The sequence below is a fragment of the Mixophyes fleayi genome, chromosome 8, assembly GCF_038048845.1.
Source record: "Mixophyes fleayi isolate aMixFle1 chromosome 8, aMixFle1.hap1, whole genome shotgun sequence".
NCBI lineage: Eukaryota > Metazoa > Chordata > Amphibia > Anura > Limnodynastidae > Mixophyes > Mixophyes fleayi.
The window spans coordinates 109,290,927-109,534,719 of record NC_134409.1 but is presented as its reverse complement, the minus strand read 5'-3'; the positions used below and the strand labels follow the sequence as shown (position 1 = coordinate 109,534,719).

Sequence of the window (243,793 nt, the reverse complement as noted above, 5' to 3'; positions counted from 1 at the left end):
GTCGGCATCTCATAGGATTTATTACTGAAAGCTATTTTGAAATATATCTGCAATCACAGTTCACCTATAAACAATACATGATCATTCATTTCAGAAAAAACTTTCTTTCAGTAATAAAACATTTGAACCAGCAAGCTCAGGATATTTTTGTTGATTGCTCTATTAAAATATGGTAAATCTCTGTTGCTACGTGATTACAGTAGTTCATTTGGAAATTATTGCAACCATAACAAACAAATCTATATGTGGTTTTCAACAGAGCAGGCCAGAGCCCGATTAAGACCCATGGGGCCCTAGGCAAGAAGCTGGTTTGGGCCCCCTTTCCCACCTTCGTTTGTCAAAAAATAAAAAAAACACATAAAAATGAGGTAGGCTAATATGGACCCTTCAGTGTCCACTGGTCCCTAGGCGTGAGCCTAGATTGTCTGATGCATGACCTCTTGTTCTCTGGATCTGCAATGAAGTACTTACTATCCCACGGCAGAGATGCAGTGTTCCCCCAAGCAGAACAAAAATGGACTGAAATCAACACAGCAAGATGGTGTTCTGTTTAAATGCCTCAGTGTAACGATACTTCATTCTACAAACTAATACACTAATAATTTTACTCTCTCGTTTTTTTACAATTTTTCAGAGGTCAAATAATAAAACACATCTATGCTGAAACCACATATTATTAGTTAGATATTGCCAGTTATGGACTCTTATCCTAAATTAATATACATTTTGCTAATGGCATAAATAAATTATATGTTACTAAATGTCAAGATATTTATAAATATTAAAACATCAATTAAATCTGTGCATCTAGTTCCTCTATCACTTATCTACTAATTTAACTATCACTTAGGGCTAAGAACACTACTACCCAACAATAAATATATATATTTAAAATTATATTACTGTCAATGGTCAAAGCGGAAATTTAGAAGTGGCAATATGGAAAGTGTACGTGAATGGAATTTGTTATTTTTACAATAAAGCAGTAGGAGAAGTGGCAGTATGACATACCACTGTATACTAGCCCACTTTGACCGCTACTAGCCCACTTCAACCATTGTTTACAGTTCCATTTCATTCCTGTGTTGGTGCACATATTAACTTCAAACGTTGCAGGCCTGTTGCAGTAAGTTGCGGTAATATTGACTGATTGCACAACTCTATGGGCTAGATTAACTAAACTGCGGGATTGAAAAAGTGGAGATATTGCCAATAGCAACCAATCAGATTCTAGCTGTCATTTTGTAGAAAGTACTAAATAAATGACAGCTAGAATCTGATTGGTTGCTATAGGCAACATCTCCACTTTTTCAAACCTGCAGTTTAGTAAAAATACTCCTATGTGCGTCACTGTGTACCTCTCCAGTGACTGTTAGGGGATGGATTTCAAATGTTCACCAAACAATTAATTATGATTTTTCCGATTTCTTTGTATAATACTATGGGGCCTGTTTAACTGTTTATCAGCAACTTGTGCTCTCTTGCTGTACTAAAGCTGCATTCCTGCAGAGGACTCCTATTTTGTATGCATGTTCCAGGAACATTTGCTACTGCTTTAATATTAGTGAACTTGCAAAGCCTTTATACTGATCCTTACCTGAATGTTTCTAAGAATTATAACACCTGCAGTACATTTGATTATATTAGTAGATTTGTGCTTGTACAACTTTGATGCTTGGATTGATGTCTATCCAGCCTCCATGCTTGGTCTGCGTTTGTAATCTGCCCCTGATGTTTCTGGCAACTGTATAGCTGAGACCAGCTGTATTATACAGTACCTGTTAATCAACAACACTGGAAGATTTGTGTTGCAAACAATCTAGTAGTGAAGCTTTGGTCCTCAGAGCAGGTCTGTTTTTACGTTTGTTCTTATTAGACGCTGAGGATTTATTGCCAACTATTAGCAGATACTTGATTTCGAAAATCTTACATTACAACAACAGGAATATCTCTATCAAAGGTTTTATTCAACTCACAAGACTAAAGTCTTATTTTATTTATGTGAATACATTTTCTTGTTCACATTCTATATATCTGCATTCTGGATCATGTGCAGTAGTGGATATGGAGTATCACCCATGACTGTAGATGGAGAGCCAGGTATCTGAAGTAGGCTTATTAAATGATATGCCCTAAATCGTAATCTTTGAAGGTGAAACCTTGTTTCAAATTCAGTAGTAAGCAAAATTCTTTCAAAGTCAGGTTCCTATATCTATTTAAATATTAATTTCTAATTTAATCATATGTTCTTATATCTAGAGATGTTCACTGACCCCCGTGTTTTGGTTTTGGTTTTGGATCTGGATTAACTTTGTGTTTTGGTTTTGGCCATACCGCCCTCGCGTGCTTTGGTTTTGGATCTTTTTTGCTAAAGTCGCTTAATCTTGCTCTTTTTTATCCCTACATTATTAATAACCTCAATAACATTAATTTCCAATCATTTTTAGTCAATTTTTGTCAAGTGACAAGAACACTGCTACCCCTCCTGTTTCTGTATGAGCAATGTCACTGGAGACTGGAGAGTGACAAGAACACTGCTACTCCTGTTTCTGTGTTAGTAATGGCACCGAGCAATGTCACTGGAGACTGGAGAGTGACAAGAACACTGCTACCCCTATTTCTGTGAGAGCAATGACGCTGGATCTCCTGGGGAGGGAGATAATTATGGAATCCAAAACCCGCCAGATCCAACAATGCAGCAATAACGTTTTGTTTCAATTCAGATTCGAGGATGCGTGAAAGTAACGAGCCGGCTTGCAAGCCAACTCGGATCCCCTAAGTTCGGGTGGTCTTGGTTTTCAGAAAACCGAGCCTGAGCATCTCTACTTATATCCATATTGAGGTCAAGAAGATTGAGATTGTATATTATCTTTTCAATCCCCCAGTTGACAGGAACCTAATGAATAATGCCTTTGTTACCCCTATCAATTTGGTGCCAGTGCTCTCATGCATTCATGTCACATTCATCTGTGGTTATATACTTAACATACAATAGTGCAACAATTGCGCTGATATAACATTAACAAATAAAAAATCAATGATAATGTCTCTAAAGTGAAATTAATTTCTTCTTGTGAAGTGTGAGTTCTTCTCTTATTTTTCCAGTGTGTACATGAAAAAAATAAAAATACAAAACATAGTGTGACCTGTATATATGGTATAATATATAAACCAAAACCAGTATGTGATTAAGAATAAGGATATTTCTCCCACTGAAAATAATATCACCAGTAGGTGATGTAGGTTAAATAGATGTAATATTTCTTCCACTGAAAATAATGTGGATTGCACAAGATGAAAAAAGCCATTCAGGTGAATAAATGAAATAGAGCTATTACAAAGCTTTTTACGGAATGGATTAAAAAGTTTAAGAAAGATTTTGCTTTACAACTGTAGCCAATTAGGCTTTCCTACCAAGATATTTGGAGTCTTCTACTAGGGATTACACAGCTCTCTAAATTTGTAATGTTATCAACTTTGTGATTGCTTGTTTCTCAAAATCAGTCAGATTCTTCTACGTATACTCTATGTCCATAGATTCGAATAGCCAATTATTGATCTTCGGGCCAAAGCCAAGAAGGATCTTTTCACATCTCACAGGAGTGTCTGGGTGTATGTCTGTTTTTCACTTCTCTGGGGTGATTGATGTCCTTCCAGTTTCCTTCCAGATGTTAACAGCTATAATGGAAATAAGGAAACAATATAAGATAAGCGTGGAACTCTGGGTACAGACATGAGAACACCCAAGTTCACTGCAGTGTACTCCTGCCTTTCTCTACCATAAACTGGTGCTGGAGAAGAGGCAGCACATGCAAAATATTGGCAACTATGCCACCGAGCATCAATTTACATGATTCAATGCAAAGGGAATGATGTATTTGCTCATCTGCTGCTTGTGGTTGTAATGGATAATGGCCATCATGGTGAGATAGCATTGTGTGCTTTAGGCACAATGCATTGTCGTTACTGCTCTGTTAGGCAATTCCAGGCAAGATAGAGGTAGGAGAGAAGTTCAAACAACTATGGATTTATTTTGAATATGTTAAAAACATCCAGGGTAACCAAAGATCAGATACAGAGGAAACACAGTTAGCAGAACAAAGTCTCTAGAAATGGTAGTCTCAGACATCTGTAGTAATTAAAAATCTTCAGATACACTGGCAGTCTGTAATACTTCACACAGTATAATAACAGTTCTGATAGTAGAGGATAGTAATCACAGATGCAATTTTGATAATAGGAGATATCCAATATTCCTGATAACTTTAAGACAACAAAAGTCAAACACAACTGAGACAAGCCCAGAGCCCCTCTCTGCAGTATCAGCAGGCAGAGTGCTGTAGAAATATTTATCTCTTAGCCAGCAGACAATTGTTTCATATAAGCAGTTCTATGTTTAAGATGCAGTGCTCTCAGAATCATCATGCAGATTGATCTAGAAAGATTTCATTGATGGCTAGCAGATCATTTTTTTATATAAGCAGTTCTATGTTCAAGCTGCAGTACTCACAGAATCAGCAGGCAAAGTGATGTAAAAAGATATCCATCCTAGACAGAAGTAATTTGTTTCATATAAGCAGTTCTATGTTCAAGCTGCAGTACTCACACAAGAATTCAAATTACGCTGGATGCAGAAAAGCTGAGTTGGAGAAGTAATGCTGTTTGCCAAGGTACAGCATCAGAGTTGAAACAGAAACTGGTAACTGAAGAATCTCAGAAGGCAGGCTATTCAAGAATCCAGAGTAACGTCTAGCACGGACAAAGATTGCATAGGACAGAAGGGGTCTAATCAGGGGAGAAACACATCCTAAAGGAATGAGATAGGTGTGCCTCTTCAGCTCACCACAGCTGAAGAGGCAATGACAACATTCACAGTCAGTGATTCATGCTCACCAGAGATAAAGAGACAGTCCCAATATCCTACCATGCTCTCTGTAGCTTCAATATGGTATTTACCATAATCTCTAGAACCTGGTAGGATTCTTGCCAATTTGCATGACAAGTACCTATTTCATGAACATCCTGAACCAATACAAAGTCAGCTAAAGACATACCCCCATCCTGTAGATAGGAGCTGTATAACTTCATATCAAAGTAGTCCCATAAGGTTATTCTGAAGCTGTTGAAAAACACATCTCTTTCTATGACATCCTTAGTGTGGTTGGACAGTTGAGGCTTGTTTGGGAAGCCAAGTGGCATTATGCGACCTGTCATAAGCTAAAACAGAATAATCTCATTGGTAAATAATGACATTTCTCAGGTACTCAGTAGTATCACTGGTAAGTGGTATCACTGTTAACCCATGAATATAACTTCTTTAACAATGTTTTGTCTAATCAGTCCTTGACGGTCTTGCACCCTACTATGCCTTGAATTGGGGGTTGCACAGAACATGACATTTCTGCTTTATATCCAGTAGTTACCCATTTTGAATAAACTTCTGCCACTACCAGTGCACACTGACAGTTCTGACAGTTTCAGCTGCCTGCAAACAGTATCCCTATCAAGTCGATCTGTAAAGTGCCCTGCTGCTGGTGGTACACAGTGTAACACAGGTTGTAGAATTGTTGCCCTGGGTTTGATTTTGACACATGGGACTTAGTAATGTAACAACTACAGGTTTCATAGAAGCTGGTAGTTCAGTGTGAGCTCTGTATTGAAGTTGTGCAGAAACTAGTGAGAGAGGTTGTAGACCTTCTCCAAGTGAATGGCAAAATTCATCTTGTATAACTGACCAGTGTCACAGACCTACTTGCTTCTGTGCTGCTGATTAACCTGCCTCTGTGTACAGCTCAGCACTTCCCGGTTTGGGCGGTCACATAATCGTGGCTGGGAAGCGGCATATACTATCTGCAGACTATATAAAGCTCACCTCGACACTGCAGCCTTGTCAGAGCAACAAGTTACCACTTTGTGTCTGCCTCTCCCTGTGTTCCATGTGCTGTTTCTGGTGTTTCCCTGTGTATGTGGGCAGCATGGTGGCTAAGTGGTTAGCACTTCTGCCGTAAAGCACTGGGGTCATGAGTTCAATTCCCGACCATGGCCTTATCTGTGAGGAGTTTGTATGTTTTCCCTGTGTTTGCGTGGGTTTCCTCCGGGTGCTCCAGTTTCCTCCCACACTCCAAAAACATACTGGTAGGTTAATTGGCTGCTAACAAATTGACCCTAGTCTGTCTGTCTGTCTGTGTGTGTGTGTGCTAGGGAATTTAGACTGTAAGCACTTATGGGGCAGGGACTGATGTGAGTGAGTTCTCTGTACAGCGCTGCGGAATTAGTGGCGCTATATAAATAAATGGTGATGATGATGAGGATGATATGAACTTTGGCTTGTTTAACCTCTGCTTCTGGATCCGCTGCTGCCTGTGTACCTGAGTATCTGACCCGGCTGCGGGCCTCCAATAGCAAAATCCATCCCATCTTGTGGTGGTTTTTGGTGGGGACCGGGGGGTTCGTTAGACTCCGCGCTTTAGGAAAGCTAGTGCTAACACTGAGTGAACGGTCCTCAACAGTGTTACGGTCCTCAGGAAACTCCTGAGAACCGTAACGCCAGGAATACGGTGGTGTAGTAAGGTGTGACATGACAAGGGAATCTTTGTCTTGCTCCTATTGAAATGAAACTGGTTCATCTTTAGGGTCTTTACTGCGTACAGCCACCTTGGATCAAAAGAGAAATACAGCATTTGGATCTCAGAATATTTCAGCTGCTGCAGTCAACTTTGCTGTGATATCTTCAGGGTAGTTTTTTAAGACCAAAGAATAGTTACCTTTTTGGTGTGGAAGGACTTTGTTGACTGTTGCCTTTTTAGGATGTTTCACACAGAATTCACACAACAATTTGTTATGGTTGTCCACGAACCAATGTTTCCTCCATGTCTATACATAAGAGACGGTGGATTTCCCTACATATAAGTTGTTGCTATATATAGTTTAGCACAGTGGTTCCCAAAATATCTCAGCTCGAGGCACCCTTAGGGTCACCATAATTTTTCCAAGGCACCCCTAAGCAAAAATAATTACCGGTTTGTCCCGTTTTTTAAGTAGTTGGGTCAAAATGACGTAAGATGTATTTAGACCCCTTCACCATCACATTGTGCCCCTTTATCATATCACTCTGTATCCCCCTCGCCATCTCACACCCTGTGTCCCCCTCTTTGCCATCTCACACTCTGTGTCCCTCTTCATCAGCTCACACTCTAACCCTCCTTCAGCGTCTCTCTCTGTCCCCCTTCAGCCTCTCTCTGTCCCCCTTCAGCCTCTCTCTGTCCCCCTTCAGCCTCTCTGAGTCCCCCTTCAGCCTCTCTCTGTCCCCCTTCAGCCTCTCTCTGTCCCCCTTCAGCCTCTCTCTGTCCCCTTCAGCCTCTGTGTCCCCCTTCAGCCTCTCTCTGTCCCCCTTCAGCCTCTCTCTGTCCCCCTTCAGTGTCTCTCTGTCCCCTTCAGCCTGTCTGTGTCCCCCTTCAGTGTCTCTCAGTGCCCCCCTTCAGCGTCTCTCAGTGCCCCCCTTCAGAATCTCTGTCTCTCCCTTCAGTGTCTCTTTGTCCCCTTCAGTGTCCCTCTGTCCCCTTCAGTGTCCCTCTGTCCCCTTCAGTGTATCTCTGCCCCCTTCAGAATCTCTGTGTCTCCCTTCAGTGCCTCTCTGTCCCCCTTCAGCCTGTCTGTGTCTCAACTCAGTGCCTCTCTGTCCCCTTCAGCCTGTCTGTGTCTCCCTTCAGTGCCTCTCTGTCCCCTTCAGCCTGTCTGTGTCTCCCTTCAGTGCCTCTCTGTCCCCTTCAGTGTGTCTGTGTCTCCCTTCAGTGCCTCTCTGTCCCCTTCAGTGTGTCTGTGTCTCCCTTCAGTGTCTTTCTGTCCCCTTTAGCCTGTCTGTGTCTCCCTTCAGTGCGTCTCTGTCCCCTTCAGCCTGTCTGTGTCTCCCTTCAGTGCCTCTCTGTCCCCTTCAGCCTGTCTGTGTCTCCCTTCAGTGCCCCTCTGTCCCCTTCAGCCTGTCTGTGTCTCCCTTCAGTGCCTCTCTGTCCCCTTCAGCCTGTCTGTGTCTCCCTTCAGTGCCTCTCTGTCCCCTTCAGCGTGTCTCTCAGTGCCCCCCTTCACTTCCTTTACTTCATACTTGCCAACTCTCCCGGAATGTCCGGGAGACTCCCGCATTTTGCGAGAGTCTCCCGGACGAGTGTGGCAATCTCCCTGATAGGAAGTGGGAAAAATTCAGTTTAAACGCCGCGATTCACCCGGAATCGCTGCGTTTAGCCCCGCCCCCGCTGTAAAATGACGCAATTTGCGTCATTCCGTCACGGGGGCGGGGCCAAAATGACGCAATTTCGCTGCCCTGCCCCCTGCATGCCCACGTCCCAGCCGGCATCTCCCGGAAAAAGAAAAAGAAATGTTGGCAAGTATGCTTTACTTACCTTCTTCCCTGACGTCTTCTCTGCTGCTGCTCCTCACTGAGGCTGCCGGACATGATGACGTCACGCCCGGCAGTCAGTGAGGAGGAGGATCCGGCGCTGGATGATGGGTACGTTTTTTTTTTTCGGGTTTTATTTCGTTTTTTTTTCTAGGGCAATCGCGGCACCCCTGTGACAGTGCCGCGGCACCCCAGGGAGCCGCGGCGCACAGTTTGGGAACTGCCGGTTTAGCATCTTGGTAGTTGGACAAGGAGTCCATCCTTTACTGCCTCTAAATCAGCCCATTGTGCTGACAGGTGATCCGGGAGTCTGATAAAGGTTCTGAGTTCCTGTCACCCCCCCCCCCCCTGGGGCAGTGAGTCACAAATTAAAAGATGAAAGTCATAAAATCATTACTAAGTACTTTTTAGGAACTATAAGTCCTAAAAAGCCGAGGCAGACATTGTGTACTTGGACATGTATTCTTGTGGAACTAGAAACAGCAGCATGCCAATGGCATATTTTATTTAAAATAAACACTTCCAAAAAAAACCATCTTAAAATAAACACTTCCAAAAAAAACATCTTTTACCTCCTTATTATTTCCCTAAATCCAACAGAAATCTTCTTTCTTGTGTCCTGAATGATGAGGACTGGCTCCTAGTGAAAGGTCACACCATCATCATCATCATCAGAAAGTATCTTCAGACCAGGCCTTAGGGAGTCCTATATTCTACTGCTAGACATGCGTAATGGATCATATTTACATATTTACATTAGACAAATACAAAGGGAACATAGCATATAGAACTAGAACGCCTTTTATAGGAAAAAAAATGAGATAATGTGCTTATTCCATATTCCTTATGCCAGAATTTTTCTTTAGAGCTTTTTTCTTCAGCTGACATCAAAGGTTAAAAAAAGACATAGAGAAAATAGTTGACACATAGTAACTTAGACTTTGTCACCACAATAACATGACTGACTTTTGACTGATGGTATCAAACACTGCGGTCTTGTAGTCTTATCACTAAAAGTACTATAGTTATCTGACATGAGAAATGTACAGCACAGATTATTCCCCTATATCTAAATTGTTCTATCTTGATAAGTAGACACCTCTAACGGAGCAATTAAATCATTGAAAATTCTGGCTTATAAGAGTTAGTCACAAGTGATCAATTGGCATTCCTATGGCATCATTTATAGTTATAGGTACTTTGACATTAATTTGACATTACATAAAATTATACTAAATTAATCACTATGTTATACTTTATTATTATATAATGCTTTTATCTAAAACACAAACTATTATGATTATACGACTCTGTTCAAATAGCTAAGCAATAGTTATATCAATTGTCCACTTTTGTGGCCACTAGTATATTAATGAGTGTCAAAGCCCAAAAGCAGGGCCATCTTTGCCTTTGGGCACGATGGGCAGCTGCCCGGTGGCCCCACGGGCAAGGGGGCCCCATAGGCACAGCTCTTAATGAGAATAAATAATCCTGCAAAAGAAAAAAACCTGCAAAAAAAACCTACAAGGGTCACTGAGCAAGTACATCTATCTATCTCTATATATCTATATCTGTATACATCTATAACTATATCTATATCTAGGGCCCCCGGTGCCCTGCTTTGCCCGGGGGCCCAAAATGTTGTTAAGGTGGCCCTGCCCAAAAGAACCATTTCTGCCAATTACAGCAAATGCCTGTTATTTTTAGTTTGTTAAATACACTTTGAGGAGTGTATCTAACATGACCTGTAAGGTAAAATGCTCATCAACAATACTACACCTGCAAAAAAAAGCGTTCTCTACTTATATTTACCTATAAATAGCTGTAATACTTATCTATTTATATATAGTGTCTATTTTCACTTGAAGGAGTCTGTAATGATTTTTACAGGGAACACACCTTACCTTGGAACTATATTTTCTACTGTTACCAATAAGGTACAGGAACATGCTGTACTGGTACCACTTTTGGGGGTAAATGTATTAAGGTCCGTTTTTTTTCAACTCGCCGGAAATCTGTGAGTTTACAGCTAAAATTTAAAGCCGCCAGCGCCGCTTTAAATCTTAACTATAAACTCGCCGATTTCCGGCGAGTTGAAAAAAACGGACCATAATACATTTACCCCTTGGTCTCAGGAAAATGTCAGATATACCTATAAATCTGCTGCATCATTTAGATTGCGGAACGTAGTAGCTTAAAAATTGCTGGAAAGCAGGAAGTAGCCAAAAAACACATACAAGACAGGTTGTCATATATTTACAAAGCTAATATGTATGTATTGCTCTCTAAGAGGATTAACAAAAAGAAACTTGCATTAGATAATGAAAAAAAGTCTAACACCCTTTGTTAATATTTACCCATTTCCCCACCCTTCACATAGAACGCCAGCAAACATATTTATTATATATATATAAAGTCTGACGAAGATATTAGCAGGCTCTAAATACAAGCATAGCCCTGCCTCCCTGCAGCACATAACATTTGAAATCAGAAACTATTTCTCAACAGGGCCCCTCTGCTTCCTTGATTCACCATTATGTGCTATATGAGACAGCATGTTATATACCTTCCAACGTTTATCCAGTCAAAAACACAACAAAATTAGGGATGTGCACCGGCGACTTTTGAGGTCTCGTGTTTTGTGTTTTGGATCCGGATTTTCGTTATTTTTGAGGTTCGGATTTGTCTCGCAAAACACTTGACGAAAGGTCTCGGTTCGGATTTAAGGTATTGGATTCGGATTTTTTTTGAAAAATACATAAAAAGTTTAAAAATCAAGTTTTTGGGCTTATTTTCACTCCTAGGCTATTATTAACCTCAATAACATTCAATAACAAGCATTTCCACTAATTTACAGTGTATTCTGAACACCTCACAATATAGTTATTAGTCCAAAACGTTGCAAAAAGGTATCTTTCTGGACTGTGTAGAGGAGTGGGTCACCACAATATATATTAAAAACCCTGAACTTTTATGATTCGCACCAATAATTGTACCTGGACTGCGTAGAGGAGTGGGTCACCACAATATCTTAAAAACCCTGAACTTTTATGATTCGCACCAATAATTGTACCTGGACTGCGTAGAGGAGTGGGTCACCACAATATCTTAAAAACCCTAAACTTTTATGATTCGCACCAATAATTGTACCTGGACTGCGTAGAGGAGTGGGTCACCACAATAACTTAAAAACCCTGAACTTTTATGATTCGCACCAATAATTGTACCTGGACTGCGTAGAGGAGTGGGTCACCACAATATCTTAAAAACCCTGAACTTTTATGATTCGCACCAATAATTGTACCTGGACTGCGTAGAGGAGTGGGTCACCACAATAACTTAAAAACCCTGAACTTTTATGATTCGCACCAATAATTGTACCTGGACTGCGTAGAGGAGTGGGTCACCACAATATCTTAAAAACCCTGAACTTTTATGAATCGCACCAATAAATGTACCTGGACTGCGTAGAGGAGTGGGTCACCACAAGATATATTAAAAACCCTGAACTTTTATGATTCGCACCAATAAATGTACCTGGACTGCGTAGAGGAGTGGGTCACCACAATATATTAAAAACCCTGAACTTTTATGAATCGCACCAATAAATGTACCTGGACTGCGTAGAGGAGTGGGTCACCACAATATATATAATAAGAAAACCATCAACTTGTTTGATTCGCACCAATAAATGTACCTGGACTGCGTAGAGGAGTGGGTCACCACAATATATTAAAAACCCTGAACTTTTATGAATCGCACCAATAAATGTACCTGGACTGCGTAGAGGAGTGGGTCACCACAAGATATATTAAAAACCCTGAACTTTTATGATTCGCACCAATAAATGTACCTGGACTGCGTAGAGGAGTGGGTCACCACAATATATTAAAAACCCTGAACTTTTATGATTCGCACCAATAATTGTACCTGGACTGCGTAGAGGAGTGGGTCACCACAATATATTAAAAACCCTGAACTTTTATGAATCGCACCAATAAATGTACCTGGACTGCCTAGAGGAGTGGGCACTGGGCACCACAATAAAATATATAAAAAACCTTCAACAGGTCTGCATTACACTACACATACGGCTGCTCCTCCATCCTCTCCATCATATACATGTTGGAGTTTTAGCGTGTGACAACCTCTTGTTTTTGATAATGTCAGTGCATTTTGAATATTTTTCAATTTGCCCCACACCACTGAATGTACTTTATCTATGATACGCATCTATCTATCTTGACTGCGTAGTGTGGTGGCCCCGGTACACAATTTGGTACCGAGGCCACAATATAATTAAAAAACCCTCCACGTGTCAGAATTCCACCAAACAAGTATCTGGACTGCGTAGTGGGGTGGCCCCGGTACCCAATTTGATACCGGGGCCACAATAAAATAAATACACCCTCCACGTGTCAGAATTCCACCAAACAAGTATCTGGACTGCGTAGTGGGGTGGCCCCGGTACCCAATTTGATACCGGGGCCACAATAAAATAAATACACCCTCCACGTGTCAGAATTCCACCAAACAAGTATCTGGACTGCGTAGTGGGGTGGCCCCGGTACCCAATTTGATACCGGGGCCACAATAAAATAAATACACCCTCCACGTGTCAGAATTCCACCAAACAAGTATCTGGACTGCGTAGTGGGGTGGCCCCGGTACCCAATTTGATACCGGGGCCACAATAAAATAAATACACCCTCCACGTGTCAGAATTCCACCAAACAAGTATCTGGACTGCGTAGTGGGGTGGCCCCGGTACCCAATTTGATACCGGGGCCACAATAAAATAAATACACCCTCCACGTGTCAGAATTCCACCAAACAAGTATCTGGACTGCGTAGTGGGGTGGCCCCGGTACCCAATTTGATACCGGGGCCACAATAAAATAAATACACCCTCCACGTGTCAGAATTCCACCAAACAAGTATCTGGACTGCGTAGTGGGGTGGCCGCGGTACCCAATTTGATACCGGGGCCACAATACCTCCTCCAAACATGCTACAGACAATTCGTCATTGAGATCCCATCAAGTATGTTAAAGACAGACAGGGTCCAAGTGTTATTAGTTGACTTTGTAAACAAAAAAACTGTCCCTGTTGCACATAGTCGTGCAATGAAGACTGACTTTTTCATTTAAAGGCACGATCTTTCAAGTGTAGTGTTTGTAAGTCTAAGTCATATTATACTTTTGGTAAAATTGGTTTTTTTTGTTCCTCTTTATGGTAATTAATTAGTAATAGAATTAAAGTAGGAAATAGAATTAAATAGAATTAAAGTAGGAAATAGAGTGGTATAGAGTTGTAGTGTGGTATAGATAGAGTGGTCCACACAATATAATAATAAAACCCTCAACTGGTCTGAATTCCACCAAACAAGTATCTTGACTGCGTAGTGTGGTGGCCCCGGTACACAATTTGGTACCGAGGCCACAATATAATTTAAAAACCCTCCACGTGTCGGAATTCCACCAAACAAGTATCTGGACTGCATAGTGGGGTGGCCCCGGTACCCAATTTGATACCAGGGCCACAATACCTCCTCCAAACATGCTCCAGACAATTCGTCATTGACAGACCCCAGACAGACAGGGTCGTAGTGTTATTGTTTGACTTTGTAAACCCAAAAAAATGTCCCTGTTGCACTTGCACATAGTCGTGCAATGAAGACTGACTTTTTCATTTAAAGGCACGATCTTTAAAGTGTCAGAAAGAGAGAGAAGACACAGGAGAGGAGAGTTGTAGCTGGGGACCTGGGGTGGAAGCTCCCAGGCTCCCCCAGCATTGCCTGGAAGTCTGAGCGTGGTGACTGAGCCAGGGCAAGGAATGTGTGCCCTGGATGAGGGGGAGAACTCCATGCCACTATAGTGAACCCAAGAGAGAGGGGGACACTGCACATGGAAGAGGCCCTGGAGTGAGGGCTGCTACAAGAGGCATGGTAGCTGTAGTGTCAGATCCTGAGGCTGAGAGTACACAGAGTGACGTGTCAGAGCACAGGAGACATTATCCCCGCAGAGGAGGGATGAGCTGCAGTTGAGAGGTCTGTTGTTGAAATAGGACATGCACACTTTAACAAACCAATCATTTCAGCGACAGGGCCTACCAAACAACTTTGACTGAAATGATTGGTTTGTTTGGGCCCCCACACCAAAAAAGCTATTCATCTCTCCCTGTACAGACTAAACAGGCTCTACTGAGGCAAGATGTCGTCCTCATCCTCAACCTCTGATTCCTCTCCCCCTACAGTGTGTACTTCCTCCTCATCACACATTATCAATTCGTCCCCGCTGGACTCCACAACCACAGGTCCCTCTGTAGTATCTGGAGGGCAGTGCTGTACTTCATTGAGGAATTGATTATTCATTTTTATAAACATCATTTTTTCAACGTTGTGAGGAAGCAACCTCCTTCGCCGCTCACTGACCAGGTTCCCCGCTGCACTAAAAACTCTTTCCGAGTACACACTGGAGGGGGGACAACTCAGGTAAAATAGAGCCAGTTTGTACAGGGGCTTCCAAACTGCCTTTTTTTCCTGCCAGTAACAATATGGACTGTCTGACATGTGTACTTGGATGGTGTCAGCAAAGTAATCATCCACAATTTTTTCTATTGTCACAGCATCCAATGCAGCGAGAGTAGACATGTCTGCAATGGTTGGCAGGTCCTTCAGTCCGGACCAGATGTTATCAGCATCCCCGCCAGTGCCTCTTTTGGGAAAACTGAGCTTTTTCCTCGCAGCCATAGATGTGGAAGAAAATGAGGGTGGAGCTGTTGGCATGTCACGGTCCTCTTCAGAGGACAATCTCCTGACCAGCAGGTCTTTGCACCGCTGTAGATTTGTGTCCGCCGGAAACAGAGACACAACATACGCTTTAAACCGAGGATCGAGCACGGTGGCCAGAATGTATTCCTCTGACTTTAAAAGAGTGACCACCCTCGGATCCTGGCAAAGCGTACGAAGGGCTACATCCACAAGAGCTACATGCTTGCTGTAATCGCAATGGCTTACCAGCTCCTCCCTCACTTTCTCCAGCTGCTTCTGCAACAGCCTGATCAGGGGAATGACCTGACTCAAGCTGGCAGTGTCGGAACTGACTTCTCGTGTGGCAAGTTCAAATGGCTGCAGAACCTTGCACAACACGGAAATCAGTCTCCACTGCGCTTGACTGAGGCGCATCCCCACTCCTTTGCCTATGTCGTAGGTGGCTGTGTAGGCCTGAATGGCCTTTTGCTGCTCCTCCATCCTCTGCAGCATATAGAGGGTGGAGTTCCAGCGCGTCACAACCTCTTGTTTGAGGTGATGGCAGGGCAGGTTCAAGCTTTTTTGATGTGCCTCTAGTCTGCGGTAGGCACTGGCTGAATGCCGAAAGTGTCCAGCAATTTTGCGGGCCACCGCAAGCATCTCCTGCACACCCCTGTCACTCTTGAGGTAATGCTGCACCACCAAATTAATGGTGTGGGCAAAACATGGGACGTGCTGGAAATTGCCCATATTTAATGCCCGCACAATGTTACTGGCATTGTCTGACACCACAAATCCCCATGAGAGTCTAAGTGGGGTAAGCCACTGGGAGATAATTTCCCTCATTTTCTCTAATATGTTGTCAGCGTTGTGCCTCTTATTAAAGCCTGTAATGCACAATGTTGCCTGCCTTTGCATGAGCAGCCATTTTGTAGATGCTGCTACTGATGCAGCTGTTGCTGTTGCTGCGGAAGGGGATGCATCTACCCAGTGGGCTGTCACAGTCATATAGTCCTTCGTTTGCCCAGAACCACTTGTCCACATGTCCGTGGTTAAGTGGACAGTGGGTACAACCGCATTTTTAAGAGCACTGAGGACACTTGATCGTACTTCTCTGTACATTTTTGGTATCGCCTGCCTAGTGAAGTGGAATCTCGAGGGGATTTGGTACCGGGGACACAATACCTCCATCAACCCTCTAAATCCCACTCCACTGATGGCGGACACCGGGCGCACGTCTAACACCAACATTGCAGTTACAGCCGCAGTTATACGCTTTGCAATAGGGTGACTACTATCGTATTTGGTGGTCATGGCAAACGACTGTTGGACGGTCAATTGTTTGGTGAAAGACTTAGCGGTCTTACGACTTCCCCTCTGGGAAGATGACCGACTAACAGCAGCAACAGCAGCAGTGGCAGTAGTAGGCGTACCGCTGCAGGATTCCTCGGATGAATCCCGTATTGAGGAGGACTCAGTCTGGCTGCTGACTTGGGCTGCAGGACTGAATCTGATGGAGATTGTGGAGGAAGTTGACGAGGAGGGTGTTGCTGGTGTGTATCCAACTGGACCACGGGATTTAGGTGTCCCTGTACCGATGAGGGTCCTAGCCCCAGTTCCTGAACTAACCACTGAACTATGAAGGTTATTCAGGTGACGTATAAGGGAGGATGTTCCTAGGTGGGCAAGATCCTTACCCCTGCTTATTTGAGCTTTACATAAGCTACATATTGCCATACATTGGTTGTCTGGATTTGGATAAAAATAACTCCAGACCGAAGAGGTGCATTTTTTGGTCTTCTGACCAGGCATGACGATGGGCTTTTTCATCCCATGGACATCAGCTGTTTCCCCCCCTGGTGCCTCATTTACAATAACCACATCACCATCCTCATCATCAAGTTCCTCCACAGCGCCAGCTACATCATCAATAGCCTCCTCCCGAGCCACCTCTTCCCGTACAGTGATGGGAAGGTCAGGCTTGACAACCACCAACACCCTTGGACTCGCCTTGGGGATTTGTGATAATTTCTCTTTAGAAGGCAGAGTTGTTTGCTGTTTTGTTGCTGACAGCATAACTCTCTTCAATTTTTTGTAGGGGGGGGGAGGAGGAGGAGGGCTAAGATCCGTGGGTGAAGCTGAACCACTAGTCATGAACACGGGCCAGGGCCTAAGCCGTTCCTTGCCACTCCTTGTCGTAAATGGCATATTGGCAACTTTACGTTTCTCCTCAGATGATTTTAAGTTTCTCTTTTTGCTACTTTTTCTTAACTTGGGCTTTTTGGATTTTACATGCCCGGTACTACGAGATTGGGCATCGGGCTTGGAAGACGACGTTGATGGCATTTCATCGTCTATGTCATGACTAGTGGCAGCAGCTTCAGCATTAGGAGGAAGTGGGTCTTGATCTTTCCCTACTTTATCCTCCAAATTTTTGGTCTCCATTATATGTAGCACAAGATACTGCAGAATGTGTGAACTTGGTAATATTGCAGTACCAATGGACTTATACTGCTGGATTGGTTTTGCAAATTTGGTTATAATTATTATATATTTTTTTTTTTTTTTATTTTTTATTTTTTTTTACTTTTTTTTTATTTTTAAAAAACTTGGGAATAGTGGGGAAATAACTATGCCCTTAGAAGCACAGAGCACAGGACACAGCACCACTGGACTGAACAGGACACGGCACAGGACCCAGCAGCACTACGGAACTCAGCAGGACAGAGCACAGGACACAGCACCACTGGACTGATACTGCAGAATGTGTGAACTTGGTAATATTGCAGTACCAATGGACTTATAATGCTGGATTGGTTTTGCAAATTTGGTTATAATTATTATATTTATTTATTTTTTTAAATTTTTTATTTTTTTTTACTTTTTTTTTATTTTTAAAAAACTTGGGAATAGTGGGGAAATAACTATGCCCTTAGAAGCACAGAGCACAGGACACAGCACCACTGGACTGAACAGGACACGGCACAGGACCCAGCAGCACTACGGAACTCAGCAGGACAGAGCACAGGACACAGCACCACTGGACTGATACTGCAGAATGTGTGAACTTGGTAATATTGCAGTACCAATGGACTTATAATGCTGGATTGGTTTTGCAAATTTGGTTATAATTATTATATATTTTTTTTTTTTAAATTTTTTATTATTTTTTACTTTTTTTTTATTTTTTAAAAACTTGGGAATAATGGGGAAATAACTATGCCCTTAGAAGCACAGACCACAGGACACAGCACCACTGGACTGAACAGGACACGGCACAGGACCCAGCAGCACTACGGAACTCAGCAGGACAGAGCACAGGACACAGCACCACTGGACTGATACTGCAGAATGTGTGAACTTGGTAATATTGCAGTACCACTGGACTTTTACTGCTGAATGTGTGAACTTGGTAATATTGCAGTACCAATGGGCTTATACTGCAGGATTGGTTGTGCAAATTTGTGGTAATTAAAAAATATTAAAGTAGTTTTTGGTATTTTTTAAAAAAACTTTTTTTTATTTTTTTAAACACAGGGGAATATTGGGGAAATAACTATGCCCTTAGAAGCACAGAGCACAGGACACAGCACCACTGGACTGAACAGGACACAGCACAGGACCCAGCAGCACCACTGACCTCAGAAGGACAGAGCACAGCACACAGCACCACTGGACTGATACTGCAGAACACAGCACAGCACAGCACAGCACAGCACAGCACAGCACAGCACAGAACTAAACAGCACAGAACTAAACAGCACAGAACTAAACAGCACAGAACTAAACAGCACAGAGGACCACCTAACACACCCTCCCTCTACCCTGATCAATGCCCGAGTGAAGATGGCGGCGACTAGCGGGGAATTTATAGGATCCGAGTATCGCGAGATCCGACAACGGGATTATGAGTCAGAGCCTCAGTTTCACTTTTGAATTTGGCACCAATACCCGGATCTGTCTCGGATCCGACTCGGATCCGCAACGTTCGGGTGGGCTCGGATTTCAGAAATCCGAGCGCGCTCATCCCTAAACAAAATAGGCCCAAATTTACACAAACTAATTTACCCACAACTTCCTCCAGCAATACCTACTTTCTGATGAATCTCCACCCGCTTTCCTACCCTTTCTAAGGTCTGCAAATCATGGTATTCCAGACAAAATCGGGTCTATTGGGAGGTAAGATATTATCATAGAGTCAAGCAATAGAGTAAGCTATTATCCATTCAGCTGTGTCCTAACATGGTATTGTAGAATTCTTCAGGAGCTGTAATGATGGAGGAGTGTATGACGGTAAGTAACTGTTACAACTTCGGATTACCTGTATCAATTCTGATTAGCGCTGACGGTCCAGAGGCACAGAGTCTTCCCTGGTGTTCACCAAGAACCGCCTGTTATATACTTGCCCTTAGATTTGCCCTCATTCAAGATGGCCGGGACTGTCTCATGAAGATTCCATCTTGGATTCCCATTTCCTGATTGGGCCTAGAAAAGGCACTTCCTGTTATGAAGCCTTTGCACGAGTATTGTCTTTGTATCTGACCCAGATGCTTCCACAGAACCTTGCTTCTTTGTGATTTGGACTACAAGTACTTGATACTTCCACCAGACCTTTAATCTCTTGTGACTTTGGACTTTATTTGTTGGACACTGGAGATTTATTTGTATACCAAAATAAATCTCGTTGAATTCAGAAATACCTGGCTATTGGGTTCCGTTTGTGATACCAGAAGTGTGACACCGCCGCAAGGGAGTCCACAGGTCGTGGCCCTCTGGACTGCCTCAGGATGTAACACAAGGTCTAAACCACAGGAGGGGGTCTCGAGTGGAATGAAGTAGCCGCCACTGTACAGGTGGAGGAAAGAACAAGCCAGCTGGAACTGATATGCGGGGATCAGGCAGAGGGTAGTCAGGCAAGCCAGGAACTGGTACACGGATATCAGGCAGAGAGTAGTCAGACAAGCCGGGAACTGGTACATGAATATCAGGCTGAGAGTAGTCAGACAAGCCGGGAACTAGTACACGGATATCAGGCAGAGAGTAGTCAGACAAGCCGGAAATTGGTACATGGATATCAGGCAGAAAGGTACACTAGGAGATTCCACAAACTAGGTCAGACAGGCAACACTGGTACACGGTTCTGGCAATTAGGTACACTAGGAGAATCCATGGACTTAGTCAGACAGGCGATACAGGTACACGGTTCTGGCAATTAGGTACACTAGGAGAATCTACAGATTAGGTCAGACAGGCAATACTGGTACACGGTTCTGGCAATTGGTACACTTGGAGAATCCACAGACTTGGTCAGACAGGCGAACTGATACACAGGAGATCCAAAGGAAAGCAGCAAAGAACGACAGTGGAGTCAGAGGTGCAGTAAACTAGTTGCACTGACACCGACTAGGCAGAGATTCAAAATACCCGCCCCAGAGACCCGATAATGTGACCGCACGGGTGGCCAATGAGCAAGATCCGAACCCTGCTACACCGATGTGCCGAGCGTGGCACAGAGAAGCCGGCGTTGGAGCGACGAAGGGTAAGTTTCGTTACAGTAACTTAGGAAATGTGGCGATTCCGAATATTCTCAGTGATTTCAACATCCCTATTTCTAATCCACATCCCAATGCTGATTCCAAACTACTCTCTCTAACATCCTCACTTGATCTCTCCCAGTGGATTGAATCCGCTACTCATCAGGATGGCCACTGTCTTGATCTTGTTTTCTCTAGACTATGCTCAGTTTCTGATTTCCTTAACACTCCTTTCCCCCTCTCAGATCATCACCTTATTAGCTACTCGCTCACCCCCAGTTATTTACCTTCCCCAGTGTCAAACTCTTCCAAGCCTCCTCACAGCCGCAGGAATATCAATTCTATTGATCTTCAACAGTTTTCTCTTCAACACCTTTTCTCCCCAATTTCTACATTCTCCTCCCCTGATAGGGCAGTACCCCATTTTCACCAAACCCTAGCAACTGCCCTTGATCAAGTGGCTCCAGCGACTCTACACACTAAAGTAACACAAACTCGTAAAGCAGAACGTCACTGGCGTAAATCTTGTACCTCTAATTATTTCATCACATATACTGGTATCTACCACTCCTGTAGAAATTCTCTGGACACTGAAAAACAAACATACTTCCAATCTCTTATCTATGCTCAAGCTTCTAACCCCAAACGCCTTTTTAACACATTTAAAGCTCTTCTCAATCCTTCCAACCCAAACCCTCCGACTACCATCAGTGCCCAGGATCTTCCTTCCTATTTCAAGGACAAAATAGATAAGATCAAGTTTCTAATCTCTTCTAATCTTCCTTCTCTACCTCCTGTCCTCTTGATCCCATACACTCACAAATTGGTAGGTCTCTGTCTCCTGTGCTCATTTCAACTCTAATTAAAATTTGCAATCTTTCTCTCTCTCTCTACTGGTATTTTTCCATCTCTATTCAAGCATGCAGTGATTACTCCTATTTTGAAAAAACAAAATTCTGACCCAAACTCTCTCTCAAATTACCACCCCATCTCTCAGCTCCCATGCCCCTCCAAGCTTCTCGAGAGAATTGCCTACACTCGCCTCACACACTTTCTTACAGCAAACAACCTACTGGATTCTCTTAAGTTAGGCTTTCGCTCTCAACAATCCACAGAGACTGCGCTGACTAAGGTTGTCAATGGCTTGATCACAGCAAAAACTGAAGGCCATTACTCTCTTTTCGTTCTCCTGGATCTCTCTGCTGCATTTGACACTGTTGACCACTCTCTCCTCATACAAATGCTACAATCCCTCGGTCTTGAAGGTACTGTCCTGTTCTGGTTCTCATCCTACTTATCTAATCGCTCTTTCAGTGTTAATTTCTCTGGATCCACCTCTGCTCCACTTCCTTTATCAGTTGGAGTACCACAAGGCTCAGTCCTAGGTCCTCTGCTATTTATGTACACCACTTCTCTTGAAAAACTAATAAGCTCCTTTGGATTTCAGTATCATCTCTAAGCAGATGATACACAATCTATCTATCCTCTCCTGATCTTTCACCATCTGTGTTGTCTCACGTTACTGACTGTCTTTCTGCCATTTCTCTATGGATTTCTTCTCGCCAACTCAAACTCAATCTTTCAAAAACTGAATTAATAATATTTCCACCCAAAAATAGAAGCTTCCTGCCTGACATTTCTATTTCTGTTGATAACATGACCATAAATCCCACCCCGCAAGCTCTCTGCCTAGGTGTAATCCTTGACTCACAACTATCGTTTATTCCCCACATTGACTCTATATCTAAATCATGTTACATACATCTAAAGAACATTTCCAGAATACGCACATATCTCACACAGGACACTGCAAAAACAAACCTTGATTCATGCACTCATCATCCCCCGCATCGACTATCGCAATTCCCTCCTTACTGGTATTCCCAAAATCAGATTTGAACCCCTACAATCTATTTTGCACACAGCAGCTAGATTGATTTTCCTTGCAAACCGTTCTTCCTCTGCTGAACCACTCTGTCAGTCTCTACATTGTTTGCCTGTTTTTCAACGAATCCAATATAAAATTATTTTACCAACATACAAGGCCGTCAACAAAATTGCACCACCATACATCTTATCACTTGTCTCAAAATATCTCCCAACTCGACACCTCCGTTCTGCGTCTCTCTTCCACTCTCATCACATCCTCCCATTCCCAGTTACAGGACTTTTTCGAGCTGCACCTACTTTGTAGAATTCCCTCCCTCGCACCGTAAGACTTTCCTCTAGCCTTCAAACCTTCAAGCGTTCTCTGAAAGCCACCTCTTCAGACAAGCTTATAATATTTCTCAACCAGCATCTTAATCTCCCTAGGTTACCCTATTACCACCCTCTACACAGCTAACACAAGACAACAACCTTCTGACCAACATTGCTGTGAGTCTGATCACTCAGACCACTCAATACTTTTTACATTTGCATTCTAGCTGGTCCAATGTGCAATATGATGTAACTCCCATTGTCCCATAGATTGTAAGCTTGCAAGCATTGCCCTCTTACCTCTCTGTCTGTATGTATTACCCAGTATTGTTTTATTAATGTTTGTTCCCAATTGTAAAGCGCTACGGAATATGCTGGCACTATATAAATAAATGTTGATGATGACGATGATGATGATATTGTTAGTTGCTGAGAGTGAGGGGCATGCCCAAAGATATTATGGATTCTTCCTTTAAATATGTGAATAAGAAGTCAAACTGCTGGTATTTTTAATTACACTATACACAATATTATTATTATACACAAAATCCCTCCCCTGTAACCCTCACCATTCGTTGTATTGAGCAGGGTAACTTAGAGAAAAATAACAAACATAACTGTTTTAGGCCCTGTCGCTGCTCTTTCCTCCATTTACAGGACTGACGCCATTCTCTTCTCTTGGCTGACGAGCCTGCCAATCAGCTTCACACTATCAGCCCCTACTCATTAACAGGGTTATAAACCCTTCCCTGATTTCAACCCAGTGCCTGAGTATCATGTGCCAGAGCTTAAGTTCCAGTCGGAGCCGTAACTAGAACAGAAACAGAACACTGGTGCCCTCGCTTCCCCATAATGTATCTTTATGGGAGTAGAAGCTGCCTCTCAACGGTTAAGCATCACCGGTGTCTTCTGCCTGCTGGTGTCTTATGCTCCTTTGCTGTTTAGACGGATCCTGGAATATTGGGGTAGTGTTTGGAAAATGAGATTTTTATTACTCATCTTCTGCAAAGTTGAGCAGTGAGTGAAGAATCTACGTCTCCCACTCAACAACCAGACAGACATTAAATCAGTAGCTTTTTCTGTTTAAAAACAGGCCTCCTTCCACCCAATCAGCTCCAAAATTTAATTAATAGCATTTACAGTTAATGTCTATTTCCCTCCATATAGCCCTGACATCAAATTAATAGCACCCACGTTTAATAAATAAGCCTCCTTCCCCCCCAACAAGTCCCGACATTAATTTAATAACATTCCCATTTAATAAAGACATACCCCATGCATCAGCCCATACATTAAATTAGTAGTATTACCATCTATTTAATAGACCTACTTCACCGCTCACCAGCCCCCACCATTAAATTAATAGCATCCCCATTTAATAAACCAAATTATTCCTCAACATACCTTCCTCACCAGACCCCTCACTCCTTCTCTCTATACCCCCCCATTCACTCCAGATACCCTTCTCACCAGATCCCTCACTTCTTCTCCCGAGACCCTCCCATTCACTCCAGGCACCGTCCTCACCAGACCCCTCACTCCTTCTCTCCAGGCCCCATCCCCCCCATTCACTCCAGACACCCTCCTCTCCGGCCCTTGCTCCTGTCCTCTCCAGACTCCTCTCTCCATTCTCTCCGGCCCCCTATTCTCACCAGCCCCTGTAGTATTTTACTTACATGAGCTTCTCTTCTTCTTTCTGTCATCTTTTTCCTGTGTCCTTCTTCCTTCTGTGCCTGCTCCTCGTCACCTGTGTTCTAACAGTGTCCTGACTTTATTATTTGTACGTCAGGACCCTGCAGGAGCAGGAAGCCAGCAAATTGCCCCTTGCGCTGACCAGTGGCTGTCTTTCAATGGGCAAAGTAATCCTACCTTTCTACATATTCTCACCAGTTACCTTGCAACGAACTGTCTACTAGGACTGCGATCTGCGCATCCCAAGCAGGAAAGCCCATATCACTTTTCAAGACATTGTCACTTGTGAATGGTTCTCCAACTCACTCCCTCTCGCCCCTCCATCGACATTTAAACTTGCTGAACAAACCCTGGGAAAATGGTTTCATGGTGCATGTAGCAGCCCTAGAGACTTTGGCTAGGTGGTGGGACATCTGAGTAAAATCTTTTACCTAGGTGGAAGTGCAGCGCTAATGGAAATTAGAAAATACAGTATTTTACAAATGTATTAATATATATATATATATATATATATATATATATATATATGAATATGTACATATACTGTGACAAAAGGAGTAGTTTGCAACAGGCCTGCAGACAGAGTTCCACATTTGTACAACAGTGTACCTAGTTTAAAGAGATGCAGATGGAGGATATATGTGTGAAACAATAATAGCATAGAGTATGATTTTACATATTTTAAAGTGGTCTAGATGTATCCTTTTCCACAGCTAACAGCATCAGACAGGGTCTGTCTGCAGTGAGGCTCATCAAGCAGAGCACCTGAGGAGAACTCCAGTATAACGACCAGGTGGAAATATCACCTGTCCATCAAGCTAGGGCTGTGGGAGATGTAAAGCCTGAGTTGTTCATCATGCAGTGTGACCGATCCTAAACAAGTTGTCCGGTGACTAGGGAGTTGGTCTCTGTTAACTTTGCATCAGGGTCACAAGAAAGTGTGTGGAGCATTGTGTTATGAGCTACTTTGCCATCCTGACAATAAAAGCAAAGTACAAGCAAGAAGTTGTTCGTGTGTGTATCATCAGAAGCTGCTCGTGCCAAAAGTGGTGTCAGAGTGGAATACTTATGGAGGTATGTTTCTGTATCTCATCCCGCATAAACATCAACAATTAGGAAGTTTTGAAAGCCCTCATGAATGTGGCCGCTGCACAGCAAGAGCAGCAGGCTCAGGTGCTATGAGGAGGCAACACCAGACTCTTAAGGGAAGAGTTTGCCTACAGCACAGAGTAGCACTATATCTGTGGCTTCCTACTTGCCTCAATTCCTGTGCCCAAGTCATCATACAGAAGATGTCACAAGTAGCCCTATCCTTACTAAATCACATGAGTCAATGCCTCTCGCAGAAACAGAACACTCATCCCTTGGTATTATCAGTGCTGCTTTGAGTGTGCAGATGATCTGATTGGGTACAGGTCGTTTACACAGATGTGCAGCAGATAAGGAAAAAATATAACTGTCGGCTCTAATCATCGTAATATAAATCTTTACATGGAAAGAGTCTACAATTTATATGACGGTTCTTTTTTACTAATAAGCACAAATGGAGATTATTCAATAACGTGGCACATTTGCACAAATCTACTACAATTCATAGCAACCAGTCATAAGCTTGCTTTTATTTTGCACACTGCACTATCAAAATGAAATATAGAATCTGATTGTTCCCTATGGGTTACAGTTCTTTTGAGCACAAAGGTCCATGTTTTTAAATAAAATATACCCCCTGTTACAACCAGGGGGTATATTTACTAAACTGCAGGTTTGAGAAAGTGGAAATGTTGCCTATAGCAACCAATCAGATTCTAGCTATCATTTTGTAGCATGTACTAAATAAATGATAGCTAGAATGTAATCGGTTGCTATAGGCAACATCTCCATTTTTTCAAACCCACAGTTTAGTAAATATAGTCCTAGAACTTACATGCAATAATATGTAAATTCATATAATCCTCATCTCCTGAACAAGCTACTGAAAAGCTCAGTCCAAGACCTATCTTGGAATCTATATTTGTATTAAGTTCCATTAACTAATTGTATCAGTTGTATATATATATATATATATATATATATATATATATATATATATATAGATATATATATATATGAATATTTTGATTTTCATCGCACAATTACACTATCTGAAATACAGCTTTATAAATATGTGACCTTTGGTCAGACTGACCCATATTCATCCGGTGCCAAGGGAAGTTCAGGTTCCGTTATTGGCAGTCATAGGGAAGGTTTGCTATTCCCAAAGTGCTCATTCAATGAACACTTATTGTTATTTTAGTAAACTGATCCCTATCTGTCAGGAAGAATTAATGTCCTGCATTGTGCGTTGATTGTCAAAAGCAGGATTAATGGATTTTGTGTTTCAAATATAACACCCCAGCTGTCAGTTTTTAGTACTGTTCCATAATTTCACAATACAACATTGTTCAATGTAGGGGACCATTAGATCCCTACTCACCTTTTTCTTGGGCCGTCTCTGGTAAATGTTGTGATGACACATGCACCAGATATATATATATATATATATGCACCAGGTATATCTGTGTCCTATAGATTGTAAGCTTGCGAGCAGGGTTCTCTTACCTCTCTGTCTGTATGTATTACCCAGTATTGTCTTATTAATGTTTGTTCCCAATTGTAAAGTGCTATGTAATTTGCTGGCGCTATATAAATAAATGTTGGTGATGATGACATAAATATATATATATATATATATATATATATATATACATATATTGTTATCGAAGTGTGCTGGTATATGGTGGTATGCCATACTGTCACTTCTCCTACTGCCTTCACTTTAGAATGATCAAATTCCATTCACTTACTGTGACTGGATCACTTATAAATAACTTATGGTATAAATTTATTTAAAGGAAATAGCTCAGTGCGCTTATTTATATAATTGCCAATACACTTATTTTTTATATTGTGTATATTTTGAAATAGGAAATCATTATTTCTGAGACCAAGGTAGAAATTTTGTTTTTTCTGTTTTAACCTTTGTAGGAGAAATGTATTATTTCTTAAGATAAATATCTGTTACAATAAGCCTTTGTGGATGGAAGTCTTTACTGTATTGTGCTGTGGGGAAATGGCTTGTTTGGGGTTTGTGAAGTTCTGTGGCAATGTATATTCTGAACTGTCTGAAGAAAGGCCCCATATGTTAATTAGATATTTTGATTTGTGAAGGTCCAACATTGAAGGCAGGACCTCACAGCATTTCTAGAATTTCATAGATAAATGTAAATATTGTTGGCTTTGCAATGCATGTAAATCCATGGTTGGTAAACCGGTTACATCTTGATTCTAAAAATATCTCAGACATTGAGGGGGCTGGCTTACCCAGTGAGGCTGTGTTCAAATGTATATAAAAACAGCACTGTTTTGTATTAAAAGTTGTTCTTCTTGTTTCATCTGACCTGATCACTGGTACCTTTAACCAGTGAAGAGCAAATAAACATCACTTGTTTCAAAGACCTGCTTGAAAATATCTTCCATACTGAAAATCCTGTGACCTACAGATTAGACCAAAAATCTACTCCGTTCCCGGCTGTCTCTGAGGTTTGGACCTAGCTTATCTAGTGCCACTGCTTTGCCTGCTAGCCTGCAGCTCTAGTCAGTGTGATAGACCAGGGGGGATCCAACCACAGCATCCCTGATCCATAGTAAGAGGTCAGGAGTATCAGCCCAGGTACACCAGCAAGGGGGCACCCCAGCAGTGACAGTTACCCAGTTACCCAGAAGAAATCCGGTACTGGATGCCGGCTAAGGAGTCCAGTAGTGGCAGCATTGTAAGCCCCTCCTACTGCGGCAAGAGGGCGCACTTGGGATAACGAAAGGGAACATAAGCAAAGTAAGCCCAGCCGGTTCCCAGCAACAGCAGACAGGGTGGCATAGTCGGTCCATCCTGTCACACTTACATTTTACATAACCTCATATAAAAAGGTGTTTCAAATAGATCAGGATATTAACTCAATGCATTTCATTGACTATACTGGGTAGGCTTGGTTTTTCTTTATCATATATGTACATGTGTAACTATTTCCAATTAATGCAATAGAGCAACAACATAAAAATAGTGTCATATATCTAAATAAAAAATGCATAAAAATGGTTATCTCATGAATCAGTGTATGATGAATATCTTAATTCTTCCAGTAAATAGGGAAATAAGAAGTAAATTGGGGTGAAGATTAAAAAATTAAAAAGGGGGAAAAAAACTAATAAAAAAAAAGTGATTCCTCATTTTGTTTCAGGAGAAATCAGTCTGCTGTGTTCTTTTAAACTATCTTAATAGAATATCAATAAATGTTTTAATCACAGTGACATTTACATATTGCAGCCTTGGCTGAGATATTTCCACAGTGTATATTGTCTTTTATATGCTTTGTTATATATGTCCTTGGAGAACAAGGTTAGCCCAGATAATGTAATTAAAAATTAAGTTAGTGGATTCATGGTAGTTATTATTTAACAAACGACGAGATTACGAAAGTACATGATACTCGGGCTGCATAACAAAGTGAAGACAAGACATTATGTCTAAAATAAAAACAGTAGCCAGAATCATTTTCTTTATAAGATATCGGTAACAGCTATAACTTATACAAAGTCGAAGACACTCAAAACACTGAAGATGTTTGAAGTCCTTGTGGAAGGGAAATAAATACATTGTAAAATAATAATAATAGTAATAAGAAATTATTACCACTGAGCGCATATCTAACAGATGCACAAGTCAAAGCATGAGGAGCCCATATAACTGCCAAACTTAATTATCTACTGTAAATATGGAGCTAAAACAAATAATTTCATTTAATGGGAAAAAAAATACAACAAGACACACGAGGATCTTAAATGTCTTCAATAAATATTGTAAAACAAAACATATCTGTATCTAATTTGTAGTTCATCTTCAGACAACTTTAAACTGAAAGTTCATGTGGGGACTTTTGTAACTTTACTAAATACACTACAAACTGAGTTGCATTATATCTAGCGGAAATAAAAAAGCATTTTAAAATAAAAATATGAAAACGACTATCTAGTAAACACTAGCTAACACAGTATTAGAGCAATTGTGGTATTAAATGAAGCATAATTTATATTAAATGTCCTATCAATGTGGGCTGTAACCACTTTGTGGAATTCCCTCCCTCGCACAATAAGACTTTGCTCTAATCTTCAAACCTTCAAGCGTTCTCTGAAAACTCACCTCTTTACGCAAATTAATTGACCACCCTCTTAACCTCCCCAGGTTACCCTATTAGCACCACTTACACAATTAACACAAGACACCAACCTTTTAACCAACATTGCTATGTGACTGGATCATATAGCCCAATAAGCACTTTTTACCTTTGCAATCTGGCTGGACCATTATGGAATATGTAACACTTACCCTCGTGTATCAAACTCCCATTGTCCCATAGATTGTAAGCTTGCGAGCAGAGCCTTCTTACCTCTCTGTCTGTCTGTATTACCCAGTATTGTTTTATTACAGTGTTTATTCACAATTGTAAAGCACTACGGAATTTTCTGGCGCTATCTATATTAATAACATAGGTATTACTTTTATGAGGTTAGAGTAGAGGATGTTTCAGTCCATCAAGTTCAAAATAGGTTGAACTTGATGGACTGGTGTCTTTATTTCAATCTCAACCACTATGTTACTATGTTACTTATTTCTATGAGTTCATTGTCTGAGCAGGGAACATCATATAACAAATTAAAGGTATTGGTCTGTAGATTTGCAAAATATTGCCATTGTAATCGGTTGCATCGTTTAGGAGTTATTCGCCCACCATTTACAACTATGCATTACCGTTATCCTATGGAAAATGTGACAGTTGCCAATACAACTGTGCACCTGCTGGTTGATCTGGAAACTGTGACAGTTAGTGAACTCTCCCTGTGCACTTGCTGGGTGAACTTGAACATGTGACCTGCTGGGTGGTCTGGAAACTGTGACATTTATTTGCAGCCACATATTTCAGCGCATCTTGCGGGGACCTCAATCACAACAAACATGCCAAGAGGCTACCCTCGAGGACATTATAGGTCGCCTAGAGTGTGCAGTTCAAAGATCTTACAGTCAAGCATATTATCATCACAATCAACGCATAAAAAAAACATCTAATACGTCGCTTGCATTGGACATGACATATTCCCCACAATGCTACTCTTCCGTTACAACTTTGCATTTGCCGTCACATCTTTCAAAGCTAATATTGCTGAGTTATCTGGCCACTGACCATACACTTTTAAAATACATGGTGCTGTACATCACTTAATAGGATGCTTGCATCCAGATAATGCGTTTACTCCAAGTTACACTCAACTTTATATCCTCGATACTCAACAGGCAATTGAGCACCGTATGGCTAGAAATTCAAAATGCAATATATTTCTGAACGCTCTTAACACCGCATCAAGTGAACCCTCTTGCACAGAAAATAATGATGATGCGCAAAGTCAAATAACAAGAGAAAAAGTTATTGAATTATCTTCATAAAGTATTTAGTCATTACAGTTCAGTTGAATTTAAGGTGGTTACCGCTAAGTTTCCCTAGGCTTGTTAAATGCTGTGGATTTGGTCTTTGAAGTAGATGGAAAAATGATAGGTAAATTTTCCAGACGGCGAGAGAATGAAACTAAACCATACTTGCCAACTCTCCCGGAAAGTTTCCGGGAGTTGGTAAGTATGAACTAAACTTATACTAGCAGACAGGCTCTGAAGAAATTTGAGAATATATGGTACAGATGGTTAGAGTCTTCATTCTATCCTGTGTCATCTAGTACAGATGCTCTATTTACTTAAATGTATGGCTCCCGCAGTTCTTATAATAAGTATCTGAGTCCATGTAATAAACCCTGCATGTGTAACATACTTATGTATAAGCATTTACGATGTATGACCCTGAATGAATATAGCACATTTATTATTATTATGCTTTATTGTAATCTTGTAAATTCCGTCATTTAATTCTGATATGTATGCGATTGTTTTTCTTTTCTTTTTGTTGTTTGGTATGTTTATATCTTAAAAAATTTAAATAAAAATACTGGATTTAAAAAAAAAAGTATGAACTAAACACATCCCTTCCTTATTAACCTTTCCCAGCTCACGCCATGCTTAGGCCCCACTTTACTGATTGACTATTTAATAACAAAAAAACTGTAATATTAACTCTTAACTAGCTCAGTTCTTTGTCATCATCTTTTACAATCTAGGCGTTTATATTCTCTTGGGCCAATTCCTGCCCTCTGTTATCCAAAAGAGGGTAAAATACTGTATACATATTAAACATGACAAGAAATTATAACCAGTTGTGTATTCTGCAAATTCCACCTTGAGATAATTGTGCATTCTGTTCCACGACAGAGGAGAGAAGATGACTAAACACTTTCTACTCTTACACATGTTTTTCACAATGTTTATTGAACTCACACGTAGACTGCTCAAAATCTTGTTTCTAAGAATGTTATATGAATATGAACTAAGTTAACCCACATACATATTGTGTTTCAGTACAGAAAAAATATATAAATATAAAAACTGAAACACATTGTGAGTCCAAAGGTAAAGCCAACTGAGCTTCATCTGAGCTTAATCATATATCTGTTTTATCTTGATCAAATCAGCAGATAGCTCATATCACAGCATCACAATAAATACATTTTAGTTGATCCATGTAAAAAATTATAAACATATCAAGCACATAAGGTATAGTTACTGTACGTGTGCATACATTGATTCCAAATCAATAACATGTTTTTTTAAAACTTTTTAGTAATACTATTTAAAACAACATAAAAACCCAAAAACATTTTTTATGATAATGTGACATTAAAAACACAATAGGCCTAATTCAAGTAGGAATGGAAAAGGGGCATATATTCCATGTTTACATGTTGTGTACAGTACGTACAATGTGCATTGAAAATAAATCTTCAGTCCTTATAGTTTTTACTGTGGTAGCTACTGAGACCTAAACGACAAATAAATGGTACAATCATCCAAACAGGATTTTATAGGTAATGCCGTGTTGATCATCACTATCATCCGGTAATGCGCGTGGTTTTGAATTCGGTGCAATTGCGTAAGTTTGGTTTCTGGGCATGCTTTGTGCAAATTCATGCAAGATATACTACACAATCTGGCATATGTTCGGACTTCAGTGAGGCCCAATGTCTATAATAGTCCCCATGCAAATTTAGGCGTTTATTTATGACTGCAGCACAAAAGCCATCTTTTTGCAATTTGCAGCGATACATGATAAAATATTATTGTAACTTATCCTGCCTGGACTGCTCTAGGAGCCCCGGATAAGGCACCTCTCCTCCAAAAAGATTGTTTTACTCTTCACCGGCAACCTAACGCTGCCTGCGAATGGAGGAAGTGCCATCATGCTTCCACGGGTGAAGGTGGATCCCATCACAAAAGTCAGGTAAAGCCATCTCAGGATCGCAGTTTAATGAATTGACTAGTTTTTTTCAGACATCTATGGGGACAGCGGTAAACTCTATTACTGGGATTAAGACGGGAGAAGTCGCAGATTATTTTGTGGCGTGTGACAATATTGCAGGTACAGGGGCAAACGCAGGATTTGTAGAGGAGGGTTTCCACACCACGCCGCCAGTGGGCGTGACCAGCATGCATGGGGGCGTGGCTATAATTTTAGACAGTGCTTGGCTGCTCTCCAACTTTTCCTATCCCCATAATATACATGGGCAATGCTGCGTGCACTACTGTTAGGTGCTCCCTTTTCAAGCAGATCCGTGTGAAGTGGGGGCAGGGTCCAGCCACCTCAATTATACAGTGCCCCAGGCTTAGAGGGGGGTTCCAGGCACTAGGAAACCCCCCTTCGGTTTGCCTATGGGGTAGATTATGCAAACCAGTCACCTGTAAAGATTATTATTATCTTATTTGAAGCAATCTTAATCTAAAAAATATTAAATAGCCACAGTATGTCTTAACGGTACCAAAGATTACTATTTAGAATGACCTGAAAAAACAATAAAGGTGGTTCCATCAGTATGTTGTAACAAATGCCCAATAAAGTAGCTTAGATCTGTATGTGTAGATAGATAGATAGATAGATAGATAGATAGATAGATAATATATACTGTATATTTATATCTGTCCCCAAGTTTCCCTGGTTGTGCTTGTAAGAAACAGACCCAGTGGGGTCTGAAACTGCACACTGCCTTATCTTACATGGCTGCAGAGCTACACATAGCAGTCTAATGGAAAATACCAATATCCTGGAACTAAGGACTACCACTACACATTGACCAACAAATGACTGATATCTGCAGTCAATGATAATCTGTTGCTGGTCATGTTTGACAGCCATGACAGGTATATATTATTAGAACTTCAATAATTCAAGTAAAAAAACATAAATGGAAATATAACTTACCTGCAAATATGTATTTGAGGCATTTCTACCTGCCTCATGACACCATGCAATTCGGCCTATTATAATGGGTAGGTTTTAAGAGAGATAAATAAAAATGTTGATGTTTCAAGAGTCACCCAAAACCGAGACTTCTAATTGAGGTGGATTTAGATACGTTGAACACAAATTTCCTTCCTTCGATCCATCTTGTCTAGCAGGTCCCCCAACATTTGCAACATACAGGGGAGACTGCCTTGACTTCTGCCAACAGCCTTTTTTTATTGGACAGCATGGTGCCTGTGTTAGAAAAGTCTGGCTAGCCAGGAGTGAGGAGAATCGCCAATGTCTGCCATGGTACAGGGATGTTCTCCTAGCTCCTGCAAAAGTAGGATTTTATCATACAGGCAGTATGCTGCCCATTGACAAAAGACTGTCAGCAGAAGTGAGGACATCCTCCCCTGACCACCGAAGACAGTGGCGGACCTGCCAGATAGGGTCCTATACAAAGCAGGTAAGTAATATTTTGCATTTGTTACATTTTTACATCCCCAATTCCACCTAAATTTAAATTTTCTGCTTTGGTTGGAATTAGCCCTTACGTTTGCTTCCTGTCTGGCACCCAAAACATATTTTTTAAATACCTTTCTTAAAACGTACCCATTATTACAGAGCTAATCGCCTGGTGTCTTGAGACAGGTAGAAAAGTCTCTGAGACATATATCCGTCACTAGACTATTATAGTGGGCAAAGGTCATAGCAAACATTTCACCAAACAATGATGGCGAATTGCCAGATACAAAACGTACCCAAAGATAATGGTTGATTGTTATAGTCATATTTTGTCAGCTGTGGCAGAACATAACGTTTATTTCCTGAGAAATGACAGAAAATCTATTTCCAAAAATAAATGTTCTTTTTCACAGCTCTAAAAACTTGTTTAATATTGTTTTCTAAATTCCACCATTTAACTGTAATAAAAGAAAGAATTAATAGCGGTGTGTTAGAGATCACAATCTTCCTTAGTTTGACAGAGGTCTCACAACACTACTCCACGTTGTTGTGGGACCCTGTACTACCTCTTTGTAAATCTCAGTCTGTGGCTTCCTGCTTTACACAATTGCCCTCCTCAAAACGTAGCACTGGCCCATGTCACATGCAGACAATTATGTGAGTGGAGAGCTCACTGCCTCCCTCAAGATAAGCACACTGAAATCTACTATGACCATTCTGATTATCTGATTGGCTACAGGTTGTTATGTCAATGCCCATTTCAAAACTGGAGACACACAGACAAGCAGGAGATAAATATTGGTAAGAGTAAGGTGCTTAGACCTTATTATATACTAGATACACCTTAAAATCAATTAAGCCTTAGGGCACCTGGCCAATTCAGAACTCATTTATTGTTCACTTGACATTCATTATAGGAAGAGGCATAGAAGGAATCATACCTTCAGCTCTTCTGGCCAGTGCTCATACATGGTCTTCTAGGATTATATTTAGAAGTAAAAATGAGTAATTGTGCTAAGTTTGCATAAATTATACCATGCAACAAAATTAATAAATTTAAAAGGCAGCTGTTATTTTTAATGGTATTTGTCTATTTACATATAAAAGCAGATAGAGAGAAGTATTGGAAGATGATTTTATTTTAGTCACTGGCCTGGAGGGGGCTTTAAATGGGGGGAAATGTTTCCTTCTTGATCACTTTGTACTTCAGGCTAGAGATGGGCAAATTGATTTGGACAAATTTCAGGTATTCGTGAATCAATTGGCCGCCCTGGAAATTCAGGACAATTAAAGTGCCCATATTGTTCTTTCGGGATGTAGTTGAAAAGTCGACAGTCAAAATATCAACACTTAAAATATCTACAACAAAATTTTGACAATCATAATGTCTACACAGTTAAGAGGACCACAGTCATAATGTGTACATGTTCATTAGGATGACACAGCTAAAATGTTGGCATGTAAAATGCATACAGGTTGTAAAGTTGATAGTCAAAATATTGACATAAAGCACTAGATTTAAAATGGCTATACAGGAGGGGGACTAAAGGTAAACAAGAAAATGGCGAGGACCCCCTTACCCCTTCCAAACGGCTTAATCAACCCTTGTGCTGCCAACCTAGGCTAGTACTAGAAGAATTGGGGGGATAAAAATGTGGGGTCACCCCGATTTTACTATTACCAGCACCAGGCTTTGCCAGCCTGGGCTGGTGGCACTAAAGCAGGGAAACCCACAGTGTGGGGTCCATCTGCCATATTGCCAAACCAGGCTGCAGGCCAGTCAGCACGGGGCAGAGTTCCCTAGGGAGATCTGGTCCACATAAAAAAAGTTGGCCCCTCCCCCTAGCACAAAGGTTCTTCCCACATCCCTGGGCAGTAGGGGTGGGGTAATAATAATGGTTTGATAGTAAAAAAAAGCATTTTCTCCCTACTGAACTACAGATACCAACATGCCATTAAGTATTTAGGTATGCTGGCACTTGTAGTACTACATGGGGGGTATATGTAGAAGAAGAGGAGCCTACTCTTATCTGTCCCTGGTCTCTCATTTCTGATGGCGGCAATTCTTGCCATCACCCATATAGATGACCAAATGACAAGGCAATACATCATTTACCATCTTAACTGATGTATATTTTACAATGTGCTGACTGAAGCAAAAGATCCTTATTTTTTTTGCACTTGTTAATCACTGATTAGTTTTTCCATCCCTTCCGACTAAAAGACTTATTGTATCGGGAAGCATTAATATCAAAGTGATTGTTTTGACTAATAGTTACTTTACAGAGAATGATGACTTTCATAAAGAAAATGTAATGCATATGTGAGTGAATATCATGAAACTGACGTGACGTGTGAGTGTGTGTGCCATCTCCAGGGGCATGTTTGAGAGCATTCATGGGATCCAAGTGTTTAAAAGTTTTTCTTGTGGGCTCAGGAAAAAAACCAAAGTTCAGTTGATGATGGAAAGATTGGCAAAAAGTACGAGTGTGCGAAGGCTAACTGCAATAGCAGAGGCAGCAAAGAGTGTAGAGTTGGACGATTTATGCATATATGTATGTATATATACATACATGTATATATATATATATATATATATATATATATATATATATGTATATATTTAGAGAGAGAGATTGGTCTTCTACCAAATTATATGTTCACAGCTACATCTACTTCTTTGCTGTTATTAAATGTACAGGGGGTGACGCAATAATAAAAGTAGAACACAAGGAAAGAGGGCCCGGTGGTAGTCACGCTCTCATTATGCCGATAATGAGTATATCTAAAAAATTCGTACAATTTCCACAATGCCTATAGAGAGAAAAAGCAGACTGCAGTCTTACCATAAAATGACAGTCTACATGCCTGACATGCTTCTGTTATATACCGATTGACGGAAAACACGGGGACACTTTCTGTTTACGTCACTTATCAGGCCTGTGATATTTCGGGATTTAAAGCGGCAATGCCAGGATGACTTTATTACCTAATTTAAAAGTTAGGGTTAGTGTTAGGGGTAGGGTTAGGGGTAGCCTTAGGGTTAGGGGTAGGGTTAGGGTTAGGATTAGGATTAGGGTTAGTGTTAGGGGAAGGGTTAGGGGTAGCTTTAGGGGTAGGGTTAGGGGTAGCGTTAGGGTTAGGGTTAGGGGTAGGGTTAGGGTTAGGATTAGGATTAGGGTTAGTGTTAGGGGAAGGGTTAGGGGTAGCTTTAGGGTTAGTGTTAGGGGTAGGGTTAGGGGTAGCGTTAGGGTTAGGGGTAGGGTTAGGGTTAGGATTAGGATTAGGGTTAGTGTTAGGGAAAGGGTTAGGGGTAGCTTTAGGGTTAGTGTTAGGGGTAGGGTTAGGATTCGGGTTAGTGTTAGGGGTAGCGTTAGGGATAAGATTAGGGTTAGGGGTAGCGTTAGGGTTAGTGTAAGGGGTAGGGTTAGGGTTGGGATTATGGTTATGGTTAAAATTACAAACCCCATCAACACTTTTATATTACACATGTGGCTGGCATGTTGCTGAATATTGTCGACTTACAAAAGCAGCACGTTAATACATTAACCCCCTGGAGACGGCAGTGGGAAGAGGTAATCACTGTGTAGTGAGATGGCAGAGAAGAGTGAGCAGCATGGAGTGTGGGAAGAGATGAGGTAGGAGATGTAGAGGGGGGAGGATTGGCTGAGGGCTTTGTAGGTGAGGACAAGGCATTTACATTTAATACTGTAGGCCATAGGAAGCCTGCACTGCGACTGGCAGAGAGGGACAGCAGATATAGGGTGGTGGGAAAGAAAGATAAGGTAGGTAGCTGCATTGAAAATTATGTATAATAATCAATGTTGGCACACTTGATCTACTGAAGGTTTTCTTTTTTCCAGCGCTCTGTCTACCCTACACAGTATTGTGTTTCCACTGTGGCAGTGAAGGGGTGCTCCCCCAGAGACAGCAGAAGCAGTTTCTATTCATCTCTATGCTGGCTATGCTCTTCCCTTCTCCTGTATTGGTGGCTTGCCTTGTCTAGGGTCACCATCAGTGACATTAGGACTGATTCCCTGGTGCAGCTGAATGCTTTCTTCACCGCTTCCCACTCTGCTTTGCAAGCGGGCATGTGGCAGTTAGTTGTATTTATAACTGCGGTCATATGACTGCTTGCATATTTGGCCCCGCCCCCCTATATTCCCCACAAGGGCAAGTTAAACCACTCTATGCACCAAAGAGGTTTCAGAGTGTTAGGCTAGGTATCCCAGTGTACCCAGCGGCTTGCTGTGGCTCCTTCAGTCTCCGTGTTCCAGTCACCTGTGTTCTAGTAGCGTGATCCTCTGTTCTACGATCTAGCTCCCATTTACCTCTGGACTGGTGCTTCCCAGTATTGCTTCCAGCCAGTCACATCATGTACCCACTCTGATGGCAAAGACCTGCATGGTATGTGCTGCAAAGCCCATACTCTCTTGCTGGAGTCCCTATTGAATACCAGGGCCATGTTAGACTCTGCATCTCAGTGGTGGGTAATGCCAAGCGGGGCTGCCTGTAACAGATCCCATTATTGTTGCATGTTTCTGACAGAAATATTACAAGGGTTTTTTTGTATTTGAAAGGTTTTTATGACAAATGAGGCTGAATAGGACGAATGCACTTAAAGGGCGACAGGGTTTGTAGTAAGCTGAACACTGACCTGAAGGTGTTAAAATGGGTTGGCCCGACCAATGTGTAATCCAGTGGGAGGGACCTTGATTGTTATAGGAGGCTGCACTTCCTGTCTGGTTCATTCCACAGCACGAGATTGCAGCAGCAGGACCTGAGCCAGGAATCGGATAAGTACCCTGTTATTCTTTTTTCTTTGGCCTGTCCTTGTTTCCTTCATATCTCTTGTTTTCCTTCTCTGGTTTTTTCCCCTGTGTCCTGTCTCTACCTTTATTATTTTCTTTTCAGCCGCTTACTCTCCTTTTTGTTTTTCCTCTTTATTTCCGTTTTTTTCCTTGATTGTTCCCCTTTTCCTTTAGCTTCCCCCGTGCCTCCCCAGCTCCACACCTTCAGCCACCGCTGCCATGCCCCGTCCTAGGCGCTCCTCCGCCCGCCCGGCACGCTACAGGTCCCCATCCCCCCCCGCATCCAGGCGCCATATTGCAGCCTCCGCTCAGACCCCTTCCCGCCCAACGGATATCTGCAGCCTACCTTCCTTGCTCCAGCGTGAGCCCGTGGGCCGGGCTCACGCTTCCCATGGTGGCTCCCCTGTTACCCCTAGCCAAGTCAGCGGGCGGCGGAGCCGCTCTGTACAGCCGGCGGTATCGTCTGGGTCGCGCATGCGCAGACCCAGGCCGCCATCTCGCACAATCATTTCCCCCATTGTGGGCAGCAGCGGGGAGGGGGAGGGGGGGGTGGTTCCAGCCAGCACTCCTGTGCTTCCTCCAGCTGCGGTCATGCCCTCCATTCCACAAACCACTATGGTGTCTACCTCTGGGGTTAATCCCACAGGGGAGAGAGGGGTCATGAGCAGCGACCCTCAAGGGGGGGATAGGGGGACCAGCTCCGAAGTTTTTATACTGTACCCCGTCACCCCGCCCATCTTGTCTCGCAGAGGGGACAGACAGACTGATAACCCCCCTGCCCCTCACCAGTTACATTTCCCGCCCAGCCCATTTTTGCCCCAAAGCGGCAGAGGTTCTTCTTGGGGTGCACACTATAGGGGAGCCCCTTTGTCTGATAGAGGCCCATTTATACCTTATACCCCCGAGGCGGACAGGGTTCAGAGTCTTAGGCAGGGGCAGAGACACGTGGGGACAGATAGGACCAGTAGGGGGCACATGGAAGTTTTTGGTGACAGTCCCCGGGAGCCTGTGAGGCCCTCCCTTTCTCGACACGTTCGGCCAGCTACAGACGAGTGGACGTACAGGTCCCGGCGTGCCCCATCGCCGTCTGGAGGGTATGGCGGCCCCAGTCACTTTAGGCCGGAGCCCACACGGGATAATCTGGTATATGATTACCATCATTCCAGCGGCGGTAATACGTCCCAATGGTCTCCCCCACGGCACACACAGTACAGGCCAAGCGGCTTTTACGACGAATACGACCGGGCCCATTATGACGATGCCCCCCCTCAGCGTCGGGTCATATCGAGAGGTTCCTATAACCCGTCACCCCTTTTACCTTATAGATCAGATCCTTGCGGCCCAGCCTTGGGATCGGTGCGGCGACGACTGGATTACGTTCCTAGATCTCAGCTTACTGCTCCACTTTGTGTTTCAGAACCTGCGGTCGCGAACCAGGAGATGAGGGCTGTCGGGGAAGGTCGTTCCGGGTCCGAGTCTCGAGACCAGAGGTCGGCGGGGAGTCGTGTGGGACCAATCCCGGGATCAACAGATGCCCAGCCGGGGGCTGCCAGTGTCGCGGAGGCATCAGTCGCGGCCGGGAATCCTGCTCCTCATGGTGAGTCCGTTTCTGTTACTACACACGATGTACAGTTGTTAGGGTCACCGGTTCTCTCCACGAGCAGTGGTTCTTCGGATTCGGGCGATAGGCCCAGGAAACTAATCAAGCTATTGGAAACGAAATTGCTAGGTAAACGTAGCAAGCAGGCTCCGCAGTTGGGGGGCGATGAACGGACGGTGGCTAGGAGTGACTTAGGGCAGGTTGAAACCTTGGAAATCACACACGGCATTAGGCCGAGCGTACGGGATAGGATTAGACGCGGAAAGTACGTGGACATGTTCGCCCTGACAGGTGAGGGAAAGAAGGCACTTGCCGCGGCTTGTGAGAGGTCCGGCATGGGGGAGGACAAGTTCAGATCGTTTAATAGATGGTCTAATTCCTTCGCTATTTTTGCCACTATTTATCTGGAAACTAGGCCCGGGGAACAGGATGAGGTGTGGAGATATATGCACCTTATCAGTGGGATGGCTCTAAAGGATGGCCCCTCAATATGGAGAGCGTATGACGAGCTTTTCCGCAAGCGGATGAGTGGTCGCGAGAAGCTCCCGCTGGGGTCGAAGGACATCGACACCTGGCTGGAACTCATGAGACCAAGCAGTCAAGGGGCCGAGGGTTACACGGGCAGGAGGTTTCAAGGGCCGGGGAGGGTACAAGCAACCCTCCCCACGAAAGGTCGATGTTTCGATTTCAACGCAGGCTCTTGCCAGCGAGGCACATCCTGCCGCTTCAAACACAATTGCACGGCATGCGGAGGTCAGCATCCAGCCACTGAATGTGCAAGGGCCCGACGGAGTGGGGGTAGCGGACGAGGTGCAACTCCAGCTGTGCCAAGTCAAGGGTCCATCGCCAATTAATTTGGCTGAACTGGACAAATGGCTCGCTTGGTTCCCAGATAGAGACACCGCGACTTTCCTACGTGACGGATTTCATATGGGTTTTAAGTTACCAGTGCAGGGCAACGTTTCTACGGCGACGCCGATCAATTTGAAATCGGCGCTCGCTCTCCCGGAAGTATTAGACGCTAAAATCGCGAAGGAGGTGGGCCTGGGTCGCATGGTTGGCCCTTTCTCGCTTCCTCCTATTCCAAATCTCATTGTGTCCCCGGTAGGGGTAGTACCCAAAAAGGCAGCGGGTAAATTCAGGTTGATACAACATTTGTCGTACCCGGCTGGTCTGTCCGTGAACGACGCCATAGACACCACCCTTAGTTCCGTAAATTACCAATCGTTTGAATCCGCACTGGCACTGGTGCAGGAATGCGGGAGGGGTGCCCTGTTGGCTAAGATCGACATTGAGTCGGCTTTTCGGTTACTGCCCCTTCACCCGGAATCGTATCAGTTCATGGGTTTTCGGCATCGTGGTGGATTTTACATCGATCGCTGTCTGCCTATGGGGTGTTCGATATCCTGTGCGCTATTTGAGAAGTTCAGTGGCTTCTTGCATTGGTGCATTCAGGCGGGAACGGGGTGTCGGTGGATCGCACACTATCTAGATGACTTCTTGGTTATCGGGCCTCCTGATTCCACTTGTTGTCGGGATACTCTGTTTTCCACTGAAGCCCTTTTTAGGGTGCTAGGCGTCCCCATTGCCGCGGACAAGACGGAGGGTCCAGCCACGTGTCTCTCGTTCCTTGGAATTGAGATCGACACGGCGGCCGGGATTTGCAGGCTCCCAACTGATAAAGTGTCCAAGATGTGCGAGGCTATCGCAGAAGCGTTGGAGGCCAGCTCCAGCCCGCTCAGGCAGGTTCAGTCCCTGTTAGGGAGGTTCAACTTTGCATGCCGTGTGATTCCCATGGGTAGAGTTTTTTGTAGAAAGCTACAGAGAGCCACTGCGGGGAGGAGTAGGCCACACGCGGCGGTGCGTCTATCCAGGGTTATCAAGGAGGATTTGCAGATTTGGCTCACCTTCCTCAGTGATTTTAACGGGACACGAATATGGCCTTCACCACCCGTAACAAACGTTAATATCGACCTGTTCACGGACGCTTCCGGAGCATGCGGCTTTGGTGCTTATCTGCACGGGCATTGGTGCGCGGAAAGCTGGCCGGAGGAATGGCATAGGTTAGGGATTACCAAAAACTTGCTGGTCCTGGAACTATTTCCTATTGTCGTGGCAATCGAATTGTGGGCGTCCACATTGCGTGGAAAGCACATAGTTTTCTGGTGCGACAATTTGGGAGTGGTCCAGTCGATCAATAAACAAAGCGCGTCCTCCCATCATGCAATATCTCTGCTGCGCCACCTAGTGTTGCGCTGCCTGCAGTACGATATTTCTTTCAGGGCTAGACATGTGCCAGGGGTGCAAAATAGTTTGGCCGATGCTTTATCCCGCGGTCAGTGGAGCAAGTTTCGGAGCATGGCTCCCCAGGCGGACAATGTTGGTATTCCGTGTCCCTCTTGTGTTTGGCAGATCATCAAGCCGGCATAAGGGGGCTCGTAGAACAGGCAGTAGCCCCTTCCACCCTGAGGACGTATCAGGCATCATGGAGACGGTGGTCACTATTCAGCGGGCAAAAAGATCAATCTGAGGCAGGTCAGCGGGATGCTATGTTAGCATTTATGTGGGAGAGCTATTCAAAGGGGGAATCCAGGGCCTCTATGGCGGCTACTTTGGCGGGGATATCTTTCATGGCCAGGCTTCAGGGTTACACGGATGTCACAAAGGGGTTCATCATCAGTAAGGCCCTGAAGGGGTGGGCTAGGGCGAGACCCTCGCAGGCAGATGCGCGCTTGCCTATCACCGACATTATTCTGGACCAGTTGATAGGGACCTTGGGTGGGATAGCGGTGGATGAATATGAGAAGACTTTGTTTAGCGCTGCTTTCTCTATGGCCTTTTTCGGTGCTTTTCGGGTTTCTGAATTAGTGGCAAAATCCAGGGGGAATCAAGAGTCAGGTTTGCAAGCGGAGCATGTCAGCTTGGTAGGAGGTATTGTGTCCTGTAAAATAATTAGATCTAAAACTGATCAGAGTGGGAGGGGAGCTTGGGTGCAGTTGAATAGGCAGCATAATAGTAACATCTGTCCAGTTAATTTAGTGTCCCGATTTATGAATGTGAGACCTCAGGCTCGTTTGTTTCTATGTCACCATAACGGCATGCCCATGACGAAATATCAATTTTCGGCCATTATGAAGAAGTCCCTACGGTCATTAGATCTAGACAGTTCTATGTACGGAACGCATTCGTTCAGGATCGGGGCGGCCACATCTGCTGCTTTGGCGGGATCCTCCACTGAGACGATAAAAGCTCTGGGCCGCTGGAAATCCACGGCTTATAAGTCTTATGTCAGGATTGACAATGTTGCTGTTTGAATGTTTTTGTTCCACTAATCAAAGGTTGCCTTGCAGTTTTTCTTTTTCTCCAAATTCACTCTCTGATTGTTACCCTACCCACCCCCTCTGCCCTCCCCTACCCCAACTTCTCCCTCCATTCGGTGGGCTACCCTGGGCTTTTCCGCTCGTCGCTTTGAAGCGGGGGCGCGAAGGGATTTTCACCCGGGTTTCCCTGGGCGTAAGTCCTGATTAGCGGTGTGCTGCCGGGGTTTTTCCGGGTGTTGTTTACCTTCGCCTGGGTGGCCTGCTCCCTATTTGTTTCCTCCCCCCCCCTACATGTTGTCTGGTTTTCCGCTATACTATCCTTCTCATGCTTTTATGCTATGCCTGGCCTGTCTTCCAATTTACGGTGGCATGGTTTTAACAAGGTTTTTCTGCTTCCAGGTGATGGTGTCCCAACTAAGATGGTGTGGATCATTGGTCATTCCTTTGTTTTCTGGGCCGCCGGCCACCCCAGATCTAATGTTATACCGAATCACGAAGGCACCGTAATAAGATGGTTGGGTAGAAGGGGATTAAATTGGCCTGATTTGGTTCCATGGTTGGGGAGGCTAATAAGACAGCATGGCCCGCCGAATATACTTGTAGTGCACGCAGGAGGCAATGACCTGGGGAAAGGCAAGTCTCTGGAGCTCATTATTGCGATTCGGGAAGACCTTAGGCGAATTCACGAGGCATGGCCACATATCATTATTGGTTGGTCGGCATTAATCCCCCGGCTGGCTTGGAGAACAACTATCCCCTTAAAAAAGATGACAGTTATGGTCAGGAAGCTGAATAGCACCATTAGGAAAATAGTGCGGTCCATGGGGGGTTTAGTTATCAATCACCCGGGATTAGGGGTAGAGTCACCTCAATTGTTTAGAAGTGATGGCGTACATCTAACGGAGGAGGGTATGGGGTTCTTTATAGATAGCATTTGCGGTGGAGTTTCGGCGTGTTTAGATTAGTGGTGGCGGGCTGCGGCGTCTGTGGGGCGCAGCGGGGTAGGAGGGCACTGCGTTCAGCGGCTGATTTGTGGGCGCATTGGTAGTTGTCGTAGGTCACTGCCCCCCGTTGAGGCACCAGTAACTCCCTTTTTGGCCCTTCGGTGAGGAGGGTCCCTGTTCGACTCGGTGAGGGAGGGCAGAGTGAGTTTTCAAAGGGGCAGTCACTCTGACGCCAACTCAGCGCAAAAGTGATGTTGGGATTTGTTCCCTGTGGTGGTGGACGTACGGCGGTTTGCGCCAGTCCACTAGTGATAGTGTTTGTCAGCTTGAGAGTTGTTTCGCAGTGCCCTTTCTCCGCCACCATAGGTCTAGTTTAAATTAAAATTATAATAAAAATTCTGGCAATTTTTTATAACTTATTCAAGTCTCCGTGTCTTTATTTGCATGCAAAGGGGTTTTAGAATTATAAGGTTGATGTAAGGTTTACGAAACATACACGGTGAGCCCTTTATGACAAATGAGGCTGAATAGGACGAATGCACTTAAAGGGCGACAGGGTTTGTAGTAAGCTGAACACTGACCTGAAGGTGTTAAAATGGGTTGGCCCGACCAATGTGTAATCCAGTGGGAGGGACCTTGATTGTTATAGGAGGCTGCACTTCCTGTCTGGTTCATTCCACAGCACGAGATCCCACCCACCCACTCCTTTGGTAGGGTATGTACGGTGATGTTGCGGTAGGAAGGCACTGCGTTCAGCGGCTGATTTGTGGGCGCATTGGTAGTTGTCGTAGGTCACTGCCCCCCGTTGAGGCACCAGTAACTCCCTTTTTGGCCCTTCGGTGAGGAGGGTCCCTGTTCGACTCGGTGAGGGAGGGCAGAGTGAGTTTTCAAAGGGGCAGTCACTCTGACGCCAACTCAGCGCAAAAGTGATGTTGGGATTTGTTCCCTGTGGTGGTGGACGTACGGCGGTTTGCGCCAGTCCACTAGTGATAGTGTTTGTCAGCTTGAGAGTTGTTTCGCAGTGCCCTTTCTCCGCCACCATAGGTCTAGTTTAAATTAAAATTATAATAAAAATTCTGGCAATTTTTTATAACTTATTCAAGTCTCCGTGTCTTTATTTGCATGCAAAGGGGTTTTAGAATTATAAGGTTGATGTAAGGTTTACGAAACATACACGGTGAGCCCTTTATTAGATTAGGTGAAGAGCGCCTAGCAGACACACTTTCTCACGCAAGTGCAACTGAACAATTATAGATGCACAAAGTTGTTTGAAAGTGGTTCTCAAACCTAATTGTTGTATTGGTTCTAGACGTCTAAAACTCATAATAAGTTGAACGGAAATATTTTAGCTGAATTCAAGCATGGTAAACAGGATCGACCATGTTTAAGCATAAAATACTAGACAGTGTAGCCATTTAATGGTTTTCTATGCAAGTGGTGGACCCTGAACTCAACAAAACTATGCTGGTTGGTCGAATGATTTTTTTTTTTTAAAATATTATAAAAGTTTACGTGCTTGAGTTACATTTTAAGCTTTTTTCATTCGAAAGTGAACAGTATTTTGTTGATGAACCACAAATTTAAACTTGAACATTAAACTCCAATTGGTAATAGCAAACAACCTGCCAACAATCACAATTGTACAGCAAAAAAGTTTGAGGCCCTAAACTTAACTAAATTCAATTGAATTTCAAGCATTTCTATGGAAGATACAAAATGAATCCTATTATAAGTATAGGGGCAAGATCCAATCTCCATGAGGTGTCAGATAATTCAAGTTATTTTATAGACAGAAAAAGGTTGTGCGTTCTCCCACAGAGCAAGAAATACTCCTCTAAATGTGTCTTCTTTGTCATCATCATCATCATCATTTATTTATATAGTGCCACCAATTTCGCAGCGCTGTACAGAGAACTCACTCACATCTGTCCCTGCCCCATTGGAGCTTACAGTCTAAAATCACACACGCACACACGCACGCACACACACACACACACACACACACACACACAGATGATTAACCTACCAGTATGTTTATTGTTTTATTTCCATACTATTATATGTGTGTACCTAATCTGGTGCACCTAATCCAACTAAAACTTTTTGGCCTGCGATTACCTTAAAACCAGGTGTAAGTTGTGCAAAAAACTGACCTCACAAATGAGCATTTTAAAAACATTTTGCAGTTTGTAAATGACCCTTATTGACTGTATTGGTGACTTTTTAGTTACTGTGTGACATCATAAACACAGAGATTAAATTTCTGACATCACAGAGATAAGAACTACATTCATGAAATTACAGTCATGTGGCTTCCTGATGCTTTAGTCGTAGAACATGTTTGCTGTATTTCAGGCAGACCTTCCTCTGGGTGCTGTAAACTCAGCAGTTCAAAGTCTGAACCAGTCACTGATACACAAAGCGATAAAATATATTTCCAAGGTGACACAGAGTCACTGAACTGGTTCTAAACTCAGATGCCCTTAAAGTTTGATCTGTGCTAAACTCAACAGACTAGAGCTGCCTTCATTGTCATTAGAAACTGCTATGCTTTCTTTGCAAATACTGTAGAGCATCCCATTGATTAATTTACCAATTAATAAATTAGTCTAGTATGTGCACCCAGTGTATTAACTGCCGGGTGAAATTAAGATTTATTGGGGCTCAACTGCAAGAAATTTGTGGGGGCCATTACCATTGCAACATCATTATCTGCAGTGTTTGCCAAACCTTCTCATGCACAGAATCCATGCAAAAGGCCCTACACAGCATTTAACCAATTCCAACGGAAAACAGCATTGTGTCCTCTGCAATCCTGTCTATAACAGGGTGAGTGTCAATTTGCTGCTACATGTATATGGGCTGCCAAGCATGCAAATTAGATGAGTTTCTGAGCTCTATTCAATAATGCAGCCTCGTTTGGATGAAAATAGATTACAATTAAGCATTTCCTTACCAAATATGTACTCTGGAGCCATCATCTGAGCAACCTTGAAGCATATTGGGGAACTAATGGAAAACATGATGTATTTGTAGGAGAACCTGCAAGGCCATATGAAGCATAATACATTTTATGATATTAAGGGGAAATGTAGCTTTCTTTTGTAGAAGTGTAAGGGGGCAAATTGGTTTGTGCAGGTGGCTTGGTGCAGTTTGCGGGAAGAGTGTGTTAGAGTGTGTATTAGAGAAAGGTGCCTAGATCTTGCTTCTTCAGAGACAATGTGGAGAGTCCAGCACTATATATATTGTATCAACATCCCTCTCCCATTCATTGTATACTGTTTCTCTACTGGCCCTGAACCATGTTCCGATTGGCTGTAACTCTCCTTTCATGGCTTTCAGTAAGATATATGGAATGTCTCATTGTTATATTTCTTATTGTGACAAAGGGAGTGGTTTACTATAGGCTTCTAAAAGAGGAGTTAGGTATTTAGCTGGCAATCTGCAGAACAAGGCTGCAAACAGTTACACATTTGTACAGTAGTGCATCTAAAGTATAGAGATAAAGGTTGAAGGACATATGTGTGACAAAATAATAGTAAAGAGTCGAATTTAACTTATTTTGAAGTGGTTTAAAAGCATCTCTTTCCACAGTTAGCAGAAAGCTTATAGGGTGTGTCTGCAATCAATCAGAACACCTGTAGAAAACTCCTTTTTAAAGGCAAGATGGGAGTGTCATCCGTCCATCAAGTTATGGCTGTGGTAGGAGTGCAAACTATTTAAACCTATCTGTTTCTTTTGTACAGCGTGACCGATGCTAGACATTGGCCGGTGTCTAGGGAGCTGGTCTTTGTTACTTTAGCATTAGGGTTACAAGAAAGTGTGTGCAACTTTATGTTATGAATTACTTTGCCATCCTGACAATAAAAGCAAAGTAAAAAGCAAGAAGGTGTTTGTGTATGCATCACCAGCATGGCAATAGCAGAAGATCGTACGGGCAGCACAGTGGCCTAGTGGTTAGCACTTCTGCCTCACAGCACTGGGGTCATGAGTTTGATTCCCGACCATGACCTTATCTGTGTGGAGTTTGTATGTTCTCCCCTTGTTAGCGTGGGTTTTCTCCAGGTGCTCTGGTTTCCTCCCACACTCCAAAAACATACTAGTAGGTTAATTGGCTGCTATCAAAATTGACCCTAGTCTGTCTGTGTGTCTGTGTTAGGGAATTTAGACTGTAAGCTCCAATGGGGCAGGGACTGATGTGAGTAAGTTCTCTGTGCAGCGTTGCGGAATTAGTGGCGCTGTATAAATAACTGATGATGATGATGATGATAGTGAATGAAAAAATGCTTTATTATTTAAATTAAAAAAATTAACTTGGGATTTCTTTAAAACAATTTTTTTTATATTTGAAATTAATTTTTACCATTTTTTTTACTAAGGCTAGGCGGGCCAACTTAACCTTTACCATTCCAGGCCAGTAACGCTGAGGCAGCTTAGTATCGCCCAGCTGCCTCGGCAAGATCTTAATGGTAAAATGCGGCATTTCTTTTCGTAGCTTTGTGATAAACAGAGCCCTATGTTCTCATATTTAATACACTTTGTAAATAGAAACATAAAGGATATGGAGGGGTCGAGTAAGTTTCTCTTGAACCTAAAGACTCTTTATAAAAAATCCAAACTAACTTTATAGATGTAACATATTGATGTTAATAGAGCATTATTTTAAACTACTGTTTTGTTAAATAATTTACTATGTGTAAAACTGTGAATGGAATGAGGTCAGATGAGATAATTGCAGAAAGGGTGTCTTGTTCTACAAGAAGCACAGAACTGTCACTATGTTGCTCCTCAATGTTCTGCAATATATTATGTAACCTGAACATTGACTACTGTTAAGTTATCTATTGACGAGAACACATCCACTGTTACTATGTGATACAACACTGGGATATAACAAGTAACTAATCTGACACATCCTGATTTAACACTCAGAGCTTTATCACACCTATCTTTTTTGCACTTTGTGCATGTAATTTTCCATACTTGTGTTCTATAATATAAACGTTGCATCAAATATTGTAGAATGCAGAATTCCTATTTCTCATTTATTACCGAACATTACCAGCACATTAAAATGTATTGGTAAAAGCACAAGCAGGGAAACAGGTTAAAACAGGTGGGCAGCATGGTGGTGTAGTGGTTAGCACTTCTGCCTTACAGCACTGGGTTCATGAGTTCAATTCCCGACCATGGCCTTATCTGTGAGGAGTTTGTATGTTCTCCCTGTGTTTGTGTGGGTTTTCTCCGGGTGCTCTGGTTTCCTCCCACACTCCAAAAACTTACTGGTTAATTAGCTGCTAACAAAATTGACCCTAGTCTGTCTCTGTCTGTGTGTGTGTTAGGGAATTTAGACTGTAAACCCCAATCATAGGCAAACCGAGGGGGGTTTCATAGTGCCTGGAAACCCCCATCCAAGCCTAGGGAGCTGTATAATTGAGGTGGCTGGATCCTACCCCTGCTTCACACAGCTCTGCTTGAAAAGGGAGAGAACCTAACAGTAGTGCACACAGCATTGCCCAAGTATATTATGGGGATAGGAAGAGTTGGAGAGCAGCCAAGCACTGTCTAGACTTATAGCCACGCCCCCATGCATGCTGGCCACGCCCACTGGCGACGTGGTGTTGAAACCCCCCTCTACAAATCCTGAGTTTGCCCCTGCCAATGGGGCAGGGTTACAGTGTGAGTGAGTTCTCTGTACAGCACTGCGGAATTAGTGGCACTAAATAAATAAATAAATGGTGATGATGATCACTAAAATGCATCAACAGCATGTGTTATTTTTCATATGTTTTTATCCATTTTTCAGCATATATTTATGAATAAGACCTTAATTCTACTTTCTAGAAGGCAGACGCTTTTATCATTTATTTCCAGATCATACTGCCATCTGTGCTAGAAAACCAAAGTCTTCTATTCTCCGATCTTTAAAATAACTTTCACTTCTCAGTACTTCTTGGTCTTGACTACATTTTTTGCAGTTTTATCACAATTATAAAAAAAGGAAACAAAAATGTCTTGTGCTTTCTTAACTCATCCCTATGCATTTATTAAACAGATAGAGACCACTTGCTTCACATTAGTTATTCTAAGGGGTATATTTACTAGAGATGTTCTCTGACTCTCGGTGTCGGTTCTAAACTATGTTCATGTTTTGGCTTTGCTACCGGTTTTGCCCAAAAAAATCACGAAAGGTTTTGGTTTTGGATCTGGATTTAATTAAAAATTTTGAAAAATAGGTAAAATTATGGAATTTTTAGCTGTTTTGCTTCTATATTACTATTTATAGCATTAGCATCTAGTGATTTGTAGCCTATTTTCCAAAGATCATTTTACAACTTTCCCAATTTTCACTAATTTTGACAAAAGTCTGCAGCGATCTGATTGGCTAAAATTAGTGACAGAGCAGTGGCACAAATATATGGCACTCATACATGCAGTTTTATTAAAGGTACAATCCCTAGACTAGGGGACACAATAGATAATCTGGTAGTCTTGCAAAAAATTGCGAAGTGTTACATAATTTGCTGGCGCTATATAAATAATTTGGATAATGATTGACGAAGGTGGAGTGCACCCATAATAAAAACTTCAAAGGGTAGACATACAATAAATTTGGAACGAAATATCGCTTCCATCATAGACACTTATGCTACAGAAACAGGCATAGTTCATTGGAAGGACAGTGATAGAATTAAAACAGTTAGACATTGACAAAACTATATCGACGAAGGTGGCCAGCACTTTTATCTATTTATTTACTATGCTTTTATCGTTGAGTAAAGTATTCACAGAGAACCAAGAGTAGAGCTTTCAAACACCTTGTTTAGTATAAGTGCTTTTTATGCTACAAGTAAGGTAAATCTGGCTAAATAGAAATTAGTATGTTCTGTAGTGCTGCTCTTTTGAATAAAACAAGGAGACTCACTCGTATATATTTACAAGTATATAGGGACTCTAACTGTTTAGAGTTAAGACCACCCTATTAGCTGAAGAGTCTTGACGGGGCGGGTGACTTTCCATACATTTGCAAATGTGTGCAACTGAGCTTTCTGCATTCTTATGTACAGGTAGAAATAACAGCTCCTTTGCTGGTTATAGCAACGTGCTGGGGGATTTTTCTCTGTGTTTGTTCCTTTCAGGATAACCTCACCCTTTCAAGCACATGCTATGAACCCATAAATTGATTGAGCAACTTCCACTTCTGTAAAGTATATAAATATGTAATGTATAAAATATGTAATGTATTGGTCCTTTGTGGATGGGGTGCTCAGATCGATGAGTTTCTCTGGTAATTTTTTGAGAGGTATTTTGGCTCTGTACCGCTTCCTTCTCATTAGGGTATTTAAGGCACCTGAACCTGCAAACAGGTGCCTGTTCTTTGTGTCAAACCCTGATAGTGCACAAACATGGTTCCCTTTGCTCCTGCTGCTTCAGCTTGCTGTTTCAGTGACTTCCTGGTTGCTGCTCAGTGCCTCTCATCCACAACCATTACCTCCTCGGTTTAGCTCGCTGTTCCAGTGATTCCCTAATTGCTGTTCAGTACTACTCATCATCAGATATCACTTCATCGTGTTCAGTCCGCTGTTACAGTGATTTCTCAGTTGCTGTTCAGTACCACTCACCCACAGATACCTCTTGTGTTCTCCATACAGGTCTCATTTAGCGCTCTCCCTAAAGGCCGCGACCTGCGAGGCAGTGGCTGCAAAGCTCACACCTCGTTGCGGGGGTTCCTGGTGAAGACAACCTGTCTCGTTAGACTCTGCACCTCTGGGTAGAGTAGTGCCAAGTTAGACAGACCTGGAGATCCTACATTTCAGTTTCGGACCGTGACACACCCATAGAGAGGTGCGACAATTACTTGAAAGCTAGTTGACCTCTCAGGCAAAACAACATATTAATTACATGAAAAATAAATTCTTCAGATGGGGGAAGGCTGGTAGGGTAGGCTTTGAGCAAATATGACAAGACCCCAAAAACAAAGGGGTCACTTACTCACCCTTAGGACATCAGACCATTTTAGACTCCTTACCGACTCAGGGATTCTCTCAGCGTTCCAAGCATATTATGCCAATTTATACAGGGGCAACCCTCCTCACTACTGTATGATGTCTTGACTTCTGGCAGAAGAGAAACTACCCTTGATGCCGGACCAGCGAGAATATCTTTCGGGTGACATTACACCTTCGTAAATAAACTCTGCGATACTAAATTAAAACTAAACAAAGCACCAGGCCCTGACGGCCTAAAAGCTGAATACTACAAGAGTTTGTGGGGCGAACTGGTGCCTGTCCTTTGAGAACTGTTCCAGAAGATTCATAGGGACTGCCCTTCTTACCCATCCTTTAACATTGCGCGCACAGTTCTCCTTCCCACACTGGGTAAAGATCCTCAATTAGAAGGCTCCTATCGCCCGATCATGCTCCTCAATTTAGATTACAAATTACTGGCAAAATATCATGGCTGACAGACTCCAGTCTATACTCCCCCATCTGTTGACTGAACATCAACTAGGCTTTGTCTCTGGCCGACATTCAGTTAAAGGCATTCGCTCTGCCATATCAGCGGTAGTGGCATCTACTTCGCACTACATCAAGCATGTGTCTCAGCTTAGACGCTGAGAAAGCATTTGATTCTGTTGCCTGGCCCTATTTCCGTGAGGTCCTCTCCCACAGACGATTTGACAATGATTTTAGAGCTCCTATTGCATTTTTTTTTATACTTCCCCCTCTACATCATTGTTGGTCAATGGAATCACGGGATCGCCCCTGCAGATTTCTTGAGGCACGACACAGGGCTACCCCTCTCCCCCTTCTCTTTAATCTGGTGCTGGATCAGCAGAGTTGGAATCTTCTAGAGGGAATACGGATTGGTGGCAGAGAAATTCATTTGACTACATTTGCTGTTGACATACTACTATACATATCTAATCCAGAGACTTCTCTGTGGCCCCTAATGGACCGGATCATGGATTTTGGTTCTGTCTCTGGATTCACCATCAACTTTAATAAATTAACAGCGCTGTACCTATGTAATAAAATTGCCCGTCCTTCTTGAGAGAGTGACGTAGCTCTTCATTGGGCTGGGTTGGCCATACCAAACCTGGGCATCCAGCTACTGAAGGATATTTATTCCTTGTACAGCCAGCTGCGGGGATAGGGTCATCTATCTCTCTCCTATGGGGAACGAATAAATCTAATCAAAGTGATCACATTCCCAAGACTCGAGTATCCCCTCCAAATTTTACCCTTATTACTCACGCGCTCAGACTCACCCAGAATAGACACTGTTTTTTGCCTTTTCATCTGGAACTCCAAGAAACCTCATGTAGGCTTGGTAAAATTACTGCAGACTAAAGCGCAAGGAGGTCTTAATCAATTTAACAACACTTGTTATAATCAGGCAGACCAATTGCAACACCTCAGGGACTGATAACACTACACTTGATGCAAATTTTCTACCTAACATTGGATTATTGCCGTTTCTACATTTCTACGAGCCTGATAGACCTTCTCCCCCTCACTCTTAGGACACAACTTTGGAAAAGTTTTCCTCACACGACTTGGTATCAGTTGAGATTGTGTGGTAGTGATTCCCCCGATAACACTGTCCTCTCTTCAATAAGTGGCCCGAGGCGCCCTTTCTCTCTGCACACTCCCCATGTTGTCACCATCTCTTCTATACAATTCTCACCAGGTTCTATTGTTATACTGTTTGATTGCCAAAGGACATATGCCCTCACCATGTGACTGTTAAATATACATACTTTGTGTACTGGATATGTTTTGTCTTTTTTATTGAATATGCTTTATGTTTGTTTTTGTATTTTTGAATGTTTCTATTATGTTGTTTTGCAAATCCAACCTAAATTAAAAAAAATTGGGGTGTCTAGCTGCTGCTGACCCTCACACGCAAACACCCTTTTTTAATATGGATGTCACTGAATGAATCTTTCAAAATTGACAATTATTGAAAAATAGAAAATATTAGAATATGATAATATATAGCGTTTTTTTGCGGGTGTGCAGCTGCTGATGAACCTCACCCCCAAACACCGTTTTATTAATATGGATGTCACTGATTGAACCTTTCAAAACTGACAAGTATTGGAAAATACTTGAAAAGATTAGAATATAATAATATACAGTATATAGCCTTTTTTGGGGGTGTGCAACTGCTGCTGAATCTCACACGCAAACACACAGTTTTTTCAAAATTATTTCAGTTGTCACTGCCCCACACAAGATACTTTCACTACAAAAACTTTCAATATTAAAAGAATGACAAGTGAGGCCATCAGCCAAACGTATTTAAAATCATGCGTTTGTATCTGTCATAACACTTACCCTCACGGAGTTAAGTCTCTGGAAGAAACAATAAGATCTGATGGGAGTGTCCAGGCTTGCTCTTTATGACCTTCTTTTCCCTGGGAATTAGTCTTCTTTCCTGTTATCCGATTACCAGGAGAATCGTGTTCAGTCTCAGTATCTATATCAGACAAAGCATTATCTTTCATTCGTTTTGTTCTTTCCAGCCTTATCTCTTTCCTCCCCCTTCTTCACCACCGTCGCTCCCTTCATCTCCCATATTTTCTGATCCTTTAGGCTTCCATCTTACCGCCCCTTCGCCTACACTCTAATTTTGGCAGTCCTGCAGCGACTGCCGACTCCCCCAAATTTTCAAACCCTTACAACATCCCAAAAATGCCTTGCCCCAAGAGAACCCGTTCTCCCACAGCAAGATACTCCCAATAGGGTTAATGCTTATTCAGCAGGCCCTCAAGGGTCCCCTTACAGAAGACTAGGTCCCATGATTTTCAACCCCCCTTGCTCCTCTGAGACCCACACCTTAGCCTGCAATACTTTTCAGGCACATTTGGCAAGGCCACAACTTCCTCTCCCAAGAGAACAGCATCCCCCAGCCGTCATTTCAACCCCTATGCACTGTACTGGATTCACTAACCCCATTCACCCTCACTTTAAAGTTTGTGGCTGAGACGCCCCTCCATCCGGTTTCTCTTCTCTTTTGTTTTCATTAGAGTCATCATCCCAAGCTCCTCTACCCACAAATTCAACATTACTTCCCCTCACCCTTTCCTTAGCAGAGACAAGGCCCACTACCAGCATCGCTACCACTCCTTCGCTGGGGCGAATCGGTTAGACCAGCCTCACCAGTGACAATCCCCTTAGATCAAGCGGACGCTTGGCCCTTCCCACCCGCAGCACTGCAACAACCTAACATCTCCGTCTCTCAAACCACGGCCTGGACACTGCCCTATCCGTCTTCCAAATACAGTGATTCCAACCTTCCTCATCTCACTTGGAATGCTCCTTACCCATTGCCCCAAGGTCACTACACCCACGCTCACCCAATCTCTACCTTTCCCAGTCCAGGCATATATACGATTCCGGATGTCATGTACCAACCTACACAATCTCAGCAGTCATCATATAGGGCCACGCCGCCGGCTCTGGGGTTCTTACCATTATTTAACTTACTTTATAACCCCCCTCCGTCTCCCAATTCTGGTCCTTATCCCATTACTGGTTCTAATTCTAATGTATCCTCCCATACAGTTCCACAGGTGCAGTTCCCTCCCCAAAACGAACAACTTAGGCGGTCTTCCGAGATGTCACAGACAACACTACCTACCCAGCCGATCCGGCTCATCCTTCATCCTCTGTTACAGGAGAAAGAACGGAACCAACGGCAACCACCGATTCCGCAGGGGAAGATGGGGCATTCACACTACACTCAATCAAACACCCAGTCTTACAATTTCCACAACTAGCGACGATTCCCTGTCATCACCCGAACAAGGTCCCGGAAGTTCATAAAAATGCTGAATACTCATTTCGAGGGCAATAAATCCAAAAAGCAACGCAAATACTCCGAACCCCCCCCCCCCCCCAGACACTACAGCTGGTCCAATAGTTATATGTGAAAACACCGACCTCTTAGCTGGAATTCCCCTAGCATGAGGGATAAAATAAAAAAGGAGTACTATGTCGACATGTTCGATTTGATCAACACAGCTCAAAAAGATTTTGTTTTAGTGGGTGGCAAAGGGAGCATAGGTGTGGAAACATACAAAAACTTTTCAAACTGGTTAAACGGGTACTGTGTCTTCTCGGCATGCTACCTTGAGACAAGACCAGAGTCACTAATAGATGTGTGGAAATCCCTATACCTCATAAACGAGATTTATACCGCCTGGGATTCTGGTGAGTTTATGACGAAAAGTTTAGAGAAAAAGTTAGTGGGTGGTTAGACATGCCATTGGCGTTCAAAGACATAAAAATTTGAATGAAGATAAACTGATTAAACTTTATGCCAGACCAGAGTGTACAGACAACACAATTTCCCTCATCGGGGAGACGTGGCATTCCCCAATTCAACAAAAACAGATGCTTCGCATTCAACAACTCATCCTGCGACAGAGGTGAGAACTGTAAATATCGACACACATGCTCCAGCTGTCGTGGAGTCCACCCCTTTAAGAAGGTGAGGCATAAAGCGGTCTCCACTATCATCCCCTCAGTCATTAATAGATGGCTCCAGTGGTATCCCCCAGGCTACCTTCCTTCTAGAGGGGTTTCGAGATAGTTTCCGGTTACCCATCAGATGCGGAATGGCATCAGGCTCGGCTTACCTTCACCTGGACATCCTTTTGGAAACAGTTAACAAGGAGGTTAGCTTGGGACACATTGCAAGACCTTTCCCCTACCTTCCCCCCCCCCCCCAGATTTAGTGGTATCCCCGATATGGGTTGTGCCCAAAAAGACACCAGAAAATTTCGGCTGATACAGTAATTATCCCACCCCCCCGGTAGCTCAGTCAACGATGCAATAGACCTGAAAGTTAGCACCGTGGTTTACCAATCCTTCGACAAGGCCTTGTCCCTAATAAGAGAGTTCAGGGTGGGAGCCCTTATGGCGAAATTTGATATAGAATCTGCCTTTCGGTTGCTCCAATACACCTGTCCTCATTCAAATATATGGGTTTTAAAATACATAATGGATTCTATGTGGATAGGCGCCTTCTCATGGACTGCTCGGTCTCTTGCGCCTTCTATGAGACTTTCAGCTCCTTCCTGCATTGGTGCATTCAAGCAGAAATGGGTCACCATTGGATGACACACTATTTAGATGATTTCCTGTTTGTGGGCCCTCTGTCATCTATACAGTGCGACGACACCCTTTTCGCGGCCCAATCCCTGTTTCATTTAATGGGGGTTCGCGTTGAACGGGACAAGATGGAAGGGCCATTCACCCAGTTGTCTTTCCTCGGCATCGAGATAGATATGGTCGAGGGTTGCTGCAGACTACCCCTGATAAAATCAGAAAGCTCCAAATGCTTATAGTAGAGATTCTGTCTTCTCCTTCTAGCACTCTGCGGTAGATACAATCCCTACTGGGTTCTCTTAACTTTGCATGCAGGGTTATACCGATGGGTAGGGTGTTCTGCAGAAAGCTTCAGATGACCATGGCTGGCTGCCAACACCCACATATGCATATTCATTTAAACGAGGATATTAGAGGAGATTTGAGTATTGGCTTTGTTTTCTACATCACTTTAACGGTTGCAGGATCTAGCTCTCTCCACAAATATCAACCAAGACCTGCACATAAATGCGTCAGTAGCAAAGGGTTTCGGTGACTTCTTCCAAGGGGAGTGGTATGCCTTCCCTTGGCCACAGTTGTTGCGGAGGAATGAGCTGGTGCACAACATTTTGACGTTAGAGATTTTTCTCATCATAGTAGCCATGAAATTATGGGCCCCCCATCTCCGCGGCGGTAATGTGGTATATTGGTGAGATAACCTTGGCGTGAACCAAGCAATCAAACGCCAAAGAGCTTCTTCCAGGCCTTCAGCTAATTTATTGAGGTCCTGGATGCATCGTTGTCTGGACTCTGACATCAATTTTCGTGCCCACCACATTCCCTGGATGGACAACGGATTGGCTAATGCGCTTTCACACTTCAACTGGCGTCGGGTTAGAGCCCTGGTCCCTCATGTTCAACCTATCAGTGTAATATGTCCTCTTTATGTTTGGCAGATGGTAGAGCCGGTATAAGGGCCCTTGCAGAATCGTTCCTGGCCTCATCCACTAGAAAAACGTACATCTTGACTTTGCAACAAAGGGTAGATTTCCAAGCGACACACCCCTTCATCCCCTCCGATATGTCTGACGGTATGATGAGTTTCATGTGGGAACAATATAAGGAAGGCATCACAATCGCCTCCATGTTAGCGGGCATTTCATTCATGGCCAAATTACAAGGTTTTCCAGAGCCCTAAAGTAGCCAGAGATTCATACGCAACCGTTTCTCTGGCTTATCACGGAGCATTTAGAGTGAGCGAACTGATAGCACAATCCAGAGTAGTTAACGGCACCGCACTTCTGACCAAACATACCATAATCCAATCCACAGCTACAAAATAACCAGTTCCAAGAGTGATCAACTGGGAAAAGGGCACTGGGTCACATTAATGGCTCAACCCAACCAGACCATCTGCCCAGTTATTTTATGTCATAAATTTGCTAACATACATCCCAAATTGCAGACATATGACTCATACACTAGGATGGTTCCCTCCTCACTAAGTTCCAATTTAGCTTCCTACTAAAACATTCTTTAGCACACATGGGCTTTGAGTCAGCAATATATGGCACCCACTTGTTCAGGATCGGGCAGCCACCGCAGCGGCTGCCAGTGGTGCCACAATTCCTGAAGTACAATCATTAGGTCGATGGAAATCCAACATTTATAAGACATATATCAGGCCTGATAAGTAGTATGTCTTATGCCTTTTCCTCTGCTGTTCTCTATCCCTGTTTCTTTTTCTGGTGGTGACCCAGGGATCCGCTGTTTGTCGCTTTGCGGGGGCACGAAGGGATTTTTCCATTTTTTCCTCAGACCAAGGCCTGATTAGTGGTTTTCTCTCAGGGGTTTTGTGGGTTTTTACCTGTGTTTGGGTTCCCTTCTCCTTTCCCCCTTGTTTTCTTCTTTACTTTTCCCTCTGTCCATGTGCATTGGCCTGGGAGGGAACAGCCTCTCTTTGTATGTCCATTCCAGATGTTTCAAGTTTATAGCCCAAGGCAGTCAAGCCTCAGATAGCAGTTATGGTTACATGTCCCAAATAATAACTGTTGGTATATTGCTGTGGTGCTTTGTATCATATGTCTTTTGTCCTAAGCATACCAGTCAAGCAGATAAAGATATGGGTTATGGGACACTGTTATATCTTCTGGGCAGCCAAAAACAAATTGGTCAACAAGTGGTCCTGTTTCTCTAGCTCTGTCGACGTTAGGTGGGTAGGAAGGAGAGGTTTGAGATAGTCGTCCCTCAAGCCCCATTAGACACTCGAAATAGACACTCACGGGGCCCCGGACATCCTAGTTTTTCATCTGGATGGTAACGACGTGGTGTCAGGTATGGCCTTAGATTTAATCATTCAGATACATGAAGACCTGAACGATATCCATTCACAATGGCCAGCTGTCAAGTTATGTTGGTCTAATACCATCCCACGCTTGTCGTGGAGATCAGACATCCTCCCCAAAGTTATGGGACACATTATCAAGAAGACCAACAAAGCCATAGGACAGACCATAACGGAACTAGGGGGCTTAGCCATAGAGCACCCCCCTGTTGTCCATACATGCAACACAATCTTTTAGACCAGACGGGGTCCATCTGACAGCAGAAGGGCTAAAGTTTTTCATAGACCAGATATTTTGGAAGCTCAGGGCTTTGGTCCGAGCTTTGTGTGGCAGGCTGTGAACCTCTGAAGGTTCACAGCGGGTGTGTGGTAGGAGAGCATTGCAGTCAGTAGTCAGTAGCAAATGGTGTTAGTTATTACAGTGGTCACGAGTCACTGCCCCCTCGAAGCCACCAGATTTTGGTCCCTTCGTTAAGGAGGACCCCTTGGCCTGCTGACTGGTCACACGCCACTGTCGAGTCCAGAGGGGTGCGAAGGCACTAAGTTGACAATTTTGGCACCAGCCAATACATAAGGTGAATCCTGGGTTGGTGCTACTATGGTCTGACCTTTCTACCTTTATTGGTCTTGCAAGTTCAGCTGACTGCTCTGTTCTCGCCACCATCGCTTAATTAGCTACAACTAATTCAATAAACTGTGTTCTTCTTTCCAAACAAAATTTGGTGTCCGTGTCATTTATCTTAGTGTAAGTTTCAGTAGGTAGTGTTTCATTATGTAGGGTTTAGGGTTATGTAAAATGCATTTGAATACATTTGTTTTTTGGATTCTGCTGCTAGTAGTCAGACAGCAAAAGCACAGTGTTTTTCACCAATAAATAAATATATACTATTTAGAACAGATTGATATCTATCTAACCGAGTCTGTATATACTGTCTAGTTTAATATATATGCAAAGCATTAACAACAACCAGTAGCCACTAGTCTGTGTAAAGTATATTTCAGCTTGAAATTAAAAGCAATTGATCAGCAAACTATTCTAGCTGACTATTCCCTACAGAACTGCTTTACAATAATGTCAGGATTCTATTGCTTTCCTATGTCCCTCTTTCACCCTGAACGTTATTTTCTGAGCAGACCACCACAGCTAACTTCCTCCCTATACGCTGCCTGTTTTAAAATGGCACTTAAGAAAATGAGGGAGGACTATATATACAAAAGATGGTGATCTTTTCCAAGAAATGACATTCTGCCTCGTTTTGAGATCCAACCGAGTGGCGATTTGGTTTCACTTGGATCTCCAATGTTGGATCTTGTTGGATTTCACATAATCCGAAGCGCTCATCTCTAATATTTACTGAGCAATCAGCAGTACCAGTGACCCACCAATTCTTTGCACTTTGCTGTAATTTTTTTAATATGGCAATTTTATTAAAGACAAATAGATGGGTTTGGTCTTTAGTGAAACTGCAATTCTCAGCAGTTTGTCAGAACCAGCGCTTAATAGATAAATACCCCTAAGTGTGTTTCCAAAAAAGAAATAAGCACACCAAGATCACTTATATAAATATTCTTTTCCTATAATTATACTATCAATAAGCTGCAATCCTCTCTAAAATGAGATGTGTTTCTTTAACACAAATCACTCTGGTTACTTGTAAGAAAAAATTATGTTTTGTTCATTTAATCTAAGATTCAAGCTGCTATTAACAATTTACAGTTTGTTCAGTGTCAAGCGATTACCATTGTAACCACAGTCACATGACATGACGTAAGCAGCTGAGAGATTCTTCTCAGCAGGCACGCTTCCCCTGCTTCATCATGTGACTACCAAGGAGGTTCATGAGTAACTGGCTCGTACGGAGAGATTATCCTGGTTAGAAACAGAAACTAAATACTTGTATTTGTGAGACAGTTTTTTTTTGCAGTGACAGCCTGAACAAAGCTATTTTTGTACGGGAACACTAAGTTATAGGAGAGACTACAGGAAAATTGACAATCTGCTCAGTTAGTGCTTCCAGTAAGCGTGGTCAGGGAGTAAGACTGGGTTAAAGAATCCTATTCAAGGGCAATATGTGGAAAATCATCCAACCGATACGATAACCCTGAGGAGAGGTCTATGAGAGATCAGATATTAGTAATTCCCCTACCTAACCACATAGGAAATGAGTAGGAAGTCTGTGCAATTACAATTACAATAATTTGTGAAAGGTATGGCTGAATGTCCTTGTTTTACAGATACTTTCTAAGTGAGCCTAGAGACTATATTGAAGTCCTTTCTTGGCATCTAAACTTAAAAACATATCTGTAGCAGATCTTTTCTGCAAGGCAGCTGTTATCAGATTGAATATCTACTGTACGCGTACTAGCTAGTGAGGGGTAATTGATAGTGGGAAATTAGCTTTGTCCTATGATAATTGGTATAAAGTGGGTTTGTCTGTAGTACCCGTAAAGAAGGATTAACATTTTTTCATAATATTTAAAGTAGTATTAATTTTCATATGAAATGTAGATATATCTCTCTAGTTATTTGATGTTTGATTACTAAAAGGTTTGTACTTTGTTGTCTAGTCATATTAGACTGTTTCCCCATCTATAAACTCTATTCTTAGTAGAGTCCAACTTTATTTTGGAGTTTGATAATAGAAAGCTTTCTAAATGCAGTCTCTGGTGTTGTTCCGTGGTATTGGCCATGTAAATCTCGAAAGACCCATCTATCACATTGGGCTAAATAATCCCTCGTCCGCTTGGCCTGAGAAGCTATGACAAGACCCCATAGAACTGTTTTGAGGTTTTCTAAAATAAAACTTGTTTGTCCCAATGTCCAGTCGCCAAAAATCTCAGACCATTTACAATTTACAACTGGGTGCATGTTATTGAACTAGATAATGGGGCGTGGGAAAATATTATAATTAGGTCAAGATCTGAGTGATGTAAATAGAAAATAATTTATTTGAGATTAACACACAGGGCCAAATTTAGGGTTAGGAGTAAATCCTGCTAAGGGATTTACACAGGGTGCAAATGCAATCTTTTCTGCATGCAGAGAAAATACTGCCTACTTTTCTATATAACATACAAGTGCTTTTTTTCAACACTGTGATTTAAAGGTGAGCTAGGATGCGACCCAAGGTGCAAAATTGAGCCCTCTAGCTGGATTTACTTCTAACCCTAAACCCATCCATATTCTATTCTAGACAATGTTTTATGAACATGTGAATGAAATGTATATACCCTATCTGCTGGGTTATGGATCTGACAAGTCATGTTGATTCCTCAGTAGGTGTAAATCCTTCCATAATCGGCAGGGGACAATTTATCTAACTTGGGATTATCTACTCTATTAAAATCACCCCCACAAATTAAGTTAACAGTATATCTTTGTGAAATAAATTTGTAAGATTTTAAAAAAACGTGATATGTATTAGGAGCATACACATTAAGCAGTGTGAATGTTTCCCCTCTAATAAGCACATCTAGTAAAATATATCTGTCCTCTTGATCCAGGAGTGAGTCAAGGATATCATTTTGTAATGTTTTGTTGAAGAGTACAGCCATACTTTTTTATTGTCCAATATGATGCTCAGATACACTCCTGTTTACAGGAATTTCTTCCAACCTTATCCTGTGATGCACTCCAATGAATTTCCTGGAGGAAAGCTATGTCTGGAGTACAATTTTCCTATAGAAAGACAGCATAAAGATTGTCAATAGTCATGATATAAATACAGTATATGACCAATATATCTAAATCAATAATTGGTGTCAGTTGTATTTATAACTGGACTTTAGTGTAATAAATCTCAGGGCATGAATGACATAGAATTTTCCAATAAATTCTATGCTCCTAACACTTGATTCAATTTTCTTCAATAAGGACATTGCCCAGGGTCACAGATTGTAGTTTAACCAATATTAGATCAGATTAGCTTCAGTATATTTTGAAACAAATAAATCTCACTTGGGCTAGGAGCTGCTATTATTTGAGTATGCAAAGTAATGACTTATATACCATATATTCTAATGTTCATGTAATTACAATATATAAAGCAAAAACTTACAGCTGCAGTCCTTATCTTTTCTGCAGATATACTGGCAGGGTCAAATCTATCCATCCCAACATATAAAGTAGCATTTCCAATTTTGGATCAAGCTGCAATTTTGTCAGAGATTTCAAATTACTGCAAATCCTTCAAGATTACCGGCAATTTTATGCACAAATTCGTCATATGTATTAACCTGCGATTCTGACAGTCCAAAATTCAATATCCGGCAATGTGTGTTGATTTTATAAGACCTAGCCCACTGGCAGTTTAGTCAAACTCGCCGGAGATTCAACAGAAACTCACCCGAGATTCAACAGGAAAAAAAAACAAGCTGTTTAAGCTATCTGGCCATTCTTGACATAACACGGGGTACAATGCATGTTTTAATTAAGAGGGGCAAAAATTATTATTATTTATCCTATGGGGGTCAAATTATTTTATGGATAAATTAGTGGGCCAAATTTCATTAATGATTATATGCAACTATGCCCCTTGCAGCGCCATTATTTTGTAACACAGTCTATGATTGAGCGGTGAAGTCCGCAGGTTCTCATTATACCGTGACTGTTTCCAATCTCTCCAGAGGGTCTGTTCCTATCTTTGGGTGCAGGTAAGATTTCTTCCCCCGACTGGGGTACTAAACATGCACGTTTTGATATAGACTGGATAGGTGTTTATCCTATCTGCAGCTTAACACATCTCTCTTAAAAGCTCCGTTTTCTGGTCTATACCACTTATTGAAAATATCAGTTTGGATTTTTTGTTCCATAATTGCAATATAATGATTATCGGGACTTTATACATCTAATCTGGACAATCTATAAGGGGAATTCCCTTTAATTGAATTTAACCCGGTCATTTGCTCTGTGGTTTTTTCACAGGAGCCCTGCCAAGCAACTGGATTGTATGAATGTATATTTTAGTATATGATTTATTATGATGAAATTAATACATTTTATATATATATTTTTTGATGTTTGAGCCAATCTGGTTAAAATGCCTTTGGATGATTGACTATGCCCTTTGCCAGCTCCATTATTTTGTATATGACTATATGCAATGAAATTTTTATTTTAAGTCTACAGTCTATGAGCACTACCAAATACCAAATCCTTTTCCATTGTGGAGTCCCATAAATTTACCCCATTTAATTAATTCAAATCGGAACTCAACTTGCATGCAAGTTGCAGTTTAAAAAAGAGTACAGAACTGGAGCGTCGTTCCGACCATATTCACATCTAAGCCGATTTTAAGATATGTTTCGATTTGAATCTTACCGTATGTTAACAGAGAGAACCGAGTGCTGTACACGCACAAGCATATGTGCAATATAAGGTCACATGACAATGCACACAAAAAAAATGTATGTTATAAAATAAATGAACATCTCTCTAAACAGTGTAATTAAAAAATGAGGTTGTATTAAAAAAAAAAAATTTTTTTTTTTTTTACATTAAATACACAAATCAAGATGTTCTTAATGCTTACTGTACATACAATGGCAGGGGCGCACGCAGGGGGGGGTTTCTGGGTCTTAAAAAAGTGCCCTACATATTGGCACTGTACTATATAGCAGCCGCGGAGCTGTCAAAGAAGCGTCCGCGGTGGTGCTGTATTGTACAGCGTGGCGCATGCGCGGCAGCTCTCTCACTTTTTTTTTTTTTTTCGGCGGAGGGGAAACCCCCCCTTAAAAATCCTCCTCTGTGCGCCCCTGAATGGTCCTGATTCATTAAGGAAAGTTAAGCAAAAAAAAGGAGTAACTTTGCACATTGGCAAAATCATGTCGCATTGGAGGGGGAGGCAAATTTAAAATGTGATGGCAGATTTATAGTTGTGGTAGGGCATGTCCTAGATCAACTTTAAAGTTCAGTATACAAATAAAGTTATCAAATATTATTGTGCTACATGAAAAAACAGACAATATTTATCTGATGTGCAAAATAATAAACTAATTTGCACCCCTTGCATTGTAACATGGCTTTGTCCCGCAAAATAAACAAATAATTTTTTGTTGCCTTACTTTCCTTAATGAATCAGGCCTGTAGTGTGTAACTAGCTTTAGTCTTTGACAAGTAATTGATCACAATTCTTCTGCTTTTTTCTTTTAGAGTTTTGTATTGAAACTCTAAATGATTGAGAACAGTTTTACTTCTTACTGAACCATCTTTATCTCATCTTTCTCTTTTGTGTCATTAATTTAATGTATTTTAACTTGGTTTTTTCCAGCAGAAAACGTACAATTTTTTTGTTGCCTTACTTTCCTTAATGAATCAGGCCCAATGTGTTTAATTTCCTATCTTAGTTTCATACATATGTTCTGTGTTAGCTAGTAGCACGCATAAATGTACTTTTCCAAACGAAGACTATGCCGTGTCAGTCATCACTATCAGTCGGCACTTACACCTACCCTGTAGCTGGTGCAAATAATACAGCTGAAACAATTATACTTAAGAGAAACCCAGGACTTGAATCAGACGTATCTGCATCGGCACGCATTCGGCACGCCCCTTACTGCATATTGCCTATGTCCATCCGCCACTTACCAACCCTGTTCCACTCTTCAAGTTATAGGCAGTCATAAGTGTCTTTTGCGTTCAGACATAAATTGCATGCAATTGCTTCCTTCGCGTATTGTCCGTTTTTGAGCATACGCAGAGCTATTTCACGCAAAATACGGCAGACAAACAGACTTACATCTGGACATGAATCAAGCCCATAGTCTCTTTATTAACACACATTCTCCACTCCAGCACAATACTGAAACAATTACATTTGCAGAACCAAGATGAACCTCTCCTTACTCCTCCCTCACAGTTCTCAATTGGTTATCACGGTTCACTTATACTCATTACTCCTTCTACACTTTTCTTAAACTGCTGGTGTAATTACAGTTACAAATTAGATCTACTCTGTCACCTGCATAGATCTTATCACAGTAATAATACGGTTGCATTGTATACATGTCACATTACATCCCAGGTTCTCCTGGGCAAAGTCACTCCACTTCTACTTACTTTTGAGCCTTTAACTTTCTGCAGGCTCTCATGTAGACTGTGACAACTGCCTCTCATTCTAGTAGGCTCCATATATTCCAGTCCTCAGCTGGATCTCACCCTCTCACTTTCTCAGGACACTCAAACTGACATGTAAAACATATCCCACAGTAAGGGTCACACGACTCTTCAATGCAGTTCTGACACACTGTGTAACTCTCGATGGTAGCTGTCACCCCTCCTCACTTGCTTACTTGACATAGGCTCTCTCAGTGTACTCTCTAACCCGAGCTCTGACACTCTCCCTCAGTGTGTTCTCAACCTCTCCAATATGCTCTATATTACCCCCTCCCACTTTCTCTTGGGGTCATTTCACATGTAATGTAGACACGCTACCACTTACAGCAATTTTCTCCTTCTCTAAATATTCTCCTATGGTCTCCCACTTAACCTACTTAGGGGTCTCCTTTACACTTGGGCGTACGGGATTCTCCACCTCTTTGCCCGATTATACTCTCTAGGGACTGTCCCCCTAAATAGTCTCTTTGCTCCACACAACGATCTTTATGCTGCATCGACTTTTGCTGCCCACTCAGACAATAGTGATATACATGAGTCAAAGGGTCACCATGGGATAGTTATGGCATGCAACTTGAGAAATTGTTCATATGTACAAGTGCTAGGGGCATAAGCATTCCTCATGACTGCCACAGAAAAATTGCAGGTTGTATAATTGCTGTAGATTTTTCTGTCAAGCAGGGAATGGGGGACTCATGAGCAAAAAATATATTTTGGGACCCTCCAATTTCCCCCCTCAGGCGCATTGTAAAAAAATAAGCACATAAATAATAGTATCATTATAATCCCCTCCCACCTCAACTCTCTGTTTTTATTACCGCCTATCTAATTTTTAAAACTCTTCCACATCAGCTATCTGTTTTTAACCCCCGCCCCCCATGCCTCTCTTTGTAACCCCTCAGCCATCTGGTTTTAACATACCACCTGACCATTCAGAGGCCATGGTGTTCTGAACCAGCAGTAGTTTCACTTATAAAAGGGCGATTTGAGGCTGCAATTACATAGTGTCAGAATAATATAATTATTCAATAATTTTGCCCCCTTAAAATTTTTAAAAAAATGTTTTTCTCATAAGTAAATTATAAATTAATTTTGCAGCTTAATATATAAATAATGATTGACTCAATAATTTATATATGAATGGTGCTTCCTTTTATGTTCTGAATGGCAAAATAGCTTAAACAGCATGCAGTTTAAGCAACCACACCACTCACAACCACCTCTTTCATTTTGGCCGTTTGGGTTGCTGTTTTGCTGCGGTTTTGAAAACCCCAGCTTAGTTAATCCAGTGGTTCGTATGTTCATCCTTGTTAAAGTCGGGTTGGCGATTTAAAGTGGTGGTTTTGAAAAATGTCAATTCTGCCCGTTTTAATGGCGTTGTGGGCTTTAGTAAATCCGGTGGATTCCAAACTGCCGGAAAAATAGCCCAAAAAAACGCCCTTTGGTAAATCTACCCCAGGGTTCTCAATATTCTGTACTGGAATGAGAAGCTTTGCTTACAAAAAGATACCATAGAGGGGCTCATCTTTGACAAGTCATAGTTCCAAATAGTAGTCGGGATCTCCTGCTTATTTATTTTTTTTAGACATTTCTATTTTTATTTTTTTTATTATTTGACTAAGTCAAAACAAAGATTTCTTTATTTACACTCCCAGTTTTAAAACGAGAAGGTTGAAAGTAAGTGAAAAGGTTTTAAAATGATTAGAATTTTGTGAGACAATATCAGAGCTCTTATAGGATGTACTACCATTAAGTTCCTGAAAAACCTATGTGGTTTCACACTTGCTCTCTGCACTCGACAGAGGTCCTCACAAATTAAAAGTGCCCTAAGGGCTATTTGTCTTCTAGAATACTGCTTGGTTTATTAATTGTTATGGTAAATTAAACATGAGTGTGAGGGGAAATATTTAATTACATGTGTCACATTTGTGTGGATAGTTTTTTATTACACAGTGCATAGAGTGCAGTGGTGGAATTGAAATAAATTAACAACCGGTTCTCTGCCCTAATGACCGCTTTAAGTATACAAAAAGAAATACAGAAAGGTAGTTTAATATTTCATGCATTTAATATTGAAATAAGAGCAATAAAAGAGGTACACAAAACTAGATTATGTTATAACAAAGAGTTTTACAATAATAATGAAAAAAATATTAAATAATACATGTAAAAAAAATAAAAAATATATAATGTACTAACAATGGACGTTACATGGCAACACATACATTGAATCACAATGGGAATTAAATTTAAGTATAGGCAATAAAGAGTACAAATTATTAAGACATTACACAGACAATAGCAAAGTAATAAACATCAAATATTATAAAAGTTGCATAATGATAAATTATTTATATCAATATCAAGAGGCAGTTATCTAGCCAAACCCAGGTGTGCCTGTGTGTATAAAATATTTCATATTTTATGCTAATATCAAGATAATAATATTAATAAGTCATGTTATGCCACACAGTAGTGCCCCCATTTCAAATTATGCCACAGTAATGCCCCCAGTTCATATTATGCCACAGTAATGCCCCTCTTTATCACACTGTGGCATGCTACTTTTGCCCCCCCTTAACACTGTGCCATGCTGCTTTTATCCCACTTCACACTGTGCCATGCTGCATTTGCCCCTCTTCACACTGTGCCGTGCTGCTTTTACCCCCCTTCAAACTGTGCAATGCTGCTTTTGCTTCCCCTTCACACTCTGCCATGCTGCTTTTACCCCCCTTCACACTGTGCCATGCTGCTTCTGCTTTCCCTTCACACTCTGCCATGCTGCTTTTGCTCCTCCTTGCTTCCGTTCTAACTGAATGTCAACGGAAAACGTGGGGGGAAATGTGAGGGACTTACCAAGTCCCTTCGGCAGACGCCAAACACATCCGGCGGCTCCTGGAGGTGTGCCCGGGTTGGGGAGCCAATCAGTGCTCCCTGACTGGCCATTTAGACTTTGCCGGCGCCGCAAGCCAATCAGGCCTTGCTATGGCGTGACGCAGTGGTGCGCTGATGTCATCAAGCGTTGGCAGTGTCTATTTAAGACGCCTGCGCCAGAGCCTACGTGGCCAGGCGGCGGCGGCAATCAAGGGTAGAGGACAGCGTGGGACCGCAACAGAAAAAGCGGCTAGTGGAAGAAGCCCATACCCAAGGCGCCATTTGGGACCCCTGAAAACGGCTCAGTGGCTGAAGCAGCAGTTCTTTTGGCCGGGGTTGCAAGGCTTGCTCGAACAGGTTTGCTGAGAGTGTCGAAGATGCGGGATGACCAATCCCACACAACAACAGCCCCCCATCCACACCATCATGACAGGACGGCCCTTGGAGTTCCTCATGAATAGACTACATACTAATTGGGGAGTCCACCAGTGGACATCAACACTCCCTGGTCATGACCGACCATTTCACCAAGTTTACGGTGGTGGTGCCGACTAAGGACCAAACGGCCGACTCCGCCGTCAAGGCCATCGTGGAGTGTTTCATGAGGAGGTACAGATGCCCGGAATGAATTAATTCTGATCAGGGGGCTTGTTTTCAGGGGCGACCCATGCAGGGACTGTGTAACATATACAGGATTCAGAAGTCTTGGACCACTTTGTATCATCCCCAGGGAAATGGCGCCTGTGAATGGTTCAACCGGACTCTGATACAGATGTTGCGGGCATTGGAGAAGGACCAGAGGATGCGCTGGCCGACGGTGGTTCAGGACCTGGTGTGGGTTTGCAACAACCGGGTATAGCACCACGGGATACACGCCACAATTCTTGATGTTGGGTCGCATGGGACAGAGCATGCAGGAGCTGGCCCTAGAGTCCTCAGAAGAGGAATGGTGGACGTAGCCAGGTTGGGTCACAGAGCAGAGCCGTCTGCTGAAAATTGCCTATAGTGTGGCCAAGACCAACATGGAGGGCAAGGTTCATGACGGAGCTGATCGGAGAGCAGTTCCACCGTTCGCCGACGGGCAACGGGTTCTCGCCCGCGTGTACCGGCCAGTGGACAAACTACAAGAAAGGTGGGAAACGGCTCCATACGTAGTTCGATTACGGCTGGCCCCAGAAAGTTCAGTCTATGAGGTAGAATCTACCACAGTGCCGGGACAGAAGAAGGTACTTCATAGGGACAAGCTGAGGACTTGTCCGTTCGACAAGGACCCCTCAGTGGCGTAAGAGGCACCACAGGCCCACCTCCAGGAAACGGGGGCGCAGAGTGGTGGGTGGCTTTGCCAGAACGATCCCCGCCAGCTCCTGGAGCTGAGAAGGACACAACCGGCCCCACGGGAGTGGAAGAGGGTGAAGATTGGGGTTGGCTATACCAGAGGAGCCTGCCCCCGATCCATCTCGGAGGGGGCAGGGTGAGGAGGACACCCTTCCAAAGACTCCGGAACCCGTACCGGCGCCTTGACGACCACAAAGGAGTAACTGAGGCATCACGGGTCCACGGATTGTGGATCCTCCCTTTGATTGCTCACAATCCGTCTTTGCAGGGACTGCAACGGAAAGCGTGAGGGGAAATGTGAGGGACTTAGCGAGTCTCTTCAGCGAACGCCGGACACGTCCGTCAGCGCCTGGTGGTATGGCCGGGGAGCCAATCATCGCTCCCCGACAGACCATTTAGACGTTGGTGCCGCCACGAGCCTATCAGGGCTCCCAGCAGTGTGATGCAGCGATGCACCGATGTCATCGGGCCTATGATGTCTATTTAAGATGCCTGCGTCAGAACCCACGCGGTCAGTCGACGGCGGCGATCAAGAGGAGAGGACACTGCGGGACCACAGCAGAAGAAAGAAGAGAAGTCGGCAGCGGAGACAGAGAGCTTGTCAGGGCTAAGAGCTTCTCTATCTCCTGAAGACTCGACGGCGACAAGAAGAGGAGAAGAGACCCAGCGGCAGCTCCTGGAGGACGGCGGCATCAAGATGAGGACCTACGCCAAGGTAACGAGAGGTCTCCCTGGAAAAGGTAAGGGCCTCTGGACACCACCTCTCCCGCGCCCGCACCCGCACTCTTCCAACATAACGGGCACAAGGCCCAAGAGACTCCCCAGGCACTAGGCCTGAGCACCAGTTAGGGTGGGCACGGTAGGCTACTCTTGGGCATTAGGCCTGTAGCCAGGAAGGGGGTGTAGCCCCACAGTCAGGGCAAAAGGCCCTTAGCTAGTTAGTGTTGGGCACTATCCCGGTAGCCAGGAAGGGGGTGTAGCCCCACAACCAGGGCACAAGGCCCTTAGGTAGTTGTACCGGGCCATAGGCCCCATAGTGAGGACAGGGTGCAACCCTGATTACAGGGCACAAGGCCCTTAGGTAGTTGGCGCTAGGCATTAGGCCCCATAATCAAGAAGGGGCGTGGCCCCGGGGTACAGGGCACAAGGCTCTTAGGCAGGGTTAAGTGGATGCTTTTGTCACCAAGGGTACTAGGCCCGGAACACCTCCCAATTAAGCAGCAGGCTCTGTGCAGGGTAGGAGGATTTACTGTGCATTGTTGTACTGTATTGTTGTGTGCATACCTGGGTTGTGGTGGGGTGTGTTTCCTCTCCAGGAGCAAGACGCCAGTGTCCCATTGGAGGTAGGATCTGGTGTCCAGTCTGTTCTCTGGCCACACTAGAGGCCAGGAAGGGGCAAAGGAGAACGGGCAAAGCACCACACCAGAGTAAAAGCCACATAGTAGTCTTCCCTCCCAGTAAGTCCCCGGAGTACCCATAAGGTTCCAAAGATAGTGATTGGGCTCATCGCTGGCATTGCAGCACTGCCTTTTTTAGTTCTGGGGTGTTACCCGTTTTTCCATTTGGGTGCCTGTTTCTGAGTTCCGGCAGGTTAGCCTGACGGTTCTAGTGCAGTGTACCATGTGGTAGGACGTGGTTCACCTGAGTTCCGGCAGTGCTACTGACGGTTTTCAGGTGGAACCGCCAGACCCGGCGGCGCTTTGTTGGCAAGTGTAGCACTGTCACCTAAACTGCTGGGTGGCCCTCACTACTGGTGAGTAGAGCGTTTGGGCAAGAACGTTCTATGTCCCAAATACTCGCAGCCCCCGTGCCCAGGCCAGAGTAAGACGGAGTGACGGCAGGCGGAAACAAGCGAGTGTCTCCATTCCTGATCGTAGCCCCGGACAGAACCCTTCCCACTCCCCTCTCCCTTGGTAGACACGTCTCTCAATTTTGTCTCATCTGCAGGAGGAAGGGGAGCGATCGGACAGAAGTGCGGTGGTGGGTTAACTACAGCCGGAAGAAGCAACACCTTCCATAGCAGCCCCTCGGGATCGGGTGAGTACCTTCAGTGTAGACCAGGGAAACTGCCCTGGTGGGTACGCGGGGTAGCTCCCCCCACACCCACACCAGTGAAGAGGGTGGACTCTGAAGCAACTCACCTTAAAATTAGGTATCAGTTCTGGTGAACCGGCTGAATCCCACCACTGATAGAGTGCCCCAAGAAATGTTCTTCTCTTTCTAAGTGCAACATGGAGGTGTAAAACAGATGCTACAAGTATAGGACGTGAATACAAGACTGCCAGTTCCAAACTGGTGCAAAATGTAAGTCCTTTTTTACAAGGTGGAAATGGTTGTGTTCTGCACAGTAAAAAATAAGACTGTAAAAATAAGCATTCTACATCCCTTTATTTCCTTTCAATAACCATGCTCTGTAAAAAGGAAATATAATTATAACTTCCTGTTTGCCTATGGATTAGTGTAGGAGCTGTCTCAGCTATCACTGGGTATCACTGGTGATTGCCTTGGCAGGTTGCCTCCTAAGATAGCCTATATAAGAAGGATCGCAACGGTACCTGTACAGCTACAATCCACTGATTGCAATCGCTATCTCGGGATGGTGATTACAGCAGCGGTAGAGGGATATTTTTAAAATTTAAATAAAGCATTTTTTTGCATTTAATACTATTTTTAAATTGTTCCATTTTTTTGCTGTTTTTTTTAACATTTTTTTTTTATTTATTTTCTATTTTTTTTTTATTTTCTTTGAATCTGCTACTAGAAGCCCAATACCAAATTGATTGATAGAAATGAAGGTCTGCCGACAAATGAAAACATGATTTCATCCAGAATATAAGGATTCAGAAAATGTCCATGTCATTTTAATGTCTACATGTCATTGTGTAACAATTTATAAACAATAACAATTTATTTAGACTGGTGAGCAAATAAAGTCTCATAAGTAAAGGAGACTTCTCATTGGAGGTGGCCAGTGTACGGCCACAAGTAAGTTCACCAAGGGGCCAGTGGTGAGATTCGTCAGCTTTCTCAGAGTGGTGATAACATAAGAACATTATTGATTTTTTTTTCATTATTATTTGAATAAAGCATTGTTTCAATGTTTAACAGTTTTGTTTTTTTTTAGATTTTTAATTTATTTTTTACCACTTTTTTTTTAGTGGAGCTGTAAGCTCCAATCCAAATGCACAAATTTATAGAGTGAAGTGGCCCAGTGAGGCGATAAGTTAACCCTTACCACGAGTATTACTGTGCTGCCGAGATCAGTAATTTCTTACAGCAATACAAAATACTCCTTATTGACGCTTTTTGATAAATAGGGCCCAAGTCAGTGGCGGAACTACCATTGGTGCAGCAGGTGCAATGCACCGGGGCATATGGAGATAATGGGGCTCGCTGCATGGCAGATGCAGAGGGACAGGGGCCCCACTTCCCTGCACTGGGGCCCACAGCTCTCTAGCTCCGCCTCTGGCCCAAGTGCTTATAGCATCGCCAAGTATCTCTTTCAATAGGTAACAGCCAGTTTTGGTCGTAGGTGTGCCAAAATAATGCTTTTTTTTAAAATATCTGTTGCTTTTTTTTATTTTTAAGCAGCAATCTCACAGAGATTTTTATCTTTAACCAGCACGTTAAGCCATAAGTAACTAATTTTCAAAACCTCTCTGGAGGGTGCAAAGTATGGCTACCAGTCACACACAGGCTCACAGCTCTCAGTTTGTTGAGCGTAGGCAGAGGAGGGAGAAGGTGGGGGAGGAGTTTACAGTACACAGAGTAGACAGAGCTCAGAGGAGTGTTCCAAAGCCTCTCTGCTCACTACATCATGTGCCATGTGATTGTGGTAACAGTGGTAGTTCATGACACTGCAGAATAATAAATCATTAATAGCAGCCTGAACAAACAAACCAAGCAAAATTGGTAACTAACAAGGTTCTTCTTATAGCTTGTCACAGTGATTTTTTCATGGAATTGCTATTTTAATATGGGTCAAAAATATTTAAAATGCCAACAATACTGTTTTGGATTTTAATATAAAGTGAGTCTTATAAAGCAGTAACTATGTCACAACATTTTCCTAAAAAACAATTTGTTCTATCTAGTGTTATTTGAAGTCAATAGAATGTCACTGAAATAAAAAAACCAGAAGTTAAAAGGACAAATATGTTCATAAACCCATTATATTGCAGTATAAAACAGCATAGGTAAATACTGGACAAAACTTACAGGCATTAAACACTTTCCTTGTAATTCTCAGATCCTCTGTTGTCAGTAATGACCTTCAAACATAAGTAACTTGTTTTAATGGTCTTTATCTTCCCGATATATTTGTGTTCCTTGTAATTTTGTCAAAACACACACAAACGGCGTGATGCTGCGTTAGGAGCAAATTTGCACCTTGGCAAAACCCAGTTGCATTAGAAGCAGGGCCGGATTAACCATAGGGCTAACTGGGCTATAGCCCAGGGGGTTATGGCATCCAGGGGGCCCTTGAAAGTGCTCAGCAGCAGTATTGATCGGTCGGGGGCGCCCCCAGCCCGATCAGTGCTGCTGAGCACTTTCACTGCAGTTCTTCCCCGGCGCGCTGTAGTCTCCTTACAGAGGAGATCTCGTGAGTCTCACTCTCACGAGATCTCCTCAGTAAAGAGTGTACAGCGCGCCGGGGAAGGAGGTAAGTGCTGGGGGGGAGGGGTGGCTCGGATCACCGGGGGGGAGGGGCGGATCGGATCACGAGGGGGGGGGCCTCACAGGGGAATGGAGACCCCCTTAGCCCAGGGGCCTCCATTCCCTTAATCCGGGCCTGATTAGAAGGAGGGGTAAATTTAAAATATAGAGCCAGATTTATAGTTGGGATGCAGCATGTCATAGTCATAGATCAACTTTAACTTCAGTGTAGAAATAAAACTATCCAGTATTTGTGTGCTACATGAAAAAACAGCCAACATTTACCTTGCATGCAAAACATTAAATTAATTTTACCCCTTGCACTGTAACATGGTTTGTCCAAAGGTGCAAATTTGCTCTTTTTTATGCTTTGCTCCTCACTCAGCATCAGTCCCACACTGTCTATCTTTTATTAAATAAAGAAATAAATATCTATCTATCTACCTATATATACATACACATCTATCTATCTATCTATCTATCTATATATATATATATATATATATATATATATATATATATATATACATACATACATATATACACTGAACAGTGCACATGCATCATTAACAAAAATCCTCAATGTATATATAAATATATATATATATATATATATATATATATATATATATATATATATATATATATATATATATATATACACTCACACATACACTGAACAATGCACATATATCATTAACAAAAAACCTCAATGTGTGTATGAGATATAGCCCACTGTTATTAGACATTAGAAGAAAGACAGAAGGCCAGTAGGTGGCAGCGTGACCCACAATTAGGTCTATTTACAATATTATTTATAGGACAATGATACACCAAAACAGTGAAAAGATAAGTTCTAAGGCTGGTGGTCAGTTCAGTGGAGATGAGATGGTTGTTATATGCCACACTAACTGTGAAGGGTTTGGGTGGAGAGAGGGAGGAACTCGGGAGGGAAAGGGGAGTGACAGCGTCTGACACTAGAGTAGACAGGGCTTGATGAGACGGAAAGAGACAGTGATAGAGAATAGTACAGACTTAAGTGCCCTCACTTTCTGACAGCTGTTCCTGCAGCTTTAAGTGGACACTATCACATCAAAGCCAAGATCCCGACAGAGGCAGCTTATGGCACGATACTGAGCTGCAAGATAACGAGTGGGCATCAAGGACACATCTTGTGATACTGAGTGACAACTACTGCAGGTCAGTTAATTTAATGTCAAGTATTACTATGGGAAGCTTCAGTCCATGCTGTTGCATTGAGAGTTTCCACTAGTCAAGGTGTAATATGTGGGAGGTGGGATACACGTGGGGGAGAGAACACTGCATTACTTACTTACTAATGTTATTTAGCTAGCAATGTTCTCAGTTTAGAATTTTACACTGATTTTTGTCTGCACACAGCAAGTAATGTATCTACCTTGGATTCTTCACACTGTTTTACTTATAGATAATTCTGCACATTTGATATCAAATTAATCTTTGATTAGTATCTATTTGTAGTATGCTCATTATGATGTGCAGAGGACTTAAGACTGGTCAGTATGTGCAGGACTGGGTACATCATACCGGTCTATATTTACTGTACTTGGGACACAAGGCTGAAATATTAGGTGATATGACCCAATGGAGACTTTGACTATTGGGCAGCATGTGACATATTGGTGACTATAGATTGGTCAGTATGTGATGTACTGGAGTCTTTGGAGCGGTCATTATGTGCTGTATTAAGGGTTGCAAACTGGTCACTTAGTTATATACTGAGAACAGTGGACTGGTCTTTATGTTACTTATTGACCAGTTTGATACATGCTGGGGTCTTCAGACTCACCAATTTGTGATGTACGTGGCCATTATGTGGTATGCTAGAGGATCTAAGACTGATCTGTGTGTGTTATACTGGTGATCAATACATTTAAAATGTTTCTAGATGTTAAAATCCTGCGTTGAGCAGTATTCATATTACTTTTTCTAACACTATGCACCATAGCAGAGCTCTACAATCTTACACACATTATAACTAGCACATGACTACTAACATAACACCCTGGCCTATCACAGCTTACAGTGCAGCAATTAGATTGTTACCATGTGGACTTGGACCTCTCAGCAGTATTGAAATATTCCCATAAGTCTGCATCCGAACTTGAAAGTTTTTTGTAAATGTAAAGTGTACACTACGTAAGGAGATACTTATAATAATAATAATAATAATAATAATAATAATAATTATATAGATAATTTTAAATGCATTGCTATAATAACTCAAGATAATGCTTACAACACAAATATATCACTTTTATCATAGCAGACTACAATATCTTGAGACAGTAATGCTATAACATAAGATAGTAATGCTGTAAAGTAATCCCTTAAAAAGAAAGTCACTAGTATTTGTCACTGAAATCTAGGACACTCTTTTGTCTGTAACATCATAGATCACATTCTTGACATGATTCGGCATTAATATTTTGCTGAGTTTTCATTTGCTGGGTCACATGATGTGGAGAGATTTTAGGAAGTGAGTTTTGGGGAACCCACATGTGTGTCTGTGATGTGCAGTGTAAGATATTCTGCAGATCAGACACTGCAAAGGTTCCATCTGAGAATGCCGTAACCACATTTTGTAGTTTATAAATAAGTGACTTTGTCAGGTCACAGATTTGTTACCTAAAAACAAGTTTGTAATAATAGCCTATAAAATGACAGTGTTTTATCCACTTAAAGCTAATTATATTTCCTAATCATCATCATTTATTTATATAGCGCCACTAATTCCGCAGCGCTGTACAGAGAACTCATTCACATCAGTCCCTGCCCCATTGGAGCTTACAGTCTAAATTCCCTAATATATACACACACTCACACAAAGACAGACAGAGAGGGAGACAGACAGAGACTAGGGTCAATTTTTGATTGCAGCCAATTAACCTACCAGTATGTTTTTGGAGTGTGGGAGGAAACCGGAGCACCCGGAGGAAACCCACACAAACACAGGGAGAACATACAAACTCCACACAGATAAGGCCATGGTCGGGAATCAAACTCATGACCCCAGTGCTGTGAGGCAGACGTGCTAACCACTAGGCCACTGTGCTAGATAACATAACTCCAGCCTTTACCTATACGATCACTGCAAGTTAAAGTCTAAGTAGAAGGTCTTTGGTGTTTAAGTCGTACCCGCAGTTGATTTCTAACTTCTGCAGGTTCCAAGCCGTTAAAATAGGGCAGGATTATTACCACCTAGTTAATCACATGCACTAAAACGACATTGTAGGTCTCTGTCATTTAGAAACAGGAATCCTAAATTTCTGCACTCTCAAAATTGTCTTAAAGCTGTGATGATCTTATGTTGTAGTGTTTAGTTATCACGTTACATTCTTGCCCTCACTGAATGATTAGGATGTCAGGCAGGTTTTTTTCCTTGAAAGTCAGGTTCCTGTTTGTTCAAAATGTACAAAGTGAGCAAACAGGTGGACGTTAGTTGTGCTGCACTCTGTCTGGTGTCTAGAAATAGCAGTTATATTCCATCACGGATTCATTGCTCACCTCCATCCTAAAAATAAATGCACCTTTCTGGATGTCAAAAATGTAATTTTCTGATTCAGGTATTTCTACATTTATCAGGTAGAACGTAATTGCTCTGCAGTGTAGTGTTTTTATTTGCCTACTAGTGGTTTAGATTTTAAGGGATAGTAGACCATGTTTATGTCCATTCATACAGGTTAAATTCGCGTATAAAGTAGTTTACGCGCAGAGAATATGTTTTTTCTGCATATTATATTTTCAGTGTTTGTGAGAAATCCTAAAAATAATTAACGGTAATTACGACACCACACACAAACCCCAATACTGGTCCCTGTTGCATGTTTCCTGGGATGTAAAGACTAAAGACAAAACCTCCAATGCTTTATTCAGCCAGGTTGGATGACTGTAAAAACAGAAATAATCACCCCCTATAGTGAACCCATTCTTAGCACTTTTTCCTCTACGATGAGTCCATTTATAGAATATTGCTTTTCTAGGTCCACTGAACATAAAATCTCACCACCTCTACAGGGAAAACAGTTTCCCTAGTTGGAAGACCCCTTTAAGTGGAGTCAGCTATGATTTTAAGTGGTCTTGCAGTTGATTATATCAAAGATCTCCCCCTTTCAGTATCTAAACCATGGACAGGCACTGCGGGGAGCGGAACAGCAACGCCGTAGATGGTTTCTACTCTGGTCCTGCAGCATTGTAAGAACAGTTTAAAGCTTTCAATTCCTAGGACCCCATGGCTGAGCACCAAAGAGTATGTTCTTTTAGTGCTTAATTTAGTGCTAGGAGCAAATTCAGCTAAAGTGTTAAAATTTGATCCTGGGCAAACCATGGGCACAAATGCAACTGTGTTTTACATGCATTGAAAACACTGCCTGCTCTGCATATAGCACATGAATACTAGGCAGCTTTATTGTTACACTGCGATTTAGAGTTGACCAAATATGGACTCCCCTCCCAACTCTAAATCTGTCTGCACATTTAAAATTTTCTCCCCCCCCCCCCTGCAGTGCATCATTTGTTTACCAAGTCGCAAAATTGCACTTTCTACCTGGATTTATCCTTAATGTTTCTGTTATTTCTGGTAGTCCAGTAATGTTTAGGTATTGTTAATTCAAGGTCATTTGGCTAATGTTGGTCTTGAAAAAGCCAAATTTGAAAATTTTATCCTAGACATCTATCCTAGATAAACGAAAGTGCACAGGAAAATAGAATCCCAATCATGATACATTTAGGGGTATATTTACTAAACTGCGGGTTTGATTTGTGGAGATGTTGCCTATAGCAACCAATCAGATTCTAGTTCTCATTTTCCATTCCACAAAATAATATCTAGAATCTGATTGGTTGCTATAGGCAACATCTCCACTTTTTCAAACCCGCACTTTAGTAAATATACCCCTTAGTCTTGAATTTCTTATATAAAAAACATGTACTGTATATCTCTTACCCTCTGACATTATACATTAACGGGTACAAAATGCTTTGCTTCCAAAATTTGCACTTGTTTTCCTGTTACTGTCATCTGGGCTTAATTAATATTGAAACACTTCATTGATTAATTAAATCAAGCTCAGTCAACTTCAAAAGAGAAAACAAGTAGGAAGTTTAGAAGCAGAGCATTTTGTACTGGGGAAATGTATTTGAAACCCTGGCATGTAATTGTGAATGGCACATACTTGGTTCCTTTTCATATAGAGAAAAATATGGACACATTTAGTGTAGATAAAACATTTAAACCATTGGCAACTTTACACCTGTGTTTCTGCAAGAATGTACCTCAAGATTTTTCCATAAACATAAAGTAGCTGTAAGTCCCTCTGTTCGCCCCTTCCTCTGGGAATTGGCCCATCTGAGCAGGTATGTTACTGATAATATATTACTTCAAACAACCACTTTCAAAAGGAAAATCGGAGAGAATCCTTGCCTAGCTGTGATAATGGGTCGTATCAGAATTTCTGCATAGCTGTGTTCCAGGTTTTTGTTTGTATAGTCATTTAAATCATTACCTCTTTACAGACACTAACACCAAACACTACAACAAATTAATTGTATATTTACCAAACTAACACTTGTGCCTGAACTAGTACATTGTTTTTATCCTCACTAGCTGATACATATGAGTGACAGCAAGGAGACATTTTGCAAAAAAGAGTTTTGCAGTGGAAAAGACCACTGCGCAGAGGTGGAAAGTTCTGGGGATAAAATACTCCAGTGTCTGCTGTTGCTATGCCATTCCAAGGAATACTATTCCACACTGTATTTGTAAATTAGCATTTTGCTGACCATATCAATAAAGCTGGGACGCCAAAACTAAATCCATTTTGCCTTGTTGTGTGGTTGGGGAAGGACTGGAAACACTTAAATCTAAATTCAGCCAGCAAAACGTGTGAAACTTCACAACCAAATCCTGGTGAATATTTTGTAGAACGTTACTGAAAATTTCACTCTTCTTCCCTTATTGAAGAAAGGGAGGATAAGTATCTATGCACAGCGGAGGTCCTGAGCAAGGATACCTGCACCTATTCTTGTTAATGAGGTTTGCAGTGCAGTTCAAGGAGTATAATCTCATAGAGATGCATAAAAAGCTCATAATGCAGTGGTTCCCAAACTTTTGAAGTTCGCGGGCACCCTTAGAGTCTCCATAATTTTTTCAAGGCACAACTCCAAAATAATTACCGAGCAGTCCCGTTTTATAAGTAGTCAAAAAAACGTAATAAGTATTTAGGTCAAGATAGAAATACTGATTTAGTTGTATGCAAAAATAATACACATAAATCCAAGGGAAAAGAATATTTTTATATATTTTTTTCAATTATATTTCTGTCAAAGAATAATTTACAGCTAACTCACACTGTGCCCCCTTCATCCAAACACTGTGCCCTCCTTCATCTCCACACACTCTGTGCCCTCCTTCATCTCCACACACTGTGCCCTCCTTCATCTCCACACACTCTGTGCCCTCCTTCATCTCCACACACTCTGTGCCCTCCTTCATCTCCACACACTCTGTGCCCTCCTTCATCTCCTCACACACTGTGCCCTCCTTCATCTCCTCACACACTGTGCCCTCCTTCATCTCCTCACACACTGTGCCCTCCTTCATCTCCACACACTCTGTGCCCTCCTTCATCTCCACACACTCTGTGCCCTCCTTCATCTCCTCACACACTGTGCCCTCCTTCATCTCCACACACTCTGTGCCCTCCTTCATCTCCACACACTCTGTGCCCTCCTTCATCTCCTCACACACTGTGCCCTCCTTCATCTCCTCACACACTGTGCCCTCATTCATTTCCACACACTCTGTGCCCTCCTTCATCTCCACACACTCTGTGCCCTCCTTCATCTCCTCACACTCTGTGCCCTCCTTCATCTCCTCACACACTGTGCCCTCCTTCATCTCCTCACACACTGTGCCCTCCTTCATCTCCACACACTCTGTGCCCTCCTTCATCTCCACACACTCTGTGCCCTCCTTCATCTCCACACACTCTGTGCCCTCCTTCATCTCCACACACTCTGTGCCCTCCTTCATCTCCACACACTCTGTGCCCTCCTTCATCTCCACACACTCTGTGCCCTCCTTCATCTCCTCACACACTGTGCCCTCCTTCATCTCCACACACTCTGTGCCTTCCTTCATCTCCACACACTCTGTGCCTTCCTTCATCTCCACACACTGTGCCCTCCTTCATCTCCACACACTCTGTGCCCTCCTTCATCTCCACACACTCTGTGCCCTCCTTCATCTCCACACACTCTGTGCCCTCCTTCATCTCCTCACACACTGTGCCCTCCTTCATCTCCTCACACACTGTGCCCTCCTTCATCTCCACACACTCTGTGCCCTCCTTCATCTCCACACACTCTGTGCCCTCCTTCATCTCCACACACTCTGTGCCCTCCTTCATCTCCACACACTCTGTGCCCTCCTTCATCTCCACACACTCTGTGCCCTCCTTCATCTCCACACACTCTGTGCCCTCCTTCATCTCCTCACACACTGTGCCCTCCTTCATCTCCACACACTCTGTGCCTTCCTTCATCTCCACACACTCTGTGCCTTCCTTCATCTCCACACACTGTGCCCTCCTTCATCTCCACACACTCTGTGCCCTCCTTCATCTCCACACACTCTGTGCCCTCCTTCATCTTCACACACTCTGTGCCCTCCTTCATCTCCTCACACACTGTGCCCTCCTTCATCTCCTCACACACTGTGCCCTCCTTCATCTCCACACACTCTGTGCCCTCCTTCATCTCCACACACTCTGTGCCCTCCTTCATCTCCTCACACACTGTGCCCTCCTTCATCTCCACACACTCTGTGCCCTCCTTCATCTCCACACACTCTGTGCCCTCCCTTATCTCCTCACACACTGTGCCCTCCTTCATCTCCTCACACACTGTGCCCTCATTCATTTCCACACACTCTGTGCCCTCCTTCATCTCCACACACTCTGTGCCCTCCTTCATCTCCTCACACTCTGTGCCCTCCTTCATCTCCTCACACACTGTGCCCTCCTTCATCTCCTCACACACTGTGCCCTCCTTCATCTCCACACACTCTGTGCCCTCCTTCATCTCCACACACTCTGTGCCCTCCTTCATCTCCACACACTCTGTGCCCTCCTTCATCTCCACACACTCTGTGCCCTCCTTCATCTCCTCACACACTGTGCCCTCCTTCATCTCCACATACTCTGTGCCCTCCTTCATCTCCTCACACACTGTGCCCTCCTTCATCTCCTCACACACTGTGCCCTCCTTCATCTCCTCACACACTGTGCCCTCCTTCATCTCCTCACACACTGTGCCCTCCTTCATCTCCTCACACACTGTGCCCTCCTTCATCTCCACACACTCTGTGCCCTCCTTCATCTCCACACACTCTGTGCCCTCCTTCATCTCCACACACTCTGTGCCTTCCTTCATCTCCACACACTCTGTGCCTTCCTTCATCTCCACTCGCTCTGCCCCCTCAGCATCCACTAAGTGTTACAGAGTTTGTACATATCCCACTATTTTTTTAGTACGGCATTGTACAACAGTGACAAGCTTTGTTTGTGCCCTTTAATTACAAATTTGAGCATGCTACGGGGTAAGTCATTAGTTAAACTTAAAGCCTAGTTTAACTAATGACTTCTTAATCATCCAAGACGTCTATATGTTCTTCTCGTGAGTGGATTCTGTTGAACTTGTTAATATCCAAGTAAATGTGACACATTGTTAAACAACTAATTGGATAGTATTTGTGGATTTGCACATATTTGGAAGTTGTGCTATTTTAAAAAACCAACCAGTACCTGCTTATTATTATGCTTGCTGAAAACTTATGTTAGCATGTGCGTATTTCCTCTATGCTGCTGGCTCCCTAATACCAGCAGTATTCTATGTACATGTAAGGCAGTAGACCAGTGAAAGTGGATGGAAACTCTCGACCGCATCACAATATTTATCGCAAATGACCAGGAGGCCGAGCTGCAACAGGGCATACCTGGGCGACAACATACCACCCAACTTTAAAACAGAAAATAAGCCCCTCCCTGAGCCACCCAAACTCCGCCGAAACGCTGACTTTTGTGTTAGGTCCTGCCCATTTCTGTGTAAGCTCCACCTCTTTTGAGGTCTACAATTCGGCCTGTCCTACCAAAATCGGAACAGGGAGGTAGGCTAAGAGGTCATCCAATGGTAGGTTATGAGGGGATCACGTGATGCTCACATCACCTCTTGGTGATAAATAATGTAATACTGCTGGGGATTTCCACCCTTTGTTAGAAAACGCTCTAGTAGTGTAAAGGGAAAAATTACCCTTGTCACTATTGTTCTCTGGAATGAAAATTAACCGTTCTTTTTGTTTTTAACACACAATCATCCAGGCAAAATAGAAGTGACTTTTACATGAGTTGTAGCTTATATATAGTATTAGTCAATGGTCGAAGTGGGTCGGTATACTGTGGTATGCCACACCGCCACTTCTCCTACTATTTTTATTGTAAAACAGGCATATTCCATTCACTTACATTTCCCATACTGTCACTTGTAAATTTCCACTTTGACCACCGGTTCTAGTAACATAAGATTCTGCCCCTCATGATGATCTTCTGTTAACAAGGATATAGGAAAGGGATTTGGAAAGAGCTCTAATTTTAGAGGACCCATATACCTGACTCAAGTAATGTTTGTTTTTTTTCTGCTGATTTTGTTGTCACATGGTGAGAGGATTCAGAGGCGGAACTAGCGAGCTGGGGGCCCCCGGTGCACGGTAGCAGGAAAGAGGGAACTGGGGCCCCATCTGTTGTGCAGCAGGCCCCATTATCTCCATGGGCCCCGATGCACAGCACCCGCTGCACCAATGATAGCTCCGCCACTGAGTGGAGTGCATTCACAGTTTCACACAGAAAACATAGCACGTCAGTCAGTGATTGGTTGGTGATGTCACTGAGTCAGCACAGTATAGTCAGACAGTCCCTCTAACGGGTCAATCACTGATTGGCTATAACACGCTGATATCACAGAGTCAGAGCAGTACAGTCATACAGTCCCTCTAACGGGCCAATCACTGATTGGATATAACATGCTGATATCACTGAGTGAGCGCAGTACAGTCACACAGTCCCTCTAACGGGCTAATCACTAATTGGATATAACATGCTGATATCACTGAGTGAGCGCAGTACAGTCACACAGTCCCTCTAACGGGCCAATCACTGATTGGATATAACATGCTGATATCACAGAGTAAGCACAGTGCAGTCTGTAAAGGCAACTATAAGTTGGCCTCAGTTGTCTGCGTGGAAAATTAATGTGAGCTAATGCTTATCCATAAAGGTAACGTGTAACCTTCTTGTGGGATGAAGGAACACACATGTTGCCCACCAATCCCCCAGACAAACAACTGCACTGGTATAATGCATAAATATATTAAGTTGAGGTGTTTGTCTGCAAATTAATTTCAATAATCGCTTTAAACAGATCTACCTGCACTGCATCAAATCTCACGTGTGGCGAACGTTGTATGCAGCCTAGAGGTTTCTGCTGGGTAAAAAAAAGCAACATTGTTAAAAGAAATGGGGAAAAAAAGCTAAAGAAAAATGAAACATATCCCTGTTTCCCTCCCTAAAACACTTTTTATACAATATACCTCATAAAGGTGCAATAACCACATACAATTTATTGCTATTACTATTATTATATGCTGAAACATTAACTTTCTGGCTACACAGACACACAAGGGAAAAATTAAAACAATAGGCACTCACACCCTAGTGAAATATTACATGTTATGTGCCCAACATCCGGCTCTTCTCTATCTGGGACTATTTAAGAATTATTAGATTTTTGTCCCGTTAAATAACATCTGACATCCCAACGATGACAGGTGACTTTCCTGGACAATTTACTATAAAAGTTCTGTTGGGACAGCACATCTGATAGGAGACTGTGTTCGGAGATGACTGTTTTCTAATTTGCATTAAATAGCAGCTATTGGATTGAATGGATAACACAATTTGAAGATGGTGGCTCCTGAAGTCTGCATTATTGCACCCTTTAGGGCATTTCTAAACTCTGAAAGAACGGAGGCTCCGATACTATGGCGACCAGTGTAATACTTGTGTTGACACGGTCAGTCCACCTAGTACTACATTAATAAGGCGAGGAGAGCCGGGGAGCGCAGTGTTGCTGAGCACTACTTTCCATTTTAAAAAAACTCCTCATCTCATAATATAATAGCTGCGCTGACAGAGCAATGGCTGTAAAAACCAATAACGTCAAAATTAAAATACAATACAATAACTTTAAGTAAAATCATAAACAGCCTTGATTTATATTTGCATGGTAAACTATTGAGCAAGCAGATATGTGACCAGTTTGCCGTAAATTTGTGACAAGTTTTCCGTAAAATTCTCACATCTTGGTACATTCCCTTCAACTTCATTTTACTTCCTCAACATACCTGGGCAATTTCTCAGACCAAATTTTGAGAAGACAATTACCGCATGGAAAATTCTTTTGAATCCTGTTATACTAGTTGATGACATTACTTGCACACGGATAAGCCCAACAGCAAGTTAAGAAAACAAACAAATGCCCTTTCAAATTTAAAATGTTTTTTTTTTCCTCCATAATCTATGATAATAATAACACATTTGTCCAGTAAAATGGGTTTGTGTACACCAGTGATCTTAATTTTCTTCTCCTTGTTTACTATTTTCACAACTGTAATGTGAGTAATGCTATTTTTCCCAATTCAAATATGTCAATTTGTGACTTGGTAGGGTAAACTCCAGCAGCAAGCCGTTCAGGATAGTTATGAAGCACATCCGATATACACACCTTGGTTTTACACCAACGCACTTGGATGGCCCCTGACCGCACTACAAGGGCACTCCCGCTCTTTTTGAGAAGCCTCTGCAACCTAGAAGTGCGCCTAGAGAGACGAACAATTCTGAAGGGGCGACTGCAAAAATGTAAACGTCTAACGTCCTACCAATTTGGAACCAATTACTAATAAAATAAAGTTTTCTGTTATTCACCTAACTAGTGCTATGATTAGACTTATTTATGGCTTTTAGTAATCATGAGAGTGAGGGGACACCTACATCAGTCTTATTACATGTGACAATCGTGTTTGTGTATGTGTAAAACATTTTATTACATTGTTTGGCTTGTGACTGGAAGTACTCTTCCCCGCCAAAGTACAAAATGGAGGCGCAAAAGTCATTCTCATTAGTAGTAGTATAGTACGAGACCCGAGAACCAAACTTGCACAAAGCTGAAGTGTGTTTGTGGTGGGAAATGGCCATGTGACCCTACTAAAGCAGCATCCTCACCATTTCATCCTCAATACAGTAATTTACTACTGTACTACATACTCTGTACTATGCTAGGAACACCTTTACTCTGCCTGAACCGTCCCCTCTGCTTATGCAAACTGTTTCTCTTCCACAAAAAAACTACTTTTACACTATGCAGTGGACAATTTGTGCTTCCTAAATGACATGGCATGGTGGACAGCTTAATATATTTTTAATTTGGCAGGGAAGGGGTGAGGTACAAACTCATTTCTTGCAAAAGGGAAAACTTAATGCTTCTGTCATGGAATATTGTGAACATATACTAACAGTGCAAACAGTCTTCCTACAAAATATGACAGAATGTTCACAGCTTTTCTTTAACCTTTAACAACCTGCAATAAAAGGAAGCTTCTATGTTTGAATGATATACATTTTAATGACTACAACTAATATGTCTTTCTATATATATATATATATATATATATATATGTATATTTTATATATATATATATATATATATATATATATATATATATATATCTATATATATATATATATATATATATATATATATATATTTTATATATATATATATATATATATATATGTATAATATATATATATATATATATATGTATATATATATATATATATATATATATATATATATATATATATAGTGCTTTCTTTTTACATTACACTATATCCTTCTCTCCCAATTGCCCTTTAGTAAGAGCAAGAGTAGAGTTTTCCTCTTAAATCAGAAATGTCCTGTGAACAACCGGATTAGGTATCGTTAAAAGAGTTTAGCAACAATTCTCCGAAAACCTAGTTACCCACAGCAGTGATTTTCTCTTAGTTTTTTTGTGGCTGGAGATAGCTGGCGCTTGAAAATGAGAGTGATTATCTCACTGCTTAAGAAAGAAGCTGACCTATAAATTGAGCACTTTGAGATGTTTATTTGTTCAGTGTGACATGCTGTTGGTGATTTACATAGTTTTACATTGTTTTCTCTTTCTCTTGCTGACTAAAAAAATAGGGTTAGGTTTGTCTACAAGTTATTTCCAGACCTACAAAGTCCCAAGGTCTTATGTGTTTTAATATTTATAGAGAATTGAAAATGTTGAACCGGTTTTAAATTGATCACTTCGTTGGCCACAAACACGTTTGCTGTACAATCGTCTATAGATCCAGATTCTGTTTTTGGTTCCAAATTTACCATTCATGTTTGAGGTTAAATCAGTGTTTTTATATATTTTTTTAAACACAATTTAAATAATATTTTTAATTAAAGCAAAGTTTGCCTTTTGTATATAAGGTTTGCAGTTCGCATTTAAAAACCACCAAAATATATGAGGTTTTACTCGAAAAAACTTGAACTCAAACTTTTACTTCTCTAGTCCCATGGAAGATATAAACACAGGCGCACAAATAAATGCAGCCGTACTCACCCTCAGCAGTAACACCAAACTGCAATAAATAATACTCAGAAAATACTAGGTGGATCAGGCACTTCCAATTAATCAAATGTATCAGGGAAAAGTCAGCCCTGTAATCAAATGCTAATATGATATAGGTACTATATAAACTGCAGAAATTCAGCCAAACAATACATTTATATTTAAATGTTGGATAAAATTCGATTGTATTATGTCTGTAATGAATACATATATCAGTTTCAAGAAAATATGATTTCTTCTCAGCCCCTTCCCTATAGGGTATATTTATTAAACTGTGGGTTTGAAAAAGTAAAGATGTTGCCTATAGCAACCAATCAGATTTTAGTTATCATTTATTTAGTGCATTCTACAAAAAGAGAGCTTGAATCTGATTGGATGCTATAGGCAACATCTCCACTTTTTCAATCCCGCAGTTTAGTAAATATATCCCTATCTGTTTGTAGTCACAAGAGCCTGTTTATATTTGCACCACGTAGGATGCTTGGAGTGCGTTTGTATGGTAAACTTGCCTATAATCCATTTTTTCTCTCCTGTAAATGCTGCTATTCAGAAAGGAATTGTTGACTGAAATGTAGCTGGTACTTGATAATTGTTGCATATGACTGGCCGCATGAGGATCATTAGCTTTGCTGCACTAAATGTGGATTTTTATGATTACTGCAGACAAAAGCAACACTGGCGTGTATGTCTGTACAAGTAAGCGAAAATAATTCCTGTTCATAGTCATAATTCTAATTTCTGAAACGCCTTTATTTTATTGTCTTCTTGCATTGGAGTACCAATAGCTTCTCCCTAGAGGAACTTGGTTCTTACAGTTGTATCATCTAGATCATTATTAATTTTATTATAAATCTTTATCTCTATATCGCCAACATAATAAGCAGGACAGATAATGTTTCATTCACATTAGTCCCAGTCCTAGTGGAGCTTATTAATTCTCTACCTCAAAAACACACACATATTAACATTAACCTACCAGGAGTATTTTTTTAGGAGGAGGGAACAGGAGCACCTGGAGGCAAACCATTCAAACACAGGAAGATCATACAAACTCCACACAGAAAGTGTTCATCATAGTTTCTCTTTACCACAATGCTTGGTTTAATTTGAATAAAATAATTGTTATGATAACTTGGCGTGTTCCAAAAACCTATTTATAGGTAATTTCTGGTATATTCTGGAAAGTGTCTCATGCACACTAGTCAGAAACATGCTCAAAGTGAATTTCTTGATGTTTTACTGAACATGAACATACTCCTTTCCTGCAAATAACTACTAACTGTAACTCATACTTGCCAACTTTGGCATCATGATATCCGGGAGGGGGCTCTGTCATGGGGGCGTGGCCATGTGAAATGTGTCATTATGCCCCGCCCCCTATCAAACATTACCAGTATCGGCTTATCACATCATGGGCCTGGGTCAGGATGACACGTTTAGCCCCACCCCCACCCACTCCACCAACGAACAGGGCAGGCTGCTGGAGCTTGCCCTGCTCTCCCGGGATTCCGGGAGAACTCCCAAAAATTCGGGAGCCTCCCGGACATTCTGGGAGAGTAGGCAACTATGCTGCAACTCTGTTCCTGTTTGGTCCACATAACTTGAGGTTTGAAAAATAACCTGTAAAACCTTTTAACAGTTGCATATCCTAGACATAGAAGTCTTTCTGCAAAAAAATATACATGTTTAATAGGTATGTTGTTTACCTTCCAAGGCAGCATTTTAATGTGTGTGATGAATTGTAAAATTGGTGTAAACTGCATCATACTTTGAAATGTTTAGATTAGTTTATTATGTTCTGTGTCATTTTAAGGCTGGCGTCTCACGTGTGTTTTGGAAGCAGCCTTTTATGTGTCGGTAAAAAGCTGCAGATATCTGCTGTTAATTTATACCGCTAAAGCCTATAGAATCTTTGGAAACATTAGTTGTTTCCAAAGATTCCAACGCTAGCAGCCGCCACATGTAATCCAGATCCACAGAAATCAATGTAAAACGTATTTAGCCGGTGAAACACAAGCTGTAAAAACGTTATTGAATTACCAAAGCAGCGTTTAACAGTGTAATAAACGGTAATGAAATCACTCCCAAAATGTTTGTATTTATAAGCAGCAGAAAGACGCTGCTTACACAACACAGGTGTAACACCAGCCCAGTTTGTGCCGTTTACTTAAATATTTACCCTGCGTAAAGCTTCCAAATAATAAAGATTAACACCGGATTTAACTTGCTGACTTTTTGTGTTAACAAACCACATAGTGAATTAGTCATTAGCATCTGCCCGTATTTTAATGTCTTGTTCGTCACTCGTAATATGCAATAGATTGTGAAACCTTCAGGTCTCAAATACTTCTGTTTTATCGTCTGCAGAACTTTCTGTGGGAAGTTACTTAGACCGCAGTACATCCATAGTGTCACCAAGGAGTTTATATCCATGACACAGTTTAATTACGTAGGTGTTTTCTGTCACAATGGGTATAAATGAATTATGTTTAAGGTCAACAAGTTAATTATAATTAAGAGGAATACGCGCTTTTATTTATAAGCGTTGGATGTGACTTCCTTAAAATCTTCAACTAAATGACTAAAGTAAAATTGACTGTAAGCTCTATAAGGCAGGTATATTAGGAGTAGACACTGAAATATTTAATGTAGTGCCCTCTGTACAGATATAACAAATACAGATTTCAGTAGTATGGGCAGTTGGGTACCTGCCATGTCCCCTCTGGGCTTGACGAGTGCTTTTGATTTGACAGCTCCCCCAAATACCCTCCCCATAAAAACACCCCAGTATTGCTGCTTGGACCAGTGGCACGTTCACTTAGCACCGGCTCACCGCGCTGAGTGGGACTAATCACCCAACAGTCCTTCTCTGGATAGCCATCTAGAATTGAGACTGTTTGGAATTATGTGTTAGGGAACTGGCAGATACAGCAGGAAAGAAATAGAGATTTTTTTTCTCATTGCATGGATACATGCTTACTTGAGATATGCCTGGCTTTTAAAGGGAGATTACCTATTAATGTAAGGTACAGATATATTGGATTATTGTGTTGATGCCGATTATTTTATATTTTGCATAGATAATGGATATGTTTTTGCATTTAAAGCTCAGTGCTTTTTTCATGTCTAAAGATGTCAAATGAGGCCAGATGCTTGCCAGTCATGTAGGTCTCACACTTTTCTCCTGTGACTAATGTCAATGCTCCAGCTGATTTCAGAAGAGTAAAAAGGTTGGAGAAGCATAACCACCAGTTTACCCTTGGTCACGCCGCACACTCTGCTCTAGCCCTAGAAAAAATGTTTTACCGTATTTAATCGATTCTAAGATGCCATTGAATGTAAGACGCACAAATTTCAGTACCACAAGTAGAAAAAAGCTTTTATTATAGGGAATTGTGATCATTTCTCCAACGACGAACATTTACCTCACTAATGTCAAAAGGTCAACTTGCAGCTATATTTTTATGTTCTTCCGAATACATAATAACTTTTCCTTTCAATGTGGCTTCGTAGTGCAATCTTTTTGACAACATTTGATCTCAGCAAGGGATCAAAATGAATGAAATACAGCTCCTCTATAATGAAACGATGGTGGCTCCACCCCTGCAGAGAGCGCCACTGTATTCAGAGGGCGGGGTGAAGCCACAACGGTCAAACCTCCGCCTGCTCTAATAAGACGCACCCGCAATTCTAAGAAGCACCCCGATTTAGAGATATTTATATGGAGAAAAGGTGCGTCTTAGAATCTAAGCAATTTGATATCTCTGTCTCCATTGGTGTATTTCCCCCTGGCTTCAAGTACGCTGTACCATCCTGGATGTGTCGAAGACACTTTGAAATTCAATCTCAATCAGAGCTTTATATTTTATATTATTTTTTTAGTTTTCCTAATCTTGATATAGTGATTCCACCTCGTAGCTCCCTGCCTTGGAGTTATCTTTAAATCTAGGCTACAGCTGTGATATTGCAGCAACCAACGACCCCCATGCCTAGTACTAATCCAGGAATATATTCCCATTAATTCTTTTACAAAAACAAAGACAGTTGAGAGCCTTACGGTAGACCCATCCACTCCACATCCACATTCCTTACCTAGAAAACTCCTCTCATGCTGCACCCATGTATAAATCTTACCTTACTTTGCCCTATCATCTAAAATTGCACCTTTCAAATATTGTCTTAAAGCTTACCTTTCTGTTCTTGAAACTTACTTAGCATCATCTGTCCACTAAATGTTGGACATTTACAGAAGCGCAAAACCATGAATGCCATTTGCACCTGTTTTTTACATAAATGTAATTATTAAGCAGTGTGCACAGATTTTGCATGCAAATGGTGCCTTCTGCAGACTGCAAATTTGGCATGTTATGATGGAAAGAACATGTGATCCTAATTGAATGCAGGCTGGGCAGGTAAAGGTGACCACATGCAAAAACAAGTTTTCGTTCTGCAGGATGAGACTGGAGGAATGGAGAAGATGCAATAAGGAGGGTAGTCTCTGTTTAGTAGGGAGCTGCGGTCATTTTACTCTCCACAAAAGGACTTTACACAATACTACACATCCTCAGAGATGATGGAAACCAAGTATTGGCTCACACCTACAATAGGATGCCTTTGCACATTCCAGACATACTTAATACAGGATAGTTCAGTTCCACAAATGTAAAGGAAACATTCAAACATAAAAGAGTAAGTAACACATGTAGATAGTCACGATCCCCTCTCAATACCATAATTCATTGTCAATATAAAGGATGCTAAACTGAACAGTATTTGAGGATGGAAAAAATAAAATGAATGAAGTTGTTAGTCCAACAGTGGTTGTAGAATGGACCTTGAGCTTTTCACTCTTTTCACCATGGTCATTTCCAGTCAGACCCAAATTCTGCTAAAATAATAGGGAACATTTTCTGCGGACAGTTGACAATACCGGATGTGGGAGTGCACCCATGTGTGTGAGAGACAGACAAAGAAAAACTCTACGTGACCTGCATGTTTATAGTATCTTACATCTTTGGGAATAATTTCATTCCTCCCAACTTTCGAAATTGGGGAATAGGGCATAATGTTGATGCGCTGCCCTGCAGAAGAAGTAGGCGTGACCAAACCACGTTGGGCTTGTCAGATGCCACCAGTGTGGCGGGGTGGCGTTTCAAGCGCATCCAAGCGCTGGTCACTCCACCCTTCTTCAAAACAGCTGCTATGCAGAGATGGGACATCCCATCCAACGGTCCGCGGGAGGGATGGCTGGAGAGAGCCATCAAATCTGTACTCTCCCACCTAAATTGGGACAGTTGGATTGTATGCTCGTTTATGACCCATCTTCCAAAACTATTCCTGGTGACTCATATTTTCCTAAACTTTTTGATTATCATCATCATCATTTATTTATATAGCGCCACTGATGCCACAGCGCTGTACAGAGAACTCACTCACATAAGTCCCTGCCCCATTGGAGCTTACAGTCTAAATTCCCTAACACACACACACACAGACACAGACAGACAGAAAGAGAGAGACTAGGGTAAATTTTGATAGCAGCCAATTAACCTACTTGTATGATTTTGAGTGTGGGAGGAAACTGGAGCACCCAGAGGAAACCCACGCAAACACGGGGAGAACATTATAAGCTCCGAGTTGCAGGACTCTTTCTACAATTTGTGACCGCTCCTATTTGTAAGTTCGTTTGTATGTAGTTTCTGTGATCTCGGTACAGTAGTATGGAATATAACAGTGTCTTTGGATATAGCAGTGAATTGATATTGATTGGATGCAGGGTAATAATTATTTAAAGGCTTAGTAACTTCCAAAAAATGTGATAAGTTTGCAGATGGAGCAAGTTTTTTTTGCTGTAGATGATGCATCATTGTTAGCAAAGACTCTCTACCTTAAACTGCAATAGATCACTAATTAACTCAGCTGTGAGTAGTTTATAATATTAGAGTTAATTGCAAAAATACATTCTGTCATGACGCACAATTTACTGCAATATTCTTTACCTAATGGAGTAGCTATTTTTGTTTTTTTTACTTATCAAAATATAATACAAATTTGTTAAAAGTCAATTAATGGTTTTTCTTTTAAATCTCTATTCCTGCAAATCATTTAACTTTGCCTTGATACAAAGAATTCAGTACTTTGCCAAACACAGCCAGCAGAATTTCAGCCATCAGAAACCTACCCACACTGGAGTTAATTTATAACTAAAATTAAATGATTCTATAAAAAGAGAACATGAATACAAAGCATATTAACTCCTGACAAGGAAAATGCCTAGATAAAGATATCTAGCTGGTTAGTGTCGTGGATTTTATGGTTGAGGAACTGAATTCTAGGTGTGTCCTGGGCAGCAAATCAGGAACCGGTGAAATTGTAATAGGCCATAGAGATCATTATCAAGTCCAATACAAGTTCACACGCAAGATACTGTCCTGCCCTGTGCAAATAGTGTGTCCGTAATCAGAGCCAAGACTTCCAGCTTCACACCTCTGTAGCTGAACTAAGACTGCAGCTCAAATGAGGGAAATGTAGTTTGCAAACATCAGTGATAGAAGAAAATTGCCTTTCTGTTCCTCTACAACAGAGGTAGACTAACTGTGGCTCTCCAGGCTGTTATGGAACTACAAGTCCCAGCATGCTACCTCTGCTTTAGTATGTGGTGTGTTCTACAGGAAACTGATAACGTTAACTATAATATTTCCATGTTAATGTAGATACAAGTGAGCCCGTCCCAGCTGTGTGGTTCCTGGTTCTTATTAATCCAGACATATTTACTTTCTACTGTACCTTAAATGCTGCAATGGCCATTAATGGCCATTGTTTGAGGCAAAAAATATTATTGTTTTTTGTTTTTTTTTGTGTTTGTACAATAACTATACGCTTTGTGGAAGTGTGCATTAAACATTGATCATAGTATAACATTACCGTAAGAAACTGATCTTGTTAAATATGGTCAGGTGGCACTTTGCTGAGTGACACAGGTATCAAGCGCTATGGAATTTGCTGGCGCTATTTAAGAAAATGATGATGATGATATCAACTCTGTCAGCTTAGAAAGTTAAATCTATGTCACAATATATATATAATAATAAATAAAATAATAGCTAAATAATGACAGTCAAAATAAAAACACAGAAATGTGTGGCTTTAATTCTGGAATGAAGTGCAGGCTTCAGTGTCTTTTACTATCTGCCTGTACCCAATTGCCTCCAAACTTTTATTTTGATCCTTATAAAGAGTCACTTTTCTAGCAGCACATTTGGACAAAGTATGAACTATAACAATATTTACATTAATTCACTTTCTTTCTTATTTTTAGACCTAGGGCTAAATGTATCAAGCTGAGAGTTTTCCGGCGGGTTTGAAAAGTGGAGATGTTGCCTATAGCAACCAGTCAGATTCTAGCTGTCATTTTGTAGAATGTACTAAATAAATGATAGCTAGAATCTGATTGGTTTTTCAAACCCGCCGGAAAACTCTCAGCTTGATACATTTACTCCCTAGAGTACTTCCAGAAAGTAGTTTCAATGCTATTGGAAGATATTTAGGACCTAGCCTAACTGAAGAAGAGATGCTGCCTAATAGAGCTTGTAATCTAATGAACTATTGTCTGCAACTCCGTGTCTCATTGTGTAATCATTTAAGTGATGTATTGCGCAGTGTTAGAAACGTGTGGCTCAGATAAGTAATGGTAAAACATAATAGAAGACAAATGCATGATAAGATTTAATTGTTATTATTATTATTGTTATTATTGGTTTGTAAAGTGCCACTGTGCGCCACAGATCCGAAAGTGAGGAAAATACGGCAAACATAAAACATGGACATTCAAGGTGGACAAAGTAAATGGAGACTTGAGGATAATGGGCAAGGAGAGCCCGGCTCCTTAGGGAGCTTACAATCTTGATAAGAGCAGAGACGAGGAGCAAGTATGGCTCAGAGTTAAGAATGGGACAATGTAACAGTGTAAGTAGTATAAGTCGGAGTAGGGTATGCTCTAGTAAAGAGGTGAGTTTACCGAGATATGTAACAGTGTAAGTAATGTAGGTCAGAGTAGGCTCTAGTGAAGAGGGGGCTTTCAGAGGGTGTAAGTATTGTAGTTTAGAGTAGGGTAGGCTGTAGTGAAGAGGTGGATTTTTAGAATCATGTAACAGTGTAAGTCATGTAGGTTGGAGTAGGATCTAATGGGTTTTCAGAGGATTGTAATAGTGTAAGTAATATAGGTCGAAGTAGGCTTGGTGGGTTTTCAGAGTTGTACCCATTTCACATTGAAAAATTATTATTTACGCTGCCTCCCATATTGTTCAACTTTTATAATTAGTGTTTCTTCGCTGATCACAAGTCATATTAGAATTTAGGGAGGGGAATTATTAGAATTTCTGTAGTAATAACCGCCCTTTAGATTCTTCATTCAGTATGGGTACTGTATGTTATATGTGTAATGACTATTTTAGGCACTACATTAAAACAAGAACTTGTTAGAACATGAAATCTGCACCTAAACACTGTGGGCCCGAGTCATTAAGGAAAGTAAGGCAAAAAATGTGTACGTTTTCTCCTGGACAAAACCATGTTACCATACAATGGGTGCATATTAGTTTATTATTTTGCACATATTTTAAATACTGTTTTTTCATGTAACACACAAATACTTAATAGCTTTATTTTAACACTGAAATTTAAAGTTGATCTAGATCATGCCCTACCACAACTATAAATCTGTCCTCACATTTTAAATTTGCCTCCCCTTCCAATGCAACATAGTTTTGCGCAGGTGCAAAGGTACTAATTTTTTTGCTTTACTTTGCTTAATGAAACAAGCCCTGTTTGTTTTTCAGTTAACCCATCATATTTATAAGAAATTATTTTTATTACCTTTCTGGATTGCAAAAAATTCTATTTTCATCTACAGGAACCTCCTGACTCCTGAGATACACTTAGGTACTGTAAACTGTCTCCTTTCTCACAGAATGAGAAAAGTTAAAATAATCACTGTATCTGATGCTGTCCCCTGGCCAAAAGCTTCCATTTTTTAGGCTTCCTGTTGTAAGTCCATTTAAGTTCCAGTTCAAGGACACCGGAGTAACTCGTGGGGTCTCCAAATGAAAATAGCTCAGAACAAGATATCCAGCTGTGTGGGAATTATAGGATGATATCATGCTGTAAAGTGTGCAAGTTGTACACATTTCTTGTAAGAAAACAAGCAGTTTTAAGACTTAGGGCTAGATTTACTAAGCTGCGGGTTTGAAAAAGTGGGAATGTTGCCTATAGCAACCAATTAGATTCTAGCTGTCATTTTGTAGAAAGTACTAAATAAATGAAAGCTAGAATCTGATTGGTTGCTACAGGCAACATCCCCACTTTTTCAAACCTGCAGCTTAGTAAATCTAGCCCTTAGTGTGAGAATTTAGGGATTTACTAACAAAATGCGAATATCAGCAATAAACTTTGATCAACCAAATACTAATTAGACTATTAAAAGCACTTTGTTAGTAAATACATCCCAATGTAAGATTATTGGGATGCTAATATGGCCATATAACATAATACATATTAATAGAAGTGTATATAAAATGTATATTACCTACATTTTTTACAGATTTGTGATACATGCCAAATCTATCTATCTATCTATCTATCTATCTATCTATCTATCTATCTCATAACTATCTATCTATTTATCCATCTATTTCGTATTTATCTATCTATCTATCTATCTATCTATCTATCTATCTATCTATCTATCTCATATCTATATATCTCTATATCCTATCTATCCATTTATCTATCTATCTATCTATCTATCTATCTATCTATCTATCTATCTATCTATCTATCTATCTATCTATCCATCTGTCTCATATCTATCTATCTCATATCTATATATCCTATCTATTTATCCTATCTATCTATCTATATATCTATCTATCTATCTATCTATCTATTTTGTATCTATCTATTTATCTATCTATCTATATATCTTATCTATCGTATATATCGATCTATCCATCTATCTATCTATCTATCTACCTCGTATCTATCTATCTATCTATCTATCTATCTATCTATCTATCTATCTATCTTTCTATCTATTTATCTGGTATCTATCTATCTATCTATCTATCTATCTATCTATCTATCTTCTATCTACCTATCGATCTATCTATCTATCTCATATCTATATATCTATATATATTATCTATCTCGTCTCTATCTAGCTAGTTAGCTATCTCATACCTATCTATCTATCTTTCTCGTATGTGTCTATCTATCTATCTATCTATCTCGTTTCTGTCTGTCTATCTATCTATCTATCTATCTATCTATATATCTAACTATCTGTCTATCTATCTTGGATCTATCTATCTATCTATCTATCTATCTATCTATCTGTCGTTCTCATATATATCTATCTATCTATCTTCCTCGTATCTATCTATCTATCCATCTATCTATTTATCTATCTACCTTGTATGTATGTATCTATCTATCTATCTATCTATCTTGTATTTATCTATCTTGGGCCTATATTAATATATTTTATTGCAGTAATAAAAAATGTATTAACACTGCAATTTTCAAATGTTAGTTCATCAGGACAGCACCAGCAAAAGATGGCTGTGCCGGCCCAGTTGTATCTCCTGCAGAGATAACTTCTGCCGGCCTTATTGCCGTAGCAAAATCTTATCTTTTCCTTGTAATAGAATACACTGCGCATTTGCAGTGAAAGTCTGCGCAAGGTCAGTACCCCATCTCTTCCTTCTACAAGTATTAGATTCACAATGGTATGTTATGTAGCCAAAATCTTTAGAACCTGCCGGAGATCTCAGCCCATAAATGGTGTCCTTCATTAACATTTTTAGGCTAATTCATTATAAGAACACACCTTTGATGAGCCTGTTGAAGAGACCTTTGGGCCCAGACATGAACAATTACTGTAGTCCTGAGTGATCAGTTACAATTCCATCTGTCTTTGTATCTTTAACAGAGAAACCTTAGTGAACTGTGCCAAAACATGCATTTTTATAGGAAGGGCAACGGACTTATATAATTTTATCATTTTACAAACCACTTCCTGTTCCACATCATAAAAAGGGAGATTCAGGGACACAACTTGAAAACAGGGTTATGTTGTATGCATTGAGTATACAGGTGCAGGCTTTTAGTGGAACAATTGGATTGTTGGAATTAACAAAATGATAAGTACAACAAGTACTGTATTTGTACAAAATCGAGAGTTGGTTTTTTGTGGGCTGAATCTATATCTATGAGTGTGTTCTATCAATTCACTAGGGACTTGGGGCTAGATTTACTAAACTGTGGGTTTGAAGAAGTGGAGATGTTGTCTATATGAACCAATTAGATTCTAGTTTTCATTTTGTAGAATGCACTAAATAAATGAAAGCTAGAATCTGATTGGTTGCTATAGGCAACATCTCCACTTCTTCAAACCCGCCGTTTAGTAAATATACCCCTTGGACTTTACTGAGGCATGATACATATTGTGCCTCGTACCTTATTTATATCACTAGCTCACCCACAATATTAGCTCATCACACAAACTGTCCTCCACTATATGCAAGTGAAAATAAAGACAATACAAAATGACATGCATATAATGACAGGCATAGCAGCAAAATGTATAATGGAATTAGTAACAATAGGAAGATAAACCACAACAGTGCCCAGCCAGATACTTGAACGTGCTACAGAAATCCTGCAAACCAGAACTGTCAATCAACATTTTTCAAGGAGCTGAGCGACTGACTGATGAGTGACAGTGATGTTTCCCAAGAGACTGTTACACATTTTATGTGAAACATCTCTGTTTCCTCCACTCGGTTGTTCAATATGTACATAGACTGTAAGATGTCCCTGACTGGAGTTCCCTGCCGTCACCCCCGCTCAATAACATGTTTTCAGGCATTATTTCAAGCTCCATGAGAAGTTCAATGTGTACAGAATATTTGTATGTAACCTTTCCCTCACTTTTCTTATTTTAGTATCCAGCTTACACGTAATTGTCCCAGTGGGAGATGGTGAACTTCCTCTATGTCAAGAAATATGGCAACAACAGGTCATTAAGATGACTCTAGCATAAGACCTCAAAAACAAAGAAATAGACCAGATAGCTGGTAAACCTATTGAAGGTACAGGATATATAGAGATAAATGGATAGATAGATAGATAGATAGATAGATAGATAGATAGATAGATAGATAGATAAAACTATAGATAGATACAAATATAGATAGATGAATTTTCACCGCTATAAGTTCTATCTCTCCAGTAGTTAATGCCATCTCTGGATCGCATTAACTATGAAAGAGAACAGATCTCTGCCCCATCGGAGGAGAATCAGTGAAGAGGTAGCTCCCTCATTCCTCCTCAGCACATTGATGATAGGTCCTTGTTTAACTGTTGAAGTCAAACACATCTATATATAAAAAACAAGGCTCATACATCTAACTTATTTCAACTTATTTCAAGTCAGGCATTGCTTCAAGCATCAGATGAAAATCATTTTTCTAAAAACTATGAATGAAATTTGGTTCCAAATTAATAATTTGAGGCCTGATTCATTAAGGATCTTAACTTAAGAAACTTCTTATTTCAGTCTCCTGGACAAAACCATGTTACAGTGCAAGGGGTCCAAATTAGTATTCTGTTTTGCACATAAGTTAAATACTGACTGTTTTTCATGTAGCACACAAATATCAACTTTAAATTTCAGTGTACAAATAAGCTATCAAGTATTTGTGTGCTACATGAAAAAACAGTCAGTATTTAACTTATGTGTGAAACAGAATGCTAATTTGCACCCCTTGCATTGTAACATTGGTTTTGTCCAGGAGACTGAAATAAGAAGTTTCTTAAGTTAAGATCCTTAATGAATCAGGCCCTTGGTCTGTATGCCTGTTCACAAATCCCTATCAAGACTTATTTATACATATACAGGGCCTGTTCAGAGTTGGCGGCAAATCAAACCTATCTTCCGCTCCAAAAAGTGCTGTGCAAAAAGAGCTATTGACACCCATATTCAGAGCCGTACACATCTCTAAATGAGTCCAGCTCGGAATCAGTAGCATATATCATCATCAGCATGCATTTGCGCTAGCAGAGTGAGGGGTGAACCAGCCAATCAGAGACAGCCAGCTAGAGTTGCCTATTGTCACCATTAGTATCATCATTAATAGTTACACCTTGATTCAAGCACCCGCAAATGGAATTGTTCCTGACAGGTGACCTGTGGTGGATTTGCCTTAGCACACCCTTACTGTAATAAGCCAGCTTTGGCTCCCCCATCATTCTCTGACAGTCATAAGTGGTTGTAAGTTTTGGATGTGTCCTGAATAGGTGCATTTGTTTGTGCTTGCTATGAGAGCATGTGCAGTGCGAAAAAATTAATTTTACACTTTACAAATTTGCGTAAACCCAACTCTGAATCACCCCCACAGTATTTAAGTTCATGTGATTTTCATACAGTACATAAACGCTACTTAAACTGTGGGATCAAGGCCCTGATTACTTGCATCTGTTGCACAAGGCTTCTACTGAACTCCCGAGCTGACCTGTTATCTCAAGCTACAAATAACTCACACTCTTTTCACTCAGCCACGTGAACTTTGGACAGTGATCAATAAACCAATAAATGGCCACTAGCTGAATGCATGTTACATGAAATGCAGAAAAGCTCGGCTTCAGAGCTATTGAGTCAGAAAAATCATATTTGTTTCCATGTAGGTTAGCAATCTTGTGCAGCTTGAATAATGAGTATACAATTGTGATGGCTAAAATTCAGAATCGACAAATGTTGACATTGATCATGGAATGTTGAGACTATCTTGTGCACTACAATGGTATAGTTGGTAACGGTTCCTGATTTCCAGAGAAAGTCTGAGATTTTAAAGGGTTAAAAAGAGTTTGGTACTTGTTACTTGTATTGGCGCCGCTTTGCTCCGCCCACCTTCTATTCTAGGAAGATTCAGTTATCTTCAGCATGAGAGGGGAACTCAAGATAACTGACATGAGAGGTGGGCAGACTACATAATAGGCTTACAGTAATGATTCATTCTGTGGCCCCTATAACTGGCTTTGGTTATGGCAGTCCAGGTAAAGTGCCTTTGCAGAATCACCAGAATAGCAAACAAGAGAGTACCAAAAGCACTGGCTTTAAATCTACATCAGTCATTTCAACCCTATACCTTTATTCTTGTTCTTCTAGAATTATATAGAGATGCTCGGGCTCGGTTTCCTGAAAACCGAGCTCACCCTAACTTAGGGGATCCGAGTAGGCTCGCGAGCCAGCTTGGTACTTTTGCATGTTCTCGGATTTGAATCGAGGCAAAAGTCATTGTTGTGTTGTCGGATTATTTTAGAGCACACAAATAAATATTGAAGTTATTAGCTGCAGTACCCTAGTGCACCACAACAAAATAACCACAACTTTTCTTCTTGGTACAATGAAGCACAAGGATAGCAGCATTGCTCTTGAGTGCCAGATACAATCGGTGCATGTAAATTCAACAAGTACCAAGAGTTTTAAATATTCCCTGGAATGTTTGCCTCTGGATAACACATGGCATGCACAGCAGCAAAATGTTCCTGCAAATTATTCTAAAATTCAAATTTTATTTATCTTGAACTATTATAGACACACATGTTATGGTTGTTGGCTGCAGTGAGGGAGTAATATACAAACACAGCAGTAGTTTTTTTTTTTGGGGGGGGGGGGGGGTTGCATCTCCTGCATACTTGCCATCTCTCCTGGAATGTCCGGGAGACTCCCGCATTTTACGAGAGTCCCCCGGACTCCCGGGCGAGTGTGGCAATATCCTGGATCTGCCCACTTCATTAGGAAGTGCCCACTTCATAGTGAAGTGGGCAGAATTAGCTCCCAAACGCTGCGATTCCCGGTGAATCACGGAGTTTGGCCCCGCCCCCCGCTGTCAAATGACGCGTTTGCATCATTACATCACGGGGGCGGGTCCAAAATGATGTGCATTTTGGGGCCCCGCCCCCATCACGCCCACCTCTCCCGGAAACCAACTTCTTCAAGTTGGTAAGTATGATCTCCTGCACATATAGGTGTGAAAGCCCTTATGAATGTGATCTATAGGGCTTGATTTTCATTTAGGAGCAAAGCAAAGAAAAGAAGCAAATTTGCACCTGGACAAACCATGTTACAATTAGAGTGGTACAAATCTACTCATTTTTTTGCATGAAGGAAAATACTGGCTGCTTTTCCATGTAGCACACAAGTACTTGATAGTTTTATTTCCTACAATGAAATTTAAGTTGATCTAGGACATGTCCTACCCCAAATATAAATCTGTCCCCACATTTTAAATTTACCTCCCCCTCCAATGCAACATGGTTTTGCCAAGGAGCAAACTTGATCCTTTTCTTTGCTTTGCTCCTTACTGAAAATCAGGCCCATAATGTATGACAAGGGGGATTTCAGTAAGCATGCACATATGTGTTTGTGAATTAACACACATCCTCTCTAGCGATGGGAATGCTACAATGTAGATTTTTGTTAAATGTTTGCTACATCATTCTGGGCCAGGTGCCAAATAACTAAATTACAATACATTAAAGACACAGTTTCATTATGTGAAAAAATGCAGTATCATTATATTTAGAAACTGCACAGGCTGCAAATACATCACTGTTGCTGACAAAAGCTAAATCATTTTATACCACAAAAAAGAAACTTGTTCAACAGCTGAAAGGTTTATAGACCCAGCAAAATGTGTTAGCGACATAATGTGAAAGCGTTTGAAGGATATACAGATACAACACTCCTTATGTAATAAGATTCTATTTATTACTAAAGAATGACATGACATATTTTTTCCATAATATAACAAATGCCAAACCTCATCACTGGTAACAGTTGTCTAAGGCTGCGTATACTGCCGTTTGCAGTGCAATTTTAAAAGCATTTTAAAACTCAAGTTAAAAATACATTGCATTTAATATGTTTTTAATATGCATTTAGATACAATTACAAGTGCGTTCAATCTGCATTTTTTAAATATGCTTATGGCAAAACAAGTCATTATCTTGTTCAAGCATTTACAGCATACTTGCCAACATGGGCAAGCTGGGGTCCGGTAAGGGAAGTTGGGCGTGCGGGGGATGGGGCTCAAGAATTGCGTAATTAACCCCACCCCCTAAATTACATCACACCGGTTTAGCCAATTACAGTAGGGGGTCGGGGCCACAGTGAGGCATGAAGTTCATCATAAGCCCCGCCCCAACCATTAAATTAGTTGTTTCGGCCAGGAACCGGGAGGTTTGCCTGCTCTCCCGGAAAATTCTGGAGTTTCCTGGACATTCCGGGAGAGTAGGCAACTGTGATTTACAGTGCACTCCCATTGAAATAGATGCAGGTTTTCAACTGCCTTGACACCCATCAGAGGTACTGAAGACACCCATCAAAGGTACTGGAGACACCCATCAGAGGTACTGGAATACAAGAAGAAGCATTAAAAAAGTGCACTGTGTTACAAGAAAGTTAAAAACATTTATATGTACAGTCTCATTTTTTACAATAAATATTTTAACAGCCATTTACATGCACTTAAGGTGCATGTAGAAATGCATGTCAACAGAATAATAATACTGGCATTAATTATACAGTCTTAGTAAAAGCCTAATGGTAATATAGTTGTACTACCAGCTTATTGACTCTCAGTAATGCTCATGAATATTTGTTTTGTCTAGAATACATGCAGAGATGTAACAAGGTGCAATCTATGCAGCATTGACACACTGTAAATATATTTAGCTATATGCTGTCTGTATAAACATCTTAACTTCAGCTATCCTTGAAAGACAAAGAGACACCTTGGTTTAGAGAGGCCAGCCTAGTCTTTAAAGTTATTTGATCACAGTAACCCCAAAATATCCTGGCTCAAAAATCCTCCAAAATACAACCTTAAGATTAGTCTTAATTCTGGCTCATATGTAGCCCTAACAATAACCAAATCCTGACTGTGAACCAGCCCTAAGTATTATGCATATACACTCCAAGTGCAACCTCTAACACAAGTCTTGTATAAAACTATCCAGATTCCAAATAGAGCTCTTCCCAGATTATACAAATGTTAACAACCCACTCATAAGTGGTGTCTCTGTGTCTGTACGTCATACCGCCCAACTGTCCTGATTTCAGGGGGAAAGTCACGATTTTAGAGCTCTGTCCCGCTGTCCCGCCTGGGGACATGTTTGGGAATATTGGGAGAAGGGAGGTATGTAATGGGCACCCTAATGCTTCACAGCACTAGGCAGCCATCTGGGGCCTGAATAGACATGTTGGGAGGTACGGTTGGGGGAAAGAGTGGTGACGAGAAGTGAATCCCCTCTAGTCAAGAATTATTGTCTGAGCCAGTGAGTGGCAATGTCAGATAGTCTAATAAGATTGGGGGCATCAAGGTGTAGGGCCGCAGGTGAAGGCTAGGCTGCCCATGGGCCGACTGCTGCCCACCACTGGTCTTATAGCTGCAACTTGACCATTTCTAGCATGCACACTGACTCTCTCCTTAAAGAGAAGTGTGGATTGTACATTTTCTAAGGTAGACTTATGTATATGCAATGCATAAACTCATACTTGCCAACTTTTCCTCGTTCGCTTCAGGGGGATCCCGGGGGAGGTAGGCGTGCGGGGGAGGGGCTTGATGAATCGTATAATTTTGTAATTGTAACAATTTTGGACAATTACAGCAGGGGTGGGGCTAAGATGATGCAATATTTGTGTCATTAAGCCCCGCCCCCACCACTTATCTATTGCAGGGGCAAGAATCGGGAGGTTGCCCTGCTCTCCCGGGAGCCCGAGAGGTCTCCCAGAAATGCGGGAGTCTCCCAGAGAGTAGCTATGTGTTAAAGAAAAGCAACTAATGAATCTCTAGAGACTGAAGTGTCTTTTACATTTCTGTCTCCATTACTGAAGTCATGTTGTCTTACCTGCCAGTCTTTGATTAAATCTTGGTCTCCATGAAAATGGCCACCTCCATAGGCATCAATACATGGACATAGGACACATTTTCTGAACTGTGTCATCATGCCACAGATGGTGAAGCCAACCACGTCTTGTACTGGCTCAGCATCAGGGAGAATGCCAGACTCTTCAGGGACTGAGGGAGATCACCCCTATTTCAGGGAGTCTCCCTGACATTCAGGGAGAGTTTTCAAGTATGCATAAACTATCAGATAAGAAGAGTATTCATACGATATACAGAGAATATGAAAATCCTTTGCAGTGGTTACTTTGTCAGGTTTGTAATACGCTTAAATAATGGATTTGTTGTCCTAAAAGAAGATTGACACCTTAGTATGAATTCTGTTAATTAAATTACGTTATTGGTATGGATGTGACTGCAATGTGTATTTGCTTTATACATACCACACAAATTAATTTGTTATTTTCACCTGACAGTACCTAAAATCATTTAATATTTTTACTTAATTAATAGAAATACTCCCTCTCCTGTGCCTACTCCTCTCACTCTGTCAGTCACCGCAATACAGTGATTGCAGGAAGGAGCACAGGTGACTCTTGTCACTCTGCAATCCTGCAATCGTTTATTGCAGAGCGGCCAATGACCGGAATGCTGAGGAGAGTGGGGAGGGGGATGTTGGGGGCCAGGAGGTGGGGTAAGAACTAGATATTAGATAGATAGATAGCTATCCAGTGGTTTATAATACTACCTATATTATAACTCTATCAACATTCTTTAAGTTGCACTTTCTGTACATCTATATGTACATATATATATATATATATATATATATATATATATATATATATATATATCAGCTTAACATATATTGCAATATGTGGAACTAACATTCCCTGTTTTTAATATAGAACAGTACTTGGTACAGCATTAATTATGTTTTTGGAGAGTGCAGAGTATCCCTGTTTTCATATATATATATAAATCATCATCATTTATTTATATAGCACCACTGATTCCACAGCGCTGTACAGAGAATTAATTCACATCAGTCCCTGCCCCATTTGAGCTTACAATCTAAATTCCCTAACACACACATGCAGGGAGAGAGACAGACTAGGGTCAATTTTGACAGCAGCCAATTAACCTACCAGTATGTTTTTGGAGTGTGGGAGGAAACTGGAGCACCTGGAGGAAACCCACGCAAACACGGGGAGGACATACAAACTCCACACAGGTAAGGCCATGGTCGGGAATTGAACTCATGACCCCAGTGTGAGGCAGAAGTGCTAACCACTTAGCCACCGTGTTGCCCACATATATGTATATATATGTATATATATATATATATATATAATATATTTATATATATATTATATATATATATATATATATATATATATATATATATATATATATACATAGAGAGAGATATATTTATTGATATATATATATCTATATATATATATATATATATATATATATATATATATATATACACATGTACCACTCTTAAATAATGCTGAAGAAAACATTTCATTAAGACTGGGGAGTATTTGATGTCAATTAAAGGAAATGGAAAACTTGGCCTAATTAGTTTCTAATATTTTACTATATACAACATTTGTGATATTTGCATCTGCCATTACATAGTTGAGGTCAACAGTTAGTTGCAGGTATTTATGAGTCTCACACATCCTGTCAGACAAGCTTTTGTCTGTTGTACTGTGCACTAGATGTCATATTAGCCACAAAAGGAAGGCAATGTAGTGAAAGAGATAGTCTCTTTGCTAAATTAATATTTAAGAAGTAGATCAGCTTTGTAGTCTCTTGTACAGTACTTCCACACACAGAGCTGCTATGTTTTGTCTTTTATATTAGTAGACTATGCGGAACAGTAGAGTTGAAATCCAGGGTCTAATGTTTTATTTGGGACCACAAGTCTAATGAGCTATGTATTACGAGTTTGCTGTGTTTTAATGAAAAGTAGTAAGGTGGCCAGGAGTAGATACTCTACATGGCCAAATGTACGTCTCGTTGGGCTGTAACATCATAGACTGGTGGGGAAGAACTTGATTGACATGCACAGAACCCCATCGAACATATTTGGGATGAAATAGAACGTTGACTGCAAGTCAGGACTAATCACCCAACGTTGCTGCCCTGCTGCATTGATTTTGCAGCATCTAGTGGAAGGAAAGCCTTCCCAGAATTATAAGGGCTCTTATATCAGCAAATGGATGCCCCTGGTTTAGAAATGAGATTGAATAAGCAGGTGTCCATATACTTGCCATGTAGTTTATAAGATGAGTATGAGAATTTTGATGTTTCAGAGGGTGAGTTAGCTGTTGAGCAAGATGAACTAGGTGGAAGAAGCTCATAGATTGACCAATGCCTACAATCAATCTCAGTCCCCACCAACACTACACAGATAAAAGCTAATTGTGGATTGGATGCTTTGGTTCAGTGCATCTAAATGCAGTGTTAGTAAATCACCCTTGTGTCTCTAAAACAGAGTTGAACAACAGGCAGTCTCACCTGGTGACTCAGTCTGTCTGAGCTTCAGAAAACATTGGTTTAGACTTGTTGTAATACAGGTACATGATTGTAGTGAGTAAGAAGCCTTTAAGTCTCTACCAAGATATAGCTCTACCATGTGGGAACATTGGTTCCAACAAAGTATACCTTTTGCAAACTGTTATGTATGTAAATAGTAATTAACTGTAAATAGATAACTACTATATCACAATTAAATATATGCTTCTATATATATATATATATATATATATATATATATATATATATATATATATAGATAATGTTATGTATAATTATGTGTGGAGTTCCTTTTTTTTTTTTTTTTAAACTGCGCAGTACCGGATCAGTTATTTAACCCTGCCGGTAGAAGGGGGTTTGTGAAAGGGAGGACCAAGCTTGTGGCTTGTGATTGTTCCCCCTGCTCAAAGACGTCTTTACCACTGTAAGAGAAAAAAAAGAGTCTCGGGAAAAGCAGCGGGATGGAGGGCCCCGTGGGCTCAATCTAGGGGCAAAAGTCACTTTGGTAAAATCTTTTACTAGGTCGTAGCGTAGCTTTAAGTTGAAAAATGTATGCTGTTCTTGTTCTAATTCCAGACAAGACTACCATTCCAGTCAGTGAGTTGGGAGCCCATCATCATCATCATCATCACCATTTATTTATATAGCACCACTAATTTTGCAGCACTGTACAGAGAACTCATTCACATAAGTCCCTGCCTCATTGGAGCTTACAGTCTAAATTTCCTAACATACACACACACACAGACAGAGACAGAGAGACTAGGGTCAATTTGATAGCAGCCAATTAACCTAATAGTATCTTTGGGGAGTGTGGTAGGAAACCGGAGCACTCAGAAGAAAGCCACGCAAACACAGGGAGAACATACAAACTCTACACAGGTAAGGCCACGGTCAGGAATTGAACTCATGACCCCAGTGCTGTGATGCAGAAGTCCTAACCACTTTGCCAACCGTGCTGCCCATGGATGTTTATGACATCACATTGCAAGAGACATCAGCTATCATATTTGTATTTTTGCTAGAAGTCAAGTTAGTTCATGTCTCGACGAATGAGATTCTTTATGTCCTACACCCTACATTAAAAAAACAGGTGATTGCTGAAAGGTACGGCACGATGGACCTTACAACTAACAGTTGTACTAAAAGAAAGCTCTAACTATTTAAATATCTTATAAGGCGTGGCATACTTTTACATCCAAATGTGTGGATGTCAATGTCATGCTTTATCTTTGCCTTTTAACAATATATTAACAATATATATTTTATATTGGGTAAGAGTAGATCCCAACTTGTGACGGGATTTACAGTATTTGCTCTTACTAGGTCAAAAGACATCAATAGACATCATTGGATCACTAGATTGACCCGCTTACAAGCAGCTGAATTACTCACCCAAATTAATCCCCGCAACAGTCACACTGCTTGTTATACCAGTGGTTGGATGGGCTAAAATTAGATTTCTCTGCTTTCCAAGGAGGACAGAGGTGAAGATGAAGACCTAAGCACAGCTGGTTATCAGCTAATTGTGTAATTGATATGCAGTAATGGTGTCTGATTAAATACTAAAGTATTTATCTTTTTAGTTATTGTTCATAAATAAAGTTAAGAGACTGTCAGTTGCAGTGAATCATCCCATTGTGGAATAAGTTGTTTCTTCTCAAGAGGAATTATTGACATTATCTTTTTAACATTCCGGATCTCATGCCAGAGTGGTTTTATGGCAAGAGAGAGACATTAAACAGATAGGGCCTGATTCATTAAGGATCTTAACTTGAAAAACTTCCTATTTAAGTCTCCTGGACAAAACCTTGTTACAATGCAAGGGGTGCAAATTATTCTGTTTTGCACATAAGTTAAATACTGACTGTTTTTTTCATGTAGCACACAAATACTTGATAGCTTTTTTGTACACTGAAATGTAAAGTTGATATTTGTGTGCTACATGAAAAACAGACAGTATTTAACTTATGTGCAAAACATAATACTAATTTGCACCCCTTGCATTGTAACATGGTTTTGTCCAGGAGACTTAAATAAGAAGTTTCTCAAGTTAAGATCCTTAATGAATCAGGCCCATAATTATGAAATTCACTGTCATTTGGGACGGAATTCAGATATATGGCGAAGAAACAAAATATTTATTAGTAAAAATATCGCGCTTGCATCGTGAATTACATTCATCCACAATTCACAATTGTTAAAATTAATGTATGAATAATTCTACCACTGATATGACCATCAAATACTTGAATTTCATCATATTATTATTAAAGGTTTACATGAAGGAGTGAAACAATGTAGAAAATACATATTTCCAGGACGGCCATGGGAGTCATAAACTGGCACAATAAATAATATAAATAAGATTATACAGTATAAGGGATAAAAAGAAATTGGAAAGATAGAGGAGATAAATGTGGTCTTGGGTGCAGGTATAAGTAAATGACAGTTCCCAGATTTTGTAGAAGACTTACAGCTTGTCAAGAAAGCATTTAAAAATAGATTACATTTATTAAAAAAAATTTAAACGTTCATTAAAAAGAATAAAGCATTTTTTATTATATAAATCTGTTATAACCATCCTGAGATGCCGATAACATGCGAAGTATTGAAATGCTCAAAGTACCACAACAATACTTGTTGATTAGGCTTACCCATGCAAATGCTTGTGAAAGCCTTCGTACAACTTATATGTATAGAACAAAGCAAGAAAAAGGCTTGTTGGCAATGTTAACCTCCATTTTCCCCTGCAATAGGGCTTTTGGCCCATTGATAAATTAGCCTATAAATCTCACATACTCTAAGGCGGACCTATGCTTTTGTGGTGCACAGCTGAGCAATCACCTACCTTCCTTTAAAATATCTCAATTATACTTGATTCAGGTGTGAGGTCTAATTACACGATATAGATCAAGGCAATATGATACACTTCTAGGGCCCTTTAACCTTTAAACGGGCCACACATTACAAAAACAGCCCCAAAATGACTTCCGCCCCCCACATCAATCATCCCAAAATTGTACTTAGCCTCCCCTCACTTGCCACGACTTGCCGTCACTTGTCACTCAGGCCTCTTACTTGCTACAAAATGCCCCTACATGCCCTCTTACCCCCACTTGCCAGATAATAACCCCACCTGCAACTCAGACTTTCCACTTGCCAGAAAATGATCCCGTTAACCTTAAAAACTAACCTTAAATTTCCTCCATGCAATCAAAAAACACTTTTGTACTCCAAAACTCCCTTCAGACTTCCTCACATCACTCAACCCCTCCCCCCCATATGTCTCCACTCACTGGGAGTTGCAGTGACCATTGCAGTACTAATTTATTAACTGGTAGTGTCTAATTAGTCACCAATTACATTATTAATGTCAATTGAATTTATTAATGCCAAACTACATATTATTGCTTACTTTGTCATTCGGTCCAGAAGTCAGGAGTCCGCAGAGGAAAGAGGGAGACCCATGTGGTGCAGACTGCACTGCAGTCCTTCCTCCTCTGTTTGCTACTTGACCGCCCTGTGGCATCCAAAGGATGTCACATGACCTTGAAGCTGGCTACTCACAACATTTTCAGTCTTAATACTTCAGACCAGAGGAATAACACTGGGGACCACAGGTGAAGTCTTGCAGGGCCATTGATGGGCATGGGGGCAGGCTGTTACCAATCACTGATATAGAGCCATAGAACAAGGGACAGTATTCAGTGCTGTCGGCATTTTCCATGCGTAGTGAAATGTTTTATATTTTCTGTTTTCTGATTCACGTCAGATTTGTTCTGGCCTTTGACCTCTTGCTATGTGTTGCATCATTGCTTTGAGCAACAGAGAACAAGGCCCTGATGTTTTCTCCGAACTTGTATGATAAGAGTGCAATGGGCTGTGACATGCTTCTACATTGGGAGAAGAACACAGCCCAGCAATAGAACATTCAGACTGATGTAAAATATACCAAGCACAGCTCTTATCAGCACAATATTGCCATCATTGCTGTCATTATTTAGTTTCCCCCAGTCTCCGTCCGCATTTGTGCCACTGCGCAGCACTGTGGGAGGCAGGATGGCAGCTTTTGCACGATTGGCATATTGGAAAGTTTCTTTTGTAGACTTTTGTGTTCCCATGCGGCACAGAAATTCATATAAATCATCATCATCACCATTTATTTATATAGTGCCACCGATTCCGCAGCGCTGTACAGAGAACTTGCATAAGCCCCTGCCCCATTGGAGCTTACAGTCTAAATTCCCTAATATAAACACAGAGAGAGAGAGAGAGAGAGAGAGAGAGAGAGAGAGTAGGGTCAATTTTGAGAGCATCCAAGTAACCTACCAGTATGTTTTTGGAGTGCGGGAGGAAACCGGAGCACCTAGAGGAAACTCACACAAAAACGGGAAGAAACACAAAATCCACACAGATAAAGCCATGGTTGGGAATTGAACGTATGATCCCAGCGCTGTGAGGCAGAAATGCTAACCACTAAGCCACTGTACTGCCCTATATAAAATATATATATATATTTCTTATTCATAAGCATTTCAGTAGTGGAAGAAACATTGTAGCGTTTTTGAGAAATTGGAGAAAATTAAATTACCAAAGTTGTAGTATGTTTTGAATAATAGACAAACACTTTTTTATACTCAGGTTTACTTTAATGTACCCTGAGGGAGTTTAATCAGGTGACGCATATATTGCGTAGTATAAAAGTAGTGTATCAACGTGATACATTTCAATTAAGAGGAAGGAAGTAGCACTATATTAAGAAGTTTGTAGACTGTGTTGTCACCTCATCCTCTCCCTTTACAAACATCATTTCTCTGGTACATCCTCAATGCTGCTCACATTTTTGGCAACGTACTTATCTCGCAAAAAGCATAAATGTGTAGATTAAAATGGTAAGTCTGTAATGCTGAACTATAATGTTGTTTAATTGTGTCTATAAATATATATATATACACATGTATATATACATATATATATATATATATATATATATATATATATATATATTATTAGTAGTATTGTATAATCACTTCATTATTCTATTGTATAATCATTTGTTATAGATAATGTTGTTATAATCATAGAGTAGTCACATAAAAGTTTATAAGTATTAAGTTCTTATAATTCAATTGTGAATACAGTATTTCATATAAGGTCTTCAGAAATTGCTTATAGATTTAGGACACTATATCCATAGTAATCCATAATAGGAAGATGAAAAGCCTGTGGCTATTTCATAATGCTCAGGTGATGGATCAGGTTAAGGCTGGCTATTATAGTTACCAGGAGATCAGTAGGTAGAACCTAAGCTTAAAAGATAACTCCACCGAAAACAAGAATATTAATTTTGGGTGGAGTTGACACCTGGGGTAGAGCACCCACAGTGCCTGGTGGATCTGTTGCATATATTAATGGTCAAAACTTTTTTGTTTTGTGTGGAGTTCTTTATGTGGTTCTTTTTGGCATACTGCGTACGTACAAGGTAAATGTTATCATTACAAGTTATGGCAACCAAATCATCTATAAAGTGTAGCATTGTCCACAATTTACACTCCAATGACATCACAAGAAGTTGAAGTTCCACAATAACTGAACTTCCAAGGTAGCTGAATTATTCATAATGTAGGGTGAGAATAAATATAGCAAAGTTTAGCAGTATTTTTCCAGCCAAGTAATAAAATATCTAATCTGTCTTACAGGACGCAAGGAGCAACCATGGTGGACACAGAAATGCCATTTTGGGGCATGAATTTTGGCATGAACTCGGTGGACCTGTCTGCCATCGAGGACCACTCTCACGGTTTTGACATTAAGCCATTCGCCACAGTGGACTTTACAAGTATTTCTACACCCCATTATGAAATTTTAGATGATAAGAGTTTCCTGTGCCGAAATGACCAGATGGATGCTGATTACAAGTATGATCTGAAACTACAAGATTGCCAAAGTACGCTGACTCATTTCATGTTCATCACTGCTGTCTGGAACATTTTACATATCACTTTCATTTATTACCAAGTACCTGCCCAATAAATGAGGGCCATATATCCAGAGTCAGATGTGAGACTGTAGTTTTAGTCTTTATATATAAGGAGGGCATCACCAGCTTCCTCACAGAAACATCCCCAGCTTTACAGGAGTGATTTTATTACATAATATGGTTTAATTTACAATGTCATTCCATGGCTATTTGCTGTCTACACAAAAAAGTATTTTCATTGTGAATACAGTTTATGTCACTTATCAGTTCTGAGAGACCACCTCTCTTTACCTCCCCAAAAAATTACTTATCATTTATATTGTACCAGCCAACTATTGAGAATCAGGACATATTAAGCTATTAGGCCATGTTCTGGATCACCCAAACCACACCACTCTCAGACCAAACCAAGGCAATTTCAGATATCACTATGTCACACCCCTTTTTCGATACCAAAAACTTAGCCTGTCCAGTGAAAATCAGGACTATATTATGACAGCTCACCCCCCCCCCCCCCTTACCAAATTCACCTTGACCAATTCTCTCCTCCTTTCTACAGAACAAAAAGACAGGTGCCTGCTGTAAGATAATACCACTGTAATACACAAGTTTCATTACATGTATTAACTTCTGCAAATAATATCTGTATAATACACAAGTGACATTACTACATGTATAAACTCCTGTAAATAATATCTGTATAATACACAAGTGACACTACTACATGTATAAACTCCTGTAAATAATATCTGTTTATTACACAAGTGATATTACTACTTGTATAAACTCCTGTTGTCATAACTTATGTGTTCATTGGGAAAAGTTGTGTTTTGTAACAAGTAATGTACCTCCTTCTTCTTAGTTTTATTTTGTCTTTACGCAGTATATGTTATTTCCTGCAAACGAAAAAGTGAAATTGCTTGTTAAAAGTTTTTTTATTCTTTTTTTTTTTAACCCAGACACAATAAAAATGGAGCCTCCTTCTCCGCCTTACTATTCAGACAAGACTCAGTCATTCAATAAAGCTCAGGATGAGGCGTCCAATTCCTGTATTGCCATAGAATGTCGAGTGTGTGGAGACAAGGCCTCAGGGTTCCACTACGGTGTCCATGCGTGTGAAGGCTGTAAGGTAACTTACATGTACTTCACTGAAACACTGATTAATTGCATTATGCTATTGGTAGTAAACCCGTCATACATTGTGTGTGGAAGACAATTAAACAATGCTGCATATTCAATATATCCAGCAACTAATACTATTAAATTGTAGTTAGCACTGATTTAGCATATTTGTGAAATCAACGGTTAGAGTAACTCTAACTGAATATTATAAACACATTGGCAAAATTAACAGACGTATCTAATAACATTTGTCTGTATTTGCTCCTTGCTGGATAAACCCCACCTTGCCAAGCATCTGCTATGAACCTATAAATTGATTAAGCAACTTCCACTTCTGTTTAATTTGTTTGAGTGGCATGCTATGGTATCGTTAGCTTATAGGGAGCGTTGGTGCTGTACAGCCATTGGAGGCTTTATTAGGGTTACCACTTGGTAAGTTAGTTCTCAATTTCAAAACACATATATGTATGGCCCAAAAATAGGGCCTCTCATTGTTTAGAGTTAGGACCACCCTATTAGCAGAAGCGCCGTGAAGTGGCTGGTGGCTTACCATGCATTTGCAAATGTATGCAACTGAGATTTCTGCATTTTTATGTACAAATAGAAATAGCAGCTCCTTTGCTGGTTATAGCAGTGTACTGGGGATTGTTTCTCTGTATTTGTTCCTTGCTGGATAACCCTGCTCTTTCAAGCACCTGCTATGAACCTATAAATTGATTGAGCAACTTCCATTTCTGTTTTATGTGAATGTGCAGAATACCTGTTGTTTCTGTACTACAGTCCTATTAAATTCCACACCAGCTGACTACTGCAGATGGAGCCCAATATTGCCTCTGTACATACAAGTACAGTAGAGGGGAGAGAAGGTGTGGTCGCACACCTTTGGTAGAGCAGGGCCTGGGAGCAAGGACTGTACCACAAATAACACTACTGAGAGTGTCATGTTACAGCGTCCACCCTTACAGAAGACCTCTACCCTCACCTAGTTTAAGTGAAAACGTAGATGGAGTCTCTTGACCAGAATGGAGTCATGTATATCACAGCGCTGACCCAGAATCTTTCTATAGACAATGGGCCTTCAACTCAAATAAAGCAACTGTCCATAAAACATAGATTAGTAGATAGTAGACTTTTACTTTACAAGATACTTACAAGACGGTCAACTAAGAGTGGTTTTGGAAGCTGTTTAATTTTCATTCATTATTATTATTATTATTAATTATTATTAATTTTTAATTTTAGGGCACCACTAGGTATCCGTAGCGCCGTACAGGGACAGACAGTATCACAGTACAGGGTGAGACAGCACGGTACAGTTAACAATAAGAACAGTAACTCAGGAAGCTCAAAGTACAGCTAGATGACAGGTGAGAGCCCCAGCGGGGTAGAGAGAGTAGAAAGAGGGGTTAAAAGGGCAGAGGGACCTCACGGAAGAGGCTGAGTAGCTGGAGAGCAGAGTTATAAGTGGTGGAGAACAGGAGGAGAGGTGGCCCTGCTCGAAGGAGCGTACAATAACCAACATAGGTTTAGGAAGGGAGAAATAGCAGATTCTGGGAATGCATATAGTAAGAGGTAGTATGAGAGGGGGCACTTTCTGATTGACATTTGTAATGGAGAGCCATGCCTTAACTTAAGGACATGGAAAAGGCACTAGTCGACAATGTCTATCAGCATATGTTTTGTGATGATCTGAGGCCTTAGACAGAGCATCAGGAGTTTTGTTCCAGATATCATAGAGATATCAACAGCATAACCCCTGGGAATGGCAAATTTGGAAGTGGGAGTTTTAGATGTGCCTTGAAAACTATAAGATATATTTGTAGACTCATAAATATGATTATTGCTTTCAAATTCTGCCCAAGGTAGCAAACTTGCCCAGTCATCTTGATGTGTTACACAGTTCTGAATTAATGTTCAAGGACCTGATTGACCATCTCTTGTCTGTCCGCTTAACTGAGGATGGCACACAGAACAGAAATCAAGGTTAATATGTAATAGCTTACAGGAAGACTTCTAAAATGTGGAAACACATTCCACTCAGTCAGTGAAAACGAAATAAGTTTAAAAAGCCAAGTGGAGCTGAGTTTCGAAAAACGCGAGGAGAGAGATGAACAAGGGGATCCTTTTTTGAAAAATATTCCAAAACTTGACTGATTTTTCAGCCAGTCTGTGGTAGTGAGGATGAAGGTAGATGTCTAGATTGCTCCTAAGAACTTTGCAGCTGATGCTTTTTTAAAAAAAATACTAATATGCTATCTTCAGGCGGCTATTAATGATTTATAATTCTGCAGATTGTTATAAACTACCATAGCCACCACAGTCACATGACACATGATGTACTGAGCAGAGATGCTGTGGAATGCCCCTCTGAGCTCTATCTGCTCTTTGTACTGTAAGATCCTCCCTCTTCTCCTCCCCCCGCTCTGCCTTCACATGAAATGCTGAGACCTGTGACCCTTTGTCTGTGCAATTGACAGACATATTTTGCAACCCTCAGAGAGATTTTGAAAATGAGATAATGACTTGTAGAAGGGCAACCCAGAAAATATGTCATATACATGCTTAAAAAGTACTCAGATAGCTATTAAAAATAAATAAAAGTAAACCTTCCATATAAGATGGCTGTTTAAAAGCTAGATTCTGTCAAGAGAGGTACCACATAAGGGGGGGAAATTACATCACTTTGATTTTTTTTTGCTAAATATTTGTATACAATAAAATGCTGGGATTGTTTTACTCAACTGTGAAAACAATTATGCTCTGTTGCCAAATATTGTCTATAGTCATTTTTTATAGTTTATTAAATAATCCCATGAAACATTTTAGCTAACATGTCAGTCATCACCAAAGTATTAGTCTGTATGCTTTTTAAGGAGCATGTAATGGTCCTTATGTTATGTACTACCAATGAATAAACTAGTTATTACTTATGTTTTAATACTATTTTGTTCTAATTATCTTAGCTATTATATTTTAACAAAAATAATATTAGTTATTTATGTAGCCAAAGTTAATTAATTGCAATGGTATATATTATTAATTATAAACTCAGCCAGGAGCCCCAAATCTTGCTCCCTAGCTTAATCTGGGTCCCTGTCCAAAAATGCCTAAGAAATCTGAAATGAACTGAGAAAATAATCCATAATTATGTCATCTTCTCTGCAGGGATTTTTTAGAAGAACCATCAGGTTGAAATTAATTTATGAACGATGTGAGCTCAATTGTCGTATTCACAAGAAGAGCCGCAACAAATGCCAGTACTGCCGGTTCCAGAAGTGTCTGTCTGTCGGGATGTCTCATAATGGTGAGTAATGAGACACACTACACACATCATTTAAAACATACATGTCAACTCTTCCTGAATGCAAAGGATGTTTTTAGAATCCTCCTCAGCTCCAGAGAACAATTCTCCAAAACGGCGTGGTGATGCACTAGCTATCATCGCACTGTGGTGGAGGCCAACTGTGATGCATCATCACCTCCCGTCCACCAATCCGCAATGCATTAGTGGGTGGGTCCTGATGATGTCACCTACCCATTCTGTATTCTTTGACCTGATCTCTGCATCTCTTAGGGAGCAGACCTACATAGTTGCTAAGTTTGCTGTAAATATTCCAAGTTTGCAAATTTGCTGTGAAAGTCACACAGAGCGACTTATTTAATATCATGATGCAGTGTGCAGAGATATGCTGTAAATCATAGGAACCAATTAAGTTTGACCTTAAATAAGCTTTTTCTATGAGCCTCCATGTGCTTCTTAAATTTTTGTGGGTTTCACGAGAATTCTGCCATACATTGTCACCATGGAAGACATTGTCAGAGTGCAGTCATACAAGTGGGCAGGCCTGTTTATTGAATACTGGATGTATAGGTGGCACAGGCTAGATCAGGACCAGATCAGAGAGCAATTTGCGAAGGGCACATCTAGGTTTGAACAGCTAGCGGGTAATGGAGTCAGTGTTTAATCAGATTTCTTGTAACATATGATTAAACCCAATAAAACCATATTGTAATTGCATATGGAGACAATTTTGTAAGCCCTACACAGTTTAATGGTTCATCAATTTGGCCAACCATTAAACTGTGTGTCGCTTATATAATTTCACTGTGTGTGTGCAGCTTAAGTTCACTGTCAGTATGTTGCATTAATGTACATAAATCATGTGTAACCTCTACAAAAGATGAAGACAGCGCCTTGACAGAACTGGTAATTCAGACAGACTAATTAGAATAACCGTGACAGGTTCTGACTACTTTTGTTTGAAATTAAGAGGTTTTTTTTTTTTATTATGTTTAATAGTATGTTAGTCAGTTGTATAGTAGAAACGCTTCCCGTACGGGTCACCATATATCAATACACAAGTTATCTTGCTGTGTGTTAAGATCTAAAGATCGCGGATACGCACTCCCAGTGATAACGCGCAACATCGCGGATTTCCGTGCGCACCCCATAGAGTTGCAAAGGGAAATTCACTATTTTGTGGTACCGTATTGTCACTTAACAAGCGCAGGCGCGCGCAATCGCACTCGCCGGACCTAATTGAATATCCAATTAAGTTAATTTTATGATTATACTACATGATGTTTTACACATTACAATTTAAAGAGAGAGAATTTGTAACCAAGGGAGAACTGACAAATTTGGATCCTGGGGGCAAACACTAGTAAGTGGCGAAAAAATGAAAGGTGCCGAAAGCCTTTGAGCCTTGTTTGTCTGATTTGTGGTTTTACGCAGTCCATGAAATATATGGGAAAATGTTGCTGAGATTTAGTCAGATATAACACAGCCCCATCTGAGCAGTATTCAGTGCAGAGCCAGAGAGTATACAATACAGATATATCTAGTATCTAATTTACAATAAAGAAAGAATTCAGGTGACCGCTATACAATACAGAGTGCAACTATGGGATCAGTACATCCTAGTGACAAATATACAATACAGTAACCACTATACAAGATACTGTGCATACTACAGTACTCAGTGCATACTACAGTACACAGTACTCAGTGCATACTACAGTACACAGTGCATACTACAGTACTCAGTGCATACTACAGTACACAGTGCTTACTACAGTACTCAGTGCATACTACAGTACTCAGTGCATACTACAGTACACAGTGCTTACTACAGTACTCAGTGCATACTACAGTACACAGTACTCAGTGCATACTACAGTACACAGTGCATACTACAGTACTCAGTGCATACTACAGTACACAGTACTCAGTGCATACTACAGTACTCAGTGCATACTACAGTACACAGTACTCAGTGCATACTACAGTACACAGTGCATACTACAGTACTCAGTGCATACTACAGTACACAGTACTCAGTGCATACTACAGTACACAGTGCATACTACAGTACTCAGTGCATACTACAGTACACAGTACACAGTGCATACTACAGTACTCAGTGCATACTACAGTACACAGTGCATACTACAGTACTCAGTGCATACTACAGTACACAGTACTCAGTGCATACTACAGTACACAGTACTCAGTGCATACTACAGTACTCAGTGCATACTACAGTACACAGTGCATACTACAGTACTCAGTGCATACTACAGTACTCAGTGCATACTACAGTACACAGTGGAGTGCATATATTCATGGGTATATTCAGTGCAATCTAAAACCTGACATGATCAAGAGAAGCCATCATACTCAGTATATGTCTCCCAGTACACTGGTTGGTGGACAGAGCTAGCCATTCAATTAAGTGCATGCATGCCTACTTTCAAAACTTCTCCCCCCGGGGGTGAAGTCATTTGACAGGAGGGTAGGAGGGGGCGTGTGATGTTGTCACCTCATCATAGCCTCGTCCCCACTATAAAATGACGAAATTCACGGCATTGAATAGCAGGGGCAGGATTAATGACGCGTTTAATCCCCACCCCCGCCATTCAATACTGTGAATTTCGGCGACTCTGGAAGGTTTTCCTACTTTTCCGGGAGTCCGGGAGGACTCCCCGAAATTCGGAAGCCTCCTGGAATTACAGGAGAGTAGGCAAGTATGAATTAGTGTATCACTCTGAATGGCTGAAAACAAAGCTGTACTGACCATGCAAGATAATAAAAAGTATTCACACTTTATATATAACATTTTATATTTTTTGCTTTAACTCTAGCACTATAAACTTTCAACTTTAATTAAATGAACATAAAGCTTTCTTCGATCACTAGCATGCAATAAATATTTGTCATGGTACTATATATGTTTGGTAGCTATGTATTTCATACCAAGGGGATATATTTACTAAACTGCAGATTTGAAAAAGTGGAGATGTTGCCTATAGCAACTAATCAGATTCTAGTTATCATTGATTTAGTACATTCTACAAAATGACAGCTAGAATCTGATTGGTTGCTATAGGCAACATCTCCACTTTTTCAACCCCACAGTTTAGTAAATATACCCCAAGGTGTTTTAGTTAAAACATTGCAGGGTTCTTTACATGGATTTTACAGAATGTTTTCACTTTGATCTTTGAAATCTGCCAGAGCTGGGAATTTTCTATCTTGTTAGTTTAAATCTTTTTAAAGGTATTGGTTTCTCCTCCTGCACAAAAAATGCACTAAACATCATGCGTCCGTGACAGTGAATGCAAAGGCATAAAAAAATAAAAACAGCTATTGCGACAGAGCCTGCAGTAGAAAGTCCTGTTCAGGAGAGGAGGGGTCCTGCTGGAATTACCTCATTCCTTCATTTCACCTGACAAGCAGGGGAACTGGCTGATCAGGTTGAGTGGACAATGCTTGTAAAACATAATGTGAAAAGTACAGAAAACAGATTGTGGGCCTAGCGAGGTTATGTTAATATTTCCCCTCAGGCCTGTAGACATTAAGAGCGCTAAATCTACCAAATTCTTTGTCACATGAGAAAGCTGTCGCATCATTTTGTTGTCAGTCAAGCTTTATAGGCAATTATTTTATCTAAGCAATAACAATATGAACAGTGTCTATAATTCTTTGTGAGTGCAGGTATGCCCTTTGGAACCCAGGTCTGGTCCAATGGTCACCCATGTTATTCTTATGAGCTTTTTTTTCTGTCAGAGATCTCTAACACTAAAGTCCATAGCTTACAGTAGTAGAAGAGTCATATACTAACTGCAAAAAATAATTGACTGATCAGGTTGAGTGGACAATGTTTGTGAAACATCATGTGAAAAAGTAAATAAAAATGAGTTTGGGCCTAGAAAGGTTATGTTAATATTTCGCCTCTCACATGCAGACAATGTACAATGTATTGGCCGCGTTACTGCCGAAAGTAACGCGGCCAATCAAATTCCCCCCTAAGAGCACTAAATCTACCATAGTCCTTGTGACATAAAAAAGCTGTCACATCATTTTTGTCAGCCAAGCTTAATAGACATTTATTTTATTTAAGCAATAACAATATGAACAGTGTAAATAATTATTTGTGAGTGCAGGTATTCCCTTTGGAACCCAGGTCTGGTCCAATGGTCACCCATGTTATTCTTTTGAGCATTATTTTCTGTCAGGGATCTCTAACATTAAGATCCCTAGCTGACAGTATTATAAGTATAATGTGCTAGCTGCAAAATATACAGAAATGTGTTGCATTCAATTTTCTAAAAATACAACATATGTCTGATTAACCACCTTGTGCATATATAGCTGCACATCCACCTCCATTTTACCTTGACAGGATGACGGTCCAAGATAGCGCTGAAAAAAAACCGCAAAAGAAAAGTTATCACTTCAAATACCTGCAAACTATCACTTGTGGACCATGCCCTTAATTTATTTCAACCTTTATTTTCTCCTAAAATGTTACTTGTTGAACTCTTACTTGTGTATCAATTGAGTCAGAGGGGCAAGGGCTGTTTTTATTTCATGTGCCACACTTGAACATTTTAATTTTATTAGCACATATAAATTTAGCTTTCTGTATAAACTGCACCTGGACTGGTATTCCATTGGAAGCAGAGAGCAATGCCTGACTACCACCTCCAAGGCCCCGCAATACATAATCTATACCCCTTGAAACTTGTTTATATCACTTGTTTTGCAATACAAATATATATATATATATATATATATATATATATATTTTTTTTTTTTTTTATTTTTTTTTGGCATATGGGTCTGTGCAGTATGAGCCTAGCCCTCGTCCATCCCCAATACACTCATTTTGTATCCCTACAGTCACTGGTATCTTGATACACTAAGCCAGGGTTTTCTCAAACCCCATCCTCAAGGCTCCCCAACAGTGCAGGTTTTCTGGATCACATGTGATATAATTAGGACCACCTGTGGATCTGTTACAATGTATCAGTCAGTAATGAATACACCTGTGCTCCAGCAAGGAGATATGGAAAACCTGCACTGTTAGGGGTACTTGAGGACTGGGTTTGGGAAACCCTGCTAAGCTATTCTCTTCCTATTACAAATTGGTGCATTAAATAGGAACAAGGATATTTTCACTGTTGATGTGCATTTTTTACACATTATAACCCATTGCGGCCAATCTCTTTAGTGATTTTTCTCTGTTTCATCAGTTCTCATAGGATTATGATAAGAGGAGGGTAATTTTTTTTTAGTAATCCTTACACATTTTAATTTTATTTTATTCAAAGATGACTGCAATGGTTTTATAAGCATTATTGAAGACCACTGAATATAGTCTGGGTAAATTTAAGATAATCTGTCATTTATTTTTTTTTAAATGCAAGTACTGTAACATCTAGAGGTGTTATTTTCACTGGTGTATTCTTGTATGACTTTTTAGTAACAGTTTTAGGGTGTCACCATGGCTATTCAAGCTTATATGGCATTATTCAATTCACAATTTTCATTTATTTAAGCTATTTCCATCAAAGAAAAATATTTTTCCTTTCAGGTTTTTCTTCAGTAGTAAATCTGTTGGATCGTTTGTCAGCGTGATAAGCTTTGATGTCCGATAACAAATTACCTTTTAGTTCCTGAGGAGAATTTATAGTCCTTAACTAACTGAAAACCAATGAATTGTGGTGTAGTTTTATGTACAGTTATTTGGACAGTAATTTGTCATTCCTACACAGTAAATACTGTGGTCATTTAACCACTAGTTTAAGTAAATAAGGCATCTCTTTTGTCAGTTTTGAAGCAATTCGAATCTACCGTCAAGTTAAACCACTTAAAAGAGACTTGAGAAATACCTAGAACATGGTGTTACATTACTTTGTTATTTTAAATAGCGTTCTTTACATAAACAGGTGTATGTAATAATTATGTGCAAACATGATTGTAAACATGTGCTGTAACTTTATTTAGGCTACGTGCCCACTGACATTAAAATTCTATGTTTAAGGCGTGTTTCTAATGTAAGTTCAGCCCATGTAAATGGATGTGGAAGAATCATTGAATCTTTCTGTTGTTATTTTGAAAACTTCTCGTTCCCGTTCACTGCATCTGACCAGCGTCAACGCAGTTGAAAATTTAAATTAATTTTAATGGGAGTGTATTATAACTGTTAAAAGATGCAGTTCCGAAGCATTTACATATGCATTTACACATGGGTCTTATCACTGCCTGTTTTGTCACAGAAACATGTTCAAAAACACAGATTTTAAATGATTGTTGTTCATTAAGGGGATAATAATGCTAACATTCCAATGCAGTGACAGAAGGTAAACATGGCCCTGTCCAAATTAGCTTACAATCTAAAAGCATAGTTGCCTCTCTCCCAGAATGTCTGGGAGAACAGGGCAACCTCCCGGTTCCTACCCACCTCAATAGTAAAGTGGCGGGGGCTGGGCTTAGGACGTGAATTGCGCATCATCATGACCGCACCCCCTGCTGTAATTGGTCGTAAAATGTGATTGATGTTTAGTGGGTGGGGTCATATGACATGATCCACCCCCCGCACCCCCACCTCCCCCCCGATCTCCTGGAGCAATCCTTGCCAAAGTTGGCAAGTATGTCTAAAAGGTGTGAATAACGGGAGACTAGGCATTGCTATATCTTCTCAATAAGAGCTCATACTTTGTGTATAAGCAAATATGTATGTTTGGGCTCAATATATGTAATGGAAGCCACTTGTTTAAAAATGTAATTATTCTTTAAACAACCTCACATTCAAAAGGCTGGGTACACACTACAGGTTTTTCACCTGGTTATTGTGCCAATCAAACGATAAACGACCGTTAGGTCCTATATTGCATTAGTGTCTACGCTCCAACGATCATGTTTTATCGTACCAAAACACATTGTATCATTTGATTTCATAAACGGAGTAAAAACTCTCTATAAACGATGGAACGATGGTGAGCAAATTCTGCGGTGTGTATGCACCTACGACCAGTAGTATAGGCAGATCTCCATAGAGTTTACAGATCTTTTCAGCGGATAGTTATGACAGATGAAGAGCACAGATCTAAAGGTAGATCTTGTAAAACGTGTATAGTGTGTACACGTGTATAGTGTGCCATATTGATCAGGACTTTAAAGATATTGCATTGGGAGAAATTTTCTGTAGTGTGTACCCAGCCTTATATATATTCTTACTTAACCAAATATTATCAATTTCAAAATTCTTTAGTGTAGAGTCATCTGTATTATATATAGTTAGAAAATAAGAGTTACGTTTATGGTAAATCACACACTGTGATTAGCTACCTGTAATATATTAATATGAAAAAATGTTTGTATTATGTCCATGTCGTAGGTAAGTATTTATATAACACACTGAGAAAATGGTGATTGATTTTGTTTTTCAAGCAAACAGAACAGGCGTGGACCCTTGATAAATCATTTCTCAATTATTAATATTTACTGTTTGCTTTTAATACCCGTTTAGCACTGGAGATATCAGCATGTTCCTAATCAATGTGACCAGTCCAGAAAGAATGTGCTGATAAATCCTGCACTAATTGACTGTTAATCTGTTTGCTCAAAAAATCATTCCAGATCAGCATTCTGAATTTTTCGCAACAGCATTATGTACAGCCTCATATTAAAGTTACAGGTTCAGTTGTTCTAATAACTTGGGAAATTCCACTAGACTCCCCTTGAAAGATGATTGTTTTGCATACTGGCAGCAATTAGTGTATTTTCTTTTAGCAGTTATACGTTTACAAGTCTCATGTTGACGGGTTCCCGGTTCCTCGATGGCATAGCAGACACTTAGGACTAGAATTACTAAAGGGCGATTTGAAGAAGCCGCCAGTTTTCATCATCATAATCATCATCACCATTTATTTATATAGCACCACTAATTCCGCAGCGCTGTACAGAGAACTCACTCACATCAGTCCCTGCCCCATTGGGGCTTACAGTCTAAATTCCCTAACACACACACACAGACATACACAAAGACTAGGGTCAATTTTGATAATAGCCAATTAACCTACCAGTATGTCTTTGGAGTGTGGGAGGAAATCGGAGCACCCGGAGGAAACCCATGCAAACACGGGGAGAACATACAAACTCCTCACTGATAAGGCCATTGAGCTCATGACCCCAGTGCTGTAAGGCAGAAGTGTTAACCACTAAGCCACCGTGCTGCTGCTGTTTATCCAGATGTTTATCCAGCGGTTCTATAACTGCCGTATTTGCTAAAGGCCAAAGCGCCATTAAAATGGCCAGAAAAGACATTTTTAAAAACCACCACTTTACAAATTGCCATCCCGATTTAAACAATGATGAACATACAAACAGCCGGAATTACTAAACTGGGGTTTGCAGAACCGCCGTCCAAATAGCCAAAACAAAAGAGGTGGTTGTGGGAGGCGATAGTGCTCAAACTGCACAATGTTTTAGCTATATTGCCATTCAGAACATAAGAGGAAGCACCATAGACATACATTTTGGGGAATTCATTATTTATTGATTGAGGGGCAAAATGAATTTCTAATTAACTTATGGGGGCAAATTTTATTTTTCATAATATTATGGGGATAATATTATTGTATTATATTATGGAGGAAATATGAATATATAATTATATTAACTGGCCAATACTATTTGATTGTTAATTGTGGATATAATTATTTATGACGCACAATGTGGCATTACATAGTGCCCCCTAATATAATAATACAATCATTTTGTCCCCATAATATAATGAAAATTAAAATTTGACCCTGTAAGTTCATTATAAATTAATTTTGCCCCTTAGGCAATAAATAATGATTGCCCCATTATTTATATGTGAATGGTGCTTCCTCTTAGGCTCTGAATGGCAAGATAGCTCATACAGCATGTTTGAGCTATCAAGCCAATCAGAAACAGGAATTAAAAAAACCTGTCTAAAACGCCGGCAGTTTAGATGTCTGCAATCCGCCACCCATTAACAGGCATTTAACATTGCAGCCTCAAACTGCCCTATAGTAAATGCGGCGGTTTGGAGCACTAGACCGCCGTCAATGTGTGGAGGTTTAAAACCTCCACCGAGCACGATTCTTAGTAAATTTACCCCCTAAGTTCAGCTTTTGGGGACATTTTTTCAGAACTGTTTATAGATGTAATGTTCTTTTCCCCTGCATGATGTAACAGCTGATTCTGTTACATTTTAAATGAACTGATATAATCTAATGTTGTTCTATGAGGAATAACATGCATTCACAATTAAGCTAAAACCCCAAACATGCCTTTTTTATTTTTATTTATTTTTACATTTTGACAAACATTTTTATTTTGAATCAAGCATGTTCCCATTTTGAAAGTTTTTGCTGTAAGTTGATTTCTGATTTTCGAGAACCATAATATCTTTATAATAAATATTTGAAATATTAATCATTTGTATATACATTGCCCCATATCCAAACATTCCAACATGAGCCATTTCTCTCCTCACACAATCATCATCATCATCATCATTTATTTATATAGCGCCAACATATTCCGTAGCGCTTTACAATTGGGGACAAACGTAATAAACTAATAAACAAACTGGGTAAAACAGACAAAGAGGTGAGAAGGCCCTGCTCGCAAGCTTACAATCTATGGGACAATGGGAGATTGACACATGAGGTTAAGTATACATTTTGCATCTTGGCCCAGCCAGACTGCAAAGGTAGGGTGACTCATAAGCTAAATGATCCTGTCACACAACAATGTTGGTCCGGGGGTAGTTGTCTTGTGTGAAATTGTGTAACAGGCTAAAGGTAGTGAGGTTAAGATGGTGGTTGAGGAATATTATAAGCTTGTCTGAATAGGTAGGTTTTCAGAGAACGCTTGAAAGTTTGTAGAACAGAGGAGAGTCTTATTGTGCGAGGGAGAGAGTTCCATAGAGTGGGTGCAGCCCGAAAAAAGTCCTGTAACCGGGAATGGGAGGATGTAATGAGGGTGGATGAGAGACGCAGATCTTTTGCAGAACGGAGTTGCCGAGTTGGGAGATATTTTGAGACAAGAGAGGAGATGTATGTTGGTGCAGCTTTGTTGATGGCCTTGTAGGTTAGTAAAAGTATTTTATATTGGATTCGGTAGAAGACAGGCACACAATGGTCTGCTTCTGGTTTTCCCACTGATTTTCCACTTGCTGTAGCCTTACTGGTTAAAAATTTATAAATAAAAAGTAAAAATAAAACAACATTATTTTTTTTAAATGCAGCAGTCGAAAATAGATTGGGAAAATATAGCAGAGTTTGTGTGCGGGGTGAGATGGGTCTTGTGGAGAGGTACAGTTTGCTTGTCACATTATGAGGGAGAAAATATTGTTTACCCACTAGGTGGCTCCTAGTAAACTGGTTGGCAATTTTAGTTTCTATGCCGGCTTGTAATATTTTTTATGTTTAGGTTGTCCTGTTGTTGTTTAGCTATTTTGCAACTAATATAGCTGTTATGTACAGTATATCACAATTAAGTATCACATTTTGTCATATCAAACAAATAAAGCATTTTACAAAGGGCTAAGCAGAAATATAATACAAAACAAATTTAGAGCATATATATAATACATACAATTTAATGGCAGAATATTATAAATTTCATGTTATACTGCATTCAAATCCCCCAAAAGACCTATTTATACACATCTGCAAAATTGCCGTTATTATATATTTTTACAAATGGTTTTAAATTAAAGACAAAATGCAATAAGTTGCTTTTACAGCATCACTGTGTAACTTAATATGCAGGTAAGCTGACCTGTGGTGATTAGAGCATAGAGGGTACTAGATCTGAGTATTTTGCAGATTTCTTTTTTAATGTTTATATCCATATTCATACTCCAGTTATTATTAGATTTAAAACAATTACTGGGCTCATCAAAAATATAACTTGTATTTTTAATACCATCCATCCATTGATAGAACAGTCTGTACCTGCCCCTGTGGTTCACCTGCCATGTTGTACGTTGCAAATAAAGCTGTGTTTGAATATACTGAGAAAGTTGTATGGGGGGAATTTTTCCCTGGTTTGGAGCTCAGTCCTGGGAATCTGTTTTAAATACTAGTACAAGAGGCTTCTCTGGCAACAGTCCTAAACTGTATGAAAATAATCTTGTTTTCCATTGCGGGTATTGCAAAATAAAAAACATTGTCAAATGACAAATAAATCATAAGATACTTCTGGAAAGCACATATTTTTTTCAGGCTGGCAGTTTATGTTGTCATTGATGGTGATGTTTCCTGTTTCCTAACTAGACCCTGTGCAAGCATTTTTCAGTATTACTTTAGGTTGAAACATTTGCTTAAATCAATAGAATTTGTTAATATATTGTCCTGGAAATCTATTTGAAAGTTGAGGCGTTGGTTAAATACTATAAAGAGTGAAGCTATTTTTATTTAAGGGTTGCGTCTGAATGAGCATAAAACACATGGGAAATATTTTTATTGTTGTACAAGGAATCTGCATTAACAGCATAGGTGTATGTATGAATACATGTTTTGTGGGAGATATTGAGGAGACGTCTTTCTCATAAGAGACAAAGATGAAGCCAGCTGTGGCAGCTTTGGCAAGCAAAAGGTTAAATGGTTCCACAAATTATATCTGTCAGTCCAGGTAATAATATTTATACAGAAGTGTAAGGTCTTTTACCTATTCATATGAAGGTTGTCAGACAGAACCCAATTCAGCAGTTTTAAATTTAACTTTAAGAACAAAGTAGATTTATGGAACGGTGATTTAAAATGTGATTTATAATGAGGTCATCATCATTTATTTATTTATATAGCGCCACTAATTCCGGAGCGCTCTGGTCATGTCAACAGAATGTAAATTTTAAAAATTAAATGCATTATACAGTTTAATTTACAGAAAAAAAAAGCACAGCGGGAACCAAAATGTTCAAGATTCCTCTACTTAGAAAGATAGGTGGTTGTAAAGAACAAGTAACACGATTTTAACATATCAAAAGTAAAAAAGAAATACAAGATTAAGAAGAAACTATTTGTATGCTGCCCTGTGCATGTGCCTAGATGGCCTATAAGTCAGTTTGTTTTTGCTGTAAAGAGCGACTTATGGGTTTATTGGTTTATTTACCATTATTCACCTGGCCAAGGTGAATAATGTTTCTTTTTATTGCTTCTTACCCTGGTGATGAAAAAAAGGACTTTTTAGCCATCTGCTGACCCGTCGACACTGGCACAGAGCATTAAGATTTACTTATGGCTTCGCTGGCCAGACTCTGTCATTGGGCACATGCGTGAAATTAGGGCTATTTGTTCTACTGCTATTTAATAAAAAAAAAAAAAGGTTAAATAAAGCATTTTAAAGTAAATCTAAAGCTTTTATACATAAAATATGGCGGTAGATATAATACATAATTTATAGCTACCATTCCCCTACCAGAAAAAATCAGCACCTATTTAAAATTGACCTACACTGAAATAAATAATGAATTGAATCCATAAATTATTTTTCTTTAGTGCTTACCTTATGTTAGTGATATCCTGAAAGCGTTATCTTTTGTTGAAGAACTATTTAGAAACAGTATTTATGTGCCCAACCAAAACAGGCTTGGTGAAAACAGAGTGGTGACTCCATTGTTATATAAAGTATAGCAAAAACAAGTCCTCTTTTTATTGGAAACCCCTTTTCCTAGCAAAGGGGGCTTATCACACTTTGATAAATAGACCCTACCATGTGAAAAAGTGACCATACTAATAATAATAATGTATTTCTCGTTTACCCTTACAGTTCTCATGATTTTAGCCTCCACAGAATTTTTTATAGGTTCAACTATTTCTTAATTTGCGTATTACACAACTCCTATACTCCCACTGTAAGCTGCTGTTAACTCGATTTGTTGCGGCTGCATCCCTAGATCATGAGATCAACGTAAATAATTCTGTTTTCTGCATTTTACCCATGAAGTCTCACATACTTCAAGTGTCATTCATTTAATCTACAGAGAACTGAATTCATAAATGTATTTGAGGCCCAATTACTTATTATTAATGGTCTAAAGTAATATTCATGTTTGTAAAAAGTGCCTGGAGGTCATTTACAAGTGCGCCAAGATTTCCGCCATAGTGGACATCTGCCGCAGTTTGGACAATCAGAGGGGAGGAGTTTGGTGGAGCAAAGGCGTTTTTATCAGAGTACAGAATAGGCGTGTTGTTTAGAGTATTGCACACCCGTTTCCATTCTGCAAAAACTTGATATCTGCAACATCTCTTGTTCTATAAATTTAATGGGCTCCACTTTGCACCTCCACGTTGCACCTTGATGTAGAAGTGCTTTTTCAGCTTTACTTTGAGCAATGTATTAATACTTCACACACACAAAACCGCCACCTCTTAAAATCAGCTATGGCTAAACTGAGGAGCAATTTTTAAGATAAAAATGTCTGGCGACAAATGTTTAAAACCTGCGCCTGTCCCTGGAAAATAGGAACAGTTGGCAACTGCACATTTAATAATATACCTTGATTGTGATCTGAACTTATCCAACATAACTGCTCCATGCATCCTCTCTTCAGCGAGAGAAACGAGCAATTGTGCAACATTTTTGCGTGTGCTCGTACATTTAGAAGTGCTTTGCTGCATTGGATACACACCTCCTTTTGGTAGCGCGCCCATGTGCTAAGGTTTTCCCAGGACAGTTTTAGCAATAAAAGGTTCTGCATCGATAACTGCAGTTTGGTATGTAACATAAAATATGGGGCGGCTTAGTGGACTGAAAGTCATGCCTTAAGCACATTTTATATCATTCAGAATCACGGCTAATTAAAGCACCACTTAACCTATCATACATGCTGCCTCTTGTAAAACATATACCATCAACATTTACATATATAGGGCCTGATTCATTAAGGAAAGTAAGTAAATAAAGGAGTACATTTTCTCCTGGACAAAACCATGTTACAATGCAAGGGGTGCAAATTAATTAATTATTTTGCACATAAGATAAATACTGGCTGTTTTTTTCATGTAGCACACACATACTTGATATCTTTATTTGTACACTGAAATGTAAAGTTAATCTAGGACATGCCCTACTCCAACTATAAATCTGCCATCACATTTTAAATTCGCCTCCCCTTCAATGCAACATGGTTTTGCCAAGGTGCAACTTTTTTTTAGGACTACTGCGACCTTCTCCTCACTGGCCTCCCCCTCTCCCATCTCTCCCCCCTCCGCTCCATTCTCAATGCAGCTGCTCGACTCATCTTTATCTCACGCCGCTCATCCTCTGCCCCCCCTCTCTACCAAGCCTTACACTGGCTCCCCTTCCCCTACAGGATTCTTTTCAAACTCCTCATCACCACCTACAAAGCTCTCTCCCAGTCTACTGCCCCCTATATCTCCAACCTCATCACCATTCACACTCCTGCCCGCTCCCTGCGCTCGGCCAATGACAGTCGCCTCTCCTCCACTCTGATCACCTCTTCCCACTCTGGAATCCAAGATTTCTCCCGAGCTGCCCCCCTGCACTGGAATGACCTCCCTTGCTCCATCCGTCTCTCTCCCAACCTGTGCTCCTTCAAACGGGCACTTAAAACCCAACTGTTCCTTAAAGCCTACCAACCATCCACCTAACCCCTCATCCACTCTTCTCGTTCTCCCTCTCTCCCCTGGTCCCTCTCTTCTCTCCCCCTTGCTTCACTGGCTCCCTTTTGTGCCTGTTTTTGTTTCACCCTCCCTTAGGATGTAAGCTCGTATGAGCAGGGCCCCCTCTCCCCTCCTGCCTCCATACTGGTTCTTCTGCTCTGTCTTTATTCCATATGTCTCCCTGGAGTTCCTGAAGCATTGGTATTTTCTGTTTATTGTTCTGTACTGTGTCACCTTGTTAGGTCTACTGTTTGTACTGTGTACAGCGCTGCGGAAACAAATAAAGGATAGTAATACTTTCCTTAATGAATCAGGCCCATAGTGTTAACTGCTTCCATATCTTGCTCAAACTTGCATTGATTTAGGTAGGGTTTATTTTGTATTTTCTACTGTCAAATGTTGGGTGGTTTACAGGAAGCTGATTGGTGAGGGTATTGTCCTCTATCTCCTTGGGGGCCCTATTGTACCTTAATAAAACAAACAGGACAGTTACTGGTTATTATTACACAATCATTGATTTCTGGTCATCTTTTACAAGGGGAAAAGGACTTGCCACGGTTAACCCATATGTTGCTGGGATTGTGGCCATCAAGAATTATAACTCTTGATAGTCTTATCAGCAATACTAAATCAGCAACAGAGATGGACCCTCACCTGTCTATTGCCTAGGAGTTTCTTTCAAGTTGAGAAATGTCCATAGCCGGATATTCCCTTTAAAGGTGTACTTAGAATTATAAAACCAGTCATTTAAATTCATCTGCAGTTTTATGCATGATATTCTTTGAACAAAATGATGAGATTTTTCTGTTATCAACTGACTGGTGTCATCATAAAATTTAGAGATGGAATTCATCAAAGCGCTCATTAAACATGCCTCTTCTTTATTGCACGCGATATTGCCCAAAATAACAAACCTTTCAATGGATTTTATTGCATGTTTTATGACCCCACACTCTTGTTTTATCACAGTTTGGCGACTCTCTCCATAATGTTAATAATATTCTCTGCCTCAATAACACACAAAAAAAAAATTGTGTTTCCAGCTATCAGGTTTGGACGGATGCCGCAGGCTGAGAAGGAGAAGCTCTTGGCTGAGATTTCCAGTGACATCGACCAGCTAAATCCAGAATGTGCTGATCAACGGGTCCTGGCCAAGCACTTGTATGACTCATACCTCAAGTCATTCCCTTTAACGAAAGGCAAGGCCAGAGCCATTTTGACAGGAAGGACAACAGACAAATCGGTGAGTGGGAGTTATGTGTGTAAATGATTTACTGGGTTGTACACCCTTCTATTGTGTTGACAGCACAGGATGTGTCCGGATTCGTGGAAGGTCATTTTCCTTGTATATAAGTGTAGCACATCTTGGTAACAGCAGACACTCATATTCACAACAAATTATACATATTTTTCAGACAGGTTACATAAGGCATTTATCTTTGACTTCCAGACTCAAAGTAGTCTCAAAGACTTAGCACATTGCTGGTTTAAGCATCAACAGTATAACACATATATTTGCTATAAGTAATCACTATGCTATAGTTTTTTTTATTTGCGTCAAAGGCATTTTGTGGTTTGAGCTCCAATCTTATTTGGAGTAATGCACCAGTTCTTTCTAATACTGACTCATGTTTCTGTGCCCGTTTCCTTACTGTTTAATTAGCTCCAGCAAACCTTCCTAAGTTATTCATAATTGGACCTATGCTGCTTTTCAGCTGATATCTTAATGCCTCATAGACCATTTCCAACATAACCACATTTATTTTCTGGCCGTTCAGCAATCAGACCTGTTATCGCAGTTGGCAAATGACTACATACACAGACCAACATTGGTCATACGTGGGCAGCTTTTTTATGGGATGCGATAGAAAAAGTAATTACATTGTTAATTTACTTTTTCCTAGACATGAGTGTGGTTTCTGGCAGGTCCACTTTAACAGGTCGCCTAACAATACCGTACATTCTAATGCTCCCATTACAATAAACAATGCAATATATAACTTGGCAAAGATTTATTTGAGTTTAGATTAAGTTTGTCCTGGTTCCTGTGGGGTGCTGTGACATCCTTCACTGAGCACCATAATTTTGAATACTTAAGTGGACACTGATTATTCAGGTCTGTCAACTCTCACATTGGAGGCTAAATTCTCAGGTATATCCACATAGAAATAAGAATTTAAAAATATAGGAGCTTTAATAATGTTGTTTTGGATTATTAGAATACAATTCAAATAAAAATAGCACTGTCAAATTATATAAATAAAATACATCTTTTATTACCACAATCATAAAATACTTGGAATCTATATTAATCAAAACACGTATCTTGATGTCGATATATGACAATAAATCTATATCTATCTATCTATCGTATATATTAGGCCTGAAATAAATCGTTAGTGATCAATGTAGTACTACAACGAGTCTCCTATAAGACATAATGACAAAGAGCTTTCAGCTGTATGTTTGATAAGATAAAACCATCAAAGCAAAGTTCACTATAGTAATGACTGAATGGGTGTCCGGATACAATGTAACTGTATTTAGCCACATTTGCACCGAACCAGTCTTCAATGGTGATTGACAGCTTAATGATTTCAGATTTTACAATACTTATTCATAGGCTCACTTGGCCTATTGTCAGTTATTTTGCGATAATAAATATCAGAAACCATGTATCTCAAAAGCCAAGTCCAATATAATATACTTAGTTACCCTTTCTGTAGGACGTCTGGCTTGTCAGTGAAACTAATGCTACATAGATAACAATGGTAACATAATAAAGAAGTAAGAAAATGAAATTTCAATATAAGCAACATAAAAAATAGCTGTGACAAAACAAGGGGTAAGTGGCTATATTAATGACGTATTTTTATTGATCTTCTTTCAGCCAGTGGTAATCTATGATATGAACTCACTGATGATGGGAGAGGATCAGATCAAGTGCCAAACTTCCCTGAACCCTTATATGGAGCAGAACAAGGAAGTTGCCATACGTATATTCCAGAGATGTCAGTCTCGTTCCGTTGAATCCGTACGGGAGATCACTGAATTTGCAAAAAACATCCCAGGATTTGTCAACCTTGACCTAAACGACCAAGTAACTCTCCTGAAGTACGGGGTCCATGAGATCATATTTACAATGCTGGCCTCTCTCATGAATAAAGACGGTGTTCTCATTGCCGAGGGTCAAGGTTTTATGACCCGAGAGTTTCTGAAGAGCTTAAGGAAGCCATTTAGTGAATTTATGGAGCCCAAGTTTGAATTTGCCATAAGGTTTAACGCATTAGAATTGGACGACAGTGACCTTGCCATCTTTGTAGCTGTCATCATACTTAGTGGAGGTAAGATCTGGTCTGTGGCAGGGACATATTCTGCTTCATAACAGAATAACAGTTGAGAAAATACACTGTGCCGTTATCCATAAATGCAGGATAATAATATGTGCTGAGAACTACATCCAATATAGAAAAGCAAGAGACGTGGTAATGTACAGCTGTTAGTACATACAGAGCAGGTAATTTTATTGGAAACTGCAGAGGAGCATCACAAACTCAGCTTTGGTCCCAGCATGCACATAGATTTCTGTGCATTGTATTGTGGCTCAATATGGCAGCATTTGCATAGGCTGAGGGGAGGATTTAGGAATAGTGAGGACATTCTTTGCTAAATACGGAGCACCTACTCTCGCAAAGCAGTGCATAAAAACAACATTTCATTTTTCAGAGTTTGATTAATAAACTTATATTGTGGGATGGAACGAGTGGTGTTCCTTGCTGTGCCGATTGGAACAAAGCCTTGTTCACTCCATAAAGAACATTTTGCACCATCTTAGAGCTAGGGGTTCTGTGGGTCTCCTCCTATGTGTACTCTTAGATTGAGGTGGTGCCTCCTGAGAAGAGACTGTAAGACTGCACCTCAAAGTGCGCTGGTCAGGTCATCTTGGCATCAATGATCTTCATGATGGGAGCCTATTCTATTAACATACCTAACACAGCATGCAAAACATTAAAACTGGTATTGTCATAGTACCTCTGATTTCATGTCAACCACTGAACACTGACAAAAATATCAAACAATAATTGCCCCTGATTCCTCCCCATATCTGCAGCAGAGTTCTGCCCCAAGATATCACTGTTTTACTTCTACCCTTATTATAATTAACCTTCATTGTCAATCATTTCAATGTAATAATTAAAGATCATGACTTTCACTGCACATACACAACTGGCAATAACAAGTTTTAATACTGATCCTCTTTAGAGACAAAGCATAAGTCTAGGGGGTATATTTACTAAGCTCCAGGTTTGAAAAAGTAGAGATGTTGCCTATAGCAACCAATCAGATTCTAGCTATCATTTATTTAGTACATTCTACAAAATGACAGCTAGAATCTGATTGGTTGCTGTAGGCAACATCTCCACTTTTCAAACCCGCAGTTTAGTAAATATACCCCTAGGAATATATCAGTTATATAAATCAGAAGATCTCTCCAATCATATTCCTGCCTCTCAAATAGCTATCCATCTATTCAGTAGGGTTGGCAACTGAGCTATCATTGAAGAGCAACCTTCAATATCCGATGAAGAATAAGTTATATTTGCTTTATGCTGTAGGATCTTCTCTGGCACTAAGCAGGATATTGTGGCTTCATTCCCAGTTAAACTCAATAATGTGCAGTTTTTATGAGATTGGACATCAAGGTTGGGCAGAGAACGAGAATCTGTTAACGTGTAACCGTCTTGTAAACGTCAGAGTAAAGCAATGTCATATGAGGATAAGTTTACTGGGCTTATTTATCTGCAGGTGTAAAATATATAATAGCAGCTGGTTCCAACCAGACTTCTATGACCAGAAGTAGATTGTGAAAGAAATATTGTGTATTTTCCAATAATATATTGTAAAATGTTCTCACTTCAGCGTGCACCACAATTATGGGGCTTATTTAAAAGTATATCTATAATGGGGGGAAAGAACTGTTGAAATGACTGCATAAAATTATGTGTTTGGGATAAACAGCCATATAAAACAATGTGTTGCTGTTGTTGCAGTACAACTAACGTGCTTTGCCAACATTTAAAGGAGAACCCCAGACCGGGGTATTTGTGGTCCTATAGTAGTAGTGATACACTTCAGGGGCCGTATGGGCGTTCCTCTAACCTTCACCTCAATAATAAGTTAAAAGTAAGTTAAAGTATTAAAAGCAATAGCAAGCACAATAATAAAAAAGAAGGAAGCAGCTGGGAGCCTCAGGTGATTGTGCTGGGGCCACCTCTAGCCCATCATGGTTCTAAAGAGTGTAACTTTTGTGGTTCTCCATCACAGATCACCAATTTAACCAAAAGTCACCAGTTCGGTGAGGTGATCGACAAAACATGCAGATAGTGTGTCTTGAGGATGCGGTTGACAACTGCTGTCTAAAGTATTTGATTGGTGGGATCGATCTCTGTTATCCCCACTGTTGCTGAGGAACATCCTTTAGATCTCACGTTTGAAGTATAAGAACTATATCCTAGTTCATGTAGGTTATGTACAATAGACCTTGCAGCACTAGAATCTCCATAGTGTCAAATTTACTGAATGTAATAATAATAATGTACTTTTGCATTTAAATTATCCTTTTCAATATATATTAACTTCTAAAACCTAGAGATTAAGATTAGTGTAGAAATGCATCTAACATGCAGAGAAATTAGCATTTCTGTTGTACAGTTGGCCAATATTGAAAAATAGGGACATCTCCAAGAACAAATCTTTAAAACCCTGGACTGTACATGAAAATTAGGAACAGTTGGAAACTATGTTATATTTTAGGCATTTGCTACCCTTATAAAAATATTGTTAGTGTCTACTAATGCAAAATGATGGAAGGAGGCAGCTTTTCTAAGGACTATGAGGGGGGAGTTGCTGCCAGGATTGTAGTGTGTTATAGGTACAGGGAATAGAGAGATGGACAGCACTGGTCAAGCATCACCAGGATGACATGCACTTGAAATGATGTATATATCATCATCATCTTTTATTTATATAGCACCACTAATTCCGCAGCGTTGTACAGACAACTCACATCAGTCCTTGCCCCATTGGAGCTTACAGTCTAAATTCCCTAACATACACAATTATACAGACTAGAGTCAATTTGATAACAGCCTACTAGTATATTTTTGGATTGTGGGAGGAAACCGGAGCACCCGGAGGAAAACCACGCAAACATGGGGAGAACATACAAACTCCACACAGATAAGGCCATGGTCGGGAATCAAACTCATGACCCCAGAGCTGTGAGGCAGAAGTGCTAACCACTAAGCCACCGTGCTGCCCATATATATGTGGATAGTCAAGGCTATCTGTGCACAGTGACAGTTTTGAACCACAGTTCTCACAGTCCACACAAAACAAATTCTCATACTTAGTATAATGATTGCATGTATAATATTATACTTTTACGTTGTAATTAAATTTTCCTTTCACCTTTGAACGTCTCTTGCTTGCCATTTACAGTGTTAGGTAATATGGATAATAAGTGTTTTTATGCTCAAGAGGATTTTTCTTTACATGTTTACATGATTACTTTTTTTATGATGACAAAGTTATTGCATTGCAAAAGAATTGCCCCTTGAATTTATTGTTTCTTATTGATATTTACTGTTTAGATCGACCCGGATTATTGAATGTGAAGCCCATAGAAGATATTCAGGACACTTTGCTACAGGCCCTAGAGCTGCAACTCAAGATGAACCACCCGGACTCCACTCAACTCTTTGCTAAACTTCTCCAAAAGATGACAGACCTTAGACAAGTTGTGACAGAGCATGTCCAGTTATTGCAGATTATAAGGAAAACGGAGGTGGAGATGAGCCTCCACCCACTCCTGCAAGAGATTTACAAGGATTTGTACTGAATCTATACTCACATCTGCAAGAGATTGACAAGCACTTGTTCTGAATCTCAACGATATTTTCAAGGCCTTGTACTGAATGTCCACTCACATGTGCAAGAGATCTACTAAGACATCTATGAAATCTCCAACCAAGACATGCAAGACATCTAGAAGGACTTATACTGAATATCCACCAATATCTGCAAGATATCTACAAGGACTTATTATGACTCTTCACCAATATTTGCAAGAGATCTACAAGGACTTGTACTGAATCTCCTTCTGCATACAAGAGATCTACAAGGACTTGTACTGAGCCTTCAACCACATCTTCAAGAGATCTAGAAGGACTTTTACTGAGCCTTCAACCACATCTTCAAGAGATCTAGAAGGACTTGTACTGAGACATCAACCACATCTTCAAGAGATCGACAAGGACTTGTACTGAGCCTTCAACCACATCTTCAAGAGATCTACAATGACCTGTACTCAATCTCCACCTGCGTTTGCAAGAGATCTACAACAAGTTGTACTGAAACTCCAATCACGTCTGCTCGAGATCTACAGCAAGTTGTACTGGAGCTCCAACCACATCTGCAAGCCTTGGACAGGTTGTGAAAGAATAACTTGTATTGAAACTCCACCACTCCTGCAAGAGAACTATGGGGACCTGTACTGAACTAACCTTTTATAATTATGTATTTTTACAATTTGCACTATTTTTATGAGGGAAATCTGTAAACAGCAGCAACATTACTGTGACAAAGCCATAAAAGACACAAAGCTTTCATATAACTGGTCTATTTTATGCAGCTGGTTTATAAAGCACATGTACAATTACTTTTAATATTAAAATGTTTTAAGAAATGAGTGTTGTTTCCTACTATAAAGTAAGCCTTAGCGAGCTATCAAGATGCACAGTGGCGGGTGACTGCTCTACCATGTTTCCACCAACCCCTTTCCTGTTTCGTAAAAATGTACAAAATCTGATCTTGTAATGAGTCCAAAGAAAGCTACTTCAAATAGCGGTTTCCTATTGATTACGTTTAAACATGACATCAGCTAGACACCAACATGTCAAAGATGACCTATTGCCACATTTTGATAATGCCCCCATTTCCCTACCCTTGGAAGCCTGACTGTATTAGGTAATGTACACTTTAACAAAACGCCTTCACCACTAATTCAAGGTTATTGATTTTGTCATGTTTTTGGCAAGTACAGTACTGGCTAGGCACTGGTATTACATAACTGATAGTGACGTCAGTGTTATTTTATCCCTCATTGGATTTGCTTACTATGCAGTGTCAAGTATAAGATCTGCACTGTGACGCAATGAAGTCAACGACCAGTGTTCTGCATTGTTTCATTTCCAATGTTTTAATACAATCTCCAAGAGCAATGATAGGCAATCTGATACACTCTCATGGGTGGCCCTCTAACCTTCAGAAGCACCACACAATACCCTTTCATTAATATGTTATAACAATACATTTAATTAAAGGAGGCCCCTTTCTGTAATAACATATCAGTAGGTGGTTTAAACAAGTGTTACAAGATATAGTGAACAAATCTATAATAAAGCAGGAAGAAGTTGGGGGGGGGTGCAGGTGAAGGCTCAGAGGGCCGCATGCAGCCTCAGGGGCCGCCTGTTGCCCTTCGGCCCTCCTCTCAATAAAATGTTTGCTATTGGGCCCAGCAGCTAGTAGTTAGCCATAATGGTTCAACAGGAGTGTGCACCTACATAATAATCATGGCTATAATTAGTTCATCTCCTGAAGATTTATAATGAATTATGCTATATGACGTATTAACGTTAGCCTACATTTGTAATAACAAGTGTTACCCCCCACCCCCCAGTCCAGTGAACGTTTAACAATGTTTCAAACCTCAAGTATTATTCATACCTAAGGTAAAAATTTAAATTAAAAACTTGGAGTTCCAATGTTAATAATACATTTGTTACAACAATCCAATAGCAGAAAGGACCATCTCTTCTCAGCTGGCTCTCACTCAGTGTTTGTTAAAGAGCCAATATCTGTAATGCTGTGTACATACATCTCTCTAATTACAGAATCCCACTGCTAACCCCCTTTAATCCATCCTGTCACCTTGTATAAGGCAGAGGTATTTTTTCGATTTCTATTGCTGTATTTATACACATACATACTAATATGTTTTTTTTTTTTACATTTGTGAAGTTTTACATTAAGTTAAAAAATCTGACAACTGTACTATCTTTAGAAGTACCAAGGTAATGTCTTGGCACTGGAGAATTGTAAACACTTCCCTGATCTTCCTCTGTCTTTATATCCTCATACTAAACTCACTGTTAGAGAGACTTTAGTATAAAATAACAGTATGTCAGCAAATATTCTGTCTGTCTGTGAATTATTATACATGTGTGTATGGTTGCCAACTCTAGCAGGCTCCCTGTATATAACAAGATAGAAAAATGAGGGTGTCACAGGCCTCTACAAATATAGTCTACAGACGAAACTGCATAATATATATCACAAATGAATAAAAACACACACATATATATATATATATATATATATATATATATATACTGGTAGGAAGAAAATAAGAGGAATCTTCCACTATAGGAATACAACATACTGGTTCTATTACTGCATCCACAACATCTACATCATAGGGGCTGTCTTCTTCTACTAATCCAGCTTCCATTTGACTCTCTTTGACCTGTTTTGGCCATGAACTAATCAAATGAATAATTAGTTACTCAGTTAGTTCAACATCCAAGACTAACCTGACAATTTATAGTCTCTGTATGATGATCAAATTAATCATTCACTGTCTAGTCTCGCTTGGTGGTGATTGTGACATTGCTGGAAGCTGAATTAGCCATTTTATAGGTCTGACACCAGATTTCATTCATAGGGGGGAAAACTTCCAAAAGTAACACGGCCTGCGCACTATTACCGATAATACGGTAATCGTGCGCATTATTACCATTAATACGGTAATCTTTACCGCTGGTTTTTGCTTGCAGCTCAGGGAGCCGCGAGCAGAGATCAAGGTTAAATTACCGTATTAAACGTAATATAATTAGCGCCACGTTGACTGCGGCCGAATTGAATTCCCCCCTTATTGTCTGAATGGCATGTTAATTAGATATTTCGCAGCATACTTTGCCCATAGCAACAGATTTAATGCATTGATTGTGCGGCATGCTTGTCGGGGGAATCACACTATAAAGTTTAAGAGGCAGGACACCACAGTATTTAGATAGGGATTGTGCTTTAACAAAATATTGGCAGATGAGAATGGGGTTTTATTCTTATGATGCCTATGATATCCATCATCTTCAACTCTTGAGAACTTCAACCTGAAAAGCTTCATTTAGAAGCTGCTATACAGTGCAACCCTGCACAATGGAATTGTCCTTACTGAGTTCATTTATATCAACAACCATTTTCAGATCGCTCGTTTATAATCAAAAATGCCATTGATCTGTGGAAGCTAAATATATTCAATACAGTGCTTTAATACATTTCCACAATATTCAATATTGTATATTGTTGTGCAGTTAAAGCTGAGCTGTAATCAACATAGAACTGCACATTAGACAGATACAACACATACCTCAACTTTGGATTACTTTTAGTTTGTGGTACAGCTGTATAAATTATTCTTTATTCACTTATTTACTAGAGATGAGCTTTCGGATTCAGAGAACAGATCCGAAAACATCATTTCTGGGAAAAAGTTGGATCTCGTATGTTAGCAAATAGCTGACATTCCATACACCACCTGTAAGTGGTAAGGAAAGGCTCAGACCATGGCCACTTTTTGCGAGTAGTTGTCCTGCTACTGCTATTAAACGAACAGAGCCCTGAGGAGAGTCTAAGGGACTGCTACGTGCGAGTCTGACATTTCAGAGTGTGACACTGTAATTATAGAGCCTCCTTCCAAAATTTCTCAATCATTTGGAAATATAAGGATGAGTAGTACTGATGATGATTTAGATATAGAATTGAGGATATCACAACAAGTAGACATAGGGACGTTGAACATCTAGGCACCTTCTTCCTCTTAAATCATTTGCAGCGAGTTCATTCAAGTAGTTTATCAAATGCAGGAAAATCATTAGTCCAGCATCTGCTACCACCAGAATGCATAGATACTTCAAGTAGTCTTCACTGTCAACACCTTCATCATTAACCCCATTATTAGTACGTAGTCCAGCATCCAATTTGCAAATGCAAACTGACTTTCCTAACGCAATCCATGATTCCGACGAAGGATCCTGTTTCTGATGCATGTAATAAGGACTCACACACAAACCGCTAGCGTAACAAATCCTTGTGCGCTAGGGCTGCTGCTGTGGGTGACACTGCTATACAGAAGAATACCAAGAAAATTAAGCATAGTTTTAAACAATAATTGTCTTTAAAGGAATCATTTGCAAGAGTAACCATCATTCTGTTGCAAAACAGATCACTAAACCCATGACGACTATATTAGCATTGGATGTGCATCCAATTTCATCCATCTCAATTCAATTTTTCCTGAACAGCAATTCCTCAGCCGTACCTGGAGGTTAAACACAAAATCATTAATTCCCTAGAAAATGCTATTGTAACGACTATACAGTTAACTATGGATAGGTGGACAAACGGTACTGGTAAAACAACAGACTATTTGATTGTGACAGTCCACTGGGTAGGTGTATCACCTTCAGCAACAGAGCCTGTGGCCCGGGGATGTGCCAATGGAGATGCAGCCAATTGAAGTCCTGGGTTTCTCGAATCCTGCCTGGTTTCAGCCGTATCACTTGCACCAGTTACAGGGTAGGTGTAAGTGCCGACTATTAGCTATGACTGACACGGCATAGTGTTTGTATTAATAGCTACACACAACATGTGTATGCAGGGAAAATAGAGTTTAAGTTCTCATTGTATGTACAGTGTATATTAAAAGCATCTGTAATTCTGTATTTTACATATATATATATATATATATATATATATATATATATATATAAAATACATAAATGTATGTATATATATATATACATATATATATATATATATATATATATATATATTCCATATTTTTTATTGATGCTTATACTTTTAAGACTTGTTCAGTTAACTTCTTTGTGTTCTGCTCTGCCCCTTTATTTAACTGATGCTTGTGAGTATACCGCAGTCCATTGTGTGTATGTACATACAGCAAGTACTGTTTAAGCAAAGTGTACTTACATCCAGATTGAAATTGAAACATTTCTTGAGATACGTTTGAATATGAATACGGTTGACACTACGTACAAGTTCTGTTCTCTTTTTTAAAACACATTGTGTGCGTAAGTTGTGTGCGAACATGAATCACGCCCTCCTAACATTCTAAAAAGTGGTACCCTTTTGCTTATGCCAGTGGTTCCCAAACTTTTTCAGTTCGCGGCACCTTTAGAGTTTCCATAATTTTTTCAAGGCACCCCTCCAAAATAATTACAGAGCAGTATCGTTTTATAAGTAGTTGGGTCAAAATAACGTAATAAGTATTTAGGTCAGGACAGAAATACTTAGTAAGTTGTTTTCAAAAATAATACACATAAATCCAAGGGAAAAGAATATTTTTATAATTTTTTTTCAATTATACTTCTGTCAAAAAATCAAACAAAATAAAACAACATGTACAAAAATCATCACACTGTGCCCTCCTTCACCCACACACTCTGTACCCCCCTTTATCCACACACTCTGTGCCCTCCTTCATCCTCACTCTGGCCCCCTTCATCCTCACTCTGCCCCTCTTCATCCTCACTCTGGCCCCTCCATCATTCTTTTGCCCCTCCATTGCTGTTTCCTATCACCATTTCCCCTCCCCTTTATTTACTTACCATACTTGGCCTTCTTTCTTATATTTCTCTTGTCTTCTCTTCTGTCTTCTTACCAATCCGACGGCGCCCGGGACCCAGCATCCTCCTCTCTCTCGCCGCTTCTCACTGAATATGTCGGACGTGATGACGTCACACCCGACATTCGTGAGACGCGAGGAGGGAGGAGGATGCTGGGTCCCAGGTGCTGCCGGATTGGTACGTTTTTTTTGTTTTTTTACATTTTCTTCCTGGCCACGGCACCCTTGTGACATCGCCACGGCACCCCTGGGAGCCGCGGCGCAAACTTTGAGAACCGCTGGCTTCTGCTGATAATAAGGGTGGAAGATCTGGAATTCATGGGAGTTTTGCATATCTTCACACACCCTGGCATTTAATTACTGAGATACTAAGCATTAGAAATTGATCCAGAAATGTTTATGTGTGTGTGTATGTTGGCGGTTTGGAGGTGAGAGGGTTTATATACCATATGAAGAAGGGGCAAATTAGCCACATGGGGCATATGGACCATTGGTATTAAAGCCAGCAGTGCATATTTTCTACATATATTAAAGTGTGATAAGTAGGGTGAGGATTTCTATTACCTTTAAATGTGAGAAATGCATGCATTTATGATCTTTAAAAATAAGCAAAAAAATATGAACTTATAGTTTTTAGAAAAATTTTCATTCAATTATTTTTTGATCAAATTTTTATATACTATATTTTTATATATTATACATAGACTCACGAAGATAAAGAGGAACTTAATAGGCATGAATGGAGAAAAACTGCTACTGTTATTGGCAGAAAAAAAAAATACTTTGATAGTAAAATATTCATATCTAGCATTATTCTACATTGGTGGAAGAATGGCACCGGGTGACGACATACATGTTCAGGTTTTGAAACTCAAAACTCCTCCGGTTGTCACTCAGTATGTTCTTGTACATGAAGAAACTCAGTATAACATCACACGACTTTACAGTTGTGTATTTGAAGAATGTCAATTACATGGGAAAAAATTCTAGCTTAAAAACGTAAAATATATGTATTTATGTGCCCAATAAAAAAAACAAATGACTAAATTTACATAAACTTACTTAGAAATTAAAATAACAATCAGGGAAATGTATGACATGTCATAGAAATCCTCAGCCTAGTGATAGGTGATCTCCTGACACCTTGAGTACAATTTCAGGTCTCCATTTACAATATTTCAGGGAGAGTGACATTCCATTACTAAATATACCTGTGATGAGCAAGTCTGTTGAATCTGACATAATATATTTTTAGCACGAACAATATTTATGAGAAATATTTTTTCGACAGTGGAATTATTGTGGTTCAGTAACATGAAATGCAAACTACATATTGTGGTTAACTGAAACTGACTTTACTATGTGTGCATAGATAACCACTTAAATGTCATTATGCTTCATTCTTGCCCTTCATTTGACTTTTAACAGACCTCTTGCAGATTTTCCATACAGAAATTCCCTATCTCCAAGAAGTTTCACAGAGTAATGTAATGATATAGCATGGGACACGCCCATGTGGTACTGTGGTATGCCCCAATGTAGGCCTGCCCCCATGTCTGTCCACAACCCTTCTCATGCTCATGCTCAAAGGTAGTCATATGAGGATGAAAATTTTTCCAGCGAGCGATAAGACCAAATCTGGCATGAGCAAAACAGGGCAAAAGTGCTCAGACAACCTCACATCAATAATTACATTATACAAAAAAAGAAGCAATGCTTTTGTCAGTGGTACTGAAGCAAGGAAAAGTGATGCTGAAGCATTATTTAGAGTAGAAAACTTATTTAGCATAAAAAATGTATTTAGCATAAATAAACATATTTAGAATAAAAAAAGGTAATGGTTGGCAAACATTTGTGAGTTTTGCATAATGCAAAACATATTCTGATAACAAAGCTTCCCAAAATGAAAGAACATTACACAACCGATATTCAGAATCTACTTGAACAGTAAACAATTATGCAACTAGAGGCAGCTGCCATTCAGGGAAATCTGAAATGTGTGTGTTGGGAAGGGAAGGGGGGGGGGGGGGTAATGAGGGTTTTGGGGGGATGTTGTTTTCTTTTCTTTCAGGCCAAAATGACATAAGGCTAAATTTAAGACATAATACTAAATATAGGATACTGACACCTGCTGAGATAACGTCACATTTTAGGCGACTTAAAAAGAAATAAAGCTATTTGCTATTAGTAGTATGTCACCTTACCTTTTCTTGCAGTTTTCACTACCTGCGGCTGCCAGTGTCTTATGCTCAGGTGCTGCCTATCTGGATCCTGGAATGTTGGTGCCCTATTTGGGAAAAAAACAGGTACATGAAATATAGAAAGCCCCAAGAAGCCCCAACGTTAAATCAATAGCACCCACATTTTATAAAATAGGCCTCCCTCCCGGCAATCATCCCTTTTAAATGAAATTTAATGGTTTTCACACCTAATAAATAGACCTAATTCCCTCAAGCCAGCCCTGACACTAATTTAATCACATACACATTTAATAAATAGATCCAGTACCCCCCGATCAGGCACAAAATTAAATAGTCTTCGCATTTAATACATACATCTATTACCCTCCCTCCAAAGATCCCTGGTAATAGCATTTGCATTTAATAAATATACCTAGTTCCCTTAACCAACCCTGACATTAAATAATTCACAATCACATTTAATAAATTACCTTGCTTCTCCCCATACTTAGCCCCCACCCACATTCCATCATTAAATTAATAGGACACCTTTCATCCTCATTATTTGCAGAAACCTATTATTAGGGCACTTGTGCTGTTATATGTAATAGGTGTTAGTGGCGTTGGTGGTAGATGTAAACCACAAGAAGCTTTTAGGCTTAACCAATTTGTTGGTTTTATTTCAGAACTTGAAACAGATATATACATATGTACAATTGCTCACAGTTGATACTGACTCAAACAGACAGGCAGTATGACAAGTTTATGCAGTTAATGTACTTAACTATATTATAGTACATTAGTATATATACAGATGGTAGTAAGCTTATATTGTGGGCAATGTCAGAGGACAGGTTGCTCATATATAGTTTTGTGGCGCCGGTCACTATATATCTATATATAAGTAAAAGAACACAAAAAGGATGCGGCTCCAGTTATCACATCTTGTACAGTTTAACTGACAATGGAAGAACCCGCTGAGAGCCAAACTTCTCGTCACCACTACCAAGATGGGAGGCGGAGTGTAGTGCTCCAAATATTAACACATTACAGTAAGACAAACCTACCCCCCTTCCACTGTTACATTCAATTAACCTACCTCTTCTCTAATTACATTAAGAAACCTCCATTCCCTCATTACTTTAAAACAATTCCCCTTCCCTCCTTACATTAAGACAACCTCCCTCCCTTATTACATTAAGAAAATAAAGCCCCCTCCTCTTCCTTCACACCTTCTTTTAGTTGAACTGTGTAGGAGAGACAGACTCCTCTGTCTGGCTGTCTTGCGAGGCTGCAGCATAGGATGGCACCTGTCATGTGGTGCCCATCCCACAGACACACATAGGGAGGGAAGGAAGGATGGACCAAGACACACATAGGGAGGGTATGGGGGACAGACCTAGATACACACAGGCAGGGCAGGGTGGATGGATCCAGACACACCTAGGGTAAGAGAAGGAGGGGGGGAACAGATCATACATCCGTAGCTGCATGTCTTATGCAGAGCATGTGTGCAGCTTAAATGAAGTCTCTAACATCATATTTGAGGAATTTTGACCCCTTGCAAAACTGCTTGAGTTCATTCAGGTTCATTCTTTATCTCAATGGGATCGAGGTGTGGACTTTGATTTGGTCATTGCAAAACCTTGATTCTTTTCTTTATCAGCCATTTATGTGGTGTGCTTAGAATCATTGTCCAGTTGCATGGTCCTATACGGCCAATATTTAATTGGAAAACAGTTGGCCTTACTGTTTCCTCTAGTATAATTTGTTATAAAGATAAGTTCATGATGGATATAATGATTGTGTGGATATAGTTTCTGTGAAGCCTTTATGTGCTGTTGCTGAGAGCAACCGCAAATCACCACTCCTCCACCACCATGCTTTTCTGATGGTAGAAGGTTCTTATGGTAACTTTGGTCTTGTCTGCCCAGATTACACTGCTCCAGAAAGCTTGTGTTTTGTTGCAGATTTGCAAACCTAAGCTGTACAGAGATGGTGGTATTTTGGTAGAACAGGGGCTTTCTCTGAGTATCCATTCGTAAAAAAAAAAGCCATACTTGCTAAGTATTTTCCTAATGGAATGCTCATGATGTTTAGCAATCAGCATGTTGACAGGGGCCTGAATAACCTTGAATGCAGTTTTTAGATGCTTTGCAACGTCTATGTCGGTCAGATCTTTGGGTGAATTTTCTAGGATGTCGACGTCTGGGAAATTTTAAAACTGTCTATTTGTAAATAATCATTCTTCCAACAAAATAATGCACTTCATTCAAATGGTTTGGAAATGCCCTTATAACCCTTTCCAGACTGATAAGCATTAACAATTGCTTCTCTGAAATAATTGCAGATGTCTTGGCATGGTGTTAACACAAACCTGAGTGCTCCAGAACGAACCTGCAAATGTTCTGCTTTCATATAAAGGTGGTTGCACTCCATGATGGTAAATTATTTTTAGATGCACTTGTTTATTAGCATTTGCCTCAAATTATCATCTTTATTTATATTTAATCAGTGAGATTTTACTTACTTTTTCACACATGGGTGTAAATATATCAAGCTGCAGGTTTGAAAAAGTGGAGATGTTGCCTATAGCAACCCATCAGATTCAAGTTATCATTAATTTAGTACATTCTACAAATGACAGCTAGAATCTGATTGGTTACTATAGGCAATCCATTCTTTCAAGCCTGCAGTTTAGTAAATATCCCCCATGGTTTCTTCATGTTGGCTTATTCTTTGTTGAATAAATAATGAAAAAGTAAAATCTGTAATGGGTTACTTGTTACATGAAATTATATGTATCATATTTTAGGACATGGTGCGGACTAGATGTTAATTATATTCTAATATCGAAACACACAAATTCGAAAGAGAGTATCACATTAAATTGTTAAATTTAGGCAGTGGCAGTATTGGAAAACAAAGAATAAAATGAAGTACTTACAGGTCATGTGAAGCCCTGATGTAAGTAAATCAGAGGATGGTACGATGTATCCAAGGAGCATAGTAGCCGATGGTCATCATTGTTCCCTTTATTGCTCTGGTATCTGCTGTAGGATGCCTGACAATTACAGCATCCACAGCTGCCACAACAACGTAATATGCACCAACATCACACTGTAAAGGATACATCCCGGTACCCCAGAGCAAAGGATTAACATTTACTAAAGCAATCTGGTCTAATTCTTACTCAGGCACTTATCACTAAATACTGTATATTGAAGGAGGTTATGCAAGGAAAAACATTGTCATGGCATACCTTGCACAATTACTTACTTTGGGACTTTTTTTTATTTAGAGGGACATGCATGACATGGTAATAACCAAGTACCAAGTGTGTAGTGTGTATGGAATAGGTCAGTCTAGGGGGTAAATGTATCAAGCTGAGAGTTTTCCGGCGGGTTTGAAAAGTGGAGATGTTGCCTATAGCAACCAATCAGAATCTAGCTTTCATTTTGTAGAATGTACTCAATAAATGATAGCTAGAATCTGATTGGTTTTTCAAACCCGCCGGAAAAATCTTAGCTTGATACATTTACCCCCAAGTCTCCAGGGAACAAAGTTGAGAACATCAACCCTGATCCAATATATAGAAATGCATCATAGTATCCTTTGGAAGAAATAAGCAAGACTAGACAAACCAGATGGCAGTATTAAAACTAAAAAGTGTTGACCTTGCTAATGGTCATGAGAATATACATGTTGAATGTTATGAGACTAAAGCCACAACTGTAGACAATTGTGCATTCTATTTGTTTTCAACTTTAGCCTCTTAATGCTATAGATGTTAACAATGTTGACAATGGCTCAAATATTCTTTCTGCTCTGCTGTCGGGGCAAGTACCACACTTCTCATGCTATGCTCATGAGCTTAACTCCATTGTACAGATATTCTTGAGCACTTATCTTACATTGAATTAGAGATGTTCACTGACCACCGTGTTTTGGTTTTGGCTTTGGATCTGGATTAAGTTTGTGTTTTGGTTTTGGTTTTGGCTTTGGATCTGGATTAAGTTTGTGTTTTGGATTTAGCTTTGGCTTTGGATCTGTATTTTTTTAGAAATATTGCTAAAATATGCTACAATCACGTAATTTTACTCTATTTGTGTTCCTACATTATTATTAACCTCAATAACACTAATTTCCAGTCATATCCAGTCAATTTTGACCACAATATTATTTTCATCCACTTTCGGACAAAGACTACAGCCAGCTGGCTGGATGCTAAGTGACAGAGCGACGACACAAACACACGGCAGTTCATAGCACATCTAGGAAACATTGCCACACAGCAGTGGCCGAAAAAAGAAAAGTGGTGCAAGATGGAATTGTCCTTGGGCCCTCCCACTCACCCTTATGTAAGATATTGAAAATACATGTACAGTTTATGACAGCAAGCACTCCAGCGACAAGGAGTGCCACTTTTGTAGCTGAAGTGCTTGGTTTGTTTGGGCCCCCACAGAAAAAGCTGCCAATGGCTTAGCCAGACCTATTATTTCAATTTCAGCACTGAACCCCGTTACCTTTCCTGTTTGCGGGTGAGCTATGGCACAGTAGAAAGTCACTGGTGACTTTTAAGAACACTGACAGCTCTATTATTACAATTTCTGTTTCAGCACTGAACATTCCCACCCACCTCTCCTGTTTGTGGGTGAGCTATAGCCCAGTAAAATGTCACTGGAGACTTTGAAGAACACTGACACCCCTCTTCTTTCTGTTCTAGCTATAACACTGCCCAACTGCACTGGAGACTGCCAACAACCCTGCTATCCCTTCTGTGTCTCTCTGTGAAATGGTGCAGAGTCTCCCTGGAGGGCGGTATTTATAGAATCCAAAACTCGCAAGATCCGGCGACACAATGATGACGTTTTGCCTCGTTTTCAGTTCTGAGGGCGCGCAAAAGTACCCAAGTATCTCTACATTGAATACAAATTACTAACGTGAAGGAAGATCTGAGCATTTTAGCAGATCATATGCTCAGAAAATACTTTTACCACTTGCAAATATGGAACAATTTGCGACAATATCAGCTCATATGTAATCTTCCAACTGCATAGAATCCTACTTTGACTAAAGCTGAGTACACACTCCAATAATTCTATAGTTTCATTTGATTTTCAAACTGTACTAAAACTCTCATTCAATGATGAAACAATGTCATGCCGATTTTGCAGTGTCTATGCACTAAGGACCGGCAGTGTCCATAGATCTCTATGAAGTGTACAGAGTCACTATCTTTATAGTTGATGGTTATAACAGATGCAGAGCACAGATCTGAAGGTAAATCACATGCATCGGCATGCTGATTGGGAGTTTTTCTTTTCTTTCAGTCGTTGGTAAAATGTATTAACTCTAGTACATGGGGAGAAGTTTTCTGTAGTGTGTTCCCAGCCTAAGCTTGACTACTGCATAAGCAAACAAAATACGTAGTTAATGTATTTTTTTCTGACAAGACAAAGACATTTGTGAACTGCTGAGCCCCTTTTATGAGGTGACCAAGTTTGTTATCAGGGATTATTGTGGCATTAACAACATTTTAGCCTTTCATACAATGATTATGTTAAATAAATGAGGAGGACAATTGGGAAGTACAAAAAAAGTGACTTTGCTCTTGTTTGTTCAAGTGCTAACATGCTGAGATCACGCAAAGGTCAGAGGCCACCATAAGTGGATGCTGCACAGCTTTGTGCGTGCAAATCTACACTTTGTAAATGACACTAACTTAATTTGTTCATAACATGTTTTTTTTGTAGTGCTAATGTCCCTTTAATGATACTATAATGTATTGTGCTGCGTGATAAATTACTATCTTATTTGCCTTATCTGCTATTTTTAAGTTGACCGGGGCAAGCCACAAAATGCCCCTTGTTTCAGTGTTTGCTTTATAATTTAGGGGAACAGGGAAATATTCTGCAGCACTGTTCTTTTCCACCAGAATTCCACTGAGAGTTTCACAATAAGGAAGATTGTTAGAAACTGAAGCGAAAACATAAATACACTGGGTACAAACAAGGACTCAGCCTGTACAGTTGTAAACTGAACTGAATTAATCCAGGGGAGACATATTTCTGAGATTCCATTGTTGAGTTTGGCAAGTGGAGGACAGCAGTGGTGAACCGCTGAAAAGACCTCTGTTATTCCTGTGTGTGTGGGAATCTGCAGCCACCACAGAGAATTAAGAGCCTTAGAAGGGGTCTGCGTCACAAGTCCCCAAAGATCGCACCCGTCTGGCAGATAGACCTAATTGCTCCTTCTCCTCACATCCATTCTCAGAAACATGTCTTGCATCCACATTAAATCTAAGCACAGTTTAGTGTAAGGAGTAGGACATAACTTTTGTGTGTTTGTTCCTGCCAGAGATAGCAATACTACAATGAGGCAACAGCAAAAAAACTTTTTTTTAAAAGCCTGATACACAAGATGATCCAATATAAAAAGGCACCTTATCATCTTTCCAAATATTCAGAAAAGGTCTTTATACCATGACAGTTTTATACACATAAAACTACACAAGTAGGTTTAAAACAACTACATTTTCTATACCATGTGTAAACAAACCCCACCCAAGAATTGCACTGACTCACATTCATAGATATGTAGACATACACAGTATGTACTGGACTTGAAGGTGTGAAGTCTCCTATGCTGCAAAATAGTGTTGTTAACTATCACTATTATATAGTTAGGCCTTTTCTATATGTAAGTCTATTAATAAGTCCTTTTATCTACTTATCATTGTTGCATATTCTGAATATTACAGTATCCTGAGAATAATAAGCCTCTTTTAATATTTTTTAATGTTTTAATATTACTTACTTATCATCATCATCATTTATTTATATAGCGCCACTAATTCCGCAGCGCTGTACAGAGAACTCATTCACATCAGTCCCTGCCCTATTGGAGCTTACAGTCTAAATTCCCTAATATAGACACACACTCATACACAGACAAACAGAGGGAGCGACTAGGGTCAATTTTGATAGCGGCGAATTAACCTACCAGTATGTTTTTGGAGTGTGGGAGGAAACCGGAGCACCCGGAGGAAACCCACGCAAACACAGGGAGAACATACAAACTCCACACAGATAAGGCCATGGTCGGGAATTGAACTCTTGACCCCAGTGCTGTGAGGCAGAAGTGCTGACCACTAGGCCACTGTGCTGCCCACTTACTTACACTAAATGACTTTTTTTTAATTTTACAAGTGTGATCTTGTTCTGATGTGTCTATTTCCTGTTTTCTATCTACATCTTCAATCTAGAAAACTGTTTCCTATGCTAGCACCAAATGATTGATTGTATAAAAAGTGTTCATGACTCTGCAGACCCTGATGTATATTTTTTTACTATAGGCTTGGGGTCATTTATGATGACAAAGTACCCAGTTCTCCTTTAGCAGATCATAGCGCCCACCACTTTAAAGGCTGGATAAAGTACATGGACAAATAGCTTCCTATTATCCTGGTCATACCCATCCTGGGCTGTGTTCTCAGCATCATCCTTCACTGAAGCTGTGCACGCAGCCTAGCGGGTGTCCATGTGGTTGACTCACCCGGTGGCTGCGTGCGCAGCCTGTGGTTGGGGTAAGAAGAGGTAGTGTGGTGGCCGAGTACTGATGGGAATTTCCTTCCCTTACCTTGTCCTCCAGACACGAGTCAGGTTCTTTTTTGGTCGGACCTCCGGTGGTCAGGAGATAAATACTTCAATGAGAGGGACAAGGATTGGTCAAATAACTTGGGTTTATTAATAATGCGGTAAAGATAATTTTGGTAAGCCACCGCGCCACTGACCCCTTCAACTCAATGGTAATGACAAAATATTAATTTGATCAACATAGAGCACAATAGCATTTAACATATAATAACAATAAATCAATTTTCAGGTAAATCACTTAACATTAATATTCAACTAAAACATTTGGTGCACCAATATTATCCCTGGTAATGTTACCATATTTTACACTCAGTCCTGGGTTGAACTGTGCACAGGAATTTAGTAGAAGTGCTGCACGTGGTTGGGGCCCATAAATAACTTTTTCACGCCAAATAAACTGATGATCTTTTGTATTACACAGTCTCTCTTGTGTGTACTCACAGACCTCTCTATTCTCTCTCCTCTCACACTGTTCTCAGTACATAGCTCAGTCTGTTTAGTGTGATGTCACAGATCTCTACACTGCTTATTTGTTTTCAGTACTTTCCTTTTTACTCACACCTCTCTTTGGCTCACTCCTTATCTTCTTCTCTTCTTACACTTACTTCACTTTTAATCTGCTTAAATATCACTTTGTCCGATTTTCATTCTGTTCCTATTTTTCTCTCTCAGTCTATGGAGACACAGGGATCTCTCTCCCTCAGAAGTCTAGAACTTTCCTCTTCCCACTGCCTTCTGGGAGTTCACAGCTATTACCAAAGTTAGTGGACTTGTTGCTATGCCACACACTCCTCCTTCCTGTTACTCCCGGCAACCACCAACCACTCCCAACTGTCACTTCTCCCTCAAGAAATAATTTATTTATTTTTAAATCTTTATAAACACTTTTAACAATTAACAAATTAAATTAACAAATTAAAAACATATAGATACACCCCAGGGTACTCAGATTTTGGGACACCACATTAGCACCAGGGTCCAAGATTATTTTCAATGGTAAATATATTGATATGTTGCTTAAATCATGTAATTGGCCTCCTACAATTATTGGGCTTCATGTAATGTATCATACACATTTCCCTGAGAATTTACAGAAACACATGCATAAAGTATGGTTGATCCCAGTGCACATAACTGGAGAGAAGTTGAAGATGATGGTAGGTAGTATCACCTACTGCCCCACAAAGCCAGACCAGGAATGAACAGGGGTGCATACATTAACCTGAAGACCGGGAAGTGAATGCAGTAAATAGAGCCGCAGCTTTTCAGTTAGTACATTAACAAACTGTCTGTATATACTGTACATGTACAGCTTCAGAGTTAATGGAATATGTAATATTTGATGGAACAAATAAGAATGTTTAAATACACTGATTAAAGCTATTACACAAACTCTATAGTAAGACACTCACAACCTGGCCACAATACTTTGTAAGTAAATACACACTGAGCATTATTTTATTATACATTTTAATACCAGATATACTATATGATAGGAATATCCATTTCCATTTGTGGAGAGAATATAGCCACAGACTTTAATTTTTTATCCCTCATAACAGTGGATTCCAAACTTTTTCAGTTCAAGGCACCCTTAGGGTCTCCAAAATATTTTCAAGGCACCCCTAAGCCAAAATAACTACCAAGTAGCCCCCCGCCTTGCTTACCACTGGCCCTGGCTGAGACACCCCTTTGAGATCTCCGAGGCACCCCAGGGAGCTTAGGCGCACAGTTTGGGAACCACTGCCTCATAACCTTAAGGGGAGAGACGTACCAAGGTAATCAAGTACTACCAAAGGTCCACAGCTTAAACTATGTCTGCTAGCCAAAGACCAAGGGTCATGTATGTTGTGTCTATATAGCCGGCCAACTGACACTCTCCCAGCGAAAAATATAAAACATGGGTGTAATAACCTATACTGTGCTATGGGAACCCTTCAGGGCTGCTGTCCAGCCAATTCCTAAAGTCCCACAAAAAAATAACCCTAATAAGAAATATAAATATACCTTCATGTCCTACTTAATTTCTTTTTGTCAGCCTACTGAAATGGTTGCAAAGGCCAGATGTCCTAACAGTGACTGCAACTTTGGTAAGATAGCAGTCTGTACTGCAAGTTGGGATTGGACAAGGCCCTGTAGCTCCCTTAGCTTTTGCGCCAGTAAACAAAACAGCTGCTGAACCAAGTCCATTTCTTGCTTAAAAATGTCAGTACCCTTGTTGTGCCTACAAGTTTCTGTGGTTCTAATGGCACTTCTAATTCCTTGACAATTACCTGAAAGCATGCCAACATATGCCCACAAACTAAGGACCTTGCTGGGCCCCAAACAGAAAATTGTAATGGCACACACCCTTGTTACCTGATACAGATTTCCTTACCCATATTAGGAATTAAGTAAACGCTCCTAACAACTTGTCTGATACCATGCAGCCCTTAGGAAGGCGCCTATCCACAACGTAACGCCCTCAAACTTGCATCCCACCAAATGAAGACAAGAAAGTTTTTATGTCAGCCTTGACCATTAATGCTGCCTTTCTATATTGCTTGTACTGCATTGTCGAAAGAGGTTTACAGTACCCTGTATAACTCAAGGGCAATGGCATCGTTGACTGACCGCTCTTCAGTGCCTCAAGGTAAAACAGGTAGTGAATTCTCCTGAATCTTTTTTCGGAACTATTCATAAGAGTGAGATTCTCAACTCCGGTATTGGTGAATCATCAAAAGGTGTCACGATTCTCCCTAAAGTCATCTCTTTTGACAACTTCTCTTACACCACTTCTCTGTGTTCCAGTGCTAATTGCAATTTGCTCTCTCTCCTAGGTGCTCCTAGCCATGAATCCTTCACTAAGCAGCTGTGCTACTTCCTTGCTCAAATCCCACTTGAGCTAATTCCACCTGTACTGTTTTTGGGGGCCTAACTGGTAATTCTTCTGGCCTGACCTTTTCCAATTGCTGTACTATTCCTCGTACATCATCTTTTGGATGGATGAGCACTTCCGCATGTTCTCCAAAAGATGCACTCATGCCGAAAACAGCATCCAGCCCCTCTTCTAAACTGATCTTTAGTGAGTGTCCAGCAGACAATTTTTGCTGCAACTTTTGTTGTGACCTATTCAAGAAAACAAACGACTATCCAATTAAGGCTGTTGTTGTAACCTACTCATATATTCTGCCTGCTCCCCTACATTGCAGAATGGCATCAGGACTCATGTCAGGCTCCCCGCTGCGGTCATGACCTGTCGGCTGACTCCAGTTGGGTTCTTGGTTAATCTTTCTCAGGAGAAGCATATCCAGAGCAGATTATTAATGACAGCTAGTAACCTCATAGATGAATTTTTCAATGATGCTGAGTTAATTAATCCACTAACGTTTGTTAACAGGATAGCTCACCGTTTTATATAGTTACTGATTATCCTGACTTGACATTATTGCTCTATTTATGAAAAGCCCTCTGTTTCAACCCTTTAAAACCACAAGTACAATGAACTTTCCCTATATGAAAATACAAGACCCCCCTGAGAATGCATGATTTCTAATAGAATTGTTTTGTAATAAGTCTCACAAGGCTATTATTACAGCTTTATAATAGCAAAGCAGCCCAAACTATCTGGAACCAGCAAATCCTCTGAGGTATGACCTCTTCTTTCATTGTAGGATAATACAAATCATGAAATGACTGTAATGTGCATGTTGTTAGATTTGAAAAACTATACTTTAGTAGAATAATATTCAACATTCAAATATTATGCAACGTGTACAACTTATGTCAATTAAATCACTTTGAACGAACCAGTTGTCATGAGAATGCAGAAAATGCTAGAAACCAGTGACTGAGAATTAATGCAACTTTCACAAATTTCTGAAGTCAAAGGGGCATGATTGTCGTAAAAGTACAGTGGTCTTTGAACGTGTTGGAGGGGTTATTTCAGTTTTCTAATCAGGAATATTGTGAGGTATGCTTAACAGCATGAACATCAATTACACATTTACTATTATTATTATTACTATTATTATTATTGTAGTTGTAAGGCGCCACAGTGCTCCGTAGCGCCGTACAGTAGCGAAAACAGGACATACATAAAACAGGGACATACAAGGTAGACAAAATAAATACAGACATGAAAACAAAGGTTATGACAGACCCTGCTCATTAGAGAGCTTACAATCTAAGTATAAGAGGGCACAGCTGAAACAAGAGGAGCAAATGTGGTTCAGAGTGGAACCACAAAATATTTTGGTTTTGTACTGGTGCCTCTGTGTGGTCCGCCCAGATAGAGTACACTTGCTCTCTTCTCTCCAGACACACCTTTGCAAACTAAAAGTGCACCTAGGTGTGTTTAGTGGTTGCAAGATCTGCAAGAATTCAGCCCTTTGTTTGAATTCAACTTATATTGCTTGGTTTGCCCTACTTATGGCTCAAATGAATTGATGAAAGTGTGGGGGGGTGGGCATCAGGCCTGTTTTTATTACATATCTGAAGATTTTTTTTTGTGTTGCTCACATTGCACCTAGAATTGCTCATCTCGCCAAAGTGCTACATGCAGGCACAGATTTTGTAGGACAAGACTATTTAAGCTTCATTCCCAGCACTAACTAGCTAAATAACACCCAGGTGCTCCACCTGTGATCATGTGATCTGCGTGTAGTGAGGTGTGGAGAGTTAACCCTGTCTGCAACCTGAGCCTGAGACTCCCAGAGGAATTATTAGTCTCTCCCTTCACAGACTGTGGCAAACTGCCCTTTTTCCCCACAGTATGTATTTATGTATTTCCCTGGTTCGTACAGGGATCAATCTCAATGTTTTTCTACATTGCAGCCTTATATAACAAATTGAAAAACTTTTTGTATTTGTTCAGCAGGAACGTCAATCTGATCTATTTCATCCAGGAGATAATTATATGCTCCTGAACTTACCACTGACTTCTGAATGATTTGGCCTATGCTTGATTCATTTATATCAAAGAATTGAGGCCAAGTTAATTCAGTCAGAATCCGGTGCTAAATTTAGACTCAGATTAAGTGGGTTAGTCTGATATGTTTGGATTAGAGGTGATTAGAGGACATCACTTTTATCATCTTTAGTTCTGGCAAGTACCTAAACTTTTGTATATTTACTTGTAAATGATATTGTACCAATATAGTTATACAATGCAGAATTTCTGATATTTACAAAGCATCCACAAGTTGATCCCACGCTTAAATCTTAAACTCTAAACAGAAGACAACAAGACTTTAAAATGACGTAACACAAAAAAATTCTTAGTATGTGGTGTTTGTGAGCAGCGAGTCATATAATAATTTAACCTGCAGTGCTTGTTATTTTCACAATAAACTATCAGAAGTTGAAAGCACAACACATTTTTAGTGGTGTAAACTGCTTAGATTGAACGTAATTCCTACAATCTGTACACAAGTTTTCAGTTTTTATAGTTGTATTTTACTAGTTCCTGGCAGATTTACTAGAATTGCTGCCTGTGCTAAATGGACTCACTAATAAAATCTCATAACCCTGTAAAGCAGTCACATGGTAAGAGTTCTGCAAACTGGAAAGCATCACGTAGCAGTTAACTGGGAGGCAGCGTAAGTGGTCTCTGTGTATGCCACAGGGTTCATCCTGGCAGAGAGCGGGCACACAGGGAAAAGGAGTACTTATCAATGTGGGAAAATAAAACAATATTAAATCACAGTCCAGTTCAAGGAGGCTTAAGTCATAAAACATATAAAAAAGACAAGTACAACTTAGCAAAGATATGGCTAATCACCTTGCAAAGTTATATGTGCAATATAATGCAGTTCTGTTACTTCATCTTTTTTTTTTATAACTCATAAAAACACCTGGAATTCAATGTAACCCATCCTACAGCTTTATAGACAGAACTGTAATATTCTATTTTAGTGAAAATATTCTTTTTTTTTAGCCTTAAAATAAAGAAAGATGTGGGGGGGTTGAGATTCATACAACACTTTACATATTATAAGAAAGAACAGTTGACCGTATTGAGGATACGTCTTTCCACGACCCAATGTTTGATCATGCCAATGTATATGAGCTCACAGTAACTGCAGCGATAGTATCTAGAAACAATTGTTTATTAATTGCTGTACTTAATCACATTCTTAATTGTACTGCCATGTCAACAAATTATGGACACCTTGGGGTATATTTACTAAATTGCGGGTTTGAAAAAGTGGAGATGTTGCCTATAGCAACCAATCAGATTTTAATTCTCATTTATTTAGTACATTCTACAAAATGACAGCTAGAATGTGATTGGTTGCTATAGGCAACATCTCCACTTTTTCAATCCTGCAGTTTAGTAAATATAGACCCTTGTCCTCTAAAAAGGGGTCAGGTCAGTATCCAATATTAATACAGTCCAATGTTTATTAATAATGACTTCAAAGTCACTCCACCAATAAATTGTAGTTTCCACTTTAGACGGATTTCTAATATTGGAAACAATGAGATGATTGCGATCATCAGGGAGGGCAAATTTATAGGCCTTCTTCATGGATCTGGAGTTATAGTCTCACTCGTTAAACCTCATTGTGAGTTCTTTTAATCTCTTTATACTGACCATTAGATACAAAAAAGCAATACTATTGTTACTAACTCCACGCTTTTGAGCGTACTGTACGCAAAATCTCTCTGCGCATAACTGGGAGATACGGCCGTGAATGCAGCCCTGCCCAGGGCCCTCTTAAGAACCTCTTGGGCCCCCGGGCACAACAGTGCACCGGGGCCCCTATATATATATATAAAAAAAAAATGATTATATATATGGGCCCTGCATCCCAGGGGGGCCCTCCGGAGGCAGGAAAAAGAAAACCCTGAAAAAAAAAAAAGAAGAAAATACTTACCGTGCTGTCAGCTGGCGATCCGGCTCCCTCCCTGGTCTCCTCCTCCGTCGCGCTGGCAGTGCATGTCGGGCGTGACATCATCACGCCCGCCCGACATCCATTGCGGAGCGCGATGGAGGAGGAGACCAGGGAGGGAGCCGGATCGCCAGCTGACAGCACGGTAAGTATTTTCTTCTTTTTTTTTCAGGGTTTTCTTTTTCCTGCCTCCGGAGGGCCCCCCTGGGCTGCAGGGCCCCCGGGCACCTGCCCAGCGTGCCCAATGGGACTAACGGCCCTGGCCCTGCCCACTGCATATGTGGATGCAACGCACACTTACTACAGCCTATGATTTCAACTTACAGAGAGGGTATGCCAAGCTCGAGAGCACGCAGCCACGTCCGAATCAAGCGCTGGCCTTCTCAAAGTTACTTGTTTTTCTGCCATATTTCTTGCTCCAGCTACAGCAGGGGTCAGGGAACCTTTTTACCTTTTACCCCCAAATATATTTAGATATGCCGACGTTACCCCCTTTCTATAATATACTAAATAAATGCTAGCTAGAATCTGGTTGGCTGCTTTGGGCAACAACTCCACTTTTCATTTTTAGAAGGTTTGTTAAAGCTATCCCTACAAGTCCAATGTGGCAAAGACCATCCAGAAGTTATTGAATGCAATTATCTGTATATATATATTAGAATCACACATTTACTTTTGTATTGACATATACTAATGTCCAGTAGTGTATTTGTCAGGGATATCAGGAATTAAATCATAAGTGGAATCAGAGATCTATGAAAGTGTAGATTTTTCCGTTGCACTTGAAAACATGAACCATCGGTTGGGAGTCCTTTGGCCGGGGAGTAGTATTAGGATTACACATGGGTAACAGAGTCTGGAACTTAGGAGAGCACAAAGGACCAGAGATTCAGGGAAGCAGAATCAGGATATGCTGGAGCTCAGGATAGCAGAACCAGAGACTCAGGATGGCAGGAACAGAATATATACATTTAAATGATAGCTTTCATTTCAGTAAACATTGATATTGTTGTAGAGGTATAAATAACTCATAGTGATAGTGAATACAGGAAGTGATGTAGTCAGTGATGTAATGGTAAGTGTACAGCTTCAATGCAATAACACATGTTCAGTAGCTAGTATTTGTTGTACGTGAATACTGTATTGCTGAAATTTGTTGTAAACATTGTTATGTTAGTCATTTACCCTTCAGGTTACCTCTATCAACTTTCTGGTGACATTTTTACTCACTGTCATGGGGTATGACACTTACAGACATGTGTTTATGTTGTGCAGATGCTTTCTTATGAAGATCTGAATCTAGTACATTTTTGTTCCTTTTAAGACCACGAGGCAGTGCAGCATTCCTGCATTGTTGGTAGCTGGATACACATTAGATTCAATCAGTATACAGCTCCGGAAAGCTAAAAACATTGTATTGCTTGAGCCAAAGGGGGCAAACTGGCATGTACACAGTGTAGAGAAGTCTCCAAATTCAGTCCAAAGAAGCCAGATCAGGACTAGGGGGTATATATCTAACATGTATTTGCCTATTCTCCCTGAATGTGCGGGAGACTTCCGAATTTTTGACAGTCCTCCTGGGCTCCCAAGAGAGCACTGCAATCTCCTACATCCTGACCACTTTGTTAGTGAAGTGGATGGGGGCGGGGTTAATGGTGGCATTATGGCCCCGCCCGCTACTTTAATAGGCCGAAATTGGTATCTTTTGAAAGAGGGGCACACGATGACGCGATTTGCGTGGCCACATTCCCCAGGACACGGCTGCTTTGGAAATCTCCCGGAGGGGAGATCTCCAAAGTCGGCAAGTATGATTTACCATAAACCCCTATCACAGGTGAAAAGGCTTTTTACCATAGGGAAGCCTATTTATCAAAGATCACGGCGGTACATGTACTGCCAAAATAATTGTTCTGTTATCGCCATCTCAGGGCGGCAATGACAGAAGAAAATGATAAAAATGCTTTATTATTTCAATAAAGCATTTTTCAATGGTCAATAGTTTCAAAATATCTTTTTAATTATTATTTTTTTTCTACATTTTTATTCCCTACAAGGAAATGATAGCCCAGGGCTGCGCTTATTGGTAAAGACTGGCCCAGCAAAGCCTCAGTTAACTCAGCTGCCTCCGTGAGATTTTATTGATAAATTGCTGTGATAAAAAAAATCATCATTATCACCGCTTGTGAATAAATTGGCCCTTAGGCTGCTGTCTCACACACAGTCAATCTCAACTTCACACCAAACCTCAACACATACAGAGATTTCTAACATTGCATCCACACAACTCTGCTATACCTTACACAAAGTGGATTCCCCACAAGGACATTTCATTTACAGTAAACTCACACACTAGAAGTGATTTACGATGTGCAAAGCAGCTGAACCTTAATTTGTTCAATTATGCCCTAATATGCATAAGTATACAGAGCAAGATGGCGACGATCGCGAAGGATCAGAAGTTTACACAGGCTGAAGGAAGGAGTTGTATGTTGTATTACAGAATCATAGGAATGGAGTGTGACTAGTTTTAAAAAACAAGATTTCTGTCAGGCGCCATCCTCACACTCACCATCGGTGCCAGGGACGGACACCTTCCTTTGGCGGCAGCGCTGTCCGTTGCTAGGCAGCTGGACGCCGTCCACTGTCCTCAGGATTGCCATGCACATGTGTGTCTGCTCGCATCTCCGTTTCCTAGCAATGGGACGCTTCTCTGCATTTCCTGTAGGCGGTCAGCTGTTCGGGCTGCCGCCTCCACTGCAACCAATCAGGGAATGGGCTCCACTATTTAAACCTGCCTCTACACTAGGTAGATGCCAGAGTATCTAGAAGACCTAGGTTTTCCTATGCTCCAGCGTTCCAGCTTGTTTCCCTGCTCTCTGACTGACCTCCTGTGTACCGTCCCGGCTTCTCCTGTTTCTGCTTCTGGATCTCCCTTGGGCCTGATTGCTCCCGCTGTATCTGACCTTCGGTTTGCTGACTCCAATTTGCCTTGCCCTTTGATACCACGTTTGCCAGTACGATTTGACCTCTCTTTCTCTGGTTTTGTTTCAAAATATTGCCTTTTTGTCATAGCAGCTGTCCATCAAGCCTATTTAAGGCACATTTGGGTGTGGCTCACAAGCCAGCCTTTGCTAGATGTAAACCCCTATACCTGGGAGGTGAGTGCATCTGATTTTAACTGCATTTTAATAGTGTTTAAAGCATATAGATCAGTGTAGGACCTGCATATAATGAGATACCCTTGACGTGGGATGCAGGCTTAAGTCTTTTGATCAAAATATGAACTAATACCTCATGTTTCCATTTTGCTAGACACACACAGATATGCAGTTTAAAGGATAAGCGCTGACAACTTTCTTTCTGTTTTGTATACATATATGGGCATTTATTTTGCCACGCAGCTGGTACCACATACAATATGGGATATACCGAGCGCGGGCTTGTTGCCAAGCAGCTGGTACCATATATAATGTGGGATATACCGAGCGCGGGCTTATTTTCCTCTACGATTTGACCTCGGCCTGCATGACCACGTCTGTTCACCATCCACTCCGCTGAGAGCTAACTTGGAGGGCCGCAACCTGCACATCCCTTGCAGCAAACTCCAAGCTTCTCTGCAAGGGTCCCCCTCGAAGACCAAGAGCGTGTTTAGACTCCGCGCCTTCTAGCTTAGCAGCGCAAATATCAGCAAGTGGCCTTCAGCCCCTGTGACCCGTGACAATTTCATTATGTGGAATGAGTTTATTGAAACAAGATAAAAGGGTGGCTAGTGTGGGTTTTTTATGAGCATTTGCATTTGTCATGTGAGTTCACTGACGTTCGCATTTACTTTTTTTAAAGCTGCAATCCCACATAGAAGCTGTTGGGGTTTTTTAACAGCCAGTTAATACATTTTAAGCATGCATCTATTAACAGACACAGGCTTACAGCTCTTAGCATGCCATGTGATTGCAGAGGAGGGGAGGGAGGCAGATATCACAGTGCAGACAGAGCTCAGAGGGGTGTTTCAAAACCTCTCTGCTAACTACATGTGCCATGTGACTGTGGTTGGCATGGTAGTCCAGAATCATAAATCATTAATTGCAGCCTGAGCTAAAAACAAGGGAAATGATAAATACCAACCTTCTTATAGCCTGACACAGTAAATAAAAATACACACATCTGATTTTCTCATGGGTTTTTTGGTTTTCGTTTTCACTTCAACAGAGCATTAGAAGCGAGTTCAAGGTTTCCCTACAATACAGTGTACTATATACTTAATGAGCATTCTCACTGAGCGCCATTGAATTTTACCTAGTGTAAATTCTTCTGAGCGTAGCAAGCTAGGTCAAAATCGATGCAGTGAATGTGTACTTGTCCATTAACAGTTAATATGCTTTAAGAATGCCTGTTAAATGCTTAAAATGAAAGCCTATGGGTACGAGGCCTTGTTCTCACCAATGTGACCTATTGTAATTTCACATATGCAGATGTTATTTGCTACAGCGACCCACAACCTAATTCCAAGATGTGCTATCAATTAATTACATGTGTTGCATTTTTAAAATTTACTGGAAGATGGGGTGTGCAGGAACTGCTCTAACCTGTGGCACGCCATCTGGACACAGAGGTGATCTTATATAATGCTAAATAACAGACTCCTAGAGATTACACTGGGGGAACTTTTTCGTTTTAAATTCTCTGTTGGGATTTCCCAGTTTTTGAATACTTCAGAGGAAGACATCTACAGCCAAAAGGTGAGGGAAGGAGGTTCAGCCTCATTACAATGAGATCCGGAGGCTCATCCTAATCCAGGAGATAAGATTTATTATATTGCAGGAAGAGAAATACAGGAAATATTGTTCAGGAAATGATTTTTTTTCTTGGTGTTGGTGTTTTCTTGAAAACATAAAACATTGACACATTCGTGCATATTGTGTGTTTGCTGTAGGAGGATTTTTTTTTTTGCTTAAAGCAATTGTCAGAAATGATATAAACACAGTTCTGTGAAAAGACAACATTCTGTCATGTTAAGGTACAATACAATAAAGTGGCTATGATCTGTTCGTAAAGAAAAGTTCGAGGTGGCATGTCACGGGGTATAAGATTGACAGACGCTCCTGAGTTATACATTAAGAGATAAACATTGAGACGAGAGAACGCACTGTGCCTGTGTTCTGAAAGAGAAAGTAAGAGAAAGTTATTTTATTATTTCAGTCGGATGTTGAGAGCGTAGATGTACGCTCGGACAGATAACTTCAAGGCTGTAATTATGTGTACCCTTATTACAACTGGCAATGAGGTAAGTTGGGGCAGCATGGTGGCCTAGTGGTTAGCACTTCTGCCTCACAGCACTGGGGTCATGAGTTTGATTCCCAACTATGGCCTTATCTGTGTGGAGTTTGTATGTTCTCCCTGTGTTTGCATGAGTTTCCTCCGGGTGCTCCGGTTTCCTCCCACGCTCCAAAAACATACTATTCTGTCTCTCTCAAAATCCTGTTACTTCCACGGAATGCCTCCGTAATGGTCACTCCTCGGCAATGCAACATCACAGATTTTTCTTCGCAGCCCATAGAGGTGCACAGGAAAATCCACGATGTTCAGGGACCATAGTACCCAGAAATGAGTGCAGCTGAGTATCGCAGTGATATTTGGCGACTCAACACTGTGAAATGAATAGGTCCCTAGAAGCCAAGAAGCAGATAGAGAGAAACAAAGTGATAGTTTAACAACATATGAGTGTCAGCTTTTGCGCACAGTGATGTACTACAAAGTGACGCGATGAAGTGATTTGTCCTGAAAAATAATGTTACCGTGTGCAACAATGTGAATTGTGCATTCAAGTGTTTCTAGACTGAAAGGCAAGAGACTGTAAATAAGAGAATGTAAAGCAGTGGTGGTGCCCACCCATATCAATGGTAAATTCACGGGGGATGGGCATTGGGATTGGCATTGGCAACACAGCTGTGTGTGTGAAATCATAGGAAAGAGGAGTGTATCGTGGGACCAATGGAAAAACAGGTAAGTATTATATTATAGCTATATAAGAATAACTCCTATAAAGTGTCACACATACCTTCATAAGTGTTCAACAGAGTTAAACCTTTATAATATACTAGTTCTATAGGGGGAAAGTGTTACCACACCATATTTCTATAGCTGCTCCCAAATTTAAATCATACACAAATGGGGCAGTTAGCTGAAGTGTAAAAAGCACAAATAGTAATGTAAACTCTCCATCACTTGCATTGTGTCAGGGTTTAAAGTGACACCATCTACATAATGACTGGATACAGATGGGGACTTTGTCGAGCTGTAACAGACGCTACATATTGTGGAGATATAAAGTTGTGCTATAGCTGACTTCTTAGCTAGTGGAACACTCTATTGCTCATTAGACTCTTTCTACTGTTGCCCAACAAGATATAAAGACCCAGTAACAACATAATCCCCAGAGACGGGGGAGGGAAGAGGAAGAGCCCAGACTATTGGTTCTCATTTTGGGAAGAGCTGGCAGCTTGCAACTGGATCTTATCCTATTTGTTGCAACTGTGATTAAATCAATCTGGTGTCAGCATAACATCCTTAATTTGTTAGTGTGAAATCTCAGCTGCCTCCATACTGCCAGGTTTGGAAACAGACCTTTCCAAGCAAAATGTGATTTTAAATATAAACAATGCAGATCCTGCTCTGGAGAGATGTTCCCCTGTTCTGATTCCAGAGTCTCCTCTTGTCCTTGATGAGGAAAGAAACCCGTCACAGTGATAAATGCAACTCATAAATAATACTGTATTTCTTCATGTTCTGACGCTGTCGCCATCTCGCCATTCATTGAGAAACAACTGGACAGGGTCACATTGTCCTACATTTGTTAAGTAAGATAATCCCTTAGGATACAGAAAGTAATACAGTGTGGAGATATTATACATGGAGGGGATGTTAAATAAGAAGAAACTTAAATAGTGCTCATTTGCATATGGCTCCCTGCATTTTATTCTGCACCCGGCATAAATGGGTTTATGGATCAAAGAGCAGACTTGTCATTATCTGCAGACACTGTCTACGATCATTGCTTGTTGCTGGCTTTTATCTCCATAGTTTGAAAAAGTTGGATGGTCTTCAATGTTATTGGCTTTTCTAGACGCATGTTCTACCTATATAATAAAAACATTTACATGTATAATAATGACATAATAATATATAATAAATACAGTCCTGATAAAATATTAAATTATTATATATCAATTAGGCTAAAAAGAGCAGTATTTTAGGAGAAAATATAAAAGTTGAAATTAATGATTGTGGTGCTCCTAAAGTGTTAGTAGGATAGACATTCAGTTTTCATTCTTTCCAACATTTCCAGTTTGTTATGAGCATTTTGTCGCTATCCAATAACGATTGTCGAATCTCGATTTTTGTTTCCAACGCACAAAAATGTATTCTCAAAGAGTAGCAGAATATATTCAAGCGAAATAATAATAAGTACAGCCGTTACTTATCGCAGGCGCTCTGGATCCAGTGTACAGTCATTCAGGTCTGAAGTCTGTGGTCAAGGTGACTGAACACTACATGAGAGCTACTGTTTATATGCAAACAGAGATACAGTGAAACAAGGCAGGTGGTATAGCTTGCTTCTATTGGTCCAGGCATCAGGAGGGTCCAGGGGGTTACACATCATAGGCTGATTCAATCTAAGGAATCCAAAGGTGGGGGTCTCTCCAGGGGATGAGCTCTGTTCTTCCCACCAAACTGCTCTGTTTTTCCCGCCACACTCCAATTACAATCAGTCCATTTGCATTTGACAGTTAATATCATATTAAAGGTTTATTCCCTAACATCAATAACTAGATTATGCAATGTGCGATCTCTTCGCCGAATGCACCGAACAGCTGCTGTTGTAAAGGGGATTAATATGATATTAGACATGACACATTTCTTTTAACCTGAACCATATGTATCACTAATATGCATATAACTTATAATATTACACATAAACACTACTATATTTCGACATAAATAACTGTGTGTTGCAACTACCATTAATGTGTACTATTTTACAAATGTGTGTGTTGGTGCGAATGTATGTAAAAGCGTAAATACTGTTGTTGCCACGTGTTGCGGCTGCGTACGCCCTTCCACGCCGTAGCGTGCCATACGCATATTTTCAGACAAAGACAACTAAGTTTGCTCGATTTTAATTGAAATGACTTTATCCAATTTACTGACTTCGACAAAGTTGGACCCACAATCCCACAAATGGAGACATAGATAGATTTTCCAGGGGCAGTTACAAACTCCGGCATGTGGGTGTCTATTTAGGAATGTGCTAGGTAGACAAAAAAGTGCACTTGCTCCAATAAAAAAATTCCTACAGTGCTTTGTCTCAGATGCCCAGGATGACTGGTCCCAATTGCTTGCTTCCATTTTAATCATGATTGACATCCAATGGGCATCTCATCTTCCTATGCCTCCAGGTATCCATTTGTGGACAAACATGTGCAGGTACTCCAGGAACTGTGGAAAAGCTACAGAAGAGTCTGAAGATGGTGATAGCGAATTAATATTGGGCAATAAAGTGTGGCTCTCCAAAGGCAACATTGCCCTGAAGATGCCATCCTTCAAACAGGGACATAAGTCTATTGCTCCATACCCAATCAGTGGAAGGAAAGTGTGTAACATACAGACTACGGCTACCACCTTCCTTTATGGATCCACCCAATGGTTCATGACTCCCTTATGAAAGCAGTAGGGGAAAACTTGTTTCTAGGATAAGTAATGGTTCCTTCTCTCAGAGTAGAGGTTGAGGTAACCAGGTATCCATCAACCAGCCGATGTTTGACTTTCCTGTGTTTAGAAATGCTATGTACAGGCTGCTGGTTGGTGTACTCATACACAAAGACATGGCTAGTGATGACACAACTGACATAAGTTGGCTCTCAATTTAAAAACACATATGTATGGCCCAAATATATGGGACTCTCATTGTTTAGAGTAGGACCATCCTATTAGCAAAAGCGCCTTGGCGTGGCAGGATGGCTTAAACATACATTTGCAAATGTGTGCAACAAAGACTTTTGCATTTTTATCTACAGTAGAAATGGCAGATCTGTTGCTGGCTATAGCAGTGTGCTGGGGGAAAAAATGTTGTGTGTATGTTCCTTGCAGGATAACCCCACCCTTTCAAGCACCTGTTATGGCCTATAAATTGATTTGAGCAGCTTCCACTTTTGTATACAACTGACATAATGCCCATTGCAATTTTAGATTTTTGTGATGCAACAGATTTACGTAGGACAATAAAGGCCATTTATGAACCACACACTATGTGGAGATTAACATATTACTATGAAAATGTGCCTAATTGCCCACCTCATCCATAATAAGAGGCACACCAATTCCTTCTTTCTGGTTTATGGAGCTGCCCCCTCCTGGGTTTCTTGGTCTGGCTGGAAAGAAGTTTCAAAACATATTACCAATTTTAATTTTAATACGTAATGAAAAGTGAAGGAATTACCCAATTTAACTTAGGGGCTGAATCTTGTGCCCAATGTATCTCTTAATTCAATGGAAATGTCTTCTCGGCAAACATTCTGTGAAAGTTGGATGCACAACATAACATGTACTGATTGAGTGCCATCCCATCAGGCACTTTCATCTGTCACTTCACTGCTCTGTCGTCTCCAAAGCACAGCTGCAGAAAGGAACTGAGGACTCAAAGGCATTGGCATAGCTATGAACAGCAGTGTTAGTTTAGTTCAATCATACATATAGATACAGTACATCAGGGGCGGGCTGGCCCGGGGGGCAGGGGGACACAGGTCCCCCTGGGCCGCTCGGTTTCAGCGCTTTTAGAGCCGGTCGGAAGGCCGGCCGGCTGCCCCTCAAATGCAAAATCTCCTGATTTTGCCTGGCGGCTGCATCTCATGGCATGGGATGCGGCCGCGTCAGCGCACAGGCGGCCGCATCACATGACACATGACGCTGTACTATGCCAGCCCGCGCCTGCAGTACATGCATCTATATGTATAGCAGTGTGGGGTGTAAGAACATTTGTGCTTGAACTGCACTTTTCCTGAATCTTGTCAGCAGCCTCAGTGTGACGAGCAAATTCAGGGAGAACAATGCATTGCACGCATGAGTAAGTTATTGAATACGCTTCCTTGCTTGCAGTCAATGCTTTTAAATTGGAAGAGGCTTTGTATGCAAAAAGCCTAATTTATCTAGTGCAAAAGTGAAATATCAGGCAGCTAAATTGAGAGAAAGTAAAAACTTTTTGCTTTTGATCTAGAAAACCATTTTCTCCTGGAAAACTGGGGAATTGAATAGGGATCTTCATCTGTGAATTATTAACACAAAAAGGCATCATTCTGCAACATAGAGAATATGAAGCCCCAGAGGGCAGAAAAAAATGTAATATGTTTAATATGTGAACCAACTCCACTGAAATAGTTAACTTCTATAAATGGAAATAAAACTGGAATTAGACTATATATTTCACATTAAGCATTGCTTAATCATTTTGGCTTATCCAGTCTAGACTCATATGTTGGGTTTTAGCTGCTATCTAAATCTGAGCTCCTGGAATGCTAACAACTCTCAGATATTAAGGACTTTTGTCTGTTCTAGCAGTGGCCACCAATATATGATGACCTTAGAGACTTGTTAAACACTCTGGTTCACTTTTAAGTTTACAATGTCTTATATAGTATGAACATTATATAAACAGAGTATAATAGACCAATCTATATTCTTAATTAATCTATGTATCAGTGGCTAAAAGTTATATTAGGTGTGAGATTAATTACCAAAATATGATGGCATTTTGCTTCTCTATACTTACTCACAAAGGGTCATTTAAGAACTTGAGGTGCAACATAAGTGTACTGTACGTGCCACTGGGACGTTACATATATACATATGCTGACTGTACTCCTATTTCTATGTAATTGCATTTGGATTTGCACAGCAAAATGCAACATTAGTCAGATTTGCCAATTTAGGTATTCCTTACTGCTGTGAGATAGGTGCAAAAATGACACTCGAAATCCACAAGAATAAGATTTAGATACATGGGGCCTGATTGATTAAGGAAAGTAAAGCAAAAAAAATGAGTAACTTTGCACCTGGGCAAAACCATGTTGCATTTGAGGGGGAGGTAAATTTAAAATGTGAGGACAGATTATAATTGGGGTAGGGCAGGTCCAAGATCAACTTTAAATTTCAGTGTACAAATAAAGCTATCAAATATTTGTCTACTATATTAAAAAACAGACAGTATTTATTTTATGCGTAAGATAGTAAACTAATTTGCACCCCTTAAATTGTAACATGGTTTTGTCCAGGAAAAAAATTACTCACTTTTTTGCCTTAATGATAAGTCATACTGTATAAAATGTAAGTCTTAAAGTGAACAACACAGCACGACTATTTAATCACACAATTTGGAGGTAGTTGTAAATCCACCTAGTAGGTCAGGGCCTGATTAAGGGTTCAGGCCGCCCTAGGCTAATATGCTTATAGCGCCCCTCGCGTCAGGATGGCCTCACTCGTTCCAGCTCTTCCCCTCAGGCTTTGTAAACTTCTTCTCCTCTGCAAATGCCCCCAATCAGCTTTGGAGGAAATCTAGATGCACTTTTACAAATCAAGGTTTTGTGTAAAATCCGTCTTCCTTCACCCCCATGTTTATGTTCCTGTGTGTGTCACAGCAATCATATCATTTTCATCAAATTTAGAACTGAGGGTGAAGGTGGGGGGCTGTCACACCTGTGCCTGCTGCTGTCCTTGTCTCTCCCACGCGCTTATCCTCAAGCTTCCCGTCTAAGGATAACTCACTGTCTTCAGTCTTTACGATGAGAATACATCAAGATTAAAACTTTACACCTTTGTTTCATGTTTTCTTTTACTTTTAGAGAAAACTGATTCTCTTATATATTTTTATACCTCTCTCTGTCACAATTTTGCACCCCCAAAAATGTTGTGCCCCCAAAAGCCTCACACCCTAGACTGCAGCCTAGTAAGCCTATTGGATAATTAGGCCTTGTAGAGGGCCCAATTTTGCACCTTGGCAAAACCATGTCACACCGACATGAGTAGTAATTTAGAATGTACAGATAGGTTTAAGGTTGGGAGAGGGGCGCGTTATAGCGCAACTGTAAATGTTAGTGTGTGCTACATGCAAAAACAGGCAGTATTTTATCTGTTTGAATAAAGAATTGCATTTGCAACTCTAGCATTGCAAAATGGTTTGTCCGGATGTACATTTTTACTGTTTAACTTGATTTGCTCGTAACTATAAATATTAATTATATCTAATTATTTACACTTATATAAAACATGTGATTTGGAGTTCCACAAGAACAGCAATAATGACTGTCTTCTATTGACACATGGTCCAGTATTGCTGATTTGGGGTACTAAGATGAATCTGTACAACTGAGGAATAGGCAAGGACTACAATTACCACCATGTTGAACCCAAAAAGTGCAGTAAGTTAATTAGATAGTCCATTGCATGGTAAAGCCCATGTGTCAAAAATAAAATGAATATGACACCTGAAAGTAATGGTAGCCCCCTAATTAATGTTCTCTCCGGACGGTACTTTTGGTGACAAGTGGAATTATATTTAAAATGGCTTTCACTGGAAAAATGGAAATGTATGGGTATTTGAAGGCCTTGGCCCCAAGTTATCAGATCCTATCTGCCATTGAAATTACTACTAAGAATAACTTATTGTCTAATATGATTTTCATATCATATATCCTCTGTCAGAGGACCAAAGGAGTTGGAGCACAAATGTTCCAGAAGCAGATTAAGATTCCTATAAGAAATGGGAGCCAGATTCTGGGTGACACTTGAAGAACTTTAATATCAAAGATTCTTCTATATCCTACAGAGAGAAGCATTCATGTCTGAGATTTGTACTTTGTACTTTCAAGCTAATGTTCTCCTTCTGAATACTTTTGCAAATAACCCTTGATTGAAATACTCTCCATATTATTTTATAGGATGCAAACATAAAACTCTTTTTTGACTGAAGAAGGGCAGTTATAATGTTGTTTAATAGTATGGACCTAATGACGGACTATCAACATGAGGAGATTAGATCTTTGGTAAAATATATACCTTGTCATTTGACTTTTGAAAAAATGGTGTGAGAAAAATTGTCTTCAGCCAAAATGGTTTATTTACTATAATTGGCTTTTAATCTGATATTGAGGTTATGCCTAACAGACATATGCTAATCTAAAAAATCCATTTGATGAACATTGCACCCAGAAATGCCTTTGGGAACAGAAACAGTTTTGCTGGCATTATTTCTGGTGGCCATAAATCAATCTGTGGCATCCCGCTAGTCTATGATCTGCTGGATTTTCTTTTGGTTCAGTGACCACTTCTCCTGCCAGTTGTCCTTCCTTTTGATGCATATTGCAAATATTTCAGATAATAACACCATCTTCTAGGAACAAAATCTCCATCTCCCTCAACAGAGTGAACCACATCCCTTCATGATGGTTCAGGTACGTCTGGCTGGATGTTGACAGCTTGGTCGTAGAGGATTTATTTGAAGGATGTCACACCTATATAAACTGCTCCCAATTCCCTGAGGTTGGATGTGAATGACCTCTAAAGGATTTACTGGCTGTAGGGCCCAGTCTGGCTTCACCAGCTAAATGAGGAACTTGTTTCCTAATTTAGCTGGTGGACATCTAGTGAACCCAAAACCCTGTCCTGTCCGGTCCTGAATTGCAGGATTTTCTCTAGTTTTCTCATACGCAGGTGTGCTGCACTGATTGTGTTTACACTGTATGGGAGCTGGGACCTTCATTGGAAATAATTTACGAAGCACAAAATGTCTGTTGCACAAGTGCACCTAGATTTTCTCCAAAGCTGATTGGATGCATTTACAGAGGAGAAGAAGTTTGCAAAGGGTGAGGGATGGAGATGGATAGAGTGAGACTGTCCCTAGAAAATGTTAAATTAAGGATGGGTTTGTGTTTACATACAGCATGTTAGCCTGGCGTGGGAGGTGAGGGGGTTCTGTGAGTGTATTAGCCTAGGGGGGCCTGAAACCTTAATGAGGCCTGGAAATAAATTCTAATTGAGAATTAATTTAATTTTTATAAAAAATGAATGCAGACAGGTCTGCGGTGTAGTTTTATTCCAGTTGAGGACACGGTCTCTCAGTAGCACAGTGACAATTTTGTTTGTAGCAAACACTAAATACACCAGATGATTTTGCAAAGATATTACAGTATGATAAATAACTTGAAATATCCTATTAGATTTCTTTTAGATAATTAATTTCTTTGTGATGGATAGCTTGAAGCACTTTACTCAACCGTAACTATGGACATTAAAAACCAAAAGTGTAATTTTATTGCACAAAGTATTTGGAAATACACCTCATATTCACCTTTTTAATATAAATGTGGATGTTTTGTTACAATGCTAAGGTGAGCAAGCTCTATGTATAATTGTCTTAATACGTATCATAGCCAGCCATTATTATATAGCCCTTGATAATATTTGAGGAGTTCTAATAAATAATAAAAAATAATAATTTTGCCTTAAAAAATATACTGTTTAAAAGTGTCCCAAAATAATATTTGCTGTGCAGCTAGAGGCTGGTACGTGGGTTCAGTTTATCAATTGTGATTATTATATCACAGAAACACAGGCTCATACTTCACAAGCAGCCATCTATATTATCACAGCATTTTAACGTTACTATTTGTCTAAAGTGACATTACCTTAACATCTGAAATCAGAAAACCCATGAAAAAATGAAGTGTGTTATCTTAACATAAATCATATAACAGGCTATAAGAAGAATCTTGGTAATTGCCATTTTTCTCGGTTTGTTTCTTCAGACTGTTATAACTGATTTATAGATTTGCACAGTGCCGTGTGAGTACAGTTAGCTTCCATGTGCTCAAGGTCCAGTCCCTGTAATACCCATATATCCCACATCCAAAAACTCTCCTCTCCATGTTCTCCTGTTTTTTCCTTCCTTTCATCCCACTTCTGCCTGGCATAGCCTACCCACTTTTCCCTAGCCCATTCTAACAAACATGTCCCCCTGCAAGGCCCATAATATTTAAGGACCAGTCATGAGAAGATGGTCTCACAATAGGCCTCCTTGCCCCCTGCCACCCCTGCCAAATTCAGCATCTGTAGACCCTGAACAACCCCCTTCGCATCTGCCTTTGATCTGTTCCCAGCATTTGGGTCTTTTTTTTACCCTGCACTGTCCCTGAAATCATATACGTAAGGGTCCTTTGTCATCAAAGATGAATTGGGTGTTGCTGCGTTCTCTGTTGCATGGTTTGTTCATGGGCCTTTGCATAACGTATTTACGCAAAATACGGCATGTATTGGCATTTACATGCCTTAATGAATCAAACCCTCAAAATCTTGGCTGGGCAGGGTGCTAACCATTAATATGTCCTCTCCAAGCTACTATAATTATTTCAAACTTTACCAGTTAGTGTTCCTTTTGCGTTCTTCTCTGGTTTACACAAATTATCCTCTCAATTCATATGGATGAAGAGACAACCACTAGTGAGGATGAGGACTCTACATTTTACCGCTATGCTTTTATCCTGTGACTTATGGTAATGTGAGATGTCCTTATAGCACATTCTCTCCAGGTTGGGCTCTTTATGCACTCTACAGATAATTTTCATCTGGGATGTCACTGTCTGCTTTTCCAATATGGTTTCAGAATAGATTTAGATTACTCAATGAGATGGGAATGAGAGGCAATTTTCCAGAGTTCTCTGGTCTGCAACATAGATGGTCTCTCACTGATTTTTACCATTATGTATCCAACAATTATATTGCTCTATGCACCCTCGCAGTCATGGTTCTAGAGGCTTTGTTTATATCACGCAACTGCTAAGGGACTCATCTCAACAATGTATAAAGCAATGATTGCCCCACCTCTCCAAGAGAAAACCCCTTTGAATTTAATTAGGAAAAGGAGATGGGGGTCTGTGCTGATGCCTGTTTCCCAGGTGTCCAGGAAAGGACGGAATCTATTCAAGGTTGGGATCTGAGAAACAGTCTGGTACTTGTTGCTGTAGTTGTTCTATTCGATTAGAGATCTGAATGGGGTCAGATAAAGCTGATTTCTATTTTCATCTGGTAGGGGGTTTGGATTAGGTCTAGGACTGAGAGTAATTGTCTTTGCTTTTCTCTTTGAATTGACATAAAGTTTGTGTAACAGACTGTCGGAGATATCACAGACTGTGGACGTGAACCCACTATGTCACTAGCGGTTTTCATTGACTTATCTGTGAATATCAATAGAGTGGTGGCCAAGTATTGGTTTACGGCCTGACTTAGAGTTAAATGCAAAAAAACGCCCATACACTTACATTTCTGGAGTTGTATTTTGAAATCTATAACTAGATGCAAACTAGATACAAAAATGTGTCACAATTATCAACTTGGAATGTGCCACCTAAAAGGCGTATCTCAAACATAGAGTCAAAATCAGATGCATCTCTGAGGGGTGTCTCCACACCGCTTCCTGCACTGAATGTACATGTGAACGCCGCTGGCACAGCTCTCCTAACACAAGTGGAAGCAAGTGTAAGGAACACTCAATGCAACATACGTGTGCAAGTTGTGTGCCTGCGCAGTGAAACAAATTTTATGTTCAACTCTATATCAGGCCCTTAGAGAGCAAAGAGGTCAGGTTGTGATGCTATGTTTGCAAAATACACCTTACTGTAAAGGAAATGGTCATGCCTTGCTTGCTCACAACCATAGGTAGGCCAATGCTTCAAACTGAATACGTCTACTCAATTGGGGACAAGACTCAAGAAGTAAACATGATGATATTCTCTCTGATGTCTGTAATAACACTACACTGGGCATCACAGGAGACAAATGTTGGTGCATTCAGTAATAAGTAGGCTGGTTTTGATTTAATGTCCATACAGTTCATTGACAAGCTTCTGTCCATTGCCATGGTTTCTACTGGCATTGTGATCTCTGCATAATTAGCTACAGAGCGCAACTGATGTATGACCTCAGCATTAGAAAGAAAGGAATTTATTCCCGTAGCTGAGAGCTTGTGGTCTGCAAAGTCAACTTCATTTTTAGCAAAAAGACATTTTTCTTCATTCAGGGTTAGGTTGTATTCCATCAATCTTTGAAAAACTTGGCTCAGAATAATATGATGTTCATCCAGAGAGGGTGCATTAATGAGGATATTGTCCAAGTAAGTTGTTATTCCAGGAATGCCTTCTAAAAACGGTGACCATTATTTTCTGGAAACAACTTGGAAATAAAGATAGCCGAAAGACCATGGGGTATATTTACTAAACTGCGGGTTTGAAAAAGTGGAGATGTTGCCTATAGCTACCAATCAGATTCTAGCTTTCATTTATTTAGTGCAGTCTACAAAATGACAGTTAGAATCTGATTGGTTGCTATAGGCAACATCTACACTTTTTCAAACCCGCAGTTTAGCAAATATACCCCCATGAGTTTGAAATGGCAAGTTTTTTATGTGCAATGGAAGCTGTTAAATTCCTTGTCTGCATTAAAAATGGCCGTTATGAAGGTTCAACTGGGCATAGTGTTGGGATCAATGACACTAGGAAATCAAATAATCTATAGTTGGTAGTGGGTAACAGTCTGGTATAATTGCTTTGTTTACCTGATGTGGATCCGCATGTAGCCAAATCTGTTCCTCCTTCTTTGAAGTAATATCCAGGGTTCTAATCCATGGAGACAAATTAAATGGCTTTAATTATAAATATAGCTTCTGTAGTTCTATCTCTGCGGCTTTACAAACTGCAACAGGAAGCCTGTGCAATGGCTAGATCATGAAAAGTATGCAGTGTTCAGAAGTGGATTATGGGAAAATGTATGCTTCACCATACCCAGTAAAGGTCTGTGGGTATCTTTCTTTACAAATGCTGTCCACTAGGCACATTTCAGAATTTGTTCAGTCAAGTTAAAACAAAGCGCATGGTATTCATTTAGTTTCATCAGGTGTGCGCCACTCTCCATAACATAGAACAGGAAACTTCCCAAATGTTTGTCTTGGTGCATGTGAAGTTACAGGGTTTATCTGGCCCAATTATACCCACTTTGTGCTGGCTGACCACTCAGGGGTGTCTTACTATACCAAAGAACTATACACAGTACCTTCTAGGGGTTCACCAATTACTCAGACAAAGCAGTTATAGAGTAGAACAGTACTTTTATTATTATACAATGCACCAGAATAAGAATATACTTTAAACAAATGCCAGACAAGTTCTTTAACCTCTCTAGCTCAGAGGACTAGAGTCATCTTTTTTCCTGGTTCCTTGAGTCCCGGGCTCTGGGCCCATGTTCTTCCCTCTACCAGTGTGGTATTAATCTGATACAAAGTCCCCCTGCTCAAGCAGGCCCACCAAGCTATCAGAATCACGGGGTGATGCGCTGAGGAAGTGTGACTGAACAATAGTCCAGCCAAAAACTCCAAAGCATGGACTCTGAAACACGGCAATCTCTGCACTTTGTTCTTCTCTCTTCACTATGAACCAACTACCCCATGGTTGGATCCCTCCTTTTAAACACAGAATACCCATGCTCCTGGGACTAGTCCATGGGGTGGGCTTCTCATTCAATGCACCCCCTGCCCCCCTGCTGCTTTGACTCCAAGGTGTCCGTCTGGCCACATATAAACTAAAACTCCCATCAGACTTCCCCACATTTTACTGAAACTCCCCACTTACCCCTACAAGTAACTAATATCCCCCACATAGATTGCTAGTGATGTTCCCTGGTAATTATTAATACCACCCTTAAAAATCCTGCTTACCTTGTCAATGAATTTCAATCAGTCAGGAATCACAATCCCCGCTCTTTTCTACAGAGGAAGAAGAGGCACCACATGCTCATCTGATCTTAGATGTGCTGTGTGACCTCCATGCAATGTGCAGAGGAGGTCACATAATGCGGAAGTTGGTGCGCTGGCCATACTCAGTTTTATACTCTGTTGTATAATACATTCAGCTTCAACTAAGGCCCAGCTTTTCTTCTGTAAGAACTGTGGCCACTGGTGAAGCTTGGCTAGGCATAAAGCAGAGAATAAGTCAGAGCACAAATAACACTGGGGGCTGCAGGTGAAGGCTTGTTATGCCATTGGACCCTAGGCCCCAGTTTCCCTTCACTGACATAAAGAATAGACAGGGCTGGCACTACCATTGAGTGAATCTTACACTGATGTTACCGTGCAGCACCACTGTCCCAGACTAAGGAGCAGTATCCAGCTAAGGTAAGAAGCAGCAGGGGAGAAGGCATCATTTCTGAGTGGGTAAAAGGTGCCATATAGGGCACTCAAAGAGCTTGCACCGGCCCTGAGTTTAGCGGACCAATAAAATATTTTGATATCCCTCAGAGACCTTTCTGCTCCTGACCTTAGAAAATTATTTGAGGACTCAGGGGCATATTTAAGATGTACCACATAATATGAAAGCAAGTTTTCTATCCTCATCGCATAGTCTAGCCCAAGACCCGGCACTATGAATACTCAGGACTAGGAACAGTCCCGCCCAAGTACTATACTCACCAATAAGTGAGGGCCGATCAGAAGTAGGGAAACCTAACAGCTATACTCACCGTACAACTGCCACTTCTGACTCCTGCTCCCTTGCGTTCCTCTGTCACCTGTAACCACAAACACAACACACAGCCTCCCACCTACACTAACCATGAGACTATAGTGTACCACCCACATGATGCTACTAGCTAAACAACAGGCACTTTGAACCTACAACAACTAATGAACAGACAGTGCAACTCTGATAGAAGTGTATGTGGAATACTACCTAAGCCCAGTCCCTCTTCCTTAAGGAGCACCAGCCGGTACTTTCCTTCTACTCTGGGATATACCCGAAATCCAAATCCCGAGCCTAGGGGCACTTACAAATTATCAAGGACCAGTTGCAGATGCCACCGGGTGAGGCGCCCCTCCCAGAACCGCCAGTGGCCACTGCCGGAACTCGGAACGGACACGTCCAAACCCGCTGTAACACCACCTGAACTGGAACCGTCAGGTGACCCTGCCGGAACTCAGAGTCACGCACCAAAGTGGAATCGAAAGTAAAAACCCCGGAACTCAAGAGGGACGTGATGCACTGACAAAGGGGTAACCTATCACTGCCTCAGTAACCCTGCGTCACCTCAGGGACCTATGGGCCAGTAAAACTAATGTGTATCTTAACCCTAACAGCATGTTAAACTATTTAACCCCCTGATCCCACACTTCAACAGAAAACACAAGGGAGAGGACAAAAAACAAGAGCCTACCGTTAATGGGGACCTGATGTCTTGCACCTGTAAAGAGACTCATAAAACACAACCACAACACAATGCACAATGCTTTATCCCAGTACTTACTTCAATAACAAAGTTCTAATGCTGGAGATGAACTGAAAATCACAGGCCGTATGCCTGACTTGATACCCTAAAGAATAAAGAGAAATGACCTACCAAAGCTCTGGACTCTATAATGAAAGGGGTCCTGACAAGAAAATGGGCCTCGCATCCAGACTAACTAATAGGCCTAGTGCACAGAACTATAACAATAGCCTTATGCTCAACCTGGCGCCACAGGCCTAATGTCCGAATGCTGCACCGGCTTTGTGCCCGAAACTACCACTCTATGCCACAGGCCTAATGCTTGAATGCTGCACGGGCCCTGTGTCCGAAAATACCACTCTGGTGTCACAGGCCTAATGCCTGATGAAAGAGAGAAAGACTTGAAACAATGATGGATACAGTGTTTAAGCGATTTAAAGGAATATGTTAAGAAATGCGGGCAAGGGCCAGGGAGAGGAGTTGCCCAATAGGGCCCTACCTTCCACTGATGTCTTCAGTGATCTTCTCCAGGAGTCCCACAGCCACCGCTATCCTCAAGGATTTGACGCTGTCTTCTGTGCTTGATCCCGCTGTCTTCTGGAGGCAGAGTTGCTCTCAGCCCTGACCAGGGCTCTCTGCCTTTGCTTTCTGTCCACCGGCTTCTTTCTTCTTTGCTGGCTTTTTTCCTCCGGCTGTTCCTGTTGCTCACGGCATCTTCTTCTATTCTCTCTGATTCAGCCCTGCGATGTCCGTTCTTCTCAATCTCCGCCGACGACTGACAACAATGGCGTCAATGCCAAATGATGTCACAGCGGCGTTGTGTGAAGCTGCAACGAGCCCTGAATGGATCGCCACGGTGCCAGAATTCAAATGACAGAGCGATCGTTCCTGGTGGCGCTGCCGAACACACCAGCTGACCACCGAGGGACTCCCTGGATGCATCGCAACCAGGTAAGTCCCTCACAAAACCATCACTCTTTCATCCACTAGAAGGTGGCAAAGTATCCAAATTGCCACAATATATATATATATATATATATATATGTATGTCCAGCTCAGTGCATGGGCTGATATACACTCTTTTTGCATGTGCATTCGCATTTGCAAGTTGCGTTCAACTCTGCATTGCATTGCACTCATAGTGTTTCTTTTCATTTTTAATGCTGTTGAGTTATATTCTGGTCCATCTACTTTAGGCGCTTTTCCATTATGTTCATATTAGGCTATGTGTGTGTTTAAGTAGTTTTTATATGCTTTCCCTTTTTTGTTATGTATTGACATATTTGTGTTTGAGTTGTCTAAATATCTAAAGTGGTCTCATCAGCTGCCAGAAAAAGTGTTCTCCAAATGTGGGCCCAAAGATTGACACCTACACCAGCACTATGTAGGAAAAACTGTATCACATATTCCGTATGGATTCGGTAGAGGCCTCTATGGCAAAATCAAAGCACACACAGGTTTTTTTTCAGGTGTGGGGACCTTTATAGATACTTTATCACTTCGCTTAAACACCGTATCCATCATTGTTTCAAGGACTCGAATTGGTTTCAAACTAGAATGTATATTAATGAGCCACTGATCAATCTCTTGTAATTTCATTATACTTATGATTACCATTTCAGGGGTGGCTTCTGGAAGGGATGTACGACTATCTGGTTTTTTTTGTAAAACTGTAAGATATTTTTGAATTGTATCTGTGGTTGTAATATATATGTAAACATGCTGCAATAAAAAAAGTTATTTAAAAAAAAATATCTAAAATGAAAAAAGGACTACTGTACACTGTGATTTTTGTGATGATTTACTGAATGAAGCCCCTCAAAGCTGCGGAATGGACATTGGGAGCTATTACTCCTGTAGTTATTAAGAATTGGGAGTAAGGAGACTGCAGATGATGGCGGATGGTAAAGGGCATCTTAAACCTGTATGGCCAATGGACTGAAGGTTTTGTCACTTTTCAAAGGCTTCGAAACAGGTCACTAATTAAATCATAGTGGGATATTCAATTGTTAGCGTTAACGAAAAAAAACGAGCGCTCAAAAAATATTACCGTTTATACGTTAATATTGCGTGCGAAAAGCGTTAATACGTTAGTTCACTCGCGGAATTTCAGCTCGCCGCTCAGGGAGTGGCGAGCTGAAATTCCGCGAGTAATTACCGTATTAACGCTAAGATTTTTTGAGCGCTCGTTTTTTTTCATTAACGCTAACAATTGAATACCCCCCATAGAATGTTAAATCTATTGAGTTCACAAACATCCTGAATCAGTTTGCAACCCTGTTCTATGACCACTGCAAACAAAAACAAAAAAAGATTTGAAGTTGGAACTCATCCATCATGTCTATTGTCTTAAATATACTCCATTAGTGTCAAGGATTTGCCAAAGTATAATCTTTCCTTCTGGCATATTAAATTGAAATTATATTTTATGTAAGGCATTATTTTTTCTTGGCTATACTTTGAAAAGTGCAATGTACTCATTGCTAAATTATAGATCAAATGTTTGGCAAAAACAAGTTTTGAAAATCGAGTACATCCAAAAAATAAACATAATAGATGCAAGTAATATAGTAAAATTGTGTTTGATGATTAATGTGTCCTGGAAAGAAACTGCCCCATGATGAACCAAAGATCACATTATGTCAGCATGTCTCTACCTATAATATATGAAACTAAACACAGCAAGTAACATTTTGGAGCAGGGGAGTGCAACCTCTTTTAGTTTGATACCCACTTTGGAAGATTGTACCTATTTTAAGGGAACATAATAAAATGTCAACCTGCTTATTAAACTAAAATGCATGGAATTTACTACAGGAACGGAGGAAGCTCTCTTCTGTTGTATTATACCTTTCTACATTGAAACATTCAACATGGTCACAGGACTCCCAACCTTCCCTTTGTCACACGTAATGCCCCCCAACTCTTCCCTTCTCTCAAATTATGCCCCCCTGACCCACCCCTTGTAAACTAAGATAAACTGCAGAAACTGAATATAAGTAAAATATCTATCATCTGTGCTTAATAATGCCATAACAGGAAAGGAATGACAATGAAGGCTTGAGATATATATCTATGAAATAACTATATATAAACTAATAGAAATCTTATAATTACCATAAAGAATACAGACTAAAGGAGAAATATAAGTTATATTCAGTAATAAATCCATACTATTATAGCAAAGTATCCGAATTCTTATGGCAACCAATGAAAACGTTTGCTCTCCACTACAATTTCTTGAATAGATTATAGTCTACTATATAAATGCCTAGTGGTGTGTGTGGGGAAAAAAAAACCAAGCTGCAGCGCCACCTGCTGGGCAGTGTTATACACTGACCTATATATTTCTTGAAGGAGAAGTGACAGTTAAGAGTGGTTGGTGGTTGCCGGGGGTGACAGTGGGGAGTTTTTAACACCTTAAGTAGCTTGATGAAGGATGTGGCGATGAAGATGAAGGATGAGGTGATGGAGAAAAATGATGAGGTGGTGACATGTGGACAAAACCACGTTAAAAAAGGGCGCTTGCGTTGGGAAGTAACGCTCTTGCCCTGAGGAGGCCTGGGCTAGGCCCAAATGCATGACAAGAACCTTTTTAACACCTTAAGTAGCTTGATTTGACTAGAATGCATGAGTATCATGCACGGGTTAACTTGTATAGAATATATTATAAAAAAGGTATTTGGATATTCTATGGGGCATATTCAATTGTTTAGAATCCCTGCGGCGTTAAAACTATTACCGTTATTACGGTAATAGAAAGCTGGATTTCAGCTCGCTGTTCCCTGAGCCGTGAGCTGAAATTCAGTGAGAAAACTACCGTAATAACGGTATTTACGCGCACTAATAACGGTAATAGTGCGCGCGCCGCGAGATTTTTGGCTATTACTCCAACAATCGAATATGCCCCTATGTGTTCATTAAATATCTGTGTTAATGATTAATATCTGGAATTAACTAAACAGAAAGGTGAATGTTAACAAATGTTCAGTGGGTTTGTAACCTAATTGCGCAAAACGACACTGGGCATTAGCGTATTTTTTACAGTCACTGGTGGATAAAAAAGCATCTCCCTCTGTGTGCTGAGTCAGGCTGAGGTTACTGCTGAAATAAATGTATTTTTTACAATACTGGAATATTTTCTAGATGGTTGGCAAAGCTGTAACACTTTTAGGGGTTTCAGCCACAGGAAACAGATTGGATATAATATATGAATTTGAGAGCTTTGTTTCCTGCAAGATATTCAAAATGAATGTAATATTCCAAAAACAGCTAGCCTTATTTTTTTGCAGTTGGTTAATGAATTCGTTAAATAACGTCTCAATTGCAACTTTTGCATGAGCCACAACAAGCTCTTGGGGTACCTCCCTGGGAATCGGTGTTTACAGAAACTCTGCAGAGTACAACAAGCACCATTGCTGAGTTTGCAGAATTCCTTGGCTCACTTGTTCAGCACTGGGCAAAAAGACAAAATAGTGTAATGACAAATAGTAAGCAGAGCGATATGCTTGACTCCTTGCCAATGAGACAACAGTAGTATACCACAAGATTATAACATATGATTTAATGGACGAGAGACAATGATCTTCCTCCATAGCTCCTTACCCTGCTCTCTGACCAGTCATGTGCTTATAGCTGCACATGCTTAGTGCATTGTATGCATTGAAAGGAAAATGAGTTCAGCAATATATAGGCTGATGCTATATAGCAAAAGGTAGAAGGATATATGGTTTATTAAATGTGTCAGTTTATATAAATATTAGTGCACATTAAAATATAGTGGTTTTATTTATGGTCAAACAGTGTTCTCCGCAGAAAATTTTGCCAGCCAGGTGGCGCTAATAAGCAGCCGGGTGGGGGGCAGTGTAATACTATGCAATAATATTGAAAAATTTTGGAGGTTATTACCCACAGGTGCCAGGACTGGTCAGACTGGTGGTCAGTGGTCTAACACACACTGCTGTCTGTAGTGTTCACATAGTGCCTGTTCTACTAGGAGAATCAATGGCTTAGTCTATTATAATAGGACTCTGTTGGGCTCCAAGAGCCGGGTGGCAAATAAAAACAGCTGGTTGAAACATCAGGGAAATAGGTGCTGGGGAGAACACTGGTCAAAAAAACTACAAACTTGTTTGCGATTGTATTTAATAAATGAAAACATTCATTGCTACGTTATAATAGGCTGAGCTGGCCACAGCTATCTTGCCGGGTTCATGTGGCCTATGAGAATAGCTTCCACTTATTCTCTGTGGTCTTGTTAAAAGTTGGAAATAAGAAATGTACTATTTGCTGCAACTCAAGTCAAATTTGCTTTTACTTCTCTTCTATAGGTGTGGCTCCACCTACTAATTTGCATAATTGCAATCCTATCATTTACCTATCATATCACAACACTCCATTCCCTCATATCTATCCATTGTTGTGTCTTAACACCAGAGGGTTGTCCCTGGTATATATTTTCAAATGCTGGTAATTATGGATCAGTGCCATTAGCTACTGATCTACCCTTTCTCCACTTTTTAAATCTTATGACTTTTGTGTCATCTGATTACATGAATTTGTTGCAATATAAAGTTATTTACAACGAACATTCAATTAAACATTAGATAGATGTAGCCCATTTAAGTGAAAAACATCAATATTTTTCCTTTTTGTATGACTTATGGCCACATTAATTTACAACTGCAGAACTAGCGGTATGGATATCCCTAATACACAACAATAACATATTTTTTTGCTTTTTTATGTTGAATTCCACAAACAGATATTGTCAATGATTGTACAATACAAGTAATTATTAATTGTTACATGTTTTTCGCATTCACAGTATAGAAAGTAACATAAAATTTGACTGCAAATATAAAACATGCATCCCATCTAGTCCTTTCCTCTAGTTTGTTTCTATGCATTCCTAAAAAACCTCAGACCTTATTTGATGCTTAGCTTTTTTCAGATTTAGGACAGCTTTATGACTGTGCTAATCATATTTAATTCCCCTATAGTATTAGCCTCTACCACTTCTGTTGTAGGGCTATTACACCTACCTACAATGCTTTCTGTAAGGTGATTCTGCCTCCACTTTCCCCTAAACCTGTTACCCTTCAGTTTTAGTGAATGTCCTTATTAAAACCTTTGATTTATTTGAAAATATCTATTATTTCCCTCTCTACCTTTTCGTGTTCAAGCTATTTGCTTTGAGGATGTTAGTCTTCCCTGGTAAGTTTTGTGATGCAGAACATGCACAATTTTATTAGTCCTTCTTTGCACAATCTTTAATTTATTTATAACCTACTGGAGATATGGCCTCCAGAACTCAACACAATATAGTGACATATATAATGGAGTCATCACCCCTCTCTCTCTGCTACTAATTCCTCTTCCTATACAGCATAGCATCCAACTGGACACCTGGTACTTACCTTTAAGTGATCTTTCATATTTAGATTGTATTCACATTTGGGCATGAAGAAGAAGATGAAGGTAGGGAGTGTTGGGTCAAATTACATAAAAGTAGGTGCGTGAGGTCACACAAGAGCATTCATGCTGCATTTTTTCACTTTTGTGGTGTGTAAATAACCCTTACCGATCCTGCGGATATAATACTGGACTCATTTAAGGCATATTCCAGAGGCAACCTCTATACATCCTTTATAGGAGTAAAGAGGAATAATAACAATATTGGGCAGCAGGGTGGCTTAGTGGTTAGCTCTTCTGCCTCACACCACTGGGGTCATGAGTTCTATTTCCGACCATGGCTGTGGAATTTGTATGTTGTCCCCGTGTTTGCATTGGTTTCCTCTGGGTGCTCCAGTTTCCTTCCAAAATCCAAAAACATACTAGTAGGTTAATTGGCTGCTATCAAATTGACCCTAGTCTGTCTAAGTGTGTGTGTGTTTTAGGGAATTTAGACTGTAAGCTCTACTGGGGCGGGCATTGATGTGAATGAGTTCTCTGTACAGCGCTACAGAATTAGCGGCGCTATATAAATGATGAGATGATGATGATGATAATAAGGAAGGGGTACAGCTATGGGAAATTGTTGGTGTTCCTCTTAAAGCATGTGTATACGCTTCACAATTACGTTTTCTAATGATTTCATTATCACAATCCTCGGGACCCAGCTCTAAACGGATCATACCAGTCGATTTCGTTATTACAAATTGGATATCAAAATCCTTTCCAAATTGTTAGTAATTTTATTCCTGATACATCCCAATAGGAGAATCAACTGCTGTAAACATCTGCTGTGTCTTTACTAATTTATCTTCACCGCACAATGAGGTCTATTATAAAATCCAATGTTATTTCTGCTGCAGTCTCCCTCGCTTCCTCTCTGCTCCCTTCTTCCACTTAGTAATTGTGAACCCGCTAAGAGCTCCTGGTCACATACAAGTGCTGCTACCATAGGCTTCTTAAATCTGTTTAGCTATATCTTAAGGTGTTGGTAAGCTATGTCACATGCCACCATACCATATGTATATGCACAGTCATGGCCAAAAGTTTTGAGAATGACACAAATATTATTTTTCACAAAGTCTGCTGCCTCAGTTTTTATGGTGGCAACTTGCATATACTTCAGAATGTCATGAAGAGTGATCAGATGAATTGCAACTAATTTCAAAGTCCATCTTTGCCAATGAACTTTATCCCAAAAACAACATTTCCACTGCATTTCAGCCCTGCCATAAAAGAACCAGCTAACATCAGGTCAGCGATTCTCTCGTTAACACAGGTGAGAGTTTTGACGAGGACAAGGCTGGAGATCACTCTGTCATACTGATTGAGTTAGAATAACAGACTGGGAGCTTTAAAAGGAGGGTGGTGTTTGAAATCATTGTTCTTCCTCTGTTAACCATGATTATCTGCAAGGAAACACGTGCAGTCATCATTACTTTGCACAAAAAAGGGCTTCACAGGCAAGGATATTGCTGCTAGTAAAATTGCACATAAATCAATCATTTATCATCAAGAACTTCAAGGAGAGAGGTTCAATAATTGTGAAAAAGGCTTCAGGGCACCAAAGAATGTCCAGCAAGCGTCAGGACCATCTCCTAAAGTTGATTCAGCTGTGGGATCGGGCACCACCAGTGCAGAGCTTGCTCAGGAATGGCAGCAGGCAGGTGTGAATGCATCTGCACACACAGTGAAATGAAGACTTTGGAGGATAGCCTAGTGTCAAGAAGGCCAGCAAAGAAGCCACTTCTTTCCAGGAAAAACATCAGGGACAGACTGATATTATGTCCCTTTCAGATTGAATCCCCTTTAAGATTGTTTGGGGCATCTGGAAAAACGCTTGTCCAGAGAAGGAAAGGTGAGTGCTACCATCAGTCCTGTGTCATTCCACAAGTAAAGCTTCCTGAGACCATTCATGTGTGGGGTTGTTTCTCAGCCAAGGCAGTGGGCTCACTCACAATTTTGCCTAAGAACACAGCTATGAATAAAGAATGCTACCAAAACATCCTCCAAAAGAAACTTCTCCCAAACATCCAAGAACAGTGATGAACGATGCCTTTTCCAGCATGATGGAGCACTTTGCTATTAGGCAAAAATGATTACTAAGTGGCTCCGGGATCAAAACATCATTATTTTGGGTCCATGGCCAGCAAACTCCACAGACCTTAATCCCATTGAGAACTTGGGCTCAATCCTCAAGAGGCGGGTGGACAAACAAAAACCCAAAAATTCTGACAAACTCCAAGCATTGATTAGGCAAGAATGGACGGCCATCAGTCAGTATGTGACCCAGAAGTTGATTGATAGCATGCCAGGGCCAATTGCAGAGGTCTTCAAAAATAAGGGTCAACACTGCAAATATTGACTCTTTGCATAAACTTAATGTAATTGTCATTAAAAACCTTTGATACTTATGAAATGCTTGTAATTTTACTTCAGTATTCTATAGCAACATCTGACCAAAAGGTCTAAAAACACTGAAGCAGCAAACTTTGTGAAAACCAATACTTATGTAATTCTCTAAACTTTTGGCCATGACTATAAAATATGTTTGCCTTTGTTGATTTGTTAATTTGCTTTGACCTATAACAATTAATTTACAAAAGAGTAAAATTACAGTCCACTGTGAAATGAGCTTTTGTGATACTATATGTTTGCTTTTGCACCCTTGTGTACTGTAATGCACAAAGTGTTAGTGTCTGGGGGGGTGGAAATATTTGCATTTTCTGATGGGATGAGCTGTTTGGATCAGGGAGTCCCTTGCTGAATGCAGGCTAGACATATAAATGACATCCAAAGTGTGAAGGGGGCAATTTTACATAGTGTTTTCTGGTTAGTTGGGGGCTGCAAAGTCTTATTCCTCTTGTAGAAATGAATGTGTTGGTCCTAAAGTGCTTTAATGATTACTGGAAATGAGCCTAAATGTGCTTTCCCATGTAAAGTGGGTCTGGGACTTTGGTATCTCCTACAGGCATCTAAGAGCACAGAGCCATATGTCTCCCTTAAAAATCAGAGCACTCAGGCGAAACTAGGAGAAGGCGCATAATTTTACACTTTCATAGATGAGCCTTATTGAGTACTTTGTATTGGCCTGATGTATTTTTTATTTTCTAAATAAAGTTTCATAGTTTCAAAAATAATACACCTATAGCTGATTATCTTGTTTTAGTAATGATACCTAGACATTTACAGTATCGTTAAAGAGCAAATATAGGTATGTTCATGACTCTTTATGATTTATGTAAATTATGGCAATGCTATGCAATTGAATGTCTTATGTATTTTTATTGTAATATAATAATGGTAAGTTGATTATTATTGTTTTATGTAGGTATATATATCTATTTAAGTTTGTATTTATGCTGTCTTAGGAATGGTTTATAAAACTTTTACATATATTTTTCTGCATTTTATTAGGCAGATTACTGTAATTGTCAAGTAAGTTTGAAAAACAGGAGTAGAATATTCTCATATCATGAAATAGTTCAGGTTGGCAAATCCTTTAATTATTAATATTACTTAAAAATCTGTATAAGCAGCTTATTTTAAGATATTTTGAAATACTCTTGAATAAATTGTATTACGCTATAGAAGGATCTGAAGCTGCATTTTCCATTTTACCATAGTAACTTGAAGGTCAAACTATGACTTTGTCACACTCTTTTAAAATGTTAGATTTTAAGACCAGGGGGTAAATGTATTAAAGTGCAGATTTTGCAAGTCGCCAATATTCGGCGACTTTGCATGAGAAATTTAAAACGGCAATGGTTTTAAAGCCAAGTTTTGCCTTTAAAGCCATTGCTGTTTTAAATTTCCCCTGCAAAGTTACCAAATATCGTTGGCTTGCAAAATCCACACTTTAATACATTTACACCCAGACAAGTTGTTTTATATATCTTTGTAAATAATTGGGATTGAATTGTACTGTAAAACTGCTGGGAACTAGGACCATGTGAAGCAGGACTGTCTCACAGCATGATACAGGGAAATACTTTAGAACCCAGTGAAAGTCCAGTCTGTTAGGCTGCTGAAGAGTTCTGAGTTTAGTGTGACAGGAAAAATGATGGTACTGTGGAGACAGTGACTATTCAAGGAAGCAGAGTAACAGAGCAAGAGCTGAGGAGCTTTGTGAAACAAGAAAATAGAGGAAAAACAGAATCGGAGTGTAACAGCAACAGTTAACAGGAAATTTGATAGAGTGACAGAGGAGCAGCAGTGAATAAAGGTGGTGAGACACAGTGGGAAAGAAATCTGAGACAGACATTAAAAAATGTGAGCATTATAAGGATAAATTAATAAAGAGATAGAAAGAGATAACAGAAGAGGATAAGACAGTGAGATACTGTGTATTTCTACCTGTTTGCAAGTGACAGTTACTCTGACAGGAAAACACAGCAAATAGTTTCATATTTTTATCAGAATATCTGTATTATTTATTTCTTCCAGTTTATATGAAGAAATATACTGAACATTTTGCTGAAAGTTATGATTAATTACTAGAGGAGTGTGATGTGTATCCAGTGACAGAGACTCTTACCTCACAGTCACACAGAACCTTGATTTTAACTGCAGCCAGCTGTCACCTCAAAGACATTCTTCTTCCATCTTCTGGTTGTAACCTCAGAGACATTCTCCATCTTGTGTTTGGCATCCATATTGCCTAGTAACGTTCATGCCCACAAAGACAACTGATTGTGCATATAGAATGGAAAAGAATAATTGTCTTATCAGATAAGCTGTATGCAGAACTGTAAAAATGTGTTTAAATCCACTGTGCAATTTCCATAAACTGTTGCCAAAACACTGAAAGGCATTGAATATGGAGTTCAAACTTCTGTTAAATGTGCTTATTTAATTGCAAGCGAGGATTAAATGACTAAAGAAACACCTAGGAATCGCATGTAAACTTATCACTACATAGTTAAATTAAGAGTACATTGTATGTGTATAGCATTCATTTATATCTAGAAAATTGTATTCATATGGCATATGTTGTTAATCGTTCTTTGCACAGAAACATTTAAGTGAGATATATTTCACAAATAATAGATCTGATGTTACTTAATTTTATGGTGTCCCACTTGTATGGGACCCAAGGACTCTCTGTCCCACTGTCGTGTCGTAAATTTAAAGAATAACATCTGGAGACCAGGTACGATCCGCACTACACTCTAACACCAACCTACCTATAGGAGTGTTACATATATACCTTTTGACTACGATGTTCTGCAGACAAGTGGTTAATTTAATGATTCTGTATATATTTATTATGTAAATGTGTTATTGCTACAACAGCCTATACACAGCTTCGCCTGCAATTTAAAGTTGAAATGTGCTGTAGGGATATATATACAATTTATCTGAAATTATGTTGACCTTGGTTTGCTTGCTTCATTAATTGCTAAATCTGGCTGACATGCCTGGAGTTGAAGAAGGCTTGAGATCTTTTGGCTATGAGGGACAATGCTAGCTGCAGGCCGTTATACTGTTCCATTTGGAGATATACTAGTATGAAGAATATCATAACTCATGTTTGGACCCCATGGCTGCCTGAGAACATTCCATGGCTTTTGCATTTTTTAAAAGGAACTTTGGAGTCCAATATACATTCTACTGCCCTAGCAATCTATTTATGAAACCACTGCAAAAGGTACACTGCTGGTGCCTGGACTTCATTCATACAACCACACAACCACATATTAAATGGAATAAATTGAAGTGAAATTAAGTCATTGTATATGATGGCGAGGTATAAGGGTTTTATAGGTATAACTTTTTGTCTTAGTTATGAAAGTTCAGTAGTATATGTGAGCATGGCCAGATTTAGCAATAGGCACAGTAGACCTGTGCCCAGTGGTGGAATAGGAGGGGAAGGGTTTCCCTGCAAATAAAAATTAGGTAAAGACTATTAACTTGTATTGATTTAGCTAAGGTGGGAAAACTTTATACTAACTAGGAGGGAGGATAATCTGAAAAACTAAATTTATATTAAGACTGCATCATGTTGTAGTTCAGCAATAGTCTATAGCCTACTCCAGTGTTTCCCGAACCCGGTCCTCAGGGCCCCCTAACAGTGCAGGTTTTCCAGGTCACAAGTGAAATAATTATACCACCTGAGGATCTTAAAATGTGTCAGGGTGTCAGCCAGTAATGACACACCTGCACTCTAGCAAGGAGATATGGAAAACATGAAAACCTGTCCTCCCCGAGGACAGGATTTAGGAAACACTGGTCTCCGCTATAATAGCACCAAAAATGCTACATTGGCATACCCCCCTACACAGAATAAGGAAAAAATAAGTCCCACCCAATTTGTACAAACCCTGCCCAAAAACACCCACTTCCCACCCAGAAACTCTGCCCGGTTTTGTATGCTCTACACTTTTAGCCGCCCTTGAATCAGGACAGTTAGAGAAGGTGTGCACTGGTTAGTGGGTAAGATGGAGCTCAGGATGCACCTATGGTTTTGTGAATGTAGGCTTCAGTTTTGTAAATCTGCCCTTGTATGTGAGCACAGGTGAATGTGATGTGAGCACAGGTGAATGTGTGTATATATGCAGTGTATGTATATATATATATATATATATATATATATATATATATATGATTCATAGTTGTTCAACAAACGAACAGACCAGCCCCAGCAATAAGAAAAATACCAAATTTAATACAGAAAATAGAAAAGTACAGCAATAGTATTCCCTGCCAATACTATTGTGATGTATCGTTCTAGTTTTTTCTATTAAATTTTGTTATTGCTGTAGCCGGTCTGTTCGTTTGTTGAACAACTATGGATTCTGTTTTTTGAATTATGGGCTATGGACAGCTATTCAAGTTTTGATTTACTTATAGTGAACTGAGTGCATCCCTGTGTATCATATATATATATATATATATATATATATATATATATATATATATATATATATATATATTCCAATATTCTTATACTGCTACTCATATGAATTGCAATAAATTATGGTGTACCATCTACAGTGGAACAGTACTCCAGATAGCCATAATTATAATGACCTATGGTAGAACGCTCCTGCACAAAGCGTCTCTCAAGCATGCAATTACCTATGTTTGCTGCTGTCATTCCAGGTAAAAGAAAAAATAACCCCCCCCCCCCAACCCGCCAAGGTCACATCCTGACCCACCCATACTAATTGCAGATTAACCAAAGCAACACCCTCATTTAGTGAGATCACGATGGAGTTTTGGCAAGTATGCTATAATATAAGTAATTTCCACTAAAATGTACAGTTCAGTTAAAACTTGTTTAAAATCAGAATACAGTTGACAATGTAATCCACACAGGTGAAAGTGGAATTTAGATCAATAACAAATGCATTCTTTGCAACAAATTGCAAGACCTAGTTGGATAATTTAAATCACATGTAAGTTATCATTGTTCAGTTGTCGTTTCATGAATAGGGCTCTTAGGCTGAAAACAGGTAAGAAAGAAATTATGAGTCACCTTCCCGTGGGAAACAGTACATAACAAAGTATTTGTGCAACTTTTTCATATGAAAGGAGCTACAACATTAATTTCAAAATAGCACCATGCTTCCCAATCAATAGCACATTTGTGACATCCACGACCATCAGTTGCCTGTTGCTTCCAATCATTTGATGCTATGAAGAATTATATTTTTACAATGCCAAAATAAAATCCTTGGTAAGTTTTTTTCCATTTGGATTATACTGTCTTCTTTTTCCTCCAAATAAAGAAGAACCTAGAGAATAAATCACAATATAGTGTCATTTGATTTAACATATAGAAAAAAAATGCAATAAATAAAGTTTACATAAAAGAAATAAATTCATACCGGTATGACAAACATACTCCAAATTTTATATATAGATTTTTTACAGATAAGTGGAACTGAAGCTCAAATCTGGGCTCTTAGTTCCAACTAGATGGCTCATCTGCATATCTGCAGAGACTGGTCCATCTAAGCAGTAGGTTAACTCTCACTCCTCCATTCCAGTATCACAGGGGCCGGTGAATATGGCTTTGCTGCCCCAGTGATAATTGTTTGGTAAATTGCGTCAATAAGTGGCTTTTATCGCCACAAAAAAATCAGGCCTCTATGTTCTAAAAATATTATCAATACAACAGCCAACAAGGCTGCATGAACGACCGATCTACTAAAATAAATTTAATAACATTTAATGAGGAAGTGAGTAGAAAGTTGGACAGTGGAATGGCAACTGGTGTCGTAAATTTATTATTGATAAAATTGCTTTGATACCATCTCTGAAAAGTGATTGTTTACTATATGTGTTAAAGTCTATTGGTCTACAAAATACTAGATGTACCTGAATGAAAACTGCAGAAAGACCATTTCCAGAGAGTACTTATGAATGTGGCAGGCTTGCCTGGGGGGCAGGGGGGCATTTGCCCCCTGGCTGGTCCAATAGTGGGCTACCTTGGGCTGTGTCAATGGGTCACCTTTTTTTTTTTACTTTAAAATAGGCTGCCCCCCGGGCTATTATTTGCCAGCCCTCCCCTGTTCATACTCTCTGTGAACTAAAATTCATGTGATGTACCCCAGGGATTTGTTATGACACCATTGTTGTCTAATTTGTTTTGATTGTTATATAGAAGTTGGCAGTAAAATGTATATATTGATTTAGTGTCGTAAGAGCCCAAACAAGATGTCTTATCTTTACAAGGGGAACCTAGAAATATTAGAAGATTTGGTAACAATGTCATTGATGAGGTGCAATGTGAAAAACTGTAAGGATATGCATTTGGGGACCAAAATTCCTTATGCAGCCTATAGCCTAGTGGGACATTGTTGGGTGAATCCATGATGGAGAAGGGTCTAGGTATACCTGTAGATCAGACTACCAATGTGACGATTGTATCTTGAATTAAAAGGGGCATAGACTCGAGAAGGAAAATTATATTTGTACACTTTATAAAATCCAATGTGGCCTCTCTTGGACTATGCAATGCAATTTTGGGAACCAGTTCAGAAAAATACTGTTCTGGAACTGAACGAAGGATGACTAATTTAGAAGATGTATGGAAGTATCTTAGTTATGAGGAAACGCTGCCCAATTCAGTAAAAGTCTCTGACAGCCTGTTTAGTGTAAATTCCCCACAAGGGTGCACCCTTGACTCTCGCTTTTTTATATTATTTATATACATTTAAAGTAATATTTATTATGTCTATACTATAAACAGTAACCATGAGCTGTATAGGGATGAGGATATGGGACATTTTTCAACCTAACCTCCAGCTAAGTTTACAATGGCCTTCTCCTCTGGCTCTATAAGTTTATTGTGATGATGAGGTGACTTTCAACTTTTGGAGCAGCAACTTTACAATGATCCATTAGTTTAAACTGATACTGTAATGACAAATCCATTCTACGTTATATTAATTCCAACAAAGTATTTCAGCTCAGTATGAAAAGGCCAATTTAGTTAAGTGCTTCTCCTAAATCCAGCACATGATAAGAATGAATACTGTAGTTGTCTCTACATTGCTACCATGATGCACGGCAGTGTTTCACAATAATGACATTGGGCGAAATTTATGAAAACTGGTACAAATGAAAAATGTGGTTTTGTCAATAGTAACTAATCGGATTCTGTCATTTTTCTAGTACAGGTTACAAAATTAAAAGAAACATCTGATTGACTGTTTTATACACCATCTTTTTCTTTGGCACTAATTTTCATAACTGACAACACAGCTGACAATTGTGCTATAATATGTAGATTGTCCAAGATAACATCAATGTATGTGCAATGCTCTATAAAGTTGTTTCCATGTATAAAAGTGGAATCACTGTACATATCTCTGAATTAAGTCTCTGTTAATTGCAATGCTAAATGTACATTTTTTTACACATTTAAATAGTAGGCCTATGTTTGTTTCTTTTTTCTCTCCTTTTGACTTACATTGTTTTAATAGGATTGTCTCCAATACAACTGGTATTTATTTAAAGTGCTTCTGATGAGGGTCAGCGCACCTTTCTGTCATCACTCATCTCCAGCACACGTGTCTCCAGTTTCAAAGTGGGTGGGGATAGAACCTGTAGCCAATCAGCTCATTGGAATACTCACATCAGTACAGAGTATTTCAGGAGAGGAGTGTGCAGGTCTAGTAAGAGGCAGCGACCTGTCCACTCATATGAATGATTATGTCAGTGAGGACAGGGCTACATGAGAAAGTGGCAGTGTCATCATGTGCGGAGTGAAATTGAGTCAAGTGGGAAGCACCAGACTAAGGGGGAATTCAATTAGCCGCAAAGTGTCTCACGGACATTACGGAGACACTTCTTGGGGGAGATTTTGTCAGAAATTTCTGCTCATTTTTCCTTGCGCCCCATAAAGGAGAAATGACCGGAGATTTCTACCATAATTGCTGGCAATGTGCACGGCGCGATGTCCGCACACCACCTCGCCGGCCATTGAATTCCCCCCTAAGATATAGTGGAAGAGCAGGGTCTCTCAGCAGCAGAGTGGTGATCTGAAAGTCTTGTCACACTAAAGCAGTAAGACTGTGGTGTCAAACGCACCTGAATCAGAATCGAAGTTCATTCATTCAACTTGTTTACTCAGCCTTGGTTTCTTTGCTTTTCTTCAAATGGTTCTTGTTCTTATCACGTTCTCTTTTGTTTTCATCGCGTTTTGCCTTCTTTTTCTCTCTCCTGGGCAGTGAGGCATATGACATCATTGCTACTGCTAGATAGATCGCCACTCCTTGGTAACCACCCATAAACAGGCACAGTGGCTGTGCCAACACAAAGAGGAAGAACACATTAACTGAAGCTGCAATTCCCAGCACCAGTCTTTCTCCACGACTCTCCCATGACAATAGAGCAAAATAGATCAGAGCTATGGCTGGGTATAAGAACTGTTCTTCTTCCATGTTGTTAAGCACTGGAAGAAACAGAGGTTGAAGTCTAAAGGTTTCAGTATAGGAAGGCGTGTCAAGAATGTGTAACTCTTTGTATACCATGCCAAGACTTATGTAGCAATGTGTTTTTACTAGAGATGGGCGGGCTCGGTTCCCCGAGAACCGTACCCACCAGGGGCGCACGCAGGATTGTCAGTGGGGGGTTCCCCCCCCCCTTACCGGAAAAAAAAACACTAGAGGGAGCTGCTGCGCATGCGCATGCAGCTCAGTTTCGGCAGCGCTGTCCTATACAGCAGCCACGGAGCTGTCAAAGAAGCATCCGCGGCGGTGCTGTATACAATACAGCACCGCCGCAGACGCTTCTTTGACAGCGCCGCGGCTGCTGTATAGGACAGTGCCGCTATGGTGGCCACTTAGTTAGCGCAGGGGGGGTTTCTGGAGACTCAGAAACCCCCCCTGCGTGCGCCACTGCCCACCCAAACTTAGGCTATCCAAGTACCGAGCCGAGAAGGCTCGGTACTCTCCCGCCCGCTCGGAATCCAAATCGAGGCCGAACGTCATCGCGACGCCGTCGGATCTTGGGGCTCGGTTCTCGCGATACTTGAAAATTATAAATACCTGCCTCCACAGCAATCTATCGCCATTTGACAGAGGGAGAGAGCAGGGTGTAGTCACAGGCTGATTAGAGCAGGGACAGACAATACAATTCTGATTCCAATTCTGCTAACAATCGATAGAGAAGAGAGGAGGATAGAGGATTTGCATTAATATTTCTGGCTGTCAAAAGTACTATCTGTCAGCAAATTGAAAAAATAATTTGTAGCACTCCAAAGTGCTTTTGGGGTGTCCCCCATTCTTTTGCATTAATATTTCTGACTGTCAAAAGTAGTATCTGTCAGTAGATTGAAAAAATAATTTGTAGCACTCCAAAGTGCTTTTGGGGTGTCCCCCATTCTTTTGCATTAATATTTCTGGCTGTCAAAAGTACTATCTGTCAGCAGTATCTAAAACAATTTGTAGCACTACAAGTGCGTTGGGCTCAGAATGGATTCAAAGCAGTCCACCTATGAGCAGAATGAGCAAACAGGTTCTGTCACCAGTCCTGATGGTAGTATTCCCAGTACGTCATCTGGGAAAGGCGATGTCAAACTACACAGTCTTTTGAAATCAGTCCAAAAAACACACACCCAAAAAAAAATTACTGTGTTGAAGCGCAAAAGAAGTGTAACTGAGGAAAAGTTAAGTGCTGATAAAAAAAAAATTGCCAACATGCCATTCTATACACGCAGTGGCAAAGAGAGAATGAGGTCTTTACCTTTGTCTATTAGTGGCAGATCAAAAAATGTTACCGAGCCTAAAAGCCGAGCTGCAAGATAACAGTAAGGCATTAGAGGATAATGTTTGCTCTGAATCACAAATGACACCAATCCCTATGGAGAGTCCATCCAACAGTGGGATGTCTAATAGTGAGCATTCTGTTAGTGTACCCATAAAGAGGGACCCTTTCAGCAGTTCTGTGTGCCTGAACAGCCCGAGTGTAGTTGGTGATACACAAATTGAGGATGCCACTTTGGAAATAGAAGAGGATGTGGGGGAGATTTGTGGAGGTGACGAGGGCGCTAATGAGGATGTTGATGAGGATGAGGTTGTTTGTGTCAGTCCTGCACCAGTGGCAGCAGTTCTGACACGTGACAAGAAAAAGGCCATTGTCATGCCAGGCCATAAAACCAAAAAATCCACTTCTTATGTGTAGAAATTATTTCTACCCCAATCCAGACAACAACTGTATAGCCATTTGTAGTGTATGTCAAGCCACAGTCAGTCGAGGGAGGGACCTTAGCCATCTTGGAACCTCGTCTATGTTACGCCATTTGACGAGAATTCATGGCAAAGTGTTGGGAAAAGCTGAAAGTTCTTCCCAAAAAATTACAAGCACTCCATCATCAGCTAGGACCCTCCGCTCACCGACATCCCGACGGCTACAAAATACACCCACCACACCATCCTCATCAATATCCTCAGTAGCGCTCGGAGTTAGCCCTGCATCCAAATTATTAAGGCTGGATGACTCCTGCACTATTATTGATTTCTCTGAAGAAAGCGTTAGTCCCACTGCTGCTGCTGTTGCTGCTGCTGGGGGTGAATCGTTAGCCCAGAGGAAGGCCAATAAAAAAAGCAGTCCTACATTTCAACAATTAACTGTGAAACAATCATTTGCTAGGGGAAGCAAATATGACAGCAGTCACCCAGTCGCCAAGCGAATCACAGACGCCATGGCTGCCATGTTAGTGTTAGTTCTGCGTCCAATCTCCACAATAAACGCAGCTGGTTTTTCACAGTTAATTGAGGTTTTGTGTCCTCGTTACAGAATTCCATGGCGACACATTTTTCCCGTAAAGCTATTCCACAACTATACCAAAAAGTGTGTACAAATGTAGAGATTGCGCTGAAAAATACCATTCTTCCCACTGTCCACTTAACCACAGATATGTGGACAAGTGGAAGTGGTCAAACCAAAGACTATATGACTGTGACAGCCCATTCACCTTCACCAGCAGGAACAGCAGCAGCATGTACACCACTACGTAACATTTGTCACAGGCAGGCCACTCTTTGTATCACCGGCTTCACTAACAGGCATACAGCTGACAATTTGTTACGCAAACTAAGAGATGTGATTGATACATGGCTTATACCACTTGGACTCTCCCCACGATATGTCATTTCTGATAACACCAACAATATAGTGCTAGCACTACAGTTGGGTGATTTCCAGCACATTCCCTGTTTTGCTCACACCATCAACTTGGTGGTGCAGAGCTTCCTAAGAAATAACCGTGAGGTGCAGGAGATGCTTTCGGTGGCCCGTAAGATTTCAGGCCATTTCAGGCATTCAGCCATAGCATGTAGGAGATTGCAGCAGCTCCAAGAGCAGTTTAACTTGCCCTGCCACCAACTTAAGCAGGAGGTGGTAACTAGGTGGAATTCCACCCTGTACATGCTTCAGAGGATGGAGGAACAGCGCAAAGCCATCCAAGCGTATTGAACAAGCCATGACATTGGGAAAGGAGGGGGGATGTATTTCAGTCTTGCACAGTGGGGAATCCTTTCAGTGCTGTGCAAGGTGCTGAAACCATTTGAAGTTGTGACGTGTGAAGTGAGTGCAGATTCTGCTAGTTTGAGCCAAGTCATTCCTTTAATTAAACTATTGGAAAAGCAGCTTGAGAAACTGAGGGAGGAGATAAAAGCAAATAATTCCGCAAAGTATGTTGGCCTTGTCGATCAAGTACTTAATTCGCTTCACAATGATCCTCGAGTTATTAAGATCTTGAGCTTGGATCACTACGTTTTGGCCACTGTGCTTGATCCAAGGTTTAAGGCCTACATTGAGTCTTTGCTTCAAAATGAACGAGATGTGAACTTTTTCAAGGAGCTATTGCTCAGCAAGTTGTCCGCTGAACTGGGCCTTGGCTTGCCGACGTGTCCTCCTTCAGTTTCTCAAGCAGCTGCTGCTTGTAAAAAATTGAATTTTCCCAATAAAAGCAGGGAGGACGCAGAGGGCAGACCAGAACAGTTTAACATCTGGGCTCGTTTGAAGGATTTTTCAAAAAAATGTGTGACCTTGCCCATAACTCCATCCAATATGAGTATTAACATGCAAAGGATGGTGGAGGATTACTTTCAAGAGGTAGTTGATATGGAAATGTCAGACAGTCCCTTTCCTTACTGGGAAGAAAAGCAGGCCATTTGGAAACCCATGTACAAACTTGCTTTGCAATACTTAAGCTGCCCACCCTCCAGTGTGTACTCTGAAGGAGTGTTCAGCACAGCAGGGAACTTAGTCAGTGATTGCCGTAGAAGGTTACTTCCCAAAAATGTGGAGAAAATGATGTTTATAAAAATGAACTACATCTTCTACGAGGAAGGCCTTCACCATCCAAGCACTGACTGTTCTCTAATGGCGGATTCAAGCGGCGATGAATTGATAGTCTGTGATGATGACGTACACACTGATGAGGGTGAGGATGAAGCTGAAGATGATGACGATAACATCGTTTTAAAACTTTCTATGTAAGTGTAGGGTGCAATCTACCCCCAAAGAGGAAAGGGACTTGTGGCATTTCCATATCACGTACCGTCTTGAAAGGCTGCTGTTTGGGCAATTTCTCCTTAAGGGTAGGGTGTCATAGACAGAGTGACCCCAAACTGGCTTTGTCCATTTCTCTTAATAGTGTACAGTCTATAACGGCTGAATTTTTTGGTATTTTATACAAGTGGAGGGGGGCCTAGAGAGACCGAATCCAAACTGGCTTTCTCCATTTCAATTAATATTGTACAGTCTATAATGGCTGAATTTTTTGGTATTTTATACAAGTGGAGGGGGGCCTAGAGAGACAGAAACCAAACTAAATTTCTCCATGTCAATTAATATTGTACAGTCTATAAAGGCTGAATTTTTTGATATTTTATACAAGTGGAGGGGGGCCTAGAGAGACAGAAACCAAACTGGCTTTCTCCATTCCAATTAATATTGTACAGTCTATAACGGCTGAATTTTTTAGTATTTTCTACAAATGTAGGGGGGTCTATAGAGACAGAAACTAAACTGCCTTTGTCCAGCAGGTTCACTCTGCTGTACTAGACCAGACACTGCAGGATGCGTACAATACGTATGTGGAATATGAAACGCACAGACAAAAAATAATAATCAATTAATGTTACCTGTCAATAATATAGTCATTTATGATTAGAAATGGAAATTGTATAAAGAAAAAAAAATGATAATTTTTTTTCCGTTGAAAAAACACGTTCGGGTTAGGCTGTCCTTAATGTCTACTGTACATAAAATACACTTTTACAGTTGCTCCTGAATGCAGACACATGTTATAGCATGCATGCGATACTGACCCAGGACTTACATTAGACCCTTAGCTGGTGCAGCAGAAAAACCAGAAACTTTCCTACACGCAGCACTTCATTCCGAAGTAGCTACAATCGCTTGAGTTTGGCACGCCCACATTGTGCATCCATCACGGGCACATGCCCCTTCCCCGCCCCGTTCACTCCCTGAAATCGTAGACCGTCGTAACTGTCATTTGCGTTGGCATACGCAGCGGCCTTGCTGTCGTTGACGGCCTAGTGTCCTCGTTCTGGGCATGCGCAGAAGGGAATTGCGAACGATGCGCGCAAAAAACAGAGATATGTTCCTCAATGACACAGACCCAGAGTATGTGAGAACTGGTCAGCTAGAAGAGACCAGAGAGTTACTAGAGAAGTTCGTGTGTTACCTCCTGTTACGAAATGAAGAGAACTGTACTGAGAGGGAGTCAACAAGTAGATGAGTATATGGAAAACACTCCCCTACACAGCAAACAAGTTCAGTGGGGGCTGACAAGGGCTGAGACAGAAATTTCCGTGAGACTACTAGGAATAAGTGATATTAATTAAGGAGCAAAGGCTGCCACAGAGATTATTGTTATCACTGGGAAACTGATGCTGAGAACCTGACAGGGTAAAGTGACTGAGATCCCTAAAGATTTTAAGGGAGAGGGGGTGTTGCTTTACAACGGAGCATAGCAGTCGCACTTTCCCGGAGCTTCCCATCTGACCAGGAATAAAGTGCTTTAGACTCACCTTACAGTGGTATGGTTGGTGCCTTGGACCGCCTACAGAACGCGGTGGCCACTGTATCCCTCCTGGGCTACTTCTGTGTGGTTCCCACACCTTCTCATCCGCGCTCTCAAGTCCACCATTTAGGACCTACGGCTGCCTCACGGACCCTACCTGCCAAGGTTGGAGACTGGATCCTGATTTTGCCATCCTCGCAGTGGCTTGGTTCACTGGGGTTTATCCTGCTGTGATAATGTCCTGAGCTCTCTTCACTGAGCCCTCCACACCGAGACACATTGGTGACCTACTTGAAATCTTGTTCCCCGCCCAAGTCTGTCCCGCACTGACTGCCGCCCAGCACTACATGGTGTCTACACCTCCTGACTGTACTGAGCACATGCAGTGTGAATTGTTGTTTGGATCATACCCCTGTAACTGGCCACTTTGGGTTGAGAAGCCCTTGTAGCTGGGCCACCCACCCCTCTGGGGCCCTGCACCTTGATGAGTACCAGCACGTTCACACCTTCTTACATCTCTGGGGGGCACTGCTCTCACTCAAACACGCAAGCTCACCTTGCTAAGCCCCACTATTAAATTGACCCAGGCTGGGGACCACAGATTATTGCTTGGTGGTCACTACCCTCTGTACTTCACTCACTCCATGAATTGTATGACCCTGTTGTCTTCTGGTGGTGGTTTGAGCTCCAACCCATTCCTCTGCTACTAATTTTGGAACTGCTTCCTGCACTCCTGGCTCATACCATGTAAACCTCTCCTCTCAGCCCAGGCCCAGGCGTACCCTAACTATATGATCCAAAGATAGTGTGTGTTTTATCCCTATTCCCCTCTTGTTTCCTAAGTTTTCCATTGTCCCTTCATATTTTACAAAGGTACTCTGTTCTGTCTCCAAGCAGAAGCAAAAGAAATCCTCTCATGGCGCCTCTGCCAACTTTTTCGGGATGAAAAGCAAGTCTGCTTTTCCTCAATCTGATCAGCCTGATGCATCGGGCTCTCTATCATCCTTGGAAGTAGAGCTTAACCCACAAATTCAAGCTGTCATCATCATCATCATTTATTTATATAGCGCCAAGATATTCCGTAGCGCTTTACAATTGGGGACAAACACTGTCATGAATAGATCTTCTCGAAGGTGTCAAAACGGCGTTCAATCAAGAACTTTCCAAGGTGGTCAGCAATTAAGTCAGAAATAGTCTTGCTCGGCACCATAAAAGATGCCCTTGAAACAAAAATGGACAATCTCTGTCACTCGCAGGATATACTTGACAGGGAACTATACCGCCTCCATGACGAAGTTGAGGCCTTGAAGGAGAAACAGGAGGACTCCGTAAATTGTTCCCGCCCCAACAATATCCATATTAGAAATGTTGCGGAAGATGTTTCTTCAACTGACCTCTCGAACATGGACTGTCTCCTGTATTGGTCACACAGGACCCTCAGAGCTAAACCCACCTCTAGTCAACTTCCACGAGACATCATTGTCTGCTTTCATTGTTTTTACACTAGGGAACGCATACTAACAAGAAATTGCAACAAGAAATGGCTACTAAGGACAAATCTATGACCTCGTTTTTCAACTATTCAAAAACGGCGAGACCTACAGCCTGTTACCAAACTTCTTCGACAGCAGAACATCCGATATCATTGGGGACTTCCCTTTCAGATTCAATTCTTTGCAGCCAATTCTTCAAAACAATGCATTAAGTCCAGGACTTCCTTACTAAATTGTATATCTAGCCTGTGGTATCTACCTATCAGTCTGAATTCACAAAGCCACAGCGTCCAGTGCCTCTGAATCCTGACTGGTCCAGGGTCCCACGTCATTGTGTCCGAGATAAGACCCCTCCTTGGACTGACCAATGTTTCTTTCCTGTGTTTCTTTTCATAGTTCTTTCTTTTCAGGTGGAGTTCTGGCTCCCTGTATCTCATTTCTTATGGACATCATCATGTTAAAGCTATATTCATGGTTCGACTGCTACCAACTTTGAGTGCATTTTCAGTGTATTTTAAGATATATATGTAAATTTTTAATGAGTTTTCAGTCCCTTTTTTCCTCCTCCGTGTCCTACCCGTCATTCCGTTCTCTCCACCCTTCCACTAATTCCCCCCCTCCCTATCCCTTTCCTGTCTCTTTCCTTTTCCAGTCCTGTTTCCTTCTCCTCACTCTTCCCCCTCCTTTTAATCTAGCTATATAGTGTCTTTATCTGTGTAATCATTTGTAGGTTGCACACTGTTCTTTGGTTCCTTATTTTTTCCTGCTGTCTTTGAAGAATTTGGTCTGGGTCCGAGGTCTTGGCTGTCTTCTCCTTAGGACTCTGTAACACCCGCTGCGTACACTCTCATATTTGTTGTGGACTGTTTATTCATCACCCATTTCACACAGTTTATTGTACTTTTTAATCTTTGGCCCAGTCTAAGTATATACACCAGAGCATTGGTGTATTAAGTGTATTGCAATTTCTTGTTATTAGGTACATTTTGCCCTTGCTATTACCTGCAATATTGTTTGTATTAGAAATATGACTGCTGCAATATGGTGTGAAAATAACAGGACAACAAAAGCCATATTGCATGACAGGAAATATGGTACATGGTAAATACATCTGGTTTTACATGTAACTGGAGACATCACTGGGCAATAGGGGGGTGTTGTATTCCAGGAGTGCTCTGCTCCATCTCCATGGTCCCTGTTGGTCTTGGGGCACCGTCGGGTCCTGGGCTTTTCCTCCAGCACCAACATTAAAATAATAGTATTCCTATTTAATAAATAAACCTATTTTCCTCCCTCCAAACAGCCCCAGCAATAAATTAATAGTATTTACATCTCATGAATACACCCACAACCATCACTGCCATTAAATAGTTAATAGTCACATTTAATAAAGAGACCTCATTCTCCCCAAACTCACCCCCACTTTCAATAGCCCCCAAACTAGCCCATCTTAAATTAATAGTCCCCACTATTACATTGCCCCACCATCCCCCCACAAACATATTAGCACCCATTAATTTGCCACCACTTACCTCACACACATTACATTGCCAAAAGCTCCCTTTGCCATCACACACACATCATTGTGCCCCTTCATCATCACCACGCTGTGCCCCCTTATGATCACACTGCATCCTACATGCTGCTTTTCCCTCCTTCACTTGGCCCCCCTTCGTCACACTGTGCCATGCTGCTTTTGCTCCCCCTTTCTCCTGGCAAACATTCATCACCCTGTGCCATGCTGCTTTTGACCCTCTGCTGACTCTGCCATGCTACTTCCCCCCCTTCATCACCCTGTGTCTCCCCCCCCCCTCTTCTTCATCACCCTGGGCCTTTCTCCCCCCTCTCTTCTTCATCACCCTTTGCCTTTCTCCCCCCTCTCTTCTTCATCACCCTTTGCCTTTCTCCCCCGCCCCCTGTTCTTCATCACCCTGTGCCTTTCTCTTTCCCTCCCTCTTCCTAATCACTCTGTGCTTCCCCCCCCCCTCTTCTTTATCACCCTGTGCCTTTCTCCCCCTCTTCTTCATCACTCTGTGCCCCCCCCGCTTCTTCATCACCCTGTGCCTTTCTCTCTCCCTCCTCTTCTTCATCACCCTGTGCCTTTCTCTCTCTCTCTTCTTTATCACCCTGTGCCCCCCCTCTTCTTCATCATCCTGTGTCTTTCTCTCCCCCTTCTCTTCTTCATCACCCTCTGCCTTTCTCTCTCCCCCTCTCTTCTTTCTCACCCTGTGCCTCCTCCCTTTTCTTCATCACCCTGTGCCTTTCTCTCTCACCCCTCTTCTTCATCACCCTGTGCTTTCCCCCTTCTTCTTCATCACCCTGTGCCTTCCCCCTTCTTCTTCATCACCCTGTGCCTTTCTCTCTCCATCTTCTACTTCACCCTGTGCCTCCCCCACTCTTCTTCATCACCCTGTGCATTTCTATCCTCCCTCTCTTCTTCATCACCCTGTGCCTTTCTCTCTCCCCCTCTTCTTCATCACACTGTGCCTCCCCCTCTTCTTCATCACACTGTGCCTCCCCCCTCTTCTTCATCAACCTGTGCCTTTCTCTCTCCCTCTCTCTTCTTCATCACCCTGTGCCTTTCTCTCTCCCTCAATCTCTTCTTCATTACCCTGTGCCTTTCTCTCTCCCCCCTCTTCTTCATCACCCTGTGCCTCTCTCTCTCCCCACTCTTTTTCATCACCTGTGCCTTCCCCCCTCTTCTTCAACACCCTGTGCCTTTCTCTCTCCCCCTCTTCTTCATCACCCTGTGCCTTTCTCCCCCCTCTTCTTCATCACCCTGTGCCTTTCTCTGCTCCCTCTTCTTCACCACCCTGTGCCTCCCCCCCTTCTTCATCACCATGTGCCTTTTTCTCCCCCCTCTTCTTCATCACCCTGTGCCTTTCTCTCTCCCCCCCTCTTCTTCATCACTCTGTGCCTTTCTCTCTCCCCCCCCTCTTCTTCATCACTCTGTGCCTTTCTCTCTCCCCCCCTCTTCTTCATCACTCTGTGCCTTTCTCTCATCCCCCTCAGCTTCATCACCCTGTGCCTCTCCCCCTCTTCTTCATCACCCTATGCCTTTCTCTCTCCCCCCACTTCTTCATCAGCATGTGCCTTCCCCCCACCCACCTTCTTCAATACGTGAGCTTTTGTATACTCACGGGGCAAAATAAAAAAGATAAAAAAAATTCAATAAAAGAAGCAAAATAATAATGTTACAAAAGAAAAAAAAAGCATTGGCAGTGAAGGATCGGGCCAGGCCCCCTGGCATGTCCGGGCCTGGGTAATTAGTACCCCCCCCCCTACATACCACTGCTACACATCACTACTATATACAAGTGCCTGTGTTTCACAATAGTGCATGTTGCATATTGCAGTGTGCATGTATGTATATACCTGCATACTGCACACAATATACACTACTGTATCCTCTTAAATAAACCAACGTTCCTGGTTAAGCTTATAAACATGTGGATTAACCTGCTTCTCACATTCCGCTGACACCTATTATAGACATCTGCCAATAGGTTATACCAATTGTAATGTTGTGTTGTTACTAATTCATATATTAAATCAAAGGGAAAAAATAAAAAGGGCTCAAGTAGGAAGTGATATTTCAATGCTTTATTGATTTTGTTGACAATGAATTCTAAGGGGTATATTTACTAAACTGTGGGTTTGAAAAAGTGGAGTTGTTGCCTATAGCAACCAATCAGAATCTAGCTATCATTTACTTAGTACATTCTACAAAATGACAGCTAGAATGTAAATGGTTGCTATTGGCAACATCTTCATTTTTTTCAAACACTCAATTTAGTAAATATACCCCCAAATGTCACCTTATTTCTTAATAAATAATCAAAAAATGAATATACAATTGGCATGTTACACACTGTCCTGCCATGAAATCCACACGCGACCCAACACTCGGACATATGAGCAAAGTCACCTCTACCGAAATGTTTTGGGCAGTCAATTTGATTATTTAAAAATGTCAGACAATGAGAGGTTTCAGTAAATGCAATTTTACAGTCCAGGATTTATAAGAGCACTTTCTAATTAATATAAGATGGGACGGCTGACTTCCACATTAGTTTTTATAACTGGCAGTGTTTATATTCTAATTGGAATGTGATTTGCTCTTTTGGGATTTTTAGTTTTAACAATATTTTAGACAGTAATGTTCTTGCTTAAAGTTCTCTCTATACTAAACTATAACACTATATAATACTATAGTACTACTGCTTGTCTTGGAACATTAATTAGCTGAGCACTAGATCAGAAGTAAGCTGTAACTATAATTAAATAATTAGCCATCAATATTCACTTGAAGTGCCAAGTTTTCCTTTTCAACAATATATATATTTCAATAGCATGCCTCGGTGCCAGCTGTGTAAACTGTAGTCAACGCAATGTTGATGGTAATTAGCAACAGAGTACTGCAGTTATCAGCAGATGTCTGCAAAACCAGACAATTTCTCTTCTGACTTACCCAACTGGACAAGGACAAACCTTTCTTCATGATATGCAGATCGTCTTTTGGCAATAGACTGTCCCGCAGATTAAGTAAAATGTAGTTTATTTAATTCCTTATAATGAGTTCCAGGGAAAATCATCTGTTTATTCTCTGGAAAGACGTTGAGACTATGTCTTTGGTTAGAGGGTTCCACTAACGTCAAACAGGAAGCAAATTATCTAACAAAGTCAATCATTTGCATGTCTGTGGACAGGGAAGCAGGGGGCATATGGTCCTTAGGCCGGACCCATATTAAATGCCATTTGTATAGGCTGCATGGCAGTATTTGTCATAGTCGAAATGGCTATGATAGCATTCAGGTACTTGAACCTATAGGAGCCTTTTCATATTAGCAGGCCCCCGTAGACAGGACCACTCTCAACTTTCTTGAGAAAAATTAGACTCCAGCCTGAGACCACGGCCACAAGGGTGGTAAGCAAGGTGGGAGACTACTTGGTAATTATTTTGGCTTAGGGGTGCCTAGAAAAATTTATGGAGACCCTAAGAGTGCCTCAAACTGAGAAAGTTTGGGATCCACTGCCCTATGTTCTAAGTGTAACGCCCCCTATTGGAATTTTAGTAAACTCTGCACCCCTGTGAATACAGGAAGGGTCACCTAGAGGGCAAGTTAAGTGTTTGTGAAAAGTTTATGTTTTAAGGATGGACCGCTGCTCCTGGGCCAGTGCTATGATGTGCCTGGCCCCTCTTGCTAAAATTTACCAGTCAGCCCTTGCCTGTGGAATTGAAACTTAACAATGGAGCTGGAGAGATGCTGTTATACATGTGAAGTACAGATATAACATGTGTCAGACCTGTCTAACAGGAGGTATTCAGGCTCAATGTGCCCCTCAAAGACTTTTCTGTTGTCCCCAACCTGTCCGGGAATATCAGTAAGCTTTTGTATATTTAATGGCAAGTGCCCTATAACAAATAATATATGTATACAAACTACAATAAATATCTACAATAAAAAGTCAGCACTAAAGATATATGTCATTATATAATGACAATAGCAGTATTTTACAGCACACTGTTGTGTAAAATCTAATCTACCCTGGACTGTAGCTCTGTGGCCCATGGATCATTTTACAGCTTGGAGACCATCACTCCTGCCAGTGGAATACAATGTGTGTGTATACGAGATGTGTAGCTAAGATAAAGCAGGGCAGATGTAAGTGCTGTGTGTCTCTCTCTGTCTCTCTGTCTGTCTGTCTGTGTGTGTGTGTGTGTGTGTGTGTGTATGTTAGGGAATTTAGACTGTAAGCTCCAATGGGGCAGGGACTGATGTGAGTGAGTTCTCTGTACAGCGCTGCGGAATTAGTGGCGCTATATAAATAAATGATGATGATGATGATGATAGTGACTACACATAAGCATGCCTGAACATATGTTTGCAAGTAACTATAAAAATGCATTTTATGTACAGTACGCATTAGGAACATCCTGATTTATGTATTTCTTGGTACCCCACACTTTATGCAAATGACGCACATGGGTACCACGGCATGAGTGATGAGAGGGGGTTGTGGTGGATACAGAATACACGGTATCCCTTGTGGGTCTGGTAGTGGTGATCATGAGGGGGTCTGTATCTAATTACAGGCAGGAGAAAGTGACTGTATGGACCAGTAGCTTCCTAATGGTCCGTGCACTGCACCTACTTTGTGGAATTCCCTCCCACGCACAGTAAGACTTTCCTCTGGTCTTCAAACCTTCAAGCGTTCACTGAAAACCCACCTCTTCAGACAAGGTTATGATATTCCTCAACCATCATCTTAATTTCCCTAGATTACCCTATTACCATCCTCTACACTGCTAACGCAAGACAACAACCTTCTGACCAACATTGCAACACACACAGCCCACTCAGTACTTTTACCTTTGCAGTCTGGCTGGTCCATTGTGCAATATGATGTAGCACATGCCCTTGTGTTTCAAACTCCCATTGTCCTATAGATTGTAAGCTTTCGAGCAGGGTTCTCTTACCTCTCTGTCTGTATGTATTACCCAGTATTGTCTTATTAATGTTTGTTCCCAATTGTAAAGCGCTACGGAATTTGCTGGCGCTATATAAATAAATGTTGATGATGAAGATGATTCCTCCTAGGTTGAACCAGTTTTTGCCAAAACTGCATACACAGAATGAGGGTGTGCATGATCGCATAGCCAGAGGTGGGGGCAAGAAGCAAACCATAAAGGCCCAAGATTAGTCTCTACAACCCTGCCCTGCATTTTGGCCAGTTTGGGGAGGGCTTGATTTTCAAATGAAATGCTTTGACTGGCATTCTTCTTTAATTGATGTTTACAGGTTCAGTTTGTAAAGTTTTTTTTAAAAACAGGGTTTTACATATGCATAAAATGAATTGGGCCTGAGTTATTAAGGAGGGCAAAGAATAAAAAAGGAGTAACTTTGCATCTGGGGAAAACCATGTTACATTGGAGAGGGAGGTAAATTTAAAATGTGGGGACAGATTTATAGTTGGGATAGGGCATGTTCTAAATCAACTTTAAATTTCAGTGTTAAAATAAAGCTATCACGTATTTGTGTGCTACATGAAAAACAGCCAGTATTTAACTTATGCGCAAAAGAATAAACTCATTTGCACCCCTTGCATTGTAACATGGTTTGTCCCAGAGAACATTTACTCCATTTTTTTGCCTTACTTTTCTTAATGAATCAGGCCCATTGTGTTTAAATACAGTAGGCTTTGGAAACGTATGTCTTTCCAGGGGGGACATTTGCTAAGCTGTAATTTTTGGGGGGTTTGTAAATCACCTATTTTCACCTCCAAGCACAGAATTTGCTATGGATGGTTTGGAGGATGAAATCTCAAACCATCGACGATGTGTGAAGGTTTAAAACTCCCATATCGACAGTGGTTTAGAAAAAACTGCCAGAAAAGCCTCTGGGAAAAAATGCTGGAAAAAAGAGGTGGTAGTTAGAGGCGAGATAGCCCAAACCGCATGCTGTTTCAGCTACATGGCCATTCAGAACATAAGAGGAGCACACAATACACTTATTTATATTGAGTACACTCATTATTTATTGATTAAGGGGGCAAAAAGTATTAATAATTATCTTTTGGGGACAAAATTATTTTATCAATATTTTGAGGGGGGGGGGTAAAATAATGTATGATTATATTAAGAGGGCAATATTATTTTACTATTATATTAATGTGGGCAATAATAATTTATTTGTGACAGGGCAACATGTATTATTTCATGATGTTGGCACCATTTATGGTGCCCATTTGCACATTTTAGCACTACAAGTGCCAGCATGCAGTTGCGCCCATGTGATTACCCTCATATTGTGTATTGTGTCTCCTCTTATGTTCTGAATGGCCAGCTAGCTCAAACAGCATGCTGTTGGAGCAATCTTGTCTCTTTGAATCATGCTGGTTCGAAACAGAATTTCAGTAACTTTCGCCCCAGATGTTGAAATTAAACTTACCAGGGTGCTTTACATATGGCTGGCTAAGTAGCCAATCTTGCATTTTTACTACTCTACAACTTCTCTTTTGGTTAAATAGCAGCATGGTTTCCAAATATGTAGATTATATCAATTGATTAGCTCTACAGAGCCAAGAAAGAGGAAAAAATAAGGCAGGGTGCATAGCATAGTAATTACTATTTTTACTAAAGCAAATTATAGCAATAAGTTGTAACACATGAGATAGTCCAGAAATTCTTACGCATCACAAACCAATTAATTTGGTCACTAAAGCTTTACAGTGAACCATGTAAAGATTTATGAGTTAACTTCTTAAGCCATGTGTCTTCCTGGAAGATAACATGGACTCAGCCCTTTATGATATAGAGAATAATTGCTAATAGTTATTTTATTATCTGTAAAAAACCTCAGGGCCCTGAATAACTATTAATGCAGTCACATTTTTTTTTCTTACGGGTCAAGGGCAGGTCTGTGGGAGTTAGCTTTCCTTTAACTCATTACAGGGAGATAAGCTTTCATGGGTTGTAGCAAATATATTTTATTACAATACAATGAAATTAATCTGAAGTTAATAACCTGAGGGTATATTTACTAAACTGCAGGTTTGAAAAAGTGCAAATGTTGCCTATAGCAACCAATCAGATTCTAGCTCTTATTTTGTAGAATGCACTAAATAAATGATAACTAGAATGTGCTACAGGCAACATCTCCACTTTTTCAAACCAGCAGTTTAGTAAATATGCCCCCGAGTGCCACATAGTTGCAGTCATATGTGTAAGGGGAACACTGGAGGGCCATTGCTAACATTAGGCAAGGCTGTTGCCTACAGCACCAACATTCAGGGGCGCCTAAAACACTCAATGAGTGACATCATGTCACTTATTTATTGTTTCATTTATCCCAGCGCTAGCAGACATGGGGATTTAAACTAAACACACCCCTTTTCTTACTTTCTCACAAAGGGGGAGATGAAAGAGATGGTTGGGGGCTGGCTGGCACGCATTGTAGGGGAGATAATTACAGGGGGGGGGTTGGGGGCTGGCTGGCACGCATTGTGGGGAGATAATTACAGGGGGGGGGTTGGGGGCTGGCTGGCATGCATTGTGGGGGATATAATTACAGGGGGGGTTGGGGGCTGGCTGGCACGCTTTGTGGGGGAGATAATTGCAGGGAGGGGGGTTGGGGGCTGGCTGGCATGCATTGTGGGGGATATAATTACAGGGGGGGTTGGGGGCTGGCTGGCAAGCATTGTAGGGGAGATAATTACAAGGGGGAGTTGGGGGCTGGCTGGCATGCATTGTAGGGGAGATAATTACAGGGGGGGGGGGGTTGGGGGCTGGCTGGCACGCTTTGTGGGGGAGATAATTGCAGGGAGGGGGGTTGGGGGCTGGCTGGCATGCATTGTGGGGGATATAATTACAGGGGGGGTTGGGGGCTGGCTGGCAAGCATTGTAGGGGAGATAATTACAGGGGGGGTTGGGGGCTGGCTGGCACACATTGTGGGGGAGATAATTACAGGGGGGGTTGAGGGCTGGCTGGCATGCATTGTGGGGGAGATAATTACAGGGGGGTGGGGGTTGGGGGCTGGCTGGCACGCATTGTGGGGGAGATAATTACAGGGGGGTGGTTGGGGCTGGCTGGCACGCATAGTGTGCATTGTGGGGGAGATAATTACAGGGGGGGTTGGGGGCTGGCTGGCACGCATAGTGTGCATTGTGGGGGAGATAATTACAGGGGGGGTTGGGGGCTGGCTGGCACAGTGTGCTCTTTTGGGGACATAATTGCAGGGGGGCTGTTTGGGGGCTGGCTGGCACAGTGTGCCAGGGGCGGATCTAGGCAACTGCTCTACCCGGGGCGATTTTAGGGGGGGGGCGATTTAGGCCCCGCCCCTTTCTAATTTCTAAGGCTGCTGACGGCTGCACAGTATGTGTTGTCCCGCTGCTCTGATTGTGTTTAAAACACAATCAGAGCAAGCGGGCAGCAACCTGTCAAATGCTGAACGAACCTGCACAGTGTGCAGCCGTCAGCAGCAAGCCCCTAAAAGATAAGAGAAAAAATATATAGTTTAATATGTGTAAATGGATTATGAAATCACCATGTATATAGTGATTCCCTTGCATTCACACGCAATAGTCTCAAAATAATAAAATTTTGTATTTAACTTCTTTTTGGCATTTTGAAAATACTGATTTGGTATATTAAAAGAAACACAACTCAAACTACTTATGCCCAATCCGATATTACTGGGGAGACCCCAATAATATCGGATTAGGCATAAGTCGCTTGACAAATAGGGGCCTCACAGTACCTCTAGCCCGGGGGCCTACAGTGTCTTAATCCGGCCCTGTCACAGGGCACAAACACATAACATCACTGAGACAAAGTACCTTTTTTCAATTAGAAAGAAAGGTACAATAATCACACAAGGAGGGATCTATCAGTTAATTAACCAGAATTTAACACCGCCAACTCTTGGCTATACATAAGAAAAGATTTATATTTTACCTAACTTTACTTGCCACTTATTTTCTTTATTTCCTTTATTTTTATTATTTTTTTAATACTTTTTTTTTTTTTTTTTTATATAATACAACATGGGGGAGGAAACAGAAAATTGAAGTGCAAAGGGGATACAATAGAGCAGCACAATGATTGAAAATACATCAGTCATAATTAAAAAATAGCTCATAGCAAACTAATGCTATCAATCATAACAGATATAAGAGGTTCTAGTAATTAAACATTGGAATGATGAGATTTTATATGGATAAAAGAAGGAGTGGATTCATTGGGATGTTAGTAAAGGGATGAGAATACAAATGGCGTTCTCAGGCTGTACTAATAGTTTTGGAATGGGGAATCTTCATGCATCAAAGTAAACCGTCCAAGCATTCCATACTGACAAAAATTGATTAGGTCGGTCATAAATTATGATTGTGACATATCCTGGTTTGTAAATCCACCAAACATTATTGATAAGAGCTGGAATTGTGGGGGAGGTCAGACTTTAATTTTTTGGTGACCAGGCATCTAGCTGCTGTAAGTATATGTTCTACAAGTTTCCAAATCTGGGACATCTGGAGCAGGATGAGGAGGGAGATAAAAGGAGAGGTTTGGGGAGGGGGCGGGTGGTTGTAGATGGGTGTTCTTGTTTACAAAATCATTAACCTCTTCCAAAAAGATCTCAATCTTGGGTCAACACCACCATATGTGTGACAGAGGACAAGAGAGGTCTGAGGTAGTGGGAAATATTGCTTTTAATCTGGTGGGGACCAAGTATCATTTAAGTAAAAGTTGGTAAGAATTTTCTTTGATCCGTGTGCAGATTGAACATTTGGCGACTGCCTCCATAATGTGAGACCACGCTTCAAGTTTGAGAGTCCCTTCCATGTCCGCCTCCCAACAAAGCTCATGAGGCTCTTTTGTTGGAATATAATAATGGAGCAGTGGGGAATTGAAAGGGGAAACAAAGTCTCTGAATGGGGATATATACGTAGACAAAATGTCATTAGAGGGGAAGGTTGATAGGACAATCGTAGCTAGATCTTGCTACTATAGAGATGGTGGATCTGCAGAAATTGTCAGTAAAAAAGTTAAGGCGATGGTGGAGCTCAGAGAACTCTGGAAAGATGTCCCAAGGAACTATATTCTCGAAAAACACACAATATAATGTTTGGTCCAGTTCACGAATGTGTGTGTGAAATATTTCCAAATTGAGTGAAAATTGTAAGGAGGGGGCATTTGTAATGAAGAGGGGTGGTCTTTGGAATCTGTCCAGAATAAGGCATAGGAGGATATCATATCCTTGGGTGCAGATTACCATGAGTCAGAACTTCTTGAGTAAGGTGGGCAGCTAGGTTATTTATGAAAGCTGAGAAGACCAAGTCCTCAGTTCTTGTGGGGGTCTGAAAAGTGTTTTCAGTCTTGCTCTTTGGGGTAAATGTACCAAGCAATGATTCTGAATTCTGAGCGATTTTCTAGGTCGAGTTTAAAATCGCCGATTTATTTACCGGCGATTGATGTAAAATCAAAATCGACCGAATTTGAATTCAAAATCACCAGATGCAACACGTTGCTTTCTATAGGCGAGCTTAGCAAACACATCACTTTTACACTGCAGGGCAATGTTAATAAAACTGGAGGGACAATGTAAGTTTCAATAAACCATCTTTTTGTTGTAGAGGGGTAAAAATTATTGTGAATTTTCTTACAAGGGACAATTTATTTTAAGAATAAATTAGTGGGCCAAATGTAATTATAGATTAAATGTGAGTGTTTTTTTTTTTAAGTGTTGCCATATCATAAAAATATAAATATTGCCCCACAGGTGATGAAATAGTAAGCCAAAGCAAAGGGAGGGATATGTGTGTATTTGTAGTCGTAAGAAGAACTTTGTCCGCATAAAGAGTAAGTTTATGCTCCCAGGGACGAACTGAATACCAAAAATGTTCAGGTTATTACGGATTTTGGCTGCAAGTAGCTCCATGATCAAAGCAAATAGGAGGAGCAACAAGGGACATTTATTTTGTATATTCTTTCTATTTGCTTTTCCTATCAGTAGCATTATGATTATTTCTCCAATTTTTTTGCTGTGTAAAGAGAAAAATACTATTTTTAGCCAGTAGTCAATAAAATATGTGGAATTGTAATGTAATCATGTACATTTTCTGCAGCGTATGTAATTCAGACCTTTTAATCATAATTTAATAGCATTCATAAATAATATTTGTTTCTAGCTGCTATAACAAGGCTGTAATCACAGACCATTAACATTTATCAATCAGCTATCTTAAGCTTAAGGTCATATGAATAGCATTTATTATAAACTTAGTAGCATTGCATTTCTTGTCTATGATCTTTCAAACTGCTGTTAAGTGGGTTTTCTGTTCCCTGTTAAACTGTATGTTGCATCTTGCTGCATAACAGACAGATTAATCCATGTTATTAATAAGAATATTATTTGTTGCTAGGATATATTTGCTCATGTGCTACGTGTGAACGTGTGGTTTCTCTGTCCTGTTTCTGCTTCCTTTTTATTCCTCTGTCTGGATGTACAAAATGCTTAGCGGTTGATAATATAACCATACATTTTTAACTTAACCTTATCACTTATGCTATGTAAAAGGAGACACCACACGGACTTGTTGGCATTAACTCTATTTATTAAAGTAACTTTGCACTGATATGGTGAAGGGAGAACACTACTCAGCCTTGGCTACTGATCAATACTCATCAGGATGTCCCATCAGGAGTCACCTATCCTCAGGACATCTGTATTATCTGCCATTTTACTTAAGCACACCGCTGTAGTGTATCCTTAAACTGGGACACTAATCTCTAGGCATTCTGGAACTCGACTCTTCTGGGCTAATCCTAACGCACCGTGAGCCAGCCCAAAGGGGCTGTACTTGCACCGAGCCATAGCCGACTGTTTCAAGTGAACGGGTTCCAAATGCCTCACTACCATCAATGTGCGCTTTATCAACCTTGCTTATCGCCTGTACTGTGTACACCTGCCACTCCAAAAGAAGCTCCAGCCTGAGGACTCTAGTCCCGGCAGCAATCCCATGCATCAGATGGTTCCACATACCTCCAGGGCTAGAACAGCACACCCGTACCATACCTCAGCCTGCGCACCAAGAGGATTACCTCCGGGGCTACACCAGCACACCCCGTACCACACCTGGCCTGCGCACCAAGTGGATTACCTCCGGGGCTAGACCAGCACACCCCGTACCACACCTGGCCTGCGCACCAAGTGGATTACCTCCGGGGCTAGACCAGCACATCTGCACTATACCTGGCCTGCACACGATTACTACAACTTGCGCAACAAGTGGCCCATTTACTTTGGGGCTAGACCAGCACACCCCGTACCACACCTGGCCTGCACATGACTACCACGACTTGCACACCAAGTGGCCCATTACCTCTGGGGCTAGACCAGCACACCTGTACCATACCTGGCCTGCGCACCATGTGGCCCAACATTACCTCCGTAGCTAGACCAAGACACCTGGACTATATCACGGCCTGCGCACCAAGTGGTTCATCATACCTCCGGGGCTAGACCAGCACACCCGTTCGTTACCAGAATCCATGCACCTCAAACTACACAGTCTCTGGCGAGAACTATAACACAGCACTATAACACTGGATCTGCATCTAGTTGGAAATGGGTGGGAGGGCTGCTTTTCCCAAAATAATTAATTGATTCCTCCTTGTCCTTATATAGTTTGTCCCCTTGATCCTGCCCTCACTATGAGCTGTACATAGTCATCACCACCTCCTTAGTTAGTTAACCCTTAGTGGGGCCAAATAGTTATGCACACAAACCTCAGCTTTTAATCTTCCTCTGACTTAATCAATCCCTCAGTTCTAACAACAGACAAGTCATGCTGTTAAGTTTACTAATGTGGAGAAACTACCACCGTTGCAGGGGGTGTGGAGGCTTTGGGGCCTGGAGGTGAGGTGGTCTGGCAATGCCAATCCAATTGGTGCTTTACTGCACAAGTGCTGACTCCCGCATGTGCAGTAATGCAGGGGTCAGCACATGCAGAGCAGGGGCCTCAAGAGGATCTAGTGTTACACCCCTGGTTTACAATGTGTACAGGCACATAGCATTGGGGGAGATAGTGGGAGGTGTTTATCCTGTGCGCCGGTTTACTCGGGATGCTGTCTGGTCCCGGGGTGTCGCCCACAAGATTGTAGAGCGCTGCTGCTACATTGAGTCTTACACTCAGACGACTTGCTGACCTCACACATGACAGTCACAAGCAGCACCTGGCATAGGCACTGTCAGTGAACAGTGTCACCACTTACAACACTCAGCTGTGATCGACTGGGCGCTTCAGTGACCTGAACTGTCAATCATAGCGGAGCTTTTCAGAAGACAAGCTCTATGACAGGAAGAAGTGGATCAACTGGTAAAATGAGTTTGGAGTGTAAATCAGGCACAGCAAAACAGAAAAGAGGAAATGCTTCTTTATAAAGATAACTTGTGGGAAGGACTCAGCTGACTAGTGTAAGAAGAACAACTGATTCACATCAGAAATCAAATCATTATATATATATATTTATATATATATATATATATATATATATATATATATATATATTATTTTCTTACATTACAATATATTTATTTAATCTTTCTTATGACTGGCCAACACACAATACTTTGCAATGACAAATAAGAAAATTAATGTAAAAGTTTTATATTAATTAATAATTAATTTCCAAATAAAAAAGAAAATAATAATTGATTACATAAGTATTGACCCCTTTCGCTAAGCGATGGTAGTCATATTTCCAACGGAAGAAATATAGACACTTATCCTGGCGACATGAATATGCCAACAGGCTAAAGGCCGGTATTTCACTTTCCCCGACATTGTGATTGCAATACCAACACTGTAATTGCCGACAGTGGAAAAAATGCCAACATTAAATCGCGAATGCCAGCGGGTCCAGCAGCTATATAGCCACCGCCAGAAAAGTCTTAATAAATAAATAATTAATAAATGTGCAGAGAGAAAGGGACTGTATACCTCACAGCGCTAAGTGGATCAGGCATAGACAGATTTCATCAGACAGTAGTCACATGTGGATACTGTAACTAAACAATAAATGCACATAGAGTAGTATAGTAACAGCAAAGGTGAATATAAATAGGAGCTATATAGTGCCATGGGGATCTGCCCTTCTCCAAGTGAATCTAATCCATCTGGCCAACTTTAAATATGAACCACGTGAAGGGGTCCCCGCAGGGGATCTGTTTACAGAATTATTCTTGGACACAGCGCATCTAATAACAACTGATCCTAGATGTAATCTTTATCCTCCAAAAAGTACTCCAACGATATTCACATGCAGGGCCGGATTAACCAAAGGGCTAACTGGGCTACAGCCCAGGGGCCTATGGCATCCAGGGGGCCCTTGAAAGTGCTCAGCAGCAGTATTGATCGGTCTGGGGCGGGGGCGCCCCCGGCGCGATCAGTGCTGCTGAGCACTTTCACTGCGGTCCTTCTCCAGCGCACTGTAGTCTCCTTACTGAGGAGATCTCGTGAGTCTCACTCTCACAAGATCTCCTCAGTAAAAAGAATACAGCGCTTCGGAGAAGGAGGTAGGTGTCGGGGGGGAGGGGAAGCAGGGGCGCGAGCAGTTCGGATCACAGGGAGGCGGGCGCGGGCAGCTCGGATCATGGGGGGTGCGGGCAGCTCGGATCACGGGGGGGGGGCCTCACGGGGGAATGGAGGCCCCCTTAGCCCAGGGGCCTCCATTCCCTTAATCCGGCCCTGTTCACATGATAAAGGAAACAGAGCATTCATAGCATAATTCCATTTAATAATTCAACACAATGAATGTATATAAAACAATAAGGCAGGAACTAGTGTCCTCCTATTCGCGTACCATAGATAAATGGGGTCATGAAAACTTAATATAAAGGGTGAGATGGATTATCCGGATCCCGGCTTCTCCCAATAGTCAGTGTAGTAATGTCCCAAATAATCACAGGAGCTATCGCTTGAACGGGTTCAAGCGATACTATGTTCATACCGGTTCATACTACTCTATGTGCATTTATTGTTTTGTTACAGTATCCACATGTGACTACTGTCTGATGAATACTGTCTATGCCTGATCCACTTAGCGCTGTGAGGTATACAATCCCTTTCTCTCTGTGCACTTTATCTATTGGAAAGTTAATGGGCTTTCCTGTATATCTTGGGCAGCTTTGGGGAGTACATCAGCGCCCATTCCTGTTATACATTGTATTTCTTGAAGTAATAAATGTGTACTCCCCCTCCTTTCCTCAGTCATATTGGACCTGATTCATTAAGGAAAGTTAAGCAAAATATTCAGTCAGTTTTCTTACTCAAATTTTCTGGACAAAACCATGTTGCAATGCAAGGGGTGCAAATTAGTTTATTATTTTGCACAAAAGGAAAATATTGTCTGTTTTTTCATGTAGCACACAAATACTTGATAGCTTATTTGTACATTGAAATTTAAAGTTGATCTAAGACATGCCCTTCCCCAAATATAAAACTGCCATCATTTTAAATTTACCTCCCCCTCCAATGCAACATGGTTTTGCCTTACTTACTTACTTTTGCTTAACTTTCCTTAATGAATCAGGCCCAATTAACCTTAACCCTAGTGCTGGTCGGAGGAAAAAAGAAGGGACAAGCAGCGATGGGTCCCCCTGATTCTCCTTTAAGTGGGAGGCTTCGGGAAGTTTATTCTTCACACCCAGCTGTCTAGCAAAGAAGAGATGACCAGTGCTCCAAATTATCATGCACAGTTCATTTATTATTATTATTATCTTTAATTTATAAGCCGCCACAAAGGATCTGCAGCGCCGTACATGACATATACAGAAAACAGTGACCCATGACACAGCATGATACAGGAAGAAAAAGAAATGAACAAAAATATATACACGCAGACACAGGTAACATGGTGATGCAAATCAAATTATTTCTGGGACAATGAGTGAAAGTGATGGTAGAAATCCGCGAGAAGTAGGCCGAAGCTTAAGACAACAGGGCTAGGGAAGCAGGCCAAGAGGTACAGGGGGTGATGTAATAGTAGAAGGAGCACACAAGGAAAGAGGACCCTGCTCCTGAGAGCATACATCCTAAAGGAAAGGGGGAGACACAAATAGGGTGGTACTAACTGGGGGAGAGAGCCGGGACAAGGGAGTTAGGAGGACTGATAGACTTGAATAAAGAAATAAGTCTTAAGGGCACGCTTGAAGCCTTTGAGAGTAGATGCTAACCTGATGGAATGTGGATGATTGTTCCACAGCTGGGGAGCAGCCCGGACAAATGAGAGAGAAAGAAAAATGGTGGCAGTAACAACCAGGATGAAGAGTGGTGTTTGAACTGTGTCAACACTGCTAAGTGTTCAAAATGTATTCATTTGTAGTTGGAGTAGAGACAGAAAGCAATGCAGTGAAGTGCTGTCTGCAAAATGCATAATGTGGAAGGTGCCTGTTTTTGTAGTTACTGGATGAATATAGCTGTATATACTTTGCTGAAAGAGCTTTTACAGATGAAAATAAAGTGTGTTGCTGATTAAGTAAGAGGTTAAGATAAGAAAGATTTCCATTGCACACTGTGTTTTCTCTAGACAAAAACATAGGTTTGTCAGTACACCAGTCTAAACGCGGAGAGATACAAAACCAGGCCTGGAATATTTGTAAATAAAATGGGTAGCATGAAAGTGATTTTATGTTTTTAGCGTATATCTCTGCTATGATAGTATATAATCCTCTTAATGGTTCAGGAGGAAATAAAACTGTTCTCAATCATTTAGGGGCATATTTATGAAGGAGTGTTAGCAAAGCTACACTCAATTACCGGAACTCCAACGCAGGTTGGAGTGTTGCGCATATTTATTTATTTAATCACAGCAGATATCGTGGATATCTGCTGCTTTGCATTCTGTTTTGTTTTGGGGAGCAGTCACCATACAACAGTATAGTGACTGCTCCCTACCGCAATCTAACAAGCTAGGAAAAAAAGTTTTTTTCGGTAACTTGTCATGATAATGTGCACCAGCTGAAGCTGACGTACATTATCATAATTGAAAAATGTCAGCCATGTCAGCTCTGCTCCGAAGACCAGAGCTGAACAGCACATGTGTAGAGGGATCATGTGATCCCTCCTTCACTCACTGCGCTCTCTCTGCAACTATAGTTGCAGAGACAGAGCGGAGATGTTTGTGCGCATGTGCAATTCTTCGAACTGCACATGCGCAGTTGCTGTAAGAAAAGAAACAAAGAGGACCTGGAGGAGATTCGGAGACAGCGCGTTCCAAAGAGGCAGTGGTATGATTTTTTTATCACAGAAACAGCAGTTTATCGGAACTGCTGTTTCTGTGTTGAGTTCTTCATAAATTTGAGAAATAGTTCAATCCTTATCAATGCGATAACGATTGAAAACTATTTTTCACTGGGCTGGATTCATTAAGGAAAGTAAGGCAAAAAAAGGTATACGTTTTCTCCTAAAACAAACCATGTTACAATGCAAGGGGAGCAAATTAGTTTATTATTTTGCACATAAGTTAAATACTGTCAAATACTTGATAGCTTCATGGGCAAACACAGGACATACTTGCCAACATAGGCAATTTGTTTCTCGGGAGGCAAGTGGGGGTGTGGGGGCGGGGCTCAAAGAATTGCATCTTTAGCCCCACCCCCAAAACTGGCATCACTATTTTGAAACAATAAAAATAGGGGCGGGGACATGATGACGTGTGCACAGCGTCACTAAGACCCGTCCCCTCAGTGTAATGTACAGAGCTGGCCGGGAATCTGGAGAATTGCCTGCTCTCCTGGGAGTCCGGGAGGATTCCCAGAAATTCTGGAGGCTCCCGGACATTCCGGGAGAGTAGGTAACTATGACGAAGGATTTGTAGAGCGGGGTTTCCATACTACGCCACTAGTGAAAGATCAATTTTAGAGAAAAAATAGGTGACTAGTAGAAGAATCTATCTAAAAAGTTGAGACAAATTTTTGTTGGTGCAAAAACTGACAAAGCAAAAAAAAGATTTTACTTTAAAAACTACAGGCCTGATTCATTAAGGATCTTAAATGAAGAGATATCTTAGTTCAGTCTCCTGGACAAAACCATGTTACAATGCAAGGGGTGCAAACTAGTTTTCTGTTTTGCACATAAGTTAAATACTGACTGCATCAGAGCCACTACTAGGGCTGTATGATAAAGGCGACCACCAAGGACACAACGCTGAAGGGGGGGGGGGGGGGCGCAGGAGTTTGGGCATTTTTACATTTGTCTCCACAAACATAAACTATCCACCAAGGTGGGAGGAGGGGGGGTGTGGGTGAGGCTGCGGGGAGAGGGGGGGGGGCTGCCTGTTTCATTAGTACTGGGCCCCATAATTTCTGATGGCAGTCCTGGTAGGATGTCCCGAGCAACATGGTAGAGACTAATCTCTGGGTTGGTTATTAGATGGAGAAAAGATACATTTAGTAACCAATAAAATAGGCAATGTATAATTTGGGAAGAAGATGTCCTATCCGAGGAGATGGAGAAAGGCTAAATTGTGAAAGGTCTGAATGGGATAATATTAAATGAAAAAACCCTGTAACCATACTAGAATGTGATAATATGTTAGAGGGATTTCTGAATAGAGAGGGGTGGGAGGTAGATGTGGACAATTGAATAATGTCTAAAAAATGTACTTGTAGAGTAATCAGTATTGATCAGAGTGTGGATGGTGAAATGATGGGATATGAGTTGATAAAATAATAATGAGTGAATATAATAGGATATTTGGGAGAAGTTGATATGGTGAAAACATGACGTAACAGCGTGGGTGGTGGAGATATGCAATTGGAGATACCGTGTGGAAGAATGTAGTAGTTGATTTGTGACAAGATGAAAGATAGTAAGTTAGATGTATGTACAAAAGGAAAAAAAATAATATAATGAGGAAGAAAATAATAATTATCCAGGACATTTGTTCCCAAAAAAGATGAACAGAAGGAACCAGATTTGGAGGAAGAAGAGCATGGCATTATAATAGTGACAAATACCATGCCAAATGGAAAACCATACAAATGCCAAATGGAAAACCATATAAAAAGCAACATATGAGGATGAAGTGCTAAAGAAATTCATCAAGACAATACTTGGGGGAAAGAAAAAGAGATTGCATTTCATTTTAGGGGTTTGCATTTGCTGCAGGTTGGTGCACTTTTGATACCATGTGATTCACTTACAAAGTGATGGTAATTTGCAGATGAACAAGCAATGAACAACATCAGATGACCATAAGCAGCCATCTTCATCTGCTACATCCCAAACTGCAATCACCATGTCACTGGCTTGGACAATGCAACCTGCTCATTTTCTTTCTCACTGCTTCCTTTTATTTGTATGCCTTGGTCCCTTGCCATTTACTCTCAAACCCCTATCAAATCCCACAATGTTTATCAAACTGTATTATATACTATCTAATCTACAATATGATTACAACACCATTCACCATCCCTGCATCCACTACTTTATTGTCCCCTCACTACTCTACTTCCCTGTAATTCACACTCATGAAATTCTTTTATATCTTCACTCCCGACCTGCAATATCCTCATCCTGTCAACACAAAATAAGAACTTTTGAATCTTACAATCATCATTCCTATTACTCAATCCTTCTGTTCCTAGCAGCCAGTGATATATCATCAAATCCAGCCCCCCCTTCCCATCTCCCAAGCACTTCATTCTAATTGTGCACACTGTAAAAAATGCAGGTGGCCCAGTGACCCAGACCAAGGTAGCCCATTATGGGACTGGCCTGGGGAGCAGATGACCCCCATCCCCCCAGCCCAGCATGCCCCAGTCTGGGACCATCACCTGTAATCTCTCCTAAAGCATTTTAACCTCTTTACACATCTCACCCAAGCCCCTCATAACCCTAGCAGCAGACCTTGAACATGTGGCTCAAGATGCTTCTTCCCAGCATCGACTATGCCATGAAACACAAAGGAAACACATCGCCTTCAAAAACTTTCCCATAAACCAAAACATCTTGAACTTCGGATGACTTACTCAAATATTTAGCCATTTACCACAACTACCACAATGGACATTGCTAAATACATATTTTTCCAGTCTCTTATCTCTGTTCACAAGTCTAAACCCAAACACCTATTTAATACATTTAAATCTCCTCTCAACCCTACAACCCTATACATCAACCCATCTGACCACCATCAATGCTCAAGGTCTTGCTTCCAAGGACAAGGACAAAATTGACATGCGCTGATGGAAAGTACTATGCTCTTCCTGAGCAACAAACTGTTCAATTTCTTTCCTTCAACCTATGTCACCTTCTCTTCATTTGATCCCACAAACTGATATTTGATAATGCAAACATTAGAGGCCCTTGGAGAAATCTCTGGGGGGAAATACCTGTATTGTATACCTTAGCTGAGGGATTAAACAGCTAAATTGTAGGCCAGAATGCGTCCTGAGAAGACAAAGGTTAAGTAAGGTAGCTTTCATGTAGTCCCAATGGAGGGCGTCAAATGCCTTTTCAGCATCGAGAGCTAGGTGCAGAAATTTTTTATTAAGGTCAGACGATGCTATTAAATTTACCATTCTACTGGTGTTGTCGGGATTTTGTACGCCTCAAACGAAACCCACCAGATAATTTTTTTAGAAGAGAGGCAAGGAGAGAATTCAATCTGTTAACAATCAATTTAGCAAGTATTATCAAGGTTGTATTGAGCAGGGCAGTTGTTCTGTAATTTTGGCATAGGTGCTGGTCATGCTTCCAGGTGGTTACAATCTGAGCCTTCAGCATCTGTGGGGAAAGGTGGAAAGGGATGAACAATTAGTATATAAAGAAACAAAATGGCGGTTATCTCTTTAGTGTAAAATTCGTAGAACAAGTTTGTAATGCCATCAGGGCATGACCACTTCCTAGAATGATTGAATAGCTGTCAGTATTTCTATTTATGATTAAGTTGAGTGCAGATGCCCTAAAGGGGGGCATTGTGGGTAGTTGCACCATTTCTAGGAATTTATTCATATCTTCTGTAAACATTGGATCAGGGGTCAAGTTATAAAGGGAGCTGCATTAGTTGGCGATGGCATTAGCTATACTTGTGGTATACTTTATGGTATGATGTAGGAACTGTAGACCTGGACTCTGGACTAAGTTAAAATGTCCTAAAATTATCTATGAACCTTTCTGAATGAAAGTAAAAAGCTTACAGAGAAACTTTATTTTTCAGAGTGCAAAGGCTTAGTAGTATAAACAGTTTGTTGTCTATATCCCTCAGCTAGAATTAAATATCTTCCATTAGTGTCAGTGTTTTTTGTGTACAGTGAAGGACATTTTAGCTGCCCCATGCCTAGATAACCCTGAGGGTAATGCTTATAAGCAAAGTGAGGTGTGGCTGCACCTGAGAAGTTGGTCTCCAGCAAACCAACTATGCCTGCTTTAAAATCCAGCATAATTTAAGAGATAAATGCCACTTGTTAAGGAAGAGGGGGGGTGGGGTGTAGAGTCAAGCCCCCAGGCATTAGTAGTGTATATTGTGTAAGGTATATTTGCGTGTCAGGAGTTTAAGGCAAGTTATGGATCCTGTGCATAAGTTAGAGAGAAACCTGGTTATAAAGTATAAGTGCTAAACAAAAATGTGCCTCACACAGGCCCGGCGCTCCCATTAGGCAAGGTTAGGCATTTGCCTAGGGCGCCGGGCTCTGGAGGGCGCCCTCCAGAATGAAAATTACTTTAAAACTGTGCGGCGACCACTGACCATACCTGGGACGGCCGCCGCACAGCATTCAGATGCACGGGGTAGGGGGGAAGAGGCTATTGCTCACCACCGCTGCCTCTCTGCTCCGTTTCCTCCTCTCCACTCACTAGTGTCAGTGAGTGGAGGGGAGGAGACGGAGCAGAGAGGCGGCGGTGGTGAGGTAAGGAAAGACGGGGTGAGGAGGGAGGAGGGCGCCGATTGTTGCGGGGGGGGGGGGGGCGCCGATTTTGTAAAAATGCCTAGGGCGCCATGGAGGCTAGCACCGGCCCTGGCCTCACGGGAGTAGGTAAAGGGAATGTGGGAGAATGGAAGTTTACAGAAGAACTTTATGAGAAACATATAACACTATCAGAAACTAGTGCCAGGCTCTTTAATGTCACCATGGGGAGAAAAGTTGATAAGTGGAGTTGCAAAATTGTACAAGCAAAGAGGGGTGCACCATGACCTAAGTGTTGGCACCTGGGGTTCAATTATAATCAGAGAAATACAGTATTCATTGTGGAAGCCCATAATGGGAGTCAGGAGTAGGATCGGACGGGTATTCTGGGAGGATTTGCTGAGTCGGATTGTTTTTCATGAGCTTTAATTTTCTCATCGTGGGGTGCAACAAATTGAGTGAATTTTGCTTCCAAATGAAGTGTCCTCTCTCCTATGTCTTCTATATCAGTCCGCGACTCTTGCACGGAAGTCTCTCCTTCGGGAGTGGAGATCTAATTGATGTCTCCTGGGGGCGTGGACAGTAGAGCTGTGTCGATAGGCCCCACCCCATTTGGTAAATGACACCATTTTCAGCCAATTGCAGCAGGGGGCAGAGGCAGGATGACCGCTTTGAATTGCATCACTAAGGCCCACACCCTCACCCATTCCACTAAGGAAGTGACAGTATGCAGGAGGTTGCAACTGTGTTTATAGGGGGTACTTCGGATAACTTAAGGGGGTACTTAGTAAACATTTTACCATCATAAGGGAGTAAGTGATACAAAAAGCATGGTAAACTGTGGTATAAATTAGAGACGTCTACCCTATTTTAGAATAATGGTTAAAATGACAATATTTGTATTTTATACTGTATACTCTACTAATGCAAATGTTTACACTTATTTGTAAGGGTTGAGTGGGTCACCATTTTAATAGCCAACTCAGACATTATAATGGCTAGTCATTGAGCTAGCTGGCCATGCCTACATCCATATTCTTGCATTCCTATAACATTGTAATGTTTTCTCAATGCTGTAGTCTGCTAAAGCTCTAATAATTTGGCTCACTGAGAAAGAAAATAGAATTAGAATATTGAATATTGAAGGTTTTTGGTTGACATGACTAAAGTGATTCATAGTCCAGGTCCATCCAATCTTAATAATCAATTATGGATTGATTGACAGCAGTAATCTGGACAAGTTAATAGGTGTAGCATTGTCTCCCCACATACAGTTATCAGATTCCATCTCCCAGCTGTGTGATCAAGTTATTTTGTAATCTGCCTCAATGCCTGATATGTAGTTGCCAAGAGGAAATAAGCCTGGAATAGCTCTATAATGTTTACTGTTGCATGTCACGCATATAAAATCTATTAATATGTAACTATTTAATTTCTTTCGACAACAGTAAGTCCGGGCCGTGACAATATTTTGTAAATACTATGCCCATTATTGCTGAAACACTGATCAGGTTATACGAGAACAACCTCTTGTCCTTTGCAAAATATTTATTACGTGACCGATTTTAACGGTTTTTGCTCATTAAACAATGATATTTGCTGCACAGTGAGGCAGCTTATTTGATATAGTCTCCTATTGCATTTTATGACTTTTTCTTTTGTTTAATTAAAATTTTTACTGTCTTTCGTGTGAACAAGTCATGCTAAAATGGCAGTACAGTAAGATATTTACAATATAATTTGTTTCAGGAAACTGTTGGATGATTCATTGAATTCTGTTATGTATTAACAAGACAGCAAGGGAAAAGTTTCTGGTGGAGGAGAGAATTAAGCTAGAATAGGCCACAGCTTATTATAAACTGAATAGACTTCACCAGTATCATGTGATCAAAAACAGCATTAAGGATAATGTACTCTTCACTTAAACAATTATATAGGGAATAATGCATTCCCTACAGTAAATCACAAGGACAGTAGAAGTCACAGAGAAGTTCTGTGACTGTGTAACAGCATGAGACTGTATGGCAGAGTCTTAAAAATGCTAAGTGATTTCTAATAGCCATAATAATGTATTGTATAGGGTGCTTTAAGTTTTACGAATGAACAGTGAAATGATGACATCAGGGGGTATATTATTACAAAAGTGGAGATGTTGTCTATAGCAATCAATCAGATTGTAGCTGCCATTATATAGAATGTACTAAATAAATGATAACTAGAATCTTATTGGTTGCTATAGGCAACATCTCCACTTTTTCAAACCCGCAGTTTAGTAAATATACCCCCAGAACTCCATCAATTAAAATCAATGACACCAGAGCTCACCCAGATATTATGTACAGGAGTTCATACTAACATCACTGAGGAGTTGTGTGACTATTTAAAGAACAAAGCCTCAAGACTGAGCACTTTTGTACATAAGACAAGGACATTTTCAATAATACTGTGATCAATACAGTAAAACTAGTATGATAGGGATTGCAATCCCTCAAGGCCTGTTCAGACTCTAATGCATGCTTAGACTCAGGCAGGAAAGGGTCTCTGGAAATCTTTTCAAAATGTTGACAGCTATGTTTTATTATATTGAATAATAAGAAAATAGATTGTCATATGTTTAACTTATCATACACACAGACACACACGCATCTATCTATCTATCTATCTATCTATCTATCTATCTATCTATCTATCTATCTAACTATTTGTGACACCTGCAATAAACCACTTATGCACATGGAGATCTTTCCTGATTACGATCAGTCCACCTACCATCCGTTCCGACCCTACAGCACAGCTCCCCACACACCATTTTGGTCTAAGAGAGGAACAACAGCAAATATCTGAGTGAAGTAATACAGAGAGGAAGGAAGGGGGTGTCCGAGGTGAATGGCAGAAGTAGAGACCCTCCACTTTACTCCTATTGCAGAGACCTTGAGTTTAGTATCGGCCTGTGCTGCAGATATTCGTGAGAGGGAAGAATCCTGCCTGAATATCGTACTCATTGTGTTACTGGTGAGGGTCCCACCAAGAGAAAGACAAAACTGAACAGTGAAATATTTGGGGTACACCATAGGCTGAGGTTTGATAAAGCCCCAATTTAATAAAATTGAGGCAATACAAAAATGACCACACCCCTTAAACAAGAAGCAGGTAAGAGCTTTCCTGGGAATCACAGGGTATTATAGAAGGTTTATACCAAATTTTAGCATTATTGCTGTTCCGTTGACTGACCTTACCAAGGATAAGAAGTCAGTTATAATTAAGTGGAGTCCGGAGGCATAAAAGGCTTTTCAGGCATTGATGATACCTAATTTTAATAATAAATTTGTTGTGCAGACAGATGCATCAAATGTAGGGATAGGTGTTGTGTTATATATAAAGATGGTGAGGAGCATCCTCTTATTTAAGCAGGAAGTTAAATGTACATTAGAGAAACTATGCTACTACTGAAACATTTAGGTTGATCACAGATTATGCTCTGTTGTAATGGATGTCTGAGAAGAAAGAGACTAATGGTAGAAAATCCAGCTGGTTCTTTTGTGCACAATTTTTATTTCTCTGTAGAGCATAGGCCAGGAAGTCAACTGGCCAATGTAGATGCATTATCCTGAATTTATTGTTTGAGGACTGCAAGTGCTCCGTCCCACAGGTTGAAACAAGGGGGGGGGGGATATGTGACAAAAACACTAGGAAAGTGGTGAAAAGCAGAGATATATAAGTCCCAGGTTTCTGTCTTGTGTGCTTTAACACCCCTCGGAGATTGTGTTTGGGAAAGAGTTTCCCAAAGCTTGTTTTCAGCTTTAGGAAAAGCCGGTATAAGGGTCCCTGGGGATGTGAATGGAGAGAGAGGGTAGCCTCCATTCATACCAGACACTTGCTGGATAATCAGGAGTTGCACCTGTAAGGTGCTGATAAAAAGCTGTGAGGCTTTTTCCTCAGTCTCACAATCTGGGGAACAGATCAGATGCCTATGAAGAGACACTATAATTTGTTACCAATATGTGCTGTTGTTATTTTGTGTGTGGGGAATGTTAGGTTCTTCACTTTAGAGAGAGTGTTTCTGTTGTATTAGTTAGAAACCGGACATGCTAGGACTTATGTTTATGTTCTGTTTATTTTTCAGAGCTGCTAAATATAACTAGCTGTGGCTACTTGAACCAAGACCCTGGACTGGTGTGATATACTTGGCTGATGCATGTGAAGTGCAACCGTTAAACCCAATCTTACATCCCCAACCCAATAAATTGCAAGACTATTGGACGCTGTTCACTTACGGCTTCCATACCACCACTTCGACCACTGTGTATACATGTGTGTGGGGGTTTTTTTAAGTGAAGGGGTACAGAAATAAAACGGGAAAGGGGAGGAATATATATACCAGGGGGAAGGGAAAAGGGGGTACATAATCAGGAAGGAACACCATAGCAGATCACATCAGCAAGAACTCACACCTGAGGATATAAAAACATGGCAAAAAAAAAATTGCAATACAATAGCAGTGCCTACTACCTAGAGGGACTAATAGGAGCTGCATAAAAGCCAGTCTGGAAAAGGTGTCCTCGTTGTATAGACATGCCAACTATATAATTTCATCAGTGGCGAGGCAGTCACAGTTGAATACGGCATTCTCAACGTCTCCATCTCTAAACTGTAATGCACTTTGGAAATAATTTTGTTCAATGGGAGGGGTAGCGGTGCCTTATCTGAAGGTATTTATAGAAATCATTACTAGGCAGCTGATACTGATGGGCAAGAGGATACAAATAGGCAAAGGAGCAGAGCTCCTGAATCAAATAATTGAAACAATTCCTCTAGATACCCACACAGAGAGAGATTTGAATCTATTTGGCCACCACCTGCAAAGAGACGTTAGCAGTGAGACAGGGAAATTTTCCATCGCCACAACAAAGCCGGCCCCATACCGTCAAGGCATCCCTAGTCAGAGCAGGCAGGTTGTCAGTCAGAGGCCTCCAGTCCACAGGGACCCACAACAGGTCGACTAAGGGGATGTCCGAGTTACGCGCTTTCGATACATCCTCCTAGGCCTTCGGGCCCAGCTAAAGATACCAATCACACACCTGCAACAAAAGGCATGTATCATGGTATTTAATCAGATTGGGCAGCGCCAGACGCCCCTGTAGTTTCCTCAGAGTCATATGTTGCAAGCCATATGAGGCGGTTTATTCTTCCACACATAAGCCTTCATGGTTGCCGTTAGTTTGGTCAATAGCCTAGCCAGTAGATGGAATGGAAGCATACGGAACAGATACATTATTTTGTAGAAGCACCAACTTCAAATCCGCAATTCTGCTTAACCAGGAGAACTCGTAGTACATCCACAAAGCTCTCAGACTCGAGAGCTGCTGTAAAAGCAGGGAAAAATTTGTGTCTATAACGGTTTCCAAATGAGGGGTAATTTGAATGCCTAAGTAGGGGAGAATCGAGGATTTCCAATGCGTACCTGAACTTGCCTTTAAAGAGTCAGTAAGCGCTCTTGGGGAATGTTATTGTGCAAAGACAAAATATCATGAACAGCCAGCAAGGAGGTCAAGGAAACTATGGAAGAACACCAAGAACTGACTAACAGGGTCACTTTGTTGCATTTGTGGGGGTCATTGGCTGTAAAACAAATGGGTAGTGATGATATCTAAAGGCATGAGGGGCCCCAGCAGCAAAGTACGGCTCCTGGAGGGCTACAATATCAGCCTTAGCTTTATAAAAGGAAGTTAGGGCAATCCTGCGTTTGTTCAGGGAATTTAAGCCCTGATCATTAAGAGATTAACCATTAACGGGATGGGAGGATGGATGATAGCATGGGCAACATAGTATGCAAAGGGGATACAGAGGGTTTATGTCCCTCAGGCTAAAGAATACACAGGATATAGGGCAACTAATGTGTTCCATGTGGGAGGGACAGGAGGGAAGGGGAGCAAACGGACTCCCTGGGAAGGGGAAGCTGAAATAACCCTATAATAGGGTAGGAGGTTTTGCTGGGAAAGGATAGAACTGGCAAAACATATATTGTGGACCGTATAGGCTGGGCCATGACCCTCATACAAACAAACATTTATACAGAAAAACTTGGAACCTACCCGTAAAACAGCAATATAGGTTAAAATATATACTCCAGCCACCCTACAATAATTCATGTGGGTCTAACTGACAGAGCAAAACCCAGACCCTAGCTACTCAAAACCAGTAGATAAGAAAACAGACCCCCACCCCGGTATTAGGGACCCATGAGGGAGCAGACTACAAACAGGAGATACACACAGATATGGAAAGACACTATACAGTCTAGATAACATTGGGACAGAAAGAGAAATTCAAAAAAGGTAAATGAGAAGCAGCTACTGCCTGAAACTGTCATCCCCGGGTAACTGTTGGAAGAAAACAATATTAACAGAAACACAACTGGCTCACTTATAACAAATGAACAAACAGATGTTCCCCAAAACAGTAGACGAGAGTGAATAGTGCGGGAATAGACAATGAATTGTACCTGTGTGTCAGAGAGTTACTGTCCATGGAAACGTTCTGACAGTCCAGGGCAATTCCTCCATAAGTCAAATCCTGTGTAGAGGAATCAATCCCTAAGGGAAGGGGTGAGGAATCCGGTCCAACTGGATCATAATGGAGGAGGCATCTCAAACCAGACTCAGGTTTTCTCATGTCTGGTCCATTCATTCCTGACCCGGCCTGATGCTTGGTATCAGAAGGATGAGAAAGAAGATTCCATTCTGTCAGAAGCTTGTTTCTCTCCTCCACTGTGCAAATCCTGTGGATCAGACGTTTGATCGGAAAGTCCCACCAGTATTGGATTTTGTTGTATCGCAGAATCCTTGTGATAGGCTGAAAGGAGAAACATTTAGTCATCGTAGCCAGGGATAAATCGGGCAATAAAGGTCTTAGAGAATTTTTGAGTCCTCAGCTTCCCTTGTTGTATGTAGGATCTGTTCCTTTATATGGAAAAAGTGCATCCGCATAAGCTCGCACCCTGGTGAGCCTATGAATGCAATCATTGAGCAATTCCTGGTCAGAGGCCGCTGGTAGAAGCTTCTTGAATAGGTCAGTGTCAAAGAAGAGGATGTTGGCTTTGGAGACTTTTTCCGGGATCTCCCTTATTTTGATGTTATTCCGACGGAACCTATCCTCCAGGTCCGCCAGTTTGTCTTTCAGCATTCCCACTTCGGACTCCAACTGCTCATGAGATGAAATTAAGTAATTATTAGAGGTCACCAACGGCTCCATTTTATCCTCTAAATGGCCCATCCTGCTCCCCAGTTCCGCCACTTCAGATTAAATGGCTTTGACGTATGAGTGCATGTCAGAAAGTAGGGTAGACAATAAGTGTTGCTTAGATTTGAAGGTGATCGGAGCATCCGGATCAATTTGGCATAAAGCGTCCATAGGAGAAGACAGTTCCGTCTGGGCAACACTGAACACAGATTGTGCCCCATCAGGCTGGTCTACCCTTTGGAGGAGAAGAGAGTAGTTCCTGACTTTTGAGACTTAAACACTGGGAGCTGGGGAATAGGCTTATTTGGTTTTATCATTTTCGGATCCACAGCACCCACTGCAAGCCATGTAGGCCGCAGACAACAATAATCCACGTACGGATCGGTTCATCTAGGTTAGTAAAGGTAGGACGTGATAAGCGTTAAACTGAACATAGAGTCCCGGAAAGTTTTACAGAAAGGAGTAAATATTTCACATCATAACCAGGTAGAAGTGGTGTATGCAGATGGCAGCCAGATTAGCAGTCAAATCAGAGACATTCTCAGAAGCAGGCTAAGTTAGAGCTTTTCAGACAAATAAAGAAATGGAAGTTGCTCAAATCAATTTATAGGCTATAGCAGGTGCATGAAAGGGTGGGGTTATCCTAAAAGGGGGGATCTGTCTAAGTTAGAGCTTTAGCACAGCAGACTTTAATTTGTAAAAGCCACAAGGTGGTGATGACAATCCCCTGATGCCACTGAGAGTCAATTAATAGAGATGCGGGAGGCTTGGCACCCACATCACCATCACTCCCGCTTATGCAGAAGGGGGAATGTGCATAGTAAACCGTACAAGTGTTCAACACTGTTATAGACCACAGAGAGGGAATCAGTAGGAAAGTCAATCCACAGCTGTGGAGGTATGAACATCCCAGGCATTTTTACTACAGGGGGTACGTAGCCTAACTGTGCTCCCAAACAGAGGTACTCCCCACCAGCATCTCTTACCTCCTATGGCAGTTGGGAGGCTGGAGCCAGTGTCTTCTGGGTCAGTCTAGGCAGGGCCGCCCAGAGGCTTTCGATGCAGCCTAGAAGAATTTCCGGCCAGTGCTGCACCCCAATAAAGGGACTAGAGAATCCAGATCTCCCCAAGAAATTGCTGGCGGATCATTGTGGATCAGGTATTTATTAGGAGTCAGAGGTCCATGTCTTCAAATGAAGAGCCCGCCAAGACCAAATAATGGATTGGCATCAATTCATTAGGATGTTGTAAGCAATTGACGACCACAGCCGAGGACACCAACAGGGACTAGGTGGTCCCAGGAGTTGGTAGGAGAAGATGGGTGAGCTGGGTGCACTGGGAATGTAGCAATTAGAAGAGCCCCAGGGATTGTAGCGGAGAACACCGACAAGAAACATCCACACGTGACCGCTGCCAGACCACGTCCACCAGCTGTGTGTTTTTAATTTTTATATATATATATATATATATATATATATAATACATATTTCATATAACGTAAAATAATGTTAAGTATAGCAGTACATTGAAAAATGATTGCTCCATTGTAAGTGGTGGGTCCATCATAAGCAGCTGGTACACAGACAGTCATAACTTCATTAAAAGTTATTGTTAATACCTGGTCTGAGGAGAAGCAATTTGTTGGCTACATTTTTCAGCATTATAAATAGGCATTAAATATATTTTACATTTTTATTGTGTTATTTTACAAGTTAAAATGATAATTGGTGTAAAACAAGTTCATTCCACAAAGAATTTTACTACATAGTTTTATACATAGACTAAAATCTTTAGAAATAGACCTGGTTGAGTTAAAGCAGCCCATCCTTGGTGGAAGGTTTATCCAATACAATGGTACCACGGGGTGAGTATCCCATGAATGACAGGCATTTTTTGTATTCCCCCCAAAATTTCATAAAGTTATATACAAAGGGGTATATTCACTAAACTGCGGGTTTGAAAAAGTGGAGATGTTGCCTATAGCAACAATCAGATTCTAGCTGTCATTTTCTAGAATGCACTAAATAAATAAAAGCTAGAATCTGATTGGTTGCTATAGGCAACATCTCCACTTTTCCAAACCCGCAGGTTTAGTAAATCTAGCCCAAAGTATCTTTACTGAATATCAGAATATTTTTGCTATTTGTGGATAAATAGTTCCATTTAAATAAAAAAACCAGGAGAAAAAAATCGTTATTGTATGGCAGATTTCCGATTACACATTTCTGCAAACATGTTGAGGACACGGTTAGAAGTCAGACCTTTATACAAACATCATTGAAGAATAGATGCTTTGCCATGCCAAGGAATGTTCTCAAAATATGTGATTTTACAATTAAAAATTGTTGTGGTACGTGGCTTTTTAACCTGAAAACATATTGTAAAATTAAAGAACCCTCGGGGGACACATCAAACTTTTCCTGCTACCGAAAAAAAAAAAGAAAAAAAGGGGAAAAATCGCAAATACGAGAAACTGGATATGTTTTGCAAAAAGGATGTTTTCTTAAAATGAGTGTGATATGTATTTTGGCATATTAATCATTTATTTTATTTTTAAACTTCAACAAATTGCAAAATATAAAAGTGCCATTCAATCCTCAGTTTTTGAACAAGCTGCTATCTTGCATCATTTCAAGCAGGAATTTTGTCTATTTAGTGGCTTGTGTCAGACAATTAACTCTTCAGGGTGTTTTAGTTCCTCTATAGTTCTATCAGTGAAGGTCATTTACGCAGCGCAAAACATCTGCTGTGCAGTGTAAGACCAGTTTTGGACGTGCCATGTTTCCTGATTTTTGCAAGATGGAAACATTTTCAGAGGAACAGCGGTTTGCACAGACAGAGGTGGTGGAAGTAGGGCAGAACGAATGCATTCTATGCAATGTACGGTATAGGTCA

At 40.8% G+C, this 243,793-nt stretch overlaps 2 protein-coding genes and 1 long non-coding RNA gene across 4 annotated transcripts; 2 read left to right on the top strand and 1 right to left on the bottom strand.

Annotated features, from left to right (window-relative positions):
- Positions 1-1,946: 1,946 nt before the first annotated feature.
- LOC142099584 (uncharacterized) lies at positions 1,947-114,611 on the bottom strand. The gene is made up of 2 exons (XR_012678578.1): positions 114,328-114,611; positions 1,947-3,678 (listed from the first exon to the last, which is right to left on the bottom strand). It is a non-coding gene; the product is annotated as an uncharacterized LOC142099584 (long non-coding RNA).
- LOC142099582 (uncharacterized) lies at positions 39,087-46,269 on the top strand. Of its 2 annotated transcripts, none has more exons than XM_075183163.1 (2): positions 39,087-40,905; positions 44,628-46,269. In XM_075183163.1, the coding sequence occupies exons 1-2, from the start codon at positions 39,528-39,530 to the stop codon at positions 45,191-45,193; spliced, it is 1,944 nt and encodes a 647-aa protein (XP_075039264.1). In that variant the 5' UTR covers positions 39,087-39,527; the 3' UTR covers positions 45,194-46,269. The 2 variants fall into 2 exon arrangements, with proteins under 2 accessions (XP_075039264.1, XP_075039263.1); XM_075183162.1 differs by lacking the exon at positions 44,628-46,269 and adding an exon at positions 43,321-44,558 and having other exon boundaries at positions 39,090-40,905.
- Positions 77,576-143,716, top strand: PPARG (peroxisome proliferator activated receptor gamma). Its single transcript, XM_075183164.1, has 7 exons — positions 77,576-77,795; positions 116,612-116,859; positions 117,852-118,021; positions 121,180-121,318; positions 137,013-137,212; positions 138,860-139,313; positions 142,623-143,716. Exons 2-7 carry the CDS (start codon positions 116,628-116,630, stop codon positions 142,868-142,870), a joined length of 1,443 nt encoding a protein of 480 aa, XP_075039265.1. The 5' UTR covers positions 77,576-77,795; positions 116,612-116,627; the 3' UTR covers positions 142,871-143,716.
- Positions 143,717-243,793: the final 100,077 nt, after the last annotated feature.

Excerpts from the sequence above, each read along its gene's own strand:
- LOC142099582 (XM_075183162.1), top strand. The coding sequence starts at position 39,528 with ATGCCCCGTCCTAGGCGCTCCTCCGCCCGCCCGGCACGCTACAGGTCC. Across the intron at positions 40,906-43,320 it reads CGGGAATCCTGCTCCTCATG|ATCATCAAGCCGGCATAAGG; the intron begins GTGAGTCCGTTT and ends TGTGTTTGGCAG.
- PPARG (XM_075183164.1), top strand. The coding sequence starts at position 116,628 with ATGGTGGACACAGAAATGCCATTTTGGGGCATGAATTTTGGCATGAAC. Across the intron at positions 118,022-121,179 it reads ATGCGTGTGAAGGCTGTAAG|GGATTTTTTAGAAGAACCAT; the intron begins GTAACTTACATG and ends TCTTCTCTGCAG. Across the intron at positions 139,314-142,622 it reads TGTCATCATACTTAGTGGAG|ATCGACCCGGATTATTGAAT; the intron begins GTAAGATCTGGT and ends TTTACTGTTTAG.